The following is a 284,855-nucleotide window of genomic DNA, read 5'->3' on the forward strand; positions in this document are numbered from 1 at the left end:
GGATAATTCTTTGGGGATGGAAGTTAGAAAAACTTGTTTTAAGTTTGAATCATCCCCAATACCGTAGAATAGCTTAAGCATTTCCCGATAGTGTATTGAGATGTCTTTTTGGAGAGAGCAATATTTTCTTTTAAAAAACTCTCTTCTCTTGAGCTCCTAAAGGTCAAAAGGTTTACCAATGAAAAAAAAAGGTATAGGAGGGTAATGGCATGGCCAAAGTCAGGTGAAAGAAGAAATTGAAGTTGATCTTGTTCTGTCACCGAGTGCCACCAATGTTTAAGACAACTTGTAAACCTTGTGACGAAACCAAAAATGATATCATACTTGTCTTGATTGGTAAGAGTTTGGGTATTGAACTAAGTATGTAATTCTTCAAATCTTTCTAGCCATTTGGAATATGGAACTTCATCAATAGTAAAAAACTATTTAGAAGAGGGAGTTAGATTTTGAGATGGATTGTTTGGTTGAACAATCTCTAGTTCAGAAGGATTGGATTTCATTTCTTGGTTTAGGGGATTTTCTATGAATATCGATGAAGTTACTGGCACAATAGGAAAAGAGTCAATGGTGGGGATTGAGAAGGATGAAGAGGATGAGAGAGATACTAAATCTGATTCAGTATCAAAGTTAATTGGGAAAATCGATTTTGATGGGAATAGGATTTGGTCTTTTAAAGTAGCAGGATTAGGTTGTTTTTCTTGATTGCCTAGATCTCTCAAGAATGATTCTAACGGATTGAACATCATCATTTGATTTGATTTTTCCCTTATAAAAATCAAAGATTCTTCAGGCATATTCTCTTTTCCCTTCTCTTTTCCAATTAAATCTAGTTCTTTGAGATGACTTTGCATTTCTACCACATCAGTTTTGTCTCGCCTGATAGGAGCTTATGTGAGAGCGGCAAAGATAGACGTATTCTGAGGTGGTGGAGGGAGCAAATATTCAGTTTGTAACACAGTTGGAAATGGATCAACAGGTTGGAATTTTCCTTCTTCAAGGAGTTGGATTTGCCTCTTGAGCTTTTCTATTCTGCCTTTGGACTTTCAAGATAATGATATCCCAAATGTTGTCCAGATTTCAAGGTATGAGGCATTTTGTAGAAGTCCGAAAGTATTTTCTTTGTGGTTTCATCATATCTTTTGAGATCTTGTTGCACATCCACAAGTTTAGAATTAATTGATTTGAAGGCATTGTTGTGTGCTAAGAGAGTCTCTGTTTGCCAATTCAAGACAGATTCAACAAGAGTTCTTTTTTGTCTTCCACGTTCGTCCACATCAGTTGGGGAAGGTATTTTGGGAACATGTTAGTATCTCCCTTGCGGATCGATATATTCTTCTGGGGTAGGAAATGAAAGTTTTGAACTTTGTTGTGCAAGAAGAGGAAAATTTGCCTCCTAAAACATAGCGATGGAAGAATTGGTTGGTGCCTCTTCTAGAGCCTCAAATGGGTAGGAGTGCTTCTTAGCCCACTTTATGATTGGCTTATAAAACAGTGAAATAGCTGGTTTTTTGTAAGCAGCAGGTGATGTTGGTGGTGAGGCTAGTGAGATGGAAGGTGACGCAGTGAACTCTGATAGTGGAGTTGGAGTATAAGAAACCATAAATTGGAACTTATTATACTCACCAAGAGTATTAATGGAGAAGTCTTCATTTAAGTACCTTTGGTACATGATATCAAAGTCATGGTTTCATTTATAACATAATCAGTTTCATACGCTCAGTAGGTGAATTCAGTGCTGAGAAGATCTATTCACGCTATGATTGATCTCGAAATACTAGAAGCGCCAGTTACTTTAGCCTCATTTCCATCTTCCTCATCCCTTTCAGATTTTCATGTGTCAAATGCTTCTAAGATTGACTATCTTTATGAAGTCTCTCTTAGTGATGAAACTAAGATCTTTGAACTTAACTTCCTCTTATGAACCCTTATTTTGTTTTTGCTAAACTTGCCTCATCGTTCTCTCCCATCCATGCCATTAGACAACATATTCGCCAAATTCCTCAAGAAGTAAAGGAGTATGTTCAATCCTCCAAGTTCAATCAACATTCCATTCCAGTCACTGAAAAAGAGTATTTTGTTACTCTTCAAATTCCATCCGAATTTCCCAAACAGTGGACTCAACAGGGTTATTCGCATGTCCATCGTGGAGTCGTTTGTCTTGCTCTCACCTTTCATGGCCATAAAGGCTTGCCAATTGTGGCCAGAATAGCCTTATTTGATACTCAGTTTCTAGAATACTAGCATGCTTGTAATGGTACGGTCCAAATCACTTTGAATGCTAGAACAGTCTTTGTAATTGTATATCCAAACTTTAATATCGCTCTTTTAGACCCCTAGCTACTTTCCTTTCTAAAAGTTTAGATCTAGCTCACAGGAGCTCCCTAGACCGTTGACTCTGTTGCAACAACATTGCATTATCAAATGGTTTATCGAGTGCAGAACCATGCTCTTGATCTAAGATGCTGTATTCATTTCTATGCAGAATGACCAAGCATCATGTATTCATGTTCCTAGATAGATTCCAAAAGAGAAGTTGGCCAAGCTGGAGACCTAGATTACCAACTATGAAAAGTTACACCAGAACAACAAGCCTCTCCAATCCTTAGACTCCAAATTCATCAGGAAGAAATATGGCATTATTGCCATCAAATTTAGCAAAGAAAGGAAGAAAGTCCTTCTATCTTTCAAATCCTATTCATGATTGAACCATGAGTTCCTGAGTCAGTTTTTGAGCCAGATCCCAAAAGACTTGTCCAATACTTTCAGAGTAATGGAAATCATGTCTATTATTATAGGGACCGATATGGTCACTGTTTTTTGGGACCCTTTTTGCCAATGCTCTTATTGTACAAATTCTCCCAACGAAGTAGACCTAAATGCAAGGCCTTGACAAAAACCCAAAAAGCCATATCGATTTGTGAAATGTCTTATGACATGCATTTGGTTTGATTTGGTTTATAAAGTAGATTTATGAGAAGAATTTTGAAATTATTTAAGAATGTTTTATGAAAAGTATTTTTGGTGAATAAGTTGAGTTGCGAAATCTTTTGGTGATATATAAAATGATTTATGGATTTGGCGCATTGTTCTAGATTGGTATTAATGCTCAATATCATTGTGAGCCTAGTGAAAGGCTTGTGGGTATACGTATAACATTCTAGGATATTCTTGTAGGCCAAGCCACCGGCTAATAATAAGTGGAGACCCTGCCAAGGGGGGAATTTTGGTCGCATTGTCACTAGACGTTGTATCGTGACCATGGTTTGATATTGAGTAACGGATTGGTCAATGAAGTGGATCATTGACATGTGATTTGAGTTTGGTCAATGGAGTGAACCATTAACATGTTATTTGAGTTTAGCCGTTGGAATGGACCATTGATGTGTGATTTTATATGAAATAGATCAATGGAATAGACTATTGATGTATGGCATGAGATTAACTGTCACAACCCGAATCTCGAGCGCATGCACATCCCTCGGTGGTCGATAAAATTTGCGACGTCCTAGGAATTGTCGTCGACCCATTCAGTTTATGGCACACACGGAAACATAATAACAATCTCTAAACAACACATAAGTGGGATAGAAACGTAGGATGATATTTTCACAAAACACACTTATAATACAACAACTTATATATATATAGAGAAGTCTAACACTGCATGGATATATTTAAAAAAGAAGAGCTTCTAGATTATTTATGCTCCGAGCTCCTTGTCCATGGGACTAGAGTCCCTTGCGATCTCGTCAGACTTCTCGATAACAAAAGGGTGAACTGTCACCCACTATCCAAACTAGAGGGAAGACCTGTCGACATATGACATAGACTAAATAAAAACCTAGCTTCCACTTCTTGCGAACCCTTGCACCTCACTTGACAATTCTCCATCTAGAGACCTAAAAATGGTTATACAATAACCAGTGATACAATGTTTCAGCGAGTCCATCCCCTAAATCCCAATTAAGAGAAAAGTACACCCACATGTAGTCTAACTACATCTCCTCAAAACTCATGTAACACTAGTGTTGCGCTGCATGTCAGTACTATTCAATTTGCATATAATTATATTGATATCATGCATCATTGGAACATCTTGACATGTATACACATACAAATATATGTCATCACTAATTCACGGGCCCCGATTACCAAACCAAATCGTTATGGTACGTTCCATACCGCACCACACAATTCCGTCTCCTAATCAGGCCCCTCAATCTCAATCATTCATGCGTTCCAATTGATTCTGACCCATCGATCACGGCTAACTCAACAGTTAGCGGTCTTCCGGCTTAGCTGGGCTTCGTCTCACACCATCGAGCATAGCAACGTCTACATCTATACGACATTCCTTAAAAGAGCATTGGTCCAGCCTTCACTGCGAACCGACAGCCGTTGACTTGGGGCATTCCTAAAGGAGTATCGTTCAACCCCAAAGGCTCGTGACGGCATCTCATATCATTCATGCATTCATTCAATTTCAGCCCATGACGCCGTGCATTGCACTCAAATGCCTCCATTAAAATAGTGATTCCGGCCCATTTTCTTCATATTAGAAATGCATGGTAAAATAATCGTGTGTGGGAACACGGTCATATCGAACTAGAAAATTTGTGTTATCTCTTTTAAAATCCCACTATTTGATATAATACTTAAAAACATTTTCGGTGTCCAAAACCTGAGACCTGGTATTTTCTAATTAATACCAACATTCCACCATTTTGAATTAAATATTCACAAATAAAAACCCTCACTCAATTGCACAATTTAACAATCAATGGCATAAATGGAACATACTATTGCAATCAGCACGGAATTCCGGTCATCGGTTATCCCGGTATAATTTCTGGAAAATATTAAATAATTAACTAAATTATAATTAAATCATTTAATTAATTATTTAATTAATTATCGTTTATAATTTTTCACTATCAATTCAATCTGATCATAACTAGAACCAATTATCAAAATGCCTAACTAAACTAATGCTTTACATTAACCTTCTAATCTTACCATTAACTAAATATTTAAGTCTCTAACTAAATAGTCTAACCAACCTAACTAATTAATCTAACTATCTAGTTTCATCTCAACTAACTACCTAACTAATTAGTCTAACTATCTAGTTTCATCTCCACTAACTACCTAACTAGTCATCATCCTAACTAAACTAGTTTCTAATCCTATTTAACTTAATCATACTCTTAAGAAATGTAATCAACCCCTAATCAGAAATTAGGAAATTGACTCACCTAAGCTAAAGATTATAGGCTTCCAACGGCGGTGGAGCGACGACAATTAGGCTTCGGCCTCCGGGGATCGCTGGAATAACTCTAGGTGACCCTGCTCAAGCCAGCAAGGCCCTCGGCCTACTACTGAGAAGCAATCTTCTCGGCCGGACCAGGCTAAGTAGTGATGGCGAGAGCTCTTTGGAGGTGAGGCAGCGACACCGTGGAGTGGTTTGGTCGATCGGCAAGCTGCACCGGCACAACAGGAGTCCTAGCAACAAGGCAATAGCAACGGCGAAGGAATGGCTATTTCCAGTGAAGGCGGTGAGCTGAAATTGAAGAGGGATGGGCAGTGGAAATGCTGCAGCACCCGTATGCAGCGGCGCTGAGCTTCCGGCGAAAAGATGCAGAAATCTCGTCGGTTTTTATGGACTGTCAGGCCGCTAGTGAGGACGGTTGAGAGGTGATTAACAGCCACACAAATGAGAAATGGAACATGAGGAGAGCTTGGTTGGTGCTTCCGTTGATCCAGGAACCGGTAGCACCAAAATAGAGCTTCCTCTGTTTTTGGGTTGTTGGCATTGTCAGTTCAGTAGAAACAGAGGAAACCAAACAGGGGGGGCCGAAACTCTTAAAGAAGAAGAAGACAAGGGACTTCACGGCAGGGGGAAAAGGAAAGGAAAATGAAAGAAAGAGAAAGAGAGGGAGAGGGAGAGAGAGAGAGAGAGATGTGGTCGCACGGCACAAGGAGGGGGAAGGGATCGCACGGATGGGGAGAGGAGAAGGAGAAAAAGGACCATAGAGGGTCTCCCTCCCCAATTTCCACAAGCCTTGGGTCCTTATTCCATGGAACTTAAGCCATTTCACTTTCATATGGCCCACCATTCCAAAGCAAACTTATCCTCCTCAAACAAAATTCAAATGGTGGTGGAATTCCTTTTGATGTGCATACATCCGAATTTTGGCATCATTTCTATTAGCTTTTCCCTTTTTTTCATTTTACCAATTCTTAACCTTAGTTAACAAGGATAAAGCCTTATTTAAATCATTATAATTCCCATTTCCAAAGGTTCCACATTAACGACCAAAATCCCCTCACATTACGGCCTTTCCCAATTTCACTTTGCTTGCTATAATTTGAATTTCCCACCAAAATTTCACATTCGTCAAAAGGTTTTGAGGGGATGCATCGACGTTCCTCGAACTAATTGTGACACGGTAGAATTCTCAATTTTTGAAATCGGATTAAATTTCCTAGTTAATTTCAATTAGACGTGATTTTAGCGTGATCTAAACCACCGAGTAGTTTTTTTTGGAATTTTTGGTGCAATTGACCCATGGTCGATTATTTCCGAACCACAATGTACATCTTCGACTCATTGGTGACTCTTGGTTGTCGTGAAAATCTTAAGATTTCATTTATGGACATAAGGTACTAAAACAACAGAAAAATCGGTCTAGTGTCGATCAACGGGAATTTTGCAATTAGATGGAATCACCCTTGCCTAATTACATATTTCAGTCGAGTCGACCTATTTCTGGTCTCTGATAGATTTTCGACCATGTCGCAATAACCCTTGCAGACTAACACAGTTGATCAATCGATTCCCGATCGAATTTTCAAGCCTGTTGCATTAAAATTCCTTAATAACTTCCCTAACTAGTCTAGTTATCTCCTGAATGATCGGCTCAGAGAATAGCATTATAGGTACGTCGATGAAAAGCCCGATTTATTCAATTGAAAACAGAAGTAGAAAATCAGATTGTCATATTAACCAATTGATTAGACCATTGGCGTGTGATTTAATGAGATTGACGCTTAATGATATTGATTAATGGATTTGACCCTTGACATTTGTTTTGATATTATTGTGAAATGAATGTTTTTACTATTTTTAAGTATATGTAACTTATTCTCTTATTATTTGTTTGTTATATTCTGGATTTGGGTTAAAAGAGTTATGGTTTGATTTTGTAAATATGCATAGTAGGTACTCGATTTGCTTAGAAGAGATGTATTACTCACTGAGCTTGGTTGCTCACCCCTCTATTTGCCAATCTTTTTCAGGTTCCTAAGCTAATGATAAGTAGCACGAGAGCGATATCGACGATGAGAATTTAAGGAGTTGGATTTGGAGCTTTAAGGCTGCGTCCTTCGGGTGGAAGGACAGCCATGTCATACTCCATTTATGATGGTTTCGAGGTGTGACAATTACAACTTCTAAAAACTTAGGACTAAATTCGACAATGACCTCTTGTTCGAATTTACTGCATGAGTCCATAAACTTATAGGTAGAAAACTGTTTATGGCATAGAATTCGTTATTTATGAAGGCATTAACATCACAGAAAAGCATAAGTAAATATCCTGCTCTTGCTTTGCAAACATGACCTCTTTTTTCTTTGTCATTTGCTCCACTTTTTCAAATCCTTCTACAAAAATTCAAATCATGACAAATTATCAGTTCCTGGAAGAAAATGGCACGGGCAACTCCTCATGGAGGGAAATATGCGCAAATGTACTGGTACATTTGTAACCAAGTGACATGCCATCATCTGGTATATGAACTCCTAAAAGAAACAGATAGAATGATGGTTGAAAATTAACACTTCTCACCTAATTCTGCAGAAAAACTTTCGTGGCTTGGTTAACTGTTATGTTATTGGCTAGCATCGTAATGGAAAGCAGAACATGCATATATCTGCCACTTATATGGCTTCAAGAACATGAACTCAAGAACACCGCTGATTATGTATGTTATGAGTTCACCCTATTTGATAATTCATTCAAAAGGAAGTTAGCAAGAAAAGGAAGATAGTTAATAAAATTCACCGGTTCAAAGGATGGCAATGCCTCTCAAGATTAATCAAAACAAGAACATGGGGTAAATGATGTGCAAGTGTGTAAAACCTAGATAAAGGAGTTTCTAAGTGGTGATTTCAGGGTCCATGTTGCATTGCTTGAGCATTTCGTAGGCCTCTTCGTCAGTGAATATGGTCTTCATCTCCTTCAGATTCTCCTGAGTATGCTTGACTAGCTCCATGTGCTCTGCCGGTATAAGACTTGAACTTGATAATTTCATCAGAATGGAAAGTTCAAGGTAATAAAGAAAAATGAGAATCTAAATCAACTTCACTAATTCAAAGGGTTCACGCCATACCGAATCAAAAGAAAACAAAACGATGGGTGCTTCTTGCTTGGTTGCCATGACTCTGATCAAGAGTAAAACAGCAACTAAAAACAGAGGATGTCAGAAGCACGTAAAAACCTTGAGAGTTGTGGATGACCCTTTTGCATTCGCTGTTCTCCTCCTCCTCCTCCTCCTCCTCCATTGGTACCTCTATTTTTCTGGGCAGCGAGAGGCATTTGCCTAATTTAGAAGGATCTGTCTTTTTGGACCTTATTGTACAATTCAAAATAACCAACTCCTGAAGTTTAATACTTTTCCAGGATAGCATTTCTTTTTTCTCATTTAACGGAGGCCCTAATAAATTACTCGAGATGTTTTGTTAAGCAAGTTCCGCTAATTCTTAATTTTAGTTGCCATGGAAAATTCATCATCGTCATCATAATCCTCATCCAGTGGTAGGCAATCGAATGTCAAGTTAATGAACAATACTGCCACGATCAGGACAGTGCTGAAGCGATCAGCGCCTAAACACACCTCCAATCACCTGCACTCAGGAGACCCCAGCAAGGTAGACGTAATTTGGATTCTGAATTTCAAAAGGTATATGCTTATATCATTTCGATTCCCAATTGAATTTAACTTCACGTCAACTGCGAGTGACAAGCACATTCTAGGAAGCTACAAAATAAGGTCTCAGAAACTTACCGAAACATTTTGAAGTTCATCCAATGCAGAATAGGGCAGCGGAACTGTGGTGATTATTTGTCGAAGCATTGGAAAAGGTCTAGAGCCTAGGAAGATATATACAGTCGAACTAACATCCCCCAATGAGAATTATCTATGTGATGTCGAAACCCCCTACTTGCAGAAGAAAATCTTTGTGCGAAAAATCTGTCCAAACACCAATTACGAAACAAAAGGCAGTGCAACTGTGGCGATTATTTGTCGAAGCATTGGAAAGATCTAGAGCCTAGGAAGATATATGCAGTCGAACTAACATCCTACAACTGTAATTATCTACGTGATGTCAAAACCCCCTACTTGCAGAAGAAAATCTTTGCGTGAAAAATCTGTCCAAACACCAATTAAGAAACGAAAGGCAATATTGAGCCAGTGAAGCATATGGCACAGTTGGATTCTAACTCCAAAAACAGAAAAATTTGTTAAAACGGACAGGCAAAAACCTATACTTTCTTTCCAATCAAATGAACCGAAGTGTGTAATAATGGGTAAGCAATGACCTAACATGTCTTCCTGATGAAACTGCCACGCCCTACTGCTCCTACATCAAATTTAGACAAAAGGACCTTCCGGTAAATGCAGAATAACCAGCCGTGATCAACATTAGCGTCCTGGATCTTGAGTTGGTCGAATGCTTGATGGGTCCAGCAAATTTCCCGTGGTCCTATTATACGGGCTTTGCAGCCAATGGCTTGGCCTGACCCTGGTTCCAGGATGCTGCCACCTCAGGCCACCTTGATTGTCATATTGCGGAGATGACCCTCCGCCACCGCACCAATTATTAGCATTATCAGGCAGTAGTGCCCATAGAGGGAAGCTACCATGTGCAGTCACAACCGGTCCAGGAATTGGTAAGGGGCAATAATCATTTCTATACTGATAGTGATCATGCAATGTGGAGCCACTGCTGATCTGAGGATTATGAAAGGCGCTATACTGGTACTGAGGATGCAATTCGGAGCCACTGCTGGTCCAAGGAATATCATAGGGGCTATACTGGTCCCCAGCATGCAATGTGGAGCCACTGCTGGTCTGAGGACTATCAAAGGGGGCAGGTGAATAAGGTGGACTTGGCGGAGATTGATAAAATGTCTTTCCAGCTCCTTGAAAGCTTCCCCAACCAGAAGCATTGCCATTGGCCCACGACAAACTGCCACCTTGATGCAGGTGTTGTTGAGCCGATGGCATATCACGGTGCTGGTTATTATCATCAGAAGGCACAATCATTAGGTATCAGAATTTTCCATTTCCTTTATGGAGAAATCAGCTGAGAGTAAAAGGCCAGCATCATGCATCCCATAGAAGGGGAAAAAATAGAGCTATATACTACCATACCTCTGGCATTTTCCCTGGGCGCTGAATAGGGCCATATCTTGAGCATGCAAACGGGGCGTCAAGGACTGGATCTTGAGGATCCCTAAAAGGCAGATTGCAAGCCGTACTTGGGGTAGCTTCTGATGAACCACTCTGTGGAGATGAATCAGAAAAAATAAGAAAAAATAATAACCAAGTCATTCCAGGGTTTGACAGTAAGAAAAAGAACAAATAAATCTTTCAAAGGTTAAATAAATAACCACTCTGTGGTTAAATGGACTAAGCCATTCAAAGGTTTGACCATGAGAAGGTAGAATCGATAAATCATTCTCTCTGCATTTAGAAAGCTTCAATGCTCGATGTTATGGGTTTCGAGACAGAAGCGAATAACGAGACAAACGAAGGAGAGGAAGGAAGGATCGATACCGAATAGTCTACATGCAAAAAAGCATTGACACTCTCATAAAGGCACATGCGAAATTCATATGTCTACTCAGCATGATTTAAAGAGGACTACTTAGGATCGACATTTGAGGGGCCGAAATGAAAGAGTACAATCAAAAGAGAGGAAAAGCAAATACATGAAGAATTCGTACCGGTTCACTTGAAGTTGGCGAGAGCTTACGTTCCCAAGTCCCCGAACTTCCAGGATTAGGGTTGTTGAACGCGTCGTACACGGCTTGTGGGATCTCCAGTTTTTCCCTATCTGGCGTCAAAAACACTTTCCATTCTCCCCAGATCGATTTTTCTCCACTGAACTCATTTCCATTCCTTTCATTTGTAAAACCAACAGCAAATCAACAATGACATGGCATAAACCAACCATGCAGAAACAGACCATGCGAACAAAGGCATTAGCACGTACCAGTTGCTCGTGCTTGATGAACCGGCTGATGCTTGATGAGCAAAGACAGTAGCCGCATTGTTTCTAGATGCCCAGGGATCAGAACCAGCACTTGATGCACGGAGTCTCAGTGGATCCACGGCATGCAAGGGTGGGTCATGGTTTCTTGATATAACTGCATTGTTATCATCCACGCTTCGAACCACTTCCTTCCCTTTCCTGTTCCCTATATTAGGACCGTGCAATTGAGAAGCGACTGATGACACAGCAGCAGCCGGAGGGGATGAAACATCATCTAGCTGTGATATTTCCTTGCTATTCGCTTCTGAAATTGAAGTGTGTTATAATTTGAATTGGTGAAAAACCAGTTGTGAGGGTGACTTCTAACACTGACATAGATCATTGGTAAAAAGACATCAAGGAGACTAAGACTATCAAGCCTTGATCTTCCATATTTAGATTAAGAAGAAATGGACATCCATGCTTCCCAAGATGGTAACATCATTCAATTTGAAGTCACCACAAGTGCTTCACAAACGGACTGCAGATAGTTGAATGACAATGACAAACAGAATCTAGAAATCAAGATTACAACCCAGAGCCATAGAATCCAGATACATGGAATTTTTACTTCCATCTGTCCCAAATTCGTGCCAGTCTAGATAACAAGAACTCCTTAAAGGACTCTCCATCAACAAATAAAATTATCTGATATCAGCATGCCTCGATGGCAACCAACACCATTCCGAGCCATAGTCCCCAAAAAGCAATTCTACTCTATCAGCATTTCATTCAGATAGCAGACAAAGAGGATGAATGAAAGGAAAATCAGCCCCAAGCAGTTGATTTCTTATTAAAAGGCCAGAAACTTTGGCCTGAAGGATCCACTAGCATACTACAAGACAAGTGAGATTCAAAAAGTTTCGAATGACAGAAGGCTGTATGCTCACCCTGAAGACCCTGGACCGTATTGTCATTAGTTTTATCTGTTCTTCCAGCATCATCATCACAATTTCCTCCTTGTTTTACAATGCTGCCGCTGCCAACTTCGTGTTGAGTCTTAGACTCTTCTGTATGGACCTTCGAAGAATTCAATAATGCAGATAGTGAACAGAAGGCAATGTGACTTACTTAACAGCAACGCTGAGGAAAATACTCCACTAGACGGACTGAAGAGTGTTAGAGCTGTGAGCATAAATAAGCAAACTCAGTAGTGACATGCGATAAATGAAGAAATTGTACCTGTTGTTTTGGTGGTGGGAAGAGTTTATATTCCAGAAGATCAGAACTTCCAAGAGCCTCTTTAATTCCTGAATTATTTCTGGAGGAATTAGCCATATGATTTCCAAGAGCCATGGGATCGGAACCAATTTGTGCTGCATTGGAACTCCATGGACTGGCATGCAAGGCTTGGACATTACTTCTTGATGTAGTTGCAGTATGATCCTCCGTGTGCTGAACTGCTTCCTTCCCATTGTCTAAGCTTACCATGTGCAACTGAGAAGCGACTGATGATTTGGCACTGCTCGGAGGTGATGAAAAATTGTTCCACAGTGATCCTGAATTGCTAGGCATTTCTGAAATTGAAGAGCCCTCCAATTGGTAAAGGTGAGAAAAGGGGAGCTGTGTCTATAACTTAAACATTGCTACATGGATCATCTGGAAAAGTGATGAAGTCATCACGAGCGCTTCAATGTTAAAATGCTATGTGATATAATGCTAAATGTCATTAACGACATATCAATCCTAAACATTAGGACTAATGTTTGAAATGCACTTCTATCTGGCTCAAAATCCTAACAGTCCAGACAGCAAGAACTCCTTCAAGGACTCACTCTGGTGAGTTCCAGCAACTGCAGATACGTATGGAACAAAAAATATTATACAACCGACAGAGTACCAGAACAACGGACTAGTATTTCCATCTGACCTGTTGCATTAGAGAAGTTTTTGAATTACACAAATTTTGATTCAGCCTTCATAGCTCACCCTGAACACACTGCCACAATCATCAGAGAAAATTCACACCGCTCTTCTAATTCTGCAATTGGCTTGCATTGCCAAAAGCAGAAAATGCACATACGTCTGCCACTAATGTGGCTTCAACCGCATAACCTCACAAACCTAAGTTGTCAATTAAACAAGAACATCTATGCAAAGTTCAAAACGATGAATAGCACATGAAAAGATGATGTTCTCTTGTTTCGAATAAAAAGGAACTAGAGAGAACAAAATACGCTGAAGGCAAAAGAAAACATCGAGGGCCATGTGATTGTATGATCAAAAGTGGAAACAAAAGAGAATTAACATGTCTTGTTTCAAACAGGATGAGGCGTTTCTTTGCTCGATGGCAATTCCTCTAATGACTAACCGACCCCAAGAGCGACAAATGGACGGAGCACGCAAAACCTGGAGAAAGGAGTCGGGGCAGGGTGAGGTCTGAGTCAATGTAGCATTGCTCGAGCATTTTGCAAATCATCTCTTCAGTGAAACAGGGCATCATCTCCTTCATACGTTGGACTTTCTCCTTCCACTCCATCGCTCCCCCCTCTCGGTCTTCTTCGGTGGGACGGGACACCATCTCCTTTACAAGCTCGAATTGCTCCTTCAATTCCATCGGTGACCTCTCTTTGTTTTTCCCTGTATTGAGGAGTCAATCAAGAAGACCCAAATTTGACATTCTCATCAGAGTGAAAATAAAGAACAAAAGGAGAAACTAAATCAGCTGCACACACTCAAAAGAGTTCACGTTCCCTTTTTTTTTTGCCTGGATACGAAGAGTTCACGTTAAATCCATGAATGTCTCTTGGCTGATGGCATGCCTATGTCTCTCAATACTGAACCAAGAACAAGAACAGATCGAAGGAGGGCGTTAAAACCTTGAGAAAGGAGTCTTTGAATGGCGAGGTTGGAGTCCATGTTGCGCTGCTGGAGTATTTCGTAGACAAATTCTTCAGCAAAACCGGGCACTATCTTCTTTTCACGCTCCACTTTCTAAAGAACAAAGGTGTTGGATGATTCCATTATATAAATACATTACTAATGTTACCCTTTGTACAAAGGAAACAATACTGAAAAATAATATATGAAGATATCGTTATATTACAAGAGTTGCGATAATCACTAAACAATATAACAATGAAATAATATATGAATATACTATTGTATTATAAGAGTTGTTAATTTCTCAATTCGAGTATGTCCAAGAATTATCTTGTGATTTTGATTGATACTTTCATATTCTTCTTTCTTCATTGATAACAATCCTCAAATACGGAACAGGAAAGCACACAATTCCAAATTTACGACATAAGCTCATATTCTTCTTGATAGTTTCATCGAAAATAGAAAATCAAGAACTCAATGGGAAACTAAATCACCTGCTTCGTAAATCTCTCGTTTGGTGCAACTAGGCAATATCTGTTCTTTTCTTTTCTTTTTTTCTTTCCTCTTTTCCCTCTGTTCAAAAGAGTCGATCGAGAAGACCCGGAGGCTTCTATCTCTCTAGTTCTAGGAGTTCCAATAACGAGAGAAGTAAAAGGGGATGGTTCAGAGGCGAGTAATCTACACCCGTCGCCGACAGAGAGTGGACTCTTTCGAATGCTCGCTTCACCAACCGTCTTGTAACTTCCACAACGGTGACGGTCAGCGAATCCCGCAATTACTGCCTCGTCCTCGTTCTAAATCGTAAATGGGCCGGGCCTGATCTCACGCTAGATCGCAAAAGGGACGAGCAAACCATCTGCTTCTCTTGAAATATTTCCCTTTACTCTCTAGCTACTAATTGAGTATATATGTCGCATGGCTCGCATTGAATAGAAACATAGTCGAACTCGAATGCACAGACCATCCTAATTTTTTTAGATTTTGTTCCCCATATATGACCGAGTCATGCATAATTTAATTTCTATCCTATGTTTTGAGATTTTATTTCTTTTCCCATTGCACTGTTCATAGTTTAAATATAAAAATATCATGTCTAAAGTCACAATTCATGACATTTTATGTGATGTATTGATGTGCTTAGTGACCTGGCGCTGCTAAGTTAGCATTGGAGCAAACCCTAGGCCTGTGCCCCGTGACACAACGCGGGCCTGGAGTAATAAGCATCGGGCAAGGCCGGATGCTCGTCGCCCAATGGCTGCTATTTTGCCCTGTTCAGCAAGCTTCTTGCATCGCGCAAGTCGTCTCTTCGCCTTTTGCAAAATTCCGCTGATCTTGCGTTAGGTTCCATTATATTTTAAAGAAAATGACGCACTAGATTGCTTGTTCAGTAAATTTTTTAGAGCACCATTTGGGGTGAACCCTTTTTTGAGTAATATTAGTTCCGATTGTGAGAAAGGCAGACTGACATCTAGTTAGGATTAGTGGATTGCAAGATCAAAACAAGTTAACGGATGAGTACATCGGGGCATGAGGCAAAAGAGCAGAACCCTCGATTCGATCGTTCATTAGGTTCAAAACTGGAAATCATTACAATAGCATTCCTGAATATAGTGTCAACATTCTTTGGAGACCGGAGGTCACACCAAAACATGAGAAGTCTAAGCACCAAAGCCACCAATTGAAGGCGGAGCAGAAGTCGGACAGAAGCAGCATTGGAGAGACAAAGGAAAATGACAGTACCAAATGGAAGTACTTTAGAATATTAGGTGGCTAGGCCTTATAAGATAAGCTAGCCTAGCAGTTTGGAAGCAAAAGGACAGTGTGGTCTAAATTACATGGATGATAGTCTCCACGAAAGGGTGCCTTTCGTGATGCTCTATTTGAAGCTTATAATAACAACTCAGATTTAGAACGAGTTGGAGATTTGATATTGTTAGTCTTCCAATTACCATATAGTTCTAGAGAGGCGTTACCTTCACTTGCCAAAAGAGGAGATAAGGAAGAGGGCCGGGATTGGTCTCTCTCTCTCTCTCTCTCTCTCTCTGTTAGCAAGTCAAAAGAAGCGTCAACTCAAGGGCTAACCTAAACTCATGCGTAATGTCATCATGATACTCAGCAATCATTACTCTCAGGGAGTCCACAAGAAACCGAATAATTTTCCAATTTGTTTCGAGATCTGCAGTAAGCAAGTGCACCCCGGTAAGTTCCTTCTTGAGGATCTCGCTTGATCGTTAAAAGACTCGTTTCCAAGCTCGCAAGCCAAATTCTGGCACTCGCCAAGTTCATTAACGATTGAAATCACGCTGCCATCTATCGGTTTAAAATTCTACTTTGGTTCATCTTCGATTTTTTGTGGGCACTTGTCCTGCTAGGCCTCACATTCTGTAGCATCATATTTAAGAATTAAGTGCCCCGCGAATAGAGAGAACCTCGTAGTCCTGGCATCATGCCAATGCCACACTGAAGAATAAGTGCACCGCCCTCCGTAACTTTCGATTTGGAAGGCAGATTCTATCAAGACTAGAACCCGCGTGAAAGGATGTCCAAGAAGGTTTCAGGCCATGACTATTGTCAATTGCAAGGGACAAGGACATTCTAGGAAGCGAAAATATAAGCTCTCAGAAACTTACCGAAACATTTTGAAGTTCATCCAATGCAGAATAGGGCAGCGGAACTATGGTGATTATTTGTCGAAGCATTGGAAAAGGTCTTGAGCCTAGGAAGACATATACAGTCGAACTAACATCCCCAAACGAGAATTATCTATGCAATTTCTAAACCCCCTACTTGAAGAAGAAAATCTTTGCGTGAAAAATCTGTCCGGACACCAATTAAGAAACAAAAGGCAACGTTGAGCCAGTGAAGTATATGCACAGTCGGATTCTGGCTCCGAAAAACAGAGGAGTATGTACAAATGGACAAGCAAGAACCTTTACTTTCTTTCCAATCAAAGAAGGCAGTGAAGTGTGTAATAATGGGTAAGCAAGGACCTAACATGTCGTCCCGACGAAACTGCCTCGCCCTAATGCTCCTACATCAACTTCTGGGCAAAAGGCCCTCCCGGTAAATGCAGAGCAACCACCTGTGATCAGCGTTAGGGTCCCGAATCTCGAGGTGGTTGCATGCTTGATGGGTCCTGCAAATTGCCTGTAGTCCTATTATACGGGCTTTGCAGCCGATGGCTTGGCCTGACTCTGGTTCCAGGACGCTGCCACCTCAGGCCACCTTGATTGTCATATTGCGGAGATGACCCTCCGCCACCGCACCAATTATTAGCATTATCAGGCAGTAGTGCCCATAGAGGGAAGCTACCATGTGCAGTCACAACCGGTCCAGGAATTGGTAAGGGGCAATAATCATTTCTATACTGATACTGATCATGCAATGTGGAGCCACTGCTGGTCTGAGGATTTTTAAAGGGTCTATACTGGTACTGAGGATGCAATTCGGAGCCACTGCTGGTCCAAGGAATATCATAGGGGCTATACTGGTACCCAGCATGCAATGTGGAGACACTGCTGGTCTGAGGACTAGCAAAGGGGGCAGGTGAATAAGGTGGAATTTGCGGAGATTGATAAAATGTCTTTCCAGCTCCCTGAAAGCTTCCCCAACCAGAAGCATTGCCATTGGCCCACGACAAACCGCCACCTTGATGCAGGTGTTGTTGAGCCGATGGCATATCACGGTGCTGGTTATTATCATCAGAAGGCACAATCATTAGGTATCAGAATTTTCCATTTCCTTTATGGAGAAATCAGCTGAGAGTAAAAGGCCAGCATCATGCATCCCGTAGAAGGGGAAAAAATAGAGCTAAATACTACCATACCTCTGGCATTTTCCCTGGACGCTGAATAGGGCCATATCTTGAGCATGCAAACGGGGCATCAAGGACTGGATCTTGAGGATCCCTAAAAGGCAGATTGCAAGCCGTACTTGGGGTAGCTTCTGATGAACCACTCTGTGGAGATGAATCAGCAAAAATAAGAAAAAATAATAACCAAGTCATTCCAGGGTTTGACAATTACAAAAAGAAATAAATAAATCATTCAAAGGTTAAATAAATAACCACTCTGTGGTTAAATGGACTAAGCCATTCAAAGGTTTGACCATGAGAAGGTTGAATCGATAAATCATTCTCTCTGCATTTAGAAAGCTTCAATGCTCAATGTTACGGGTTTCAGGACAGAAGCGAATAATGAGACAAACGAAGGAGAGGAAGGAAGGATCGATACCGAATAGTCTACATGCAAAAAAGCATTGACACTCTCATAGAGGCACATGCGAAATTCATATGTCTACTCAGCATGATTTAAAGAGGACTACTTAGGATCGACATTTGAGGGGCCGAAATGAAAGAGTACAATCAAAAGAGAGGAAAAGCAAATACATGAAGAATTCGTACCGGTTCACTTGAAGTTGGCGAGAGCTTACGTTCCCAAGTCCCCGAACTTCCAGGATTAGGGTTGTTGAACGCGTCGTACACGGCTTGTGGGATCTCCAGTTTTTCCCTATCTGGCGTCGTAAACACTTTCCATTCTCCCCAGATCGATTTTTCTCCACTGAACTCATTTCCATTCCTTTCATTTGTAAAACCAACAGCAAATCAACAATGACATGGCATAAACCAACCATACAGAAACAGACCATGCGAACAAAGACATTAGCACGTACCAGTTATGCGTGCTTGATGAACCAGCCGATTCTTGATGAGCAAAGACAGTAGCCGCGTTGTTTCTAGATGCCCAGGGATCAGAACCAGCACTTGATGCACGGAGTCTCAGTGGATCCACGGCATGCAAGGGCGGGTCATGGCTTCTTGATATAACTGCATTGTTATCATCCACGCTTTGAACCACTTCCTTCCCTTTCCTGTTCCCCATATTAGGACGGTGCAATTGAGAAGCAACTGATGACACAGCAGCAGCCAGAGGGGATGAAACATCATCTAACTGTGATATTTCCTTGCTATCCGCTTCTGAAATTGAAGTGTGTTATAATTTGAATTGGTGAAAAACCAGTTGTGAGGGTGACTTCTAACCCCGATATAGATCATTGGTAAAAAGACATCAAGGAGACTAAGACTATCATGTCTTGATCTTCCATATTCAGATTAAGAAGAAATGTACATCCATGCTTCCAAAGATGGTAACATCATTCAATTTGAAGTCACCACAAGTGCTTCACGAACGGACTGCAGATAGTTGAATGACAATGACAAACAGAATCTAGAAATCAAGATTACAACCCAGAGCCATAGAATCCTAATATATGGAATTTTTATCTCCATCTGTCCCAGATTCGCGCCAGTCTAGATAACAAGAACTCCTTAAAGGACTCACCATCGACAAATAAAAGTATCTGATATCAGCATGCCTCGATGACAACCAACACCATTCCGAGCCATAGTCCCCAAAAAGCAATTCTACTCTATCAGCATTTCATTCAGATAGCAGACAAAGAGGATGAATGAAAGGAAAATCAGCCCCAAGCAGTTGATTTCTTATTAAAAGGCCAGAAACTTTGGCCTGAAGGATCCACTAGCATACTACAAGACAAGTGAGATTCAAAAAGTTTCGAACGACGGAGGGCTGTATGCTCACCCTGAAGACCCTGGACTGTATCGTCATGAGTTTTATCTGTTCTTCCAGCATCATCATCACAATTTCCTCCTTGTTTTACAATGCTGCCGCTGCCAACTTCGTGTTGAGTCTTAAACTCTTCTGTGTGGACCTTCCGAAGAATTCAATAATGCAGATAGTGAAGAGGTCGACTATGTAGAGGACTACTTGGCATCGACATTTTAGGGGCCAAATGAAGAGCAGAGTCAAAAGAGAGGAAAAGGGAAAATATGAAGAGGTTTTATACCGGTCCATTTGAAGTTGGCAAGAGTTTACATTCCAAGGTCCCAGAACTTCCAGAATGGGGGTTGGATGCGTCCGCCCGAGCTTCAGATGCATGCGTATGTGTTTCTTCCTGCTCTGAAGGCATAAGCACTGTTGCATGAGTCCGCGGGCCCTCGATCGATCTTTCTCCTCTGAGGTCACTTCAATTTTTTTTTTTCATTTGTAGAACCCGCAGCAAATCAATAACGATATGATAAACCGACCAGACAGAAAGAGACGGAGCGAACAAATACACTAGCACATACCCGTTGTGTCTGGTTGATGAACTGCCTAATGCTGTAGGAAACTTTCCCGAATCATTTCCAGAGGAGATAGCCACATTTTTTCCAGATGCCCTGGTATCAGAACCAGCTCTTGATGCATGGATTCTCAGCTGACGCACAGCACGCGAAGACAGGACGTGGCTTCCTGATGTGACTGCAGTTTTATCACCTGTGCTTCGAACAATTTCCTTCCCTTTCCCTTTCCCCTTCCCTATATTTGAACTGGGCGATTGAGAAGCAACTGATGACACAACAGCAGCCGGAGGTGATGAACCATTATTCAACTGTGATCTTGCGTTGCTATCCGCTTCTGAAATTGAAGAGTGTTATAACTTGCAAAGGTGAAAAACAAGCTAAGGCGGTGAACTAACATTATGACATAGATCATTTGGTAAATAGACAAAAGGAGACTAAGATCATCTGGTCATCATCTTCCACAGGCAGATAAAGAAATACGGACATCCATGCTTCTGCAGACGGTAACACAACATCATACAATTAAAGTCACCATAGGTGCTTCACTAACGGACTGTGGAAGGACGAATGACAATAATAAACAGAATCTAGAAATCAAGATTACAACCCTGAGCCTTAGAATGCTATTACATAAAATGTTACTTCCATCTGTCCCAAAACTCGAGCCTGTCTAGGCAGCAAGAACTCCTTAAGGACCCATTATGAACAAAAAAAGAAGTCTGATACCAGCAGGGCTGCTTGGCAATCGACACCACTCCAAACATAGTCCCCACGAAGCAATTTAACTCGACCGCTTTCATTCAGATAGCAGACATAGAATATGCATGAGAGAAAAATCAGCCACAAAAAGTTTGTTTTCCATTACGATGCCAGAAACTCTGGCCAGAAGGATTGGCTAATCTTCTATAAGACACGTCAGACTTGAAAAGTTTTGAATGACAGTAAACTGGTTTAGATTTCCATATAAAGTACATGCTGTCTGCCCCACCCTGAAGACCCTGGATTGTATTGTCATGAGTCGTTTCTGTTCTTCCAGCATCGCCATCATCAACACTTCCTCCTTGTTTTAGGCTGCTGCTGCTGCCAACCTCATATTGAGACTTAGACTCTTGCGCATCAGCCCTCTGGAGAATTCAATGATGCAGAGAGTAAAGGGAGGGCAAAGAGCAGAGAATGGAGTTTCATAGGACATCAAAATCGGTTTTGGGGAAGAACAGCTCTTTTTCCTAATTTGTGCCATGTCCAGGATGACATCGTTATGCAGTTTCAAGGCAAGCAATTTTGGACTACTTATCACAACTTTCTAAAAAATTACGATTAAATTGGACAATGACCTTTTCTTTGAATTTACTGCATGAGTCTATACTCTTGGATGGTAAAAACTCTTTTTTGGCACAGAACTCAGTAATTATGGAGGAACGAACATCACAGATAATCATAAGTAAATATGCTGCTCATGCTTAGCAAACATTACCTCTTTTTTCTTTGTCCGTTTGCTCTTCACTACTTCAAATCCTTCTACAAACATTCAAACCATAACAGACTATCAGTTCCCAGAAGAAAATGGCATGGACGACTCCTTATGTAGGGAAATATGCATGCACGAATGTACCGGTACATTTGTAACCAAGCGACATGCCATCATCCGGTATATTAACTCCTAAAACAAACAGATAAAATGATGGTCGAAAACTAACACTGCCCACCTAATTCCGCGGAAAAACTTTCTTGGCATGGCTAACTATTATTTTAATGGCTAGCATTGTAATCGAAAGCAGAACATGCATAGATACTTATACGGCTTCAAGCACATGTTCTCACATGCCAAAAGTTGTCGACCTTATTTATACTTCTGTTGCTAGGCACCTTGACAAGAACGTCGCTGATAATGTATGGTATGAGCTCACCCTATTTGCTAATTGGATTCAAAAGGAAGCTAGCAAGAAAAGGGAGACAGTTAATAAACTTCACCGGTTCAGAAGATGGCAATGCCTCTCAAGATTAATCAAAACAAGAGCATGGGGTAGATGATGCGCAAGTGTGTAAAACCTAGAGAAAGGAGTTCCTGAGTGGTGAGGTCAGGGTCCATGTTGCGTTGCTTGAGCATTTCGGAGACCTCTTCGTCGGTGAATTGTGTCTTCATCCCCTTCTCCTTCAGATTCTCCTGAATATGTTTGACTAGCTCCATGTGCTCTGCCGGTATAAGACCTAAAGTCGATAATTTCATCGGAATGGAAAGTTAAAGGTAATAAAGAAAAACGTGAAACTAAATCAACCTCACTGATTCAAAGGGTTCGCGTCACACCGAATCAAAAGAAAACAGCAATAAAAAACAGGAGGATGTCAGAAGCGATTAAAAACCTGGAGAGTTGTCGGCACCCCTCTGGCTGTTCTTCCTCCTGTTCTTGTTCTTGTTCTTCTTCTTCTTCTTATTCTCCTCCTTCTCCACCTCCTGCTCCGCCTCCTCCTTCTCCACCTCCTTCTCCACCTCGTGCTCCTCCTTCTCCACCTCCTTCTCCACCTCGTGCTCCTCCTCCTCCTTCTCCCCTGTTTCTTTTTGTCTCTCTGTTCCGGCAACAAAAAGAGAGAATGACGGAGGTGTGAAAAAACCTCGCGAAAAGGGTATCCGAGTGGCGTTTACGAAGCGCATTGCGAAGTCCATGAGCCCTTCATAAATCTCTCGCATGGATAAACGGCTGAGGATAATCATTCGCCGCCCAACTCTCTCCCCTGTCTCCATTGCTACCTCAGAATTCTCTCTTCTCTTTCTTCTTCTCCACTGTCTCTCTCTTTCTCTCTTCACAAGGGTTGATCAAGAACATCGAGACTTCTCTCTCTAGCTCTATGAATTCAAATTATGAGAGAGAAATGGGTTTTTTTTTAAAGGGTCGACTCTGTTTTCGCATGAAGACTGAAGCGCTTCAAAACCCACTCCACCTCCTGTTTTTAACTACCGGACGGTCGGGGAATTTTTTAATTACATTCGCAATACTTTACGCCTTAAAAAATGAGTTATTTCCACTAACTAAAAAAAGCACATTCCATACCCGGTCGAAGTAACATCCTGCGACTAGGATTGACGTTGGATAAAACATTGAAACCCCCACTACTTGCAGAACATAATCTTTGTGCGAAATCGGTTCTGATGCTAGAGCTACGAAACAAAAGGGCGATATTGACCCAATAATTATACGCTAAGAAGCATGTGCACATGGACAAGCAAGAAGCTCTATATTATCTCCGATTCAGAGGAGACGGTGAAGTGTGCCAAAGTGGATTAGCAACGACTTGAGCATCTTTACAGTGAAGCTGCCGCCCTGTAAAGCTTCTAAATCGAACTTGAGGAAGAAAGCCTTCCCTGTAAATGCAGATAACAAGCAGTAATCAGCGATAACAGCGGAGCTTGTGGTGGTTGCATTAGTGATGGGTCCTGCAAATCTCTCGCGGTCATACCGTATGGGCTTCAGCAGGCAGAGGCGACCATCCAGGAAAGCCACCGTCTTGGAGGTCGGGGGGCGCAGACATTGCTCCCGAATGAGGCTGATGGTTCCATGCAGCGTCGTCATAGTTCTGCAGAAAAGACAGATACGATGAGAGAATTGATTGGCAACATCACTGCATTCCAAGCCTGTCGGGGAGATTAGCACTGGTATATTGAAGAGCCATCCAAGTTGGATCCAAACTATCTTTACCATTCCTGCAGGGCGATAATCATTTCTCTGCTGATGCTCAGCCTGAATAGTGCAATACGGAGCCGTAGCCGGTCCTGGATATGTCAGAGGGTGCAGGTGAATGAGTCAGATATCCATGAGGCGTACTCCCTGCGCCCAGGAAGCTTCCCCAACCAGAAGCGTCAGCATTGGCCCGAGACAAGCTCCCACGGTGATGCGCCTCTTGTTGAGCAGACAGCTTATCGTATTTGAAGTTATGATGCATATCGTCACCCTTGCCCGTGGAACCATGTTGTTGCAGGGGCCACTGAGGCCCATAGGAGATGGGTACCCTCTCTCTGGGTCTTCTTCAGTGAAACGGGGCACCATCTCTTTTATGCACTCGAATTGGTCCTTTCCCTCTATCGGTGACCTCTCGCTTTTTTTCCCTGTCTCTATTGAGGAGTCAATCAAGAAGACCCGAATTTGATGATCACATCAGAATAAAAATGAAGAGCAAAATGAGAAACTAAATCAGCTGCACCCACTCAAAGGGTTTGCGCCTTTCTTTTTGGCTGGATACAAGGGGTTCACGTTATATCCAAACACAACAAAAATGGGAGTCCCTTGCTTGATGGCATGGTAATGTTTCTCAATACTAAACCAAGAACAAGAACAGGTCGAAGGAGAGGGTAAAAACCTTGAGAAAGGAGTCTCTGAATGGCGAGGTTGGAGTCCATGTTGCATTGCTTGGGCATTTACCAAATAAGTTCTTCGCCAAAATGGGGCACCATCTTCTCTTCACTCTCGACTTTCTCCTATGGGTACCGCCTCTCTGTTATTCTCTCTCTCCACCGAGGAGTCAATCAAGAAGACCCAAATTCGACAGTTTCATCAAGATGGGTAATCAAGAACTGAATGAGAAACCATATCAGCGGCACTGATTCAAAGGGTTTACGTTGAACCCAAAGAAATCAGGACAATGGGCATCTCTCGCTTGATGGCGTGGCAACAACTCTGAAGACTACAGCAAGAACAGGAAGAGATTGAAGGAGAGTGGAGAGGACCTTGAGAAAAGAGTCTGTGACGGCGTCGTTGGAATCTATCTTGTAGTCCTCGAAAGCTTCGTAAATTTCTCGTTCGGTGCAATTGTGTAGTATCTATCTCCTTCATATGCTCGACCTGCTCCTTTGACTCCACTGGCATCTCTCTGTTCTTTCCCTTCAATTTTTCTTCCTCCGCCGAAAAGAGTCCGATCATGAAGACACATAGGCTTCTCTCTCTCTCTCTGCAATTTCAAATTATGAGAAAGAGAAAAGGGATGGATCAGAGGCTGAGTGAATTTGTACCCCTCGCTGACAGAGGGTGGACTCTGTTTCTCACATGAAGAAGAAATGGGTCCTTCCAAACTCACTTCATCGACCGTCTTTTAACTTCCACAACGGTCACGGTCTGCGAATCCCGCGAGTTACCAAATGGGCTGGGCCGTAAGAGCCGTAATCCGAATCTGGTTCGCAAAACCCAACTTACTTGGTCCTTCCCTTCAAATTTAAAAATAAAAAATAAAAAATTATCTTGGTTGTCAAAAATAATTTCTAATTAAATCTCTAGCTACTAATTGAGTATATATGTCCAACAAATTCACATTGAATGGAAATCACCGTTGAACTTAAATGCACGGAAGATCCTTGGAGGATACTTTCGGACGGGTTTGGACAAGGCAAGGCAATCTAGTTTAAAATCACGGCCCAACCCCATTAGGCTCGTGTCGGCCCAACTTGGGCAGTAGATGTAAGGGCCCGACTAGGTTAGATCCCTCTCATTGCTCGCCTCTAAAGTCGACCGCAGCGTAACCCTAACTTTTGTACACATACGATGGGCAAACGATAAAGTCAAGCTTTTGGTAATGTTTGCTTGCGCCCGCGCAATACGAGGATTAAGCATATACTTTTTATTTAGTAGTAGTGTGTTAGGATGATCAGGGATTTATGCATGCTGCCAACTTGATTGGATCGGGTGTGAATGGCACTGGCAGGTATATGATGTGATGCTCCTTTAAAACACCATTAGCAGGAGGCCTGCGAATAAAGTATAGGACGACCCTCGTCGTATGGTTTGGTAATCTGGGTTTTGTGGATCTTGGACGAACTACCAGGTGTAGGATCGGATGGACTGTTTGCATGTACTCAAGAACGTGCCCATTTCTCTTCCAAAAGCTATTGTGCCATTCCTACCTCCTATCCTTGCGGTTTCGTCATGGAAAGTTAACCCTTTTCTTGATTCCCAGAGAAGCGCTGGAATCCGGCATTTTGACGGGTAATAATGCACGTGATGTCGCCGATGAAGCCGGTATCGCCGCTCTGAGGACGCCCCATTCTCCTGCTTCGTGTGCCGATTTCGTTGCCGACATGAATGATCCAAAGAAACTGCTCATTTGCCGTTCGCATTCTGCTCCTTCACCCTTCAGCAGCGACAAGGAATCGGTTCCCGACCTTTTAAATCCCGGACATTCCCCTGGGCTGACCTCTTCGATTGTCTGACGAGCATTGATTGCCGTCCTCGTGTATTTCTTGTTCAACGGATTGGTCACCTACGTCTGTGATCGGCAGGAAGCCATAACGTTGAGCACCCTGGATGAGAACAGCTTCAATGTGATGGTTCGGATGTATATGGTCGATAAGGAAAAGGGAAGGATGAGGATAAGGATCAAAGTTTGCTCGGCTTTGAGGTGTAGTCTTCATTTGCATTGCCGTGGGGACGGTGACAGTTCGTTCCCTGGGGGGTTTGAGTTGGGTCGATAGCTTTTATCTGTCTGTCATTACAGTGACCACCATTGGTTATGGAGATTGCGGGTTTTTGACCGCAAAAGGAAGGTATTTCGCAGTAGTGTGGCTGCGCTATTGAGTACATTGGCCGCTGCGGAGGCGTTTTTGGACATAACCAAACTTATCGTTGACGAGAGGAATCTCCTGATCGCAAACTGGGTTTTCCATCAGAAGATGACTCTGGGGGATTCAGTCGCTGCCAACTTGGACGATGACGGACATGTCTGGTACTATCTATGGATTCTCTTCTGCTATCTAGCGTACTTATACATTCTGGTGAAGTGGCAGTGCTCTTTGTTTTGATTCATCGTCTCTCCTTTTTGACATGCGTCAGTTTTATTTAGTTTCTGCGCCGGAAGTAAGCTATGAATTAGTGCCGTCAGGAAAATTTCAAGAATGATTGCACATGATTCTGTGTTCCCTCTTGGGAGTAGATGGTTGATAGTAAAAAATGGTCGTCATTTGAAGTGAAGAATTTTGTGTGAGGGGCACCCTGAAAATAGATGTGAAAAGAAAGACTGACGTACTCACAGCAAATCGGCAGGTAGTGATGAATGGACTAACAGGAAGAGGAATAAGGAAGACAGAACACATACCAAGAAATATCAACAGACGTGATGATAAAGATGCTCAGTCAGAAATGATCACCGCAGTTCAAGAAGCATAGTTAGTGAGGAATGTTAGTCGTAGCTAGCGATAGCAGAAACAGCCAAGGTATATCAACAGTAGAACTGCATTCAACAGTTAGATGAGAATTCAGGCAGATGCAGAACCAACAAGGCTAGACAAGGAAAAAAGTTGGATTGCAGAAGATTCCGTCAATCAGAGACAACTGCATCATCTCTTCTCTTATTCCTTCATGTATGTTAAATGGTTATATTCATAGTTGATGTCACTAGAATGTTAAACCATTTCGATAAGATTATATTGTTTCATGCAATCTAGTTGAATTGTTAATCGCTCGATTGTGAAAGAGAGTATGATGTGAGGCATGCAAACAAAGCTGATCCTTCAGTGGCCTTAACGACTAGTTTATGATAATTGAAAAGAAAATGATGCACCAGATTGCTTGTTCAGTAAATTTTTTAGAGCTCTTATTCTTTTGGAGTGAACCCCTTTTCTGAGAAAGATTGGATCCCATTGTGAGAAAGGCAGACTGACATCTAGTTAGGAATAGCAGCTTGCAAGATCGAAACAAGTTTAATGGATGAGTACGTCAGGACATGAGGCAAGAACAGACCCCTCAATCATTCATTAGGTTCAAAAGTGGAAATCATTACAATCGCATCCCCAAATACAGTGTCAGCATTCTTCATAGACTGTAGGTCACACCTTGACATGAAAAGTCTAAACACCAGAGCCTCCGATTGAAGGCGGAGCAGAAGTCAGAAAGAAGCAGCATTGGAGTGACTAAGGAAAACGACAGTAAAGAATGGAAGTACTTTAGAATATCAGGTGGCTATGCCTTATGACACAAGCTAGCATAGCAGTTCGGAAGGAAAAGGACAGTCTGGTCTAAATTACATGGATGATAGTCTCCACAAAAGGGTGCCTTTCAAGATGTGCCATTTGAAGCTTATTATAAGAACTCAGATTTAGAACGAGTTGGAGATTTGACATTGTTAGTCTTCCGATTACCATAGAGTTCTAGAGAGGCGTTACCTTCACTTGCCAGAGAAGGAGATAAGGAAGAGGGCCAGGATTGGTCTCTCTCTCTCTCTCTCTGTGTTAGCAAGTCAAAAGAAGCGTCAGCTCAAGGGCTAACCTAAACTCATGCGTACTGTCATCATGTGGAACCATTGCTCTCGGGTGGTCCGCAAGAAACAGAATAATTTTCCAGTCTCTTTCGAGATCTGCAGTAAGCAAGTGCACCCGACTAAGTTCCTTCATTCAGGATCTCGCTGGATTGGCTAAAAACTCGTTTCCAAGCTCGCAAGCTAAATTCTAGCACTCACCAAGTTCATTAACGATTGAAATCACACTGCCATCCATCGGTTTAAAATTCTTATTTGGTTGATCTTTGATTTTTTATGGGTACTTGTCCTGCTAGGCATCACATTCTGTAACAAATAAGTGCCCCACGTATAGAGAGAACCTCGTAGCCCTAGCAACATGCCAATGCCACATTGAAGAATAAGTGCACCACCCTCGGTAACTTTCGATTTGGCAGGCTGATGCTATCAAGAGTAGGACCCGCGTGAAAGAATGTCCACGAAGGTTTCGGGCCATGACTATTGTCAATTACAAGGGACAAGCACATTCTAGGAAGCTATAAAATAATCTCTCAGTAACTTACTGAAACATTTTGAAGTTCATCCAATGCAGAATAGGGCAGTGCAACTGTGGTGATTATTTCTCGAAGCATCGGAAAAGGTCTAGAACCTAGGAAGATATATACAGTCGAACTAACATCCCCGAACGAGAATTATCTATGCAATGTCCAAACCCCTACTTGCATAAGAAAATCTTTGCGTGAAAAATCTGTCCGGACACCAATTAAGAAACAGAAGGCAACGTTGAGCAAGTGAAGTGTATGCACAGTTGGATTCTGGCTCCGAAAAACAGAGTATGTACAAATGGACAAGTAAGAACCTATACTTTCTTTCCAATCAAAGAAGGCAGTGAAGTGTGTAATAATGGGTAAGCAAGGAACTAACATGTCCTCCCGATGAAACTGCCTCGCCCTAATGCTCCTACATCAAATTCGGGGCAAAAGGCCCTCCCGGTAAATGCAGAGCAACTGGCTGTGATCAGCGTTAGGGTCCCGACTCTCGAGGTGGTTGCATGCTTGATGGGTCCTGCAAATTGCTTGTGGTCCTATTATACGGGCTTTGCTGCTGATGGTTTGGCCTGGCCCTCGTTCCAGGACGCTGCCAACTCAGGCCGCCTTGATAGTCATATTGCGGAGATGACCCTTCTCCGCTGCGCCAATTATTAGCATTAGCAGGCAGAAGCGGCTGTCTGTACTGATACTGAGCATGCAATGCGGAGCCACTCCTGGTCTGAGGAATATTAAAGGGGGCTGGTGAATAAGGTTGAATTGGCGGAGATTGATAACATGTCCTTCCGGCGCCCTGAAAGCTTCCCCGACCTGAAGCATTGCCATTGGCCAGAGACGAGCTGCTACCTTGATACACGTCTTGTTGAGTCCATGGCACATGATCATGCTGGTTATTACCATCAGAAGGCGCAATCATTAGGTATCAGAATTTTCTGTTTCCTTCTGAAAGGAAAGGCCGGCACCATGCATCCCATAGAAGGGGAAAAAACAGAGCTAAAGACTACCATACCTCGACATTTTCCCTAGACGCTGAGTAGGACCATAGGTCTGAGCCAATTTTGCCCCACCAATACATGGTCCTATTCATTGAACTAATATTCTACAAGGTTGACATGATCATGCCGTGGACATCCTAAGTGGTTCCTACTAGCGAAAGAACCTCCGCAATGCGCGCTGTTTCAATCCTTTGAGCTCTAGACAGAACCTTACCTCATTTACTAGACGCTGTTTCAATGTTATGGGTTTCAAGACAGAAGCGAAGAACGAGACAGACGAAGGAGAGGAAGGAAGGATCGATACCGAATAGTCTACATGCAAAAAAGCATTAACACTCTCATAGAGGCACATGCAAAATGCATACGTCTACTCGGCATGATTTAAAGAAGAGTTCGTACCAGTTCACTTGAAGTTGGTGAGAGCTTACGTTCCCAAGTCCCCGAACTTCCAGGATTAGGGTTGTTGAACGCATCGTACACGGCTTGTGGGATCTCCAGTTTTTCCCTATCTGGCGTCAAAAACACTTTCCATTCTCCCCAGATCGATTTTTCTCCACTGAACTCATTTCCATTCCTTTCATTTGTAAAACCAACAGCAAATCAACAATGAAATGGCATAAACCAACCATACAGAAACAGACCATGTGAACAAAGACATTAGCACGTACCAGTTGGGCGTGCTTGATGAACCGGCTGATGCTTGATGAGCAAAGACAGTAGTCGCATTGTTTCTAGATGCCCAGGGATCAGAACCAGCACTTGATGCACGGAGTCTCAGTGGATCCACGGCATGCAAGGGTGGGTCATGGCTTCTTGATATAACTGCATTGTTATCATCCACACTTCGAACGACTTCCTTCCCTTTCCTGTTCCCCATATTAGGACCGTGCAATTGAGAAGCAACTGATGACACAGCAGCAGCCGGTGGGGATGAAACATCATCTAACTGTGATATTCCCTTGCTATCCGCTTCTGAAATTGAAGTTTTATAATTTGAATTGGTGAAAAACCAGTTGTGAGGGTGACTTCTAACACTGATATAGATCATTGGGAAAAAGAGATCAAGGAGACTAAGACTATCATGTCTTGATCTTCCATATTCAGATTAAGAAGAAATGGACATCCATGCTTCCCAAGATGGTAACATCATTCAATTTGAAGTCACCACAAGTGCTTCACGAACGGACTGCAGATAGTTGAATGACAATGACAAACAGAATCTAGAAATCAAGATTACAAACCAGAGCCATAGAAATACATGGAATTTTTACTTCCATCTGTCCCAAATTCGCGCCAGTCTAGATAACAAGAACTCCTTAAAGGACTCGCCATCAACAAATAAAGGTATCTGATATCAGCATGCCCCGATGGAAACCAACACCATTCTGAGCCATAGTCCCCAAAAAGCAATTCTACTCTATCAGCATTTCATTCAGATAGCAGACAAAGAGGATGAACGAAAGGAAAATCAGCCCCAAGCAGTTGATTTCTTATTAAAAGGCCAGAAACTTTGACCTGAAGGATCCACTAGCATACTACAAGACAAGTGGGATTAAAAAAGTTTCGAACGACTGAAGGCTGTATTGAGGAGTCAATCAAGAAGACCCAAATTTGACATTCTCATCAGAGTGAAAATAAAGAACAAAAGGAGAAACTAAATCAGCTGCACACACTCAAAGAGTTCACGTTCCTTTTTCTGTTTTTTTTTTTTTTCTTTTTTATCTGGATACGAAGAGTTCACGTTAAATCCATGAATGTCTCTTGGCTGATGGCATGGCAATGTCTCTCAATATACTGAATTAAGAACAAGAGCAGATCGAAGGAGGGCGTTAAAACCTTGAGAAAGGAGTCTCTGAATGGCGAGGTTGGAGTCCATGTTGCATTGCTTGTCTTGAAATACGCGAAAACAACAGGATCTTGCTATTTACGTCAACACCAAATCACTAGAAAAATAAACAAGAAATAATAAGGATATCAAAATTAATGCGCATAGCTTGAAACAAAAACTCCAGGTCAAAACAAAAACGCTCTATGTACCACGTTCGTCTTTGATCCACGTACGTACGCCGAAAATTAGTAACTCCGACGTTCGTCTTTGGTCTTGCGTATGTGAGTCTTCACGTTCCTTTGGAAGGCTTCGCGCGGCTTCAGATATCTCGCGGATCGTGAACAGAGGAGTTGGTCCACGTACACTTTTATATTGTGTGTGTGCAGGCTTCCGAAGATAACATCTTTCGGATTGAAGATAACATCTTCGGCTTCAGGCTTCCGAAGATAAAGAAGAAACTTTGCTCAATTTTTTTGCTTATTTTATTTTATTTCCTTCTTTGTACAGCTATAAGGAGTCCAAGAAAATAATGTTTCTTCGTCCAATTTGAAATCTACTTGGAAATCTTTATTGATAAATTCAATTTAACAAATCGTTATCCGAATTCAAATTTGAGATATTAATTTAACAGGTTAAGTATTTTGTAGACATTCGGCAAAACGTGGCACTATCTTCTTTTCATGCTCGACTTTCTAAAGAACAAAGGTGTTGGATGATTCCATTATATAAATATATTACTAATGTTACCATTTGTACAAAGGAAACAATACTGAAAAATAATATATGAATAGACCGTTATATTACAAGAGTTGTGATAATCACTAAAAAATATAATAATGAAATAATATGTGAATATATTATTGTATTATAAGAATTGGTAATTTCTCAATTCGAGTATGTTCAAGAATTATTTTGTGATTTTGATTTATACTTTCATATTCTACTTTCTTGATTGATAACAGTCCTCGAATAGGGAACAGGAGAGCTCACAATTCCAAATTTACGACATAAGCTCATAGTCTTCTTGATAGTTTCATCGAAAATAGAAAATCAAGAACTAAATGGGAAACTAAATGACCCGCTTCGTAAATCTCTTGTTCGGTGCAACTGGGCAATATATGTTCTTTTCTGTTGGAAGATATGCAGATCATGCGGAAGATCCTCGGATATTAATTGATCCGATCTTGATTTTATAGAATCAATCTAAAAGCTAGATTGATATGTATGATATTACTTTTCCTTTTCTAGTGTACACTTTGTATTATAATTATTCATCGATGTACATTGTTGAAACATAGAGAAATACACAGAAAAGAAATTCTCCCCAAATCTGTCGTCTTTCTCTTCCTCTTCAGAATCTTGCTTCAACCTTTTACTTCGACTTCTGACATGGTATCAGAGCCACGGCTCTAAGCTCCATCTTCCGCACCAAAATTACTTTCGTTTGAATCTGCAAGACAGACCTACGTCTTGTTAACGAGAGAAAAAAGAGAGGCGGAAGCCTCCATCTTCCCTACTCTGCAGCTTCTCGGGAATATCTCACTTTGCCTGATAAACTCAATTTCAAAAAGGGCATGGATAATAGACTCGGGAGCGAGTGATCATGCGGAAGATCCTCGGATATTAATTGATCCGATCTTGATTTTATAGAATCAATCTAAAAGCTAGATTGATATGTATGATATTGCATTTCCTTTTCTAGTGTATTCTTTGTATTATAATTATTCATCGATGTACATTGTTCGGACATAGAAAAATATACACAGAAAAGAAATTCTCCCTAAATCTATCGTCTTTCTCTTTCCTGCCGAACCTTGCTTCAACCCTTGCTTCTACTTCTGACATGGTATCAGAGCCACGGCTCTAAGCTCCATCTTCCGCACCAAAATTACTTTCGTTTGAATCTGCAAGACAGACCTACGTCTTGTTAACGAGAGAAAAACGAGACAGAAGCCTCCATCTTCCCTACTCTGCAGCTTCTCAGGAATATCTCACTGCCTGATAAACTCAATTTCAAAAAGGGCATGGATAATAGACTCGGGAGCGAGTGATCATATTATTTGTGATGTGAGTTTTTTCTCAAAAAGGAATAGGGAATTGGAGGAACCTATTTCTGTAGAACTTCCAAATGGAAATATTACTCATGTCACATTGACAGGGACCGTTCAATTGAGCCCCCAAATTATCTTGCACAATGTCCTTTATGTCCCACAATTCCGATTCAATCTCATTTCCGTGTCCAAAGTCTGTAAAGAAAACTCTTGTCGAATACTCTTTGATGCTGACAAATGTCTTTTTCAGGCCCTTTCGACTGGGAAATTGATGGGCTTGGGTAGTGTTTCTGAAGGTTTATATTTCTGGACCAGCATTTCAAGTCATCATGCTTCAATTCCTTTCAATAAAATGTCATTGTGTAACGTCATTGCCAATGATAAAAACTTTCTTTTGCATTCACGAGTGGGACATAGTGCTTCTTTTCCATACCCTAACTGTCATATTTTCCCTTTAGCAAAACAATCTCGTGCATCATTCCCTCCCAGTACAAAACGTTCCAACAATGTTCTTTCCTTAATTCATGTGGATGTCTGGGGGCCATACCACACAACACATCGTGACGGTTCACGTTATTTTCTCACTATTGTTGATGATCACTCTCGAGCTACATGGGTATTCTTGATGCAGTCAAAGGCACAGGTTCCATCTAATTTGAAGAAGTTTATTATTCTGACCAAAAATCAGTTTGGGAGGTCAATCCAGAAAATAAGGACTGACAATGGAAAAGAGTTTCTTAGCCATGAATGCAAATCACTCTTTCTGGCTCATGGCATTCTACATGAAAGCTCATGTGTTTATACTCCACAACAGAATGGAGTAGTGGAACGTAAGCATCGTCACTTGCTGGAAGTTGCGCGTGCTTTAAAATTTCAGGGATCCATACCAGCAACATATTGGGGAGATTGTGTCCTTACTGCAGCCTACCTCATCAACCGTATGCCTACTCGGATACTAGCTGGTAAGTCACCTTTTGAGTTACTTTATAAAAGGAAACCAACAGTAGATCATCTACGAGTCTTCGGTTGTTTATGTTATGCTACAACGGTGGGACCCCGAGATAAAATGGGTCCACGAGCAAGGAAGGGCATTTTTATGGGTTACCCTAACCTACAGAAAGGGTATTACATTCTGGATCCATTGACAAGGGAATTCTTCGTGAGTAGGGACGTCATATTTCACGAAACTGTCTTTCCATTCCAGGAGACTACAGGGAATTTGAATATCTCAAATAGCTCACATCAATCTCCAATTGAAGATAATCTATCTTATGAATACTTTCTTGCTGCATCACCGGGGCAAGTCATCCCACTATCTTTTGATCTTTCACCACAGACAAAGACATTGGACAACATACCCAGTACTTCATCCAACGTTGAGAATGAATCTGCAAATCATGCAGAGAACAACGCTGCAGAAATATCTTCTCCTTCACTGCCAACGGATCATCCACGACGATCGAAGAGAGCCACGAAACCACCGACATGGACTAAAGATTATGTCTGTGCCTCACTGAATGGACCAGGTATTAACTATCCAACATCTTCTTATGTTTCCTTTGAAAGACTTTCGTCGGAACATAAATGTTGCATTAGTCGAATATCCGATGAAAAAGAACCATCTAGTTATGATGTGGCATCCAAAGACACACGGTGGCAAAAGGCGATGGCAGCAGAACTACAGGCGTTGGCCGACAATCAAACATGGGAGATAGTTAATCTTCCTCGGGATAGGAAGTCCATAGGTTGCAGGTGGGTCTACAAAATAAAATATAGAGCTGATGGATCCATTGAGCGATACAAAGCTCGATTGGTGGCGAAAGGATATACACAACGCGAAGGTTTCGACTATAACGAAACTTTTTCTCCAGTAGCCAAGGATGTCACTGTTCGATCATTCTTATCTGTTGCAGCAATCCATGATTGGTCGTTATACCAAATGGATGTCAACAATGCCTTTCTTCATGGTGATCTGGATGAAGAAATTTACATGGACATTCCTCAGGGCTTACGGAGACAGGGGGAGGATAAAGTATGTCGTCTCCGGAAATCCCTCTATGGACTGAAACAGGCTTCCAGACAATGGTATGCTAAATTTGCCAATGCTCTCACCAATGCCAACTTCAAGCAATCAAAGTATGATTATGCCTTGTTTACATGGACTAAAGGTACGTCATCTATTTACTTGATGATTTATGTAGATGACATCCTTATCATGGGAAACGATGAAGCTGCAGTAGAGAGTCTTAAAAAATACTTGCATACCACCTTTCATATAAAGGATCTAGGAGCACCAAAATATTTTCTTGGGATTGAGATCGCACGATCTCCCCAAGGGATTTCTCTCAGTCAGAGAAAGTTTGTATTGGAGATTGTCTCAGAGGCTGGATTATCAGGATGTAGGCCTGCTGTCATTCCAATCGAACAGAATGTCAGGCTGACTACAACAGATCATGCTGGGGGAACGTTTCAGGATGATCCTGTACTACAGGATCCGACGAGTTATCAGAAGCTCGTTGGAAAACTTATATACCTGACTATGACCAGGCCTAATATATCATATGCGGTGCAGAATCTGAGTCAATTCATGCACAAACCGAAAGAATCTCACGTGAATGCCGCTCTAAAAGTGGTCAAATATTTGAAGGGATGTCCAGGACTCGGAATACTTCTATCCAGAAAATGCAGTATGGAAATGTCAGCATATTGTGATGCGGATTATGCGACATGTCCCATGAGTCGAAGATCCATAACTGGTTTCTGTATCAAGCTTGGAGATTCCCTCCTCTCATGGAAAACCAAGAAGCAAGCAACAGTTTCTCTATCATCAGCAGAGGCAGAGTATCGGGCCATGGCAAAGACCACATGTGAAGTTATATGGATACGAGGATTGCTCAGTGACCTTGGAGTACGACTGAAAGGTCCGACGAGGTTGTACTGTGACAACGAATCGGCCCTGAAGCTTGCAGCGAATCCTGTGATGCACGAGAGAACTAAGCACATAGAAGTGGATTGTCATTTCACTCGAGAGAAGATTCAAGAAGGAATAATTGAGACAAGAGGGATTGGAACTGTAGAACAGCCTGCGGATGTATTTACCAAGGCATTGTGTCAAAGACAGCATGCATATCTATTGAGCAAGCTAGGCGTCTTGGACATTTACAAGCCACCAGCTTGAGGGGGAGTGTTGGAAGATATGCAGATCATGTGGAAGATCCTCGGATATTAATTGATCCGATCTTGATTTTATAGAATCAATCTAAAAGCTAGATTGATATGTATGATATTACTTTTCCTTTTCTAGTGTACACTTTGTATTATAATTATTCATCGATGTACATTGTTGAAACATAGAGAAATACACAGAAAAGAAATTCTCCCCAAATCTGTCGTCTTTCTCTTCCTCTTCAGAATCTTGCTTCAACCTTTTACTTCGACTTCTGACATTTTCTTTTCTTTTCTTTTCTTTTCTTTCCTCTTTTCCCTCTGGTCAAAAGAGTCGATCGAGAAGACCTGGAGGCTTCTATCTCTCTAGTTCTAGGAGTTCCAATAATGAGAGAAGGAAAAGGGGGATGGTTCAGAGGCGAGTAATCTATACCCGTCGCCGACAGAGAGTGGACTCTGTTTCTCGCATGAAGAAGAGATGGGTGCTTTCGAATGCTTGCCTCACCAACCGTCTTTTAACTTCCACAACGGTTACGGTCGGCGAATCCCGCAATTACTGCCTTGTCCTCGTTCTAAATCGTAAATGGGCCGGGCCTGATCTCACGCTAGATCGCAAAAGGGACGAGCAAACCATCTGCTTCTTTTGAAATACTTCCTATTTACTCTCTAGCTACTAATTGAGTGTATATGTCGCATGGCTCACACTGAATAGAAACAAACATAGTCGAACTCGAATGCACAGACCATCCTAATTTTTTTAGATTTTGTTCCCCATATATGACCAAGTCATGCATAATTTAATTTCTATCCTATGTTTTGAGATTTTATTTCTTTTCTCAATGCATTGTTCATAGTTTAAATATAAAAATATCATGGTCTAAAGTCACAATTCATGATATGTTATGTGATGTATTGATGTGCTTAGTGACTTGGCGCTCCTAAGCTAGCGTTGGAGCCAGCCCTAGGCCTGTGCCCCCATGACGCAACCCGGGCCTGGAGTAATAAGCATCGGGCAAGGCCCAATGCTCATCGCCCAACGGCTACTATTTGGCCTTGTTCAGCGAGCTTCTTACATCACGCAAGTCGTCTCTTGACCTTTTGCAAAATTCCGCTGATCTTGTGTAAGGTTCCATTATATGTTAAAGAAAATGACGCACTAGATTGCATGTTAAGTGAATTTTTTAGAGCACTATTTGGAGTGAACACCTTTTTGAGAAAGATTAGTTCCCATTGTGAGAAAGGCAGATTGACATCTAGTTAGGATTAGCGGATTGCAAGATCGAAACAAGTTAACGGATGAAGACATCAAGGCATGAGGCATAAGTGCAGAACCCTTGATTCAATCGTTCATTAGGTTCAAAACTGGAAATCATTACAATAGCACTCCTGAATATAGTGTCAGCATTCTCTGGAGACTGTAGATCACACCATAACATGAGAAGTCTAAGCACCAAAGCCACCAATTGAAGGCGGAGCAGAAGTCGGACAGAAGCAGCATTGGAGAGACAGAGGAAAATGACGATGCGAATGGAAGTACTTTAGAATATTAGGTGGCTAGGCCTTATAAGATAAGCTAGCATAGCAGTTTGGAAGCAAAAGGACAGTGTGGTCTAAATTACATGGATGATAGTCTCCACGAAAGGGTGCCTCTCGTGACGCTCCATTTGAAGCTTATTGTTGGGAATGACTGATCCCCGAAAAACCCGGATTCAACACTAAATTGAACCCCTAAATCGATGCGGAAGCGAAGCCCAAGAAAACGACACATATCACCGATCGTAAAGCACACCACGGATTCGAGCGTACCTTGATTGCCACAGATTAGACACCGTCGTCAATGGAGGAAGAGAATCCGGTCGATGAAGTCTTGAAGGGAAGAAATTGGAAGCCGTATGCCTACTGTTCTTCGGGAGAGAAAACGCGCGGGAGAGAAAACGTAATTCTGATTCAACGTACGTTCCTTTCTCTCTCTCTCTCCCTTTATACCCCCTTCTTTCCACGGGCCTTATTCCCGTGGGCCGGGCTTCTGGGCCCAACTTAGCCAGACGGGCTTTAAGCCCAATTACTAATTAAATAAATCCTTCATCTCCCACTCGCACATGGTGGTCCAAAACCAACATGGGCGGACAGAACCTACTCAGCCCCATCGAGAGAATAATCCATCATAGACTCTCTCTTAACATGATGGGCCGAACAGAATTCTCTTTACCTCTCTTCAACATTCATACCGGTGAATAATCCGTGCGACCAGCATACTTTGAGAGCTCGTTGCTATACATCTGTTAGGAATATATAGCAGCTCAATAATGGGCGTCACACTCCGAGTAGATTTAGTATGCGTACCCTAGATCGATCGATCACATTTATATCTCCCTTGATCTCTTTTAAACAATGATATATATATTGTATTCACAATTATAATTATCACAAAGACAGTCATAATTGGTCGACCAGTGAATACAAAACCACAATGTGATTCTCCAAAATCGATCTTCCTCTTTCCTTCAAACTCTCAATTTCAGTCCAGCTTGCTTTTCTAGGAATGCCCCATTAGATCGAATCAAACTCATGACCATTGGCAACATCCTAAGATAGCAAACACTAAATAGAAACCTTGAGAATAAGTAAGAGTCCCGGGGACCTAGAATTGAGGAACTCATTTCCTCAAGAGTCTCACACGTCATAAAAGTTGAGATCAAACTTTTTGCCACTCTTATTGGTCGTCTTATGCATACGTAGTATGAAATACGTATTACGGTATTAACTCCTTTCCCATGGAGCGTATGTCTATATTTTCAATACCGTACAGATGATAGTTCGAGACATACCCAATGTCTAACTCGAGTTCACGTATCTACTCATTCACAAAATTCATCGAACTCACATCGGCATCTTAGACGGATAAAGTAAAATATGTGGGGTATTTTACTTTTGGACATCACAAGTATTATGTCCTCATCTTAACACTTAGTTAAGGCGACATACGTATCTTAAGCTTGAGCTCTCGATTATCACCTAGATAATAAGCTTAAAATCAGTCTCATCTCTATTTTCACATAGTAAACGGGCGATTACCCGTGTGAGTGGGCTAATTTTCTATCTGTCCGACATACTTCTCAACTTAAAATAATGCACTGAGCATCAAGATGCATAAAGATCATACTAAGATTCATAGGCATTAAACAATGAAAAACAAAATTTCATAAATGTGAACAACTCGGGAAATTACAATTCGGTACATCGGACTCTACGCAATCCTAGAGATTTTACATGACCACAAAATACATCTCTAGGTATTGGCTTTGTCATAGGATCTGCTACCATTCTATGCGTAGATATGTACTGTAAGTTCACATCCTTTCGTGCAACCATATCTTTTACAAAGTTATACTTGGTATCTATATGTTTGGTCTTGCCATGATACTTTGGATCTTTGGTGTACGCTATAGCTGCTTGGCTATCACAGTTAACCAACAATTGATTTGCAGCTTTATCAATAACACCTAAATGATCCAAGAATCTCTTAAGCCAAACTCCTTCTTGTCTCTTGCTGCTGATAATGCCACGAACTCAGCTTCCATCGTGGATAAGGCTATGCACGTTTGCTTCTTACTACTCCATGATATGGCGCCATTGCTCAGTAAGAAAGCAAATCCTGAGGTAGATTTTCTTTCATCTAAATCTCCTCCCCAATCAGCATCTGAGTAGCCTTCAAGTCGCAGATCCTTTCCTTGGTAATTCAACTTGTAATCAGCAGTTCCCTTCGAGATACCTCGGTATTCTCTTAACGGCCTTCCAATGTCTTTGGACTGGATTGGATTGGTATCTACTCACCATTCCAACTGCAAAACATATGTCGGGTCTTGTACACATCATAGCGTACATCAAGCTCCCAACAGCACTTGCATAAGGAACATGCTTCATTTGTTCCTTCTCTTGTGGAGTCCACGGACACGGTCACGTGGCTCAACCCTTCACCTTTTGCAATAGGAGTGTCTATGGGTTTACAATCTTGCATACGAAATCGTTCAAGAACTTTGTTTATATAAGTTTCTTGCGAAAGAGACAACGATCTCTTCGAACGATCTCTTGAAATCTTAACTCCAAGAATGTATGCAGCCTCACCCATATCCTTCATCTCAAAGTTGGAAGACAACCAACTCTTGACAGTCTTAACAAACTCCATACTGCTTCCAGCAATTAGTATATCATCAACATATAGTGATATGATCACAAATTGATCCTTGGATCTTTTGATATATACACAATGATCCTCATCTATCATTGTAAAATCATATGCCATTATGGCATTATGAAAACGTATATACCATTGTCTTGATGACTGCTTGAGGCCATATATCGATCTCAAAAGTCGACATACTTTTTCTTCTTGGCCTTTCACTATGAAACCAGCAGGTTGTTCCATATATATTTCTTCCTCTAATTCTCCATTGAGGAAAGCAATCTTTACATCCATTTGATGTAATTCAAGATCCAGACTAGTCGCTATTGCCAGAATAATGCGAATTGAGGTAAATCTCGACTACGGAGAAAAACGTATCTTCATAATCAATTCCTTCCTGTTGATTATACCCCTTCGCCACAAGGCGAGCCTTATGCCTTTCTATTGAACCATCAGCCTTTCGCTTTATTTTGAGAACCCACTTGTTCCCAATAGCTTTGCGTCCTTTTGGCAGATCAACCAGTTCCCAGACTTGGTTTGATTTCATTGACTCCATTTCCTCTTCCATTGCATTAATCCATTTTTCTTTGCTAGGGCATTTCAGAGCCTCATTGATATTTCTTGGCTCATCCTCATCTTGTGGAGCAACCATAAAAGTTTCCCCTTCAATGTCAAAACGTCGACGGGGAATACTTTGGCGACTTGTTCGCCATATGGGAGATTGCACATTTTGCACATCATTTCCCATCAAGCTCCCACTTGGATTAGGTAATGATGATATCGTCACTTCGGATGGTTGCAATTGAAAATGAGTTGAATTCAATTCATCACTTCTCACATTACTCCCACTTGGACGAACTCCACTAACATCATTATCCTGATCCAAAGTCTCAAATAGGGAACAATCTTCCCCTATTTCGCCCTTCTTAGGAAACTCATCCTCTAAGAATGTGACATCTCGTGATTCAAACTCAGTTATACTCCCACTTTCCTGCTCACCTATGAACACATACCCTTTTGAGTGTTCTGAGTATCTTATGAAAATACTCTTCTTTCCTCTGGGACCCAATTTCCCAAATTTGTGAGAGGACTCATGTGTAAAGGCAGCACAACCCCATGGCTTAAGAAAACTTAAGTCCGGTTTTCTACCTGTCCATAACTCATATGGAGTGGAAGTAACTGATTTGGAAGGCACTCGGTTAAGTATATAGGCGCGATTAACAACGCATCACTCCAAAAAGTGATAGGTAAGTTAGCATGCGCCATCATAGACCTAACCATTTCCGGTAGGGTTCTGTTTCTTCTCTACGCAACACCATTTTGTTGAGGAGTGTATGGAATAGATAATTGTCTTTCTATTCCTTTTTCATCACATAATTTTCTGAACTCATCGGATAAATATTCTCGACCTCGATCGGATCTCAATGCTTTTATTTTCCTGTCTAATTGATTTTCCACCAGGTTCATGAACCTTTTGAAACAACTTATCGCTTGATTTATGAGAAATCAAATAGACATATCCAAATCGAGTATAATCATCAATAAAGGTGATGAAATAAACAGCCCCGTGCCTTCCTCTCACATTCATTGGACCACAGATATCAGTATGGATTAAATGCAGAGGAAATTCAGCTCTTTTTCCCTTTCCAAATGGTTTCCTTGTCGTTTTCCCTTCTAGGCAATGCTTACATATGGGCAAATCGACTTTTTCAATGTTGCCCAACAAGCCCTCTTTGGCTAGTCTATTCATACGTTGTTGGCCAATGTGACCAAGTCTAGCATGCCACACATTCACATCATTATCATATTTATTAGGAGACGTGAGAAGGGAATAACAAACATTAGTATTAACATAATCAATATCTAATACAATAAAACCATCCAGAAAATAACCACAACCATAGTAATTTGTATCTAAAAACAAATTCACACCTCTACTAAAGAAGTTCAAATTGAAACCTAATTTAACCAACACTAATACAGACACTAAGTTCCGACGAATCTCCGGAGCATAAAGCACACCACGGATTCGAGCGTACCTTGATTGCCACAGATTAGACACCGTCGTCAATGGAGGAAGAGAATCTGGTCGATGAAGTCTTGAAGGGAAGAAATTGGAAGCCGTATGCCTACTGTTCTTCGGGAGAGAAAACGCGCGGGAGAGAAAACGTGCCTCCACCACGCATATTCAGTTGGCATGTGCCAATTCCTTTCACTTCAGCTCTGGAGTTATTTCCCACATAGATCCACTTAGTTCCGGTTGGTACTCGTCGGAATTCCACGAAGGATCCTCTATCCTTCGCTACATGGTCCGTCGCTCCACGAATCCACAGTCCACAAAGGATTAGACTCGATTAAGAACACAGAACTCGACACAAAAGTAAAGTTCTGAAGAGTACAAGGGGTGCTTACCTTCTTTGGCTCACGACAGTCGCGAGCATAGTGACCCTTCTTGTCACAGTTGTAGCATTTCACCCTTGCAAGCTTTTTCATGTGAGGACGTTTCCCTCTTCCATGTTGGTTAAACTTGGGTTTCTTCCCTGAAGGACCTGCTTCTTCCTTGCCTTTTCCCTTATCAAACCAGTTAGGGCGCTTGCGCTTGGAGCTCGAAGCTCCATTTGAGCTAGAACTAGCATGATAGAGTTCAGCATCCGGCTTAGCCGCCAACAGGCGGTCCTCTTCCAGCTCAAGATGACGCATTGCATCCTCAAAGGTTTTGATGTTTTCATTATGAGTCAGGTGCACCTTCATATGCTCCCAACTCGAGGCAAGAACGAATCACCGCTTGCACTTGCTGCTCATCGTGAGGACATGGCCAGCGTCTCTCGGCTCGGTTATCATGTTTGACATCTTTCTAAGATGTTGCTTCATGGTCTGACCATGAGGCTTCTTATAGGAGTCAAACCTGATAGTGAGCTGCCTCAGTCTAGTCACCGAAGTGTGACCAAATCTAGCTTCCAATGCCTCCCACATTTCCTTGGCATTGTCAAAACGCCGAAACTCTCGCATGACATCATTTTCCATGCTGCTCAACAACGTGATGCGAGCTAGAGAGTTCATTCTTTTCCACACAGAAAAAGCTTCTTTGTCCTTTTTGTCTGCTCAGTGGTTCCATCTTCAGGTTCAACCATGGTCATGACAAGAGCCTCAAGTGCTTCTTGCTCTTCCAGGCACATCTTTTGGATTTTCATTTGCCAAATTTCATAGTTGTCACCATTGAGCTTTTCACCTTTGTTCAGCTCGGCAACTATGCTCTTTGTGGTTTGAAGCCATTGATCGAACAAATCGAGACAAATATGCACGAATTATTAATGCCTATCATTTATGCATCCCTATTTGCATAGACCCATCATATTAATAAATAATTTTAAGTAAGGTTTTAGAATCAAAAGGTCACTATGTTTCCAATCATCCTCCAAAATCCTAACTTAAAACTATCATCAATATAATTGTCTTATGCAAAATCAATTCTATGAAGCTACATAAACTTCTAAAACTACCCATAGCTAATTACCCACAGCAACCAGCAATTACAGAAAGCAATAGATAATAGATATCAAATAACACAACAATGCTTTCATCTTATAATACAATCAATACATTGGTTGCTACATCAACAACTATCAGGTAGTCAAACAGTACATAATATGTCCACAAAAACACACTTAACATACATCGTAAATACAACTAACACATAGTCAGCACACGAACGGGAAAGATCCTCTTTTGTTCAATTTCTTGATCTTTTCCCTTGAAACAATACAGTAATATTCATTTACAAAATCCATCACAATTTTCTTATAGGAAGCAGCTCCGTTGACATCCCATATGCGATTCAACACATCTTGCCATTCAGGTGGAAGAGTGGTTATGAAAAATCGCACCATCTCTGGCTGTGACATAGGACGACCATTCCATATGACCTGTTGAATTTTCCAATTGACTTCAAGGACATGATCAATTAAGTCACCCCTCTCCCATCGATGATCAGTCAGCTCAGCTATCAACTTAGACAGCCTTTCCTTTTGTTCATCGGTCCTTTGCGCGAATAGGTGTGCGCAACCTCAAGGGAGGCATTGTTCCTGCAACAAATGCAGAACAAATAAGGGATTACATATAATCCACATAGACTTAATTGAAAAAGAAACACATTCTTTTCCCCTCCTTTTTTTTTTTTTTTTTTTTTTTTTTGGGGGTCAACGGTCAAAGTCAACGGTCAACGGTCAAGTCAACGGTCAGTCAACGGTCAACGGTCGTCGCCGGTCAACGCTCGTCGGTCGTCGGACCGGTCGGACCGGACGGACCGGACGGACCGGTCGGACCGGACGGACCGGTCGGACCGCACGGGCGGACCGCTCGCACGTGCCACGCGCGTGCGCGGGATGACGTCACGCAGACGTCAGCGGCACGTGCCACGCGCGTGCCATCGCCCGGCGGGTCGGGTCGGGTCGGTTCGCGGGTCGGGTCGCCGCCCGGCCAACCGACGTCATCGGCGCGTCATCGATGGCGTCACCCCGGCGGTTCGGCCGTTGGGTGACGTCATGATGGCGTCGGCCTGCAGCTCGATCCGCGGACCGCGCGTGCCCGGTTCGCCGGCCGGCGGCGAGCACGCGCCGATTCGCCGACCGGCGCGTGTGCCGCACGCGCTGGCGATCGCGCTTCCGGGCGCGTCGCGCCCACGCGCGCGCCTTCCGGCCGCGCGTGTAGGCGCGTGCGGCGGCTCCGGCGGCGGTCGACACATCGCCGGACTCGTCTCGACGTCGCGCTTCTTCCTATGCAATCGAAAAACAGTTTCGACATACGAAAACTCAGTAAAAAGGCCGAAGAACGCTCGGGTGTCGGGATTTTGTCCCAATCCGTACGGCTGAGAGTTTCTTCGCTAAATTTCAAACAAAAAACATCAAATTGATCGGGAAAAACGTGAACTAGGGCTCTGATACCAATGTTGGGAATGACTGATCCCCAGAAAACCCGGATTCAACACTAAATTGAACCCCTAAATCGATGCGGAAGCGAAGCCCAAGAAAACGACACATATCACCGATCGTAAAGCACACCACGGATTCGAGCGTACCTTGATTGCCACGGATTAGACACCGTCGTCAATGGAGGAAGAGAATCCGGTCGATGAAGTCTTGAAGGGAAGAAATTGGAAGCCGTATGCCTCTTTTGTTCTTCGGGAGAGAAAACGCGGGGAGAGAAAACGTAATTCGATTCAACGTACGTTCCTTTCTCTCTCTCTTCCATTTTATACCCCCTTCTTTCCACGGGCCTTATTCCCGTGGGCCGGGCTTCCTGGGCCCAACTTAGCCAGACGGGCTTTAAGCCCAATTACTAATTAAATAAATCCTTCACTTATAATAAGAACTCAGATTTAGAACGAGTTGGAGATTTGATATTGTTAGTCTTCCGATTACCATATGGTTCTATAGAGGCGTTACCTTCACTTGCCAAAAGAGGTGATAAGGAAGAGGGCCAGGATTGGTCTCTCTCTCTCTCTCTCTCTCTGTTAGCGAGTCAAAGGAAGCGTCAACTCAAGGGCTAACCTAAACTCATGCGTACTGTCATCATGATACTCAGCAATGATTACTCTCAGGTAGTCCACAAGAAGCAGAATAATTTTCTAGTTTGTTTCGAGATCTGCAGTAAGCAAGTGCACCTGAGTAAGTTCCTTCGGTGAGGATCCCACTAGATCGTTAAAAGACTCGTTTCCAAGCTCGCAAGCCAAATTCTGGCACTCGCCAAGTTCATTAACGATTGAAATCACGCTGCCATCTATCGGTTTAAAATTCTACTTTGGTTCATCTTCGATTTTTTGTGGGTACTTACCCTGGTGGGCATCACATTCTGTAGCATCACATTTAAGAATTAAGTGCCCCGCGAATAGAGAGAACCTCGTAGCCCTAGCATCATGCCAATGCCACATTGAAGAATAAGTGCACCGCCCTCCGTAACTTTCGATTTGGCAGGCTGATTCTATCAAGAGTAGGACCCGCGTGAAAGGATGTCCACGAAGGTTTCGGGCCTTGACTATTGTCAATTGCAAGGGACAAGCACATTCTAGGAAGCTAAAAAATAAGCTCTCAGAAACTTACCGAAACATTTTGAAGTTCATCCAATGCAGAATAGGGCAGCGGAACTGTGGTGATTATTTGTCGAAGCATTGGAAAAGGTCTAGAGCCTAGGAAGATATATACAGTCGAACTAACATCCCCCAATGAAAATTATCTATGCGATGTCGAAACCCCCTATTTGCAGAAGAAAATCTTTGTGCGAAAAATCTGTCCAAACACCAATTAAGAAACAGAAGGCAGTGCAACTGTGTCGATTATTTGTCGAAGCATCGGAAAGATCTAGAGCCTAGGAAGATATATGCAGTCGAACTAACATCCTTCAACTGTAATTATCTACGTGATGTCAAAACCCCCTACTTGCAGAAGAAAATCTTTGCGTGAAAAATCTGTCCAAACACCAATTAATATTGAGCCAGTGAAGCATATGGCACAGTTGGATTCTAACTCCAAAAACAGAAAATTTTGTTAAAACGGACAGGCAAAAACCTATACTTTCTTTCCAATCAAAGGAACCAAAGTGTGTAAATTTGGGTAAGCAAATGACCTAACATGTCTTCCTGATGAAACTGCCACGCCCTACTGCTCCTACATCAAATTTAGGCAAAAGGACCTTCCGGTAAATGCAGAATAACCAGCCGTGATCAACATTATCGTCCTGGATCTTGAGCTGGTTGAATGCTTCATGGGTCCTGCAAATTGCCTGTGATCCTATTATACGGGCTTTGCAGCCGATGGCTTGGCCTGACCCTGGTTCCAGGACACTGCCACCTCAGGCCACCTTGATTGTCATATTGCGGAGATGACCCTTCGCCACCGCACCAATTATTAGCATTAGCAGGCGGTAGTGCCCGTAGAGGGAAGCTACTGTGTGCAGTCACAACCGGTCCAGGAATTGTTAAGGGGCAATAATCATTTCTATACTGATACTGATCATGCAATGTGGAGCCACTGCTGATCTGAGGATTATTAAAGGAGCTATACTGGTACTGAGGATGCAATTCGGAGCCACTGCTGGTCCAAGGAATATTATAGGGGCTATACTGGTACCTAGCGTGCAATGTGGAGCCACTGCTGGTCTGAGGACTATCAAAGGGGGCAGGTGAATAAGGAGGAATTGGCAGAGACTGATAAAATGTCTTTCCAGCTCCCTGAAAGCTTCCCCAACCAGAAGCACGACAAACTGCCACCTTGATGCAGGTGTTGTTGAGACGATGGCATATCACCGTGCTGGTTATTATCATCAGAAGGCACAATCATTAGGTATCAGAATTTTCCATTTCCTTTATGGAGAAATCAGCTGAGAGTAAAAGGCCAGCATCATGCATCCCATAGAAGGGGAAAAAATAGAGCTAAATACTACCATACCTCTGGCATTTTCCCTGGACGCTGAATAGGGCCATATCTTGAGCATGCAAACGGGGGGTCAAGGACTGGATCTTGAGGATCCCTAAAAGGCAGATTGCAAGCCGTACTTGGGGTAGCTTCTGATGAACCACTCTGTGGAGATGAATCGGCAAAAATAAGAAAAAATAATAACCAAGTCATTCCAGGGTTTGACAGTAAGAAAAAGAATAAATAAATCATTCAAAGGTTTGACCATGAGAAGGTAGAATCGATAAATCATTCTCTCTGCATTTAGAAAGCTCCAGTGCTCGATGTTATGGGTTTCAAGACAGAAGCGAATAACGAGACAAACGAAGGAGAGGAAGGAAGGATCGATACCGAATAGTCTACATGCAAAAAAGCATTAACACTCTCATAGAGGCACATGCGAAATGCATACGTCTACTCGGCATGATTTAAAGAGGACTACTTAGGATCGACATTTGAGGGGCCGAAAGGAAAGAGTACAATCAAAAGAGAGGAAAAGCAAATACATGAAGAATGTTAAGCATACAGGAACAAAGTCTCACTCAGCCACTATAAATTCAGCAGATAACACTGATGCTGGAAGAGAAAGAACTATGAAGAGAAAGAGTTATACAGAGCAGCAAAGCAAAGCAAAGAACACGTGGGAAAAACAAAAACGGGAAAGTAACAATGAGCTGATGATCAACGGTGAAGAGCTCGTGATGAAGGCAGACATGGATTGTTATCAATGATTAAGAAAGCCTGAAATAAAGAAGATGTAGATCGCCAAGTCGTGTAGATCTCAACTGACACATGCTGTTATTCGGTTTAGAGTGGTGAAACAAATTAAGACAGTTAGTTGTATTCAGTTGGTTGTTCTATTCTGATATAAGTAGTCTTCTTCTTCTTCGATGAAGAAGGAAGCGAAGATAGAAGCAAAATAGAGAGAGAGAGCTTAGAGAGCAATCATCAATGGATGCTCTGCATTGTATAGCTGATACGTGCTGTGATAGAGAGACAGAAAACAGGGGATGTAAAACAGAGGATTTGTATTCATAAGCTGTCATTGATATACAGAAGCTTTGTACTACAATCATATTAAAATAGAGTGATTCAAAGTATTTCCTTTGCTGATTCCTCTGTATCTTGATTCATTTCTTCATCTTCATCTTCATCTTCACAAAGAATTCGTACCGGTTCACTTGAAGTTGGCGAGAGCTTACGTTCCCAAGTCCCTGAACTTCCAGGATTAGGGTTGTTGAACGCGTCGTACACGGCTTATGGGATCTCCAGTTTTTCCCTATCTGGCGTCAAAAACACTTTCCATTCTCCCCAGATCGATTTTCTCCCTGAACTCATTTCCATTCCTTTCATTTGTAAAACCAACAGCAAATCAACAATGACATGGCATAAACCAACCCTACAGAAACAGACCATGCGAACAAAGACATTAGCGCGTACCAGTTGGGCGTGCTTGATGAACCGGCTGATGCTTGATGAGCAAAGACAGTAGCCGAATTGTTTCTAGGTGCCCAGGGATCAGAACCAGCACTTGATGCACGGAGTCTCAGTGGATCCACGGCATGCGAGGGTGGGTCATGGCTTCTTGATATAACTGCATTGTCATCATCCACGCTTCGAACGACTTCCTTCCCTTTCCTGTTCCCCTAATTAGGACCGTGCAATTGAGAAGCAACTGACGACACAGCAGCAGCCGGAGGGGATGAAACATCATCCAACTGTGATATTTCCTTGCTATCCGCTTCTGAAATTGAAGAGTGTTATAATTTGAACTGGTGAAAAACCAGTTGTGAGGGTGACTTCTAACACTGATATAGATCGTTGGTAAAAAGACATCAAGGAGACTAAGACCATCATTCAATTTGAAGTCACCACAAGTGCTTCACGAACGGACTGCAGATAGTTGAATGACAATGACAAACAGAATCTAGAAATCAAGATTACAACCCAGAGCCATAGAATCCTAATATATGGAATTTTTATCTCCATCTGTCTCAGATTCTCGCCAGTCAATCGAGCAGACCCAAATTTGACATTCTCATCAGAGTGAAAATAAAGAACAAAAGGAGAAACTAAATCAGCTGCACACACTCAAAGAGTTCACGTTCCTTTTTCTGTTTTTTTTTTTTCTTTTATATCTGGATACGAAGAGTTCACGTTAAATCCATGAATGTCTCTTGGCTGATGGCATGGCAATGTCTCTCAATACTTAACCAAGAACAAGAACAGATCGAAGGAGGGCGTTAAAACCTTGAGAAAGGAGTCTCTGAATGGCGAGGTTGGAGTCCATGTTGCGCTGCTTGTGTTGGAATACTATACGCGAACAACAAGATCTTGCAAATTAAAAGTGTTTATAAATAAACAATTCACATAAACATAAATTCACTGCATAAATTACCGCGCATTCAAGCTTGAAACAAAAGCATTCGTCTTTGGTCTGCGTACGTGAATCCCTTTGGAAGGCTTCGCAAGGCTTCAGATATCTCGCGGATCGTAAACATACAGAGGAGTTGGGTCTACGTACGCTTTTATATTGTGTGCCCAAAAGTCAAAGTTTGGGCCCCACGAAGATGACATCTTAGGCTTCCTTTCAAAGCTGTCATCTTTCGAGTTCTGTTAGTTCGGCTTCCTTCCAAAGATGTTATCTTTCGGGTTCTGTTAGTTCGGCTTCTGCAGGCTTCCGAAGGTAAAGAAGAAACTTCGCTCAATTTTTTTTTTTTTAATATTCTATTTTATTTCCTCTCTTGTGCAGCTATAAAGAGTCCAAGGAAAGAATGATTTCTTCGTCCAATTTGAAATCTACTTGAGATATCTTTATTGACAAATTCAATTTAATAAATCATTATTCGAATTCAAACTCACGACATTAAGTCAACAGTTTGAGTATTTTGTAGACAAATTTTTCGGCAAAAGAGGGCACTATTTTCTTTTCACGCTTAGTGTTGGATGATTCCATTAGATAAATATATTAATAATGCAACTGGGCAATATCTGTTCTTTTTTTTCTTTCTTTTTTCTTTCCTCTTTTCCCTCTATTCAAAAGAGTCAGATCGAGAAGACCCGGAGGCTTCTATCTCTCTAATTCTAGGAGTTCCAATGAGAGAAGGAAAAGGGGATGATTCAGAGGCGAGTAATCTATACCCGTCGCCGACAGAGAGTGGACTCTGTTTCTCGCATGAAGAAGAGATGGGTGCTTTCGAATGCTTGCCTCACCAACCGTCTTTTAACTTCCACAACGGTTACGGTCGGCGAATCCCGCAATTACTGCCTTGTCCTCGTTCTAAATCGTAAATGGGCCGGGCCTGATCTCACGCTAGATCGCAAAAGGGACGAGCAAACCATCTGCTTCTTTTGAAATACTTCCCATTTACTCTCTAGCTACTAATTGAGTATATATGTCACATGGCTCACATTGAATAGAAACAAACATAGTCGAACTCGAATGCACAAACCATCCTAATTTTTTTAGATTTTGTTCCCCATATATGACCAAGTCATGCATAATTTAATTTCTATCCTATGTTTTGAGATTTTATTTCTTTTCTCAATGCACTGTTTATAGTTTAAATATAAAAATATCAAGGTCTAAAGTCACAATTCATGACATTTTATGTGATGTATTGATGTGCTTAGTGACCTGGCGCTGCTAAGCTAGCATCGGAGCAAGCCCTAGGCCTGTGCCCCATGACGCAACGTGGGCCTAGAGTAATAAGCATCGGGCCTTGCCAGATGCTTGTCGCCCAATGGCTATTATTTTGCCCTATTCAGCAAGCTTCTTGCATCGCACAAGTTGTCTCTTGACCTTTTGCAAAATTCCTCCGATCTTTTGTAAGGTTTCATTGTACTTTAAAGAAAATGACGCACTGGATTGCCCGTTCAGTTAGAGCATTATTTGGAGTGAACCCCTTTTTGAGAAAGATTAGTTCCCATTGTGAGAAAGGCAAACTGACATCTAGTTAGGATTAGCAGATTGCAAGATCGAAACAAGTTAATGGATGAGCACATCAGGGCATGAGGCAAAAGAGCAGAACCCTTGATTCGATCATTCATTAGGTTCAAAACTGGAAATCATTACAATAGCATTCCTGAATATAGTGTCAGCATTCTTTGGAGACTATAGGTCACACCATAACATCATAAGTCTAAGCACCAGAGCCACCAATTGAAGGCGGAGCAAAAGTCGGAGAAGTTGGATAGAAGCAACATTGGAGAGACAAAGGAAAATGACAGTACCAAATGGAAGTACTTTAGAATATTAGGTGGCTAGGCCTTATAAGATAAGCTAGCATAGCAATTTGGAAGCAAAAGGATAGTGTGGTCTTAATTACATGGATGATAGTCTCCACGAAAGGGTGCCTTAAGCTCCATTTGAAGCTTATAATAAGAACTCAAATTTATAACGAGTTGAGATTTGATATTGTTAGTCTTTCGATTACCATATAGTACTAGAGAGGCGTTACCTTCACTTGCCAAAGGAGGAGATAAGTAAGAGGACTAGGATTGGTCTCTCTCTCTCTCTCTCTCTCTCTCTCTCTCTCTCTCTCTCTCTCTCTCTCTCTCTCTCTCTCTCTCTCTAGCTTATAAACCTATTAACTATGCACAAGTCATACCAAAAAGTTTCCACCACAAAAGTCCTCCCCGAATGAACGCTCACGCCTACTTGCAACTCACTGAAGAACCTAAAAAACAAGTGTGAGAGAGGAGTAAGCTACCATGGCTCAGTGAGTAACATATTTCTTCTAAACGGATCGAGAAATCACTATGCACATTTAAAACATAACTCAAATAAATAATCATAACTCAAATACCGAAGATACCAATGGTCTAGTCCATTAGTCAATCTCATAAAACATGACATCGATGGTTCATTCCATCGACCAAACTCAAATCACACGTCAATAGTCCACTCCATTGATCAATTCATGCTCAAATGTCTAACTCTCCACCTATGATTAGCTGGTGACTCGGCCCACAAGGATATCCTAGACTAATATGCACATACCCACACATCCCTCAGGCTCCACAGAGACATTGAGCACCAACCACCAATCACAATATTCATTAATCCAACATTAGAAAGAAAGTCATATCATAACTCAAAATTTGATATATACATATCAAAGCATTCTCCAAAACATTTCAAGATTCTTTCATAAAAGATTTCACATATCATTTTTCAAACAACCATTCAAATCAAATTCTAAATATAACTCGGTCTTTTAAATAATTAAATGGTAGTAATAACTCGATCGTGTTTTATGCAACAAAATATGTTTTTTTATCAACTCATAGAATATATAATCCACCATGTTTCTCAAAACATGAGTTTAAAATACAAAGAAGAAATAGTGTCACTCACTTGGGAAAAGCCAAAAATCTACTACGACGCTCACTCGAACCAACACATTCGGGTTCCTAACAATTAACGGAAAAACAATATCAAAGGGCCGAGTAAAAAGGATATTCGCATAACGATTCGTCTATACTAGGCTCATTTGTCAATAAAACGACACCTATGCGCCATAAAAGCGAAAACCCATCATTTCCCGCTAGGTGCAGCCCATGCGCCAACTTTGTCACGCCATAACTTCCTCCACAAAAATCCGTTTCAAGCCGTCTTATAGTCTTTAAAAAGCTCTCTTAACATACAACAACAACCCCAACTCAGCCGCCCCAAAACAGTACTGGAAAAAACAAAAAAAGAAAGGCTCGAAGCTATCATTCGCTACAGTACCAGAATGCACCCCCAACGTCAAAATTTTGTTCCGGACAAACTACAAGTTCAAATCATGAATGCTATAGCTTCACAACATCACAAAGTACCATTTCTACTAAAATATACACCTCAACGACTAAAAAATCGGGCTTCACCACACAAATATCCAAGAAATCCGAATTTTGAGCCCTAATTGTGGCAATTGCTTCAAGTAAGTGATTAAAGGCTTCGATTATCGGCGTTGCAAAACACACTTGAGTTGGCTTGATAAGGCATCCGGATCACGAGCACGCCAATTTTTTTTTTCTTTTTCCTTTCTCTTCTTTCTCTCTTTTCCCCTGTTTCTTTCATTTCCTTGCTTCTGCCCGCTCTTCTCTTTCTTTCCCTCTCCCTCTCTCTCTCTCTCTCTCTCTCTCTCTCTCTCTCTCTCTTAAAACACAGCTGAAGGTTCTACAGTCCTCCTTCAGCTTCCCTTTTTTACTTTTTAAACTCTTTCTTTTCCTTTTTTTTAAAGCCCATATATTACAGTTAGTGAGTCAAAAGAAGCGTCAACTCAAGGGCTAACCTAAACTCATGCGTACTATCATCATGATACTTAGCAATCATTACTCTTAGATACTCCACAAGAAACAAAATAATTTGGGATAAGTGTTCCAGAAGTCCTAAAACTTGTCACGAAAATGCATTTCAGTCCTAAAACTTGCAAAAAGTGCATTTCAGTCCTACAACTTGTCAAAATGTTTCAAACGAGTCTTAAAATCAACGCTGTCTAATTTCTTAACGGAAAAAGCTGATGTGGCCCTCTCGTGGCTTTTTTTAATCGTTTCTCTCTCATCCGTTACGAATAGTTAAAAAAAAAAGCCACGCATGCAGAACGACGCCGTCTCCTCCTTTCTTCTTCACCACGACGTCGTCTCCTCCTTTCTCCTTCCCCACGACGTCGTCTCCTCCTTTCTCCTTCGCCACGACGTCGTCTCCTCCTTTCTCCTTCGCCACGACGCCGTCTCCTCCTTTCTCCTTCACCACGACGTCGTCTCCTCCTTTCTCCTTCACCACGACATCGTCTCCCCCTCCGTCTGTACGTCTTCTTCACCGTCGTGTTCTCCCTCCCCTCTCCATCTCTACGTATTCTTTCGCTTTCCGAGTATCCCTTAAGCCCCAAATTGAACTCGTTCGAACCCTAAGCCCCAAATCGAATTCATCCGTACCCTAAGTCCTAAATTGAATTCGTCCGAACCCTAAGCCCCAAATTTGATGATTTGCGGTTCTCTTGCGATTTGGGTCCTCATCGACCTCGAGTTCAACGCTCGTCATGAGTTCGTGTTATTTCTTTCCTTTGACGATTGCGAGTTCATGTGAAGACCTCTTTGCGGGAGTCTGGAAATCTCAGCGGTGAAGCAATTGGCGTCGGGGACGACGACAGGGTCGGCAAAGACAATGGCGACTCCTCCTCACGTAGGTATCGCTCTATGCATTATAACATTTGGGTATCTCATGGTAATGCTACGATTTTTGTTTTGTTTTGCAAAGGTGCTTTAATCTCTGCATTATGGAAAACGATGTCAGTTAGCGTCCTCATTTCTTCATTATTTGGAGTTCAGAGAGCTCGAGTTTGACACACATCAACTTTATGTTCTCTTCTTTGATGATTGATTGCAAGTTCGTGCAAAGATATGTCTTGTGGGCATCTTGGCGTCTCAACGGTGGAGCGAGCGGCATCAGGGACAGCGATGGTGACTCCTCATGCAGGTATCACTCTCTACATTACATCAAATGTATGTCATAGTAATATTACCATTTTTTTTGTTTTTGTTTTGCAAAGGTGTTTTACTCTCTACATTATAGCGGCATTTTACTCTATGCGTTATGGTTGTTTTGCATTTTCCAATTATTGCGGTAAATTATAACATTGCTCTCACAATTGATTATGTAGTTGCATTGTGGTTGTAAAACGGATTATGCTAATTTGCTGTTTCTGTATTGATTGTTAGTCTTTTATAAAAATATCTTCAATTTAGAACTTGAACATTGCTTCAATAATTTGATGATTGAAAGTGCTCTGCTTTTTGTTTCTGTTCCCTTGTAGGTCCAATGGCTGAGAACAAAGTTTATGTCACTGTTTGCTATGGAGGTAAATTTAAAGTTAGCCCACCATTGGAATACATAGGTGGAAGAGCTGATGTTGCTGAAATAAGTTTAAGTAAGCCTTCACTGTCTAGTATAATTGAAGCTATTGAGACTTTGGGTGTGTGTAGAGTAGAGAAACTCTTTTACAGAGTTCCTGGAAGTAAGACTCTTGTAGACGGAGTAACTCTTAGGTATTTATGGGATAACGCTGATGTGATGAATCTATTTTATCATCATCTGTGCTCTGAAAATATTACGTTATATGTTGAGCATGTTGATAATGAAAAGGCAGGAGCTGAGATGGGGGTGTTGAGATGGAAACTAGAGGTATGTCTAATGTAATTAGGAATACTGATGATGACGGGAATCGGGCTGAAGTTGCCTATAGGGATCTAGATGAGGAAGAGGATGATGATGCACATAATTTGGTGGATATGGAACAGTCGAGTGATGATGATGACTTTGAACTGGTTGAAGCAAGGAAAAAATTAATTGAATTTTCAGCAAGACATAGGCTCCAAGTTTTAAATTATAGTGAGGCAACTAGTACTTCCCAACCACCGATTGTGGATGAGGCTCAATCATTAGATGATTCTGGGTACGAAATAGAGTATGCTGATTCATATGAGGAAGACAGTCTTCAATCAATTTTAAATGATGAGGGTGATGAAGAGGTTGATGTTATTTCAAGGAGAAAAAGTAGGTTCCCATCATATGATCAAAGTGGTACAAATCCAGAATTTATTGTCGGCATGACATTTGAGGATGCAACTGAGTTCAAGAATGCAATTTTGAAGTATTCTATGGCTAAGCAAAGAGCAATCAAATACACTAAGAACACAAAAAGTGTTTTAAGAGCCAGGTGTGGCCAGAAAAATTGTAACTGGATGATCTATGGTGCTCTTGATAGCAAAATTGGGTCATTTCATTTGAGAAGGTATGTAAATCAGCATATATGCAGTATCACTTTCGAGAATAAGAGAGTGTCTAGCACTTATTTAGCTAAGCACTTCATGATTCTCATTTCAGCAATGCCTAAAATCAAAGCACCTAAGTTAAAGAAATTAGTTAGAGAACAGCTTGGAGTAAATGTCACTTTCAGTCAGTGTAGGAGAACAAAGCTGAAAGTATTGAAGGAACTGCAAGGCAATTACAAAAAGGAATATGCACAAATGCACGACTACTTGGGAGAGCTTTACACTGCAAGCCATTCAAGCAATTTTAAATTGAAAGTTGAGAGGCCATTGCCAAATTCTCTACCAGTATTTGATAGGGTTTACATTTGCTTTGATACTTGCAAGAAAGGTTTTTGGCTGGATGTAGGAAGATCATTAGATTAGATGGATGTTTTTGAGGGTTTGATCAAGGGTGAGTTGTTATGTGCCGTCGGAAGGGATGGCAACAATCAAATGTATCCAGTGGCATGGACAGTGGTAAGAATCGAGAATAAGGACATATGGACTTGGTTTATCGAATTGTTGAAGTCAGACCTCGATATGTGTAATGGTGACGGATGGGCGTTGATAAGTGATCAACAAAAGGTATGCTTTCTTTTCTTTTCTTTTTTCTTTTTTCATTTGTAGATTGATTGTGACATTAAAATGTTTTTCTTTCTGTTTTCATACATATTTTATTTTTTTTCGGTAATTGTCAGGGTCTCGTCCAATCTGTAGCTGTTGCTTTGTCAATGAATTGTGTTCAACAAGTTATGTGGGATGCTTGGTTTTGGTTTGGATAATGCACGAAAGTGATTACTCTTCGGGATTGTTAATAGGTAATTACTGAAACTGGCCATGCAGAATTTTCATTCTTCCAATACTTTTGTCATCTTCTTTCTCATACATTTTTCTCGAGTTCCTCGGGGGCATTAATGGTAACCGGTACCACCACCTCTTATTGCTAATTTTTCATTTTATATGATGGGGTTTTGCTCTACGTGGTCTCTGTGGCCCGCATTAGATGATTCATGGAAGATTTGATTAGGTAACTTAGGTATTGTAGCCGATTGCTTTGATTTCACTTGATTTTTTACACATTCCATTTGAGGCAATAGCTCATGTAGTGCTATTGACAAGCACACAAATCAAGCAACATTTTGCAATGCGATAATAATTTCTCGCATGGCAAGTAACCAGTCTTGCAAACTACAAACTCACATCAGATTTTATTCTCATCTCAATTATCCATAACTAATATTCAAATTCACAAACTTAGAAAGAAGGTACTATGGAAGACTTAGAAATTTCCCACCAACTTTCACATTATATATAACCAATACAGCAATATAACACATGCATATAATGAATGCTGATTGATATAGCATCTTTCCTTTCTTTACTTGTGCAAGCTCCTCCTTTAAACATCTGTTTTTCGTCTTTTGAGTCTTCATTTCAGCTAGCAATGAGCTCACCTCGACTCCGTCACCCCTCGATTGCCTTGATTCAAACAATGTTTGATTTCTTTCAAGGTCAACTATCATGTCCCTCACATGATTTGGTATCTTTGGATCCACCCACATGAAGAAATTGCAGCAACTTGGACTATCAAACTTAGCACATCCATGGAACCTTCTTCCTGCGTTTTTCTTTGTCTTCGCCATAAGAATTGGCGATTGAAGGCCACAATGACATTTTAGCTCCAAGTTGACCTCATTAGGAGTTACGCTACTTGATGCAGATGTTGCCGCCCTCATTCTTCTAGGCTTCGTATTATAGGAACCTAATAGAAGTATATTAGCTATATTATGATTCCTTCATAACGTCTTCATATTAATAACTTCTGCATAATGCAATGTGTTTACTTGAGAGATTTAGGAGATGTTTTCAATCTCCAAAAAACATCTCTTTTTTCATATGCACTGGATGAATAGACAACCTTAACTTACTTCTGCATCAATGTTCTAATTTCTCGCTAGTATTGGAGAATGGAAAACAAAAAAATGCTATAATGCAGAGAGCAATACCTGCGTGAGGAGGAGTCGCCATCGCTGTCGTTGACCCTGTTGTCGTCCCCGACGCCAATCACTTCGCCGCTGAGATGTCAAGACTCCCGCAAGCGAGATCTTCGCACCAACGCACAATCGTCAAAGGAAGGGAAGAACAAGAACTCACGACGAGCGTCGAACTCGAGGTCGATGAGGACCCAAATCGCAAGATAACTGCAGATTTTCAAATTTGATTTGGGGCTTAGGGTTCGGACGAAATCGATTTGGGGTTTAGGGTTCGGATGACATCGATTTGGGGCTTAAGGTTCGAACGAATTCGATTTGGGGTTTAGGGTTCGGACGAGATCGATTTGGGGCTTAGGGTTCGGACGAATTCGATTTGGGGTTTAGGGTTCGAACGAGATCGATTTGGGGCTTAAGGTTCGGACGAATTCGATTTGGGATTTAGGGTTTGGACGAGATCGATTTGGGGCTTAGGGTTTGGACGAATTCGATTTTGGGCTTAGGGGACACTCGGAATAGAGAAAGAAGAAGTAGAGATAGAGTGGGGAGGAGGAGACGACGTCGTGGTGAAGGAGAAAGGAGGAGACGGCGTCGTGAGGAAGGAGAAAGGAGGAGACGACGTCGTTTTGCATGCGTGGCTTCTTCTTTTTTCAACTATTCGCAACGGAGGAGAGAGAAATGATTAAAAAAAGCCACACGAGGACCACGTCAGCTTTTTCCGTTAAGAAATTAGACGGTGTCGATTTTAGGACTTGTTTGAAACATTTTGACAAGTTGTAGGACTAAAATGCACTTTTTGTAAGTTTTAGGACTGAAATGCACTTTCGTGACAAGTTTTAGGATTTCTGAAACACTTATCCCAAATAATTTTCCAGTCTGTTTCGAGATCTACAGTAAGCAGGTGCACCTGGGTAAGTTCCTTCGTTGAGGATCTCGCTGGATTGTTAAAAGACTCGTTTCCAAGCTCGCAAGCCAAATTCCAGCACTCGCCAAGTTCATTAACGATTGAAATCACGCTGCCATCTATTAGTTTAAAATTCTACTTCGGTTCATCTTCGATTGTTTTATGGGTACTTGTCCTGCTAGGCATCACATTCTATAGCATCACATTAAGAATTAAGTGCCCCGCGAATAGAGAGAACCTCGTTGCCCTAGCATCATGCCAATGCCACATTGAAGAATAAGTGCACCGCCCTCGGTAACTTTCGATTTGGCAGGCTGATTCTATCAAGGGTAGGACCCGCGTGAAAGGATGTCAACGAAGGTTTCGGGCGAGGACAATTGTCAATTGCAAGGGACAAGCACATTCTAGGAAGCTAAAAAATAAGCTCTCAGAAACTTACCGAAACATTTTGAAGTTCATCCAATGCAGAATACGGCAGCGGAACTGTGGTGATTATTTGTCGAAGCATTGGAAAAGGTCTAGAGCCTAGGAAGATATATACAGTCGAACTAACATCCCCCAATGAGAATTATCTATGCGATGTCGAAACCCCCTACTTGCAGAAGAAAATCTTTGTGCGAAAAATCTGTCCAAACACCAATTAAGAAACAGAAGGCAGTGCAACTGTGGCGATTATTTGTCGAAGCATCCGAAAGACCTAGAGCCTAGGAAGATATATGCAGTCGAACTAACATCCTACAACTGTAATTATCTACGTGATGTCAAAACCCCCTGCTTGCAGAAGAAAATCTCTGCGTGAAAAATCTGTCCAAACACCAATTAGGAAACGAAAGTCAATATTGAGCCAGTGAAGCATATGGCACAGTTGGATTCTAACTCCAAAAACAGAAAATTTTGTTAAAACGGACAGGCAAAAACCTATACTTTCTTTCCAATCAAAGGAACCCAAGTGTGCAAAATTGGGTAAGCAATGACCTAACATGTCTTCCTGATGAAACTGCCACGCCCTACTGCTCCTACATCAAATTTAGGCAAAAGGACCTTCTGGTAAATGCAGAATAACCAGCCGTGATCAACGTTAGCGTCCTGGATCTTGAGTTGGTTGAATGCTTGATGGGTCCTGCAAATTGCCTGTCGTCCAATTATACGGGCTTTGCAGCCGATGGCTTGGCCTGACCCTGGTTCCAGGACACTGCCACCTCAGGCCACCTTGATTGTCATATTGCGGAGATGACCCTTCGCCACCGCACCAGTTATTAGCATTAGCAGGCGGTAGTGCCCGTAGAGGGAAGCTACCATGTGCAGTCACAACCGGTCCAGGAATTGTTAAGGGGCAATAATCACTTCTATACTGATACTGATCATGCAATGTGGAGCCACTGCTGGTCTGAGGATTATTAAAGGAGCTATACTGGTACTGAGGATGCAATTCGGAGCCACTGCTGGTCGAAGGAATATTATAGGGGCTATACTGGTACCTAGCGTGCAATGTGGAGCCACTGCTGGTCTGAGGACTATCGAAGGGGGCAGGTGAATAAGGTGGAATTGGCAGAGATTGATAAAATGTCTTTCCATCTCCCTGAAAGCTTCCCCAACCAGAAGCAGTGCCATTGGCCCACGACAAACTGCCACCTTGATGCAGGTGTTGTTGAGCCGATGGCATATCACCGTGCTGGTTATTATCATCACAAGGCACAATCATTAGGTATCAGAATTTTCCATTTCCTTTATGGGGAAATCAGCTGAGAGTAAAAGGCCAGCATCATGCATCCCATAGAAGGGGAAAAAATAGAGCTAAATACTACCATACCTCTGGCATTTTCCCTGGACGCTGAATAGGGCCATATCTTGAGCATGCAAACGGGGCGTCAAGGACTGGATCTTGAGGATCCCTAAAAGGCAGATTGCAATCCATACTTGGGGTAGCTTCTGATGAACCACTCTGTGGAGATGAATCAGCAAAAATAAGAAAAAATAATAAAGTCATTGACACAGAAAAAGAAATAAATAAATCATTCAAAGGTTAAATAAATAACCACTCTGTGGTTAAATGGACTAAGCCATTCAAAGGTTTCACCATGAGAAGGTAGAATCGATAAATCATTCTCTCTGCATTTAGAAAGCTTCAATGCTCGATGTTATGGGTTTCAAGACAGAAGCGAATAACGAGACAAACGAAGGAGAGGAAGGAAGGATCGATACTGAATAGTCTACATGCAAAAAGCATTAACACTCTCATAGAGGCACATGCGAAATGCATACGTCTACTCGGCATGATTTAAAGAAGAATTCGTACCGATTCACTTGAAGTTGGCGAGAGCTCACGTTCCCAAGTCCCCGAACTTCCAGGATAAGGGTTGTTCAATGCATAGTACACGGCTTGTAGGAGCTCCAGTTTTTCCCTATCTGGCGTCAAAAACACTTCCGATTCTCCCCAGATCGATTTTTCTCCACCGAACTCATTTCCATTCCTTTCATTTGTAAAACCAACAGCAAATCAACAATGACATAGCATAAACCAACCGTACAGAAACAGACCATGCGAACAAAGACATTAGCACGTACCAGTTGTGCGTGCTTGATGAACCGGCTGATGCTTGATGAGCAAAGACAGTAGCCGCATTGTTTCTAGATGCCCAGGGATCAGAACCAGCACTTGATGCACGGAGTCTCAGTGGATCCACGGCATGCAAGGGTGGGTCATGGCTTCTTGATATAACTGCATTGTTATCATCCACGCTTTGAACAACTTCCTTCCCTTTCCTGTTCCCCACATTAGGACCGTGCAATTGAGAAGCGACTGATGACACAGCAGCAGCCGGAGGGGATGAAACATCATCTAACTGTGATATTTCCTTGCTATCCGCTTCTGAAATTGAAGAGTGTTATAATTTGAATTGGTGAAAAACCAGTTGTGAGGATGACTTCTAACACTGATATAGATCATTGGTAAAAAGACATCAAGGAGACTAAGACTATCATGTCTTGATCTTCCATATTCAGATTAAGAAGAAATGGAGATCCATGCTTCCCAAGATGGTAACGTCATTCAATTTGAAGTCACCACAAGTGCTTCACGAACGGACTGCAGATAGTTGAATGACAATGACAAACAGATTCTAGAAATCCAGATTACAACCCAGAGCAGTGCATCACGAGCGCTTCAATGTTAAAATGCTATGTGATATAATGCTAAATGTCATTAACGACATATCAATCCTAAACATTAGGACTAATGTTTGAAATGCACCTCTATCTGGCTCAAAATCCTAACAGTACAGACAGCAAGAACTCCTTCAAGGACTCACTCTTGTGAGTTCCAGCAACTGCAGATACGTATGGAACAAAAAATATTATACAACCGACAGATTGCCAGAACAATGGACTAGTATTTCCATCTGATCCTGTTGCATTAGAGAAGTTTTTGAATTACACAAATTTTGATTCAGCCTTCATAGCTCACGCTGAACACTGCCAGAATTATCAGAGAAAATTTACACCGCTCTTCTAATTCTGCAATCGGCTTGCATTGCCAAAAGCAGAAAATGCACATACGTCTGCCACTAATATGGCTTCAACCGCATAACCTAACAAGCCTAAGTTGTCAATTAAACAAGAACATCTATGCAAAGTTCAAAACGATGAATAGCACATGAAAAGATGATGTTCTCTTGTTTCGAATAAAAAGGAACTAGAGAGAACAAAATAATACGCTGAAGGCCAAAGAAAACATCGAGGGCCATGTGATTGTATGATCAAAAGTGGAAACAAAAGAGAATTAACATGTCTTGTTTCAAACAGGATGAGGCGTTTCTTTGCTTGACGGCAATTCCTCTAATGACTAACCGACCCCGAAAGCGACAAATGGACGGAGCGCGCCAAACCTGGAGAAAGATGTCGGGGCAGGGTGAGGTCTGAGTCAATGTAGCATTGCTCGAGCATTTGGCAAATCATCTCTTCGGTGAAACAGGGCATCATCTCCTTCATACGTTGGACTTGCTCCTTCCACTCCATCGTTCCCCCCTCTCGGTCTTCTTCGGTGAGACGGGACGCCATCTCCTTTACAAGCTCGAATTGCTCCTTCAATTCCATCGGTGACCTCTCTTTGTTTTTCCCTGTATTGAGGAGTCAATCAAGAAGACCCAAATTTGACGTTCTCATCAGAGTGAAAATAAAGAACAAAAGGAGAAACTAAATCAGCTGCACACACTCAGAGTTTCTTTTATATCTGGATACGAAGAGTTCACGTTAAATCCATGAATGTCTCTTGGCTGATGGCATGGCAATGTCTCTCAATACTGAATTAAGAACAAGAACAGATCGAAGGAGGGCGTTAAAACCTTCAGAAAGGAGTCTCTGAATGGCGAGGTTGGAGTCCATGCTGCACAGCTTGTCTTGAAACACTATACGCGGAAACAACGAGATTTTGCTGTTTACGTCAACGCGAAATCACTAGAAAAATAAACGATAAATAATAAGGACATAAAAAACGCATAGCTTGAAACAAAAACACTCTATGTACCACGTTCGTCTTTGATCCACGTACATATGCCGAAAATTAGTAACTCCGACGTTCGTCTTTGGTCTTGTGTACGTGAGTCTTCACGTTCCTTTGGAAGGCTTCGCGCGGCTTCAGATATCTCGCGGATCGTGAACGTACGGAGGAGTTGGTCCACGTACGCTTTTATACCGTGTGTGCCTAAAAGTCAAAACTTTGACTTTTGGGCCCCACGAAGATAACATCTTCGGCTTCTGCAGTCTTCCGAAGATAACATCTTTCGGATTCTGTTGACTTTTAATATCTTCGGCTTCTCTGGCTTCCGAAGATAAAGAAGAAACTTTGTTCAAATTTTTTTTTTTATTCTATTTTATTTCCTCTTTTGTGTAGCTATAAGGAGTCCAAGAAAAGAAAGGCTCCTTCCTGAGAAATCTTTATCGATAAATTCAATTTAACAAATCGTTATCCGAATTCAAACTCGAGATACTAATTTAATAGTTTGAGTATTTCGTAGACAAATTCTTCAGCAAAACGGGGCACTATCTTCTTTTCACGCTCGACTTTCCAAAGAAGGATGATTCCATTATATAAATATATTACTAATGCAAGTGGGCAATATATGTTCTTTTCTTTTCTTTTCTTTTCTTTCCTCTTTTCCCTCTGGTCAAAAGAGTCGATCGAGAAGACCCGGCGGCTTCTATCTCTCTAGTTGTAGGAGTTCCAATAATGAGAGAAGGAAAAAGGGGATGGTTCAGAGGCGAGTAATCCATACCCGTCGCCGACAGAGAGTGGACTCTGTTTCTCGCATGAAGAAGAGATGGGTGCTTTCGAATGCTCGCTTCACCAACCGACTTTTAACTTCCACAACGGTAACGGTCGGCGAATCCCGCAATTACTGCCTTGTCCTCGTTCTAAATCGTAAATGGGCCGGGCCTGATCTCACGCTAGATCGCAAAAGGGACGAGCAAACCATCCGCTTCTTTTGAAATGTTTCCCATTTACTCACTAGCTACTAATCGAGTACGGATGTCGCATGGCTCACATTGAATACAAACATAGTCGAACTCGAATGCACAGACCATCCTAATTTTTTTAGATTTTGTTCCCATATATGACCAAGTCAAGCATAATTTAATTTCTATCCTATGTTTTGAGATTTTATTTCTTTTCTCAATGCACTGTTCATAGTTTAAATATAAAAATATCATGGTCTAAAGTCACAATTCATGACATTTTATGTGATGTATTGATGTGCTTAGTGACCTGGCGTTGCTAAGCTAGCATTGGAGCAAGCCCTAGGCATGTGCCCCGTGACGCAACGCGGACCTGGAGTAATAAGCATTGGCCAAGGCCCGATGCCGTCGCCCAATGGCTACTATTTTGCCTTGTTCAGCAAGCTTCTTGCATCGCGCAAGTCGTCTCTTGACCTTTAGCAAAATTCCGCTGATCTTGGGTAAGGTTCCATTGTACTTTAAAGAAAATGATGCACTAGATTGCTTGTTCAGTAAATTTTTTAGAGCATTATTTGGAGTGAACCCCTTTTTGAGAAAGATTAGTTCCCATTGTGAGAAAGGCAAACCGACATCTAGTTAGGATTAGCGGATTGCAAGATCGAAACAAGTTAACAGATGAGTACATCAGGGCATGAGGCAAAAGAGCAGAACCCTCGATTCAATCGTTCATTAGGTTCAAAACTGGAAATCATTACAATAGCATTCCTGAATATAGTGTCAGCATTCTCTGGAGACTGTAGGTACACCATAACATGAGAAGTCTAAGCACCAAAGCCACCAATTGAAGGCGGAGCAAAAGTCGGACAGAAGCAGCATTGGAGAGACAGAGGAAAATGACAGTACCGAATGGAAGTACTTTAGAATATTAGGTGGCTAGGCCTTATAAGATAAGCTAGCATAGCAGTTTGGAAGCAAAAGGACAGTGTGGTCGAAATTACATGGATGATAGTCTCCACAAAAGGGTGCCTTTCGTGACGCTCCATTTGAAGCTTATAATAAGAACTCAGATTTAGAACGAGTTAGAGATTTGATATTGTTAGTCTTTCGATTACCATATAGTTCTAGAGAGGCGTTACCTTCACTTGCCAAAAGAGGTGATAAGGAAGAGGGCCAGGATTGGTCTCTCTCTCTCTCTCTCTCTCTCTGTTAGCGAGTCAAAAGAAGCGTCAACTCAAGGGCTAACCTAAACTCGTGCGTACTGTCATCATGATACTCGGCAATCATTACTCTCAGGGAGTCCACAAGAAACAAAATAATTTTCCAGTCTGTTTCGAGATCAGCATTGGAAAAGGTCTAGAGCCTAGGAAGATATATACAGTCGAACTAACATCCCCTGAACTAACATCCCCCAATGAGAATTATCTATGCGATGTCGAAACCCCCTACTTGCAGAAGAAAATCTTTGCGCGAAAAATCTGTCCAAACACCAATTAAGAAACAAAAGGCAGTGCAACTGTGGCGATTATTTGTCGAAGCATCGGAAAGATCTAGAGCCTAGGAAGATAAATGCAGTCGCACTAACATCCTACAACTGTAATTATCTACGTGCTGTCAAAACCCCCTACTTGCAGAAGAAAATCTTTGCGTGAAAAATCTGTCCAAACACCAATTAGGAAACGAAAGGCAATATTGAGCCAGTGACGCATATGGCACAGTTGGATTCTAACTCCAAAAACAGAAAAATTTGCTAAAACGGACAGGCAAAAACCTATACTTTCTTTCCAATCAAAGGAACCAAAGTGTGTAAAATTGGGTAAGCAAGGACCTAACATGTCGTCCCGATGAAACTGCCTCGCCCTAATGCTCCTACATCAACTTCTGGGCAAAAGGCCCTCCCGGTAAATGCAGAGCAATCAGCTGTGATCAGCGTTAGGGTCCCAAATCTCGAGGTGGTTGCATGCTTGATGGGTCCTGCAAATTGCCTGTGGTCCTATTATACGGGCTTTGCAGCCGATGGCTTGGCCTGACCCTGGTTCCAGGACACTGCCACCTCAGGCCACCTTGATTGTCATATTGCGGAGATGACCCTTCACCACCGCACCAATTATTAGCATTAGCAGTCAGAAGCGGCCGTAGAGGGAAGCTACCATGTGCAGTCACAACCGGTCCAGGAATTGTTAAGTGGCAATAATCATTTCTATACTGATACTGATCATGCAATGTGGAGCCACTGCTGGTCCGAGGATTATTAAAGGAGCCATACTGGTTTGGCCTGACCCCCGTTCTAGGATGCTGCTGGCTCTGGGCGCCTCGATTGTCATATTGTGGAAATGACCCTCTGCCATTGCACCGATTATTAGCATTAGCAGGCCAAAGCGCCTGTGTAGGGAAGATACCATCTGGAGTCGCGGTCAGTCCAGGAATTGTCAAGGGGTGATTATCGTTTCCGTACTGATGCTGAGCATGCAATGCGGGGCCACTCCTGGTCTGAGGAATATTAAAGGGGGCAGGTGAATAAGGTGGAATTGGCGGAGATTGATAACATGTCCTTCCGGCGCCCTGAAAGCTTCCCTGACCAGAAGCAGTGCCATTGGCCCACGACAAACTGCCACCTTGATGCAGGTGTTGTTGAGCCGATGGCATATCACCGTGCTGGTTATTATCATCACAAGGCACAATCATTAGGTATCAGAATTTTCCATTTCCTTTATGGGGAAATCAGCTGAGAGTAAAGGCCAGCATCATGCATCCCATAGAAGGGGAAAAAATAGAGCTAAATACTACCATACCTCTGGCATTTTCCCTGGACGCTGAATAGGGCCATATCTTGAGCATGCAAACGGGGCGTCAAGGACTGGATCTTGAGGATCCCTAAAAGGCAGATTGCAATCCATACTTGGGGTAGCTTCTGATGAACCACTCTGTGGAGATGAATCAGCAAAAATAAGAAAAAATAATAAAGTCATTGACACAGAAAAAGAAATAAATAAATCATTCAAAGGTTAAATAAATAACCACTCTGTGGTTAAATGGACTAAGCCATTCAAAGGTTTCACCATGAGAAGGTAGAATCGATAAATCATTCTCTCTGCATTTAGAAAGCTTCAATGCTCGATGTTATGGGTTTCAAGACAGAAGCGAATAACGAGACAAACGAAGGAGAGGAAGGAAGGATCGATACTGAATAGTCTACATGCAAAAAAGCATTAACACTCTCATAGAGGCACATGCGAAATGCATACGTCTACTCGGCATGATTTAAAGAAGAATTCGTACCGATTCACTTGAAGTTGGCGAGAGCTCACGTTCCCAAGTCCCCGAACTTCCAGGATAAGGGTTGTTCAATGCATAGTACACGGCTTGTAGGAGCTCCAGTTTTTCCCTATCTGGCGTCAAAAACACTTCCGATTCTCCCCAGATCGATTTTCTCCACCGAACTCATTTCCATTCCTTTCATTTGTAAAACCAACAGCAAATCAACAATGACATAGCATAAACCAACCGTACAGAAACAGACCATGCGAACAAAGACATTAGCACGTACCAGTTGTGCGTGCTTGATGAACCGGCTGATGCTTGATGAGCAAAGACAGTAGCCGCATTGTTTCTAGATGCCCAGGGATCAGAACCAGCACTTGATGCACGGAGTCTCAGTGGATCCACGGCATGCAAGGGTGGGTCATGGCTTCTTGATATAACTGCATTGTTATCATCCACGCTTCGAACGACTTCCTTCCCTTTCCTGTTCCCTATATTAGGACCGTGCAATTGAAAAGCGACTGATGACACAGCAGCAGCCGGTGGGGATGAAACATCATCTAACTGTGATATTCCCTTGCTATCCGCTTCTGAAATTGAAGTTTTATAATTTGAATTGGTGAAAAACCAGTTGTGAGGGTGACTTCTAACACTGATATAGATCATTGGGAAAAAGAGATCAAGGAGACTGAGACTATCATGTCTTGATCTTCCATATTCAGATTAAGAAGAAAAGGACATCCATGCTTCCTGAGATGGTAACATCATTCAATTTGAAGTCACCACAAGTGCTTCACGAACGGACTGCAGATAGTTGAATGACATTGACAAACAGAATCTAGAAATCAAGATTACAACCCAGAGCCATAGAATCCAGACACATGGAATTTTTACTTCCATCTGTCCCAAATTCGCGCCAGTCTAGATAACAAGAACTCCTTAAAGGACTCGCCATCAACGAATAAAGGTATCTGATATCAGCATGCCCCGATGGAAACCAACACCATTCTGAGCCATAGTCCCCAAAAAGCAATTCTACTCTATCAGCATTTCATTCAGATAGCAGACAAAGAGGATGAACGAAAGGAAAATCAGCCCCAAGCAGTTGATTTCTTATTAAAAGGCCAGAAACTTTGGCCTGAAGGATCCACTAGTATACTACAAGACAAGTGAGATTCAAAAAGTTTCGAACGACAGAAGGCTGTATGCTCACCCTGAAGACCCTGGACTGTATCGTCATGTGTTTTATCTGTTCTTCCAGCATCATCATCATCACAATTTCCTCCTTGCTTTACATTGCTGCCGCTGCTGACTTCGTGTTGAGTCTTAGACTCTTCCGCATGGATTGTCTGAAGAATTCAATAATGCAGATAGCAAAGAGAAGGCAAAGAGTAGAGTTGGGGTTAAAGTCGACTATGTGGAGAACTACATGGCATCGACATCTTAGGGGCCAAAATGAAGAGTAGAATCAAAAGAGAGGAAAAGGGAATATATAAATAAATCATACCGGTTCACTTGAAGTTGGCAAGAGTTCAGATTCCGAAGTCCCAGAACTTCCAGAATTGGGGTTGGATCCGTCCGCCCCGGCCTCAGATGCATGCGTCCGTGGGATCAACAGTTCTTTCGACTCTGAAGGCATAACCTCTGTTCCATCAGTCTGCAGGCCCCCGATTGATCTTTCCCCACTGAACTCACTTCAATTTTTTTCATTTGTATAACCCACAGTAGATCAATAATGATACGATAAACCAACCAAACAGAAACAGACGAAGGGAACAAAGACACTAGCACCTACCCGTTACGCATGGTCGACAAACTTTCCGACGCTGTAGGCAACTTTCCCAAATCATTTCTAGATGGGCTAGCCACATTGTTTTTAGATACCCTGGGATCAGAACCAGCACCTGGTGCATGGAGTTTCGGTGGATCCACGGCATGCAAGGGTGGATCATGGCTTCTTGATATAACTGCAGTGTTATCATCCATGCTTCGAACAACTTCCTTCCCTTTCCTGTTCCCTATATTAGGACCGGGCAATTGAGAAGCAATTGATGACACAGGAGCAGCCGGAGGTGATGAAACATTGTCTAACTGTGATCTTGCGCTGCTATCTGCTTCTGAAATTGAAGAGTGTTATGACTTGCAAAGGTGAAAAACAAGCTAAGGCGGTGAACTAACATTATGACATAGATCATTTGGTAAATAGACACAGAGGAGACTAAGATCATCTGGTCGTGATCTTCCACATGCAGATTAAGACATACAGACATCCATGCTTCCACAGATGGTAACACAACATCATATAATTTGAAGTCGCCATAAGTGCTTCACTAACAGACTGCGGAAAGATGAATGACAATAATAAACAGAATCTAAAAATCAAGATTACAACCCTGAGCTTTAGCATGCTATTATATAAAATGTTACTTCCATCTGTCCCAAATTCGAGCCTGTCGAAGCAACAAGAACTCCTTAAGGACTCATTATGAACATAAAAAGAAGTCTGATATCAGCATGGCTCGTTGGCAATTGACACCAATCCAAACACAGTCCCCAAAAAGCAATTTAACTCTACCATCAAATCATTCAGAATTTCAGATAGCAGACACAGAACATGCACGAGAGAAAAATTAGCCACAAGAAGTTTGTTTTTCATTATGATGCCAGAAACTCTGGCCAGAAGGATCAGCTAACATACTATAAGACACGTCAGACTCGAAAAGTTTTGAACGACAGAAAAATGGTTTAGCCTTCCATATAAACTACACGCTGTATGCCCCACCCTGAAGACCCTGGACTGTACTGTCAGAAGTCGTATCTGTTCTTCCAGCATCATTGTCATCAACACTTTCTCCTTGTTTTTGGACGCTGCTGCTGCCAACTTCGTGTTGAGACTTAGACCATTGCGCATTGATCCTCTGTAGAATTCAATGATGCAGATAGTGAAGAAAGGGTAAAGAGCAGAGAATGGAATTTCATAGGACGTCAAAATCGGTGTTGGGGAAGAACAGCCCCTAATTTGTGCCATGTCCAGTATGACATCATTATGAAGTTTTGACGCAAGCAATTTCAGACTACTTATCACAACTTCTAAAAACATCACAGATAAGCATAAGTAAATGTCCTGCTCATGCTTTGCAAACATTACCTCTTTTTTCTTTGTCCATTTGCTCTTCACTTCTTCAAATCCTTCTACAAAGATTCAAATCACAACAAATTATCAGTTCTCAGCAGAAAATGGCATGGGCGATTCCTCATGAAGGGAAATATGTATGCGCAAATGTACTGGTACATTTGTAACCAAGTGACGTGCCATCATCCATTATAAAAACTCCTAAAAGAAACAGATAGAATGATAGTCGAACACAAACAGTGCCCACCTAATTCTGCGAAAAAACGTTCTTGGCATGGTTAACTGTAATTTTATTGACTAGCATCGTAATCAAAAGCAGAACATGCATACATCTGCCACTTATACTGCCTCAAGAACATATCTCACACGCCAAAAGTTGTCGACCTTATTTATACTTCTGTTGCAAGGCACCTTGACAAGAACATCCCTAATAATGTATGGTATGAGTTCACCCTACTTGATAATTTCATTCGAAAGGAAGCTAGCGAAAAAAGGGAGATAGTTAATAAATTTCACCGGTTCAGAGGATGGCAATGCCTCTCGAGATATATCAAAACAAGAACATGGGGTCGATGATGTGCGAGTGTGTAAAACCTAGAGAATAAAGTCTCTGAATGGCAAGCTCGGGGTCCATGTTGCAAAGCTTGAGCATTTCGTAGACCTCTTCGTCAGTGAACTTGGTCTTCATCTCCTTCAGATTCTCCTGAACATACTTGACTAGCTCCCTGTGCTCTGCCGATATAGGACCTAAAGTTGATAATTTCATCAGAATGGAAAGTAAAAGTTAATTAAAGAAAGAAAAAAAAAAACAAGAAACTAAACCAACTTCACTGATTCAAAGGGTTCACGTCACACGGAATCAAAAGAAAACAAAACGATGGGTGTTTCTTGCTTGATTGCAATGTGACTAATCAAGAGTAAACCAGTAACTAAAAACAGAGGATGTCAAAAGCATGTAAAAACCTTGAGAGTTGTGGGCGTCCGTTTCGCATTCCTCCTCCATTGATACCTCTACCTTACCGCTCCTCCTCCTCTTCTTCTTCTTCTTTTTCTTCTTCTCCTGGTTCTCCTCCTCCTCCTTCCCCATTTCTTTTTCTCTCTCTGTTCACAAGAGTCGATCAAGAAGACGCAGAGACTACTCTCCATCAACAAAAACAGAGAATCATGGAAGTGCGCAGAAACCTTGAGAAAAGGGCCAGTGAAGGACGGCGTTTAAGAAGGCTATTATGCCATCCTTGAATACTTTATAAATATCCTGCAAGCTGACACCGGATAGTAACCGTAGTATCCCCATTCGACGATTAACTTTCTCCGTCGTCTCAACGGTGCCTCCTTCTTCTCTGTGTTCTTTTTCTTCTTCCCCAACGATAATTTTTTCCTCTCTCTGTTCACAAGAGTGGATCAAGAAGCCCCGGAGACTATTCTCTCTCCAGCTCTAGCTCTGAGAATTCAAATAATGATAGAGAAATGGGATGTTTCAGAGGGGGAGTAATTTATACCCTTCGCTGAAAGGGGTTGACTCTGCTGTCGCATGAAGAAAACCAGGTGCTTCAAACTCACTTCACCAACCGCCTTTAACTTCCACAACGGTCAGCGAATTTTTTGTAATTACGGTCATACCCTCGTTCGCAACTCCACATCGTATAGTTTGAGATAAAATAGGATTCCCACATCAATTTGCCAAAAAAAAATTCCATTGCTATATAATATATATGTGAGTGTGTGTATAATTTTTCGCCAATATTTGATGACTTCCATATCAAGAAAATATATTGATATGGTGGGTAAGATAATTCCGGACTATGGGATTAAAAAAAGATATGACATTCGAATTACTCATTTCTAACGTGTTTAATACTATATTTATTTGTACTTGTTTCATAGCAACACTCGAATTATAAGACTCTTAATGTTAATCCAGATCTCACTATAGTAATTTCTGAATGTCATCATACTCACGATATGGGGTATGCATTGGTGGTCATTGCTTATCGCTTTCTCTCAACTTTTGATTAAAGGACTTAGCTCTTCAATGCCCACATTTATTTATAACCCCAAAGTTCAATCTATGATGACCTTTCTTTGGAGTGAATGTCCATACCTTCTCAAATGGGCAACTCCTTAGTGTGTATCAAGTCAAAAACTCCTTCCGTTGAAATGAACAGCCCGCCGAGAACATGGCTTGTTTAGGCACGCCGGATTGCGCTTCAGGTCTGACGGGCATCTTTTTTTTTCTTTTTTGGTGAACGGTAATAGTATTAAGCTAAGCCAATATGTACAAGCAACGGCACCAGCTTACACTCATTGACGAGCATCTTTTATTCAATTTGATTTTGAAAAACCAAATCTTGAAACTTTGAGGATAATTTGCCAAATCAAAAGTTCTCTTGTATGCTAAACATTATTGGGCCAAAGTTCCGGGCAGCGAGAGGCATTTGCCTAATTTAGAGGGGCCTGTCTTTTTGGACCTTATCGTACAATCCAAGACAACCAACTCCTGAATTTTAGTACTTTTTCCAGGATGGCGTTTCCTGTTTCACGTTTACCAGAGGGCGTAATAAATTCCTCAACATGTTTTGTTAAGCGATTTTCAGTAATGCTGACTTTGAGTTGCCACAGAAACTTCGTCGTCGTCGTCATCCTCATCCAATGGTATGCGATCAAATGTTGGGTTGATGAACGATAACACCGTGATCAGGTCAGTCCTGAGGCGTCCAGCGCCTAACCACGCCACCAATCACCCGCCCCCTTGCAGACCCTGGCAAGGTATACAGTCTGGACCAAACTCTCTAGTTAGGTGAATTCTGAATTTCGAAAGGTACACGCTCGTCTCACTTCGACACCCAATTCACTTCAACTTCACGTTAATTGCCTTTTTCCCTAGAGTCACAAGCACATTACAGGAAGCTGTAAATTAAGCTCTCGGGAACTTATGGAAACATTTTGAAGTTCATCCAATGCAGATAGGGCGGTGCAACTGAGGCGATTATTAGTCACAGCATTGGAAAAAGGTCTAGAGCCTAGGAAGATATATACAGTCGAACTAACATCCAGCAACAAGAATTATCTCCCACACGATATCAAAACCCCCTACTTGCAGTAGAAAATCTTTGCGTGAAAAATCTGTCCTAACGCCAATAAAGAAACAAGAGGCAATATTGAGCCAGTGAAGCATCTGCACAGTTGGATTCTGGCACCGACAAAAAGAAGAGTATGTACAAATGGACGAGCAAGAATCTATACTTTCTTTCCAATCAAAGGAGGTAGTGAAGTCTGTAAAGATGGGTAAGCAGGCACCTAACATGTCTTCCTGATGAAACTGCTAATGCTCCTATTTCAGATTCTATGCAAAAGGCCCTCCCAGTAAATGCAGAATAACCAGCTGTGATCAGTGTTAAAGTCCTCGATTTCGAGGTGGTTGCATGCTTGATGGATCCTGCAAATTGCCTGTGGTCTTATTACGCATGCTTTGCTGCTGATGGTTTGGCCTGACCCTCGTTCCTGGACGCTGCAAGCTCAGGCAGCCTCAATTATCATATTTTGGAAATGATCCTTCACCAATGCACCGATAATTAGCATTAGCAGGCTGAACTGCCCATCTGGGGAAGCTACCATGTGGAGTCGCGGCAGATCGAGTAATTAGTAAAGGGCAATAATCATTTCTATACTGGTCCTAGGCCTGCAATATGGTGTGACTACTGGTCCAGGAAATACTAAGGATGGCAGGCGAATGAGTTGGAATTGGTGGAGATTGATTAGATGGACTTCCTGTGCCCTAAAAGCTTCTCCAGCCAGAAGCATTGCCATTGGCCAGAGACGAGCTACCACCTTGATACCCTTCTTGTTGAGCCGATGGCAAATCACCACGCTGGTTATTACCATCAGGAGGCAGAGGCACCCATCTGGGCAAGCCATTGGGGAGTGTAGACGTTACTCCTGAATCAGGCTGAATGTTCCTCCCAGCAAACTTATAGTTCTGGAAAAAGGCGATACAATTGAGAGATGATTAGCTACCATCCATCGTTACAAGACTGTCAGTGAGATTGGAACTAGAGGTTAGAAAAGCTACTAATATGTATATAAGTCAAAGTTCACGTCGAACTGAAGTCATAGTTGAACTTGAATGCACAAACGATCATTAATTTTGAGATTTTGTTCACTATATAGAATCAAGTTACCATTTAACTTCTATCCTATACTTTGTGATTTTGTTTCCTTCCTCGATGCATGATAATGATGAGCATCAGGCCATATTTCACCCATCTAAAAAAATCATGGTCTAAAATTGTCGCTAAAATGAGTTTATAGATTTGTCTTTTAAAGCGACAATCACACAATTATATGTTTTATGTGTGGTTACAGCCATATTTGAAGATAAACATTTTAATCCCATGAAAATAATTTGCAACTTCAGACAAAACACATTCCACATTCTTAGAAAATATTTTTACCATTTTGATATATTTTCACCATCTAGGAACCTTTTTTCTTTTCTTTTTTTTGATTTAGTGGTTAGGTGATGCCTGGACCTATTTTTGATTTAGCAATTGCGCACGCAAGCAGCTCCTGCCATTCACTCGCTGAACCTGCTATTTTGCTCTGGGAATAATGGTTATTAAGTTTTGTTCAATTCACTGTCTGCAGGAAGGAAGTATATGCAGGCCAACTGTGGGGGACAACTGAACGCCAACAACAGGAAAATAATGTGTTAATTATTAGGACAAGATTTTATGAATGCACTTGGTACACTTCCTTGACTATGTGTGACTTCATGTCAATTGCTTCCTAGAGGGACAAGCACACTCTGGGAAGCTCTTACTTGAGCTGTCAGTATCTGCACAGTTCGTCCGTATGCAGAATAGGGTGTGAAAAAGGGCTAGAGCTTGTGAAGATATACCCGGTTGAACTAACATCCTGCGACTAGGATTATCATTGGACGCAACATCAAACCCCCCCCCCCCCTCCCACCCCCCACTTGCAGAACAAAATCTTTGCGAAATCTGCTCCGACGTGAGAGTTACAAAACAAAAGGGTGATATTGAGACAATGTATTATATGCTGAAAAGTATGTACACATGGACAAGCAAGAACCTCTATATTATCTCCTATTCAAAGGAGACAGTGAAGTGTGTGAAAGTGGATTAGCAACAACCTGAGTATCGTTACAAATGAAGCTGCCACCTGGTAAGTTCTATGTCAAAATCAGGGAAGAAAGCCATCCCCATAAATGCAGATGTAATACCAAGCAGTAATCAGTGATTACAGTGGAGCTCAAGGTGATTGCATTATTGATTGGTCCTGCAAATCCTTCATGGTTATATTGTATGGCTTTGCTGCTGATGATTTGGCATGATGCTCATTTCAGGAAGGTGTCAGCTTGGGTAGGCTCAATAAGCATAATTCTGTGAAGATCCTCCACCATGCTGATTATTTGCTTTAGCAGGCAAAGGCGCCCATCCAGGGAAGCCACCGTGTAGGTGCTCGGGGAGTGCAGAAATTGCTCCTGAATCAGGCTGATGATTCCTTGCAGAATTGTTATAGGTCTGCAGAAAAGACAGATACAATGAGAGAATTGATTAGCTACATCACTGCATTACAAGTCTGTCGGGGAGATTAGCACTAGCAGATAGAAAAGCCATCCAAGTGGGATCCAAACTTTCTTTACCATTCCAGCATGGCGATAAGCATTACTCTGCTGGTGCTGAGCCTGATAGTGCAATGCGGAGTCATAGCCGGTCCTGGATATATCAGACGGTGCAGGTGAATTTGGCGGATATTGATGAGGTGTCCTTCCTGCGCCCGGGAAGCTTACCCAACCAGAAGCATCAGCATTGCCCTGAGATGAGCTACCACCTTGATGCACCTCTTGTTGAGCAGATGGCATATCATTTCCGAAGTTCTGATGCATATTGTCACCCCCGTCCATGTAACCATGTTGTTGCAGGGGGCGATGAGGCTCATAGGAGCTCAGTTTTGTGTATGGACATGTAAATCCACGGCCAGCAGACATATTGTTGCCTAGCATCAGGGTCTCTGGTGATTGATGGATGGAAGCACTTGATGTGAATGGATGTGCATTCTGAGAAATCAATTGAAAGACCTGATTCAAATTTCTACAGTACATAGTCAAGAATGTGGTACTCAATCTGAAGGCCAAGTATCAACATTTCCAAATTCCTCATAAATGCAAAGTACTGTATCTCACAGATACAGAGTGGGCATCGACATGATGGAATCACAAGAAGGGATGAAGATCAGGGAAATTTCTCAGGGTAGATCGAATGGAACATCTCAGCCTATTATCTGATAGTCCTCTGTGTGAAGAATTACCAGCAATGATTGCAAATGGTTAAAATGCAATAATTCAATCAAGAGTCTGAGACAAGGAAGGACAAATAGGTTACAAATAATCTGCATTTAGGAAACTGCAAAGACTGCCCAAAACACGAGTTATAGTGGTAACTGGCAACCAAACAACAAAACCCACAAGCACGGTCTATCTTTACTCGTTGATCTACAATTAGTATTGCCCTTTCAAACATTTGTAAAATCATGAATACACTTGGCAGTCAGTTTTGCTTGTGTATTGTCTGTCTGTTGCGATCCTTTAGCATATATGCTCAGAAATTTTATATGGAGCTCCAAGGATTGCAACTAGATGCATTCTCTGAGGTTATTTTGCTAATAGAAGCTAACATTAAGGATGCCTTATGTCACCTTGTCATATCATTTCAATGTATAAGTCAAACATCCTATTTTTTCGATTGAAACAGTCACATGGCACCATCTTATCACTTACTAAATCACATTAAAAAAAAGAAGAAAAATTCCATGCCTCTGAAGGTACAATCACTATGGTATCAGAATTTTCCGTTTCCTTTATGATGAAATCAGCTGAGAGAAAAGGCCAGCATCAAGCATCCCATAGAAGGGGAAAAATAGAACTCAACACTACCATACCTCTGACATTTTCCCTGGACGCTGAATTGGGCCATATCTTGAGCACTCGAACAGGGCATCAAGGACTGGATCTTGAGGATCCCTAAAAGGCGTACTTGGGGTAGCTTCTGATGAACAACTCTGTGGAGAAGAATCAGCCAATAAAGAACAAATAATGACCAAGTCATTCAAGGGTTTGACAATGAGAAGGAAAATAATTAATGATGTCTGCTTTTAGACAGCTGCAATGCTCGATCAATATGGATTTTGAAACAGAATAGGATAATGCAGAAGTACCCTTACCACATATATGAAACTGACAAAGGTTCGACAGTTTCAATGAATACAGTATTATATTGCCTTCTTATTACTTACCAAAGCACATCAGAATAGCATAGAAGATCTTTTCAAATAACAATCTATTCAATCCCCTTAAAACTATGGCACTCCATAATTCAAAGATTTGCCCATTTTCTTTTAGGGAAATGAATTGACGAAAACGCACTTGATTGTGTTATCCATTGAAGGAAAATTACACAAGCTAAAAGCCCAAAATTTTCATACCTCTGACGTAGATGTTTTTGGGTGCTGAGACCCTGCAGCACTGGATCTTGTGGGTATAGATGGGGTGTCTAGGAAGGGGCATCTAAGAAGACGACGAAGTTCTGATGGTTGATCAACGTTTGCCACCAAATCATTCAGCATCAATGATATTCCATACTGTGGAAATGAATAAGCAACCTAATGAAAAAGAAGTGGACATATCAAACAAAAACTTGGACAGTTGACGATTTTTTGAATAACTTGGAGAGACAGAAAAGATCATGCAAACACAAGGAAAAGATGATCAAGACCAAACAACAGTAAACTAATATAGCCAAGCCAAATATGTTTACTGTAGATCCTGTAGTTTCCAATCGATCATGGTCAAATACATAACTGAGAAGTCATCTGGTTAGGCATTGGATGTTGCCATTAACTAGTTTGACTTACTTAATAGCAAGGCCAAGGACAATAGTCAACTAGGTGCACTGAAGAGTGTTAGAATCATAAGCATAAATGAGCAAACTCAGTAGTCAAATGCGATAAATAAAGAAATTGTACCTGTTGTGTTGGTGGTGGAAAGAGTTTATATTCATGAAACTCAGAACTTCCAAGAGCCTCATTATTTCCCAAATCATTTCTAGAGGAACTAGCCACATTATTTCCAAGAGCCATGGGATCAGAACCAGCTTGTACTGCACAGGAACTCCATGGACCATTGGCACGCAAGGCTCGGACATTACTTCTTGATGCAGTTCCAGTGTCATCCTCCGTGTTCTGAACAACTTCTGTCCCTTTGTCTAAACTTACACCATGCGACTGAGAAGCGACTGATGACTTGGCACTGCTTGAAGGTGATGAAAAATTGTTCAACAGTGATCCTGAGTTGATAGGCATTTCTGAAATTGAAGAGCACTTTAATCAGTAAAGGTGAAAAAAGGGGAGCTTTGTCTATGAACTTAAAATTGGTACATAGATCAACCAGCAAAGAGATGAAGTCATCATGAGTGCTTCAATGTTAAAACGCTATGTGATATATTGCGAAATGTCATCAACAACATATCAATCCTAAACCTTAGGCCTTATGTATGAAATGCACCTCAATGTGGCCCCAAATCCTACCAGTCCAGACAACAAGAACTCCTTAAAGGACTCACTATTATGAGTTGCAGCAACTGCAGATACGCATGGCACAAAAGAGATTATACAACTGACAAAACCTCACCCACTACCGACCCCATTGTAAGCCAAAAACTATATTAATATGTCAGTACGCAATTCAAACAACTAAAGCACTGGAGAAAAATTATCTGCAAGCAGTTAAATTCCCATTCGAATCCTAGAAATATGGCTAGAACAACAGACAAGTATATCGGTCTGACCTGTTGCATTAGAAAAGTTTTTGAATAACAAAATTTTGATTTGGCCTTCATAACTCACCTTGAACACTGCTGGAATCATCATCAGAGCTTTAATTTGATTGAATCATCAGAGAAAACTTACACTGCTCTTCTAATTCTGCAAAGACATTTTTTATTGGCTTGCATTGCAAAAAGCAGAAAATGCACATGTCTGCTTCTAATATGGCTGCAAGCGCATAACCTAACAAGACTAAGTTGTCGACTTTATTACGCTTCTCTCGTGTGACACCTAAGCAAGAACATCTATGGAAAGTTCAAAACAATGAAAAGCATATCAGAAAATGATGTTCTCTTGTATTGAATAAGAAGGAACTAAAGAGAACGGTCTGGAGGCAAAAGAAAACATCAAAAGGCCATCCGGTTGTATAATCAAAAGTGGAAACAAAGAAACAAAAGAGCACTAACGTTTCTTGTTTCAAATAACATGAGGTGTTTCTTTGCTTAATTGCACTTCCTCTAAAGACTAACCAACCACAAGAACGAAGAATGGATGGAGTGCACAAAACCTGGAGAAAGGAGCCTTGGCAGGGTGAGGTCAAAGTGATTGTAGCATTGCTTGAGCATTTTGTAAATCATTTCTTCGGCGAAACAGGGCATCATCTCCTTTATACGCTCAACTTGCTCCTTCCACTCCATCGGTAACTCCTTTTGGTCCCCTTCAGTGAAATGGGGCACCCTCTCCTTTATACACTCGAATCGGCCCTTCCACTCTATCGCTGACCTCTCGCTGTTTTTCCCTGTCTCTGTTGAGGAGTCAATCAAGAAGACCCGAATTTGATAAGCTCATCAGAATGAAAATAAAAGAACAAAATGAGAAACTAAATCAGCTGCACCCACTCGAAGGGTTCGCGTTTTTCTTTTTGGCTGGAGACAGAGGGTTCACGTTAAATCCGAACACAATAAAAATGGGTGTCTCTTGCTTGATGGCATGGCAATGTCTCTCACTACTAAACCAAGAACAAGAACAGATTGAAGGGGCTCACAAAAACCTTGAGAAAGGAGTCTCCGAATGGCGAGGCTGGAGTCCATGTTGCATTGCTTGAGCATTTCGCAAATCAATTCTTTGCCAAAACGGGGCACCTTCTTCTTTATACGCTCGACTTTCTCCATCACCTCCATCGGTATCGACTCTCTCCTTTTCTCTCTCTCCACTGAAGAGTCAATCAAGAAGACCCAAATTCGACAGTTTCACCAAAAATGGAAAATCAAGAACCAAAAGAGAAACTCTATCAGCTGCCACTGATTCAAAGGGTTCACGCTCAACGCAAAGAAATCAAATGATGGCGAGGCAACGGCTCTCACGACTAAACCAAGAACAGGAAGAGATTGAAGGAGAGTAGAAAGAACCTTGAGAAAGGAGTCTCTGAGCGGCGGCGTCGGAATCCATCTTGCAGTCCTCGAGCGCTTCGTAAATCTCTTCTTCGGTGCAATTGGGTAGCACCTCCTTTATGCGCTGGACCTGCTCCTTCCACTCCACTGGTACCTCTCTGCTCTTCTTTCCCATCATCCTTTCTTTCTCCATCGAAAAGGGTCGATCGAGAAGATCGGAGGCTGCTCTCTCGTTCTATAAATTCAAATTATGAGAAAGAGAAAAGGGATGGTTCAGAGGCCGAGTGATTTTGCACCGTTCGCTGACAGAGGAAGGACTCTGTTTCTCGCATAAAATAGAGATGGGTGCTTCGAAGGCTCACTTCACCAACCGACCTTTTTAACTTCCACAACGGTCAAGGTCAGCGAATCCCGTACTTACCGTCATGTCCTCGTTCTCCTCTATTGTCCCAAACGGGCCGGGCCGAGAAAGTGGGCCGTAATCTCATTCTCGATCTCAAACAGGTCGACCAAACTAACTTGGTTCTTCACACCAAAAAAAAAAAAAAAAGGGTTACCCGTTTAATCTCTAGCTACAAATTAAGTACATACGTCAAAAAAAAAAATCACATTAAGATCCTAATTTTTTTAGATTTTGTTCATCATATAGAATCGAGTTATGCATAATTTAGTTTCCAGCCATTATTTTGAGATTTTGTCCCATTCCTTAATACAAGGTAATGAGAGTCACACTCACGTGACACTTATGTGACTTATGGATATGATCAGCCCCCGGCGCTCTAGTGCTAACACCGAGTAGGGGTGAGCATGGTTTGGGTTGGACCGCTTCACCTTCTAACCTTAACACTAACCCACACAATGTTGGTCAAATTTTGAGACCAATGATAGATCCTATTGAGTATGAGACCAAAGACTGGACTGACCTAATGGATTTGATCTTGTTTTAGTGTCAATACATGACCAACTGATAATTTTTTTGTTTCATTTTTTGTTCTTTTTGAAGAGGCAAACCTACAATTTTAAATTACATATCTATCGACAATGCGGCGTTGTGCAACCAAATTATAAATATCAGTACATATTTAACAAATTTGAAATAAGACAACAATAACAATTTCACATTTGTTAAATGCAACAAACCATAAAAACAATTAAGACCAGTCATAGAGATATGAGACAAGATGGGAAGTTGAGCAGGGCAAGTGGAAAAGTTATTTTCTTCAATTTTGTCAAATTCAAGACTAAAAGGACAAAGAGGACAGAAAAAAAAAAAAAAAAAAAAAATGAGTACTAGAAGAGGATTCGTGAGAAGCCATTTAATGCTGTTTATGTCATTTTGGATGCCGTGAGGAATTGTTTTATGATATTGGCACCGTTTGACTTAGGGTTTTCTCTTTAGAATATATATAAAAAAAAATTATAAATAATATATAATATATATAGTCAGGGTTGGTCCGAGTTGGATCAACTCTAAACTCCCAAGACTGACGATCAACCAACACAATACTAGTCTAGGGATCCCAGCACCAAGGACCAACCCAATTCCTTTAGGACCTAGACTAGGACCAGCGAATGGGCGGTCCAAAGTCGGTCTAGGGTTAACCCTGGACCAATGCTCACCCCTAGCACCGGGCTAGTGCTGGCACGGCCTAGGGCCGGTGCCATGTGATGCAGGCCTGGCATAATAAGCACCCAGCAAGGCCCGGTGCGCATAGCCCGAGGGCTTTTTAGCCCTCGTTCAGCAAGCTTTTTCTTGCATCGTGCGAGGCCCCTCTGACTTTTGTGCAAAGTTCCGCCGAACTTGTGTAAGGTTCCGCTGCATTTTCAAGACCTTCCTATAAATAGAGCTTCAAGTTTGGTAGTTGGACGATGACAGTTGGGTCTACTAACAAGTCGCGCAGGAGAAAGTGCGAGAAGAGGAAAGTCGAGTTGAAGAAAGAAACGCAGAAGGGGGGAAATTGTAGATAAACTGTGTTGAAGGAATGATTTGGAGGTGGCTTGAAGGCATGATGCACGTGTGCCAATTCACCGAGGTGTAATATTAAGGTACGCAATCTAAATAGACATAATCATGAACTTGACTGCCGATGAGCCCACCCAAACTATATGGGCTCGAAGGATACTTTTGGGCAAGTTTGGACAAAGGCAATCTAGTTATGAAGTCTAGCCGACCATGTCGGGCTCATGCCAGGCCAACTCGACCCAAGAATTTTATACTTAAAATTGTTCTTATAGGCGAGCTTGGGCAACAACAAAGTCTAGCTTAGGGTAATATTTGTGCTGGCGATACAAGCATTAAGCATTTATCTTTTATTTAGTAGTTTGTACGATGAGTAACACTTTTCGTCCTATACCTAATGTTATCACGCACGTCACTCAATGTCATAAAAAGCTATGTTCTAGATTCAATCTCTAGCCCCATTTGGTTGGACTTTCCCAAGGGGCTTCCGGGCCAAAGCCCCTTGGGAAAACATTTTGTGTTTGGCAATCATTTTCAAATGCTACTTGGCCAAATATCAGCATTTGGGATGCTGAAAGCCCAATGCTGGGGAGGACCAGCTTTGGGCATTGGGCATTTCAGAAATGCCGGTTCACTGTTCATAATCCACCGTTCATCTTCTTCCCCCTTTCTTCTTCGTTCGTCTTCGTCTTCCTCGCCGGCTGAGAGTGCGGCTTCTCCGGCAGCCGCCACCGCCGCGTGGGAGTCCCGCGTCCTCGGTGACCACCGCCCGAGGTGGCGAGACCGCGACCCGGGCGGCGTCGCGGCTCGAGCCCGCCGGCGACGCCGCTGAGGCCGCGCGGACTTCAAGCCGCTAGATCGCCGTCCGGCGGCCAAATTTAGCGGTCTTGAGGCCGGATCGGCCCGCCGGACGGCGGATCGGCCTCCGCGATCTCGAGCCGCCGAATCACGGTGGTCGGCGGCGAATCTGGTTGGCCGGCGGTTGGCCGGCCGCCGGAATTTGATTTTCTGATTTAAATAAAAAATAAAAAATACCAAAAGTCAATTACAAAGCTGAATTTTACCAAACGGTGTTTATACTAAGTTGCCTTTCAATGCTACAATTTACCAAACGGTATAACATTCCCACAAACCCCTTTTCTCGAAGGTATTTGCGTTCTCCAAATGGCGTTTCAAAGTTGAACCAAACGCCCATCCCTAAGATGATTACTACTTCGTACGTGCTGCCACCTTGACTGGACCGGGTTTGAATGGCAGGTATTCGATGTGATGCTTCAATAAAAACACTACTAACACGAGGTTTGCATTAAGTATAGGACGAACCTCGTCGTATGGTTTCGTAAATATTTTGAGTTTGTGCTTCCCGATCACTAACAGTAACTGCCAAAACTTCCCTTTTGCTTTATATAACTCGAAGCAGTAACATCACGTCCATGGAGATTTCCCAATTGGGTTGGTTGAACAGATTTCATCACCTGCTAATCGCCTCCCCCTCCCAATGAGAGTTGAAAATTGGATCTGGGTTTTGCGAATCTTGGTCAAACTACCTGTCAAGAACCTTCGCTTCTTCAACCACGGCATTGACTTGCAGGTGGACTGTTTGATTGGTATTCAAGAACGTGCCCATTTCTCTTCCAGAAGCTACCGGGCTGTTCCTGCCTACCTCCTATCGTTGTGGTGTCGTCATGGAAAACAAACCCTTTCTCTTGAATCCTAGGGAAGCAGAGGAATCCGGCATTTCGGTGGGTGATAATGTTCCCTCCGGCACACGTGATGTTGCGGATGATGCCAGTATCGCTGTTCCGAGGACGCCCTGTTCTTCTTCTTCGTTTGCCGATTTCGTTGCCAACTTGAACAATCCGAAGAAACTGCTGATTTGCCGTTCACATTCTGCTCCTTCCTTGTTCAGCAGCATCAAGGAGTCGGTTCCCGACCTTCTAAATCCTGGACGTGCCCCTGAGTTGACCTCTTCGATTGTCCGCCACGCGTTGATTGCCGTCCTGGTGTATTTCTTGTTCGGAGTTGCCGTCTACATAACTACTGGAAATTTCGAGGGCCAGGAGACGGTGAGAGTCATCGATGCTGCGTACTTCACTGTGGTCACGCTCTGCACGATCGGTTACGGCGATATCGTCCCAAGCACCACATTTACCAAGCTATTCACTTGCGCGTTCATCCTGGCAGGGTTCGGGTTACTAGGGATTCTGCTCAATGGATTGGTCACGTACATCTGCGATCGGCAGGAAGCCATAATGTTGAGCACCGTGGATGAGAACAGCTTCAATGCGATGGTTCGGACATATATGGTCGACAAGGAAAAGGGCAGGATGAGGACAAGGATCAAAGTTTGCTTGGCTTTGGGTGTAGTCTTCATTAGCATTGCCTTGGGGACGGTGACGGTTCGTTTCTTGGAGGAATTGAGTTGGGTCGATAGCTTTTATCTGTCTGTCATTTCAGTGACCACCGTTGGTTATGGAGATTGCGGGTTTACGACTGTGGCAGGAAGGTGTTTCGCTATAGTGTGGCTGCTATTGAGTACGTTGGCCGTTGCTAAGGCGTTTTTGTACCTAACCGAACTGAGAGTCGACAAGAGGAATCGCCTGATTGCAAACTGGGTTCTCCAGCAGAAGATGACTTTGGGGGATTTAGCCGCTGCTGATTTGGACAATGACGGATATGTCAGGTACCTATGACCCTTCACTCTATGCATTCCATTCTGCGATTTAGCGTACTTATACATTCTGGTGAAGTGGTAGTGCTCTTTGTTTTGATTCATCATCTCCCCTTTTCGACATGCATCAATTCTATTTAGTTTCTGCGCTGGAAGTAAGCTATGAATTAGCACCTTTGGGAAAATTTCAATAATGACTGTACGTGATTCTGTGTTCTTGAAGAAATAGTTGATAGTCCAAGGGCAAAAGAAATAGTTGATAGTCCAAGTGGTAGTTTTCTTTGTTTTGATTCATCATCTCCCCTTTTCGACATGCATCAATTCTATTTAGTTTCTGCGCTGGAAGTAAGCTATGAATTAGCACCTTTGGGAAAATTTCAATAATGACTGTACGTGATTCTGTGTTCTTGAAGAAATAGTTGATAGTCCAAGGGCAAAAGAAATAGTTGATAGTCCAAGGGCAAAAGAAATAGTTGGTAGTCAATGATTATGCACGGGATAGGCATCACATAATTATCATTTGAAGTGAAGAATTTTGGGTGAGGGGCGTCCTGAAAGTAGATGTGCAAAAGACTGACGTACTCACGGCAAATCGGCAGGTAGAAGAGCACGTGATAAATGGACTAACAGGAAGATGAATGAGGAAGATAGAACATACTAAGAAATATCAACAGACATGATGGTAAAGATGCTCAGTCAGACATGATCACCACAGTTTAACAAGTATAGTTAGTGAGGAATGTTAGTTGTAGCTAGCAATAGCAGAAACAGCCAAGATATCAACAGTAGAACTGCATTCATCAATTAGATGAGAATTCAGGCAGATGCAGAACCAATAAAGCATGACAAGGACAAAAGTTAGATTGCAGAAGATTAAGTCCATCGGAGACCATTGTATCATCTCTTTTCATTCCTTCATGTATGTTAACTAGTTATATTTGTAGTGATGTCAGTAGGATGTTAAACCATTTCGATAAGATATATGTTGTCAGGTTGCAGCACTGGAAGTGATTCTTGCAATCTAATTGAACTTTTAACCGCTAGATTGTGAAAGAGAGTATGATGCGAGGCCTGCAAACAAAGCTGATCTTTCATGTGGCCTTAACAACTAGTCTTTTATGTTAATTGAAAAGAAAAAGACGCACCAGATTGCCTGTTCAGTAAATTTTTGAGAGCACTCAACCCTCTTTTGAGAAAGATTGGATCCCATTGTGAGAAAGGCGGACTGATATCTACTTAGAATTAGTGGCTTGCAAGATCGAAACAAGTTATCAGATGAGTACATCAGGGCATGAGGCAAAAGAACAGAAGACTTGATCTTTCATTAGGTTCAAAACCGGAAATCATTATGGTAGCATTCTCGAATACAGTACCGGCATTCTTCAGAGATTGTAAGTCACCATGACATGATAAATCTAAGCACCAGAGCCTCCAATTGAAGGCGAAGCAGAAGTCAGACAGAAGCGATGCTGGAAAGACAAAGGAAAACGACAGTAACAAATGGAAGTACTCTAGAATATTAGGTGGCTAGGCCTTATAACATAGCTAGCATAGCAGTTTGGAAGCGAAAAGACAGTTTGGTCTAAATCACATGGACGATAGTCTACACCAGAAGGATGCCTTTTTATAGATGCTCCATTTGAAATTTATAATGAGAACCGAGATTTAAAACGAGCTGGAAATTTGATATCATTGGTCATCCTATTACCATGTAGTTCTAGAGAGGCTTTACCTTCCTTGTCTAGTGAGTGGTAGATAATATGTTCTTTTACTGAAGAACACATGCGAGGATGTGCCAATGATCTTCATTAGAGCGTCGACCAAACACAAGAAGTGGTACCCTCCTGAAAGGACTGTTATCTAGAGGAGTAGTTCTTGATTTCTCTCCTTTCATGATGTGCTTGAAAAGGAAACTATTCGAGAAAACTTTTATAAGTATTTCCTAGCGTATGGTGTCCAAAGTCATGTGTCCTCTAACAGCAACAAAATATGATCTGAATATGGCTTCTTCGTGTCTTTTATAGTTCTTATTCTGGGAAATGATTGTTTCTTGTTTGATGTCTGTTTGTTCTATATATGAACTGAGCACCTCTTTTTAGATAGATCAATCCTTATGTAGAATTCTAACTTCGTGTTGCTGGCAGCAAATCGGAGTTCATTGTCTACAAGCTAAGACAGATGGGAAAGATAGTAGAGAGAGATATCGCACTGATAGGCAACCAATTCAATGTTTTGGACACTAGGAAATGTGGCAAGATTACCCTTTCTGATCTCATGGAAAGTGAATGATTGGAGGAGTGAAGTGTGGCATGCACTTGGGAAGCCCAATCCTGGTGCTTGTCTGCTGTCCTTTCAAGCAAAAAGAAAAGCAAAGAGAAGGCAATCAAATCTTTTGGGGCATTTTACTACCAGGGGTACTCGATTGTCTAAGTGGTGCATCACGCGTGCTTGGAAAGATCAATGCGAGCCGGACGGTATGAAGCAGAAAATCAGGTAATAAGAGGAATCGCCACTAGGAAATGTCTTTGGTCATAAAATTCTTGAGAAACGAAACTTCCTTAGACACCTCCTGATGCTGATTAACATGCTTTTCCTGTTTATTCAGTGTATCAGCTTACCAAATTTCCAAGAATACTGCATAGAGAGACTGCCTCAACATACTCGCCCTTCATTGTTCTTGTTCAAGCAATATCGACTCCCACCAACATGCGAAGTATAGATAAAATTCTTGAGTTTTCTTTTCTTGAAATTCCTTCAATGTCCAGAAATTTCTGCAAAATTTGCGGTTTTAAAGATTTCTTTATGTGTTTCTGTCAAGAGAGGAAAGCAGACTCAGTTCCTGATTGGTGAGCCAAAATTTGAGAGATTAAACCCGTTATTGCATGGTGTTTTCACCACAGTAGATACAGAAACTAGGTAAAAATTTGTTTCTTCATTTGCGAAAACTGGTCTAGTCGGGAAAGAGAAGACAGTAAGTCTCCACTGGGCCTTTGGCTTATCCGACATGAGCATCTAGCAGAAAGCTACCTGGGCGAAAATCAGACATTGATCGTCCCAAATATTTGCAATAAGCATAACCTGGGAAGCCTTTTCAATCACGTCTACAAAATTCTCAACTAGTACATAATCAAGTTGAACAACGCATCCTAGGGAATCTCCTTTCACAACTCCAAAATCCTAGCTGCAGTTACAATGAAAACAAAAGTAAACAACGACGAGAGATTAAGTCACACTAGAGTCCTGCCGGTTCAATCACTTGGCATTCCCTCAAAGAGCAAGAGCAACACACCAGCCCTGGCTTGAATCTAGGAACAAAGAGACCCGTCCATCGCAAGTTGCGGGAAACAAAAATTATACCATATAGCTTTGCATCAAAATCAGGCGCTTCAGCTACACCGTCCTGTTCAAGATTCAGCCGACAAATCTCAAGGCAAAACATAGCAGTTCTAAAGAATGTGTAGATGCAAGATTTTTCAAATGGTGCACTTCAACTCCATGGAAGGAATTCCATTGTCTGTTCCAATATACAGAGTAAAAGGCCGTGGAGTGTCACGTCGTCACATTGAAAGATGACAGGATCATACTCATATCAGAAGTGACAAGCATATATATGCCCGTGAAAGAGAAAAGATACCCAAAAACAGAGACGAACAATCATCATCTTCACTTGCCAAAGGAGGAGATAAGGAAGAAGGGCTAGGATTGCTCTCTCTCTCTCTCTCTCTCTCTCTCTCTCTCTCTCTCCCTCCCTCCCTTAGCAAGTCAAAAGAGGCGTCAACTCATGTGCTAACCTAAATTCATGCATACTGTCATCATGATATTTAGCAGCAATCATTGCTCTGCGGGAGTCCACAAGGAAGAGAATAATTTTCCATTCTCTTTTTGAAGATCTGTAGCAAGCGGGCACAGTCCGAGAAGTCCATTTTCTTAGGATCTTGCGGGATCGTTAAAGGACTTAGTTTTCAAGTTCAAAAGCTCGATCCTAGTACTCACGAAATTCATAAGCGGTTAAAATCACGCCATCATCTATCAATTTAAATTTATACTTCAATTCATGTTGGAAATGTTGTGGGAACTTGTCCTGCTAGGCATCAGCATCAGAAATTGGTTGCTCTAGCAACGTGCCGATGCCACATTGAAAGAGGTGCATGTCACCTTTTCTCTGCCACCCCACATGACTTTCGATTTGGTAGGCTGATGCTATCAAGAGTAGGACCCACGTGAAAGGATGTCCAAGACGGTTTCGGCCCATGACTATTCCTTCCTAATCACAAATTTCATTTTCACGGGTCATTATCCCTCCCTCCCTCCGTCGAGCAGCCCATGATTGATTAGTCCATAAAAAATAAATCACCCAAAAAGGAAAATAATAATAATAATAATAATGATAACGTCATATCATCTACCTCCACTCCACACCAACCATCTTGACATTATGGCGTCGTCCCACAGTCCCCATCAATTGTCTATGCCGCCCATAAAGCTCAACCATAGTGCCTATGGCATATATATATTGTCATTTAATTTCTTCTCTCTAGTAAAAATCTGTGAATTTCTTTTCTCAACGTGTCCATGATTTCATTGACATTTACAATATTTTCAATATTGAATTCGGAACCTAGCATCAGAATGCGTGAGCACTAATCGTTTAGAGTTCATGTGATTTGTGATTCATCCGGTTCATATGGACTTGATTTGAGACAAAAATTTATCTCTCAAAGAAAAATGAGCCATCACGATGTGTGCACTAAGTAACATCGCTCATTTCGGTCATTGCACGTTTGTTGACTTGCAAAACATTAGGAAAAGCTCCTTATCAAACCTTTTCTTTGTAACAGCTGCTAAACCCTCATGTTAGTTACCGCCATCTTGTCGAGAAATAGAATCCCTCTCTATCAGGACTACCTGTGACTCAAATCTTACTGTGCTTGCTACCAAGACTTACATTAAAGCATTCTTGCCGTTTTCTCTGCGAGATTAATAATGATAATTTTCTCCATTTTGTCAGAAATTGCACCGGTCCCAACGTTCTGACCCCTCTCTATCAATCTACATATGCCTATTCAGTATTCCCTAGACTCATATTATACTCGACGATAGACCCCCATAAAATATGTTGAATATATTCGGTGCCAAATGATATCGCTGATACATTAATGGTACGTACACCTACCCTTTATAGTATGTCATACGCCAAAAGAATTTATTGCCATGCAATCTCTCTCTCTCTCTCTCGCTCGCTCGCAAGATATTAGAATGTTTCTAGGAGAAATCTAATCGTGACCCAGCTCATCAATCTTTTCTTTTTCATTGCTCAATATTTATTTATCGATTTGTCATTTTTCTTGCCGGAAATCTGTCAACTGTTTGACCTCCTCGTTCCATTCGAGGATAGTTTTATAATCGTGCGAGTATCGTGTGAATTCCGAATTTTGACTTTTGCTGTCCCGTTATGCATTTTCGGCACATAAGAAACATATGAGGGAGTCAACTTTTGAAATAAATGGAGCATCTTGGTGCACTGCACATGACTCACGTCAAAATAATAAATATCGATCTGTCGAAATTGTCTTTTTATCGACCTCGGTTTATGAATTAGAGAAAAGCATCATTATCAGTGGAGCGGACAATAGAAAACCAAGTATACGAACGATTAAATATACGATACATATAGGAATAAAGCTTCAACGCTGAATAGATTCTCTCAAGGGTCAAAGCTCTTGGGTAGTGGTTGAAAGGAGTCATAAATGTTTCCAATCTCAGAGCGAACCTAACCCTAACATTTTTCTTGCTTTCACACGGAGAAAGAAATAAGATAGATGCTACTGTTGAAAACAACGTCAGCGGATTTAGTTATGGAGAGATTAATGTAAGAAAAGAACCTAAGTATAGAAAATTCAGAACATCATTGACGGTTGGACGTTTCGCGGAATAATGCAAGCGACACCTTCTGCAGTGCCTTATCGCCGACGGATTCTGTCCAGATTTGCTCGTTGATCTCGAACCCAACTAAATGGCCTATTAAAAAACATGTCAAGCTCGATATTGCGTGTTTATATGTGGGCTAATAATGTGGAGTAGAAATTGAAAAAAGAGAGATTAAGTACAGAATATGGTAGAAAAAACCACTGAAAACCGTGGGATGAACAAGTTATGCTAGATCACGTCCATTTCCATGAGGAACCCTAGCCAGATTATAAAACATGGAAGCACTTCAGAAAATTGCACCGGAGGTCTAAATTTAATTTATATCTCCAATTTAAATTTGGTTTAGGTGTCTATTAATTCGTATCTCCGTTGGCATGTGGTGAAAGACTGAGCAACAGAACCAATTAGGTTTAGGTCAAGTTGTGTGTTCTTGATGTTAAACTTACAAGTGGGTTTCATATAAACACGCAACCCCACTACATATCAAGGAGTGATTGGAGGGACTGATTGATTACATGGTATTCGCATGCTAATGTGGCTCTGGATGGTCAATGAGGTTCAATCACCATTTAGGATAAAACAAGAGAATGCGGGATCAAAGAGAGCAAAGAGGAGTCAAATGAAGGATCTACCTAATTGTAACGGCATGACAACGTGTGAAAAGGATGTGACCAGTTATTCCTAGGACAGGGAAATCGATGAAGAGACCGGAAAAGTCGATGATAAAATAGCAGATTAGCTCCGGCAAAAGTTTTAAGGTCTCCTGTGTCCATATCTAACCGGATAGTGAAAAAAGAGAGGTGATGAGAGGGATATGTTTTCTAGGTAGTGTCAATATAACCTTAGAGAAGCCGCGTTGGCTCTCTCTCTCTCTCCCTCCCTCCCTCTCTACTTCTTGTTTTGCTTGAAGGAACATGGAGGCTATTGGCGGAATCATGGGCAAGTGGTGTTTGAGTACTGTCTGGCCTCTCTCTATAATATGACCAGCTCTCTACTAATCAACAATCTTAATGCTAATTAATGAAGACTTTTAGGTATAATTTGGCGCGTGGCTGTTGGTCATAGATTTCACTATTCTAGAAAGTGAGAAACCTAGCTATATGGCCGCAAGCGATGGCTCAGCATCCTGGTGTGGGTTCACAGATTTATGGACCGGCAGTTGTAACAAAGTCGCCATGATGAGGAAGGTTGCGTGCACCAGAGCCTGTATAGTGATTATGCGCGTGGCTGTAAATACTGTTGCGAGATGTATGGTAGATACGCATCGTGTTATCCATTTCTTGACCGCTTTAGTTTTTAAGAAAACCGCCGTCTACCATATGACGTCAGAGCACACGTATATGATGAGTTCAAACCCTAATGCTCTGTTTTCCTGTGTTGCGCCTTCTGATCTTAGTTGACTTAGCTATATATTGTCGATATGAATGATCATGTCTTCATCTTGTGCGTACCCTTGTGAAAGAGTGTCCAAATTCTGACGGTTCAGACTTAAAACATCGAGTAAAGCAATTAGGATATTTAAACAAAGCCTGTATTAACAAAGTTGACAAGTAATAGCTTAGTAAATTGCATGGCGACGAAGGTCAACATATGTGTACAGTATAGATGTGGAATATTTTGTGTGGCATCTGTACTGTTTTTATTCTCAGCCATAAATATGACCAAGGTCCGATGCGATGATTTTTCCGTTCTCACTAAAACCCGATTGAAGATGGATACGTCGGTATCTGGAAGATTGATTCGTGTACCGTCATACCTAACAAGTAACCTGCCCTCCGTTGACCAGGAACTCTTAAGAGAAGAATACAATCGATGCTTTACATAGCTAGTCGTGACAGGCCGAAAGAAAAAGGCGTAGGGGTCAACAATCTCAAGCTCTACCAAGAGGGGTACGACTCAATGAGGTTCATATTTTTCATTCCATTGTGCGGACATGATGTGATTTTCTCAGCTTCTTGCATAAGACTCGTTGAGGTTGTCATTCTTCCACGCAGTATCACGCAAAGCTCGAGTCATCCGTGACACCAGCTGTGAGCCCTTAGTAAGATACACGGCCTGCGACAAGGGACCATGGTGGGTGCGACAGACTTACAGTCTAAAGCTGTTGTTTAAGTCGTGTTGGAGTTCTGATCCGAAAGTTTAAGATTTTAGGTCTCGTGATGTGCTGCAGTTAGGCCATTTTCATTGTACGTTTGAGTAGTGTGTGGAGCTCTAACAAAAGGTGTGCACCTTAAAGTCAACTTCATCAAAAAAAAAAAAAAAAAAAGGTTGAGTGCGAGAAGAGGTTTGCTAGATTTCCATGGGCATGGGCAGCAGATTGTACACATACTGTAGGCTCCCACCCACTGCCCTAAAACAGAGAGCATGGAAAGTTCAAGTGAGATGATTAAGCTTTACCGATGTTAAAGGAGCACTGATTGTGCCTCCACTTTTAGAAGGCACTAGGAAATAGATATTTCCTTAATCGCATATCTAGTATCCAAGTGAAAATAGTCTCACCTTTACTGGAAAACCAAGTAAAAATGTCGTGATTATACTGAATGGAGCGATTTAGTGGTTAAAAGACAAACTCTTGTGCATGGATTCAAGACCCAACATGGATGCACCGGGCACAAATGATGGCATTCACTTATTTGAAAGATTCACTTATCTAAGGTGATTTTGTCATCACGAAAAAACAATTATCAAATCAAAAAATTAATCATATGGTGTGCTATGAATGATATTAATAAGTGCTGATGTCATTTCCTAACATAGCTCGATAAATGGAGCTAACATCTCTTCCACAATTATATCACAATAGAAATGTTTAAATATCGAATTCATATCATTTAAAATTTCTCACATATGAGCCAGCTTTACACATCAAACTTCATAGCATGGGTAATCAAAAAACTGATGAAGATGGCATCTTAGTGTGATTTGTGTTATAACTTATGCCTCATTTTTCTTTTTGACTTGGTCATAATTTTCACTTTGGGGATAAAACGAGGTTGAATGAACCGTTCTAAATCTCTCCCTTTTTCTAGACACATGCATAAGATAGTGAAAACAAAAAAAGAACCATTCTTTTTAGGGGGGTGTTTGGATAGTGAAATATGTTTACACGACTCATGGGAGATTCATACGGTCTAATGGTGCGTGAGGAGCCTAGAACAATAGCGACAGACTCTTGGAAAGAATCAAACGTTTGACGAGAAGACTGCCAAGAAATTCCGGGGCATGACCAAAGAGATGACGCATTTCACAAGTAAATTAGGCGGGTAAATAAAAATAAAAATAAAAACTAGGCGAGTAAATGAATGGGGGGACCCACATAAAGGAAAAAATAAAAGTGAATAAATTCCCACGTGCCAGCTATAGTCAAACGATGGTTTTGGGAGCCTGGTCCTTCACACGTGTGATCTTCCCTTCTCATTTCTTCTCATTTCCCACAAGAAGAGACTATGAAATGGATCATCTAAGCGTAATGAATGACCGCACAAACAAAACTTCGATCATTCAAGCATGATGAATTTAGAATTCTTGGCAACTTCAATGCACTTTAACAATTTTCACCCTGCATTCCGGACACATAGAATTTGGGCTGATGTGCCTATTCATCCGCGGCCAAGGGCACGTAGCCCTTGCCTCACATAATGGCGAGTAAATTATTATCATGACTAGGGATGAGGATCGACTATGCTTGACAGTAGGCAAGATGTGTTGAGAGTCAATTCAGGTGTGATCAACGTCTCGATGAACCTTGATTCTCTCTCTCTCTCTCCTGGAATGTCTCGGTCGAGCTAATGTGACACCCACACGATACCACATGAGTACCATGTGTCGGCAGACTAGCTGAAATTGCCACATGAATGGCCACTTTTAGCCCCTTTTTTGCTGGACTTTTGATTGTAAGATAGTCAAAGTGCATAGTTGAGAAGAAATGATATTTACCCTAGAAAGTAATTGAAAGTCTAGCAATCCAAGTACATAATGCAACCAAAGTTTTGTGAGCAGCCATAACATATACTTTTTTTTGTTCGTGTTGCAGGTTGCTTATCTTGTGTCAAACCCATAATTTGCACAGCGTCATCGATGCTCCTAAACGAATTTTAGGTCTCCATCGCTGTGCCCACAATCAAGAAAGCGCGTCATATGACTTATCTTATACCCTACAATTTTATAAGACTGCATAGCATTATATATATACACTTTCAGTCCCGTTGGCAACTACTAGAAAGGGAGGGAATAAGCAAAGAAAGTCCAAGTCATCATGCATCGGCAAATAATTGAGGTACCAAGTCAAAAGCTATCACTTTTTAATTTATTTTCGGTGTAAGAAACACGAACATTGTCCAAAATAAAATAGAGTCTCTCTCTCTCTCTCTCTCTCTCTTTCTCATAGGCCTTCTTTGACACAGACACAAAGCTTTAAGGAGCTATCAAAAAGCGCTCTCACGCATCTGGTTTCTCTCCAGAACACTTGCTCTCCCTGTGCTCCAACTTTTTAGTTTCTTCTTGTTCTTTTCGTTTCGGTCAAATTCTTGTTCTTGATCTTCTTCCTCCTCGGCATGTCCGACGACAAGAACAATGACCCTTTTAACTACAATCCCTTCTACACCCCCGACAACATCGGAGTCGTCAGCCCCCCGGAGTTTCGATTCTTTGACGACGATAGCACTAATCTCTCCATGTTCACTCATCATCAACAAGCTCCGCACAACCCCCAAGCGCTCAACCCCAGTCCGTTCATGAGCTTCACCGGCTGCTTACGCAGTTCGGTTGATTACAACACCTTGTCGAGAGCCTTCGACCTGTCTTGCTCATCGTCCGAGGTTATCACGCCAAACCTAGACGAGGGAGGTTCCTCGAAAAAGTGTTCGATCACTGAGCCGGCAGCCACGGCGAGCGAAAACGGCCCACTATCTCCAAATTCTTCGGTGTCTTCGTCTTCTAAAGAAGCGGCGGTCGAGGAAGATGGAGATAACAGCAAGAAAGATGAGGATGATCCAAAGACCACGTGTAATGATGATGATGACAAATCCAAAAAAGGGTAGGGTTTTGTGTCTTCTTTCCTTTTTCCTTTTTCCTATGTTTTGATGTGAAAATGGAAAAATATGCTTTTCCTTTTAACTTTGGTCAACGGGATCACTCTCTCGTTGGGCTTTCAACTTCTTTTTGTCTAAATCTTCGCCTAACTTTCGAAGAATTTGTGTATACTTTTGGAGCTTGAGTTTATCCGGGTCAAGAGATTGAAAAGTGGGGGATTAGAGAGTGAAAGAACTCCTGCCCGCATAGCTCAGACACGAAATGTGTCTTTTTTGGTAGCACATGAACCAATTTATATGAGGTTTTTTGCATCTTCAAATATTATTCTGTCACTCATATTATGCATCGCTGTGAATTATAACAGGAATAAGCCGAAAAAGAAAGAGAAGCGGCCAAGGGAACCACGTTTTGCCTTTTTAACAAAGAGCGAGATCGATCATCTCGAAGATGGATACAGATGGAGAAAGTATGGACAAAAGGCGGTCAAGAATAGCCCTTATCCGAGGTTTTTGTCGCTAAGATTTGTTTCAGTTTATTTGGCAAAAAAAGAAGTAGATATAGACAATATGGGAAAATTTTCTATAAAAATTGATTATCTGAGAAGATGCTCCTTCTAACTGATCTTTAGAAAAACAAAAGAGAGACTTGTATTCGTCCAATGTCAAAAGTTCAATAATCGACGACGCCTCTTGCAATTCTAGTATTATTAGTGATGAAGCTGAGATTTCATTTTGATTGCTCATTTCCAGGAGTTACTATAGGTGCACCACTCAGAAATGCACCGTGAAGAAGCGAGTGGAGAGATCGTTCCAGGACCCATCGATCGTGATCACAACATATGAAGGCCAGCACAACCACGAGTGCCCGGCGAACCTCCGTGGCAATGCGGCCGCTGCCGCTGCTATTTTGTCACCTTCATTTTTTGCATCGCCATCAGCAATTGGAACAACCTTTCCTCACAATTTGTTGCTGCCTCAGTTTCTTCAGATGAGGAATCCGAGTCGAGCCAACTCCAGCAATTCCATGATGTTCTATCCCCAAACCCTAGCTCCACAGCAGCAACAATTCCAGCCTCCTGACCATGGTTTGCTTCATGACATGCTCAATTCGGTCGTCCAGAAAAAGGAGCCGTGACTGGTTAATCCATTTTTATTGCTGTAAGTCGTTATGGTATCCGAACCGTAGATAGGTCATGGCGTATTATATTTGTGAAACTCTTGTCAAGACCTGATATACATAAACACAAAGCATGATTCAGTTATCGTTTGTGGAAGATCCCGAGTGCCTCTTGGCATGCTTTAGCGGTTGATGTGGCTGTGTCCATCAATTCTGAGATTACTGGAATTGCTATGAGGAACAGTATTTTCGGTTTTTTTCAAGTGAAGTGCGGGAACAACCCGTGCTGTACAATTGAGATGACAGTAGGAACTTGGACACAAAATGAGAAGGCTAGAGTTACAGTTGCCCAACTGAAATTTAACCCTTTGATTGTTTTATACACAGCTTCCTCTTCACAACTCTTTTTTCCCCAGGTAAATAAAAGTATGTTGCTGCAAAGATCATCAGATATATACACAAGATTATTCTTTTCTGATACAATGAATCTTCTGTTTATCTATAACCCCTGTTGTCAAGCCACTCCGGAGCTGCCGGAGCTTGCTTAGTAGATTACTCAAATTCGGTTCACTTCTTCTCGAGCTGAAGCTACTATAGTGCTTGATGAAGCCGACCTTCACTCCAGAAGTTAGCGAGTCTAATAGAGTAGTAGAACTTCTACGTTTTTTATTCATCACTTTAATGGACATGTAAGTATCATGAACAGCTGAGCTATGGCGTCTTTAATTTATATCATATCACATTATATTGTTTGATTTTGGGCTCGAGCTCCAACTGGAGTTTTAGCTCCAGTATAAACTGAAATTTACCCGTTAATTGAGTGAAGTTTAGTCAAGCTCAAATATTAATGAAAATTCAATTAAGCTGAGCTTGATCTTGAGAAAACAACTATGTATCTTGCAGAGGGATCTAAAAAACTTATACATCTATTTTCTTATATCTTACCTAATGTTCTTTGTGATTATTAGGTAAAAAACTTGTTTTAATGTATACTACCAAGATGCATGTGCTTTGTAAAAGTTTTAAACTAAATCTGTTGTACTATTCTAAATGGTGTCAATGTGAATTTCGGTAAGAGAAATGTAATAATGTGCAAAAATTGATAACAAAATAAGTATACACATCAATCAAATTTCCTGCTAGATTTTACATGGCTTTTATTTAAAACGTATCTAAAACCCCACAATATAGGTCTATCTCTAATTGATAGAAAACATAAATAAATAAAAAATGTAGTTTTTTTAAATAATGACATAATTACATGCAAAATTTTGAACAAGTAAAATAAAATTAATTAGTAAAATGAATTATTAAAACACATGAAAGAGTAAAGTAAAAATGTAAATCCCCTTTATGGATAGTTATCCTTCATTTTGTCAAAACCTTCACCTTTGTGCCATTGATTTGGTGTAAAAAGCCTAGCATGCTATTTGTGTAGAATTTTCTTGAGTGTAGAATGGTTTCTTTTCTCTCCTTCATTTGCTCCTCTCTATTTATAGAGATTAGAGGTGATTTTTTTTTTTTAGATCATCTTCCCATTCCATAAATTTCCCTATTCTCACTGATAACCATTTAACATCTAGTATTTGTTTTGGGTAAAAGTTGATGGGCATCTCATCCATGACAACATAAAGAATTGTTGGGTAAAAATATGCAACATTCAATCTGTAATTTCAAAGAAATTTGTAATATTTCTTTCCCTGACAAGACATATCTAAAATTCCCTCGATTTGTACTCAGAATAAGAATATTCACATTCTTTCATTTTCTTGTGAAAATCCCATTATCAACAGGTGGTCATTAATATAATTTGCATTTTTGATGTTTCAAGTTAACTATGTATTTTCAGATAAGTATGATCAAAATATTCGTTCTGAAATATAGTGCGATGATGAAGGTTATACATCCACGTGATATTCACGCACGTAGTGAGATGCTTTCTTTAAAGGCTTAGTGCTTAAAACATGTAATCTGCCAATTCATAAAAATAGTACATATTTTTGTCCCAATGCAATAAGTCTTTGAAGTGCCATAATTAGGACATGTGGAATAGCTGTCGGAAGCGACATGCAGCGAGACATCGGTGGCTTAGTTAATTCCTAAATGCGTGAAGTGCGGGTTTGACTAGTACGTTGACCATGTGATCAAGGTCTTACAAATGCAATTAGCATATTCAATGAATGGCTCATGAAATTTCTCCCCTATTTGTGCGTTAGTTTTAGATTTGACGTTTCATGGATTGAACGCGATCGAATGTGGATACAATTGGGAAAATTGAAGGCGACATTCATACTACTTGTCGGAGAAGCAAGTTAATAACTTTTTGATAGAATGATCGCACATAATCTTTTCCATTAAATGGTCTGAAGAATATGCAACTATTCTAATCGTATGCTCGGCTTTGGATTTAGGTAAAGCTGGCCCAATGTGGAAGGTCTACTAATGAAATAGAGCGTTTGTTAATTGGGTCTTGTACATAAGGTGCAAATATAAAAAAAAAAATCTTATGTTGGAAAATTAGGGTTAAATGGAGTCAATCGATAATAGAGCTAATATGCTAATGGCCTCATAATTCATTGTCATGCAAAATCGAATGTGTCGACAAGATCAGGCTTAGTGATTGGCTCGAATGGACGACATGCAACCTAGGCAGAAGATCATGTCAAAGTGTTTGTGATTCGCATCGGATCATGCACCCTTAGTTCTATTCTAACAAGGCCTAATATTATTCATATGTTGCCTATGGCCTCTTGTCCATCAGAACAGAAATGGAGACTTCCAATCTCGGAGACTACAGGTCGACTTTGCGTGATGCTACGGCGACGAACTCAATGCGCAGAATTCCCTAGAGGTCCCAAACTGCTGCGGAGCGAAAACCCATTTTTAACGAGTGAAGATCGAACGGAGAAATTGGATTCCGACAGAAAGCCATGAAGACATCCCAGGTAAACTTGCGGCGTGCCGGGCGAGTGTCATGCTCAGAGCGCGAGGCTGCGAACAGAACATGTGCGGAAGTATGATTACATTCGTCGCTTTTGCATCATCTTGACCGGCCTTGTCCAGCCACCATATGGCAATGAGCGGTTGGCAAGAAAGGCTTTCCTTTTTGACGATGTCGATAAACCCTGAATCCACGAAATACCCTCCTAGAAATTGGCCGCGATGTTAACTCAACTTGGGGAAATGTGCAATTTACCATTTTACGCGCAAATACTGCGTTAAGGCATACACAGAGAGAGAGAGAGAGAGAGAGAGAGTCAATGGATGCATTGATGAGCTGTGGACCAGCTGCACAAGATTGGTCGGCACGGTGTCGACTAGCTGAAGAGCGACATGAAACTACTAACGAGATAAAAGCGAAAGATTCAAGAGACGATCCCTTGAAAGCAAAGACCAAGAAGGGGGCAACAACAGAAACTCAAGCAACATGATCTTGCATATTAAAAGAAAAGTTTGAACTCTATATAAGATAACTACAGACGATGAGTAATACATCATTCGTAGAGATAGTTCGGCACCAAAGCATACCTATACATCAAGTCCTCTCTCTCTCTCTCTCTCTCTCTCTCTCTCTCTCTTGTGGGGTCGCAGGTGGTTCTATTTAAATATTGCCTGCCGACACTTGTGAAACAAGGAAAAATGATCACTGCATTCAACATCCTCAGATCCATTTAATACTTCCTATCTGAAACGGAAACTGCTCCGCAATATGGAAAACAGAAAATGCGTGCTCGAAAGTTTGAAGGAATGTCAGGTCAAGGAAATCTTTAACCGGGATCATCTTGTCAGTCCTATGCACCACTTGTCTCAGTGGAGGCTCTCCAGATCGTCCACCTTGTTTCTCATGTCACCAGAACCAGAGGCTTCCTTGGCAGGTTCAATTTCCTTGCTGGTGGTATGGCTTCTCTGGTTTCTCCGACCCTGGAAAAAGATTAATAAAGCTACATAATTAAATCCCGGAATGCATTTTCAGTATATTCTCAAAATGATGAATCATCAGCAGTACTCAGTTCCTCAGTTCCTCACCAGGTTTTGATTCCTAAGAGTATATGGCATTAAGTATACTAGTAACTTGATGCCAACAGAATAGAGTGGCAACAAAATGTGCCTAAATAACACTACAGTAACTTCATCCAATGGCACTAAATTGCACCCAGAACCGGCAACCAACTCACATCTTCATTAAAGTTTCGAAAATTAGGAAAAATATCCCCTGTTATGTACACCAGCCATTGAGCCGGAATATGTAAAACTAGAGTGAAGGTGAAATAAGAACGTATACAACAAATGCTCCATGGCCCAAAGGAGGGATGAAAGAAAAAAAAGAGTTATGTGCCTACTATATAAATAGCTTCAAAAATTAAAGATAGAAACCGCCACCATGAAGAAATTACATCAATTTGGTACACAGCAGAGACATGTCTCCATAGTCATGTAAGTCCAACATTCCAAAAACCAGCAATGCGTACCTCTCTTGAAGAGTACTCATCGGCTTCAAGCATGCGTACAACCTGGGTCATTTTAGGTCTCTTGTTCGATTCAGGATCGACACATCTAAGAGCAACCAGAAGGGCACGTTTTAAAGCACGTGTTGTTGGTTTTATATTGAGATTTGGGTCCACAACTTCCTCAGCTCTTCTCGTCCCTACCATTAACTTTAGCCACTCAACAAGATTTACCTGCATTTGATGGAATGTAAAATATGAAATTGCAAGTCCTCAGAAAACCATAATCGAATCCCTGTAGTAACCACATAAAACACCATAAACTGGCAAACTTGCTGAAGTCAGTGTAGGTGCACATGCATACTCAGTGTCTCTCCTTGTACCGCTGGTGCTTTTATGTGTATGAATGTCCATGCACTAAAAGAGAGATAGAGACAGAAAGAGACATAATTTCTGGAGGCCTTTGATGTACCTCATTAGTAGGACGACCATAGTCCACAGGATCTCTCCCAGTAACAGCTTCAAGCAGGAGGACCCCGAAGCTGTAGACATCACTCTTCTCATTCAACAAGCCAGTGTTAGCATACTCTGGTGCCACATAACTGTTCATATAATACAAACCTAGTTGTGAGATAGACATCAAATTTTTTCTCTGTGAACCGATTTTTCTCAAGGGAAAGCAATTCAGGACATACACATACCCAAACGTTCCCATTACTCGAGTTGCAATGTGACTTTCATTTGAACCCAGAAGCTTGGCTAATCCGAAGTCGGACACCTTTGCATTAAATTCATCATCAATCAAAATGTTACTTGACTTTATGTCTCGGTGAACAACTTTGGGTTCTATTGCCTCATGTAAATATGCAAGCCTGCAAAATATAATGCATTATGAAACCAGTATGCTCCATTCACCAAATATAGTATATCAATGTAGATGTTTCTCTAACCTAAGGGACAAAGAAATTACACTAGTTCATCCTAATATCTAAGATGAGTTAATCGAAACACCTTTGTCATTTCGAGGCTCAATTTTGAGCCGCTCCATAATCGATATTGAACTTCACGTATCTGTTCATGCAATACAGGTCATGATAAATGCCCAGTTGAAACTTACGCCTTTGCAGTTCCAAGAATGACCTTCATGCGAGCTTCCCAAGTTAGGCCACCATTTTGCCCCAAAGATCCGTGTAGCCACTGCTCTAAGTTACCATTGTTCACATACTCATACACCAGCATCCTGTAGTTTGAGCAGTGAAAATAGTGATCTCACTTGATTATTGCTCTAAAAAGGAGAACTTGAAATCAAAGAAATAAAAATATACAAGAGCCATCATCAATGGATGCCATTACTCTTTTCATATTATCATTTATTATATTTGACATGAAATAAGGTATTTAGCCACCAAATTATGGATAGATATAATCAAATGTGAAAGTAAAACTGTATCACCCTATAGATCAGCAAAACTTGCCTGTTAACTCCTTCTATGCAATATCCCAGAAGCCGTACGAGATTCTTATGTCGGACATGACCAATGGCGTCAACCTCAGCCCTAAATTCTTTTTCTGCTTGTCCCCTATAAACCAATTCAAGAGTATAATGAAAACTATGCTTTACAATGGCATCAAGAATATAACATGCAGTCTTGCAAAAATATCCTTACAGATTATTAAGAATTTTCTTGACCGCTACCTCCGTGCCATTAACCAATCTGCCCCTGTAAACAACTCCATATCCACCCTCCCCAAGCACATTCTCTGCAGCAAACCAACCAGTTGCAGTCTCAAGATCCCTAAGAGTAAACCAGTGGCCCCACCCAAGATGCGAAATTTCCGGCAAACCAATTAAAGGAGAAGCTGTCACAAGTCCACCATATGACAGTGATGAGTGATTCTTTTGGATTGCTCCTGGGCTTCCTACTTCTCCTGAGTGTGAACTGAATCCTCTCTCATGATGATAAACTGAGCTACACTGACTGAGATTATCTGGATCACTCTTGCTTGTAGCCAGATGAACTAGTTGTGTGTTTGGATTCTTATTGGCTGGTTTCTCATTAATTGTAAGAAAGACACCTTCCGGGTAATCTTGGAAACTCTGAGGTCCAACCCTGTCGATCTTGATGTCCTTTGACACATTGGGTATTTGGGAAAGAGGATACTTGTCTGTTGTTCTTTTTGATCTTCTTCTGAATGTAATCCATACCGATAATATACAAAGAATTAAGACTATGAATAGAGCAACGCATAGGCCAATCAATACCCATAACTTCAAACCCAAAAATGATGTCTTCGCTGACAAATGTGCATCTAGAGAACCATTCGACGACATTTCTTCTGGCCCAGACACAGAAATTCAAGAAAATTCTGGGCCCTGTCACTTCAGTTCAGCAGATATACAATGTTCCTGCCAATATGGCAAAATTGTGTCATGCAACTTCCTCAACAACACAAATGCCAACATAAATACTAAATTGCTGCACCTTCAGAAGCATGATTCGATAGATGCTGTCAAATCATTAGACCAGCAAATTTTCAAGATTTCAAGGCAGCACCAATATCTTGATTTAAAGCCCAATTTCATGGACTAAGCAAAAGAAACCCCACACTATTCATTGTAAAACTGAGATATCTTGCTCGACTGACACAGAGAATGAAGAAAATGCCTTGTACATCATCGCTCTAGCATTCTAGTCTGACATTTAATCTCTCAAAACCCTATTCAAGCATATATCAAACACCCACCCCGCAAAAGAGAAAAGAAGAAAATACTTGAGACTACCAAAAACTTAAGACTCATCTCAATGAGAAAAGCAAAAAAATAAAATAAAATAAAATAAATATATGCAAGTTCACATCTACAGCACAACAGTCATATATGGGAATAAAATTAAGAAGCATCACTTATGGTCCAAGTAAGAGGAAAAAAAACAACAATGTGAATCCTGGAAATCGAAAGAATAAAAATTGGCGTCTGGCAAAAGGAAAGCGAGTACCTTTATGGCCGATCTGAGTTAACCCCCTCGATCTTCTTCCTTAAGCACCCAGGGAAGCAAAGAAAGGGCTTCTTTTTTATGAGCAAACAAGGATTCAATGAGCATAGATAGCCCACTGTAGACCTGCAACACCAAACAACATAGCAACAAGCCACAAACCAGAAACCCCAAGAAAGACTAGATTTCCAGTACAAGAGCCGCTCACCAGCTGAACGAATGCCTCGATATAACTGAGAATAACAATGGAAGGAAATGGCAAAAAGAGGATCGCCCAAAAATCCAATCTTTAAAGTCCAACGAGCGAGAGAGAGAGATGGGAGTTTTTAGAGCGAAAGAAAAGCCAAGGTGGCGAAATGGGTTGGTGGCGAAATGCAGAGCAATGTGCAAGTATGTGCGTCTGTCTTGATTTCTTGAGGGACCTAGCAAGAGCTGGAAAGGGAAGCTTGGTTTGCAATGGAGGAAATCTTGCACAGAGAGAGAGAGAGAGAGAGAGAGAGAGGAACAGTAAAGGCAAAGCAAAATGAGATGAACGGGGACTGCATTTATAGCTGGTGGGAAAAGAAAATAATATCAAAATAGCCTCCAAGGTGAAATGGTGGAGACAGAGATGGGACGGAGTCAAGTCAACCCAAAAGCAGAGGGAAGAGGGAAATTCCAAATCTAGATTTTCGCCATTTAGCTCAAGCTCAACCTACACCAGTTCTTGTTCTAACCAAATGCAATGTCCCCTCCGAAACAACTCATGGTCCTGGGTCTGCGCCTAGGATCAGTTCATCTCTTTGTCTGCATTAGATTTCATGTCCAGTATAAAAGAAAGCATACAAAAGCCTTCTTTCTTGATCTAAACGAAAAATATAAATAATAATAAATTTACTATTAAAATGAATCGTTTTACGAATATGACGTGGCACTACAAAGTATCACGTCTCTTTAGTATTAATTTATTATTGATCACCCAATGGTTAATAATAGATGAGTCATCTCTAGGGGTAAATATGATTACAAGGTAGAACTTAACTTCAACAGGTTCTAAAATATTTAGAATAAGTTTCAAATTCTAAAAGTTGGGAATCTTTTGTCTAAGTAGCTTGTAATTTAGAATTTGGAATAAGTTTTTTGTATTTTTTTTTATCTAGGTATTCATGTGATCCAATGATATTTAATGATGAATGTATAATTTGAAACTCTTACTCTGAATCTCCATTTTATGATTGAAACTTTTATTTTATTAATTTTTCATTTTTTCATATATCTAAATATAAGTCACGATTATTAAATTGTAACAGCAAATTGTAGTAATTAAAAGTGTTAATTCACTACAATCTTTCAATTAATAGTACTAGTGGAACTTCTATACACTTTGGAACCAATATTAGAAGTTGCAATAAGGTAAATTCCAAGTACCAATATCTGCAAGTTAGGTTTTAGATTCCCAAAAATGATGAACATATTATAATGAGTAGATTCCAACTTCCGAATGAAACCTATATTGAATTCAGAACCACTCACTCCTAATCATCACCAAACGTGTAGAAATTGAAAAGGACGATGTTCCTAGATAATTTTTCAATAGAGCAGAGATCTTACATGCACTAAATAAACAATCAAATCAAGAAAATGTAAGTTATAATTGAGCTTCACTTCCTCGTGATTATAATACAATATAACTACAATGTCACGCCACCATAATCCATGATAACAAGCTTGAGGGAATTGGAAAATCGGTGTGGATGACATGAAAGGACGTAGTAATGGCATACTCCTTCAAGTCGCTAGTCTGTCTCTACCTTTTTCTGTCTGTCTTTGCTAATCAACCTTCTCTTCTTCTCATTCAAGCGCTAAAAGCAAGCTCTTTGCCATTCTTTTATCCTCTTCTTCGTGGTGGTCGCTTTCCGTTTTCCATTTTCAGTGTGTTGTTATTGAAGCTGGGTGATATGAGATGTCAATTCTCCCCCCATATATGCAAAGCTCGTGGATTCTCCCTGTTGTAGTAGTTTCTTGACTCTCCTATCTTTGCAGCCATTGTTCAATGATCATTGGTGGGTGAGCTTGAGCGAATTTAATGCCTTTCCCAACTGGGTTATGGCGATGGGTTGGTTCTGGTTCGTGGTCACTGGATTGGTGGTTGTTATGATGTTATACAAATGTGTTTGTTGATAAGCATGACATGTGAAAGAGTGTGCACACCAAGTGTTTGGTTAATGTCTGTTAGAAGCATGGTTTCATAGAACAGCATTGCGCACTCCGTTTTAGATTGTGTGGGAAGCTGAATAACATAAATGATACTGAGGGGGTCCCAGGCGAGGCGCATCTGCATGTGTGATTATGTCTTATTCCACTCGAGGTTATTTTTAAGGTTGCTAACGAATCAATAATGGCGAAGGTGGTGGCTCAACGTTGTTGGCAATGGGCAGGGTACAGTAGATTGACAAAGCTGGTGGACAATTGTCAAAATTTAAGTCAATCAAATCCATTTGGAGTGGCTTGGGGTTTGGTTTGGTTGGGCATGGATCGTGCTTGTTGTGTATGTATAAAAACAGGTAAATGTAGTCAAATGGATCATACTGATCTAAATTCATGTAAGATCCACCCATTCGACACCTCTAGCAGAGCTTAGTTGAGCACTGACGTGTTTAAAGTCCACCTCAGAGAAGATCGCCGATGGATAAAGGCTTTGCCTAAGTCCATCCAAATGATGTGTGACCTGTTGAGGCCAATCAGCAACCCGCCTTTAATATGGTATATTTTCAATCTGTCTTTGCAGTGTGAAAATTAACTCTCATACAATATCCTCACTTGGAAGAAGTGGTGAACAAAGTTTAATGTCAGAAATATGCTAAAACATGTGTTTTGCAGGATGTCGCACTATTTGTTTGAGTGTGATTGATTTGGTTTAGTAAAATAAGCCTAACAACAATAATTCTGCCTTTCCTTTTCTTTTTTGGCTAACTTGTAGGAAACTGATGCCTGCACAGGTCCACGCATGAAGAAAAACTTTTGGGGGTGATCAAGTTATCTTGTCTCTACATATCAGGTGACGTCAAATGTCAGTTAGGTGAGAGGAGCAGACCCTGCTTCTCTTCATTGTCCCCTCGAGCTCACTTGTTTTAGCTATTTCACTAGGATGGACTTAATCAGACTCATCCCCACCCCCATGGAGAGTTTGTGAAAGCAGCAGTGAAAGAAATGAACAATCCATGGAACTAGGAGAGGTCTCTCTTTGAAGCCAAAGGTTTGTTGGCCTTTACCCTTAATCAGTTCACTCATCTTCTTCTCCTACTCTCTATACATAAATTACATAATATTCTGTTTAGTATCGATGAATGCCATGCTTCATCATATGTTCTTTTGTATTCCCTTAAGGTGGAGATGAGAATGAGATGAGGTGAACAGATTTTAGGTACATACATTTTTTTAGCATAAGATTGAGGGCTCATTTTGTTGTAGGTGCTTAATTTGAGGAATGTAATTTAGCACAGTTACCCTCTTTCTGTGGCTGGTTATAGTTATTTCATTGGCCAGCACTTTGTTATCCCACTTTAGCTCACAGAGGTCCATCTCAGTATTAAGATGTTGTCTCCCTGGGCTGAACATGTTGTCTCCTGATTTTAATTCACATTCATGTTTTTAAAGCTTTTGCCGTGAGGGATCATTACTTTGACAATATGAGTAGAGGCAGGGTAGGCACTTTGGTTTTGGAGGTATTTTAGTGTCTTCAGTAGCTAAATTTTCTTCTCTTTCATATATTGGGGGAAACATATTCTCTTTCCCAAGCTGCATTGTTAAACTTCAGTTTTTTTTACTCTGTTTTATTTTGATTAAAGGAATCTTAGAAGGAGATGTTACTTCTAGTGGTATATATAACGATAAGTCTGCTAGAGGTCCTAAAGAAATCACAGCTCAATTATAAAGCTTTTGGAATTAATTAATTATCACATTTAGCTTTTAAAAAGTGCAATCGGGGGACTCTAGTAGCTCTGTTTAATTTTTCTGATACCCAAATTCCATGTGACAATGATTTAAGTAAAAAGTTGTCTTATGTGGCCATTGGGAAATTTCAAAGTGTTACTGGCGTGCAATAGTATACCCCCCCGGGCGGCCCCGTATTTTCATGATGGATTTGCCAATTTCGCACCAAAAGTTAAACCATGTTCTTAATGTTATGCCTTTGTCTATAAAATAACATTTTCAATGTACTCAACGGTTATGTAGGACAGTTTTTGTATAAAAATTACTATATAGAATTTTGTGGTGGCAAATTAGTCAACCAGAGCCATTTGAGTCCCTTGATTGCACATTTTCAATAAGGTAAGGGGCATTTTCAAAAAGTCGATCACAAAATTGTTCAATTGGAAAGTTTTTTTGGTTAAATTGCGTTTAGTTAGCTAGTTTCATGATTTCTAGTGTTCTCATCCCATTTAACATCTGTCAATATCTATATGCATCTCTGTGTGGATGTTAACATGTAATTGCCACCCTTTGGGGTTTGGGAAACAGAGAATTGATTCCATATATGCAGGTTTTCTTGTGTCTTCAATGCTGGACTGGTATATACAACCTGTTGAAGTTTGGAAGAATGGCCCTATTCCATGTTAGCCTCCTCTCTGAATACATAGAAAGGAGGATAACGTCTTTCAGGCTGCAGCTGGAGAATCACCTCCAACAGGTTTTTTGCCTCGTTTTATTCATCATCCAGAGCAATTGTTCTGAGTCTTTTAATGCATTTCTATGACATCCATTTATTTGTTTTGTGCACGGGAAAGGGGGAGAAGAGTGGGGGAGGAAGTCTGGACAGACTGAGTGGTGCCGTAATCCACATTACCAAAACTGGTTGATTGATGAGTCATCTTGACAGAGACCTATGTTAGAATGAAAATAATGGTGCATTAAACTCACTTTAACCAATTATCTGATCATGAGATCCCAAGGCTAGATTTGATTCTCATTCTATTAATCGATTGTACTACGAGGATAGATTTGTTACCAGTTCTCGCTACTTGAGTTGTCCACATATAATGGACCAAGTGAATGTCTGTAGGCATACCATAAGCAGACTCAATTCACAGCATTATAAAGCTAGAAGTTAGAGAGTTTCCATAGCCTTTCCTGTGCCATCATCCTTAACCTTCCAAAATTTCAGGAAAGAATTATCCGTCTTGCTAATTTAGGTACATGTGAGTGTCCTCGTGACAAGGAACACTATTTTACTTTGACTGAGTTGATCATTTTCTAGTTTACTTTCACAAGTTACATTAGGACTGCTTTACACTTCTCCACATCTAAAGAATTCTATAAGGCTCCTGAAATTCTTGCACTAACGCATCAACTTGTCACAAGAATAGTTCTATTTTCGTTTGATTTTCTCCTCTGCAGGCTCAAGAAAGGAAAGCTTCTTTAAGAGAGGTTCCTGAGCAGGTTATCTCGACTGAGGTCGGGCGTATGGTTGAAGAGATGCAAGCTTTAAATGAAAAGCTGGAAGATACAGTGAGTCTGTCTCCTTTTTGCTGAAAGAATGACCTTTAGTCTGTATACTATGTCAATTCTCGTTCATATGTACCACACTGAAGCTCTCTAACGTGGTAACAGCTAAGTTGGTTATTTAAAACCAATTGTGTTTTTTTATTAGTCTGTATAGTTGTGGGTGGTGAGAAAAAGGGTTCTTGCTGCCGGTGATGTGAGAAAGAACATATTTCACGTTCAGAGTCGCCTGTATGCTTTGGCTTCTGCCATGACAATTGACATGGCGGTGAATTTTGCTTCTGCGGCTAATGTCCATGCTCTCTCTTTATATTATATTAGATCAGTTCTCAGTGGTTGTTTTCTTACATGATTAAAACTTTAGATCTGTTTGCATTGTCTATCAAATGAAGGGAGGACAACTACCAATTTAAGATAATCTTAATTTCATGGACAAATGTCTGGATATCCGGTCATGTCATACTGTATCTCAAGGGGATATAACGTCCTATGCAGGAGGCTGCCACTGAAGATTATTTCAAGCCTATTGACAAGCAGGCTGAGACCATCATGATAATGCAGCTCGAGGGCGAGGAGAAGACAATGTAGGAGGTGATGAAAAACCACACAGAGACAAGCCTTGCTCAAGAAAGACGAGAAGGACAGATTGGCAAATGCGAAGAATGTCGCCAATTCCAACCTGCACAAGCAGATTCCAACTAGAAAGGAGGAAATGAAGGCATAATAAGCAGGTAAGGTCGTGCACTTGTAGCAATCATCGGCAAAGTAATCTTTATTATGACATGATTTCGGCAAACCCAAGCAATAGCTTTTTCAGCTAGTCATTATGGAAACACACTCACTTATTGCTTTTGTGTGATCATCATGTTCCCCTTCAGGAGAGTTAAAACGTGCCTTTGTTCTGTCGCTGCGACCTTAAGTGTGATGTACCATGATAATCCTACGTAAATGATCTGAGTCACTGTAAGTCATCAGACTCATGATCGAGTCATGATCGAGTCAAATGCACAAATTCTCGTTTGAACTATTGATCCTTGTATGAAAATACAAGAGACATCTTCATTATTTGATTCTCCTGTAGATTGTTTTTTATTTATTTATTAGGATGTGTATAGAAATCCTAGTCATTAGGAACCTCTATTTCGGTCAGTCCCTGTCAAAATGACGTCCCCAGTCTGAATGGTTTAGCGTTCGAGCCTTCGCTAGGCGTTGACTGTTGACCAAACTACAGATGATGTGCACCAGTGGAAGGTCAATCTGTATCTGGAGAATGTTCCCTTTACTGACTTGTACTAGGTCAAGAGGATCCAATGGGACATTTACACAAATTCAGCTTTAAAATGGTAAAATTGGCTACTCAAATTATATTGATTATGGTCCATAGTTACTAGCTCGGTGAAAAAATTACGACTTGCATAAAAATTGTTAACCATGGTTGAGATTTATCTATATTTACTTTTCATTGTGGAAAGGTTATAGGTCACATATACAGGTTACAACTTTGAGGACACACCTGGATGTATATAAAGAACCTAACCCAAATTTCATGGTAAAATCACTGATGTGGAACATAATTTTCTGAAAATGATTATTTTTATCACTCAAGAACTTAATTAAAAGAAAATCTTTCACTATTAACGGTGATATATGTCAAAGCGAATAATGATAATATGTTACTTAAAAGCTCAATTTAAAAATATATATGTTGTGTGTGTATATATTTATAATAATGATAATATATTACGTTAATCCATTAGCGATCAATTTTAAAATATATATGTATGTGTGTATATATATTTTTCAAGTTGGTAATAATTCGCAAAACAAATTTACCCTTTTACGTCCTTTTGTTGTTGGGATTTACTGTATCTCGCGTTAATAGTCAAACCAATTCAGATTGATATCGATGATTGGAAGTGAATTGAGAGAACAGATTCTTCCCCTAGAATCAAACCAGTTATTCCCTTTTCTGGCACAGATAAAAGCAAGATCTGGAGTCCAATTTCAGCGTAGCCCACGTTTGAACTTGCGGCGCATAAAATACTACATGCAGAATTTCACACTATCGAATGTCTTTTTCTCAATCATTCCACCTCCATTCCAAAGACAATTAATTACAAGAGACCCTCCTTTTCAAAGCACAAGAAGACAGCTTCATGAATAGTGAAGCCGCAGGTGCATTATTATTATTATTATATGTTTGTCTCATCACGATCATGTGTGTATTTAGATCTTTTTTTAAGATCTGTCCTAATCGCAAAAATGATTATAAATATTTTTTAATGCATTGACCCAACTTCCTGGATAGACAGACCAGTCTACGTGCCCAAGCACTCATCGTTTGCCTTCATCTGCTTGCAAGTAAATACAAATCTTCGCACATTCTCGTGTGGCTCGGGCTTGGATGTCATTGACTCGACGCAGACGCGCACGCGAAAAAGGAAATATTCTAAGTTTGGTGATCAGGCATGGAGTCCTCCTCCTCCTCCTGTAATTCAGATCAGACCAACCCTCGGAGGTGGCCACAAGCAGCATCACTTTCAGCATCTCTCTGTCTTATATCCTTTCGCTTGTTCTTTTCCTGAACCCTTCTCAAAGCTTATCAAGCTCTGAATCATATATATGTTCCGTTGATAGGCAAAGAAGCTGCAAGTGTTTCTCATCCAATCCACAGATACGTATCGCGGAGAAGTTTAGATGGGGAAGAAAGTAATGGTGAGTGAAGCATCGTCCCGGAAGGTGTCCAAGAATCATGAGAAGAAGACACAGCCCCACCACCACCACCACCACCACCACCATCAGCTCCATAGCCTGATCAAAGTCTTGAAGCCCAAGGTGTACATCACGGACGCCTCCAGCTTCAAGAGGCTCGTCCAGGAGCTGACCGGCAATGCTGCTTCAAACCCATCGGTCCCCTCATCGCCTAATTTGATCCTAAACAGCTGCCCGGAAACAGCCAGCGAAGGATCAGTACAAATCCTGGCACCGATGGCACTTCCTGTTGAGTGTCAAGATCATAATCATGGAGGCTCTCGGAGCACAAGGGTGGAGGTTCAAGTGCCCGTTATCGAATCATCTCAAATTGCGGGCAACGTCGATCATCCGGTGGGTATGGTAGGTCTCGAGGACTTGGATTCTCAAATTACAGGCAACGTTGATCATCCGGCGAGCATGGTAGGTCTTGAGGAGTTGGAGGCTTGGCTCTTGGAGGATGTGAATCATCTGGCAGTTCCCTTCTGTGAGAGTAGCTATTTCTACCATCACCCCCAGGAGGTCAGCATCTACGACTATGGGTTCTCAGGGATGTGGTGAAAATAGGGTTCTTCATATTCTCATCAACATGGTTCATATGCATATGAAAGACATAGCCATTCTGATCACATTCATCAACTGTAGAGAGATTCACGTTCTGTAAACCGAATTCTTTTGCTTCCACTAGTGTTCGTATAATTCATTTGTTGTAAAACGCCAAGACGTATTTCTGGGATGCCGGTAAGAGAACAGGATGTTTCTTTGTGTCATCGAAGAAATGCGATGCGCACACATGGGATCGCGCATGTTCGACATGCAAACAGGCGGTGTGGAGTTTACTGAGAGATCAAATCATCAATAGTAAAAGGGACAAACTTGCGAAAGCGCCGTAGCTTTGATGTCCATGGCTTTTCATTTGGACGAAATTACTCCAAAGGACCACCTAAATAATCTACAAATGTAACCTCCGGATTTCGATCTTAGATTGCTGCCCGTAAGAATCACGTTATTCCAAGGCTCCAGTACGACGTGAGACTTTGTGCTGTTGACCGTCCAAAAATCTTAAACTGTCAAAATATCCTATCGGAAATTACATTGTATTTTGCATATCTTCATACACTCGTTGCAACTTTCGAGCACTTTTCGGTGGCATACGGCATGTTTCTTCTTAAATTAATGTCACGGAAAATTCCAAATTGATATACTTAGACAAATTTATCTAAATTAATTTTTTGATCACAAAAACCTTAACTTGCTAATATTTAACAAATTTAACCTAAATTAATTTTTTAACCACCAAAAAATCAAATTGATATATTTGTTACAAATCTACCATCCGTTAGTTTTTGTTAAATTGGATTAATCAAAAAACAGTATAAGTGTAACAAATGAAGTGTAACTTCCAAATTGGTATATCATCAATGATAACGTGTCATCTAATTTAGCAATTTGATTATAGAATTCAATGAAAATAATATAAGATAAATTTATTATAAGTATACTAATTTGAGATTATTTTAAGTAAACATATCACAAATCTATTGGTTTGGATTTTTCGTGATATTAAAACCCTTCCTCCCTCAACTAAATTTTGTCGAATGGCTTTTCTATTGAGTTTTACATGATAGCGGGAAACCTGGTTCAACAAGGCGATGCCCGGTTTTGTCGAGAACGAGGACCATCGTTCACACCCTGCAAAAAGATTTTTTCTCTCTCTCTCTCTCATTGAATATTCTTTTAATTTAATTGTAACTCTTATACAATATATTAAATAAGTCAATACCAGGATCACCAAAGCGACTCCGTGGCCCAATGGATAAGGCGCTGGTCTACGGAACCAGAGATTCTGGGTTCGATCCCCAGCGGAGTCGTCTTAGCCATTAATTTTCTTTTTCATGTCTTTGGTTTCTCTTTTTCATTTTATTACTTTCTCTTCTCAATTGAATTTATAAAACTTTGCTCTTGCCTCATTTCACTTCTCAGCCTGGAAAGATCTCTCTCCATTCCTTCAACGAAACCAGGTGTGCTCAGGTCTAAAAGGCTTCAAATGTGATGAAATCAAAGTTCTGATAAAACAGAGTTCAGTATACACATGGTACTCTTTCAGTTCAAGATTGAAGAAGCTTTCACTCATTAACGCCACAATCTTTACAATTTGCTTGAATTCAAATGTGATGAAATCACGCGTCGAAAAATGAGTTATTTTAACAAACAGATCGAGCAAGATGCCCGCAAAACATTCATAATGGCTAGGGCTTTTTCGGCGTTTGGTTCGGAGGCGGGATGCTGTACAGGGACTTGAGCTGCCTGTTGATGAGCTTGCTGTTGTTAAGGGCCAGCTGAAGCTCCAGCCCCTCCGACCACCACTGCTCCAGGCCGTGCGCCTCGAGGAACTTCTGCTTCTGCTTCCCCTTGGACATCACAAACAGCTTCGCTGCCGCCTGTTGCACGTTCATCAGGCCCGGGCTGACATTCTCCTTGTCGCCGCCACTCTCTTCCGTGCCCGGCGGATCGGTGTAATAGCAGCAAATGTAGTCGCTGTTGTTGACATACAGATGAGGCACCCATTTCTTCATTCCCAAATTCAGAGTCTTGCTCCTATTCAGTTGCGCCATCCAGCCCCTCAAACCGGACTCTGAAATCGTCCGCGACTCGTCGGTGCTCGCCTGGTTTTCTTGTTCGCTGCTCGAAGGGAACATCGACCTGAGTCTCGTCCAAGCGACCCCGGCTTTCTCTCCGATGTTTCTCAGGCTCATAGCCAGCGAAACCGAGGGCGGATTGAACAGATGGGCATCCACGTAGATGCCTTCTTTGGCTAAAGCTTTCCCCACCTGCAATGCAAACCCGGCCCCCAACGAATGCCCCACGATGCACACATTATTGCTCCCGTAGCTTTGCGCCGCCGATCTCAATGCCTCTAGAGCCACGTTGAACCGGACCGAGCCTTTCAGGCTTTCCCATGTGAGGAACCGGAGGTCATCCTGGATGTCCCTGCGGATCGTGGGGCCTTTGAGCAATGTCCCTCTTAGGGCCAACACGGCTTTCGGCGCGCCGCTGGGTCTGATCAGTATGAATTCAGCTAGTGCCGCGGCCCTGTCCCATTCCAGGACAGCGCCGAATATCGATCCGTCCCTCTCGTCGATTAGCGTTTGGGACAGCTTGTACTTGAAGGGCAGCCACCATTTTGGGGCGAGTGCGCTTTCCTCAGGCCGGTTCTCTTGTCTGTCCAATTCGAGCAAGTAGACGGCTTGGATGAAGCAGGCGAGCACCGTTCTCTTGTAATTCTCATCCTTCCTGCATACATGAAAACATCTGTTGCCTTAAGCAATCGAATGAGCCCCAAGAAGACAATCTATCACAAGTTCACAAGTGAATGAACAGAAGTAAAACAAAAAAAATCCAAGAACCCATCGTTCATATTTCACATATATAGTCAACTACTCTCCAGTTGATACAGAAAAAATTCACAAAGTTACTAATTCTGGTCCCTTGCGGGTCAAAAGACATAGCCAAGACCACCCACAAATCGAAATTGGTCAATTCAACATCCAGAGCGGCGGACTAACTTAACACCCAAGATGAGACTTGCTAAATTCGGGCCCAAGGAGTAGAAAAGAAGAGAATAGAGGAGGAGAACAGACCAACTGGAATTGAGGAGCTCTCTCCAGTTGGGGGAGGAGACATTGCGAGGTCCAGACACATGAAACGCGTAGGGATGAGCTTCTTCTCCTTCCGCAGGCGTCTCCTCTTTCGGCGTCTCCTCCTTCATCATCTCCTCGGAACTTCTCTTCGCCATTCTCACTCTGCAACACCCAACACGCCACACAACTCGTCTCTCTCTCTCTCTCTTGCTTCCTCCTCTGTTCTTCAATATTCAGCTGCGGAAGCCGTTTGCAGAAGGTGGGTGCGAGCGTGATCGTGGTTATCGGCTGAAAGAAATTTATTAGTGCAGTCAAAATCTCATCTTTCGTTGCATTTCATGTGGGTTCGGATCTGGGTCAGCGACGATGATGAGATTTGAAAACGCCTGGGCCTCGTTGCATCGCATCTCCGCAACGGTCATATTTCTCCCCCGTTGTCGGCACGAAACCGAAGTTACCAAAATGACCCCCCGACCTGCTCCGTGTAGGAAAGGGAAAAGAGGTTGTTGACCTGTTTTAAGAACCCCACCACATCAAGAAAGTATTCCAGAAATTACCAAATTCAATCTACAAAACCAAAATTGGTGGGACCCGTCATCTTAAATGATCCAGATATTACTCGTTCCGGTAACAATTTCTCGAGATAAAATATAGTGGCAGCTTCAATTGAGGAAGGATTTGATTACGTAATAAATTTGAAGATTTAATTATATTTTTTGAAAATTTTAGAACTCATTTAAACAAATTGAAAACAGAGTTTATTGCAATTCAATGTAACATTTTTCTCATGAACCATTATAGATTAAATGATAAATACTACTACATCGAGAATTTTGAAACAAAAAAAGTAAAACACATATTTTCCTAACTAGAAATGGGAATGGTCATCACCATCACCATCACTACTGATGAAAAAGTCGTGAAAACAGAGTTGATTGCAATCCAATGTGACATTTTTCTCATAAACTATTACAAATTAAATTATAAATACTACTAAATCAAGAATTTTGAACCTAAAAGAGCAAAACGCATATTTTCCTAATTAAAAATGGGAATTGATGACCTTCACCGGTCATCACCACCATCACTAATGATAGAGAAGCCGTGACTCTGCCAGCAATAGCATCGACAGTCCCTACCCTCGGTTAGGTAGCAGCTAAATCGAGAACACTAAGATAGCTGGAAAGTTGGTAATGTGTTAGCTCACTCATCAGTCATTTTCCATGCCAATTATCTCTCATTTAGCTCCTAAGATTAGGTGAACAAAGAAGTCATTGTTGAGTAGATATCAGACACTGACATTGTTCTAGGAACACGTTACTCATAGTAGAATACTTATACGGACAAGCCAATGGGCAGTATTTCTCTTTGGCCTCTTTGAGAGCTGCCATGCCAGATTGCGCAATATTGAGATAACCTGTGGGCGATTATTAGAATTTTCTGAGTTTGGATTCTGTCACAACTCATATTCTTGAAATGCAACTTAAACAGTAACGGAAGTTCTGAAGTTCTGAGTACACCGATCCTATCAGATAGTAAGGCTCGCCATAGCGCATTCAGACTAGGCACTTTTCATTTGCTTTCTCCAACGACCACTTCACTACATCACGGTTCACTCCATCATCTTGAGGGAAACATGTCGTGAGAGATCAGAAGCCATAAATCTTGAGAAATTTCAACTCGTCACATTCGTTGCTTGCATGGCTGGATACGGCGTGCTCTCGTATTTCCCAGACCACCTGCGTAGTTGACACACGAGGACAGGAAATGAGGGAACGAAACATGGCTCAGTGCGCGAAACTCGGAAGTTTCGGAATATGAGACGATTCTGTGGAGAAGTAAGAGATAGTTCCGACCTGCATTCTTCCTGTTCTGGGATCTGGAGCTCAAGATCCTCTTGGAATGGCTGGAACACGCGATCGATTTTGTCGTCTTCCACTTTATCAAGAGTCGGCGGATCCCACTGTGTATCAATTGCAACAAGTTAATGAGCACAGAAAATTTGGCACAGGCCAACAAATGTCTGGTTTCATCACAGAGAGAGAGAGAGAGAGAGAGAGAGAGAGCACCTTGGGAGAATTGTCCTTGTCTATAGTAAGAGCTCTGATTCCCTTTTCAACGTAATGGAGGACAAAAAAATAGCACATCAGCATCTGTAAATCTAAAGCTGACTTAAGTGCTATATGTAGAAACTGATTTTACCTCATATACATCTTCAGATATCACCATTCGTAGAGTGTTAATTGTTAATCTAAATTCCTTTCTCAAACATTCAGAAAGCTTCTGGTTGCGGCCTTCGCGGATCTGGACATTTCAAAAGGGCATTAAACAGTAGACAACTAGTGCTAGGACAAGCACCGGGAGTGGTTTTGCATTTACATATTCAGGCTTGGTGAAAAGATAAGGATTTGTCTTGTTTTCTACATCTGTAGATTAACAAACCCTTTGGTTTTCTGTTTGTTTAGTGGAAATGACAAAAGTCGGTGAAAAAAGTAGTTGTTTACATTGTAGGTAAAGTCAATTTCTTGGTTAGTACGAAATAATCTGTCATAAAAAATCCTGTCAAAAGTTATACCGATCTTAGGGTCATTCTCAGTCCTGTAGGGGATGATCTCTTTAGCCCCTTGAGCACCGGTCCTATCCACCCATTTCCTTCTTTGCTTGCCTCAGATTCCTGAAATATAAACCACAAACAGCTCTGGTCATTGAGTAAGCACATAAGAGGGGAAATATAAATGTTTTCACTTTCAGGAGCAGCTCAACCTTGGGAATTCTGGAAGACCATAAAACTTACCAATGATTTTATGATATCCGCAACAGTATCCTTTGAAAAGCACTCGTCAATTAATGCCTTCCTGGATTCATTAAAGTTAATGTCGATCAATCTTAAAGGTATTTGTTTAGCAGAATATCATGTATGAGGCTTCGCTGTATAAACACATTACTTGTTCAGGATGCTCTCTTCATCAAGCTGAACTTCTACTGCAAATTCGTCAATTGCAGACCTGACAGCATCCTCTTCCCCAGATTTCAAACTCATCAGACGCTTCTCCACCTCAGGAAGTTTCTAAAATAAGTGAAGAATGTGTTACTACCTCCATAGTATGCAAACGGTAATAATTAATGAACTCACACCAGCTATCATCAAATCATCAAGAACCAAGACAAAGGTCTCCTATGATTCATGATGCATGTGGCATCAGTTCAATGGCTAACTTACGAGCAAGTACTGATATAAAGTAAACCAAGTCTAGAAAGTTGGTTATAAGCTGCAGAACTGTGGAATCACTGAACAGATTGATGATTTTAACTGGCAGTTTGACCAAAAGAATGAAATCCTAAAAATTGGCATCACACATGTAATGTCCTTATAGCTAATTTATCAAACATGATTGTATGATTGGAATCAGGTAGATGAAATCATATAGGCGGGATTCATGAAAAAACATAAAAATACTATGCATTTGGATATATCTATTCATGAATATCTGAAATTTTCATACCCTACATGGCTGCATTTATCCCCATCTAGCTTGACAGAAATGATTGCCTAAATTAGACAGTTTATTAAATTCTTCTGTTTAAAGCGGGTAAGTGTTTGAGTTTGAATATCAGAAGGCTTGACTTACAAAAGCAAATGAGGATTCACTGAAGTTGTAAAGATGAGGATTCAGAATAATAATTGTGAATTGCGATGCAAAAGTAAGGTCATCATATAGTATTTCATTAACGATTGCTTGCTTGCATCATCCTTTTTGAATTTCGTCCTCTACAAACTTTTGAATACTTCATCTGACTTCAAGCAGAAAAACAATACTTCAGCTGACTAGCTGACTCAGAGAGGGAGAAGCATGAGGAACGGGGAAGAGGTCAAGACTGACTGTAACCTTACATGCATGTCAATACAACAGCAAGTCTACTCAGTCTATAGGAGGAAGTGTTGCTTTAAATAGCATCTTCTATATATAGACTGGATATAAGCAGGAGAATTCAGCATCAGGAATTAGTATATGTTTCATGAAGTGGATAATTCAAAACAAAGCTGATGGACTAATGCATAGTCAACATTCCACAGAGACCATCCTCAGTATTTTTCCATGTTTAGGATACTGCAAAAGCTTGTCCAAATTCACACACTTCTATATAGATTGCCACATCCATGTATACCGCCTGATTAAATTTCCACATATAAAAAGAAAGTGGCTCCGCATGACGTATTCAGAAGTTTAGAGACTATGCTTTTCATTTCTTTTTTCTTTTTCTCAAATGGCATTGCAAAAAGTGATTTACAAGTCAACACTACACGCTATGCAAGTTTTTTAAGGTCGTAAGACAGTAGCAGCAATAAAAGAAAAGGCCCTTTAGCTTCCCAGGACAATATGGAGCAGCATAAAAGAAAGGACATGATATGCATCAAGAGAACAATGCAATTTGGTGCAAAAAGAGAGGGAAGAGATCTATTATTAGAAGTTACAGCTGACCTCAGAAGGGACAAAATGAGTTGCTAGTCCAGCTGTAACCAATTCTTTGCCATTCAGCCTTGCACCAGTTAAAGCCAAGTATTCACCTACATATTCACACAGTCACGCAAATGAAAAAACCACAAAAAGAAAGTCAAATCAATTTGAACTTTTCTTGTTGTAAATGCATTTACCCAGCCGTCCAGGGAGATGGGAAAGCACATATGAGAAACTGCAATCAGTGTGAAACCCAATGCTCGCTTCTGGAGTAGCAAAAACCTATATCCCAAATATCCAACTATAACTGGACTTGCCCAAAGACAAGACACTAAAAGATATAAATCTAAATAGACTTCTTTCAACAGCTACAAAATAATGATTTAATGCATCAGCCACCCACCGTCTTTTCTGTGACAACTGAAAACTTCATTGGAACCATTAAAGATGCCCCTCCACCCATTGAGATTCCATGGACAAGAGCAACCTTTCAAATGACACCAATAAGCTTTTTGCCTTTCCCAAATACAATATGCAACAATGATCAATGCCGAAGACATACCTGGACTTTCTTGTAGGTATGGATGTGATAGCAAAGCCAGTACATTCTATAGACAACTTCCAGGCAGGAATCCTCTGGTAAAGGGCAAAAAGAGGCAAATTATACTATGTACCACAGGAACTAAAAACACTGAGAACTGAGACACTAATAGATGTAGCACTGAAATTATTGCTTTTGTTGAAGTTCCTTACTTGATTTTTTGCCATCATAGAACATCTTCAAATCTCCACCAGCAGAGAAAGCTCGACCAGTTCCCTATTGCAAGTATTAATCAGCATAAGAACTTTAACAAGCAAAATATATGATGGATAGCAGGATGCTGTAAATTATCCATTCTACTCTTTTCTAGTCTGGACTTGTCCAGTCAACTAGTGCAATGACTCTCCTCGTAAGATCAGCATGAGAAATAATGCTCCTGATTAGTCAGTTGTACTATTCCCAAAGCGAGACAAATACTCAGAACTAACCTTGATGATCACAAGTTGTGCATTTTCATCTTTCTCCCATCTCTCTAAGTATTCAGCCAGCAGATAAACCTGATTCCAGTAAAAGTGTAAAGACTAGCTCTCTCTGAAAATGTCCCAATGGAGAGCTACAACGCAGAGAAATCCAGCATACCACTCTAGACGAAATAACATTCAATTTGCGAGGCTGGTTTAAGGTGATCACCCTGACATGATCAATTTCTTCCCCGAGAACAACCTATAGAAGACCAAATGAAGACCTCAGCATCACAAACTATCCAGCTGCACTCGTTACCAGAGCACACGCAATGCGTTGGCCGGTCTGTCCAAAAGAAGCACTCCTCGCTTACCTCCTCGTCCTGGGTCGCCCCTTCTTTCGCCATTTGCTGGTGATCAAAGTGAAACAAGAAAAGGGAAATCTGCCAAAAAGGAAGCAACCCCCCGTGTCATGAGAGTGGGAACGCAAAACTTCAAGAACCAAGAAACCAAGAAAGCCCACAAATACCCAGAACACCCGTTGAGGACATCAGATCAAACACAGCACAACGGAAGTAAAAGGGCAGGACAAGGCAGAGTACGAGCTTACAAATTTCACGGAACCTGCGATGGCCTGAATGAAGAAGAGAGAGAGTGAGAGAGTGGCGGGCGAGCCTGGCTGCTGTGGACAAATCAAGAAATGGAAGTGCTAATGGTAGGAAGGTATGTGGTGGCTGTGACTGACGAGTTAGTTGGTAGGTCAATGCATCCACCCCTTACCTACAACTACCACCATCACACCCTTCCGCAAGAATCAATCTTTTCGCTGATCGCAATGATTGAAAGAGCGTTAATCAAATAGGAAATTCGGGTTAGCTTTGGGCGCGACTCTCACCAACTCCCCCATCCATCTTGCTTCTCCATAGTCAATCAGTCGTGCATTTTCTTTCAACGTGATTCGTGCTCGTGATGACATTAAAGAAACCGGTTAAGGCCCCCTTGTTTCTACTTATTTGAGAGTTATCTTTTTAAAAATAATTATTTATATCATTTGAAATAATTAATTAATAAAAATATTAACATTATTCATGACAATTTATGTTTATATATCTCTATTGTTAACCAGATGATCCTCCTATTTTGGTAGGAGAAGATTATGTGATATTGTCCTGATTTGGTGTTCGTTTCTTGTTAGGAGAAGATTATGTGATATTCTTTTGGTTTGGTGATATGTTCTTGTTCAATTTGTTATCTTGTATATTCCATGTAATTCAGCAAATAATTATGAACCTCTATCACTAAAAAGGCAATCCATCTCTCAAAGAATTCATAACAAAAAAAAAAAAAAAAAAAACTTTGAGAGAGGATTTCCAGGACATAGGCTTACTTAAGCTGAACATCGTTAAATTGTGTTTGAGTTATTTGTCTCTAAATTTATCATGGTATTAGAGCAGGTTCAAGCCTAACCTATTATTGCTTGTTTCGGTTAATTTTCCATTACCTTGTTGCCGTGTTGTCACCATGCAAAAACATGATGCCGGCAAGAAATTGCCAACGGCAACTCCTTCAACCAAAGGCCTTCTACAAGAATCTCACAGCCAATGCCTCACCAACATGCTCTTGGACGAAAGGAATTTCCTTCCTTGGTCACGAGCTGTAACCGTAGCTCTTGGTGGCTGCTCGAAACTCGGCCACATCAATGGTAAAATCGAAGCTCATCCAGAAGATGATCTCGGATATGAAGAGTGGCTTGCCAGTGACAACTCTGTTATGTCCTGGATCTTCAACTCCGTGGAGCCCTATATCTACGAGATTTTTGCATACTCCAATTCAGCTCAAGCACTATGGGATGCGTTGGTTGGAATGTATGGGCAATTCAGAAATGCCTCTCGGATTTTTGAAATCCATCAGAGAATTGGCAAATTCAAGGCAAGGAGAGAACCAATCATTCACCTTGCATCTCGGAAATTTCAAGAGGAGGTGGGACAAGCTCCAATAATACCTTGCTGATTATGTTCGCAGAGAGGAGACAGATCGAATCTTTCCACTTCTGACTAGCCTTCGGCCTGAATATGATGATCTCAAACGACAGATCCCCATGAGTCCAGTCTTGCCGTCCCTCACTGAAGTCTGTGCCGTGATCCAAGGAGAGGAAACCAAGCGTCAGGTCATGAATCCAACACCGGCGACCTAGAAAAGAACTGTTGAGATTTCGGCCCACAATGTCATGACCAATAGATCGGCGGAGGCTGTCGCCAGATTTGCCAAAGGAAAGACGAAGAAAACCGATCGCTTCCACTGTGAACACTTGTGATTGTGACGGTCACACCAAGGACCGGTGCTAGGTCTTTGACCCTCACTTGCGAGCTGGCAAAGAGAAAGGGCCAGAAGCAAAATTGACTGCCCACAATGACCCAATTAACCCGGCTGAATTCAAGGCCAAACTTGAGAGTCTTGCAAATCAATTTCAACAACTTCTGCAGGACCAAGGGTCTAACATTAAGGCAACTAAATCAACCGGGCCAAGCCACATGATTCAAACTTCTGGTAAGGTGTCCTTGACTCAGTTCAAAAATTAGTATGTTGTAGACTCAAGTGCCACTAACCATATGTGTAATTCAGGTCAAATGATGGTCAAAATTGTCTCCAATGATTACCTTCTATCACTGTTGCTAATGGAGCGCAAGTCCCAACACAAGGAGCAGGAAAATTTAAGACATTGTCTAAAAGTTCTCATGCTTTGATTGTACCTAATTTATCTTCAAATCTGTTGTCTGTTAGTAAGTGTACGAAAGAATGGAATTGCAATGTTATTTTTTCTGCTTCTAAGGTGTTATTTCAAGATTGCATCACCAAGAGGACGATCGGTGAAGGGAGGCTATAGAATGGACTCTATGTCATAGATCAATACCCTGAAGCGTTGAGTGCAATTCAAATTGCTAAGAAGACATTGGAACTATGACATAGACGCGTGGGTCACCCATCCGATTAGATTTTGCATACTCTTGATAGATCTTTACCTCATGATTCTAGTTCATGTGATTGTTGTCGTTTCGCTAAACAACATAGACTTCCCTCTCTAAAGAGTACGCATTTTTCCTCAGAATTATTTGATTTAATTCACTCTGATGTGTGGAGTGCTCCCATTGAGTCCTGGGATCATCTATTTTATTGATGATAAGTCTCACTCTACATGGCTATATCTACTGAAAACCAAAAGTGACATTATTGATGTTTTTTAGGAATTTTGTGCTATGATACAAAATCAATTTAAGACTAACATGAAAGTGTTGCGCATGGATAATAGGATGGAATACACCAATCAAGCATTTCAAGCTTATTTCCGCAACTTGGGTATTATTCATCAAACTTCTTATGTTGGGACGCCCCAACCGAATGGCATAATAGAAAGGTAAAATTGTCATTTTCTTTGGAAGTTACATGGGCCTTTTTTTTTTTGGGGAATATGCCAAAAACATATTGGAGTGACGTTGTTCTCACCAGTTGTTATATTATCAATCGTCTCCTTGCTGAGTGCTTGAATACAAGATTCCAGTAGAAATTTTATAAATCTTATATGGAAGAAGTTCAATATCTCACATTTTAAGGGTTTTTGGCAGTACATGCTACATTCACTCGAACGATGGTCAACTTGATCAACGTGCTCGGAAGTGTGTGTTCATTGGCTATTCTTCAGCTAAAAAAGGATACAAGTGTTATGAGCCCACCACAAACCGAACTCTCAACAGATTTATGGAGAAGTTGCCCCTGTTCCTATCACTGCTTCACCTGTGGTACCCACGAATGTACCCACTTCAGAAACAAAGGTTGGAGGACAATTAGAACATGACACCAAGCTTCAACATAATCTAGAACCAATGGCTGAAACTCGCTCTGGGGAAGAAACCATGACAAAAGAATTTCCTGGAGCATCTTCACCACCAGTTTGCCGATCTATGAGGATTTCTAGGCCCTTTGTTAGACTCCAGGATTTTACTACATATATAGTATCCCATCCAAGACCATCTCAATTATGATAAAATTCCTCATCAAATTTGGAGTTTCTTGTCTGCTCTTGAAAGTTCAAAAGAACCCAGCAATTATGAAGAAACCAAACATCAATTAGTGTGGATTACAGCTATGAAGGAGGAACTCCAGACGCTTGATAAAAATCACACTTAGGATGTGGTGCGATTACCCAATGGAAAGCGTCTCGTTGGTTGTCGTTGGATTTACAAGATAAAATACTATAGTGATGGCTCAATTGAAAGGTATGAAGCTTGCCTTGTGGCTACGGCATTGATTACAAGGAGACATTTGGTCCAATTGTAAAGATAAATACAGTTCGTGTTCTTATGTCTGTAACAGTCAATCATGGGTGGTCTCTTTGTCAAATGGACATGAAAAATGATTTTCTTCATGGAGACCTTGAAGAATAAGTGTATATGGATCTTCCCCTGGGTCATGCCTTGCAAAATGAAGAAAGGATGGTTTGCAAATTAAGGAAGCCCATCTACGGACTCAAGCAGTCTCCTCGAGCTTGCGCTCAGTGGTACACTTACAGAGTTTGGGTTTGTATGAAGTATGGCCGACTCATCATTTTTTACCAAGTCTAATGAGAGTGGTATTGTAATACTACTCATCTACGTTGATGATATTGTTATTACCGGAAGCAACAAATCTAGAATTAAGGCTCTAAAGCAATATCTTCGCCAAGAATTTGATATCAAAGATCTCTAAAAATTGAGATATTTCTTAGGGATTGAAGTGGCTAGCTCTCACAAGGGGTTGTTTCTATCACAGAGAAAGTACATTTTGGACTTATTAAAAGAAACAGGGAAAATGAGGGCTAAACCAGCAAATGTTCCGATGGATTACAATAGTAAGTTTGTCGCTAATAATACTCCCTTATAATACATTGGAGCATTTCAACGTCTTGTAGGCAAGTTGATTTACTTGACTATTACTCGACCAGATATTACTTACGCAGTCAGCTATGTAAGTTAGTTCATGCAAAATCTGACTCAAGGGCACATGGATTTGGTTGATCGACTACTGAGGTACTTGAAAGCTACACTAGGAAAGGGTATTTTAATGAAGAACAATGGGCATATAGATATTGTCGAGTATGCAGACGCAAATTGGGCAGGAAGCCCCAATGATAGGAAGTCTACTTTGGGTTTATGCACCTTCATAGGAGGTAATATTGTTAGAAAAGTAATAAGCAAAATGCTGTTGCCGATTCAAGTGCTAAAGTATAATATCGAGCAATGGCTATTGCCACTAGTGAAATAGTTTGGCTACAACTTCTTCTCCAGGAATTAGGGTGCAAACCAAGAACGTTACCTACAAAGTTGTTTTGTGATAATCAAGTTGTTGCTTATATCGTCTCAAATCCTATGTTCCATGATAGAACAAAACACATTTAGGTGAACTATCATTTTGTACAGAAAAAGGTTCAGACAACATCATTGAAACTCCCTATGTTCGAAGTGAAGATCAGTTGGCAGGTATTTTCACCAAAACCCTTGCTAAAGGACCATTTTAAGACACGATGAACAAGTTGACCTCTATCTTTGGTCCAACTTGAGGGGGAGTGTTAACCAAATCGACAGGATCCTCCTATCTTGGTAGGAGAAAATTATGTGATATTCTCTTGATTTGGTGTTCTTTTCTTGTTAGGAGAAAATTATGTGATATTCTCCTGATTTGGTGATATTTTCTTATTCAATTTGTTATCTTGTATATTCCCTATAATTCAACAAATAATTATAAACCTTTGTCAATAAAAAAGCCGTCTCTCTCTCAAAGAATTCATAACCAAAAAAAAAAAAAAAAACTTTGAGAGGGGATTCCTAAGGACGTAGGCTTACTTAAGCCGAACCTCATTAAATTGTGTTTGCATTCTTTGTCTCTAAATTTATCATCTATAACATTCATTTTGGTAAATGATACAAGTGATTGTTTTAGAAAAATGTTTTCCAAATCATAATGCATTCATTTCGCAAAAAATGAGTGATTTGGAAAATATTTTTTGAAAAATGATTGCTTATATTGTTAAAAATATTAGTTAACAGAAAATATTTTTATCATCGATAACAATCTATACCTAATTATTTCTGTGGGCAATGAAAATTTTTTCATTCATTTATTTATTTAAACGAGATAAGTGATTATTCTCCAAATCACTCATTTTCCACGAAACAAACACACTCATTTTTTTGCAAACCAAACGGAGCCTGAATATAACATATAAACTACCCAAGAGATTAATGGGTCATCTTATCTGTCAACTTGTAATTATATAAAGTGGATATTATCATTATATAGAATAAAAAATAAGATAAAAGTTCACCCCGTTTTAAGCACGAGGAATTTATATGATTTTTCAGTAAATTCCTCTTTGGAAAATAAGAAAATTGTGGATTAGAAGAGAAAACCATTAATTATGAAAGTCTAATTAGCTTTCCCTTTGCGACTTGATATGGACCATCCAACATCTCCTTTCGATCGATGTATTCGACCCAGTTAAGGGGAGCATGTCCACTGTCCAGCCCAGCGTCGTTCTAGTTTTGGATCAAAAAGCCCTTTCTAATTTCAAGTCAAAATATGATAATAATTTTTTTTTTTTTTAAAGTCCCAAAAATTCCTCCAAAGAATAACGAAAAATCATAACGTGGGTCTCAGTCAAAATAATAATAATAAAAATAATTCCAAAAACAAATTTCAGTTTTTTTTCAGGTGACTTGGTCTAAAATTGGGATGGTGGAGTCAACTGGCTAATGTGCGAGGATTCAAGAGCTTCAAATCAAGGAGAAGTGTAGACCAGGCAAGCGCTAATGACAGCTAAAACGATGGCATTTGACGCAATCCAAGATGTTTATAGCCGCCAATATGGAGCTATACACGACCGTCATTGAATGCACGCCAATGAATCTCGCCACGACAGTGATGCGCGTGTCCCGAAAACGTGATGATTTTATCCCACTTCAAATTGGTATACGAGGTAATGAGCTGGCAATTGTGATGTTGGCAGATTTTTGCCCGAGGTTGTAATGTGACCTCTAAATATTTGATTCATTCATAATTCTTGAATTTTATGTGCAATGTCATCCTTGAATTTTTAATTTGTTTAATATAATCTCTGAATTTTTTGTATATGTTTAATTTAATTCACGTGCGAGATGAAAATATTCAATGTTGTCCCTGAACTTGAATTAATAAAATAATATTATTGAATATTTCCTTATAGTTAAAGGACTCCATTGAACATGTACCAAAGTCTAAGAACCGTATTAAATAAATTAAAAGATCAATGATCATATTACATTTTTTTTTTTGTATCCTTTTTTTGTATTCAACAACCGGCAAAGAAACCCCTGAGCGACTACAGACCCACCACCACAAGATACTCCAGGTAAGACTTTCTAACGACGTCTTTGGGATTCGAATTTCTCCCCTTCGTGAGGGGGAGAAAGCTCGAGCCAGCTGCACCGCTGACGGCGGTAGTATGATCACATTATATATTGGCATTGAACAAATTAAAAAACTAGAGACCATATTGTATATTGAGCTAATATTCAATGATGACATTATACATTAAGTCGAAGTTTAAAAATTATGTGTCATTATACTTTTTTTTTGAGTGACTTGGTCTAAAATTGGGATGGTGGAGTCAACTGGCCTGTGTGCAAGGATTCAAGAGCTTCAGATCAAGGAGGTGTGTAGACCAGGCAAGCTCTAATGACATCGATGGCTTTTGACACAATCCAAGCTCGACCCTCGTTGAATGCATGTCAATGTATCCTGCCTCAACGGCAATAGGCCCTTCCGATAAACATGACGACTTCATCCCAAAGATATATGGGGTAACAAGCCGGCAATCGTGATGCTTGAAGTACATCTAATCACTCAGTGGAGGAACTCTTATCAATTCGATCTGATATACTCATTTGACGGGTCTAGTTATGGTCCCACAATAATTTTACGGACACGTTCAGATTTCATGGTCCTGAGAACTTCCCCAGTTTTTAGGATAGGATCAAGCTAGATGTTTTAATTTTATTAAAAGAAATAAATAAATCTTATGTAGTATAATGGAGAAGGTGGGAGACTTACATGCGCTAATAAAAAAAGGGGGAGAGGTTTGTGGGTAGATCGTGGTCCATCCCTTTCATTAGAAGCTGCCCCTCGGGCCATTGTCATGGGCCAAGAAAATTGATGGTACGAGGAACTTTGCCCTCTCATTGATCAAAGTTGCCAATCGGTTACTTCAATTTTAAATTGTGAATCTTTTATATCATACAACAATCTTATGAAAAAAGTTCAAATCTCAAAACAATTTCATCTTTTCCACATGTGTGTACAATTTTCTTCAAAATACGTATTTGTTGTCGCATGTTCCTATTGATTTCTTGATGGGAGCGAGCGTCTCAGATATGTTTGGTTTTTCTTCCATCGGTCATCGGGATCTTCTAGCTCCTTCTCTTGACCTCTCAAATTATTCGAATAAGTTTTTAATAGGGTCATATTTCTCACTTTTTTATGTCTCTTTTAATAGAGGGTAGCTTTGTTTAGCATAAATAGACAATGATGATGGAATGAAATGTGTCATCGAGACAAAGACTAATCATCGTTTCAATCATTAATTTTGCACGGCTAATCTGAAATAGGGAGTTTGAACTCCCCTCTTAACGGCTTCAGCTATTTGTCTAAAAGATACCCCATCTTCCCCCATCTAATCACAAATGTGTGGTCGAGACAAAGACTAATCATCATTTTTAATGTGCATAATATAAGCTTTCTAAGCTATCGATCTAGAAGGAATCCCTATCTCCCTCCCTCTAATCCCATCGACTGTATATGTGAAGTGATGTAGCTACACCTTTAGGTGATTTTTGGCTAGCCGGGGAGCATTAAAGCAAATTCAATGGTTCTAGGGACTAAATCGACACGAATTTCGATGCGAGGGGCAAATTGGCAATTTTTCATCTGTTTCGGGGGACACAAAGCAGTCCCAAAAATTCCATCAAAGAATTACGAAAAATTATGACGAGGCTCTCAGTCAAAATATAGAAAAAAAAACACAAATAATTTTAATAATACCGAAAATACATTTCAAAATATGTAGGTGACTTATTCTAAAATTGGGTTGGTGGAGTCAGCTGGGGAGGGAGGTGTGTAGACCAGGCAAGCTCTAATGACCACTAAAATTAATGACCACTAAAATGGCGGCTTTTGACGCAATCCGGGCTGGAAACTCAATAGCAGCCAATATGGATCTATACACCATGAGGCTCGACCATGCACATCAATGAATCCCGCCTCAAAGGCAATAGGCCCGTCCCAAATACGTGACGATTTCTTCCCGAGATATATAGAGTAACAAATTGACAATCATAATATTCGAGATGCATTTAATCACCCCATGGAGAAATTTTCATTGATTTGACCCGACACACGCGTTCAGGTTTCATGGTCCTGAAAACTTCCCCGGTTTATTTGAATCGGATCAAGCAAGATGTTCTGATTTTATTAAAAGAAATAAATGAATCTGATGTAGTGTAATAGAGAAGGTGGGAGACTCATGTGCGTTATTCAAAAGAAGGGAGGGATGGTCCAGTCCACTTATTAGAAACTTCCCGTCGGGCCGTTTTCATGGGCCAAGAAAATTGATGGTACGTGGAACATGTCACTCTCTGCCATATTGTAAAAGTTGTATGGAACTTTGCCCTCTCATTGATCAAAGTTTCTAATCAGTCACTTCAATTTTAGATCATGAATCCTTTATATCATACAATAATCTCCTAAGAAAAGTTTGAATCTCGAACAATTTCATCTTTTTTTGCGCATGTGTACAGTTTTCTTCAAGGTGCATAATTTTTATCAAGTATATCTATCAATTTTGGTAGGAGCGAGAGTTTGGAATATGTTTGGTCTTTCTTCCATCAGTCATATGGGTTTTCTAACTCTTCTCCTCTCAACCTCCCAAATTATTTGAATATTTCTTAATCGGATCATTTTTCTCACTTTTTCAAGTGTCTCTTTTAATAGAGGATAGCTTTGCCTGGCATAAATGGACGAAGATAATGGAATGAGAAGCGTCATCGAGACAAAGACTAATCATCATTTTAATCATGAATTTGCATGGCTAATTAGGAATAGGGAGTTTGAAAAATAGAAAGCAAGCGACTTACTCTCCTCATATTAGCTTCAGCTATTTGTCTACAAATTACCCCATCTTTCCCCATCTAATCACATTGATTCGTCATCATAAAATGTGTGATTGGGACAAAGGGTAATCATCATTTTTATTGTGCTTAACATATTTGGAACAAGAATTTCGAGAACTAAAAAGCAAGCAATTCACGCCCCCCTTATAAGCTTCATAAGCTATCGGTCTAGAAAGCATCCTATATCCCTCCATCTAATCACACTGATTGTCTATATGAAGCGATGGAGCTAAACCTTAAAATAATATTTAGCTAACGGGTGAGTATTGAAGCAATTTTGGAGGATTTTAGGGACTAAGAGCACATAAGATAATCATTTTATTTATATCCAGATTTATTTTTCTATTCTTGGGAATATATTTGGAATTGAAATATGTTCGGTAACAAAATTTCACTTTTCCATTTATGAAACTAATTAGTTTAGAAATAGATTTTCAATGGAAATAAGAAGTAAAATTTTATAATTTTAGAACATAAATGAAAAATAAAAACTCTTATAATCGCCCGCTCTCGCTACTAGTTAGCCACTCATCCCCGCTACCTACTGTCTACTTGAGAGAAAAAAAATTGTGTTTTCATTAAACAAAATTTTGTTTTGGAAATCAAACTTTTGTGTATATATATATATGTATATATTCAGAGAATTGATAGAAAAATCTATCTCTAATCAAAAACTGTGTCCAGAAATAGTAGCTATCATTTGGACCCTAAATTGACAAAATTTAGGTGTAAGAGGAAAAATTGGCAATTTTCATCTATTTTGGGTGACAATTTGGCTTTTTCACTAAGATGAAACTGAAAATGAGGAACAAACCTTTTGAACTTAGCATGAAGAAGGCAACAAATCAATGCAAAGAGCATAATATTAAAATTACTATAATAATTACATATTAGCCATCATCTACCAAACTTAAATTTTTAACGATTAGTAACAATCCCATTAAATTTTACCACATGCCGCTTAACAAGGGCTCTTAAAATATTAACCTTATATGATAATGCATAAATAAGTGCCGCGTCACATCATCTACGTAATGATTGAATCCGTACACTGTGTATTAGCATAAAATGAAAATATGATAATACTTTTTAGTAACATAATGTTTCAGGAAAAATTAATTGATATATTGGTCCGGTCGTGTAGGCTAAAATAGATAGGCTTAGCTAGCAAAATCAAATAACTTGGGATCCTTGGATGACCGATCGATGAGGGAACCTTGATGTCCAAGTGAGGTGGAACTAAAAGCGACAGCGACAATAGTAGGACCCGGAAATACGAATGGTTAATAAATAATCATAGTCTAATTACAATTCGTTAAGGGAAAAATAAAAATCCGAAAGAAAAATCGTAATAAAAATCTCGATCGAAAGTGAAGTGGCAACCTAACCGTTGACCCGTTTTCACTTGTTTAAAGGAGAGGTGTGCAAGGACGACACGACACGCCTGTCCCGCTGACTATTCTTTATTGGTATGCGCTGCTGCTTCGTGAGAACAACCGAAATCCGAAACGAAGGACGGGGCGGACACCAATTTGGAAAAAAAAATCATGCATCTGTGTACAGAAAAAGAAAGCAATGAACAGCTACTGGAGAATGATTTGTGTATATATCATAAACAGCAACTTGCAGTGGATAAAAATAAAATAAAATAAAAAGAGAAAAGGACAGATTAAGCGGGGGGGAAAACGCCGACGATTTTACTCTGGCGGGTGGCTCGGGATCTGAATTGCTCTTTTACTGGTGCGGCTTTATGTGGTTAGGATGATGCTAAATCCGGAGGAGCTCCGGAGAAGGGATGGAATGGAATAGAATGAAACTAATCCCGAAGTATTTTTACACTTTGCTGTGACAATAAGAATGAAAAATTTTTGGTTCCCATACCACCCATGTTTACAGCATCTTTCCCCCTTCCCTCTTCCTAAGTAACCTAGGATTTTTTCGGGGGTGTTCAGACCTCGGCGCATCGCATGGGTGCATACCCGAGCCGCGACTTCTTGGTGTCGTACAGGATGTGGAAATTCTGCTGCTGGTAGTTCCCGATGATGGATAGCGCGGACTGGGGTGTCCCTAGGATCGCCAGGCACACAAGCTCACCCGGCACCAGCGGGATGAAGTAGTTCTCGACGGGGAAGTTCCACACGGCCCCGTCGGCGAACACGATCCCGAACTCGGGGAATTCGGCCTTCTCGACCCCTGAGATATTGTAGCAAGGGTGTAGAATCTCAATGTCCTGGACCAGATGGTAACCCTTGACCTTGTCCAGGAACGCCTGTTTGATCACATCATAGGCGGGATCGGCAAAGTAGCTGAGCGTTGTGCCGGAGTCGATGATCGTGCCACCCGAGCTGTCTGATCCTAAAACCCACGTCTCTTCAGGGATCTTCAGGATTTCGCCTCCGACGACGATGGATTTGATCTGGACATAGTAAAATGTATCGGCCGGGTTGTCTCGGCCGCCCACAAAGGAAGTGTAGTTCAGATTGGGGTGGTTCAGGAGGCTCCTGTCCTCGCCGAAGATAAGCTTGCTGCTCACGCTCGTGTCGCTGTTCCGGTCCACAAGGCAGTAGGAAAAGGAGTGGCCATAGAGGGACTGGAGCTGCGTGGAGAAGGACAGCGGCCCCCGCCCGAGCCCGAGGAGCCCTGCCGCCCCGTGGAAGAGTCCCCGGTTCCAGTGGCCGCACCCGAACATCACGTCCTCCACCTTGCGGTACTCTGACTTCCCGGCGGCCGAAGTGAGATTGACCGTGAAGGTCTCGAGCGCGAAGTCGCCGGTCGTGTTCGAACTGTCGCCGTACCAATAGAAGTAGGGGCAGGTCTGGGAATCGGAGCTGCACGGCTGCGGGGGGTCCGGCGAGGAGACCAGATGGCACCGGGGGTCGCGGCAACTTATGTTGCGGAAGGAAGAGGAGTCGCTGGGATCGTAGTGCGGTCCGTTCTGCTCGAAGCAGGCGTGGCAAGGCACGCATTGGATCCAATTGAGGTCGCTGCCGGTATCCAGAATCAACGAGAAGTGTTTCGGAGGACTGCCGATGAACACGTCCATGAAGTACTCACCGGAGCCCTGGCTCACGCCGGAAGCCAGAGTCGCCATTAGCCGGCCCGAAAGCCCGCCGGCGTAGGCCTCCAGCGACGGCGCGGGCGCGGGCGATGGGCCGGCCACATCGACGACGACCTTCCTCGGCCGCCCCTGGGTCGTCCTCGTCGTCGCCGCCGCCGCCTTCTGGTCCTTCTTCAGCCTCGTGATGGTGTTCTGGTTCTTCTTCTCAGTCACCCTCTGGTGCAGCGTTTGAATCCGGCCCAAGTCCCACATCCTGAACTCCTCCGCCGACTCTCGCGGCTCCGTCCCGGGGCCGCCCCCCCTCGGCCGGTGCTTCAGATGGAGCTTGACCGTGTCTCGGCGCTGCGGCGGTTCCGACTCGGCCCGCGAGGAAGAAGCCCGATCGCCGCCGATTTCTCCACCCTCCTCACAATCATCACCACCATCGTCGTCCCCTTCATCTTCTTCGGCGGTCAAAGCCTGAATAAAGGACAAGGACGCCTCCGCGTCCTTGGGCTTCTCCGAGGAAGAGAGGCTGCAGCCGGAGCTCGAAGAAGCGGACACGGCATTGAAGCTCATGTGATCGGGCAGTTCGATCCCGGCGAGCGTGGAGACGTTGGAATTGAGGCTCTCGTGGCCATGTCCCGCAGAGACGGATCGAGAGAAGCAAGCAATCGCGACCAGAGAGAAGAACAGCAACAACGAGAAGGACCAAGCTTTAGACGCCATAGCGTTGACCCCTCCCCCCACAACCACCATAGAATCAAGAAAACAGAGCCACAGAACAGCGGAAGAAAAAGCTCGAAACTTTCAGCCCAATACGGCTCGAAAATTCGAACCCACCAGAGATTTTCCAAGAAATCGGGCGAAAACCGAGCCGATTCAGCGATGGGTTGGAGAAAGAATGAAGGGGGGAGAAAGGAAATGCCTGAGATCAAAGCCAAAACCTGACGGTGGAGAGGGAGAAGAGAGAAATGGGGAAAGTATATAAAGGGGCGGAGGATCGAAGGAAAACGAAAGGTCGGGAGGGGTGGGGGTTGAATCGACGCTGAAGACTTTGAATTCCGGGCCCTGCTATCAGGACTCCCGCACCACCACCACCACCACCACCTCCCCCTCTCCCCCTCCCCGTCTCCCTTTTCCTCCTCTTCACACGCGGTTTCACGGTCTTGTGTTGTGTGTGCGATGCGAATATTCAATGCGGAGGCCGTAGAACAGAAAACGAATAAATTACTCCTCTAGAGATAGACAGAGAGACTCTGGCCGCGGGTTTGAAGTCCAAAGCAAGAACCTTTATCTCTCTCTCTCTCTAGCTTCTTCCACTCTCTTTCCGTCATTCGCATTTCCACATTCACACGCCCATCTCTCTCTCTCTCTCTCTTTTTTTTACAGTTACAGTAGTAGTAGAAGCAGGGCAGCCAGCCTGCAAAGTGCGAACTTTCTCTCTCTCGAGAAAGAGAGAGGGGGTGGTGGGGGGGCTTTTTTTTTTAACTGGGTAAAGAAGAAAAGCCAGGGCGCTTTGGTCCAAGCGTTGAGATTTGACCTCGTTTTCGATCTCCACTCCCCTCTTTTTTTAAAGCACCCGGACGGGAATGCGGACCTTTCCAAGCTCGCGACGCGCTTCTCGAGAAGTAAAACATCAACAACCTCCCCCGCCCCCACCGATTTTCTCGTTTAGTACCCATTAATTAAATATCTTCCCCCCCCTTTTTTCTCCTAATTCTAATTTCACGTCTACCCTTTTAGGGTAGAGGGAAAAAAGCCATTTTTTTTTTTTTTTGTTGTTGGTAAAAACCTCCGGATATTTGCAATAAGCCTCGGATTTTCGCCTTCGATTGATCGGTGTTCTTGAAATCGCGACAGCCGGGGAAGAGAGAACGGGCCGAAAGGATTGTAATGAAAGTCAGGCGAGCACTCGATCGGAGCTGGTTTAATTGGCCTGAACGGTACGGATGTCGAAATGGTCAAGTAGCACACTATGGTTTGGGAAGTGCGGATATTGAGTGCTCCGGTTATTTAGCACATCTTATCACGATAGTCGCGTCAAGTGATGTAAATGATCTCCTATTGATTTGATTAAATTAGATGCGAGGAAGCTATCTTAGAACATTACTTGACTTGCGACGCTAAATTGACTAATAAACGAAAGTAGCTACAACTAGGGCAATTGATTATGATGATGAATTTACGCAAGAGAAATTTGATTTATCTGACGATATTTTGGTATGAAAAAAGAGAGATTGTGCAAATTTGTATCGGACTAGACAGTAGACATGACTATCGAATATCCCTAATATTGATACAAATCATGTGTGCCCGTGTCAAGAGAAGCCTAGCTTTCCTCAAGACCATGTACAATGCATCAAGTTCTCGACAAGATGGACTAAAAGATGAGTGGAACGGGTCAATTGTGTGCCATTTCAATAAATTCATATTCGGGACATAACTATAAACCGATTTGAGGAACAATCAATCGCGATAAAGATAATCATGGTAGATTAATCCGGATTTGACCTGGCCATAACTGGAAAAATCCAAAGATGTTTGCCGCGAAATCGTCTCGAAGGAGCAAACATAGGGGACAAGGTTTGAGAATATAGCTAGGCCGCACTGCCTCCTTTAGCGGGGGTGCTCTAGCTACCTACAAAGAAAGGTGCTAGGTATCAAATTGCACAGAAGCAGCCAAAAGTTTTCTTAATTATCCTAATTAATTTAATTTCTAGGTATGTGTTCCTTTTTTAATTAATTAATTAAAATTAATTTAATATTTTGGTGGCATTTGGGTTCATCGATGACGCGAGGTAGAATCTTCGGTTTTTGACCGGAGCTAAGGTCAATCACAAAGGTTGAACGCAACATGAGGTGGTGCGGTCCAATTCGATTCTATGAAATTCTCCGGGTGAATTGGGGACGCGGACAGAAATTACGGGAGGAAATCGAGCAGGTCGAATTGGGAAAATTCACCCGCTTGGTGACCGGAAAAAAGGGTAACCAAACGACAATGAAAATATTGAGTACCGAGAGATGCTGGGTAGCCTTAGGTTGTCGCGCCATGACCATACTAAGTTGATACTTATCGAGCATCACGAGGGCACTTGGGGTCGTCGCGATTCAAGACTTAAACCGGCGATCCACCGAAAATTTCTATGCCCGATGTGTCCCAATCGAGGATTGAGTGCGGGACAAGAAAAGGGACGAGGCCCGTCGTCCTAATCCAAAAGAGGGTCAGTCAGTCGTTCGCCTTTCGTCCGGAACGAGTCGGGTTGCATCGGTGCTTTTCGTCAATCCTACGATGCGTTTGAATGGACCATTTCCAAGGGAGAGAAGCCACGGGGACGCGCCGTCCTTTTCGAGCATTCACGACATGAACAGCAGGTGAAGGGAAACGAGCGTGTAAGATATGCGGAAGTACACATGTGTTGTACGTGTTACGTACAGTCATCTCAAAATGACAAAATTAGCTTCACGCTTGATGAAAATTTCACCAATTGACATGGAATCCCCGGCGATCTCTGTCTCTCTTCACGATTGCGGCTTGATTCGTGACCTGAGTGGAGTCCTGCGACCGCAGGAGGTCTTGGATTCATGATCCTAAGGTCCACAATCTCTAATATCTGTGCAATCTCAAGTTGCGCGCGCGCTTGTGTGCGGTTGAGAGAGGCCTCAATAGTTACGGGAACTAGAGAAGGAGAGAAACATAGGCCTTTGTGAGGGGCAGCATGGATGTCGGCGGTGATGATTGGGTCAGGTCACGATGACTTCGGGAGGGGGTGGTGACGGCGGCGGCCACCGTGGATAGGGGTGGAAGAGCCACTAGGGGGAACGAAGGAAGAAAAATAAAGGATGAATCGTGTTGAAATCCAGTGAGCTTATGTATCTCACTTTTTCAAGAGGATAAATTTAATTTACCTCTATATTAAGAGGATCTTAATCTCGATTGAAGTTATGTACCAAGCATAGATTCATCGAGTGAAATTGACTAGTGATCGAATTTTTGAGGTTCTCAATCTTGGCAATTTAAATAATGAAATTACCCAAGAGATTCCACCGATGTTGTAATGGCACACATGTAAGGCTTGAATCTCGTGTTGAGCAGCCTCTTTAAGGCCTAAATAAATTAATGTGTACTTTTTGAATGAGTAAATCAAGAAGAGATTTCGGATTAAACTGACAGCAATATACTAATGCGACCCCAAGCTAGTGGAATTGCAACATACTTTCCTCTGATAACAAAGTCGGCGGGTCGATGACCGAGCAAAGTCGGTGCACCAAAGTCGAACCGGTCTTAAAGGCTCAAGCCCCATTTGATTCCTAAGCAGCACGATTAGGGTTGGGTGGAAACTTCCACGAATCTTCTTATTGGTCAGGTGGTCTATTCTTATTATTATTTCAGGGGACATCTCAATTTGGTCATTTATGATAACCATGCCAATCAGATATATGGTCCCAACCTGCAATCGATCTTCTTTCTTTTTCCGGTCAAAGTATACCCAGGATCAGTTGCATATCCGTGAGTTGCGCGGACGTGGATTTTTCTTCATTTGGCATTTTACTATGCATTGCTCGTAATTTGTACGTGAATCTTCCTCTTTTGAACGGAACGGGGAAGGAAGTCTTAATTCGTATTTACAATTAGTTTAATGTAGAGACTCGACAACACGGTTGGAGAATTTCTAATTCTGTTGTGATATTATGATATAGGGAAATTTTCGTATGTAATCAACGACACTACGACAAAAATGAGAGAAAATAATAAAAGTCTTTGCAGGGAATTATTTAATAGGGAGAGTTACAAAATAAAATGTTAGGATACTTAATAATTGCTAATGTGCAACACGATAATTCATAAAGATAGTGCTTTGACTAAGTCACGCAACATTCATTCTAATTGGAAGTAAAATAAGTGGAAGGTCCAAAAAAAGCACTCCTCAAAAGGAGAATGATGTATTTTTTACAATATAAAATTTAATGTGCCATTCTCAAAGACAATTATATAATTAAAAAAAGATTTTTTTATTATATATTTACACAGGGAAGAGTGACATATTATATAATTACCTAGAAAGAAGGTCAGCATGTCTTTATTCAGAATGATAGCAGAGAAACATTTTTCTAAAAATCCGTTCGATATGCTTCCAAAGCGTTGCAAAATATGTGAGAAAGCCGCCACTGCATTAGATCTTATTTTCTCGTATCTCAATTCTTATAAATTTGACTAGGGGTGTGCAAAACGAACCATTCAAATCAGGAATCACAGACCAAATCAACTAGTTTTCGAAAGTGTCGGTCTAAACTAACTATATATATATATATATATATTAAATAAGTAAGTTTAGTTTATTATTTCAAAGGAAACAATATATTATAATTTGACAATAAGATATCTTAATGGAAGTATATTATTTGTCTTGAGTCTAAATTTTGACCCTGGTCATGCTTTGGATGATAAGATATTCGGATGAAGACATGAAAACAAAGACTGATTCTACTGGACTGGACCGGAAATTAATTATCCTTAAATTTGTCCGCTTATATATTTATGTGTACTTTGTGATGAATTATTGATCAATCAAGTTTTCCATCTTTTGCCTTTTCTTTTTCCTTCTTTCAAGCAAGTCCTTTTATTTGATGAATCGAAAATCTACATAACATTGGTCATAATGATCAAGGGACTCGTAGGCTAAGCTCGTGACTTCTCGGACATTACCTGAAATGAAGGGTGCTCCAACACCAAAATCGGAGGTCAACGCTCCCAAAGTTCTCTCTTCCATGGCCGGACGGATGAAACCTTTCAGTAATTGATTAATAAGGGCGCACATGATAAAATTTATATTTCTCTATTTCTCTGTTTCTCTATTCCTCGGAATAGGTTCGGAACAGAAATCCGTTTGGTAATGCAATTTAATTTTTTAATTTTCAAAATAGATTTTTATTCCATAAATAGATTTAAAGAAGAAATCATAAGCTAAAATTTTTAATTTCTCAATTTCTGAAACAAAAATTGAGAAATTGATTTCTGGTTAGAAATCAATTTCTGTTTTAGAAATTTTGTTATGTGCACCCTAACAATCCCTTGACATGTCACGCATCACGGACATAACCTTCTTGAGATTAGCCATGAAAAGAGAAAAAAAAGAGCTGTTCTTATGGATCTGTTTATCACTGATCGTTTTTACCGAATATTTTCCGGAGACATGGCCGCAAACCCTAGTTGTATAAAATAGAAATGTGTCTATATGTATGTATGTATGCGTACATGTATATAGACATGTGTAACGTTAGGGAGGGAGAGACGTAGAAGTTTGTAGCAGACAAACATGCCGTTGCCGCCATATTAGCTTATATTTTATTTTGTTGTCCATTATTGTTGGTGGATTTCGACAAGATTGATGAATAATTTAATCTGGTTCTTTTTGGACCACAAGGCTTCCTAGGGTTTTGTTGACTCCAGCGCGTACTTACGAAGAAATGTCGCCCCTTGCCTTCCGTGTGTGCCTTACATTAATGAAACCCCAAATCACATGCCAAAGAGACCCTTGCTTGCTCGAGCTTTCCCACTTTCTAAACTCAATTTCGCTCTACGGCTTTACTTCCGTCTTGGGTAACTAATGTCACATTCATATCTAGCAGCTTGAGAAATTAGAGTTTCACGTTCCCATCAAGTGAAAATTACCGTGCAAGAGCTGTAACGTTCGTGAAAGAAAAGTGAACAGAGTCATTGGCGACGGTCGCTATAGACAGATCTGCTTCATACGTGATTTTTACGAATCTTATCTTTCTTTCCCACGTTCTAAGTTGAATTTCGCTCGACAGCTTTGCTTGTCTTAACGTGACTATCGTCGCATCCATATCTAGCAACTCAGAGAAGTTGGGATCTCACGTTCCCGTCAAGTGGAAATTGCCGTGTCATCGCTGTAGTAGATCTACTAAATTAGATACGGTTTTAACGTTGGAACTTAGATGTAGACGGCTTTCTTAATACGTGGCTCGTATGAATCTCTCGTCTTTTGGTTGCCGTGACACGTAAGTTGCGCGAGTCTTTGTCTTTTGCTTGTTGTCTCATGTGTTTAGCAGTTGAGCGACAAGACACGAACGAGATTAGGTGGGGGTGGCGTTGGGGGTGAGGCGTTTACCGACACGCAATCCATGGAGAAACCTAGGAATTGGCATTGCTGAGTAAGTCCTCTTGGCTTGGAGAAAGGTAAAAAAAAAGGGTTTTTGAAGGACGAGATCCGTGAGGGACGGGGATTTCCATTTGGCATCTCCGTCTTCTAGCCGCTGGAATGCATCTAACCCAATATTTATGATCATCTTGATTAGTATTTTTTCAATCTATGGTCAAATATATCATAAAATCAGCTAAACAATTGAAAATGAAAGAAGATTCATGCTCCATTTATTTCATGAGAAATGAATAATTTGAAAGATATTTTCATCGTCACTGATAATATTTATCCATAAATTGTGACTAATTAGTTCGAGAATACAAGCCATCATTTTTCGAATAACATTTTTCAAGTCATTTTTTTTCAAAATAAATGGAGCTTTATTCATTTTATTAAGGACATTCTTTAGCAAAATCTCTTTTCTTGGTTTGGCAACAATAGATTGCATCAATCTTCTCGGGTGTCCATCCATATTAAATGTCAAAGCACGTTGTCATGCGTATTTGCTTAGATAGACCGACCTCTTTTCGTTCTTCGACCAAGCGAGTTCTCCTTTGGACCTGGCCGATTGACCATGGAATTTGGGATGACGGTCATTTCGATTTTTACGTGCTTCGCCATCTGTCTATTGCTACGACGAGATCGCACGGAATATGACTAACGATGCTCTAATCTTCAATTCTAAGCAAGAGAATTGACTGCTTCTGTTGACATCAAAAAAGCGCGAGGGTCGTAGTCGTGGTGTGCTCGACAAGAACTTGCTGGATTGGCGATAGAAGCGGAAAATGGCTAAGTATTGAGGAAAAAAATTGGTCCACATAGCCGAGCCGGTCGATAAGAAAGCCTATTCCTTGTCGACAAAGATGTCAACAAAAGAAGCGGTCACGTGTTGGTGCGAAGAGCTGACCAGTGAAGTCGACCAGCTCACTTGATGAAGAGGATGTTAGGGATTTACAGATCTTGTGTTTAAGAAATCCCACGTTGAAAAATTGGTATCGTGTAGAGCATATATTTCATTTATCTCATAAGTAATTGATTTAAGTTTTAAAATGAAAGTGGATCTAACTAAGTTAATGACTCAAACTTTCTTAGCAATCTCACTAAGTCTTCTTCATTGATGTTAGGAAAATTGGTGTTTTGTTTGCATGCGTGACAATTGTATTAGAGAAATCTCACATCAAAGAGTTCTAGATTCCTCATAAATAATTATTTTAAGTTTTTAAGTGAAAATGGGTACAATTATAGAGGTTAATGGCTTGAACTTGGACTTTCTCTTGACAATCTCCAATTTTTAGTGAATGTTGGTTCAATTATAGAGGTTAATGGCTTGAACTTGGACTTTCTCTTGACAATCTCCCTTGGTGAAATGTATCAAACTTCTCTTTAACTCAAGGCCCGATGTGTGGGGCAAATGAGAAAAATCAAAGACAACCTAACAACAAAACATTTGTAGACAAGTGGAGTGGACAATCTTACATGCAGCAACCATCCGTGGACAAGTGTTGCTAAATAATAGGAACCATATAAAGCATGTTTATTTCAGCATTTGTTATATTTAATTTTCTTACCAGATATATTTCCTTACCTAAGAATCAAGGAAGGACTCTTTACAGCTTTTGTTGATCCAAATCTGATTCGATTCATATTTGGAAATGTGTTTCACCATTTTCGGTAGAGTTGGACTCTTCACAACTTTTATTGATCAAAATCCATTTAATTCATATTTGGAAATGTATTTCACCATTTCCGATAGAACATTTCTAAACACTTTAATATTTTATCCAAGGGACAACTTGAGCCCTTCACTTAATTAAGCGCAAAATCAGCGACCCAATCCCATTTCAATTTTTCTAAATGAGCCCTCCAAATTTTAATCTTCACGGAGATTGCCATCCTATAAACCATCCACATTGAGCATGAACAAGTTGGATTGTGGCTCCTTCCAAACCACCGTTGCTCTAGTTACTTCCTTGTATCCTTTGCCATCCTGATAGCACCTGCACATAGCCGATTTGTGTGGTTTGCCAGTTTCGCTACTCCATAGGAAAAGATCGACGAGACAGTTTCATTATAATCACCAAATATGAGATGACGTTCGCTCGATTACATCTTTACTCAGAGTATTTCTTGATTCAAAATTAAACCCGACCTCATAAGAATCATCACTAGTAAATATATGTAGAGCTACATATTTTCCACGCCGTTTAGTCGGCACATTTGTAGAATTTTCCTCGAGAGGGGTTAGAAAAAAAGACACAAGTTACGTGCGGGTCTTGCGGGGGGGCGCGCACATCTCCAGTGGCTCAAATCCCTTAATCCGCGATCTATAACATGACAGGTCCATGCAAGAATTTAAGTGCCGTGGTATCAACGATCACCTAACATCAATTCAAAAGAAAATAAAGGAAAAAAATCAAAGGGAATCTTGTACGTTGATTTTTCGATTTTTTCTTGAAGAGCTCATACATTTCAATATGCTTGCTCCAAAGGAGATCAAATCGAGTTATAAATTATAATCCACTCCACCATCTCTCGTTGAGGCTCGGTTTGTTCTTTAGAAAATAAGTGCTTTGAAAAATATTTTCTTTAAAATTATGATTTATATTGCTTGAAATAATTATTCAATGAAAAATTATTTATATTATCAACAATAATTTATGTTTAAATGTTTTCATGAATGATAAAAATATTCTTCATTTGTTCATTTTTAAGTGACACAAATAATTTTTTTTTAAATCATTGATTTTGCGCCAAAAAAAATGACCCTAAAGCTTGTATTCTCTTTGTAAATACGTAGTCATAGAAAGAGAAAATCGCCGATGAATGGGCCCGACTCATCAAGAGCCCGTCAATTCTATTTCCCGTCGGCCGTCGAGCCCAAGCTTCGTGGTCGCGGGCTTCCCTTTCCGACATTCCGTCGAACATCTCGCGGGCGCGCTCGTGAAATCGCAAATTCCCCGCAGCCGCCGCCGCCGTCGATCCCCGGCCGTCCAGCTCGCGCGTCCTCTTCTCTACGCGCCCGAAATTCCCTCTGTGAATGCCCGGCGAAGCGAGGCGCTTGCTGCAGAACCTTCGCCGGCGCCGCCCCTCCGTCCGCCTCCGGGAACCCTGCTCCTCCGGTCTGTAGCTTCCGTTCCCGATACGAATGCCATTTTTTTTTTTTTTTTTATCTTCTCGTGTTTTCGTGCTCGTGTTGACCTGAAGTTGCCGCGAACGCGTCCCTTCGTGCGTGCGTGTGTAGATGGATGGGTCGGAGCGGTACTGCTTCAACCCCGTGCTGAAATGGAACCCTCGAGTGGAGGAGTACTTCGCCGAGGCCTATGGAGCCGAGCACTTCGCCCGCATTTCCAGAGCTCTAACGTAAGCTTTTGAGCTCCGGCTTCTGTCGCTCCCTTTCGTTTCCCTTTTTCTCTTAGCAAGATCGTGACTTCGGTATGACCCTGTTCCAATTTCGACGTGATGGAAAATGGGTTGTTGATGCTTGAGAAGATGAGTTTGCTTTGACTGCGTTTACATACATTTAGCACAATGTGCGGCATTCGCGGGAGTGGCATTCGTTACTGCCGATACTATCCGATACTGGTTTTTTCCGATTTTGTGGAGCTTGCTTTTGACATTTTCATTCCCTTAATCAGGCGCCCGTCCTGCTATTCGTGCGTCCGTGTGAATACACTTAAGTCGACAAGCGATGCTGTCATTGAGAAGTTGCATGCCATTGCTGAGGAAGCAGGTCTTGGAGGCTCCACCAACGACGTGAATTCACAAGGAACTCATACTGTCGTTGATTCTGATGAGCTTCCTCAGCAGGATGGTGCATTGATTAATGCCGAAGGAGATGAATGTCCAGAAGAACAGAGTAAGAAAGTCTTGGGGTGGTCCTTAGGAGATACGCTTGATCCACGGAAAGAAGGTTTGCCCAGTAGATTGATTTCTAAATGTAACATACCCGGCTTAGATTATGTGGTCTTCATCAGAGGGTCGGGACCACATGATATTGACTATGGTTATGCTTTGGACAAACCTCCAAAGGAAGTCATGGTCAGTAGGAAATGTGCAGAGGCTGTGCTCCGGGGTGCTCAGGTACTCCTTTCTGAAGTGATTAAGTATTCTTAAGGAAGCATGCATGCTTCTTGATTCTTAATTAGTTTTCTCATGGTAGTGAATGTTTAGGTGTATGTTCCGGGTGCATTGGCTTGCAGTGCTCATGTCGAGAAAGGTGATGTGGTGGCAGTTTCTGTGGGAGTTGAGCAGCCAGGTCCTGATGGTCGATGGGGTGTTAATATGACCCGTGGGACTGTTCTACAGGGATTTCAGACAGGCAAGTAGGACTATGTCAATATTCAATCAACATTTTGAAAGAGCTATTTTTTCATCAACTGATTTTGTCAACTGGCGATTATTGTGAGAACCTATTGGATTGTCCATTGGCTGTCACATAGACTTAAACTCATGTTTCTAAGACATGTTTTACATCCCGATAGTGAGTGGATTACACAGAAGAGTTGCACTCTGTGAGTGCAAGACAATGTTGCGCTTTGTGAGGGCAAGAGAATGAGTCTCATCTACTTTTGTCTCTATAGACAATCAATTGTTACCCTGAAAACATCTCATGTGTTGTCTGCATATACAAACTAGAAGTTGAAGAATATAAGTTGCCATTGTTTCTTACAGGAATAAATCTTTCTGAAATAGAATAGATAATCAAGGTCTAGACTTATTAAGAATATAGTTAAATATAGTCCAATACTTCTATGTTATATCTTGTTTATTGACTACTTGCAGGCTGCTTGAATTGATATTAGCTTATTCTCTAGTAGTATCTGTTCATTCTAGAGTTTGTGGGTCTCAAAATAGGACAGATTTACTAAAATCTCACGTTTCAAATTAGGTAATATGGTGAGCTAACAGCTTTTGGTACTTTACATAGATTACCCTACTGCTCATAAAGGCAAACGGCGAGAAATAGATTAGGGAGAGGCCTGTTGGGATCTGAAGTTTTTTCTCTTCAATCTAGTCTGATCATTAATTAATTATTAAATTATGATCAATTAAGTACTTTAAATGTGTCCCTACTTTAGTTTGGGTAAATATCCTTGCTAAGCATGGAGAACTAAAAGAATCAGAATTTAGGGAAAGGTGTGTGGGCAGTGCATCTATTGTCATCCACATCGTACGTTTTCTGTTGCAGTGTTCTCTTTCAAGTGGGCCCCTACTTAGAAAGAAAACTGCTCTATATTACATGTGTTGTCAAGGGGGTCAAGTGTTCTTCTCTGTGGTCTTTTACCCAGAGAAGACATACTGTTTTGATGAAGATGTGGTTTATGCTCAAGTATCCTGTTGTTTATATAAATAGATCTTTCTCACCTGACACGGAGCAGTGTGTATTCTGCCTTTCTCTTTGCATGGATTAAATATCCTTATTGAAATTCGATTATCTGATTTTGCTTTGTCTGGAATTGTTAGTCATACACTCATCTATGATTGCAGATCCTCTCTATAATGAAAGAAATGGCATGTATATTGGCCAAGGAATAGCGATGATGTCAAGGGCAGGCATCTTCCGTTCCTCTGAAGGAGTAGCTGTTGATATGAAAAATCAAGTCTACAGACTGCCTTCTTTTAATGGTATTCTTAAATTCTCCTCCTTGGGGAAATGACACTAATGTGTATATTCCATCTACATTCCTTCAGAAGGATGATATTTTGTATCTTCCTTTTCCATAAGTTACTCATCACAAAATTGTTTTGACACTTGCATCCTTTTTTAGTTATTTTCAGTCAGCAAAGTCCAGTCATCTGCTAAAAATTCTTGTGACCCCCTTTCAACTGAAACCTATGATCCAACTGTTGTTTGCCTCTATTATTGTTATTGGCACTGGGATTGAAGATGTTAAAAGTCCCTTTTCTTGAGACATCAATTTGTCAAATATATTGCTTTGGTCGGACAAGTCTTCAAGAAGAAAGCTTCTTGGCTGTTTCTGCATCAAGTGCTTAGTTATCCATTTCCTGAATAAAATAGCTGTAATAATTGATAATGGTGAGCTGATAGATCAAGATACAGCAAATTGATAAACTGTGGAGCCCTGGAGGACTTGCAATGAATGGCTGTTTTTTGAAGTATTCTTCTTGGCATATTTCAAATATGTGATTTCTGTGTTCTTTTAGAATTCTTTGGGTTTACTGTGCAAAACATATTTCATGTGGTGGCATGGTTTTTCTTATGTACAATATTTCATTCTTGTCATCAAAACCTGTATTAGCGCTCAATGTAATAATCTACCTGATGAGGAAGGATTCACTTCTGAACTTTCAGCGACCAATCAACTATTATCTTGGACACATTTGATCTTGCTTGATGGACATAAATTCTTCATATAGCTCATGGTTCTGGACATTGAGTTCATAAAGCTCGAAAGCTCCTATAACTTCTTTGTATTTGATCTCCAGATGTGCTCCAGGGGGAGATATTTCTTCAAAACCTGCCGAGTATAATCACTGCCCATGCCCTAGGTAACTTTATTTTCCACAAGCTACTTTGCATATAAAAACCGGACCACTTAAAGACTAGTAGATAGTGCCACTTGATTGGCATGATTTTGTTTCAAGGATATTTGTTTTACCATGTACATGCATCTGAAATATTGTGGCTTGTACCTTACCAAAAAAAAAAAAAATAACCTTACCAAAAAAAATATTGTGGCTTGTAGATCCTCAGAAGGGTGAAAGGATTCTAGATATGTGTGCAGCACCGGGAGGAAAAACCACTGCAATTGCAATTATTATGAAAGATGAAGGAGAGATTATTGCAGCTGATAGGTCTCATAATAAGGTATGAATTCTTGCTGCTAATCTGCCTTTATGATTCCTCTAAAAGTGTATTAGAATATTTCTCTCCACATCAAGTTTTAGTAAGAAAGAAAGACAGCTAGAGAAGACAAAAGGCTTTATTTTGGAACATTTGCTCTCATAAGATTGTATGTAGCATCCTTGAATTCGACTCAATTGTTAATCAACTTAATAATTGTGAAGTGTTCTTGCACTGAAGGAAGTATGTGGCTTTGTAGATTGGAGATCATGTGAGACCACCGTGAATTCAATTAAAAGCTTATAGTGGTAGGCCATAGCATGTTCTAAACTGTACTACTTAATGTTATCTGCACAGTTAGGATAAGAAATCTAAGACTAGAAAAAGCATGGACAATAGCTATGTATAGAGAGGCAAATGAGGGGCATAAAGATTTGAATAATTGAAAATAAAACCAGAATTCTTGCAGTTGCAGTCAATTGGAACATGTGGATTATGTTGCATGACTAGAAAAAAAACAATCAAATTGCAAAGTGCAAGAGATTCTGTTCAACAACTTCAATTTTCACGAATCATTATTCATGTTTAGAGCAGTAGCTGTTCCTTGATTGACCGTGCTAAGCATTTGACTGTTTTGGTTCACGTTGTTGTAATTGCTGAGAGTTCTTTGCAATTGATTCTAGGTGCTGGATATTCAGAAATTGGCTGCTGAATTGGGCTTGAGTTGTATAACCACATATAAGTTGGATGCTCTTAAATCTGTTTGCAAAAGTCATGACCTCAATGCTGCCATCACATCCATTTCTGGTGATAGTTTTAAAAGTGATGCTACAAACCAGAACTCCAGCACTGCTGAATCTCAGGTAGAAAAGGTGCAAGCCGATGATATTGCTGGAATTAGTATGATCGATGTTAACAATGTCAATGGTAGGTAGATCCTTCTTCCAACTTCAGTCCACATTCTATTGTCTGAGTTCTCTTATGCCACAATCAGATAACACTTAATATGATCATTAGATTGAGTCTGAATTTCGGGGTTTGATGCTTGAGTTTGGATGTACTTTATGATGTACTCCTAAATTTTCAGTGATTTGTGTTGGATAGAAATGAACTAAGGTTCTTTGGGTGCATTTGCTGGAACAACATATATTTTCTGAGGATTTCAAGTGTCTTAGAAGTTGTTGGAGTTGAACCTTAGGCAAAGGAGCCATGCTGAATGCTTATTTTCTCTATACTTAGTCTGGATATTTCCGGCTGAGATTCTGCCGTTTAATCATGGCAGAATTGCTATTTCATGCGGAGATTCTGTCCTTCAATCGTGGCAGAATTGCCTACTTCCTCATGTCACATAAAAAGTTCATGCTCTGCGATTTAGCAGACTTTGGAGTAGTGTGGTTTACTTTATCTGAGATGTCTAGGTTGGAGGGATTTTCATTGTCTTGTTTGAGAGGTCTAGGTTGGAGGGATTTTCATTGTCTTGTTTGAGAGGTCTAGACAGGATTAGGCAGGGATTTCTTTTGAGATTGCTAGATATCGTATAAAAAATTGCCTTCTAAGACATACTTCCTATTTGATTCTTGATGCAGAGTTTTTATTTTGGTCGAAAAGAAAGGGTCCAGTTCTTTGTTTCTGGGATCCTATTGAACCCAGCTTTGACTTGTTTTTTTTTTGGGGGTCTAAAGCTTAGCTTTGACTTGACTCTTCAAATTTTTCCCGCCTTTGTCTTTGTCTCTTTGAGCCATGTAAGATCCTAGGACTTGTTTTATTGACAACATTCTCCCTGGAAATGAGCGAATATCCATCTCTTTCTTATAATCATGGGATGTCAAATCTGTATATTCCTTCCGTAGCTTGTAGTTCTTAACTTCCCTCCGGTGCATGTGATATGCATTCGCTTGTCTTCTTTTAATTATATTCCAAGTTGTGCAAGTGACAAAGCACTGATCTCTGATATTGTGAATGTGATAGTTAAAAATGAGAAAAGCAGTGAGAAAATTTATGCAAGCCAAGCTGACGTGAGGAAGAGTATGAGAAGAATGAGGAATGGACCAGGAAGGAACCAGTCTAAGGGCGATAGGGTGGAGAATTCCAAAGGTTTTCTACCTCACAGCTTCGATCGAGTTCTTCTTGATGCTCCATGTTCTGCTCTTGGCCTGAGACCCAGATTATTTTCTGGAGAGGTTAGACATTTGATGGATCAAATAACTTGATTTTAATTTATTGATTTCATTCCCTAAGTTTAATTGCTATTTTGCTAAAGAAATTCTTAGGATTGAGGACAACCAAGTAGTCAGTGTGGCCCATGTACAGATTCGCCATTTTGCACATCACTAGGCTCAGGACCAAGAATAAGATCAGCTCTACCTATAACATAAGAAAGATTTCCTTCTTCTTGCATATCTTGTCCATGAACCCTTATCCTCTTTGAGATTGCTTTTAGTTGATCTTGTTTTCTGAAAGGGTATTTCTTCCACCATGGAAGATGTGATAACATTTTGTTTCAATAGGAATCTCAATGATGAATGAAATCCAGTTTGTTCCGGTTGCATTCTTTGCTTATAATGTTGCTTTGTTCTTTTTTCCAGGAGACAATAGAATCTTTAAGAAACCATGCAAAGTATCAAAGACGAATGTTTGATCAGGCTGTTCAGTTAGTACGTCCTGGTGGAGTTATTGTATACTCAACGTTAGTATGCACAATCTACTCTCTGCAAGTTCTGTAGTTATCATTTTTGAGACAATATATGAATGCCGTCAATGCAATGTGCAATCTTATGTACAGTAAATGCATTCTAAGCAGATATGTGACTGATCTTTACTTTCTAATGTGCACTGAGCATTTCGTTGCCCATCCATACAAAAATCTGCAATTGCACTTGATCTCACATTAGAAAGGTGTGGTACTGTGTAGTGGCATGTCACACAAGCTGGCTTTAAAAAGCATTTGTCTGGATAATAGCGTCTATAACTCTTAAAACAGCAGCCAAGTTTGACTGCTTAGCATTTGTTTTTCTCCTGTTATCCTGGGGCAAAATTCATACCTCAAGAATTACATAACCATGTCAGGTTGCATGTTTTACATGCATGCTCAGTCGTCGCTATTGGTCATCAAGTGTCATCTGCTCAACACGGTCCTTTACCAATTCTAGGTCCTGAAAACTTTTGCATCTAAGCGTTTGCGTGATCCTTGTCTTATAATGAGCTTGCATATCTGCTGCCTCTATCATTAATTCAATGCCACCAAGTCAAGTCATTGCTGTGTGAAATTCCTATTGCTCTTACTTTTGCCTCAAACATCTGTGAAATTTACCATGGTGTATATTTCTGGTTTGCTAGATGTACAATTAATCCCGGTGAAAATGAAGCACTGGTCCGATATGCTTTGGACACTTACAAGTTCCTCTCTCTAGCCCCTCAGGTTGAATTGTGCTGTTAAAGTTTTGACACACTTAATTATTTGGCCAGTATTTCATCGTATTTGTAGTAAGAGAAAAAAGAACAAAAGATCTTATGGATACCTTTATTCGTGTTCTTTTCAGCATCCAAGAGTTGGAGGTCCAGGCCTTGTTGGTTCTTTTGAATATTCCGATGGATATATCGAGTATGTACTTTTGTCCAACCTTATCTTTTTATAAAATACTTCCAGATCCTATTTCTGAGATGGTTGATATATCATGTTCTGTTAAAGAATGAGACCGTAAGGTACACTTAATGCTCTGGGGCAAGACTATAGATCTTGTAGCTGATCTTAGGATGGTCTGTTGACTTAACAGAGCATTGATAGTCTTTGTGCTTCTAATCTCTCATGCCTTTTTCATTTCTACCTTTTCATAAATGTCACTTGCTGAAGTTTTACTTTTGGCAATGCAAACAGTAAGCTGGTTAATTATCACACATGACCCTTTATGTATGTCCTACTATCCTTTTTTAGCAACACTTACGGTGCTTGTCTGCAGGGAGTGGCTAAAACCAGGGGAAGAAGAACTTGTCCAGAGATTCGACCCATCGGCTCCTCTTGATACAATTGGTTTTTTCATAGCAAAGTTTATTGTCAACGAAGAAACCTAAAGCTGCAGACGTCTGCAACTCGTGAACTTTGATTATTGCAGACTAAATGAGGAATTGCTCGTGTCTTGCATCGTCTCTCCACGGCTTGTGCAACATCCATTCTGGACGGATGAAAATTCGATGCGAAGGAAGAGTCAAAGGAACGAGGCTATTATTTTTGCCCCTAACCTGATGTCCACCCTACACCCTAAGCCGAGAAGGAACAACTTTAATTGATTATACCGAACCATTAGACCAAGGTATATCGTGAGGAAAGGGTACTGGTGTTTCCAAAGGAACCAAAAAGAACTATAGAGAAAAATCTTGCTCGCTTGAGTTAAATCAAATGATTTTAGATGCTTTGGCTAAATGGGGTGGATTGTTTGGTTCTTATTGATTCTTGTTGATTTGATTGAATGGATGAAATCCGTTCTGTGCCACCATCTGATAGTTAAACCGCTAGTTCGCACTCTGGATTTGCTCTGTTGAAAGCTCGAAGAGGCTCGGTGAAATTTAGTACTGAGACTGCCCGTCCCCACCATTTTTTGGATACATAAATGGTTGATTGTCCGAACATATGCGCAGCTTCGTGCACGCACAAGATAACAAAGAAATGGATCGAAAGAAAATTGAAGTAGAATAACTGGAATTGCAACACTCAGGCTGAGCCAGGTATTTTCGCTAGAACTAATTGAGTTGATGACGACGAGTTAGGCAGCATCATGGAAAAATAAGAAAGAAGATAGAACTTTTTTGGCATGAGTTTTTAAGTCTCATGGCATCAATCCTAGAATCCTATTACCTGTTCTGTTCCACCAAGGACCCAGTTGGTGATGTTTCTCAACTGTTTTCCCACAAGCAACCGTAGCCCACGTCCTCAGAGGCAATCCTATCGTAGAACTCCCAGTTACCATCTTCGACAACGTAGTTAAACTCCATGGTCCCCGCCATCTCCTCCCCATACCAACCCATCTTCACTTCCTCACTCGGCAGCATCACGTCCTCGAGCCAATCCAGGTCCTGGACCAGGACCCGGCCCTGCTCGGTGTTGGGGGCTTCTGAAATGGGGCTAGGATGGTGAACCTCGGGTGGCTGCACGGCATACTCCATGCCGCCAAAGCTGCTGCCTATGACTACGTCGTCCTTGTCGAGCTCCTCTAGTATTTCCCGGAGGAGCGTCCCGTCGACTTCCGGTATCTCGAGCTCGGCGGCTCCCTCGCGAGGTCCGCTCCCGTGGGCAAAGCTCTCGGCGGAATCCATCGGTGTGGAGCGGAAAGGAGGGAGCTGAAAGGAGTAAAGGAAGAGGGAGGGAGGAAGAAGGCGTTGGGCGTGGCAGCTAAGGCATATGCTCGATACTTAAGATGGAATGGATAGGGGCATGGGACTTTCTTATATAGTTTCAAGGGTGGTAGGTCTCCTTCGCCAACCATTAGCCCCCCATGTCTCGAATTACATCGTCTTAAATTGTAGATGAATTGCTAGGGATGGCATAGAAATGACACTATATTACTAAGTAACAACATAATCCTATGAAAATCTTTGAAATCTCTGGCAATATTCGAATTAATAATGCTTGCAGAAGGTCCTGTTGTTATCACTCGTCCCGAGGTCACGTTGTAAACGCTCTATATTCCCAAGATACCAAACACGAGCAAAGGTGCACCAATTTCACACGGCATCAAATTTTGAGACTTGCAAAACTCGCCTTTCGAACGTATGGAACATATCAACTCAAGGGACACTTGCACCAAAATTTTGAACGACTTGCCTGGATGGAAATCGGGTCTTAAACGGCTCGAAAGGCACAATCAATAGTTAACATCATCGCCGTGACGTCCAGCCACTGGAAAATTGGATCTTTCATCACATAAAATTAAGAGAAATTGTCCAATTAATCATAAATCTATTATATGAATGCATAAACTTTTGTGTGAATTTTGATTACCAATTCAGTCCGGAACTTAAATAATAAGAGTATGACTTCATCATCAAATGCAAGGAAAACTCAATTATTATTCTTTTTGTAAAATCGATTGAAATCATCATCATCTAAGTAATTTAGAAGGGAAAATTGGCCGAAAAGCTATAAACCGATTGCACTTTAGCCATTTAGTTTTAAATCTTTCAATTGTGCAAGTGAATCCTAAATATTTTCATATTTTGTCAATTGAGTTCATTCAATCAATTTTGATCGGAAAACGCTAACGTGGTGGTCCGATCAACATCGATTGTCCTACGTGGTGTACCAATACAGTCGTAGACAACTTTTGCCGGTGGTTGGTCTCAAGCGAGGGTCGGCCTCACTTATGGTTAGCAAGGGTCAATGGGTAATCCTCACTAGTACTTGGTTGAAAAAAAAAAAGAAAATAAAATAAAACAATTCAACAAATCATTAAAATATCGGTTAAAATGTCCATGTTGGCACTGACAATATTACATAAGATGGCTGGCATTTACTTCAGTAATTCTTGGCAAAATATGACATGAATGGACTCAATTGATTAAACTTAAAAATGATTAGAATTTAATTAGCACAATCGAAAGATTTAGAACCAAATTGACCGAACATCAATGGATTTAGAACTTTTTGGTCAATTTTACCCAATTTAGCACGTTCAAGTTTCACTTTCCGATGAATTGTCATAAGTCCTAACAGGACGGTAATTTGACATTACCAATTCGGTTCATAAGTGCAACTTTAGGCTAGGACATCTTTTTCAAGTTATCTTAACCGAATAATAACCCCGGATGTATCTCATGTCGAGTCGAAGTTGAGTCTGAGTCATGCCAAGGTCGAGTTCAGCTTGACTTGTATATTCTGTGCTCAAAACTCAACTTGAATTTGATCGAGTTTTAATTTTTCTGCTCGAGCTTGACTCAACTAGAAAATTGAAATATTCAACAAGACTGACTCAACTTGATTACGATCAAATTAATAAACTCTTGCCAAAATTTTTAAAAAAATTACTTAAATTTCAGAAAATTATGAAAAAAATTTCTTTTTTTTTCATATGAATCAACGTGCCAATATTTGAGTTTCATGAAAGTTTCATGAGTTTCGAATTTTAAAAACGTCAAAGTGCATATTTATATTAAGCAAAAAGCAAAAAGAAAGAGTCCCATAGACATACCCCTTATCAATAAGGTTGGAGCTTGAGTTTAATAGTCTCCAGTGTTAAGTAAATTCAACTATTTGTGTCTAACTTTACTCCTTTTCAACATATTTTTGAAGATAAAAACGAAAACTCGATTAGGCTCGCCAGCCATCGAGCCGGACTAAGCTTAAGTTTCGCTTGACAAGATATTTGGGTAGCTGGAGCTCGAGCCCGACTTCAAAGTAGGCGAGTCAATCTGCAGAGTTCGTAGAGCCAAGACCGAGCTATTCGTGCGTAGCTACGTTTAGGTCGGCTCGTTTTCGCTCCTAAATCAGTCAGCCTAATGTACAAAGCAAAAAACAAAATAACATAGAGTTAAAAAAGAGATGAAACATAAAGAAGAAGAGAACTCCTGATACACATGGGTATCACAACCCCACTTGGACAATGACAAGTACCTAAAATTGCTGGAAATTGGTGGGGGGACCGCGAAGCGATAACACTAAGCCAAGCCCCATCATCCCATACGACAGTGGACCAGCCAAAAGCCCCGCATCTCGCCATCACCCTTCGGGACTCGCACTCTGTGTTTGAGGAGAGCTTTCATGGAATTTGGACTCCATAAAGGGAAAGGGAAAAGGGAAAAGTTCTCTAGACCTTTCGGGCTCTTTTAGGTGGGAACATCGTGCGTGACTCGTCATCTGCCGTTCTTTTTATCGGGTTTCGACTCTTGCTGAGACGAAGATCGGGCCTCACGAGAACGCGGAGGAGGACGTAGGCTTGCTCCATCTGCAAAGGGAAACGATGCCATGTGACCTGAGGGACTTTACGTGCGTCCATACACGTGAATCGATCGGACCCGATTCGAGGGGCTGGTGTTCCTCCTTGTTATCCGTAAAGGAAAAGGAGGGTTTCGAAACGGAACGGTGCTCCTTCACGGATTGGTCATCATCTGAAGGGTCGAGAACATGCGGTGTTTGAGCACGTGTTTCTCGCTATTTATGTGTATTTAGCTCCAGAGTTTGCAATCTGAAAACATCAATCGCTATATGTTAGTCCTATACATGATTGAGTCAAGTCGATCGATAGATGGATGCCAGTTACTATGTTAGGTCACATCATCTCATTGGTGCGAATGCTAGTGGACTGATTTTGGATGGCTGATCTTATCCCGAACCCATCCTAATAACTTTTGATAATTTTCAAGCCCGTCTAAAGCCCCAGAGGAGTTCCTAGATGGTGTCTTAAAATTGTCCAACCTAACATTTTGGATACCCGCCGGATCACAATGGGTTATTGTTATCCCTAATGCTAATAATCTTTTCATATATTCAATAACTTTTGTACGGAGTTTTCTGAAAACATGTAATAATATGTTGTCTTGATTAGACATCCACAATCAAGAAAAACGAGATTATACAAGCGCATCAAGTTCAAGTTGTTGTATAAACCTAAACAGGCAAGAAAAGTGACCAAACAGCACAGGAAGGAAGGAAATTTGGATGTTGTATAAGAATATACATCAGTACAAGTAATTTCTATATTCTGAGTATATGAAAGTAGGTAAGTGATCTCATGTTTTTCGATATAGTGAAGATATTTTTATGTAATTGGCAGTTATGGGTTCTGCAAATGGTATTCCAACCCTATAAACGCCAACCCACATGAGTCCCATTAGGCTTCATAACGGGTTGATCATCCTATCAGACCTAACTCACTGCCATCCCTGCATATTGGCATTGTAAATTCTGTGTTATTTCATGTTTAGTCAAACATAAAAAAAACTCCCTTTTGATATAAGCTTATTTGTTTAAGATTAAACATAACAAAAAAGTACATTTTTTTTTTGGGCTTTTCCGTTAAAGTTTAAAATATTATCTGAATTTTTAAAAAATAAGATACCATGAAAAAACATATGCGTTTTACGCGTCGACGATATTAATACCATAAATTTTTTAGGTGTTCTGAAATTAAAAACAAGTTCCAGTGGGATTAAAGCCACATGATTTCAATTTAATCATGCTTATGTTGTGTCCGGTTCGTGTTTCTTTTGATGATTATGTTTCCATGTTTTTCGAAGTGATAGAGCTTGCACCACGTGCAAGATTATTGATTGTTAGGTTCGCGCTCCTGGTAATTAACGACACGTCCTAATTTAATTTCGAACTAATCAGACCTATGTGGTTTTGAGCTGTGCTTCTCATATGATCAAACTATCTGGTCCGGTTGTGTAAAACTAGCGTCAGTCACCATGAGAAGTTTCTCTCTGAATCTTTCCGTAGCTTTAAGTGTTTCTAGAGTGTTTTGAAAACACATTAATCCCGGTCATCCTAATCTCTTACTTTTTAAGCACTTTTAAGGCATTTTTAAGTCACGTGTTCCAATCTATTCATGTAAATCGTCATATGGCAAGAATATAAATGAATTTCTTATGCTTCGTTCCAATAGTCAATTAATGATTGATTTGAGTGAGGATTATGTTATATTTCGAGAAGTGAGTAGTTGGCTATGTCCTTGATCATATACTATTTATGTTTGGACTATTAGGTTGGTAGATAAGTCTTGCAGGACTTAAACTAGCCGAAGCATTCTAAAACCATGCGGATACGGGTGAGTTGTGATCGACGCGGACAACATAATACTGACTGCCAACCTAGGTGGGACTTCCTAGGGTGGCACTAGAGCCAGTGTGGGGGCAGTGAACTGTCAAATATGTCCCTAATCTTTGATATATGGGCCATTGTACCGATAGATAAGTTTTGTGTGATCTCAAATTGTACGACATATCTAGAGGCGTCCTAGAGTAAACATTATCATGTCGGCAACAACTCAAGTAGCAGGGAACCTCAAGTGCGTGCAAACTAGGGCCATGTTATTCGATAGTGCGCATGAGTTGGGCTCATATCGATGAAAATCCAGAATCTCATCAAGATTACGCTTTCAATTAGATTTTCTTCATCTTTAGACTCATCATTACCTCATTAAGATTTTAGTTGATAGTGTTTCTCCTTTAATAGTTATCCGATTAGGAAACTAGGCCTTACCCTACCCATTTCGCTGGTAATACAGTTCTTTAGTTAGCTTTTGATTATTGCCAAGTCCTGGTGTGTCTTTCCTTTTCCTCGGTCTTTCATCTGATTTTCTTCCCTTTCTTACTATCCTATTTTGCTCCCCTTTTCTACTATTCTCAATCGGTCTTTTGTTAGGCGCTTCCCTTCCAAATCACACATGCTAGGCAATACCAGCTTCAAAGTTTGGGGGCCATCGAGAACACTTAGAAAGTTTCGCAACAGGGACAATTTTCAAAATAATTGGCATCTAATGCTAGTTTGGTCTCCATAATACCTGCAAAATCAAAGGGTTTGGCAAATTTGGCATCAAATGATTGGGTCCAACCCGAATAATCTCCTTCCCTTTTTGGCCTAACTTCATTGAAGAACGATAACGTTCGTGGGGTGACTTTATCCATCCGACTAAAACGTAGAGCCCAAGGACCTTCTCCACAATGGTTTTTCAATGGATAAGAAAAACCCGTGCGGCTTTGGTTCTCTAGAATGGTTTTCAACTCTGGTTGTCTTCTCTACAATCTTACCCATGTCAAGCGGGTTGAACCGATAAGTGTCGAGATTTTTGGTCTTCTAGACGGATAAAACTCGTGTGGACCGGATTGGACGTGGGGTCTGCAGTTATCCACCTCTCTTTATCCATTAGGAACCCTAAAAGAAACTGTCGATTCAAGATCCTATTCCGTGTAATTCTCAACAGTTAAAAACTGCTTCGTCGAGCCTTCGCGCACTCAACTTCAACTATTTTAGATGTTAGGAATAGATCTCTTTTGCCAGGCCCAACCATGCACGATGTATTAAGTGTTTGTCTGAATCGCACTTAGCTTGTAGCCTTGTGGTGATGACGATATAAAGTGTCATTCAATGTTTCTTAACAGTAAGTTTCTTATATCTTTAGTAAGATTGTCTTGGGCTGGCAAGCCCCAATTCTTGAACAGGCCACTCCAAGCTGGTCAACGATCAAGCCACACGTGAATGATGCAGAACAGCACGTTGGATAGGTAATGTTCTGAAGTAGCTAACCTCTTCCTTTCCTGATTGAATTGCCATATCCAAGACGCTTCTCTAAAAAGCACTGTAATTTGTTTCTCCACAACGAGCCACCGCTTTGGACTAAGGAAAATATCATTTGATTCGTAGGAATTTGGCAGTAATCCTCTCACCTGGGTTATCTTTAAGTTGAAGACATATTTAGGCCAATGTTCTTGAAACTTATAGCCGCCATGAGGCCCATCACGGCATCGCCCAATGCCATTTGTTATGTTTTCTTTTCACGCATGTAACCAATCCGTAAAATGAACCGCGAAATCTTTGGGTTTTATTTCTCACATCATCCATGATTACAAAAGTAAAGATTTCTTTTTTCTTTCTCATTCTGAAAGAAAACACCGGTCATCACCTTCGTCCACATTTTAGATGTGTCTCACTAGTTGCTAAGGGAGCTGAGGTCAAGGCTGCCAGTCGTCGAGGCTGAGATCGCCCAGGTTGAGGTTGAGAGCAGTTGAGGTCTTGGCTCGCTTTGGACAGGCTCGCCTAGGGTTGCCGACGTTGGTGGCCCTCACCTGGGGTCGTGCCAACCGTTGAAGGGGCATATTTGGGAGGCCTAAGGTCGTACGACCTTGGTGTTGTCTTGGTGGCCCTCGCTTGAGTCGTGCAACCTTGGCAACAAGCCATTGCTTGGCCAGATCTATGCTTCCACGTTTTTTATAATAGTGTAAATAGTGTTTATGCAAATAGTATTTGCCTTTTATAATACCCTTTTGGTCTAAGTCCTTTGCATACTTTTCCCATATGCTCTCTTACTTTAACTGAAAATTTCATGATAAAGAAAAATATTTTTTTTGGAAATCATTTTCTAGGAAGATAGATTTCATTTGTTTGGGATTTAGAAAAAAAATGATTTTTTTCTCATCAGAATGGGAAGCTGTTTTCCCCTAATCAAAACTTAATATTTTCAATTCATGGAAAATGTTTTTTTTTCTATAGATCGATTAATTTTTTGTTATCCAAATACCGAAAAGTTGGTTTTTTTTGCCAAAAATAGTTTTCCTTCGTGGAAAATGTATGATTTGAAAAATACTTTCTTGAAAATGGCTGTTTTTATAAGTTGAAAATTTAGTCAATGAAAAGTGCTTTTATTGTTCGCGATAATTTATATCTAAACATCTTCGTGAATGATGAAAATATTTTTTCATCCATTTATTTTTGGTAACACTACAAGCAATTGTTTTCAAATAATTCATTTTCTGCAAAACTAACTTAGCTTATTTCGACAAAAAATAGAACATTTCTAGAAAATGTTTTCTAAGAAGTTGCAATAATTTCCTGTATTTTGTTGAAACTTGAAAATGAATTTGAAAATATTTTCTATTGTTTAGTATGAAAAATCTAATTTGATTTTCCTAAATAGATATATACTATTAGGGCACTAGTAACTTGGGCATAGACAACTAAGGAACCGGGAACAAGCACTAGAGTCATGGGTTTAGCCTTGATAGACCTTAACTCGAGTGCTGGGGATAGGGGCAAGGATAGGAGCACGGGCACGAGCACGGGCATGGGCACCTGTTTCTTGGGCTTAGCCTCAATGGATACGGGCATAGCCATTAAGGTGCTAAGCCTGGACCTAGATGGACCCTAGCTCAAGCATTAGGACCTTGAGCTTTGGCCTTGATAGACCCTCACTCAAGCACTAGGGACTAAGTCCGAGCATTGAGGACTCGGGATTGAGTATCGTGCATTAGAGATGGAGCATTAGGTACTTAGGTATGGCCTTTTGGATCAAGGCTTGGGTGTTGGGGATCCGAGCTTGGTAGGCTTGGGTGTTAGGCCATTGGACATAGGTACTGAGTGTCACGCTCCAAACCCCGAGCGTGTGAACATCCCACGATGGTCGATTAAATTGTGACATCCTAGGATGCATTGTCAGCCCATTCTTTTTATAAATGTATGCGAAAGTAATTTATATAACAACCCAATCAACCAGAAAAGAATATGGATAATAAGAACATCTTGACAAACTTTTTCAAAAGCATTTCTTTTATTTAAAAACTTGCTAACCTTAGGAAATTTATTAATTACAAACCCTTATAATGGCAACTTCCAACCAACCAACAAAACCAATGGGAGTCAGGGTGAATCTAAACATTTCTACCCCGAGGCCAACCAAAAGGTGATGCCAGACGTGCCCATGGCGACTCTCCATTCTACGGGCCTGAAATCAATAAACAATGATGGGGTGAGATAAAATTTCAGCGAGTTAACATTCTAAGTCTCGAGTGGGAGGCTAGTTCGTCTTGGAGGCAGCCTAAACATACAACGACATGCAATCTTACCTCGCATTGGCATGCCTTTACATACTAGTATATTCCGTATGCTAATATCAATGCAACCGCTATAAATAATAATCATAACACATACTATAAATTTCATGCGCATTGCCATCACATGTGTTCCAATTATTAAAATATCCCGGGCTATGGCCATCACAAAAGTCGGCAGTTTTCTGGTATAAACCAAGCATCCCCCCCCATCAGGCACAATATCGTTTAGAATCTTCACCTAGACGGCATTTCATAAAAGGAGTATTGGTTCGGTCTCAACTGCAACTCAGCATCTGGACCCTCGCCAAGCATCCGATAAATATCAGGCATCGCCCCTAAACTCTCATTAGGTGACAGATTCAATTTAATGACCACACAAGCACGTTAACAACCAAGCCAATTTTATTTGCCAACAATTAGCCCAGCAAAAAAGAGTGCGTGCTCAAATAATAAGTTTCAACAATTTTTACTCTGAAAGTTGTGGTAAAATATTTACACGTGGTCACATATTTAAAATTAATCCATCAAAATTTGCACTTTTTCACTTTAAAACCCCATTACCTCATTTAACACGTAAAATTCGGTGTCCAAATCTAACACCTCACAAGTCACTATGGACAACCTTCTTTGGAAATATATTAAATAAGGCCTATAATTGCATAACCAATAATATAGCATAGCAAGTTCGAACAATCGAAATTAAGTATAAACTCATCCAGAAAAAGCGAGCATAAATTCTACTTAACAACAAATCCGTCACTAATTACATTAATCCTGATTAATTAGACTAATCATGATTAATTAAATTAAACTCGATTATTTAATCTAACTATAATTAATTAAAAATAATCTCTATTAATTAAAATAATTACGATTAATTTAAAATAAATTCAATTAATTAATCTACCCACGGCATTAATTTTAACCTTAATTACCTAAACAAATCGCACTTAATCTTAATCTAAACCGTACTTAAACATGATTAGGGCTAAAACATACTTATTTAGTACTAATCATTATTAATCTAAACTAAACCTACCCCTAAATGCAGTTAACTATCTAATCATGGATTATGAGTTAATTCATGGGTTTTCTGACGGCGACAAGTCCGCAGCGATGGCCGCGGCAGCGTCAAGAACATGATGCTTGCGGCTCAAACAGCAGCGGCTCGGCTCTTGAAGCCCACAGTCGCCTAGGGGTTCTGGTTGGCGGACGGCTTGAGGAACGGTGGGGGCTCACAAAGGTGGCGGTGGCGGTGGCTTGAGGTGGTGGCTAAGGGGCAGCTTGGCAACGCTTGGCAAGGCTTGGCTTGCGGCGGCTTGCAGCAGTGAGGGGTGGTGTGGGCCGAGGTGAGTGATGGTGGAGGCGGCGGCGAAAATGGTGGGTGAGGGGGCGGCAAATGGAAGTCAAGAAAAGGAGGAGAAAAGATGTGAAGAAGAAGAAGAAGAAGGAACGAAGAAAAGATGGAGGGAAGGGGAAATGGGCTGTGTTCGACAGAAGAGAGGGCGTGAGGGAGAGGGGGGGAGAGAGAGATAGAATTTTCTTTAGATTTTTCCATAAAATTCATCATTTCTCACACCAACTCTTCCCCAAAATCCTCCTAGCTAGGCGTAACGTCCCTCCTTTTCTTTTACTTTTTATTTTTCTTAAAAGCCAAGCTTTTTGGCCCAAAAATCACAGCTTTGCCACTAGGCCTCCGATTCCCTTTCCGGCTTTCAATTTTCGTTCAATAATTCATTTTTCCGAAAATTCCGAACTTGCGGATAATTCAATGGATAATGAGGCAACGTTCAATTAGTTAGTCTCGAAATCCTCGAAAGTTCAATATCCAAAATTGAATAAGATTTTGTGGTTGAAATTAATCAAATGCAACTTTGGTATAACCTAAACCACCGGGTGGCTTTTAGAGGGTTCTCGCGTGATTGACCTGTAATCGACAATTTTCAATTCACGTTTGTGCCTCTTTGAATTGTGGATGACTTTCAGTTGTCATGTAATCGCGAAAGTTCAATTATATATTCTAAATGATCAATAGAAAATCGGTTTATCGTCGTCTGATGCGAGTATCGTAATTGTGCGAAATTACCTGCAAATCAATTACGTACTTTTGTAGAATCAATTTATATCCTTTCGCTAATTGACTTATAATAGTGCAGTATTGACACTTGTCAATCCTTATGATCGAGCGGTCGATCTTTGATCAAATTCTTTAGTTTATCACGTTTTAACCCTTTGTGATCTCACCTAATAGATTAATTAACTCTTGCATGATTAGTTCAGAGTAAAATAATTATAAGTGCACCGATGAAATAATCATTTAATATATTTCCAAATAAGGACCAAATTTTAGTATATCACATTGAGGCTTCAAGCTCAGCCTTGATAGACCTTGGCTCGAGCACTGAAGGCTAGGTCCTAGCATTAGGGTCAGGAGCTTGACCTCAATGGACCTAGGCATGGGCACCAAGGTCTTGAGCACAAGCACTAAGGTCATGGGCTTGGCCTTGATGAACCTGGGGCTTGGGCGCTGGAGACCTAGTCCTAAACTATGAGGACCTAGGAATTAGTGTTAGTTTTTGTGCCCAAATATAGAGTTTTGAGTCCAAACACCGATACTTAGTCATATTTTAGTAATTTTTTTTTTCCGATTTTTTAAAGTGAAAATCATTTTCTTAAATTTAAGCATAGATTTTGTTGATTAGGAAAAGATTTTATATTGACTCATTTTCTTAAGTAAATCAAACGTCGGAAAATGATGGAAAATATTTTCTCATGAAGTGAACATAAACTTAATCTAAATTGCTTGGGAGATAAGTTCAACTATACAGGTAGAATTTTAAGGGTCACCTTCTTCTGCATTTTGATGAGGATTTCAAGCTCCAATCTGGTCTCCCTTTATAAGGTTGGGGTCTCTATCTATCTAGTTGCTAATGCATCCAGTTTCATGCTATTTAGAATTTTTTTTTGGAGTAAGTTATGCTCAATTTATTCGAGAACGAGGCTTTGAGTCTTTCTATGAGTTTGTTGGTGCTATGCATAGTATTTTGTTCGAAGAGTCATATTGAGTCAAGAGTTTTATTTTAATTTATGTTTTGTCGAGGGATTGTCGGTCTCTTCTTGAAAAACAAAAGTTAAGGTGCATTTAAGTATGTTCTTACTTAGAAGGTTATTCTAATTTTCTATTTAAACTCCTTTAAAGTTTCCTTGAGGGTTACAGTTTGATTAATGAATTTCATGATTAAATTCTAGGATTAGAGTTTTGTATTAATTCTGAGGTGGATTACTTAGCTGGTGAGCAATAATTTTGTACCGCATGTGCTACCTTCTATATTTTCAACCTCTGATATGGCCAAGTTAAATGACGAAAGCCATAGCAAACAATATTAGTATGGCGGATGATATAAGTGAATGCGTGGGAGCTGAGATAACGAAATACCTTAAACTAAGAATAAAATAAATCAAGTTAGTGAAGGGGGAGAAGTTCACTAGGAGCTTATGCACTGGAAACGACACTCTGATATGTAAATTTTTTCATTCAACACTAATCATTTCCCGGGTAAATAGGAAACTCGCTATGGTAATCTCCAGGTCAAAAGATCTCAGCAACTCATTAACTCTTAAAGCTTTTCTAAAAGTGAAACGCCATGGCGAGAGTGTAATCCATTTTGATCAGGATTTATGAAAAACTAGCTTCTCTTTATTGCTAGGGTTTTGCTTCCCTCAGTAGGACGCTAACTAAATCGGAAATATGTCTTTGTTAAGTACATAATGAGATGACCTGGGCTCTCACTTGTTCTTCGATATCCTCTTCATCATCTGCTTGAAACTGTCGGGGTCGTAAGGGATTCTCAGCAAACCTTGTTGCTCGTACCCGAACTCATTTGCCGAGAGCTCAAGCAGAGCCGCTACGGAAGGATGACCCATCAGCTTGGTCGGTATGTGCAATCTCTCCGTCGTCGCTGCTTCCTTCCCGACCAACACTGGAACATAACCTTTCCGAACACGATTCTCCGAAGACTCTCTGCTTAACTTCACGTATGGTGCCGGAGATGACGAACCGTGTCTTTCCTTTTCCATGAGCGCATGCGGGGAATTTTCAGCGGCTTGTTTCACAATAGCGTGATAACGTCCCGCATTGCCTCAGTTTATAATCAACCATCTGACGCTTTTATTCTTAAATGGGGTTTGAATATAAGCAATTGGACTTTGCATGAAACACAGCATTTTCAAAGGGCCGTTTTCAAAGACAAAGACAAAGGCTGGTCCCCTTGTCTGTAATAAATTAGGTCACCTGTCGGGGGATGACATGAATTACTTATACTTTGTTGTTTAATTAACAGTTAGAGGATTGACTGACTTCATGTTCAAAAATAATACGTCTGCGCATCCTTCATTGATTCATCGCGGCAAGCAACATGGTGTTTCTCACGTATTAAAAGCTTAAAAATAGCATCGCTTCGTCTAGTTTCAGCCCTTTCGTTTTCAAATCAGGATTTCTTGCGTGCTTTTAACTTCCTCTCCAAGGTCTACAGAATGCATGATTTTGTCGATGATTAAGAATCTGACTTTTCGTTGACTAAAGGGAAGTGAAGATGAAGATGGATACGTTAACCTGAGCGGGTCCGACAAGGAGATGGAGCAAGAACTGAATGCTTTAGCTGAAACAGAACCCATGCAAATTGAGATGTTCATATTAGTGCGTCTAATGTAAACAAATTTTGATGCTCCAAGTTTATCTCTACGATCAAGTATCTTATACATCGTGTCATTGATATGTGACGAAAGAAGACGATAAAAAAAAAAGAAAAAGATTTTTATGCAAGTTTAGATATGAAAGAATTTCCGCCGTATTAATTACTCGGTGGAAACATGATTGGTAAGCTTTTTTAGATTGATTTTGTAGTCTTAGTATGTACATAATGGACATATAAAATTTATATATTTTTAAATTTAAGCAGAACTAATAAATAAATGGTAGTAGGTACCGGAGAAAATATTGAGTAGTCCTATCTCTCTTAATTCCCTCTTATGATTAATCGCCACGTGTTCAGTGAACGAATGTGTTAAGACTTTTCAGAACTCGCTTTCTCACTCACCTGCTCCCTTTTTTTCTCCCCCATGAATGCCCCTCAGCTTCATCTTCATCTTTGAAGTGAGGGGTGTTCGTGGAGCTTTGAGGCTTGGTTGTTGGAGCTTTGAAGCAATGGCGGAAAAGAGCAGGTGACTGAGGAAGGGAATTCTGAAAAGTCTGAGATGTGGGCCTATCGGTCAAGTGGCGATCACCTATTAGAGGGAACGTGGCTGACGTGGAGAGCCGGGAGTATTCAATATTTTTCTATTGTATTGGTCCTAGGTATAAGCAGTGACCTCTGTACATTATCACTTCATTATATGTCGGAAAGGGCACCAAAGAAACACGGAAAGGCATGTTCAATGACGTTGTGTTCCAAATGATGCTTCTCTTATTTCCCTTTGTAGGATCCACAACGATGTGAGTTACTTAGATAGGGCATCATCATACTGCATGTTTCATGCTGTAACGACAGTAAGCTGCATGACTAGTGACATCGAAGACAAGCAATGAGATGTATTTTGTTTTTGATTTGGGAAAGTCGTTCAGATTGGTTTGCCACTTTGAAAGGATCTCTAGATAGGATCTTCTTAACCTGAACTAATCAAATGCAACATCAATAGGTGAATTGCACCATACCCTTTCGGGATCATAAACATATTTTTCTTTGTTCGTGTCAAGATCTAAGTTCGAGCCATCATATCTGTGCTTACATAATCTCTTGGTGCCATCCAAGAGCAAGCACAAACCGTGCTCGGACAAGCTGGATTGAAAGACGTTGAAAAAAAAGTGAATGAATATGAATGATGATATACACAAGGGTTGAATATACCTAAGTCCTGTGAAATTCTTTCCTATAGTTAATTTGTTTTTTCGGCCTGAGAAATTTTTCTTTTACATTGATAGTTAGTTGTCCCGAACTGTGCATAACGAGACAATTGGAAGATATCTGGATAATCACAAGAGATTTTCGATTTCCGATTCTCTGGTCAAGCACGAAATTTCTTAATTCTCCAAATGCTCGACCGATCTTTGAGAAGTTTGTGTTTGGTGAAATTGAAAAAACCAATTTCTGGAATTTCATTGTTGCTTGGTTGTGAAACTACTCACGATCAATAAACTAAAGAGGCTCCTTTGACCAAAATTTCAGTTGAATTTATTATGCCTCTTGAGTCTCTTGACTTAGGTCATAATAAAGATATTAGCGCAATACTCAAGGTTGAGAAATTTATGCCTAGAGGAAACAATTTCGGAGGATTTTGTATTTAATGATTTCTTTTCGGGAGATCCCAACCCTTTATTGCTATCCTGATTTTCTCCCATTTCTCTAATATTCTGAATCGTCTTTTGTCATGCGATTCCGTTGTACATAGCACATGCTAAGCAATACCAGCTCCAAGTGGGGACTAAATCCACTCGAGAACACTTAAAAGGTTTCTTGACGGTGACAATATTCGAAAGGGTCCTAATTGGGTGTCATATAATTGGATCCTAACTTTCGTTAGAAAAACAATAATGTTCATAGTGCAACCTAATCCATCGTGACTAGATGTACTACAATAGTTTTTCAATAGATATAGAAATGCAACATCGCTTTTCTTTTCCCTTCCAAAAAGTAGCACGTCCATGTCAAATTGGATGAAGCAATAAGCGTCGATGTTTTGATCTTCTTGAGATCTAACATTTGTGTGTGATCCGGATTGGACGATGGCCCAAGAGCAGTTTTTCCTCACCCGTGGGGTTTCCACTCATCCAATTCTTCATCCAATTTGGAACCGTGAGGGCATCAACCTCATTATCTCGCCATTGCTCTTCGACCCCATCTGGCTCGGACGGGTTCAAGAGCCGCCAAGCCCGTGATCATCTTTAGTTCGAAGTGATCTTGATCGCATGATACTCCCGCTTGTTTCATGAGAATCATGCCCTAGTTGAGATCTATTCTAACTTAAGGAATCCTTGTATTCTAATCGATGTTGTTTTGATACTCTGTTTTTTACCTTTCCACGGGCTTCCTTTGCGCACGCACACACACATTTGTAGTAAGAGTCTCTAAGTCCATGCCATCATAGATCTTGTTATGCCATCCACCTTCGCACGCAAAAAAAGACCGTCACGATTCAAATTATACTCCATCTAATCCTTTTAACGGTTTTAAACTTCAATGTGATATCACTGCGCGCTCAACTTCCGAATATTTTAGATGTTAGACATTGGATTTTAGCCACTAGGGCCGTGCAGGTATCAAGTTTTTGCTCGGAATCGCGCTTAGCTACTATGAAAAAGACAGAAAGTTTCGATCTTTATATGTACACAATAGTGAGAATCAATATTAGAATGACTCAAAGATGAGTTCATGCTTCAAGTTCGTTTAATGGATTTCTCTATCTTGCTCGATCTTCAGCATGCGAGCCCCGATTCTTGAACAGGCCACTTCAAGCTGGTCGACAGTCCACCTGGGCACTCACTTCTTCTTCGATATCCTCCTTATCATCTGCTTGAAGCACTCGGGGTCGTAAGGGATTCTCAGCAGACCTCGCTGCCCGTACCCGAACTGGTTCGCCGAGAGCTCGAGCAGAGCCACAACGAAAGGATGACCCACCAGCTTGGTCGGCACGTGCACTCTCTCCATCGTCGCCGCGTCCTTCCCGACCATCACTGGGACGTAACCTTTCCGAACAAGGTTCTCTGAAGTATCCCGGCTTAACTTCCTGTACGGCACCGGAGACGACCAGCAGTGTCTTTCCTTTACCATGGGCGCGCGCAGGATGCTCCTGCTGTTCGTTTCGTGATGGCGTGATCGTGCGACTTCTGAGAACCTCGCAAGATCATACGCGTCCCTTATCGCCTCAGCTCATAATCAACCATCTGGCGAATTTTATTTTTCTATATTGGGTTTGAACATAAGCGATTGGACATTGCATTAAGCAAAAGATTTTCAAAGATAAAGGGTTCGTCCTTTTTTCAGTATTATAATTAGGTTAGGTCATGATTCGACAGAAAACGGGTATTATTTCTACATCGGTATCTAATAAACAACTATAGGATTGACCGCGCGTTCTAAAACAATAATGTATCTGAGGATTCTCCATCAATTCGTCGCGCAGAATGACGTGCGTTTCCTGCTTGATAAAAGCCATAAGCAGCGTCACTTCGTCTACGGCCCAATTTTCCGTTTTCGAAGTTGGAATTCTTGCGCCCTTTTACTTCCTCCGCAAGGTTTATGTTCTGCATTACATATTAGAAATGACAGGTTGAACAGGCGGGTCAGATTGAGTTTAGGTCAAGTCGAAAATAATTCGACCCAAATTGACCAAAAAACCTATTTTGACCATTTTCATACAATGTAAATTTAGTAATCACCTGATGTATATTGTTAAAACATTTCCTACTTAAATTGAGGTGAGAGTACGAAATGAGCAAGCACAAGATCAAGTAAGGACAAAAGGAAGTGAAAAAAGATTTATAGAGGTGAACTGGGTCTAAATAAGTTGTAAACCTATTTAAATCCATATAATTTTGGGTTTTATCATTTTGAATTCATTTACGACTCATTCATTAAATATAACTAATCTATATAACAACTCATATCATCCAATATGGGTTAAGAACTGGGTCTATAATCCATTTTGACTAATCTATTAAAAAATAGCGATCCGACCTTTTTTGTTGATAACAAGGGAAGTGAAGATGGGCATTATTGAAATATTGTCCCACATTACTTAATTCTCTTTATATATATATATATATATATATCCTTCCACTTAATAATTTAAGTTTTTAGCTTAGATTTTTTAACATGTATCAAAGTCGATGATCTCCCATTTGTGTATGTGCATTTATTCCCTTCAGTCAAATTCACATGTCCCTTCTAATGCAATTATATATATGAGATCTCCATCCACCTAATAACTTAAATTTTTAAGTTGGACTTTCTAACAAAGATGAATACGTTAACCCTTTTGGCTCCAGGGAGGAGATGACAAAGAAACGAATGAACATGGCTTTATTAGTTACTCTAATGTAAACAAATGTAGATACTAGATGTTAGTTACTCTAATGTAAACAAATGTAGATACTAGATGCTCACCAAGTTTCTCTCTGCATTTAGAGTATTTTGTGTATCGCTTCATTGATGTGTCATTAATATGTGAAAAAGAAAATCAATTTGCAATTGCTTCATTGAGGATCCTTCGTCGATTCTTCCCGTAGAGTGACATAAGCCATAAGCAGCATCACTTCGTCTACTCCCCAATCTTCCGTTTACGAAGTTGGAATTCTTGCGCGCTTCTTACTTCCTCCGCAAGGTCTACGTAATGCATTATATATTAGAAATGACCCATCAAATGGGTGGATTGGATTGAAAATGATGTACTCCAAATTGACCAAATTAATCTGTTTTGATCAATTTTCATACAACAAAAATCTAATGATATATATTCAACCCGACCTTTATTACTATAATACTTATGTATTTAAACCAATTTAGGAAAATTCCTATCCAAACTAAGGTGAGAGTGCGGAGTGAATGGGTGTGAAATCGAATGAGGGCAAGAGAAAGTAAAGAGAGAGTCACAAAGGTGGATTGGGTCTAAGTAAGTTGTGAACCTATTTAATACCAATATTATTTTGGGTTTTATTATTCTAAATCCATTTATAACCCATTTACTGAATATAACTAACTAATATAATAATTCATGCCATCGAATATGTGGAAAGTAATGGGTCTATAATCCATTTTGACTGGTCTATTAGAAAATCAATGATCTGATTTTATTTATTTTTGTTGATAACAAGGGAAGTGAAGATGGATTATTAAAATATTGTTCCACAATACTTGATCTTCTTTATGTACATGTGATCTCCATTTACCTAATAATTTTAAACTTTTTAGGTTAGACTTTCTTAAATGATTTCGGAGCTAGTGATCTCTCTTTTGCATTTGTGTGCCCGTCCTCCTCGGTCAAATTTCACACGTCGCTCATAATCCAACTTACATATGAGAGGGGGGTTTGACGATTTATACACATGCAGTTTCTATCAAACCCCGACCCGCTCTGGGCTTGCAACAATTCACGCTATCGCTTTCACTTAGGTCATTTGCTTGCGACGTCTTGGGAGGCATCACCGATCCATTCGTATTATCGATTATATATACACGCAAGCGAAAGTAAAAACAATTCACCCAACCAACAAATAGAGATAGCTAGGAACACTTCGATAAAGTCTTTCATAAATACATCAATTAGCTAACACAAAGTAACTTTAATTACACCCCCGAAGTTACACGCTTCCAAAAAAGATTTGGGGATTGGTCTAGCACCTCTATACTACGAGGTGACATCAAAAGAGTGGTATTCTTTATGCATCTAGGTTATAAAGCCTCGGCTTGGGCCTTGGTGTCCAACTCCATATCTAGATCCACTCAAGGCTAATGACATCGTCGTCGAGGGTATCCCTATCCATGGGGCCCTGACTAGCACCTTGGATCCCTCACCTAATGGTCTATCAAACCCCGAAGAGGGCCTCAACGCTCCCCTCTAAACCAAACGTACTAGGGGTGATTGGGCCAGGGTGGGTAGGGTCTAGACTTGGACCTTGTACCCGACCCTGTTATAACCGGTTCTCTTTTTTTGGACCCTATTCCCGACCCTGTTTGTATTGGACCCTGTTCCCAACTCACCCTGTTTTTCCGGTCCGGGAACAGGGTTAACCCTGTTTATATTGGAACCTGATTTGCAAGGCTAGCGAGCAGCCAGGAACCGAGTTGACAGAGGCGGCATCGCAATTTTGAGGGGTGCGAAGCAAGGAGAAGCGGAGTGGCGACGTTGGGATCTCACGGGTTGTGGGTGTCGCGAGAGGAAGGCGACGATGGGCGAGCGGAAGTAGCGTTAGTGCTTGGATGGAACAAATTAGGGTTTGCTGGCGTCAGTCATTGGCAAAAACGAACAGGGCTGAGGGCAACGCCGGGTTGTCAGATCGTTGGATCTGTGGCATCGGTCACTAATCGAAGGTCGTGGTGGTCGAATCTAGCTACATGAGCGGAGCAAGGTGAGCATGGTGGTGCGACGCGGTGCAGGGATGCGGGCTCGCAGGCGAGAGTTCTAGCGAGATGGGACAGCGACGGCTTCGTGGGTCCGGGGCAGATCTGATGGGCGTCGAAGCAGGAGCGTTGCGGGTGGAGGCTCGAGTAGAGGCAGTGGGCTCGCGGGTGAGGCAGAGCACGACGGTGTTGGGTTGAGCTGCTGTGGGGATCGGCTCAAATCTGTTGGCATTAGGCTCTTCTGTGGTGCAGCGACAACAGATGCAAGGATGAGCGAGCGTCGCGCGAGCTCGCCGGTGAGGCGGTAGCGCAAGTGGTGCGGTGTTGCTGCTCGGGGGTTGGTGTTGCAGGGGATCGGCGGTGCAAGGAATCGGCGGAGATCACGAGCTCAAGGAAGTTTGCAGGTGTGAGTTTGAGAGGTAAAGATAGAAACAAATTAGGGTTTTGGTCTTTTTGGGTTGATTCTCAAACCAGTTCCCAAAGTGGTTCCCAAACCAATCCAGTCAATTCGGTTCCCGGACCGGTTCAAACCGGTTCTGCATTTTGGGAACCGGTTCCCGGACCAATTTCAACTAGAACTGGTTCTCGATCCTGTTTTCCCGGTGGGCTGATCCGGGAACCGAGTTGACCCGGTCCAGTTGCACACCCCTAAAACATACCAGGCCTCGAACTTATGGGGCATCAGGTTAAACAACCCCTCATCCACCCAAATGGTGGTCATATGCTTCTTCTATATAGTGTCCGTGCGCTCGACCAGATATGGGGTCACCTTGATGTCTAGATCCATAGGCATCCCAAAACGAACGTAGTAGTACGGCTCAGACATGCTTAGGGCCTATAAAACATTTAAACTATCACAATGAGATAAAACTCAATGAGTGAACTTCCTAGACCTCACGCAAGGAGGTAATTCACCTTGGAGTCGGCCTAAATGTACGAGTTATCTATTGATAGCAGATCAATAATAATGCATTTACTTTGCATTATCTATTAATAGGAATTAAGTCACTCAGCATGCGACACTCTACCATGTATTCAATTATTGTATAAACAATCACTATGTGAGTGCACCATTTCATTAAGTATACGGAGATCACAATTTAATAATCTAGGCATGAATAACAACACTTCCACGCACATTGCCTCAATTTAAATCCCTGGAGTCCTAATTAAAAACATACAAATTCACAACCTTATTCGTGCCTTTCTGACTCAACATCAACCTGTAGGACATCCTCATGCCTCTCAATTTATAAACATGGTCGATCAAAGCATGCATGTGCCACATAAGTGGCCAAAATAACATTTAATTCATGCACTTTTCTCATGTATCTCATATATATATATATATGCCACACGTGTGCAAATTATAACATCATTCTCATCATATGCATTTGACATTCATGCACTTTATACATGTTTATGCCTCAAGAATATCACGGCATCCCATACTACCTTGCCATCCTCGAGACCATGTTTTCATATTATTATGACCGCTTGGGCCCACGGCCAACCTAAAGGTCAACGGTTATTTGACGTAACTGGGTATCGTCTCGCCCTATCGAGCACGGTATCGTTCCCCGTAAATGCATCAAGATGGCACTCCTGTAAGGAGCTTCATTCCAAAATCCATCCGCGAACGGCATCCCGTTGACTTGGGGGTATCCAAACTTAATTGGGTATCGTCACGCGTAAATGCATCAAGATGGAACCATTACCCCACAAAAATGCATCATGGTCATTATGTGATCATTTGAGCACATCACTACTCAAGTCCATCGTTATCTTTCTCATTAGTCCAGTATGAATGTCTCAATGGCGTGCAAAGCGGAGTATGTCTTATGACCTATTGAAATACATCAATAAAATTAGGGATAAGTGTTTCAGAGTCCTAAAACTTGTCACGAAAATGCATTTCAGTCCTAAAACTTGCAAAAAATGCATTTAAGTCCTAAAACTTGTCAAATTGTTTCAAACGAATCCTAAAATCGACGATGTTAGCATTTTCCGTTAAAAATGCTTATGTGGCATTATAAATACTTTTTTTATTTTCCAGGTGTATTTTTAATTATTTTTATTCATTTAAAAAATATTTAAAAATAAAAATTAAATTTATTCTTATCTTATTTTCAACAAAAACTAAAAAGAAAAGTTAAAAAAATTATTTTTCAAAATTGTTATAAAAAAAAAAATCAGCGCGGCTCCTCTCCCCGCCGTTGCCGCCCATCGCCGGAGGAGCCGGCACGGTCACCAGCCCTAGGCGGGGTGGCTGGGCCTTGCCACCCTAGCGAGGGCCCACGAGGCCTCGCCCAAGGCGGGCGATGATCGCTGGCCCCCCGTGAGGGTCGGCACGACTCGCCTAGGGGGGGTGACGGTTGCTAGCCCCCCGTGAGGGTCGGCGAGCCCGGATCGGGGCACCCTTAGCTCGAGCTAGCGAGTGTGCCCGATCTAGGACTGCCGACCCTCTGGTGCGGGTGCCCAGATCTAGGCCCGTCGGCCCTTGCGGGGGGCTGGCGACCGTCGCCCCCCCTGGGTGAGTCGTCGCCAGCCTTCACGAGGGGCCATCGATTGTCACCCGCCCTGGGCGAGGCCTCGTGGGCCCCCGTTTGGGGCTAGGGAGCCTCGTCGCCCCGAGTGAGGGCGACGAGGCCTCGCCCGAGGGCGGGCGACGGTCGTCGGCCCTTGCTTGGGGCTGGCGAGGCTCGACCACCCCGCCCGGGGCCGGCGACCGTCGCCCGACCCTTCCAAATGTATGGGCGGCAATGGCGGTGGCGACAGGGGAGGGGAGGCGCTATTTTTTTAAAAAAATAAATATTTTAACTTTTTTTTAAAATTTTTTAGTGAAAATAAGATAAAATGAATAAATTTAATTTTTTTTAGTTTTTAAATCTAATTTTTTAAAAATGTATAAAAAAATAATTTAAAAAATCCATGTGGAAAATAAAAAAATTATTTAAATGCCACGTCAACATTTTTAACGAAAATGTTAACGGCGTCGATTTTAGGACTAATTTGAAATAATTTGACAAGTTTTAGGATTTAAATGCACTTTTTGTAAGTTTTAGGATTAAAATGCATTTTCGTGACAAGTTATAAGACTTATGGAATACTTATCCCATAAAATATGCCGAGTATGAAAGAGAGTTTATGGTTTGATCCATTAAAATGAGCATCAGCCTAACTCTAATTTGATAAGAAATGATAGCCTCAATATCGCACCGAGACTAAAAAAGGACCAATCCTTCGTGACATGATTACCAGCCTAGTACCGACTTAACTCGAGAACAATACATCTCAAGGTCGCATCGAGACCAAGAAAGGACCGACTCATAGTGACATGATCACTCATTTAGTACTGAACTTGGTTTGGGAACGATACGTCTCAAAATTGGTGATCCCAAGAGAGAGACTTGACCTGACATGCTTTCTTGTACATCCAAGAACCATTGTATATCTCATCTCGTAGGCTTGGGGTGTTCTCACACATTGATCATGAATAAGGAACATAACACATGTATAGCAACTACTTCCAATGAACGTGTATAATATGGGTGCACATGGTAATGCTTCTACTCAGGAGAACACTTTCTTTTTAAAAATAGTTTTTTTTTCTATTTCTACTCCGATGAACAATTTCTGAATAAAATAATGTGTTTAGTAACTATACAAAATTTATATTATTGAAATATATAAAGAATAAAAATGTGTTTGGTACGATTGATAAATTTTTGTATTTATTTCTTTTTTTCTTCTTGCTCACGAACCGCCACTTGTCGCCGCACGACCACCGCCTACTGCCGCACAATTGCCGATTGCTGACTGCCGACCGTCGCCATCGACCTCTGTCACACGATTGCCGCCTACAGCCCACCAACCGCCGTCCCCTCTTGTGGCTACCCATTCGCTTGCTGACGGTCGGTGGCGGTTGTTGGCCAGCAAGGGTGGCCGACGGGTTATAAGCGGCGGCGGGGAGTAACGGGTGGCAACGATGATGGTTACTTGCAGTAAGGGGTTGCAGCGGCAAAGGTCGGGCAACGAAGGCAATGACGGTTGTCGATGGTTGGCTGATGGTCAATTGACGGTGGCTAACGACGGTCGGGGTGGCAACAGCGAACGGTCGACTGACGGTGGCCAACGATTGGCAGGCGACCTGTGGTGGCCTTAGCAAGGAAGAAGAACAAAAGCAAAATAGAAAAAGAAAAAATTGACTTATTTCTAGAAATTGCTCCCGAGAACAAAAAGTTACTTTTTTTTTCTTATTTTTGTTCTAAATCTATTCCCCGGCTACTTTTTTATTTTGAGGAATAGAAAAATAAGTTGGCGCTACCAAACAGATTTTTGTGTTTTGTTTTTTTTTTTTTGTTTCGGGGAACAAAAAACAGAAGTTGGAAAAAACATAAATGTTACCATGCATGCCCTATATTGCCATTGATATTAAACAACATTATATAGGACAATCACATCCAATAAAACCACAAGATTTCCATTTTCTTTCTTTCTCATTAATCAAATGTGATGCTCATGCAATACGCAACAACCTTTGCCACATGCCATCATGCCATCATGCCATACTCGTATCTCATATCATGTCACTCAAACGCACCAACTAATTTACAAACCCATGGCATATAGATCATTCATCAAAGTAAGATAAGTCGTGGCAACTGAGCATAAGCCATTAAAATCACCTATCAAATGCCATCATAATCTATCCAATAACTCATCTCTCATTAATATAACATATAATTATAACCATCAATAATTTCATTAACATACCAAATCACAACATCATATCATATAACACATATTAACACATATAGTTTATCACTCTAATATAGCACATCATATTAACATACACCACACTTCACTTATCATATCTTAACAACTTATCTTATAACTATTTATCACATATTGACAACTTATCGGCAAAACTTGATAACCTATCGATAAAACATGATAACTTATCGGCAAGACCCAATAACCTATCACAATAACCTATCGATAAAACATGATAACTTATCATCCAAACTTGATAACCTATTGCGATAACCTATCGATAAAACACAATAATCTATCGATAAATGCGATAATCCAACTCAATAACCATCGATATGCGCTACGATAACTTATCATTTAAAACCCACTTATCACACAACCTCCTTGCCTCCAAAACTCGGACACGGCAACCGGAATGATGGTGTGAAGGGTGGTTTAAGGGTGGCACTTGAGGCAGTCGGTTACTAGTGAGTCTAGAGAGGGAGATGAGAGGAAAAAGCTTGAGATGAAAATGAAAATGGAGGTAGGGGTTTTGGTGGTGGCAAGAGAAGAGAGAGAATGAGCTTGAAAGCAATCAAGTGTGAAAAAGAGAGTGAGAGTGAGAGGGGAGAGACCGATGGTGAGGGGAGGGAAATGAGAGAGAGGATGAGAGAAATCTTTGCCCATTAATGTTTATCACATCCAATCTCTTAGAACCCTTCTCAACTAATCAAAGGAAAACTTCTCAAAGAATAAATCCAAGCCATTAATAAAGAGATTTTGCACGTGATTGAATAAGTTTAGAGTAGGCTTAGATTAGGTTAGGGGATGACATCATTTTGTCTTTCCTCATCCATGTGACCACACCGTCTCTTGCCTCTTTTCTATTTTATCCTTTGTCTTTAGTTGAATGAGAGGACAATTTGGTCATTTCACCGAGATTGCGCACTATTCACATACTATTCATGTACCTAAGTGCAATTAATGCTGAGATCTTATAATGATGGTTTAATAGACTTAGAGGATCCATAACCCTCCCTTGGGCTAAACACTCCTTGGGCGTGTGGCTCTTGGGCCGCCCAATGTGACCAGGGGCCCACTTAGGCCTTCCTCCGTGGGCTTGGGCTCATTGGGCCACCCAACATGGGCTTAGGCCTACCAGAGTCCTCATTTGTGGCCCACTCCTAACTTTTCGAATTTTCACATTCTATCGATGAGAATTTGAGTTTTTAACCTAGAATGGCCTCTTAACATTTTCGTGGTCTGATGATCCTCATTGAAATTCTGTTCGAAGATTGGCCGTTGATGTAATTCCATTCTGAAAATCGGGGTCGGATTGAGGATGTCACAGTTTTCTTCCATGTAATAATTTAAGTTTTTAAGTTGGACTTTCTAGAATGCATTAATCCTAGTGGCTCCAAGGAGTAGATGACAAGGAGCAAATGAGTTTGCTGAAATGTAGCACATGTAGACTAAGTGGGTGAATGAGGGCTTCATTAGTTAGTCTAATGTAAACAAATGTGATGCTCACCAAGTTTCTTTCATATATCATGTCATTGATGTGTCATTAATATGTGAAGAAGAAAATAATTCGTGTTAGTTTCACAAAACATGAATAATTTTTTAAAAAATAATTGCTTATAAAAATAAATGAATGAAAAATATGTTTTTTTGTTGAAGAAAATATTTAGGTATAAATTGTTATTGATAATAAAAATAATTTTCAGTGATTAAACATTTCAAGCTTCATATAAGTAATTCTTTTTCGAAATTATTTTTTCAAATTATTTATTTTTCGCAAAATAAACGGAGCCTAGGAGATAGAATTTTTTTTTTGAAAATTTAAATTCAAAATAGCTTCCTCCATTATAAAATCATATAGTGGAAAAGTAATAGGCAAGCTTTTTCATGTTAATTGTGTAGCATATGTAAACGACATATGTATCATTGAATTGATTGAAAGGACATCACACAAACACAGAGAAAGGCATGGTCGATAATGTCGTGTTCTCAATGATGTTGTATTTTATTTTTCCTCTTATTGGACTCAAAAATGATGCGAGTTACTTAGATTGGATACCCTTTTAACTTGCCAAAACTAAGCAAATGCGGTATCGACAAACAAAGTACGTCATACCCATTCAAGTCATAAACACGGTTGTCTTTTTTACCGACCATGGGATCTAAATTTGAACTGTCATATCTATACTCACGTGCTATGTTAGTGCAATTTAGGAAAGAGTGGGGCGTGGTTTTGGATCTTAGAGCCAAGATGCAAACCGAAAATTCATCTTATAAGCAACTCATTATTCATGTCTCACCGCCGATCAAACGCTTCAGATCATGCTTGTTTAAATAAATATCAGCCATAATCCATTAACACGACCCTTGAGTCTAAAGCACCAAAAGAAGGCAAGATCAAGGCATGCCCATCGAGATTCACGTGATGTGGGCAATCACACATTGATTTCCCATTTAACAAATCTAAATAAACAAATATATATATATATATATATATATATATATATATATATGTGTGTATATAATTAATGAAGATCCCGCGTGTAAAGACGGGAAAATTACATGAAAATTGACGCGGCATTTTGTACTTAGGTCTCGATTAATCTAAGTCATTAACGATTTGACTTGGAAAATGTCAAATTGGAAAGCGAAGCGTGAATGAAACACCGCCACCTACTCTGTAACTACTAACTACAAGTCCCCGCCTCGCCTGCGGACCTAACAGTAACTAACCGACGACCAGAAGACGACGATCCCCGATCCTCCAAATCGCTCCGATTTTTCCTCCTTCGCTCGATCTCGCCCGCCCGCTCGCTCCCGCCATGGCGTCCAACGGTGCTTCGACGGTGAGTTTCTCTCTCTCTCTCTCTCTCTCACTCACTCTGCTCCTGCTCGTGTTCTGTTCTGTTTCGCGTCGCCGGCGATGGCCGGAAATGGCCGCCGGGGGGGGGCGGGGCTCGTTCTGACGGATTCTTGTGATTTTGAACCGGCAGGGAGCCGGCGGTGCCCAGAGCAGCCTGGAGAAGATCAAGCGTCAATTGGCCTCCGGTTCCGGGAAGGCCTTGCTGCAAGGGCCTCTCCTCAAGCGATCCGAGACCGTAACCCTCTCTTTCTCGCTCTCTCGCGGTCGATTGGTTTTGGCATTGCAGTCCTATTTCAGTTTCTTTGGATTAGCTTGAGCTCGGTAGATGCTGCGTCGAATCGTACTGTTCGCGTCGTGTTGCTGTTTCGAGTAGTGCTGGAGTTGGCGGATTGCGGCGTTGATGGTTGGGTTCCTGTGTGGATGAATCGAGGTTGTTGGATAGGCTGGGGACGTGTGAGTTTTAATTGATGAAGCTGTGTTCCTTTGTGTTAGCAACTTCAAAACCAATGGATTAATTTTGTCTGAGAGTTCGAGGCTATCTTTTCAGTTCGGTTTGTGGTTGGTAGATTCGTGTGGTTCTCAGTCTAAGCAAGACTTGGTTGATTTTTCGTGCTCTCTGCAATCTTCGACAATAGGCTATATGTCTGGATTTTGCTTACTATTGATTACAAACGTGATTAACTAAGAATGCCAATTTGGCGAAGATTAGATTCTTTTGTCATGCGTTCAGCCTCAGGAAAGTGAGGTTAGTACTTTCTAGTTGATGTGTGCTATCTTATTTATTGATGGGTTCAGGAAAATTGTCTTATCCCACATAAGGTAGTGGCGACAGTAAGGATTTGTTCAAATCTATATGACATAAATGACGAGACACAGTGACCTGTAGCCTGGGGATTGATTTGACTAAGCTTTTCTTTGATGGCACATTCGCTTGCTTAGAAAATAATGGACTGATCTCTCTTGTATTGGAAATTTTTTCTTACAGTATAGTTGGTGATTGTAAAAAGATTATTTCCCGCCATTCACTGGAAGCTCTTTCCCTCTTGTCATTCATTGCTCTCACAGATATGTTCATGTTTTCTTATAGCTAAGGAAGTGGAATGAGCGATGGGTGATCTTAGATCCAACCACAGGGAGGATGGAGTACAAGTCGGTAATTTTTTTAATAGTTACGTAAAGCCAAATACTTGGGAAAAGAAATATCTTATTTCTTAATTACTTTTTTCCAGGGTCAGGAGAAATGAGCCAGCTGTCAAGGGAACCATAGTGTTCGATGCTAATACCACTATAACTTTATCTCCAGTGAACTTCCAGTAAGAATGATGTTCCGGAAGTGTGCTCCCTCAGTGCTTCTGCAGTTATTATTATCTGCTTCAGTTCAACAGATAGTTTCTTATCACCTTCTAATTGTGTTTCAGTGGATTGCCGAGGTACGATGGCTGCTGTTTCTGTATCCTCATTCATCTACATCACTATTGAGCGATCTTAGGCTTTCTTTCCCTTGACTTTTGCGTGTAAAAATCTGGATATGGAGTTAATTTGCTGCAGCATCAAGATTCTTAACTTTCCTCTCTAGATATTGGGACCCCATCGAGGAGGGATTACTTTTTCTGTGCTGAAACTCCTGGTGCTGCTAGAGCTTGGGTATCAACACTACAGTAAGTTTTTGGCAGGTTTCCTATTGAAATCATCATGAGTATGATATGTTTATTTGAGTGACTGGCACATGCTATGGTTTATTGACTTTTCTCTGGTATGTTGAATGAAAATGGAATGTGAAAGGTCACTCTTAAAAATATGGCATGGGATGGCTAGGCTTCTTTTGGTCATGTAAATTAAATCAGAATGATTGTTAAGATATATTGAAGTTAACATTCATAGTACTAATAGCATATTCTTAAACAGAGTTACAAGATATTAGCATGGAAAATACATCATGAGAAAATTACACGTGTTGGCCAAGAAAAACATAGAATTTCTTGTGTTGGAATGATGGGCAATGCTGATTTTAGTGTTCCAAACTGTTAGTGTACCATGAAATGGGATGTGTTCCAAATTGCGGACCACTAGGGAAATTCTTTATTTTGGTATGCCTGGCTTGGCATAATTATGCTTCAAGGATCATACTAGTCACTATTGAAATTTGTTTTTCTGTTTAACTGTCCATGGTATTCACCTTTTCCATCGTTCTCTCTTCCAAATCAGAGCTACACAAATGGTCTTAAAGGCTCATAAAGAGGCTGTAAATTCTCTGAGTGGAAATGGTTCTGCGAAATTGGGGACAGTGGCTGCTGCAGTGGCAGCAGCTAACTCAACAGCTCTGGAATCCTCTAAGGAAATTGAAGCAGCAATGCAGATTTCAATGAGAAATGCCCTTGGAATGATCACAAATAGAATTATGGATGGACCAATGGATGATTTCACGATAATGAAGGTACTGTTTGTGGCCAAAGTCTTACTGAATGTTGGTATCATATGTAAAGTTTGTGAAACCTTCACAGTGCCATGCTGTGAAATTACTTGTGGTTTGGAGGTATGTAAAGCAATCAAATATGTTACTTGGTCACCAAATTAGCTTGTAGTTTGCGGTGGATGTAGGAGGGTCAGCAAGAAACTTGTAGGATATGGAGAATGGAGAGTGATAAAGATATGTTAATAGGAAATGATAGGAAATGGGAAATTAGAGAAGATATTACATATAGAACTTGTTACTGTGGGCATCCCAGCACTCTATTAAGTTGAACTCTCAATATCTCAATATCTAAATACTTTGTTACTTAGATTAAAGGTTGTAACTGCTGGCTGTTTATGCATCTTTTTTAATGGTCTTAGGACATATGTCCAAATAACTTGAGGTTAGCCTTCAGGGATGGGGAAAGAGGGAATGATTTCCCTCTAAAGTACATCGATGCTTGGATGTAACAGATGAAGATTGTTATTTGTCCAGCAAATACACCCATAAAATGGAAAAATGCGACAAACAGGGATTATTTTACATTGGCAATAGATTTGATAAGGTAAATAAGGGGGCCTAGTACAAGAATAAGATACATCTCTGGCCCATATCATGTTTCTTTTTTTTTTTTGGATGACAAAATGTTTGAATTAAGAATACTGCTCCTAGTAGTAAAAGACATTGATAAATCAGGATAAGACGAGAATGCATGGGAAAATGGAAGTAGCTCTCACAGAGAATAAGATGACAAATATGGTCAGCTAATTTAATATGTGCACTTGACGCACCAATGAGAATGACGAATAAATGTTAGAAGGGCAATTCTGGACTTAGACTAATGGAGGACTGGTCCCTCTTTTATATGCTGATCTCTATCATGTCTAATGCTGACCATTACATAGCATGGTCGGGTAAACATTATTTGAGGCTACACTGAAATGGATGTAGAAGAACCATGTGTTTTGAGGTGCATGATGCCACACAGAGGTTGGAGGGATAAAAATATCAACAAGGGAAGTAATGACTGGCCAAGAAACATGATGGGAGACTGCACAGCTGAGCAGAATGTGTTAGCTAACTTAGCTAGTTGCGGATTATGGGATGAAAGGTTTAGCTGCTAAAAAGAGCAATAATTACGGATGATGACTGATGAGGGGCATTTGAATAATCTTCTGCAAATTATATAAATCTCTTTACAGAGAGAGAAAGCGGTTGAGGAAGGCATGGGGAATAAGTGGTGGGAAAATTTGTACGGTCAGTGACTATTTAATATATGGTCTTTTCTTCTCCATATTTTCACTAATTAATTATTGTTTCTGAAATTTGTGTCTTTGCTTTTGGTTGGAAGTGGCGCTGTTTGTTCTTTGTAGATTTTCTTTTCTACAGGTTATATGTCAACTCCTAAGAGTAATCTATTGTACCCATCTTTGATCTGTTAAAACTAAAAGTAAATTTGCAGGAGACACTACGAGTTAAGGATGAGGAATTGCAAAATTTAGCAAGGGACATTCGTGCACGAGATTCAACTATAAAAGAATTAGCAGAGAAGCTATCAGAGACTGCTGACGCTGCTGATGCCGCAGCTTCTGCAGCCCATATGATGGATGAACAAAGGAGGATAGCTTCTGCTGAAATTGAGCGCTTGACCAAAGATTGTGAGAAGAAGTTGGAGTCATTAAAAATGAAGGTTGTTACTGATTTTCTTGACAGAGTTAGTCTTTGTTCAACATATACTTCGATATAGTCCTCCAGATATTATCAGCTTTTTGGTATTTTGGTTTATATGCTGTTGTCAGGTCATTGTACAAAGACTAGACAACTAAAAGCACAAGGAAAATTTGTGGTCAACATTATTCCTATTCTCTCTGCATTAGATGATCTGAAGGAAGAACCGAAAAAAATTGTCAAATTGTTCAAATGTAGAAAAACTCAGGGAATGCTTAAGACTTATTCTGCTTATCTCTTCTACAGCTTTCAGTTAACTCTTTTTCCTGTATATGTAGCTGAAAGAGTCTGAAGATAAAGTTGCTGCTCTAAGTGGAGAAAGAGACGAAATAATGAAACAGCGAGACTCTGCTCTTCAGGAGGCACAGTTATTGCGTTCTGAGCTTGGCAAAGCTCGAGAGCGTTCTGTTATATTGGAAGCAGCTGTTGTCAGGGCAGAAGAGAAGGCCAGAGTTGCTGAGGCTGATGCTAATTCTAGAAAAAGGGAGGTTCAAGAAAAAGAGTCAGCTGCTGCAAAGGAGAAGCAAGAGCTTCTGGCATATGTGAATATGTTGCAAGCTCAACTCCAAAGGTTTACTGTCTGACAACTTTCAATATCTGTGCAAGCCATTTTCTTTTTTAATTTGTTCAAACTGTGCAAGCCATTTTTATGAAGCTGTTGTTGCTGTGATTCTTGGCTTTCATAGTTATATTGCACTAGGAAACACTGTCACATTGTGCTCTAAAAGTTTTAGCAAGTTTCAAGTTTAGTTATTGGTCAATCAAACATAATTATGCTAAGCACAACATATGAAGACATGGGAGAGAGATAAGCCAAAGGATCTAACAAAGTTACTAATGCAAATGAGACTTTGCTCCACAAGAATTGTGAGATCTTGAGTTCAAAATCTACTCAGCATGACCTCTTAGCAGTAAATCCGAGTGGTAGCATGGATGACTTTCCTGTGATTGGATGAGGAAAGTGGTCGCATGGATGACTTTCCTTTGTTTGACCGGGAAAGTGGACGAAGTTGCTGCATCTATGGTGATATTAGAGGCCACTTAAGTGATGTCTGGAAAAGAACAACAGAAGTTTTTTCTTTTTCTGGAGGAAAGAGAAGGAAGGGGGGGGGAGGTGTTGAGGAAGCAGATAGATTTGATTTGAAAGTGCTGAATGCCTCGAGTTGCAAAGGACATCGTTTCAATTAGAAGTTGTCTTTGATGAAGTAAGTCATTCAGTTAGCAAAAGTGAATAGGTTATTTCCTTGTTGCCAACCATAGTTGCAAAGACAATGTTGCTATGAATTAGACAATGATTACTCTCGACAAAATAAATTTGGTCTACCTTGGTCATTTTATTGTATTATGCCCTACAAATTTATCATTACAGCCTATGGGTCTTAAAGTTCCATAAATCCTGGACCATTTCTATTATTGAGAATGTTTAATCTTCTTGTTGAAATTATGTCGGAAATAAATGTTTTTCCGTATGTTCTATATCATGATTTACAGACAGCACAGTGATTCAAGGAAAGTCTTTGAGGAGAAGGCAGAGTCTGAGGAGAATGTGGATAAAGCATGTCTCAGTGTCTCTAAAGCAGTACCAGTTTCCGAAGAGAGTGTGCCTGTTGATGAAGTCAGCCTTCGGTCAAGTAGAGATGGGGAATGGAGTGACATTCAGGCAACAGAAGCAAGAATAGCTGATGTTAGAGAAATTGCTCCCGAGACTCCGGAGACGGGAGGCAGCTTTGACATTCCTGTGGTTAGTCAGCCAGTCGACAACAGTCGTTAGGAAGTGGTGAATCCATTTCACTGGGAGATGCACAAGAGCGTCCCCCTTCAAAGCGTTTCATGAGCACTTGGCAGCTACAAGCACAAAAATTTGACTGTGTGCACTCTGGTTAGAAGATCGGGTATAAACTTCATGATTCAATGCCTCTTTCTTTGCAAAGTTGACTGAGCTGGACTTACACCCCAGACTTCCACGATGCAGTTAGGATTCTTTAGCATAAGCAGGTTCGTGCATTCGATTGCACATTCAGTCAGCTTGATTTCTGGTTATATCGATGTATATTGCAGCCTTTGGCAAATTGTACGATAGTATTACTGTATAGTAACTGATTCTTCTCGAAACGAATTTTGCATCTTTGATCGGTAGTCCTGATCCTTCTTCTTCTTCTTTTTGTTCTTCGGGTCACTTTTATCGCGTCCTGTACATTGAACAGTAAGATTTCTGTTGCCATGAGGGTGGTTCAAAAACTGAAAGGTAACTGCTTGTTTAGAGAGGGAAGAAAAACCCTTGATGCTGAAATGTACATATTAGTTCTGTCAGCAGTCCCGCGCGTGGGCATGGGTGTTAGATAATCTCGAGGTGGGGGCCCTTCCTTGGTTTCGATTGAACGAGGTTTCGATGTCTCTCGTACTCGATTTGGATCTAGTAGTGATTATTAAGGAGCGGAAAGGACAATGGAAAATGACCTTAGAGAAACAAAAAAGGAAATATAAAGATGTAATTCTTATTATTGTTTTGGATGCTTGTGAAGAAAAATAATGGAAGGTAGAAGAAGAGAAAACGATGGCGAATAATATTATTGTAGTTTGACGACTATTTTGTTTTTGTTCTCGTCAAAGTTTCAGTATCATTAACAAATTGATTCATGCTATAGAATCCTCATTAGAAAAGATAAAAATAGCATTAAAGGTTCATTTTATTGGACGGAAAAAGAGAACATCTTTTATCAGGGCAAGAATAGAAAAGTTGTTTACGATGTGCGCTATTCATGACAAGTACCCCGAGATTACAGCAGGACAAGTTAAATAAAGAAAACACAAGAACAGAAAATTGAAAAAATCGCCAAGAAAAAGTAGGGGCGTGTAGAACGGACCACCCGAATCAGGAACCGTGGGGATCGGATTGGACGGGCCAGTTGGTCTAGTTCCAGGAGTGTTGGTCTAGTTCTCGGTTTTTAAAAGTGGAACTGATGATCTGGTTCTCGATTTCAAGGAGGAATTGAATTAGATCACATCGGACTAGCTAGATATTCTCTTTATTTTATTATTTCTTCAAAAAAAATTGATGAAAATGTGGACTAAATAATTTCTCGGTCCAATTTCAAGTAGTGGAAAAAAAAGGTAATGATAAAAAAATAATGGGAAAAAATAAATGATCAATTCCATTGGACCGAACTGAAACCGGATTGGAACTGGATTGGATTGATGGTATGATCCAATTCCCAATCCTAGGACCAATAGGTTTGTTTCTCGATTCTGAATTTTGGGAACCGGCTCTCTGGTCTGATAATCGCACTAGATTGGGAGCCGATTATGACTTTTACTTGTTCAAAACAAATGTTCCTATGTCAAGTTGTCAGGGATGAGCTTCCAAATCCCTTTGGGAGTGATTTTAGGAGACCTAGAGAAAGGTAAGGAAAAATTTGGCATCGGTAGTCAAAGTCAACACGTCGATCCAAAGAACGTGCGCATCCGCGAAACCACATGAAGTCAGGTGACAAGGCAAAAAAAAAAAAATCTACTATTGTCAAACTGGTCAGTTCAAGTTTACATCCATGCCAAACTAAGATTGGAGGTCCATATCTGTCCTAATTTCCTAGTAATAAATCCAAGGAAGAAGAAAACTTCAGTTGCATCATGTTCATCCCTTGATTCGAATCCTTCTCATTTGCGCTCGGATCCTCCAATTCCAGTTCCCACCAGTCTCACAAATTTTCACGAAGAATCACTCTTCGTGAACTATCGATCTCAGTTCATCCCAGTTTATTCCGTTCGCGAAAATATCGTCTCCATTTAGATTCCAAAGGCTCAAGCATGGCGTCGCCACAGGGGCCTGAGGGATGGAATGGCAATGGTTGACCCATGAGAGCTGTGCTTGCTCAACATGGCGGGTCGCTGGCTTTTGGTCGCTTGGTTGGACGGCCGAATGGTCCGATCCAAAACTCAGGCATTGGTCTCCGTACTCAGATTCGAAGCTGCTCGATTTAGAACACGAATTGATTGAGCTCTGCTTGAAGGTGGTCTCTTTGCATTCTGTTGTTGCAATGTATTTTCTGCTAGAGGATATGCGTTTGAAAATTCTGCAAAGCGTCCATACTTCCTGCCAAAACCAAGAAGAGGAAACAGAAAACCCTTCAGTTTCAGGGCCAAATTTTGAGCATGTATTTAAATGCCGAATCCTCTCCTAGACAAAAATGATTGGTCCTCTTTTAACATTGATTATTTCAGGTCGGCTGCTCATTTGCTGATTTAAGGGTAAAAAAGGACATAAATAAACTGCTAGTAAGATAATAACTAATGTTGAACATAGCAGAAACTCAAGCTAGAACCGGCGACTGCTCGTTTTCTAATAGAAAGTTTGAAAGCAATTGGAAAGTAAATTAAAGCGAGCTGATGCAATCACATAACAAGTATTTAGCATCTTACTGCTTCTTCAGTGACTGTGTCATTTGCATCTGATAGATCACCGCCTTTCTCCACAGGCGGCAGCCGGAACTCGTGCATCATCCAGTCAGTTTTGGTACCTCTGCCAGCCGAGCCGCGGTAGTAAACAAGAGTCTTCTTGAGGCCGACGCAATTGTGGGGATATTTACCGGAATATATGGGCTTGTCGATGCCCGTGGCCTTCCAAAATCCGGATCCAGTCACTCTATTTGGCCTTATGCTGTTTTTGTACTTCCTCCCTCTGATGCAGAAGAAGTAGCCTTCTTTCTCTCCCATTTTGCTAACATCTGTTTAGTCACCGATGATGATTATGAACATGATGACTGAGAAGCAAGATTATGCTGATCACATTCGTCCATCAGAAAAGTAATTATTTAAAAAAAAAAAAAAAAAAATCGGTGCAATACTACACAAGCATATGTTGATTCACCATAGAATCTCAGTTTTAGACTATGAAAGACTAATTCAGCTGATAATTAATTAGAGTTGCGGTGAAGCTATCGGAATCCTTGGTGAGTAAATTGACTCAGCTCCACCTTTGAACGGATCTCACCAACCTCTCGTCTGTTTCTTGAGGCGACGTGCCATCGTCTAGGGAAAGCGAGGGACACGCGAAGAAAGAAACCAAACAACCCGCGACTCGTATGCCTGCTTACCATGGAGATCCCAGGGATCGTACTTGTAGATATCGACCTGCTTGATGAACTCGATCTTGAGAGGCTTCTTCTCCACCTTCCGGCGAAGATAGAACCCGACAAGCTCTTCGTCGGTCGGGTAAAACCGGAACCCGGGAAGCACCACTTCTTCCTCATCATCCTTGTTCTTCTTCTTGTCATGTAACCTTGTATCACTACTATCTCGTTGTTCCATCTCTCTCTCTCTCTCTCTCTCTCTCTCTCTCTGCGCCCTATCTTCTTGATTCTCTCGAGTTTGTCCTGTGTCTCTGTCATATTCTGGAAGCGGAAGCTTCTTATATGGGCAGTAGTGCAAGAGGGTCGTCCATTTGCTGCTCAGTCCGCATGACCAAGTAAACTTATGACATTATTATTACGTTGATGGAGACGTCCATCTTCTTTTTTTCCCGGGTCGCAAGAGGTTTTTTTTTTTTTTCTTTTTTTTGGAGGTTCAATTTTGTCAGGCAAAGAAAAGTAGCTCAAAAGCGACAAAGGTTGGAAGTCCACCTTAGCGGCCACAACGACGTTTGACTTGTTAACAACAAATTGCAAATTCAAATCCAACGGATGACATCAATCCCGAATCACGTGTCATGCTGGTACACGACGCTTCGTTCATGATGCCTTCAAAAATTGAAAAAGCCAAAGAAAGATGAGAACTGTAGGAAAGAAAATGTAACCCTAAACGACGAGAGTGATGCTGTGTTAGCATAACGTACGAATAGTATAAGCTTTGGAAAATGTCTCGACGCACTACAACGACAAACTATCGCAACAAGTCCTCCCAGGTAATACATTTCTTAGCCATCCCCCACTATGAACTTGGAAATTCTGCATTATGACTTTGAAGTCATTGCTACGTTTCCATCAACTTATATTCCACGTAATCAATATCTGGTCGAGAAGACGAGAATCGCGGGAAGAGCGTGTGAAATTAAAAAGTAATTTCAACAGGTTTTGCTTAAGCATGTGTTACTTACATTTTACCAACGTTGTAATTCTCCACCAGTGGACGTAGAAAACTAACTTATTAGGGGATGAATTTTCAATACCTAATTCAAGGAAAAGGGGGGCGAGATATCGACATTTCATGTGAAATTCAATAGGTCATGAATGAAATACATTGTATAAAAGGATCACCAAATGATCAAGAGGCTGCTACTTGTTTATAGAATTTCAATACGCCATATATACATGTACACTTTCTGTATCTATTGGTTAAGTTTTTGGATTCGACATTTGAGCAAAGGCGACAACCTAGCTTTCTTCATCCGGTTCGACAGATATTGATATATTATGTTTCGTGTTTCTGCGCCGTATCATGTTTGCGTCCCAGCTTCACCAGCCCCCACACAATTGTAGGCCTTAAGATCAACAAAAATCGATCATTAGAACTCGAACATCCGGCGGCAGACTTGTATGAAAGGAATGAAAAATCTACTTCGATGGTGCGAGATTTTCCTCAAGCAGCCCCCTCCACAAATTTCACGGTCTAGGTCGCGACTTCGATGGTACCAGACTTCCCTCGAGCAGCCCCTCCACAATTTACATGGTCAAGGAGAACGAGAGATCTCATAATTTTCCATTATGACGTATGAAAGGAATATATCGACGTGGTCCTGGCCTTGTAGAAAAAGGGAACAGGGTCTAACACAATTTTAGAATTGCACATCTTCTTAATCAAAGTCAAATTATTTCACCAACTAACAAAATTTCCAACTGGGATATTAAATGAATCATTCGGCATGATCTTGTTGACAATCATAATTTTTTAGGTAAATAGGGAATGCATTTAATTGATTTATCATGTCACGTGTTACCATTGCATGATGTAATCATGGTATAAAATACAATGCCGATTTTAAGTTCTACAAATATCGAGACAATTCACCTGCATAGTGAATAATCTTGTTAGATGTGCTTGAGATGGCTTCTTTGCCTGAATACCCAATTGCAATCATTGCATAATCTAGTATTACTTTAGCCGGATCATATCCAAACTGCTATGAATCCAAAAAATTTCTAACATGCACCGCTTTCAAATGAGCCCGATGACACATATTGCGACCGTTGATCATAGTTCATGCGAGACTCATGTGATTTCATGATTTTGGTGGATTGAGCTCACATGAATCCGGTGCCTCTGGTAGAGAGAGAGAGAGAGTGGTCAAATATGTGGGTAGGTTCCAAGTCAAGCAAATTGGGAAGAGAATATTCAGAAGTACCATATTAGAACGCGAGAGAGTGGAGAGTCTAAGGTCAGTGGTTTGACTCAAGACGGGCCAATTGGATCCAGTCAAGTCATTGGAATTTGTTTGACCCTAATAAAGAAGTCATCATAATTTTTAGAACCTTCTCAACTGAATACCAAAATCAACAACCTCCGTTTAATTAGGTGTCCGAGAGAAGGGTTTTTTTTTTTTTTCCTTCCCGGGGGAAGAACCGACGGGGTCGTGTCGTAAGTAGCTGTAAATTTTTTAGATATTAAATTCACACGTGAACTATTTCAAATGTCAATGAATAAGTATATTCCATGACAAATTAACTAAGGATAGAAAGAAAGGATAATTGTGCTAAAAATTCTAAAATTTATTTAAAAAGTGCGATTGAGTATTAAAATTAAAAAAAAAAATGTTCGATTTGATGATGATGATAATAATGAGACTAAAAGTTTTAGAGAGAACAAAAAAACAAAGAAAAGAAAAGGGAAAAAAGAAAAAAAAGGTAAAGTCCCCTCATCTGTGGGGGCGGCGTGTGGCTGCCTTACCATCTAGAGGAAGGGCCGGCGGTGCCTCGGAGATGGCCGATGGTGTCACTGGCCATGACCTCGGCCAATGGCCGGCCATCCTCACTGACCCTAATTGGTGGGTCGCCATGGCCTGGGCAAAGGTAGCTATTATGTTCATAATTGTGTGTTTAAGACATCTTTTTTTGTGGCTCTCTGTCATTATTGTCGGATGCTGTTTCAACGCCTTCTGGTTCCGAGGTACCATTTGAAGATGTCTAAGTGACGTTTTGTAATTTTCGGTGGTGTCCAACTGTGGCCGGCCATCGCCAAGGCGCCACCGGCCTATCTTGATGGTAGGACAGGTGAGTTTTTTTTTTTTTCTTCTTTGTTTTTTAATAAATAAAAACCGTGAGCCTTTTTTTTTTATTGTTTATTCTAATTTAACTAAGATTTGGTTTTAAAAAAAATAAGGATGTGGACCAAATGGATCTCGTTTTAATTTTTTTGTTTAATGTTGTTAACCCCACGTACAAGAGGGGGAAAAGAAGACCACTTGCGCATGTTTCATTAGTCAAGTTCGATGGAATTAAGGAAAAAACTTAATTGCATCAATTTAATCAGTTTTAGAACTTGATTATAGTGCTTGTTTTAGAATTCAATCGCATCCTCGTAATAAGTTTAACAAGTTTTAAGATGTTTAGTTGATCAAGTTGGTAGAATCAATGAAAAAACTTAATTGCACCGATTTATTAAGTTTTAAGACTTGATTATAATGTTTGTTTTAAAATTCAATCGCATTCTCGTGATAAGTTTTAAAATGTTTAGTGAATATTTTTCGAAAAAAAAAAGTTTCTGAAGTTAATATAGCCACAAAGCGTCTAGTCTGGTCACATGGGAATAATTTATTCGATCTCTCCCCCGAGCTAATGTATCATCTCATCCCACGAAAGCAAAAAGAGAAATGATTGGTTTTGATATGATCTTTTCTCGATTTAAGCTCGAATTTAGTGCCACGCGACAGGCAGCTCGCTTCAAAGTTTAAGAAGAATGTTTCAAGTGAGGAACTCGTTGGGTGATGCTGATTTGGTTTCTGCAGCAGTTCTGCTTTGTACTAATCAACCTTAAACGCGACCCGACACAACACGACACGCACGACACTATCAGAAGAAGAAAACTTGTTACTGTGAAGGCAAAGGGACAGGTCCAGAGTGTTTTAGTTCTAGAACCAGCAAGGATAATAACCATAAGGGTCCCCAACAGGATGATTCACCGCAGTGACCCGCCTTGACATTGATCTTCACAAACCAGACTCGACAAAGCTTATAAGATCGTCTGAATCTGCCGATTCAGATCGAGTAGAAACGTAGTGATTGGGCACCGAGAGACTCGCTAGTCCGTTGAAATCGACTACTCCTTCACATAGACCAAGGACTCGGTGCACCGGGCACGCCTAATGAAATGATGTCCTAATACAGACCGGGCCAGAGCTCGACGACCTTCTTCCAAGAAGGCCTACTCGAGATATCATCCCACCATGCGCTCACGCTCTTCCGGTCCCTTATCAGGTACTCCTTCCCCATTTTTCCCATCAAGTACTGCGTGAACGGGAGGTGGCTCAGGTCGGCAAGGCTGAAAAAATCCCCCGCCAGGTACTTACTCTTGGACAGCCTCTCCTCATAGATGTCCAGTACCTTACAGAGCTTGTCCTCACTCTCTTTGATCAGCTTCGGATCCGACGTAAGTCCCCTAATTGGGGCCAAAACAATTTTGTGGACAAGGTCGCGCAACGGCGGTTGGTAGCTATGAGCCTCCGCTTCGAGCCACTGCTCGACGAGCCCCCTCTCCTCTATTGTCTTCCCCAGAAGGTCGGTCCCTTGATGCTTGTATTTCTCAGCATAATACCTTATGATGGCCCGCGATTCTGTATGAAATTAAGATATAGTACAGATAGAAGAAGGCAAATCTTTATCCCCACAGATGAAATGCACCATAAATCTAGAATGCAAACTAAAAGAGACCTGCACTGTGCTTGTAAATTTACCAGCGTAGTCTTACTCTCGTGACACTAGACCCACGGGCCACAGTAACAGTGCAGACGTGGCAGGACGTTTCAACATCTATGTACTGATCATTCTGCTCGAACATTGATCAGGAAAATAATCCAATGAAAATGCAGGTCCAAACAGTTAATCTACAGCATTTGGCCGACGTATAAAAAGAAACAGATTATCAACAACTCATCCTGTGATACTTCCTAAATAGCTAGCTGATGAGTCCGGCCTTCATTTTTTTCTTAAATGCCACCTAAGTAACTGTGACAGCTGAGGGAAACACTCGGAAGACTTGCTCTCCTCGCTGAGATGCACAGCTGCCCGATACTTCATATTCAGACTATTTCGCCCCAGGTCGTTGATTTGAATCATCTGCTCCTTACGCAAAGGATTCGACTTGAGATTCAGAGTGAACGAGCATCTACAGTAGCATGCTGAAAAACAATCTGTATATGGACATCTTTTGATCTCAAGACCTCTCCGAACTACAAGGTGAAAATCCAAGAGTAGAGAGCCTTACCGAATAGAGTGTAGTCCCCATCTTGAATTACAGGAACTGATCCAAATGGCTACACATACACACCCGGTCCGACTCAGAATTAATCAGATGAAGTAGTACTTCATAGTACCCACAAAAAAAAGAACAGAAAGAAAGACGATGAAAAACTCGAGTTTGGGGAGAGTTTGATCAAAAGAGAAGTGAGCTTCAAGAAGAGGGACGGACCTGGAGCTTGAGGAATTCAGGGGCTTTCTGCTCGCCCTTGAAGAGATCCACAGGGACGGTCTCGAACTCGACCCCCTTCTCGATCAGGCACACCAGCACTCGCTTCGGCGCTGCAGCATCAGTCCCGTACACCTTCACCACCATTTTCACTCTCTCTCTCTCTCTCTCTCTCTCTCTCACCTTTTCTCTTCCTGATGGACTAGTCAATACCAAAAATCGTTGTCTGGGTTCATAAACAAAGCTCTTATCAAATCATTAAACCAAATTGGACTCGTTCCCGTTATGCGGCAACTTACCCATCACGATCGGGACCCAGGTTAGACAGTCAGTCAACGTTGGTATGCTGCAACTATCAGCTTTGTAGAATCTGGTGCAGCTTATCCCTTGACTCACTTTGCAGCATTTTCTCTGGCCCATCTTTGATGTATTATACTCTTGCAGCGTGCATAACGTCAATTATGGTTGGACAGTAGAATCATTTAAGTTCATTATGCTCGCATGAATTACATTTTCTAAATATAATTCTTTCGAGGGCCATTTGAAAACTAAAAGATCTATCTTTCATCGATTTTTTCTTCATGAGATGAATGCCGAACCTATGCTTCAGAGTCAATTTACGTTACTTGCTTTGGCCAAAAATTTCCAACAATCCTTAGTAGAAGTGGCAAAAGCATCTTGCTTATCCATGTTCACATTGTCCGATTGCCTGCCTGTTTCTAGAAAAGCAATTGCAAATTTGCTCGGATTGGGTATTACGGAGACCAATCAGTCTATTTCCACAATTTCTTTAAAAGTTTAGGAAGAATGTTCAAGTGTTGATATTCATGAAAACACATGAACTTTTCTTATACACTTCAGCTGATCTTTTTGCTGATGAACTCATCTGCGATGCTACTTTGGTTTCTGCAGCAGTTTTTTGCTCTTCTTCTGATGCAAAAGAGTCGGCAAACCTTGGTCTTCTTCATGCCAACAAGACGCACCAACATCGAATATATAAAACTTGATGTGGTCGGTATCCATGTTTAAGAAGAGTTTATTATCTCCTAGAATGAGTCTTAACAGCTCATCTAACACCAGTTCAGTGAGTGCTGGACATGTGAACAAACATGAAGTTGCTCTTTCCAAGTTGTAAAAGATCCACAAAAGTTAGGTTATTAGGTGGTTAATTTTTAATCTCACCAAAGTCACTGGCATGGTACTAATTAGCCGCGTACATAGCCTGACAAAACACGACACCGCCATGAATAATACAACACCAAAGAGGTCCACAGCAGGATCATTTACTGGAGAAATCCCACTTTTACACGTGACCTTCACAAACCAGACTCAACAAAAGCTTATTTGATAGTCCAAATCTGCCGATTCAGATCGAGTAGAAACATACTAAGTAGGCACAGATGGACTTGCTATCCTTCACATAGACCAAGGACTTGGGTGCACCTGGCACACCATAAAACGGCCCTAATACTGACCAGGCCAGAGCTCGAGGACCTTCTTCCAAGAAGGCCTGCTCGAGATATCATCCCACCACGCACTCACATGCTTCCGGTCCCTTATCAGGTACTCCTTCCCCATCTTGCCCACCAAGTACTGGGTGAATGGAAGGTGGCTCAAGTCGGCAAGGCTGACGAAATCCCCTGCCAGGTACTTGCTCTTCGACAGCATCTCCTCGTAGATATCCAGCACCTTACAAAGCTTGTCTCGCTCTCTTTGAGCTGCGGGTGGAAGTTCTGGGCCGAAAACAATTTTGAGGACAAGGTCGAAGATTGGCGGGTGGAAGTTCTGGGCCTCAACTTCGAGCCACTGCTCAACGAGCCCCCTCTCCTCTATAGTCTTCCCCAGTAGGTCAGTCCCTTGGCGCTTGTATTTCTCAGCATAATAACTTATGATGGCCCGAGATTCTGTATGAATTAAACAGGATATATTACCGAGAGTAGACAGAATCTTTATCCCCACATGTGAAAAGCACCATAAAACTGGAATGAAACCTGAAAGAGACATGCACTGTGCTTTTGAGTTCACCAGCATAGTTCTACTCTCATGACCCTAGATCCCCGGCATAAGTGTAGATGCAGCAGGAATTTTCAATGTCTATACACTAATCATTCTGCTTAAACACCGGTCAAGAACATAGTCGAATGAAAATGTGGGTCCAAACGGAAAATCAGCAGCCTTTGGCCGACATACAAAAAGCAGATCATGAACAACTCCACAGCAGAAATCGAAGCTATGAGTCTGGCCTGAGAGCTTTGATTCAAATCATCTGTTCCTCAGGCAAAAGATTTGACTTGAGATTGAGAGTGGATGTTGGTAAACTAAAACAAGTGGCTGATAACAAATGAACATGCCACTGAGACTCAAACTTTCCAACTTCCTCTGGTATCTCCTCATTGCGGAACTTTTCTTAACTTTTGCGACGCTTTGCTGGCCAATTACAAAACAAACAGCGCCTAGCGAACTACGAGCATCCGAATGCTGAACAACCATCCGTATTTGCACGTGTTTTGATCTCAGGAGCGTCTCCTCATTGCGGAACTTTTCTTAGACTTTCGCGATGCTTTGCTGGCCAATTACAAAACAAACAGCGCTAGCGAACTACGAGCATCTGCTTGCTGAAGAACCATCCGTATTTGCACGTGTTTTGATCTCAGGAGCAAGAAAAAGCCTGAGCGCCGGACCATGACGTGAAAATCCGAAGGCTCAAAACAACGACAAAAAAAGAAAAGATGCAACAAGCCAAGAGTTGAGAGCATTACCGAACAGAGTGTAGTCACCATCTTGAACCGCAGGAACTGATCCGAAGGGCTAATCATACACCCATATACACAACATCCGTATCAAAATCAATCAGACAAAACACGCTTTAAATGCCTAGTACCCACAAAAGAAGACACGATCAAAAGTCAAGCTGTCGAGAGTTTGAACGAGAGTGAAGTGAGAGTCTCGATAACGGGGGAGAGACCTGGAGCTTGAGGTACTCAGGGGCTTTGTGCTCTCCCTTGAAGTGATCGATGGTGACGGTCCGGAACTCGACGCCCTTCTCGATCAGGCACTCCAACACTCGCTTCGGCGCTGCAGCATCAGGCCCGTACACCTTCACCACCATTCTCTCTCTCTCTCTCTCTCTCTCTTCTTGGTGGACCAGTCAATTCCAAGAATCTCTCGCTACTCTGTCTGGGTTTATAAACAGAACTCTTGTCAGAGCATTGAACCAAGTTGCACCCGTTACCGTCATGCGACAACTTACCCATCACGATTGGCATCCCAGGTTAGACACTTGAAAGAAGATGCAGAAGTCGAGATGAAGGAAAGCGAGATGGGGAAGTTTTCTTGTATTTCAGTATATCCTTGTAATGTATAGAGCATGTCTATTATAATACATGTTGTATGTAAATAAAAGGAAACAATATTATATACAAAATCAGATTCGATATTAATTGATCTTGACTTGTGCAATGATATCTGAAAGATTCGGTTGAATATCCTTGCGTATCTTTAACACTCCCCCTCAAGCTGGTGGCTTGTAAATGTCCAAGACGCCTAGCTTGCTCAAGAGATACGCATGCTGTCTCTGACATAAAGGTTTGGTGAAGACATCTGCTGGTTGTTCTTCTGTCCCAATCCCTTGTGTCTCGATCATCCCTTGTTGAATCTTTTCTCGTGTGAAGTGACAGTCCACTTCTATGTGCTTGGTTCTCTCATGCACAATAGGATTCGATGCAAGTTTGATGGCTGCATCATTGTCACAAAATAGTATGGTCGGTCCTCTAACTTGTACTCCAAGATCTCGAAGCAATCCCCTTAACCATACTATTTCACAAGTTGTTTTGGCCATAGCACGATATTCTGCCTCTGCCGAAGATAGTGAAACTGTCGGTTCCTTTTTTGTCTTCCATGAGAGTAAAGAGTCTCCCAATTTGATGCAGAAACCAGTAATGGATCTTCTGCTCATCGGACGGGTCGCATAATCCGCATCATAGTAAGTAGTCATCCTCATGTCGCATTTCCTGGAAAGAAGAATCCCGAGTCCTGGACAACTCTTCAAGTACTTCACCACTTTAAGTGCTGCATTCATATGAGATTCCTTCGGTTGATGCATAAATTGACTGAGTGTCTGGACTGCATAACTTATATCTGGTCTGGTCATGGTCAAATATATGAGCTTCCCAACGAGCTTCTGATAACTCAATTGATCCTTGAGTATAGGATCAGTCTGTTGAGATAAACCAACATCATAATCTGCTGTAGTCAGTTTAATGTTCTGCTCAATTGGAATTACAGCTGGCTTACATCCTGATAGACCTGCTTCCGATATAATCTCCAGTGCAAATTTCCTCTGACTGAGGGAAATCCCTTGGTCTGAGCGTGCGATTTCGATTCCAAGGAAGTACTTTGGTGATCCTAAATCCTTAATATGGAATGTTGAATGCAAATAGCTTTTGAATTCTTTGATAGCTACCTCATCATTGCCCATAATAAGTATATCATCTACATATATCATTAAGTAAATAGCATAATCAAACTTGGACTGTTGAAAACCGGCGGCTATCAATGACTCAGCAAACTTTGCATACCACTGTCTTGAGGCTTGTTTGAGTCCATACAAGGATTTGCGGAGACGACAGACTTTATCCTCCCCCTGTCTCCGTAAACCTGGTGGCACTTCCATATAAATCTCCTCATCTAAATCCCCATGCAGAAATGCGTTGTGCACATCCATCTGATGCAATGACCAGTCCCGAAAAGCCGCTACGGAAAGGAATGATCGAACAGTCACATCTTTGGCCACGGGGGAAAAGGTTTCGTGGTAGTCAAAACATTCCCGTTGTGTGAAACCTTTCGCCACTAATCGAGCTTTGTATCTCTCAACAGATCCATCTGCACGATACTTGATCTTGTAAACCCATTTGCATCCAATCGCCTTGCGGTGTGCAGGTAGGGTAACAAGATCCCACGTCTGATTATCCATCAAGGCCATTAACTCTGCTTCCATGGCCTTCTGCCAGTGTGGATCAGTGCGTGCCTCCTCAAAGCTCGATGGTTCTCGCCCATCAGAAATGCGAGTAATACAACATCTATGTTCTGGGAAAAGTCTATCGAAAGAAACAAATGAGGCAACCGGAAACGGAATACCTGGTGATTTCTGGACTCCGCATATGTAGTCTTTGGTCCATGTCGGTGGACGTGTGCTACGTCCGGATCGCCTTGGTACATGGTGCCTTGATGGTGAATGATTATCATTTGAATCCCCAACATTACTTGAAACTGGAGAAGCGACTTCCTCCTGGTGTGATGCTGTCACTTCAGCTGAGGACATCATGTCCATAGGGGTCATAGTAGATGGCCTGATATTTGCTGATGGAGGAAGGAGAACATAGTTTGGATCTTCCATAGTCTCCTCCGTCTGAATAATACGAAAAAGATAATCCTATTATGTATCTGATGCAGAGGTGGCAAAAGGAAAAGAATTCTCTTGAAACGAAACATCTCGACTAACTATGAATTCTCCCGTGGAAGGATAAAAACCCCAGTATCCCTTTCAGAGTAGGTGGGATATCCCATAAAGATGCATCAACGAGCACGAGGTCCCATTTTATCCTAGGACCTACTATGGTGGCGTAGCAAAGACATCCAAAAATCTTCAAATGTCCCAGATCTAGTTTCTTTCCATAAAGCAGCTCAAAAGGTGTTCGCCCGCTAAGAAGTTTACTTGGCATACGGTTGATTAAATAAGTTGCAGTTAAAACACAATCGCCCCAAAAAGTGTCTGGAACATAAGCTTGGAATTTCAAAGCCCGTGCCATTTCTAAAAGATGACGATGTTTCCGTTTTACCACCCCATTTTGTTGTGGTGTATAAACACATGTGCTCTCATGTAGTATTCCATGGGACAAAAAAAGAGCAGTACATTCATGATTGAAAAACTCACTACCATTGTCTGTCCGGATTTTTTGAACATCTTTCCCAAATTGAGTTTTTGACAAGGAAAGAAAGCTCTTAAGGTGAGATAGAACTTGACCCTTACTTTGCATGAGAAAAAGCCACGTAGCCCTGGAGTGATCATCTACGATGGTGAGAAAGAACCAAGACCCATCATGATTTAATATATGGTATGGCCCTCAGACATCAACATGTAATAAAGAAAGAATGTCACTTGAGCGATGTTGACTTAGTGGAAAGGGTGTTCGCGACTGTTTCGCAAGTGGGCAAATAGGGCATTGAGGGTAAGGAAAAGAAGGGCTGTGACCCAATCTAGAATGTAAAAGGAAATTCTTATCATTGGTAGTCAGATTACACAATGATTTATTACAAGAGAGTAAATCAAGATTTTTGGGTGAATTTCTCCAATAAAACAATCCTTCAGAGAGGTTACCCCAGCCCATTAGTTTCCCAGTCGAAAGGGCCTGAAATAGACAGACATCAGCATTGAAAAAAACTTGGCATGAATTTTCTTGACAGGCTTTGGACACTGAGATAAGATTGAATTGGAAATTCGGGACGTAAAGAACATTTTTTAGAGTAATTTGTGGGCTAAGAATGACAGTCCCGGTTAGGGTGACACAAGTGATATTGCCATTTGGCAATTGCACAGTAATAGGATTAGTTGAATCTTCATGAATATTATAAAATAACCCCTTATTGCATGTAATATGATCGCTCGCTCCAGAGTCAATAATCCAGGCATTTCTTGATATATTACTTGTCAGGCAATAAGAAATACCTGTAAAATTGCTCCCCCTTTTTGGTGCCTCCAATTTTTGCAAAGCCTGCAATAATTGTTGATATTCTCCATGTGTGATTGGTTGATTGACATCTGTGGATGGAGTGGGCTAATAAGCTGCTGCTGAAATTTCCTTCCCTTTCCTGTTAGGCCTCCCATGTAATTTCCAGCAATTGTCAATTGTGTGGTGGGGCCTTTTACAATAATCACAAAATAACTTCCATCTATTTTTAAAATTCGGCCCAAAATTTCTCAAATAATTCGGACCGTTGGATCCCTTTAAGCCGAGCGCATCTCCACCGTCGAGATCACCCGAGTGCCGCGCCCCTTTCTGACCGTCGGATCGCTGCAGTCGATCTCGACCGTCCACGGAGCCTTTAAAAGGGCCCTTTTGCTCCGCAAACCCTAGTGCCCCCTTTGGCTCTCCGAACCCTAATGATATCGCGTCTCTTCCTTTGGCTAGGGTTTTCTGCCCCTTTTCGATTTTCGCCGCCAAGGCTAGGGTTTCGATGGTTTTGGCCTCGGATGTAGTGAGTCTCTGGTTCTCCTCCTGCACCGCGAGCTGAAATATCCGGCCAAGGGGAGGAGCTGGTTCCATTGCCAAGATCTGCGATTTGAAATGGAGGTAAGAATCGTTGAGAATCAATAGAAAACGAGTTGCCTTTTCTCGGTCCCCTATCGCTTTGTATTGCTGGAGTGTTGCCTTCGGTCCTTCGAGTCTCTCTTCTGCCGTTTCTAGCTCGTTCCCGGAGGGTGGATAGCTTGTTGAAGCATGTCGTCAATGACATGTTTCCTCGCTGAGCTCGCTGAGAGCTTGATGCAGCGAGAAAATTTTTACCCTATCGAGTTTTCCGTACATTTCTTGAATATTTTGCCAAATTGTTTTTGAATCCTCTGTGGGAGGTAAACCTGCAGCGATTTCGGGGCTGATGCAGTTACCTATCCACGTTCTTACCAATTGGTTGCATTTTTTTTCCATTGTCGCCCCATCTTCTCATCGGTCGGAATCGGAATAGTTCCGTCAATGAAACCTTCTTTATCTTTGGTGACGAGCTCTTGAAGCTCTCGTGCCCAGCTCGAGTAGTTTTCAGGTCCCGTGAGAGGGTGACTAATAAGTCGCAACTCCGACCCGTCGGAATTGAAACATACGAGGGCATCGCCGAGGTTCTGGGCGACCCATGGCGGCCGCCAAGGAAATCGGTAGGAGACCGGTTGGAAACCCCGAATAAGGGTTTGCTTGCTGACCCTGATTGAAACCGCCTTGAGTCCCCGCATGCGAATCGCCTGGGTTTTCGCCCGCATGTAATCGACCCGATTGTTTCGATTGGTCCGGCCCGCTCGCGGCGGTGGACTATTCGAGTCTAACTTCACGGGAATGATACATTCGGATTTCCTCCATAGTATCCTGGCATTGGCACCCACTGGTATGGAGTCCCTGAATGAGGATACCCCTAGACTGGGTTGCCAAGGAAAAAATTGCCCCATCGCGGGCTGATCAGATCGACCTATGATGTTATGCACTTGATCTTGTGCTTCTGAGGTCGCTGCATCCACAGGTAATTGCCCCGATTGAGGTTGATTGTCAGCCATGACGGTATGAAGAACTCCCTCTCTTCCTTTTCCTTCGTCTGTTTCAATGTGATTTCCTAAGGGTGATGATTCTTGCGCCGAAGAGCTAATGCGTTTTGCAGGTTAGCTAGATTTTTCCGGTGGAAGATCGAAGACCAAAGAGGACGAATTGAAGAAGCGAATTAAAGGTGCGTAACCCACTCTGATACCATGAAAGAAGATGAAGAAGACGAGATGAAGGAAAGCGAGATGGGGAAGTTTTCTTGTATTTCAAGTATATCCTTGTAATGTACAGAGCATGTCTATTATAATACATGTTGTATGTAAATAAAAGGAAACAATATTGGCGGAAGTACGGCGCAAGTGCCAAGCTAACTTTAGGCACCGAGGACACTTAAGTGCCATAACTTTAAAATGGTACACTTGAGTGCCAGTTTTGAAATTAAATGGGACACTTAAGTGCCACTCCGCGAAGATCCGGCCAAATGGCTTACGTGGCGACTTTCCGGTGAGTTTGGTCCAAAACGGCGTCATTTTGCCGACGTGGCGGAGAAATGCAAAAACGACGTCATTTCGTGTCTACATGTAAATAATAATATAAAAATTAATTAAATTAAATTTTAAATACTCAAAAAATTTTAAAAAAAATAAGAAAATTTAAAAATTTAAAAAATTAAGAAAAATTTAAAAATTAAGAAAAATTTAAAATTTAAAAAAAATTAAAAAGGGAGGGGGAGGTCGAACGGGTGGCTCCTCGCTGCCACCGCCTCCTGCCGTCGCCCGGAAGGGCCGGCAACGAGGGGGAGGGTCGGCTGGGGTCGCCGCCCCCGACCGATCGACGGCGGGGCTTGCGCCCTCACCCCGGATCTAGGCGAGGCTCGTGGGCCCTCGCCGCCGGCCCGGCCGGCCCGGCAACCCCGGCCAACCCTCTCCACTCTGTCGCCGACCCTTCTCGGCGGGGGAGGCGGCGAGGGCCCGTGACCCCTCGCCGGATCTGGGCGAGGGTCGCACCCGCACCTAGATCTAGGGTGAGGGTCACGGCCCTCACCCAAATCTGGCGAGGGCTTGCGGGCCCTCGTCGCCTCCCGCCGCCGCCGGGAAGGGTCGGCGACGGAGTGGGGAAGGTCGGCCGGGGTCGCGGGCCCTAGCCGGGGGCCGGCAAGGCCGGCCCGGCGACCCCGGCCGACCCTCCCCTCCGTCGCCGGCCCTTCTCGGCGACGACAGGAGGCGGCGGCGGCGAGGGAGCCGCCCCGTTCGACCTCCCCCTTTTTTAAAAAATTTTAAAAATTTTAAATTTTCTTAATTTTAAATTTTTCTTATTTTTTTTTAAAAATTTTGAATATTTTAAATCTAATTTAATTCATTTATATATTATTATTTACACGTAGACACGAAACGGCGTTGTTTTTGCGTTTTCTCCGCCACGTCAACGTGCAAAACGACGCCGTTTGGACCAAACTTCGCCGGAAAATTGCCACGTCAGCCCATTTGGCCGGATTTTCACGGAGTGGCACTTAAGTGTCTATTTTACTCTGATATTGGCACTTAAGTGTACCATTTTAAAGTTATGGCACTTAAATGTCCTCCGTGCTTAAAGTTATGGCACTCCAGGTGTCCCAACCTCCAATATTATATACAAAATCAGATTCGATATTAATTGATCTTGACTTGTGCAATGATATCTGAAAGATTCGGTTGAATATCCTTGTGTATCTTTAACAACACTTAGTTGGCATCCCAGGTTAGACACTCAGTCAAGGTTGGTATGCTGTATGCTGCTTCTATCAGTTTTGTGAAGTCTGATTTTGCATATGCCTTGAATCGCTTTGTAGTATTTTCTCCGGCCGATCTTTGACATATTATACTCTTGCAACGTGCATAATATAGTTGGACAATAGAATCGTTGAATTTCATTATGCTCGCATAATTTACATATTTCTAAGTACAATTCTTTTGTGGGCCACTGAAATTTAAAAGATCCATCCATGTTGAGATTGCCCGATTGCCTGCCTGCTTCTAGAAAAGCAATTAAAAATTTGCTCGAATTGGGTATTATAGGTACTAATCAGTCTTTTTCCACAGTTTCTTTAAAGTTCAGGAAGAACATTCAAGTGTTGATATTCATGAGACAATATGAACGTTTCTCGTATGCTTCAGCTAACCCTTTTGCGGATGAATTCATCACGTGATACTACATTGGTTTCTGCAGCAGTTTTCACTTCCCTTCTGATGCAAAAGAGTTGGCAAACCTCCGACTTCTTCATGCCAACAAGACGCGCCCACGTCTGATAAATAAAACTTGATGTGGTTGGTATCCATGGTTATGAAGACTTCATTATCTCCTAGAATGAGTCTTAACAGCTCATCTAACACCAATTCAGTGAGTACTGGACATATAAATGAAAGTTTATGAAGTTGCTCTTTTTAAGTTGTAAAAGATCCTCAAAAGTTGATAAGTAGGTGATTAATTTTTAATTTCACCAAAGTCGCTCGCATAGTACTAATCAGCTGCGAACACAGCCCAACAACACACAACACCGCCATGAATAATACAACAAGAAGGAGGTCCACGACAGGATCGGTCAAACCAGACTCAACAAAGCTTATTTGATCACCCAGATCAGTAGAAACATACTTAGTAGACACAGAAAGACTCGCTATCCTTCGCATAGACCAAGGACTCGGGTGCACTCGGCATAACTGATAAAACAGTCCTAATACAGACCGGGCCAGAGCTCAAGGACCTTCTTCCAAGAAGGCCTGCTCGAGATATCATCCCACCAACCGCTCACATGCTTTCGGTCCCTTATCAGATACTCCTTCCCTATCTTTCCCACCAAGTACTGGGTGAACGGAAGGTGGCTCAGGTCGGCAAGGCTAAAGAAATTCCCTGCCAGGTACTTGCTCTTTGACAGCCTCTCCTCGTAGATATCCAGAACCTGACAGAGCTTGTCCTCGCTCTCTTTGAGCTGCTTCGGATCCGGGGTAAGCCCTCTAAGCGGGCCGATAACAACTTTGAGGACGAGGTCGAAGATTGGCGGGTGGAAGTTCTGGGCCTCAACTTCGAGCCACTGCTCAACGAGCCCCCTCTCCTCGACTGTCTTCCCCAGCAGTTCAGTCCCTTGGTCCTTGTATTTCTCGGCATAATACCTTATGATGGCCCGCGATTCTGTATGAATTAGACTGGATATATCACGGAGAGTAGACAGACAAATCTTTATCCCCACATATGAAAAGCAACAAATAACCAGAATGAAACCTACAAGAGACATGCACTGTGCTTTTGAATTTACCAGCAGAGTCTTACTCTCATGACACTAGACCCACGGTATAAGTGTAGATGCAGCAGGACATTTCAATGTCTATGCACTGATCATTCTGCTTAAACTCCATCAAGAATATAACCGGATGAAAATGCAGGTCCAAACGGAAAATCAGCGGCCTTTGGTCGACATATGAAAAGAGACAGATCATGAACAACTCCAGAACAGATATGGAGACTAAGAGCCTGGCCTTAAGAGCTTTGGATTCAAATCATCTGTTCCTCAGGCAAATGATTAGACTTGAGATTGAGAGTGGATGTATGTAACCTAAAAAGAGTGGCTGTTATCGAGTGAACATGCCAGTGGACTCAATCTTTTCAACTTCCTCTGATATCCACTCATTGCGGAACTCTTTAGACTATTGCGACGCTTCACTGGCCGATTACAACACAAAAAGCCTCTGTAAGTTAGGAACATCGCATGCTAAAGAACCATCCGTATGTCCCCGTGCTCTGATCTCAAGACCGCAAGAAAACAGCAATAGAAAGAAAAGAACGATGCAAGAAGCCAAGAGTCGAGAGCATTACCGAACAGAGTGTAGTCGCCATCTTGAACCACAGGAAGCGATCCGAAGGGCTACACAGGCGGGCGCGCGCGCACGAGATCCGAATCAGCGTCAATCAGACAAGACACACTTTAAATGCCAAGTACCCACGAAAGGAGACACGATGAAAAGTCAAGCTGTCGAGAGTTTGACCGAAAGTGAAGTTGGACTTTCAGAACGAACAGGACAGACCTGGAGCTCGAGGTACTCGGGGGCTTTGTGCTCGCCTTTGAAGAGGTCGACGCCGACGGTCTCGAACTCGACGCCCTTCTCGATCAGGCACACAAGCACCCGCTTCGGCGACGCGTAGTCAGGGCCGTACACCTTCACCACCATCTTCACTCCCGCTCCCTCACTCTCTCTCTCTCTCTGCTTCTTTCTTCCTTCTGGACGGACCTAGCCAGCGACTCTCTCCGCTGTGTCTCCCGGCTTTTATAAAGAAGTCTCTTTGTTAGAGCAGCAGACAGAAGCTGCACACGTCAATGATGCTGCACACGTCAATGATGCACCAACCCACCACCAATCCAAGCTTAGTTAATTGGTCCCCATCACTAAAGAGTTTCGCATTTTGCATTTGCTTCCATGAGTTTGAATCCCTCTGCAAGTTAAGACTTATCTGGAAATACTGCGACTCTTTGGCTGTGCATGCTATCCGGGTAAAGTTGGGATGGCAAGTAGGGCCTCCTTTGGTTATAGATAGAACTTTTTATATTTATGATATAAAAATCATTTTTGTCTAATAATAAATTTCTTCGAATTTAAATAATTAAATATAAACAATATATGAGTTCTAATATTAAAAGGGAAATTCAAAATAACAACGACTTTCATTTTATTTTTATTTTTATATTTGAATTTATTTCTATATATACATACTTAGCATTTATATCTATAGCATATTTTAGGTATTTTGGTATAGTTAATTTATTAAGAAATGATGGAAAGGGAATAAAAAAAAAAAAAAAAAAAAAGTGAAAATAATATAAAAATAAGTAAATAAAATTGAAGTAGGCGAGAGAGTCTAAACACTAATTCAGATTCGCAAAGCTAAATGATAATGTTTTCTTTCTCTTAACAGATTTGACATGCATCCACTAATTTGCCTATTGATGTTGTCGTAGCTCATTTACATTTGTCTTCATAGTCGAACCCATGACTCTAAAATGCTGCAATGACCTCATTTGCTGTTTAAGATTTGGATTGTCCAATAATTATGGATTTATTTATGGATGTTATCTCCATTTTGTCCTTTAATGGTTTCTTTAGCAATTAACTGTAAGTTATTCTTAACATCTCCCTTTGTACATTTTCATGTACATTTACATTGATATACTATTCATACCAAACATTAGACATGATAGGATATGAAAATATTCGATTTTATTACTATAATTTACCACATAATAGACAAGATTTTGGTAATTTCATATCCTACCATATCATATTATATTCAGTCATATTTTAACTAGAAATCCAAATGAACAAAGGTAGCCTAAAATTGTTAAAATCCGTCATGCTCCATGGGACATTTGTAATCTTGAAAGATCTGTCTTTTGTTGATTTCTTTTGCACTAAATTGGTGTCGCACCTATGCTCTATACCTTTGATTAGTTTCGGCCGAAAGTTTTCAATAATCGTCACTAGAAATAGTAAAAAGCACTATGCTCATTTTTTCACATGGCCCACGTGCTTCTAGAAAGGCAATTACCAATTTGCTCGAATTGGGTAGTAGGTGACGGTTCAAATTGGCCTATGTCCGCAAGCCATAGATTCTAATAATCGGTCTTATTTTTAATCTAAATTATTCGAGGGAGTAGGAAGATTTGGCCAATCGAAAATGCACACTTGAGCTGTCCTTGCGTCATTTACAAAATGGTTTTCTTTGTCGACTTCCTTTGCACCTGCAATTGAGTAAACTATTGATCACCTAACCTCCACAAGGAAGAAAGGGGTAGTCAACTATTATATATTCAACGCCATTACTCACCCAAATCAATCATCATGCGTGGGAATATAAGAAACCTCATAACATTTTTCATGCGACAACAGAATTAGAAGAGCAAAAAGCATCATTGCTCAAACGAAATACTGCTATGGGAAAGACTATCGGTTCGAGTGTTAGAAGGGAGGTGTTTTTAGGAAGGATCATTTATGTGAGGAAACTTATATTGGTGACAAGGGAGATATAAAGAGGTGGAAGGATGCACTAAGTAAAGTAGCTGGTCTCGCCGGAAGAGAATTGAAAGATGGGTAGGCCACTCTTCCACTAACTTGGAATTATTTGTTTTCTTTAAGTTTAGTGTGCCATGAATGTCATGACTATCATACTCTGTATTATGTTAGTTCATCTGAACCAGAATATATGATTAACTCCTCCAAAACTACACTGCCTCAATGCTACCTAGGGAACCAATCATCTGGATTTCTTCATTGTAGATATGAGACACAGTTCATTCAGCAAATCATTGGAGAAATCAAAGATAAACTTGGTCCCCAGTTGTCCTATGTTGTAGGTGTTAGGGAAATCCCTTATGATGTTTTAAAGATGACAAAATAAATCAACAGCTACTAACATGTTTAATGGTTAAGTAACAGATTATGTAGATGATAGAACATATAAAAGATATTGTCAAAGTCTATACATGAAAGAACTAGAAGACAGACTTTATGTTGAAACTGAACTTATTCAGATTGTATCCAGATCTTAAGTCTAAATCTGTTCAGAAGTAGAATATGTTCAGACTTACGTCCTGATTGTAAAGTCTATCTCAGACAGAATATTCTCAGACTTTACATCCAAAACGAGAAACAAGTTCAGAACATAGCAGATTCAGAACGAAGCATGTTCAGAATGAGACAACTTGACAGAACGTAACACAAGCCCCAAACATATAATGACTAGTGTTCTGGTTTGGATTTTACATCAAGATAGATTTGATTAACTTAATCTAATTGATTGACAATTGAATATTGAAGACAAGAACTTTATATACGAAGAAGCTCTACTTATGAAAACCAAGATTCTGCTGGTATGGGCAATCAGAATTAATTTAGGATTATACTTCTATCATTCAACGGCTATTAAATCTTTTAGATACAGATTTGTCCAATGGGTAGATTAGAAGACGATCCTCTAGATATTGTCCAATGGCTAGTTTGGAAGTGGATGAGTATTTAAAGAGATCAAGAACCGATGAGCAAGTAAGAAATGGAGTGTAGAATTTATAATTCCAAAGTCTGAACGACCTTCAATCATACACTTGTCTTTAGTGAGCTTAAACGTTTGTGATTGTGAAAGAAATACCAAAACAATGACTTTGTGAGATAGTGTGATTTACCACCGAATGTTTACACTTAAAGTTATAATCTCTTGTTGATCACATAGTGGAATCCAGCCAGAAGGCTGTCAGCGTGGGAGAGTGGACATAGCCTTGATTTAAGCCGAACCACTATAAATTTTGTGTTTTTATTATCTTCCCTGAACTCCTTTATTTTGTTCGTAGTTCTATTTAACTACTAAAGTTTGAACTCGCTCAAAATCTGTTGTTCTTCAAACTCAGTTTCAAAAGCAAAATATTTTTATTACTTTTTGCGAAAAAATTTCTTCACACCTATTCACTCCCCTCTAGATGTTCATACCAGTACTTTCAGTAGGCAATCTTGTGAGAATGCATTCCTGAGTTGCAAATGTAGTTGAATATATATGCTTGGACGAGAGTGATGTACACAATATTGGCATATGGAGAATGGGTGGCATAGGCAAAACAACTGTTGCACGAACAATTTTTGACAAAATCTGTGGCTGATTTGATGATGGATGTTGCTTTCTTGCCAATGTCAAAGAAATTTCAAAAAAGAATGGTCTGGTATATCGTAAAACCAGTTCCTCGTGATATTCTCCAAGAGGACAATTTGACAATCAAGGATGATCACAGAGGAGCGAACATAATAAGAGAACAACTGCGACATAAAAAAGTTCTTGTTATGCTTGATGACGTGGACAAAAATGAGCAGCTAGAAAAACTAGCAAGAGGTCTTGAATGGTTTGGACATGGGAGTATGATCATTATAACAACCAAAGATGAACATTTGCTTCTCCAATATGATGTAAATTCCATATATAGGGTGGAGGGACTATCATTTTATGAGGCTCACCAACTATTTTGTTCAAAAGCTTTTAGAAGTGACCATCCTCCAGTAGAGTTCGAGGAGCTCACAAACCAAGTTATTGAATATGCTGGTGGTCTTCCTCTAGTCCTTGATGTCGTAGGTTCCTTTTTGGCTTATAGGAGCTTGAAGCAATGGAAGAGTGCACTAGCCAAACTCAAGGAATGTCCAAAAGGGAAATTTTTTTATCGGCTTAAGTTAAGTTATGATGGACTATAGCAGAAAGAGAAGGAGAATTTCCTAGATATTGCATGTTTTTTCAAGGGAAAGGAGAAACCTTACGTTACAGAAGCTCTGGACAATTGCGGTTTGTATATAGATATTGGAATCGAAGCCCTTGTCAATAAAGCTCTTATCCAAATTGTGGGCAACAAACTGTGGATGCATGATTTACTATAAGAGATGGCTTGGGAAATTGTTCGTTGAGTCTCTTGAAGAGCTAGGAGAACGAAGTCGAGTTTGGCTTTTTGAGGATGTATGCCATATTCTGTCAAAAAACTCGGTGAGTATCTATAAAATTAATTTGCAAGCATGCCAATTTGATAGAGTTTAAAAAGAACTTGCTAGTCATGTATTGACACTATATGAGTTGTTTATCAGTAAACTAGAAAAGTCAAAGCCATAGTCTTGCAATTTGAGGACCATAGAACAATGCGCTTGAGTGGAGGGTCCTTCATTAACATGACTAAATTAAGATTGCTTGATATTCGGGCCATCCACCTCTCTTCTGGGTTCAAGCACCTTTCAAATGAACTATGCCTGCTAAGATGGGACAATTGCAGTCTTAAATCATTTCCACCAAGTTTTCTTCCAAAGAATCTTGTCGAACTCCATGTGCAGGATAGCCTCCTTTGCAGCATTTGGAGAGGGAAAAGGTTGGAATTAGTACTAATGCATGTTAACCTCAATGGTTCCAAATTATTCGTGGAGACTCCAAACTTCATACATGTCCCAAATCTAGAGAGGCTAATTCTCAAAGGTTGCAAAGTATTATCTAAAGTTCATCCTTCAATTGGAAATCTAGAAAGACTCAGTCTACTTGACTTAGGTGATTGTGAAAACCTCATGGGACTTCCAAATAGTCTAGGTAATCTAAAATCTCTCAGAGTTCTTAATCTATGTGGATGTTCAAATCTTGAAGAATTGCTTGATAGCATCGGGGGCTAAGAGTGCTTAGAGGAGCTTGATATTAGTGAAGTGCCATGACACGCCTCCCATCCAGCTTGGTGTTCTTACAAAATCTGAAAAAAAAAAAAATTACGCTTTCATGTTAGTAAAAGGAGGCCACAAAATTGTTAGAGGACACTGACCAAACGCTGAGAAGAGCTCTGAACTCTTGAAGTCTGAGGTTGCCTTCATTTTCAGGGCTATCCTCTTTGATAGAGTTGGATCTAAGTGGCTGTAGAGTTTTGGAAGGAGAAACTCCCAGTGATATTAACTGCTTACCCTCCTTGAGGTCTTTAGACCTAACCGAAAACAGTTTTATCACCATACCTGCAAGCATCGGACATGTCTTTGGCCTGGAATCGCTTTGCAGCATTTTCTTCGACCCATGTTTGACATATTAAATACTCTTGCAGCGTGCATAATGTTGGATATAGTTGGATAGTAGAATCGTTGAATTTCATTATGCTCGCATAATTTACATATTTTTAATTATAATTCTTTTGTGGGCCATTTGAAATTTAAAAGGTCTATCTTTCGTCAATTTTTCTTCACTGGATGAATGTCGAACCTATGCTCAACAGTCAATTTACGTTACTTGTTTTGGTCGAAAAATTTCCAACAATCTTGGTAGAAACGGCAAAAGCATTTTGCTTGTCCATGTTGATATTGCCCGATTGCCTGTCTGCTTCTAGAAAAGCAATTACAAATTTGCTCGAATTGGGTATTGGGGATACTAATCGGTCTTTTTCTGCAATTTCTTTAAATTTAGGAAGAATGTTCAAGTGTTGATATTCATGAGACAATATGAACTTTTCTCGTATGCTTCAGCTAATCTTTTTGGGGATGAACTCATTGTGTTATGCTACTTTGTTTTCGGGAAAAGTACCAAAAAAGTCCTAAGCCTTTTGCATTGGTACCAATTTAATCATAAACTTTTCAATTGGACCAATTTAGTCATAAACATTTGCGTTTGGTACTGATTTAGTTCATCCGGCCATTCTCTACCGGAAAAGGCTTATGTGGACTCCAAGTCAGTGCTGGCCGGCATTGCTGGCGCTGACATCCAGCACTGACATGGATGCCGAAGTGCAAAACTACGTCATTTCGCTTAAAAAAATTATTTAAAAAAAATTAAAAAGGGACTTTTTTACACCCAAAACACAGCATATCGTTTACCCTAAAATTGAAGACGCTCTGCCCACGATCTTCACCCAACGTACGCCCAAACCCTATTATGATCTCCCCCCAAAATTCTCAGCAACTTGCTCTAGATTCAATCTCATCTTTCCAATTTCTTGAAGCCAAGTTGTTCTTCCACCAATCGCTTTCATTAATCAAGCCCCTTTCAGTTGAGGGCTTCATCCATCACAATCCCAGACTCGCCCATCTTTATGGGCAAAGACTCAATTCGCCCACAACCCCGTTGAGACTCGACTCATTGTCACGACCCGACTCATCCGTCACAATCTGAAGCGAACATGAGTAGGCGTTGTGGTCCCGGTTTGATTGTTTTGTCGGCAGCGTTGAGCGACAACTTGACGTGGCATCCTGAAGTTAGCAGAGAATGTGAAAAGTATGTTGCCGTGGTCCCCAATTGAGTGTGTTGTCCTCTTTTTTATTTTATATAATCAATTTGCCTTGATTTCTCCACGTATGTCGTTGTTGGTTGGAAGAGAGAAATCCATCACATTTACTGTCAAGTACCTGTGTGTAGTAGGGAATATAACACTTAAGTCTAGCCAAATCAATTTCTAATAAAGCATGATATGAAGAGAAAGCTTATGTATGCTCGCGTCTGGCCAAATTCTTCATGTGTATAATCATATGGTTGCTGGATTCCTGTGTTTTTATGCACAATATGAAGAGAAAGCCTTTGTTTCCGTGCACTTTTTCCTATTCTTGTACAAGCTTTTTATTACTTGAGGCATGCACAATCACAATTAAATAATTGACATGAGCATACATGTATTCGGTTTCTCAATTCATTGAGGATCTCTTTTGTGGAGTAGCCATAGATTTATTAGCTGGGGCACTTGCAAACCTCACTGTCAATTGTGTCCAAATGATGATTATTTTACGAAACGAGTAAAGGTTCATGGTGGTTTTGTCAACAAAAGAAAAATACAGAAAGAGGGGTTCATAGTTTGGCTTTGAGTACTAACGTTTGATAACAAAGAGAGAGACTGCAATTCCATATATTGTAAAAGTTAGTTTTATTGATCAAGTCCACACTATTGACTGTACTCTAATTTTTTTGAATCCATTAACACTTTTGCTTTGGAAGTTTTGGTTTTGAATCTTTGGATGTTTTTGATTTTGAATTTTTAGATGTTGATCACCTCTGAATCCGAGTAGATGATCACTACTTTTTCTTCTAGAAACATGATGTATAGAGTGCTACATAGTATGGGACTTACAAGTTCTATGTATTGCCTTGCTTATAACATACGTTACTTTTTTTCTTTTCTTTTTTCATGTAGGGTCAAGATGAGCGAAAAATCAGCATGGATCTGCCTTTTCCATGGTGGAACTTTATCTCGTCGCCCAATGCTTGAATATGTTGGAGGCAAGTTTGACTTGGTAAAAGTTGATATTAGTTCAACAAGCTACGAAAGCTTCATTAGAGACATCGAGAATGGGGTAAATAGTACATTTGAAAAGCTTTATTTTAAGATTCCTGGAAAGTCACTAGAAGAGGTGTTGACATACATATGGAATGAGAATAGAGTAGTCGATTTAGTTTTTAGTTATTTGCATCATGGGTTAATTGAGTTATATGGAGAAAATTTTACGACCAATGAGGCAGCTGAGGGTGATGGTCAAGGTGCCAATGTGGGTGTGGATAAGGGTATTGGTCAGAGGGTCGGTGAGGATGCTGGTCAAGGGGTTGGTGAGGGCGCTGGCACTAGTGTTAGTTTAAGTAATGAGACCATGATTGAGTACAAGAGTGATTTAGATCCTGATGATTTAGTTAATGAAGATGATTATATCGTGGATGATGACGATGACGATGAGGCAGACTTCCTTGTCGATGTAAAATTCTTGACTGATAATGATGATTATGATAATGAGAAGCTTCTAGAAGCAAGGAAGAACATGACAAAGTTCCATGGGAATGCCATAAATGATTTCATTACAAGGGAATCATCCACGGGGTTGGTGCCATCACAAAGATTAGATGTGAATAATGTTACTAATATTGGAGCTAATTATGAAACAGAGTACTATGAAACAGATGGAAATGAGAGTTTGGAGTCTAATGAAGGAGAAGAAGATGATGATTTTACTAGGAGGAGAAGTAGGTTTCCAAAGCATGATTCTAATTGTGTTGTGCCTATGTTTATTGTGTCTATGGCATTTGAAAGTAGTAGGCAATTCAAAGATGCTCTAATAAAGTATTCAGTGGCTAAGCATAAAGAGATAAAATTTGTAAAGAATGACTAGAAATTTGTCAGAGCAAAATGTGCACATGAAAATTATCCTTTGAAGATTTCTAGATCTGTCGATACTCATACCGGATCATTTCATGTAAAGGCTTATCATTCAGAACATACCTGTAGCATAAGTTTCAAGAATCGGAGGTTGACGAGTTCTTGGTTGGCCAAACACTATCTTCCTACAATAAGAGCAATGCCAACTATCAAGACTATTGCTTTCAAGGAGCTTATCAATGAGCAACTGGGCATAGATGTGAGTATCATACAATGCAAGAAGGCTAAATTGTTGGCTTATCAAGTATTGATGGGAAACTATAAGGAGGAATATGCAAAGTTGTGGGATTATGCAGAGGAGCTTAGGGAGAGAAATGCTAGGAGTACTATTATATTGAAGGTTGAAAAGTCTGATATGCAATCTAAGGTATTATTTGAGAGAATGTACATATGTTTTGCTATTTGTAAGAAATGATTCATTGATGGATGTAGGAAAGTTATGGGATTAGATGGTTGCTTCTTAAAAGGAATTTGTCAAGACCAAATCTTATGTGCTGTTCGAAGAGATGCAAACGATCAGATGTTCCCAATTGCTTAGGCGGTTGTCCGAGTCGAGAGTAGCGACAGCTGGCGTGGTTCTTTACAAATTTGATATATGACCTCAACATTTCATCCTCATATTTACAAGGTTGGGTCATAATCAATGATAAACAAAAAGTAAGTTCATTATTATTATTATTATTATTATTATTATTATTATTATTATTATTATTATTATTATTATTATTATTTTGTTATGCCACTATAGTGACGCTTGTAATATATGTTTCATATTATGATCATCTTTTGCAGGGCCTTGTACAAGCTGTGGCTCATTTGTTGCCTGCAGCTGAGCATAGAATGTGTGTGAGACACATCTATGCCAATTGGAGCAAAAAGTATAAAGGGATACAAATGCAAAGATTGTTTTAGAAGTGTGCTAAAAGTAGTTCGATGATAGAGTTTGATGAACACTCTCAAGCATTGAAGAAAATTAATGATACCGCATATCATGACTTAGTTCAAACAGAGCCAAAGCACTAGTCTAGAGCCTTTTTTACAACTGATGTAAAATGTGACATCGTTGACAACAATTTATGCGAGGCATTCAATGGAAGAATTATACATTCTAGGTGTAAGTCCATTTACAGTATGTTGGAGGAAATTCAAATAATAATAATGACAAGGATGCATACACAGAGGAATGCATATGCTAAATGGAGAAAGGACTGTGGTCCAAGAATTGTAAGAAAGTTAGAAAAAGATAGAGCCGGTGCGACATATTGCCAAGTGATCTGGAATGGTGAGACTGGATATGAGGTAATGGATAAGGGTGAGAAATATGAGGTGGATGTGTTTAAGAGAGATTGTTCTTGTCGAAGATGGCAGCTTACTGGCATCCCTTGTCCCCATGCCATTTCTGCTTTAAATCATAGGCAAGATGATACATATGATTATCTTGATGAATGTTACAAGAAGGCTAAGTTTTTAGATGCATATAAAAATATGATGATGCCAATTCGAGGGCAGAAATTTTGGAAACAGACTCATAGAGAGCCACCTGAACCACTTCCAGCCAAGGTCAAACCTGGTAGACGTAAACTGAAAAGATTGAGGGAGGAAGGTGCGGTGGCACTTGGAACTAAGATATCGAGGATCGGAATGAAAATGACATGTCAAGCTTGCTTGAAGACAGGACACAACAGTTTAACATGTCCAGCTAAGAAGATTGGGTCTACATCATCACAAACACGATTTTCAAGGCAAAACATTTTGGTTAGTATCTCCATTTTCATTGTGTTATGCTTGTTTTGTTAATAAAACTATAAGCAAATATACTTTTTGTAGGTACAGAGACGTACAGGTAAAGTGACAAGTGGTAGTGGTGGCGGCCCTACCGGTGTGAATCCTACGGTCAACGCAAAAGCCAAAAGTTGCTCAAAGAGGTAGAAGTGGCGAGATGTGGGGGTAGATTTAGTAGTGATATGTTTTAGTTGTAACTTTTTGTGAAGATAGGTCAAGTGAAGATTTTCTTTTAATGTAAATTTTTTATCGGCACACTCTGGGTTCTTGCCTTTTGAAGAAAAAAAACACCCATGTTGCACTATCTTCTAGACTTGATTGAGTTCAACTAAGACAGTACTACTTCAAAGCAGCAACAAATATTCGCATTTTGATGCCATGAACTGTTAATGAATATCATCTCTTGTTTCAATATACTTGTTGTAAGTTCTAGGCATGAGTTTTGCATTGGTGTTTTTTTTTCCTCTGTACTTCCTTAATAACCATACAGCAACTTGGATAATGATGTCCCACATATGACAGGTTGTTTGAACCTTTAATAAGAAATTGTCTTTTTTTACTTTTTGGTAGCCATTTGGACGTAAGATTGTGTGTACGTTGTTTGCTTGTTTGGTAGCCATTTGGACATAAGATTGTGTGTATGTTGTTTGCTTGTTTAATATTTTGTGGTTATTTGTTCTCGAAGTAGTGAGATTGTATTGCTTTTTTTTTTCCTCATATTGTACTCCATTAATCATAATAGCAGGTCGTGACATCAAGAACGATATGTCTTTGGTGTTGAGATTGAGAAACAAATTGCATATGACACAAGATAGTGCAAACAACTTTCACTTTGTTCATGTTCATGTTCCAACATGTGGACAAATACAAAATATATTGCAAAAATGTACAAAAATATATTATATAACAAGATCAACATTAACACCAAGCTCAGTACATCATTCATCTTCGAATTTCCAAATACCATGTTTCCTAGAATTACTGTAAAGACCCACGACACAATCAACATGGTCTTCAATGTCGACATTTGTTTTTTTTCAACATTGCTCCGGTGAAATTGTGTTGACACACTTCTTGTTGATGGACACATTTTTGCATCAACCCAAATAAATAAATAAATAAATAAAACCGCAACTTTCTCTGATTTTATATTTCGGATAGCCGTGATATCTTCTTCCTCGATTCTCCTTCATCTTTACTGTTTTATCCTGTAAAAAAGTTAAACAACAGCACCTTAGCATATGTTACATGGCTTAACCTCAATAGCAACAATATAACTCATTCCATCTTGAAATTAGTCTCAACAACAAGAAATTAGGTCCTAAATGCACCTCATAATGCTGACCTAAAATTCCTGTCCCTATTAGGATACAACAAGCTTACCAAAAGAAAATACAAATAAGAACTTCAAAAATTTGTTTCATGCTTCTAAGACAAATGCTTAACAGACTACATCAGAGCATATATATTCATGCTTAGCCAACGCCAACATCAGAGTAATTTTCCTCCCAAATTGTATGCATGATATGGATCTCGATTTCCCAAAAACTAAGCAAATGTCAACGTCGACTACAAAGTTTAGGCAAATGTGATTTCGACTCCAATTAAGCCAATAGTTCTTGGAGGGAGATCAGAATCCGCAAACACAGCGTGCAAGCAACGTCGCCATTTGAGCCATCCGCAAACTATGGTACCATATTTGGAAGATGAAGACCCCCCTCTAAAATTAGGATTTTTCTTTGGAGTATATGTCAAAATGCTCTTCCCACAACAGAAAATCTTACCTCGGCCAGCATGCCTAATCTATGATCAAGAAGCAGAATCAGTGGAACATATATCCTTCCTTTGTCTATGGACGAACTCAATTTGGTCGGATCCTCGAAGTAAAAATCCAAATTTCACGTCAAAACCTTTTGCGAATTGAGGTTTGGCTCCAACACATAATTGAACAGCCGGGAAATTCACTGACTTTCGAAGAAATTACAACCCTTTTGTGATTCATTTCAAAAGCAATGAATGACTTTGTATTTCAAAGGTTAAACCCCAAATTCGAGAAACCCTAATTGACTCAGCACAAGCATTACTCAGCAATTTCAGCAAGTGGAACAAGCAAAGTTCGAAACTTTACATGGGAATGACTCAATTGACTCAAAGATTGGATCCCATTGAAGCCTCTTACCTTTAAAAATCAACATCGACAGAGCATTTATGGAAGGAGCAACGGTAGTGGCCATCTTGGGAGTTCTTCGAGACGCGTTGGGAACCCTTCTCGACGGTTTCGCAAAGACGATTCCAGCTTCAATGGCGATCCAGATGGAGTACTTGGCCTTGATTGAAGCTCTGAATTTTTTTCGGTCAAAGAGAGAGATGGAGGCGATTGGTGGAAGAACAACTTGGCTTCAAGAAATTGGAAAGTCGAGATTGAATCTAGAGCAAGTTGCTGAGAATTTTTGGGGTAGATCAGAATAGGGTTTGGGCGTACTTTGGGCGAAGTTCGTGGGCGGAGCGTCGGTAGAGCATGGGCAGAGCATCTTCAATTTTAGGGTAAACGAAATGCTGCGTTTTGGGTGTAAAAAAGTCCCTTTTGAAAAAAATTAATAATTTTTTTAAGCGAAACGACGTAGTTTCGCACTCCGGCGTCCATGTCAACGCCGGCAACGCCAGCCGGCGTTGACTTGGAGTCCACATAAGCCTTTTCTAGTAGAGAATGGCCGGATGAACTAAATCAATACCAAACGCAAAGGTTTAGGACTAAATTGGTCCAATTGAAAAGTTTAAAACTGAATTAGTATCAATGCAAAAGGTTTACGATTTTTTTGGTACTTTTCCCTTTTGTTTTCTGCAACAGTTTTGGCTTTTCTTTCGATGCAAAGGAGTCGGCAAACCTCCGTCTTCTTCATGCCAACAAGACGCGCCCACATCTGATATATAAAACTTGATGCGGTCGGTATCCATGTTTATAAAGAGTTCATTATCTCTTAGAATGAGTCTTAACAGCTCATCTAACACCAATTCAGTGAGTACTGGACATATAAATGAAAGTCTATGAAGTTGCTCCTTTCAAGTTGTAAAAGATCCTCAAAAGTTGATAAGTAGGTGATTAATTTTTAATTTCACCAAAGTCGCTCGCATAGTACTAATCAGCTGCGAACACAGCCCAACAACACACAACACCGCCATGAATAATACAACAAGAAGGAGGTCCACGACAGGATCGGTCAAACCAGACTCAACAAAGCTTATTTGATCACCCAGATCGAGTAGAAACATACTTAGTAGACACAGAAAGACTCGCTATCCTTCGCATAGACCAAGGACTCGGGTGCACTCGGCATAACTGATAAAACAGTCCTAATACAGACCGGGCCAGAGCTCAAGGACCTTCTTCCAAGAAGGCCTGCTCGAGATATCATCCCACCAACCGCTCACATGCTTTCGGTCCCTTATCAGATACTCCTTCCCTATCTTTCCCACCAAGTACTGGGTGAACGGAAGGTGGCTCAGGTCGGCAAGGCTGAAGAAATCCCCTGCCAGGTACTTGCTCTTTGACAGCCTCTCCTCGTAGATATCCAGAACCTGACAGAGCTTGTCCTCGCTCTCTTTGAGCTGCTTCGGATCCGGGGTAAGCCCAATAAAAGGGCCAAAAACAATTTTGAGGACAAGGTCGTAGATTGGCGGATGGAAGTTGTGGGCCTCGACTTCGAGCCACTGCTCAACGAGCCCCCTCTCCTCGATTGTCTTCCCCAGCAGTTCAGTCCCTTGGTCCTTGTATTTCTCGGCATAATACCTTATGATGGCCCGCGATTCTGTATGAATTAGACAGGATATATCACAGAGAATAGACAGACAAATCTTTATCCCCACATATGAAAAGCAACAAATAACCAGAATGAAACCTAAAAGAGGCATGCACTGTGCTTTCGAATCTTCCAGCAGTCTTACTCTCATGACACTAGACCCACGGTATAAGTGTAGATGCAGCAGGACACTTCAATGTCTATGCACTGATCATTCTGCTTAAAGTCCAATCAAGAACATGACCGGATGAAAATGCAGGTCCAAACTGAAAATCGCCTTTGGTCGACATACGAAAAGAGGCAGATCATGAACAACTCCAGAACAGATATGGAGACTAAGAGCCTGGCCTTAAGAGCTTTGGATTCAAATCATCTGTTCCCGAGGCAAATGATTAGACTTGAGATTGAGAGTGGATGTATGTAACCTAAAACGAGTGGCTGATATCAGGTGAACATGCCGGTGGACTCAATCTTTTCAACTTCCTCTGATATCCACTCATTGCAGAACTCTTTAGACTATTGCGACGCTTCACCGGCCGATTACAACGCAAACAGCCCTAGTAAATTAGGAACATCTGCACGCTAAAGAACCATCCGTATGTCCCCGTACTCTGATCTCAAGACCGCAAGAAAACAGCAATAGAAAGAAAATAACGATGCAAGAAGCCAAGAGTCGAGAGCATTACCGAACAGAGTGTAGTCGCCATCTTGAACCACAGGAAGCGATCCGAAGGGCTACACAGACGCGCGCACACACGAGATCCGAATCAGCGTCAATCAGACAAGACTACCCACGAAAGGAGACACAATGAAAATTCAAGCGATCAAGAGTTTGACCGAAAGCGAAGTTGGAGTTTCAAGAACGACCGGGACAGACCTGGAGCTTGAGGTACTCGGGGGCTTTGTGCTCGCCTTTGAGGAGGTCGACGCCGACGGTCTCGAACTCGACGCCCTTCTCGAGCAGGCACACCAGTGCCCGCTTCGGCGACGCGTAGTCAGGTCCGTACACCTTCACCACCATCGTCACTCTCGCTCTCTCTCTGTGCTTCTCTCTTCCTTCTTGACGGACCTAGTCAGCGACTCTCTCCGCTGTGTCTCCGTGGCGCTATAAAGAGGTCTCTTTGTTAGAGCAGCAGAAGAAGGTGCACAAGTCAATGATGCACCAACCCACAATTAATCCAAGGTTAGGTAATTGGTCCCCATCATTATGAAGTTTCGCATTTCGCATTTGCTTCCATGAGTTTGAATCCCTCTGTAAGTTCAACTTATGTGGAAATACCGCGACTCTTTTGGCTGTGTATGCTATCTGGGTAAAGTTGGGATGGCAAGTAGGGCCTCCTTTGGCTGTCAAGGGATTTATTGCCCTAGATTAAAAATATCCCATAAAAGAGATGAAATAAATATAGATAGAATTTTTTATATTTATGATATAAAAATCATTTTTGTCTAATAACAAATTTCTTCGAATTTAAATAATTAAATATAAACAATATATGAGTTCTAATATTAAAAGGGAAATTCAAAATAACAACGATTTTCATTTTATTTTATTTTTATTTATCCGAATTTATTTTCTATATATACATACTTAGCATTTATATCTATCACATATTTTAGGTATATTGGTATGGTTAATTTATTAAGAAATGATGGAAAGGAATAAAAAAAAAAGAAACAAAATAAGAGAGTGAAAATAATATAAAAATAAATAAATAAAATTGAAGTAGGCGAGAGAGTTGAAACACTAATTAAGATTCGCGAAGGTAAATGATCATGTTTTCTTTCTCTTAGTAGATTTGACAAGTGTTGACTAATCCACCTATCAATGTTGTCATAGCTCATTTAGGTTTGTCGTCAAAATCGAATTCATGACTTTGAAATGTTGCAATGAGCTCATTTGTTATTTAAGATTTGGATTATCCAACAATTATGCATTTATTTATGGATGTTATCTCTATCTACTTATGGTTTCTTTAGCAATTAATGTAAGATATTCTTAACATCTCCATTTGTACATTTTCATGTTCATTTATATTGATATACTATTCCTAGCAAATATTTGACATGATAGGATATGAAAATATTCAGTTTTATTACAACAATTCACCACATAATAGATAAGATTTTGTTAATTCCATATCTTACCATATCACATTCTATTCAATCATATCGTAATTAGAAATCCAAATGAACAAATACACCTAAAATTGTTAAAATTTGTCATGCTCCATGGGACATTTGTAATCTTGAAAGATCTGTCTTTTGTCGATTTCTTTTGCACTAAATTGGTGTCGCACCTATGCTCTACACCTTTGATTAGTTTCGGCCGAAAGTTTTCAATAATTGTCACAAGATGAAAAGCACCGTGCTCATTTTTTTCACATGGCCCACCTGCTTTGGAAAGGCAATTACCAATTTGCTCGAATAGGGTAGTAGGTGAGAGGTCAAATTGGCCTATGTCCGCAAGCCATAGATTCTAATAATCGGTCTTCTTTTCAATCTAAAATGCACACTTGAGCTGTCCTTGCATCATTAACAAAATGGTTTTCTTTCTCAACTTCCTTTGCACCTGCAATTGAGTAAACTATTGATCACCTAACCTCCACAGGAGAACAAGCAAGAAAGGGGTAATCGATTATTATATGTTCGACGCCATTATTCACCCAAATCAATCATCGCGAGTGAGAATTTAAGAAACCTCATAACATTTTTCATGTGACAACGGAATTAGAAGAGCAAAAAGCATCATTGTTCGGACGAAATACTGCTATGAGAAAGACTATCGGTTCGAGTGTTAGAAGAGAGGTGTTTTTGGAAGGATCATTTATGTGACTCTCTCTCCTCTGAAACTTTTTCGTATTTGATTCGTCAAACCTAATTGCAAAAGTAAACCGTGATAATTTCACCCTGCAATGCTGGTCAAGTACGCTGCTTTGGTTGGCTTCCTGGCTGCCCACTGATTAGGGCGAGTCCTGAAAATTACTGTCTTGGATTGAATCAAGCCGAGGAATGCGGAGAAACCTTATAACGAATATTGATCTCCTGCTGATGCTCAGAGGCACACCATCGTAAAAGACAAATCGTAATATTTGGTCTTTCTTTGTTTTATTTGGTCAAAAGTGGGCTTTTTCATATTTAAAGAAAGGAGAAAAGAAGAGTAATAATGGGACAGCCCGCACCGAGAGAGAAAGGAAAAGGAAACGCGATAGAAAAGGAAGACGAGAGGGAAAAGGTAAAGAGGAAGAACTAGCGCACACACCTTGGAATTATCGTCAGGTTGGATTGACTTCATTTTTATGATCAGAATTTACGGCATTTGTTTGTTTATTCGGAGTAGTTTTCAAAATCAAGATACAAATTCGAAATCATGTGAAATTTAAACTACGAATTCAGTTTTTGAGTTGTTAGATGTGGAATTGCATGGAAATCATGATTAGGGCGTTATGGAGTCATGAAATATGATGGGAATTCCTTACCAAAATTATTTGAAGTAACTTTTAAATCATATTTGATGGGATTTATTTGAAGTAACTTTTTAGTCGAAGTGAACTTTAGAAATTTCTACAGAGCTCTACATTGTGATTAGCTTTGATTCATCGCAATGGGCGAGCGATTTGTTGTGCATGGGTGTAATTTTGTTAGGGATTAAACTTAGTTCAGCCAATTCGTGGTTGAGATAGTGTTTTACTTGATTTTGATGTAAATTCTAATTTAATTTATAAAATTACAAGATCGTCAGCTCTTTTGATTTTGGGTATTTTCAAGTGAATGATACTATCCCTTTTTTGAATTTCTAAACTCATATGTTGAAAATGAAAGGGATTAGACATATTATGTGTAAAGTATGATTTAATTAAATGGCAGAAATGATGTTCATTGCATATTTGATACATAAAATTTGAATCGGGTATTTATTGCCCTTTTGATTATTTGAAATAGCGTGGAAAGCATTTTTGGAAACAATTTACGAGTTGATTATTATGAAATAATTTGGGAAGTGCTTTATTGCATAAAAGTTATATGTATTGATTTGTGAAATTGATTTATAAAGGTATTATATTGCAAAAGGATATATGTTTGATATTATGAAAACCATTTATGATATCGATTCTGGATTAGTTTTGAGGAAGAAATTGATTTTTGAAAGGATATATGTTTTGGTTTGTGTCAAAGTATTTTGATTATGGGATGGATCTGGGTTTGGTATTGTGGATTATTAGAATATGATGGTTTGATTCTTATTATTGTTGCAAACTTAGGAGTTTTTAAGGCTTAAGGATATTATTGTGGGTCAAACCACTAGCTGCTAATAGGCGGAGACATTGCCTTGGTCCTCTTTCACCAATCGTGATTATGGTTGAATATTAAGCATAAAATGAATCAGTGAAATAGCTTATTGATGTGTGGAGCGAGTTTCAAGAACAGAGACAGGCCTGAACTTGAGGAATTCAGGGGCTCTGTTCTCGTCCTTGAAGATATTGATGGGAACGGTCTCGAACTCGACGCCTTCTCGACCAGGCACACCAGCACTCGCTTCGGATTTGCATAATCAGGCCCGTACACCTTCACCACCATTTTTTCTCTCTTCTTCTCTCTTGTCGACGGACCAGTTGATTTCCAAATATCTTTCAGGATCGACTCTCTCCTTCTGCATCTGGGTTTTAAAGGAAGCCCTTTTCAGAGGATTAAACCATGTTGCACACGACACCGTCATGCACCAACATACTGCTCGCGACCCGATTCCTTTGGGGATCCAAGGTTAGATAATCGGTCAACGTTGGTATGCTACTAATTACCTTTGTCGAATTTTACTTCGCATATGCCTTGGAAGGCTTTGCAACATTTCCTCTGACTTATCTTTCATAGATTCTTCTCTGGCAATGCGCATGCTATGACATATTTGGACGGTAGACTTGAAATTCATTATGCTCGCACAAATTTCCGCAGAGAAAACGACAGTCTTTAAAACTTTAGCCTAAGTACAACGTCATCTTTGACTTTTATTAATTTAGTGAATTCCTTGAATTTCTAATGTCCAATCTAATCCTTAAACCCTTTCGCATTTTCCCAATTAAGTCCATCTAGCCAATTTTAGCTAAAAATCACTAAACTAGACATTAACTATATTAGGTAGTACATGTGACATTGACGTAAATAATTTTTTAATTTTTTTAACATTTTTAATGAACTTTTTATTTTTATTTTTTCTTTTCTTTTTCTAATCCTAGGCCGGCAACCCTCGCCTTGTCTAGGCTAGGGGCCCTCGAGCTGCGGTGGTTGTTTTTGTAGCAATGGTCTCCCTCCTCCTTTGAGGAGTTTGTGTTCTGATCTTCATGCCGTGCTTGTCTCTTGTTAGCTTGGCTTCCTTTTTCTGGTTGCCTTGTGTTGTTGATTTTACATCTCGGCATCCGTCCACTCATTATGTCCTCTCATCTTGAGTGTATGTTTTCGATGCCGTAACCTTTTGTACATTTGGCATTTCCCTATATATTTATTACCTCTTACCAAAAAAAAAAAAAAACAGGTGAAGGATGCCCTCGCCTTACCCAAGCCAAGCAAGGTTGTCACAGCCCTAGCCTAAATCTAGGCAAAGGCCAACCCTCTCACTTGTGGCCTGCAACTTAAGTAACATCGATCAGTATGTGACATGCAACACAACATAAGACAACGTGCGATATGGCACAACACGATACGTTGACACATTAATTCTCGAAAAATAGAAATTCCAACACGTTAGGATGCATTGTATATTAAATATATATATTTTATATATACATGATAAATTATCATTTTTATGATTATTTTAATAAATTTAATTTGATTTAGATTCAGAATAAATAAATAATAAAAAGAGCCTAGAATGAATTTACACTAAAAACATTAATTTACCGTTTGTTGATATGATTCATTGTTTCAATTTAACAAATCTAACTATATTCCGTTCAAATAATCTGTAAAACTTGAAGGAAAAAAAAATTCACATTCCATTATTAAATTTAACATTTAACAAGAAATCGAAAAAAAAAAAAATTCACATTTCACCATCAAATATAACAAGAAGTCTTTATTTCCCCCTTTATTTATTTTTATTTTTATTTTATTTTTTACATATTTATATTTTGACTCTCGTTTAGTGAAACTTTTTAAAATTAACCTAATGTGTATCAAAATCACTTGTCGGAATTATAGACTCACATGTCGGATCATGTCGGGCCGTATGTCGGATTTTCCGACACCTGTTGACTACATATCAGAATGTGTGGGAGCGTGTCGAAGTGTTTGACACAACACGAAAGATCTTGGAAAATGAACTAGGGTTAGGAAAAAAAATAAAGAAAAGGAAAAACAAACAAATAAATAAAATTAAAATATTCAAATATTATTAAAAATTGTGTATGTTAGCGCTAGTCGTTGCCAGCCATATCACATACAATGTCTGATCCACATTAGTAATTTTATGTCAACATTGGTTGAAGGAACTCAATTGGCAAAAGTCGAAGATGTTTAGACTCAATTAACAAAATTGAAAAGTTTATGACTAAATTGGCAAAATTACTATAGATTTATGACTTTTTGGATAATTTTTCCTCTTTCCTTGCATGCAATGCGGACTGAACTTATCTCCTAGAGTGAGTCTTAACAGCTCATCTAACACCAGTTCAGTGAGCGCTGGACATGTGAACGAACATTTATGAAGTTGCTCTTTCCAAGTTGTAAAATATCCACGAAAGTTGGTTAGTAGGTGGTTAATTTTTAATTTCACCAAAGTCACTGGCATTGTACTAATTAGCCGCGTACATAGCCCGACAAAACACGACACCGCCATGAATAATACAACACCAAAGAGGTCCACAGCAGGATCATTTACTGGAGAAATCCCACTTTTACACATGACCTTCACAAACCAGACTCAACAAAAGCTTATTTGATAGTCCAAATCTGCCGATTCAGATCGAGTAGAAACATACTAAGTAGGCACAAAGAGACTCGCTATCCTTCACATAGACCAAGGACTCGGGTGCACCCGGCATACCTGATAAAACAGTCCTAATACTGACCGGGCCAGAGCTCAAGGACCTTCTTCCAAGAAGGCCTGCTCGAGATATCATCCCACCAACCGCTCACATGCTTCCGGTCCCTTATCAGGTACTCCTTCCGCATCTTGCCCATCAAGTACTGGGTGAACGGAAGGTGGCTCAGGTCCGCAAGGCTGAAGAAATCCCCTGCTAGGTACTTGCTCTTTGACAGCCTCTCCTCGTAGATATCCAGAACCCGACAGAGCTTGTCCTCGCTCTCTTTGAGCTGCTTCGGATCCGGGGTAAGCCCAATAAGCGGGCCGTAAACAAGATTGTGGACAAGGTCGTAGATTGGCGGATGGAAGTTGTGGGCCTCGACTTCGAGCCACTGCTCAACGAGCCCCCTCTCCTCGATTGTCTTCCCCAGCAGTTCAGTCCCTTGGTGCTTGTATTTCTCGGCATAATACCTTATGATGGCCCGCGAATCTGTATGAATTAGACAGGATATATCACAGAGAGTAGACAGACAAATCTTTATCCCCACATATGAAAAGCAACAAAAAACCAGAATGAAACCTAAAAGAGGCATGCACTCTGCTTTTGAATTTACCAGCAGTCTTACTCTCATGACATTAGACCCACGGTATAAGTGTAGATGCAGCAGGACATTTCAATGTCTATGCACTGATCATTCTGCTTAAACTCCAATCAAGAACATAACCGGATGAAAATGCAGGTCCAAACGGAAAATCAGCGGCCTTTGGTCGACATATGAAAAGAGACAGATCATGAACAACTCCAGAACGGATATGGACACTACGAGCCTGGCCTTAAGAGCTTCGGATTCAAATCATCTGTTCCTCAGGCAAATGATTTGACTTGAGATTGAGAGTGGATGTATGTAACCTAAAATGAGTGGCTGATATCAAGTGAACATGCCGGAGGACTCAAATCTTTTCAACTTCCTCTGATATCCACTCGTTGTAGAACTCTTTAGACTATTGCGACGCTTCACTGGCCGATTACAACGCAAACAGCCCTAGTAAATTAGGAACATCTGCATGCTAAAGAACCATCCGTATGTCCCCGTGCTCTGATCTCAAGACCGCAAGAAAACAGCAATAGAAAGAAAAGAACGATGCAAGAAGCCAAGAGTCGAGAGCATTACCGAACAGAGCGTAGTCGCCATCTTGAACCACAGGAACCGATCCGAAGGGCTACACAGGCGCGCACACACGAGATCCGAATCAGCGTCAATCAGACAAGACACACTTTGAATGCCAAGTACCCACGAAAGGAGACATAATGAAAAGTCAAGCTGTCAAGAGTTTGACCGAAAGAGAAGTTGGAGTTTCAAGAACGACCGGGACAGACCTGGAGCTTGAGGTACTCCGGGGCTTTGTGCTCGCCTTTGAAGAGGTCAACGATGACGGTCTCGAACTCGACATCCTTCTCGATCAGGCACACGAGCACCCGCTTCGGCGACGCGTAGTCAGGGCCGTACACCTTCACCACCATCCTCACTCTCGCTCCCTCACTCTCTCTCTCTCTGCTTCTTTCTTCCTTCTTGACGGACCTGGTCAGCGACTCTTTCCGCTGTGTCTCCCGGGTTTTATAAAGAAGTCTCTTTGTTAGAGCAGCAGACAGAAGCTGCACACGTCAATGATGTACCAACCCACCACCAATCCAAGGTTAGTTAATTGGTTCCCATCACTAAAGAGTTTTGCATTTTGCATTTACTTCCATGAGTTTGAATCCCTCTGCAAGTTAAGACTTATGTGGAAATACTGCGACTCTTTGGCCGTGTATGCTCTCTGAGTAAAGTTGGGATGGCAAGTAGGGCCTCCTTTGCCTGTCCAGGGATGTATTGCCCTAGATTAAAAATATCCCATTAAAGAGATTAGATAAATATAGATAGAATTTATTAAATTTATGATACAAAAACTATTTTTATCGAATAACAAATTTCTTCGAATTTAAATAATTAAATATAAACAATATATGAGTGCTAATATTAAAAGGGAAATTCAAAATAACAATGATTTTGGTTTCACTTTTATTTATTTATCTATCACATATTTTAGGTATATTGGTATGGTTAATTTATTAAGAAATGATGGAAAGGAATGAAAAAAGAAACAAAAAAGAGAGTGAAAATAATATAAAAATAAGTAAATAAAATTGAAGTAGGCGAGGGAGTCAAAACACTAATTAAGATTCGCAAAGGTAAATGATCATATTTTCTTTCTCTTAGTAGATTTGACGAGCGTTGACTAATCTACCTATCAATGTTGTCATAGCTCATTCACATTTGTCGTCAAAGTCAAACTCATGACTCTGAAATGTTGCAATGAGCTCATTTATTGTTTAAGATTTGGATCGTCCAATAATTATGGATTTATTTATGGATGTTATCTCTGTCTACTTAAGGTTTCTTCAGCAATTAACTATAAGATGTTCTTAACATCTCCCTTTGTACATTTTCATATTCATTTATATTGATATACTATTCATACCAAATATTAGACATGATAGAATATGAAAATATTTGGTTCTATTACTGTAATTTACCACGTAATAGACAAGATTTTGTTAATTTCATATCCTACTATATCATATTATATTCAGTCTTATCTTAACTAGAAATCCAAATGAACAAAGATAGCCTAAAATTGTTAAAATCCATCATGCTCCATGGGACATTTGTAATCCTGAAGATCTATCTTTTGTCGATTTCTTTCGAACTAAATTGGCGTCACACCTATACTCTACACCTTTGATTAGTTTCGGCCGAAAGTTTTCAATAATCGTCACCAGACATGGCGAAAAGCACTGTGCTTATTTTTTCACATGGCCCGCCTGCTTGTAGATAGGCAATTACCAATTTGCTCGAATTGGGTAGTAGGTGACGGGTCAAATTGGCCTATGTCCGCAAGCCATAGATTCTAATAATCGGTCTTCTTTTTAATCTAAATTATTCAGGGGAGTAGGAAGATTTGGCCAATCAAAAATGCACACTTGACCTGTCCTTGCACCATATACAAAATGGTTTTCTTTGTCGACTTCCTTTGCACTTGCAATTGAGTAAACTATTGATCACCTAACCTCCACAAGGAAGAAAGGGGTAATAGACTATTATATGTCCGATGCCATTATTCACCCAAATCAATCTTTGCGCGTGGGAATATAAGAAACCTCATAACATTTTCCATGCAACAACGGAATTAGAAGAGCAAAAAGCACCATCGCTCAAACAAAATACTGCGATGGGAAATACTATCGGTTCGAGTGGTAGAAGGAGGTGTTTTTGGGAAGGATCATTTATGTGACTCTCTCTCCTCCGAAACTTTTTCATATTTGATTAGTCAAACCTAATTGCGAAAGTAAACCGTGATGATCTCACCCTGCAATGCTGGTCAAGTACGCTGCTTTGGTTGACTTCCTGGCTGCCCACTGATGAGGGCGGGTCCTGAAAATTGCTGTCTCGGATTGAATCGAGCTGAGGAATGTGGAGAAACCTTATAACGAATATTGATCCAGCTGATGCTCGGAGGCACACCATCGTAAAAGACAAAATGTAATATTTGGTCTTTCTTTGTTATATTTGGTCAAAAGTGGGCTTTTCATATTTAAAGAAAGGAAAAAATAAGAGTAATGATGGGACAGCCCGCACCGAGAGTGAAAGGAAACGGGAAAGAAAAGGAAGACGAAAGAGAAAAAGTAGAGAGGAAGAACTAGCGCACACACCTTGGAATTCTCGTCGAGTTGGATCAACTTCATTTTTATGATAAAAATTTACGGCATTTGTTTGTTTATTTGGAGTAGTTTTCAACATCAGGATACAAATTCGAAATTATGTGAAATTTAAACTACAAATTCAATTTTAAGATGTGATATTACATGGAAATCATAATTAGGGCATTATGGAGTTATGGAAAAAGATTTGAAGTAACTTTTTGGTCAATGTGAAATTTTAGAGATTTCTGCATGAGCTCTACATTATGATTTAATTAAATGGCAGAAATAATGTTCATTGCTTATTTGATACATAAAATTTGAATCGGGTATTTATTGCCCTTTTGTTTATTTGAAATAGCGTGGAAAGCATTTTTGGAAACAATTTATAATTTGGGAACTGCTTTATTGCATAAAAGCTATATGTATTGATTTGTGAATTTGATTTATAAAGATATTATATTGCGAAAGGATATATGTTTGATATTATGAAAACTTTATGATATCGATTCTGAATTGGTTTTGAGGAAGAAATTGATTTTTGAAAGAATATATGTTTTTTGTTTGGTCGGTCAAAGGATATATGTTTTGGTTTGTGTCAAAGTATTTTGATTATGAGATGGATTTGGGTTTGGTATTGTGGATTATTAGAATATGACGATTTGATAATTAATATTGTTGCGAACTTAGTTAGGAGTTTTTAAAGCTTAAGGATATTGTTATAGGCCAAACCACTAGCTGCTAACAAGCAGAGACATTGCCTTGGTCATGTTTCACTAGACATTGTGTCATGATTATGGTTGAATATTAAGCATAAAATGAATCAATGAAATAAATCATTGATGTATGGTGTGAAATTAATCATTGGTCAATGAAATAGACCATCGATATGTGAATTGATGAGATTGATCAATATATTGGACCATTGATATCTACTTTAATATTATCGATGAAAAGAGTATTTCTTATATGTATAAAGTTTTGTTCAAAAGATAAAACTTGTTTTTGATTTCATACATATGCAATACTGTGGATTTGAATTAGATGAGTTTTGATTTTGTACTGTAAACATGCACAGTATATGCTCAATCTGCTTAGAAGAGATATGCACTTCTTATCGAGCTATAGTTGCTTATTTTCAACTTCTTTAGTTATTGACAAGCAAGAACAGAGCGCTAATGGCAAGGAGCTTTCGCTAGTTGTGTTTTGGATATGAGTTGAGATAGTACGATATACTTATATTTTAATATCAAGTTTGGGATTGAGAATGCGTTCTCCAAGTAGAAGGGCAGCAGTATCGTTTCCCCATTTCCATAGAATTCAGGATGTGGCACGCGCCTCGTATGGATCAAACTTTTCGAGTCATGTCCGTGTGGACTTGTTGTAGGGGTCAAGGTCACCGCTACACTAACCGACCAGACTATGAAGGGGTGCAATTTTGGCCAGTTGCGATCGACTTGCACGATACCAATTTTTTTTCCTTTGACAACGAAACGTCATTCTAGTCACTTTCCGAGGGAGTCAGGTGGTGAAAGCCCAATTCGGAAACTCAATAGCGGAGTCATGCGACGTGTTCGACAAGAGGAGGGATCTTGATGCTGCGTAATGGCTTGCTGTACAACTTCAATTGCTTTGTGATGTTTTTCAACTCTAAATCACCACAAAACACTGTAACTTTTAAAAGGAATTCGGTTCCTGTTACGACCTGTGAGTCTGTGACCTGTCATCATAATGGCATAAGATATTTATAACTTAAATCGAAATTCGGGTGAAATTGCACTCGATGACTCCAGAAAATCATAGTTGAAGATTGCTATCCATGACGGCAGGAGTGCAACCCGATGACTTGAGAGCTAGCAAGCAGAAAGCCAGAGCAGCAACCAAAGCAGTAGGAAAAAAAAAAAAAAACAATGTCGGTACAAGATTTTCTTCTAGCAGCCCCTACACCATTTACATGGTCATGGAGTAAAATATATTTTAAGGATGCATTTGTTTCGCGAAAAATAAATTAAAATAAATCACTAAAAATTATTTTTCTATTGTTTACAAAAATATATAATAAAAATATTTTCATCATACACGAAAAAATGTTTAGACATTATGGGTCCGTTCGTTTCGCGAAAAACAACTTCTGGGAAAACATTTTCCGGAATTTCTGGTGTTCGGATGATGGAAAATAGATGGTCAAAGAAAATATTTTCCGGCCAATGGAAAATCTTCTTGTAAGATTGTGGAAAATGATTTCCTTTTTTGAGAAGAGAAAAAAAATTTCCATAACTTCTTCCACCTTCTTTCTTTTCACCAACACATTTATGCTTTCTTTTTCTTTTTGTTTTTTTTTAAATCGAGTTTTTAATTTTTCCTTTTCTTTTTTTCCATTTCATCTTCTTCCTTGGTGGCCGGCGACTAGCCACAAGCCAGCTCGAGCCTCGCCCTAGGCTAGCGAGGCTCCGCCTAGTGATCTCGGCGACCCGAGCCGCCCGAACCCGGTGAGCTCGAGCCTCACCCGATCGAGCGAGGCAAAGCACCGCCGGCCTGGGGCAGAGCTCGGGCCTAGCTAGATCCGGCAAGCTGGGTGGGGCTTGGGCCTCGCCCGAGCTTGACGAGGTTCGCTAGGCTGCGCGAGCCACGAGCTCGCCGGCGGAGAGATCAAGCTCCCGATCCAGGCGAGCCCGAGCTCTGCCGCCAATTCGGGTGAGCTCGCGGCTCACCAGAGCCTGACAAAACTCTGGCGAGATCGGCCGAGCCTTGAGCTCGCCGAATCTGGCGACTGGGTCTTGGTCAGTCGCTAGACAGCCGACCATCGTCAGGCATGCGGCGATGGAGGAAGGAGGCGGTGGCGGAGGAAGGAGAAGTCGGGAGGAAGAAGGAGGAAGGAAAAGAAAAGGAAAGAAATAATAAAAAAAATAATTTTTAAGAATACAAATAATTAAAAACTCATTTTTTAAAAATATAAAAAAATAAAACTAATTTTTTGGTCAATTAGAAATATTAAAATTCAATTTTTGATAATTCTTCCCAAACAATTAAATTAACTAATAACCGGTAGAAAATATTTTCCACTCGAAATTTAGATTAAGGCCAAACACTGGAAAATAGAGTCATTTTCCTGAAAATGACTTCTAGGAAAATGTTTTCCAGAAATATAATATTTTTTGCGAAATGAACGGACCTATAATGAAAACATTTTGTATTGAATAATTATTTCAAGCAATACAAACGATTTTTTTAGAAAAATATTTTCTAAATTATTCATTTTATATTAAACAAATGGAGCCTAAGTTTCTACTTTATGAATGAAAGGAATATATTGACATATGGGCTTTCAAGAAAAGAAATGTCTGGCATTAGAATCATTTAAAAATGGATACTTTTTTTTTTAGAAGAGAAGTCCAATTAACTCAACGAATTAACAATTTTTCTAACAAGGATATTAAATGAGTCGCCCAACATTGACAATCATAATTCTTCAGGTAAATATGTGCCTAATGTAATATACTTTTTATTAACTTGTCACATTTTATATCATTGTCACGTCATGTAACAACCACTATATGATGTTTCAGATCTAGCAGAGAGCACATTATTCTAGACCAGAGAAGGATACAACATCAAAAAAGGCCTTATAGAGGATAATTTCACTGGAGTGATCCCACTTGACACAATATCTTTCACAAACTAGACTCGACAAAGCTTATTAGATCCCCTGAATCCGTCGATTGAGATCGAGTAACGTACTAATTAGGCACGGGGAGACTCGATGGTTCACGGAAAGCGACTACTCCTTCTCACAGACCAAGGACTCGGGTGCATCCGACGGACCTAATAAAGACGGTCCTAATACAGACCGGGCCAGAGCTCGACGACCTTCTTCCAAGAAGGCCTGCTCGAGATGTCATCCCACCACGCACTCACATGCTTCCGGTCCCTTATCAGGTACTCCTTCCCCATTTTTCCCATCAGGTACTGCGTTAACGAGAGGTGGCTCAGGTCGGCGAGGCTGAACAAATCCCCCGCCAGGTACTTGCTCTTCGACAGCCTCTCCTCGTAGATGTCTAGCACCTTACAGAGCTTGTCCTCGCTCTCTTTGATCAGCTTCGGATCCGGGGTAAGTCCCCTAATCGGGTCAAAAACAATTTTGTAGATGAGGTCAGTGATGGGCGGGCTGTAGCACTGGGCCTCGACTTCGAGCCACTGCTCGACGAGCCCCGTCTCCTCTATCGTCTTTCCCAGCAGGTCGGTCCCTTGGTGCTTGTATTTCTGGGCATAATACCTTGCGATGGCCCGCGATTCTGCATGAACAAAATAGGATCCATTACAGAGAGACAAATCTTTACCCCCCCGCATGAAATTGACCATAATCTAGAACGCAACCTAAAAGAGACCAGCGCTAAGATTTTGAATTTACAAGCAGTCAGTCTCACAACGCTAGACCAACAGTAACAGTGCAGAATCAGTGGGATGTTTTTATGACTATGAATTGATCATTCTGCCTCGACATCGATCAGGAAAGTAATTGGACAAAAATGCAGGTTCAAACAGATAATCGACGGCCTTCGGCCAACATAGGAAACGGTAGTTTTCGAAGCTACTCTTTACTCTTCCTTGGATACTCCCCAGATAGCCAGCTGACGAGTCTGGCCTCTTTTCCTTAAACCTGAGCAATCCTGACTGATGGGGAAAATACTCGAAAGACTCGCATCTCACCGCTGAAACGCACGCCCAATCCTTCCCAATTCAGACTATTTCGCCATGGAGCTTTGATTTAAATCATCCATTGCCTAGGCAAATGTTTCGACTTGAGATTGATCAGACTCTTAAAAAGTTCAAATTATAAAGACGACAACCTTAACTTTAACCTAACAAATGCCGGAAGGTGCTGAGTTCCGAGCACAAATCCTCCGCCCCTAATGCATTTTGATTACACCAGCATTTTTTTTCTTTTTTTTTTAGAGAGGATAAAAGAACACTCGAAAGTTATTGTCAAAGCACGCAAGTGATTAAAGGAGTCGCAAAGCTAAATCACCGGACGTCCATGAGCTAAAACGAGCTGCTAATATCAACTGAATATTATGTCGACAGAACTTGGGCTTCTCAACTTCCTGTGGTATCTATTCATTGCAGAGCTTCTTAGACTTTAAACACCAAACCTTAACCCGACAAATTACACAAGCGACAGCATGCTGAAGAACCATCCGTGCTTCCACATGTTTCGGTCCAAGCGTCGGAGTGCGATGTGAAAATCCAAAAGTCGAGAGCATTACCAAACAAAGTATAGTCTCCATCTTGAATCACAGGAACCGATCCGAAGGGCTGCAGGCACGCACACACATGATCCGAATCAGAAACATTCAGATAAAGTACCTCAATGCTAAGTACCCACAAAGAAAATGTAAACTCCAGTTGGATCCAAAGAGACGCGAGTTTCAAGAACAGAGACAGGCCTGGAGCTTGAGGAATTCAGGGGATCTGTTCTCGTCCTTGAAGATATCGATGGGAACGGTCTCGAACTCGACGCCCTTCTCGATCAGGCACACCAGCACTCGCTTCGGATTTGCATAATCAGGCCCGTACACCTTCACCACCATTTTTTCTCTCTTCTTCTCTCTTGTCGACGGACCAGTTGATTTCCAAATATCTTTCAGGATCGACTCTCCTTCTGCGTCTGGGTTTATAAAGGAAGCTCTTATCAGACGATTAAACCAAGTCGCACACGATACCGTCATGCACCAACTTACTGTTCGCGACCAGATTCCTTTGGAGATCCAAGGTTAGATAATCGGTCAATGTTGGTATGCTACTAATTACCTTCGTCGAATTTGACTTCGCATATGCCTCGGAAGGGTTTGCAACATTTCCTCTGACTTATCTTTGATAGATTGTTCTCTGGCAATGCGCACGCTATCTGACATATTTGGACGGTAGACTTGAAATTCATTATGCTCGCATAAATTTCCTCGGAGAAAATGACAGTCTTTAAAACTTTAGCCTAAGTGCAACGTTGTCTTTGACTTTTATTAATTTAATGAATTCCTTGAATTTTCTAATGTTCAATCTAATCCTTAAATCCTTCTGCATTTTGCCAATTAAATTCATCTAGCTGATTTTAGCTAAAGATCATTGAACTAGACATTAACTTTATTTGGTAGTATAAGTGACATTGATGTAAACAATTTTTTAATAATTTTAAATTTTTAATAATTTTTTTCTTTTTTCTTTTTTTTTTCTAATCCTAGGTCGACAACCCTCACTTCATCTAGGCTAGGGGCCCTCACCCAAAACCAGGTGAGGGATGCCCTCGCCTTACCCAAGCCAAGCAAGGGTGTCACAGCCCTCGCCTAAATCTAGGCAAAGGCCAACCCTCTCACTTGTGGTCTGCAACTCAAGTAACACTGATACCAGTATATGACATGCAACACGACATAAGATGACATAAGATAACATGCGATATGACACAATATAACACGTCAACATGTTTTTTCTAAAACAATAGAGAATTCCGATACGTTAGGACGCATTATATATTAAATATATATTTTTATATATACATGATAAATTATCATTTTTATGATTATTTTAATAAAATTAATTTGATTTAGATTCACAAATAAATAAATAATAAAAAGAGCATAGAATGAATTTACACTAAAAACATTAATTTATCATTTGTTGATATGATTCATTGTTTCAATTTAACAAATCCAGCTATATTCCGTTCAAATAATCTTTAAAACTTGAAGGAAAAAAATCAATTCACATTCCACTATTAAATTAACATTTAACAAGAAGTCAAAAAAAAAAAAAAAAAAAAACAATCCACATTTCACCATCAAATATAACAATAAGTCTTTATTTCTCCCTTTTATTTTTTTTATTTTTTATTTTTTTTTACATATTTATATTTTGACTCCTCTTTTAGTGAAACTTTTCAAAATTAACCTAATGTGTGTCGAAATCACGTGTTGAAATTATAAACTCACATGTTGGATCCTGTTGGGCCGGATGTCGGATTTTCTAACACCTGTTGACTACGTGTGGAAATGTGTCGGAGCGTGTCAAAGTGTTTGACACAACACGAAAGATCTTGGAAAATGTCAATGCTTCCTAGCCTGCAACTAGGGTTAGGAAAAAAATAAAGGAAAGGAAAAACAAACAAACAAATAAATAAATAATATTTAAATATTATTAAAAATTGTGTATGTTAGCGTTAGTCGTCGCCGGCCGTATCACATACAACATCTAACATCCACATTAGTAATTTCATGTCAAAATTGGTCGAAGGAACTCAATTGGAAAAAGTCAAAGATATTTAAACTCAATTAACAAAATTAAAAAGTTTATGACTAAATTGGCAAAATTACAATAGATTTAGAAATTTTTGGATAATTTTTCCTCTTCCCTCGCATGCAATGCAGACTTATCTCCTAGAATGAGTGTTAACAGCTCATCAAACACCAGTTCAGTGAGTGCTGGACATGTGAACGAACATTTATGAAGTTGCTCTTTCCAAGTTGTAAAAGATCCATAAAAGTTGGTTAGTAGGTGGTTAAATTTTAATTTCACCAAAGTCACTGGCATAGTACTAATTAGCCGCGTACATAGCCCGACAAAACACGACACCGCCAGGAATAATACAACACCAAAGAGGTCCACGACGCAAACAGCCCTAGTAAATTAGGAACATCTGCATGCTAAAGAACCATCCGTCTGTCCCCGTGCTCTGATCTCAAGACCGCAAGAAAACAGCAATAGAAAGAAAAGAACGATGCAAGAAGCCAAGAGTCGAGAGAATTACCGAACAGAGTGTAGTCGCCATCTTGAACCACAGGAAGCGATCCGAAGGGCTAGACAGGCGCGCCCGCACGAGATCCGAATCAGCGTCAATAAGACAAGACACACTTCAAATGCCAAGTACCCACGAAAGGAGACACGATGAAAAGTCAAGCTGTCGAGAGTTTGACCGAAAGTGAAGTCGGACTTTCAAGAACGAACGGGACAGACCTGGAGCTTGAGGTACTCGGGGGCTTTGTGCTCGCCTTTGAAGAGGTCGACGCCGACGGTCTCGAACTCGACGCCCTTCTCGATCAGGCACACCAGCGCCCGCTTCGGCGACGCATAGTCAGGCCCGTACACCTTCACCACCATCTTCACTCTCGCTCCCTCACACTCTCTTTCACTCTCTCTCTCTCTCTCTCTCTCTCTCTGCTTCTTTCTTCCTTCTTGACGGACCTAGTCAGCGACTCTCTCCGCTCTGTCTCCCGCGTTTTATAAAGAAGTCTCTTTGTTAGAGCAGCAGACAGAAGCTGCACACGTCAATGATGCACCAACCCACCACCAATCCAAGGTTAGTTAATTGGTCCCCATCACTAAAGAGTTTCGCATTTTGCATTTGCTTCCATGAGTTTGAATCCCTCTGCAAGTTAAGACTTATCTGGAAATATTGCGACTCTTTGGCTGTGCATGCTATCTGGGTAAAGTTGGGATGGCAAGTAGGGCCTCCTTTGGTTATTGATAGATTTTTTTTTATATTTATGATATAAAAATCATTTTTGTCTAATAATAAATTTCTTCGAATTTAAATAATTAAATATAAACAATATATGAGTTCTAATATTAAAAGGGAAATTCAAAATAACAATGATTTTCATTTTATTTTTATTTATATATTTGAATTTATTTTCTATATATACATACTTAAAATTTATATCTATAGCATATTTTAGGTATTTTGGTATAGTTAATTTATTAAGAAATGATGGAAAGGAATAAAAAAAGAAACAAAAAAGAGAGTGAAAATAATATAAAAATAAGTAAATAAAATTGAAGTAGGCGAGAGAGTCTAAACACTAATTCAGATTCGCAAAGCTAAATGATAATGTTTTCTTTCTCTTAACAGATTTGATACGCATTGACTAATTTTCCTATTGATATTGTTGTAGCTCATTTACATTTGTCTTCATAGTCGAACCCATGACTCTAAAATGCTACAATGAGCTCATTTGCTGTTTAAGATTTGGATTGTAAAATAATTATGGATTTATTTATGGATGTTATCTCCATTTTGTCCTTTTATGGTTTCTTTAGCAATTAAACTGTAAGTTATTCTTAACATCTCCCTTTGTACATTTTCATGTACATTTACATTGATATACTATTTATATCAAACAATAGATGTGAAAATATTCGATTTTATTACTATAATTTACCACATAATAGACAAGATTTTGGTAATTTCATATCCTACCATATCATATTATATTAAGTCATATTTTAACTAGAAATCCAAATGAACAAAGGCAGCCTAAAATTGTTAAAATCCGTCATGCTCCATGGGACATTTGTAATCTTGAAAGGATATGTCTTTTGTCGATTTCTTTTGTACTAAATTGATGTCGCACCTATGCTCTACACCTTTGATTAGTTTTGGCCGAAAGTTTTCAATAATCGTCACTAGAAATGGCAAAAAGCACTGTGCTCATTTTTTCACATGGCCTGCCTGCTTCTAGAAAGGCAATTACCAATTTGCTCAAATTAGGTAGTAGGTGACGGTTCAAATTGGCCTATGTCCACAAGCCATAGATTCTAATAATTGGTCTTCTTTTTAATCTAAATTATTCGAGGGAGTAGGAAGATTTGGCCAATCAAAAATGCACACTTGAGCTGTCCTTGCATCATTTACAAAATGGTTTTCTTTGTCGACTTCCTTTGTACCTGCAATTGAGTAAACTATTGATCACCTAACCTCCACAAGAGAACGAGGAAGAAAGGGGTAATCGACTATTATATGTACAACGCCATTATTCACCCAAATCAATCATTGCATGTGGGAATATAAGACACCTCATAACATTTTCCATGTGACAACGGAATTAGAAGAGCAAAAAGCATCATTGCTCGGACGAAATACTGCTATGGGAAAGACTATCAGTTCGAGTGTTAGATGGGAGGCGTTTTTAGGAAGGATCATTTATGTGAGGAAACTTATACTGGCAACAAGGGAGATATAAAGAGGTGGAAGGATGCACTAAGTAAAGTAGCTAGTCTTGCTAGAAGAGAATTGAAAGATGGGTAGGCCTCTCTTCCACTAACTTGGAATTATTTGTTTTCTTTAAGTTTAGTGTGCCATGAATGTCATGACTATCATACTATGTATTATGTTAGTTCATCTAAACCAGAATATATGATTAACTCCTCCAAAACTACACTGCCTCAATGCTACCTAGGGAACTAATCATCTGGATTTCTTCATTGTAGATATGAGACACAGTTCATTTGGCAAATCATTGGAGAAATCAAAGATAAATTGGGTCCCCGACTATCCTATGTTGTAGGTGTTAGGAAAATTCCTTATGATATTTTGAAAATAACAAAATAAATCAAAGGCTACTAACGTGTTTAATGGTTAAGTAACAGACTATGCAGATGATAGAATGTATAAAGAATATTATCAAAGTCTATACTTGGAAGAACTAGAAGATAGACTTTATGCTGAAACTGAATTTATTCAAACTGTGTCTAGACCTTAAGTCTAAATCTGTTCAAAAGCAGATTATGTTCAGACTTACGTCCAGATTATAAAGTCTATCTCAGACTTTACTTCAAACTAAAGACACTCAGACTCTACTTCAAATAGAATATTCCTGAACTTTACATCCAGAACGAGACACAAGTTTAGAACGTAGCAGATTCATAATGAAGCATGTTCAGAATGAGACAACTTGATAGAACGTAACACGAGCCCCAAACATATAACGGCTAGTAATCTGGTTTGGATTCTACATCAAGATAGATTTGATTGACAAATTGGATATTAAAAACAAGAACTTTCTATACGAAGAAGCTATACTTATGAAAACCAAGATTCTGCTTGTATGGGCGATCGGAATCAATTTGGGATTCTACTTCTATCACTCAACGGCTATTAAATCTTCTAAATATAGATATGTCCAATGGGTAGATCGGAAGACGATCCTCTAAATACTGTCCAATTACTAGTTTGAAAGTGGAGGAGTATTTAAGGAGATCAATGACCGATAAACAAATAAGAGACGAAGCGTAGAAATTTATAATTTCAAAGTATGAGCAATCTTCAATCATACGCTTGTCTTTGGTAAGCTTAAACATTTGTGATCGTGAGAGAAATATCAAAAGAGTGACTTAGTGAGATAGTGTGCTCTACCACTAAATGTTTGCACTCAAAGTTGTAATCTCTTGTTGATCATATAGTGGAATCCAGCCAGAAGGCTGTCAGCGTGGAAGAGTGGATGTAAGCTTGATCTAAGCCGAATCACTATAAATTCTATGTTTTTATTCTCTTTCCTGAACTCCTTTATTTTGTTCGTAGTTCTATTTAACTATTAAAGTTTGAACTCGCTCAAAGTCTGTTGTTCTTCAGACTCAGTTTCAAAAGCAAAATATTTGTATTACTTTTTGCAAAAAATTTTCTTCACACCTATTCAACCCCCCTCTAGGTGTTCATACTAGCACTTTCAGTAGGCAATCTTGTGGGAATGCATTCCCGGGTTGCAAATGTAGTTGAATATTTATCCTTGGACGAGAGTGATGTACACAGTATTGGCATATGGGGAATGGGTGGCATAAGCATAACAACTGTTGCACAAGCAATTTTTGACAAAATCCGTGGCCGATTTGATGATGGAAGTTTCTTGCCAATGTCAAAGAAATTTCAAAAAAGAATGGTTTGGTATATTTGCAAAACCAGTTTCTCAGTGATATTCTCCAAGAGGACAATTTGACAATCATGGATGATCACAGAGGAACAAACATGATAAGAGAACAACTGTGACATAAAAAAGTTCTTGTTATACTTGATGATGTGGACGAAAAGGAGCAGCTGGAAAAACTAGCAAGAGGTCTTGAATGGTTTGGACATGGGAGTAGGATCATTAAAACAACTAGAGATGAACATTTGCTTCTCCAATATGATGTAAATTCCATATATAGGGTGGAGGGACTATCCTTTTATCAGGCTCGCCAACTATTTTGTTCAAAAGCTTTTAGAAGTGACCATCCTCCAATAGAGTTCGAGGAGCTCACAAAGCAGGTTATTGAATATGCTAGTGGTCTTCCTATAGTCCTTGATGTCTTAGGTTCCTTTTTGGCTTATAGGAGCTTGAAGCAATGGAAGAGTGCACTAGCCAAACTCAAGAAATGTCTAGAAGGGAAAATCTTTTACCAGCTTAAGTTAAGTTATGATGGACTACAGCAGAAAGAGAAGGAGATTTTCCTAGATATTGCATGTTTTTTCAAGGGAAAGGAGAAACCTTATGTTACAAAAGTTTTGGACAATTGCGGTTTGTACGTAGATATTGGAATCAAAGTCCTTGTCAATAGAGCTCTCATCCAAATCGTGGGCAACAAACTGTGGATGCATGATTTGCTACAAAATATGGCTTGGGAAATTGTTCGTCGAGAGTCTCCTAAAGAGCTAGGAGAACAAAGTCGAGTCTGGCTTTTTGAGGATGTATGCCATATTTTGTCAAAAAACTCGGTGAGTATCTGCAAAATTAATTTGCAAGCATGCCTATTTGATAGAGTTTAAAAAGAACTTGCTAGTCATATATTGACACTATATGAGTTGTTTATCAAGGAACTGGAAAAGTCAAAGCCATAGTCTTGCAATATGGGGACCATAGAACAATGCGCTTGAGTGGAGAGTCCTTCACCAACATGACTAAATTAAGATTGCTTGATATTCGGGCCATCCACCTCTCTTATGGGTTCAAGCACCTTTCAAATGAACTATGCCTACTAAGATGGGACAACTGCAGTCTTAAATCATTTCCACCAAGTTTTCTTCCAAAGAATCTTGTCGAACTCCATATGCAGGATAGCCTCCTTTGCAACAACTGGAGAGGGGAAAATGTTGGAATTAGTACTAATGCATGTTAACCTCAATGGTTCCAAATTATTTGTGGAGACTCCAAACTTCATATATGTCCCAAATCTAGAGAGGCTAATTCTCAAAGGTTGCAAAGCATTATCTAAAGTTCATCCTTCAATTAGAAATCTAGAAAGACTCAGTCTACTTGAGGTGATTGTGAAAATATCATGGGACTTCCAAATAGTCTAGGTAATCTAAAATCTCTCAGAGTTCTTAATCTATGTAGATGTTCAAATCTTGAAGAACTGCCTGATAGCATTGGGGGCTTAGAGTGCTTAGAGGAGCTTGATATTAGTGAAAGTGCCATGACACGCCTCCCATCCAGCTTGGTGTTCTTACAAAATCTGAAAAAATTATGCTTTCATGTTAATAAAAGGAGGCCACAAAATTGTTGGAGGACACTGACCAAACGCTGAGAAGAGCTCTGAACTCTAGAAGTCCGAGGTTGCCTTCATTTTCAAGGCTATCCTCTTTAATAGAGTTGGATTCGAGTGGTTGTAGACTTCTGGAAGGAGAAATTCCCAGTGATATTGACTGCTTACCCTCCTTGATGTCTTTAGATCTAACCGAAAACAGTTTTACCACCATACCTGCAAGCATCAAACATATCTTTGGCTTGAAATAGCTTTGTAGCATTTTCTCCAGCCCATCTTTGACATATTATATACTCTTGCAGCGTGCATAATGTTGGATATAGTTGGACAGTAGAATCATAAAAATTTCATTATGCTCGCATAATTTACATATTTCTAATTATCATTTTTTTGTGGGCCATTTGAAATTTAAAAGGCCTATCTTTCGTCAATTTTTTCTTCACTGGATGATGTCGAACCTATGCTCAATAGTCAATTTACATTGACTTCACTAGATGAATGTCAAACCTATGCTCAATAGTCAATTTACGTTACTTGTTTTGGCCGAAAAGTTTCCAACAATCCTCAGTAGAAACGGCAAAAGCATTTTGCTCGTCCATGTTGATATTGCCCGATTGCCTGCCTGCTTCTAGAAAAGCAATTACAAATTTGCTCAAATTGGGAATTGGGGATACTAATCGGTCTTTTTCCACAATTTCTTTAAAGTTTAGGAAGAATGTTCAAGTGTCGATATTCATGAGACAATATGAACTTTTCTCGTATGCTTCAGCTAATCTTTTTGGGGATGATCTCATCGTGTGATGCTACTCTGTTTTCTGCAGCAGTTTTGGCTTTTCTTCTGGTGCAAAAGAGTCGGCAAACCTCCGTCTTCTTCATGCCAACAAGACGCGCCCACATCTAATATATAAAACTTGATGCGGTCGGTATCCATGTTTATAAAGAGTTCATTTATCTCTTAGAATGAGTCTTAACAGCTGATCTAACACCAATTCAGTGAGTACTGGACATATAAATGAAAGTCTATGAAGTTGCTCCTTTCAAGTTGTAAAAGATCCTCAAAAGTTGATAAGTAGGTGATTAATTTTTAATTTCACCAAAGTCGCTCGCATAGTACTAATCAGCTGCGTACATAGCCCTTTCATTTATCTCTTAGAATGAGTCTTAACAGCTGATCTAACACCAATTCAGTGAGTACTGGACATATAAATGAAAGTCTATGAAGTTGCTCCTTTCAAGTTGTAAAAGATCCTCAAAAGTTGATAAGTAGGTGATTAATTTTTAATTTCACCAAAGTCGCTCGCATAGTACTAATCAGCTGCGTACATAGCCCGACAACACACAACACTGTCATGAATAAAACAACAAGAAGGAGGTCCACGACACGATCGGTCAAACCAGATTCAACAAAGCTTATTTGATCACCCAGATCGAGTAGAAACATACTTAGTAGTCACAGAAAGACTCGCTATCCTTCGCATAGAACAAGGACTCGGGTGCACTCGGCATAACTGATAAAACAGTCCTAATACAGACCGGGCCAGAGCTCAAGGACCTTCTTCCAAGAAGGCCTGCTCGAGATATCATCCCACCAACCGCTCACATGCTTTCGGTCCCTTATCAGGTACTCCTTCCCCATCTTGCCCACCAAGTACTGGGTGAATGGAAGGTGGCTCAGGTCGGCAAGGCTGAAGAAATCCCCTGCCAGGTACTTGCTCTTTGACAGCCTCTCCTCGTAGATATCCAGAACCTGACAGAGCTTGTCCTCGCTCTCTTTGAGCTGCTTCGGATCCGGGGTAAGCCCAATGAACGGGCCGTAAACAATTTTGAGGACAAGGTCGTAGATTGGCGGATGGAAGTTGTGGGCCTCGACTTCGAGCCACTGCTCAACGAGCCCCCTCTCCTCGATTGTCTTCCCCAGCAGTTCAGTCCGTTGGTCCTTGTATTTCTCGGCATAATACCTTATGATGGCCCGCGATTCTGTATGAATTAGACAGGATATATCACAGAGAGTAGACAGACAAATCTTTATCCCCACATATGAAAAGCAACAAATAACCAGAATGAAACCTAAAAGAGGCATGCACTGTGCTTTCGAATTTTCCAGCAGTCCTACTCTCATGACACTAGACCCACGGTATAAGTGTAGATGCAGCAGGATATTTCACTGTCTATGCACTGATCATTCTGCTTAAACTCCATCAAGAACATGACCGGATGAAAATGCAGGTCCAAACAAAAAATCAGCGGCCTTTGGTCGACATATGAAAAGAGACAGATCATGAACAACTCCAGAACAGATATGGAGACTACGAGCCTGGCCTTAAGAGCTTCGGATTCAAATCATCTGTTCCTAAGGCAAACGATTAGACTTGAGATTGACAGTGGATGTTTGTGACCTAAAACGAGTGGCTGATATCAAGTCAACATGCCAGTAGACTCAATCTTTTCAACTGCCTCTGATATCCACTCATCGCAGAACTCTTTAGACTATTGCGACGCTTCACTGGCCGATTACAACGCAAACAGCCCTAGTAAATTAGGAACATATGCACGCTAAAGAACCATCCGTATGTCCCCGTGCTCTGATCTCAAGACCGCAAGAAAACAGCAATAGAAAGAAAAGAACAATGCAAGAAGCCAAGAGTCGAGAGCATTACCGAACAGAGTGTAGTCGCCATCTTGAACCACAGGAAGCGATCGGAAGGGCTACACAGACGCGCGCGCACACGAGATCCGAATCAGCGTCAATCAGACAAGACACACTTCAAATGCCAAGTACCCACGAAAGGAGACACGATGAAAAGTCAAGCAGTCGAGAGTTTGACCGAAAGCGAAGTTGGAGTTTCAAGAACGACCGGGACAGACCTGGAGCTTGAGGTACTCCGGGGCTTTGTGCTCGCCTTTGAAGAGGTCGACGCCGACGGTCTCGAACTCGACGCCCTTCTCGATCAGGCACACCAGCGCCCGCTTCGGCGACGGGTAGTCAGGTCCGTACACCTTCACCACCATCGTCACTTTCTCTCTCTCTCTCTGCTTCTTTCTTCCTTCTTGACGGACCTAGTCAGCAACTCTCTCCGTTGTCTCCCGCGTTTTATAAAGAAGTCTCTGTCAGAGCAGCAGAAGAAGGTGCACACGTTAATGATGCACCAACCCACAATTAATCAAGGTTAGGTAATTGGTCCCCATCACTATGAAGTTTCGCATTTTGCATTTTGCATTTGCTTCCATGAGTTTGAATCCCTCTGTAAGTTCAACTTATGTGGAAATACTGCGACTCTTTTGGCTGTGTATGCTATCTGGGTAAAGTTGGGATGGCAAGTAGGGACTCCTTTGGCTGTCAAGGGATTTTTTGCCCTAGATTAAAAATATCCCATAAAAGAGATGAAATAAATATAGATAGAATTTATTATATTTATGATATAAAAACTATTTTTGTCTAATAACAAATTTCTTCGAATTTAAATAATTAAATATAAACAAATATATGAGTTCTAATATTAAAAGGGAAATTCAAAATAACAATGATTTTCATTTTATTTTTATTTATATATCTGAATTTATTTTCTATATATACATACTTAGCATTTATATCTATTACATATTTTAGGTATATTGGTATGGTTAATTTATTAAGAAATGATGGAAATGAATAAAAAAAAAAAACAAAAAAAAAAATTGAATGAAAATAATATAAAAATAAGTAAATAAAATTGAAGTAGGCGAGAAAGTTGAAACACTAATTAAGATTCGCAAAGGTAAATGATCATGTTTTCTTTCTCTTAGTAGATTTGACATGCGTTGACTAATCCGCATATCAACGTTGCCATAGCTCATTTACATTTGTTGTCAAAGTCGAACTCATGACTCTAAAATATTGCAATGAGCTCATTTATTGTTTAAGATTTGGATCATCCAATAATTATAGATTTATTTATGGACGTTATCTCTGTCTACTTATGATTGTTAGGGAAATCCCTTATGATATTTTGAAGATGACAAAATAAATCAAATGCTACTAACGTGTTTAATGGTTAAGTAATAGACTATGCAGATGATAGAACATGTAAAGGATATTATCAAAGTCTGAAGACTACCAGAAGACTAAACGTAACACATGTTCAAAGTATATTATGAAGATTTCCAAACTTTTATGTCAAAGTCTGAAAACTGCTAGACTTTAGTGTCAAAGTTTGTTCTACATAAGAAGTCTGCCAACTCTGACAAATTCCAGACTGAACGTGAATGAAGAACCAAAAGACAGATTTTATGTTAAAGCTAAACTTATTTAGACTGTGTTCAGACCTTAAAGCTAAATCTATTCAGAAGCAGAATATATTCAAACCCAGATTGTAAAGTCTATTGCACCCAGACTTTACATCCAGATTCAACATAACGTAACACAAGCCTCAAACATATAACGGCTAGTGATCTGGTTTGGATTATACATCAAGATTGATTTGATTGACTCAATCTAATTTATTGACAATTGGATCTTGAAGATAAAAAATTTCTATACGAAGAAGCTCTACTTATGGAAACCAAGATTCTTTGTATGGGTGATTAGAATCAATTTGAGATTCTACTTTTGTCACTCAATGGCTAATAAATCTTCTAGATACATATATGTCCAATGGGTAGATTGGAAGACGATCCTCAAGATACTGTCCAACGGCTAGTTTGGAAGTGAAAAAGTATTTAAGAAGATCAACGACCGATGAGCAAGTAAGAGACAGAGTGTAGAATTTATAATTCCAAAGCTCGAGTGGTCTTTGTTTATACACTTGTCTCTTGTGAGCTTAAACGTTTGTGATCGTGAGAGAAATACCAAACGAGTGACTTAGTGAGATAGTGTGATCTACTAAGTGTTTGCAGTCAAAATTGTAATCTCTTATTGATTGCATAGTGGAATCCAGCTAGAAGGCTGTTAACGTGGGAGAGTGGACGTAGGCTTGATCTAAGCCGAACCACTATAAATTTCGTGTGCAGCATTCTCTTTCCTTAACTCATTTACTTTATTTGCCGCGATATACTTATGTGTTTTGAAATAGCTGTTAAAGTCCGATTCCTTCTGCAAAGTCTGTAGTCAACCAAACTCAGATTAAAAGTAAAGTTTTTCACTGTATTTTGCAAAATCTGTTTTCACACCTATTCACCCCCCCATCTAGGTGCTCCTTACTAACCCTATCAATTGGTATCAGAGCCAAATGTTTGGTTTATAAAAGTGTTTTTACTTTTGAGCTAAAGATCTTCTATGGCTAGTATCTTGGCACCATGATTTATGTAGGGACAAAGTAACACCAGGCCACCATATTTTAATGGAAATGAATACAACGTGTGGAAAAACAAAATGAAGGCATTCCTGAGATCTAGAGATCATTTGCAATGGGATGTTGTGGAAAAAAGGAATCAATCCCACTATTGTGTCTACATCAAATAAGAATGGCAAAGACAAAGAAACCAAACCCCCTACTCCTATGTCTCGGACGGAGATGTCCAAAAGAGAAACGCTTGATGCAAAAACTATTTATTCTTTATATTATGCATTGTCTCTGGCTGAATATAACAGAATATCTTCATGTGAAACAGTAAAAGAAATTTGGGATAGACTTCATGTTACATATGAAGAGACCGATCGTGTAAAAGAGACAAAAGTAAACTTCCTGCTTGGCATATATGAATCCTTCAAGATGAAGCAAGGAGAGTCGATTGGAGATATGTTCAGCCGCTTTACAGAAATTTTAAATGGTTTAGCATATCAAGGTCATCCAATTTCTTCCCAAATGAAGGTCAACAAACTCTTGCAAGGTCTCTCAAAAGATTAGAACCATGTCAAGACCTCAATCCAAGATATTCAGAGGATTATGCCACTCTTCGTTGATGAATTGATTAGCACTCTTCAATCCTACGAAGTGGAACAAATCGTTGATGAAGATCCCGAAGGTAAGAAGTCCATCGCTTTAATATCTAATGCTGATTTTGATGATACAGGCTCAGAAAATGACAAGGACGACGAATAACTTGCTTTTATGATCAACAAATTCAAAAAGCTGAGTAGAAAAGGAAGGAAATTCAGTGAAAGAAGACAGTACAAGCAAAATGGCCAGAAAAGAACAAAAGAAAATGATGAGCAAGGAAATATATGCTTGATAGCACATTCAGAATCTGAGTCTGAGTCAAACACAGACTCAGAATCAAAGTCTGACTCAAACACAAACTTAGAATCTGATGAGGAAATCGAGGTAAGTAACTCAAAAATTCCTATCAAAGTTTCAAAGTATATAAATGAGCTCCGCTTAAATATCAAATCTTCTCTTAAAAGAATCTCTGAACTTAAAAATGAGAATTCTCGGCTTAAGCAACAGGGATCTTTCTCAAAAGAAAAGTTTGAAATTTTGCAAAAAGATTTTCTACAAATAAAAGAAAGTCGAGATTTACTTGTTAAAAAAAATGATTCTTTAAAAAATGAATTTTCAAATATTTCGACAAAATTTTCAAATGATTCAAAAACATTAGAACATATCATTTCCATACAAGTACCTTACTATAATAAGTCAAAACTTGGTTTCAAAAAGGAAAGTGATTCTCTAATAGATTTTCTTAAAGTCAATGAGAGACTTAGACAAAGACCTCCTAGACTTGCATATAAGAAGCATTTTGAAAGGATTTTTACAAAACCTATTGATTGAAATGCCCTCAAGTGCTCAAATTGTGGAGACTTGAAACACTTTGAGAAAGAATGTCTTAAAGTCTGAAGACCTATTAAGATAGATTGGGTAAAAATAACATACTCTACTAACTCTCATGGACCCAAGAAAAAATTGGTACCAAAGAAAAGATGAGTTATTTTTTGCAGGAAATAAAGGAAGAGAAGAAAGAGAATTTGGTAAGGAATATATATATTTTTTTCTCAATTTGGTTTGAGTACACAATTTAAAATTTCTCATTATACTTGATATATTCTTGGTTGATTGAGATTTTATAATGATCATATTTTGAAGAAAGAATCGTATGATTTGTTTTTGTGATTCATGAGTTGAGATTTGATTTAATACGTGTGATTATTTGAGATAATTTAGATTATTTGTCTAATTCTATACTCTCAGATTTAGTCATATTTTGCAAGGTGAAAATCTGTTTTACGTGATGATGCAAGATATTCTTAGATATTCAAGAATTTTATTCTCTCTGTTTTTATCATACTATGACTAGGTGAGATTTTACTTTTCAAAATATCATTGTGCATAATATTCTTTCTTTGAATACTTTTTATAATGAATTAAAAAACAATATTTGATTATGGAGATTTCATATTTTACTCTAACGTCATGAAATGATCCAAATTGATGGATACCAAAAATGAAATGAGTGCATTGCAGGAAATTCAATAAGGCAAGAATGATTGCGAATCTACACAAATTTTGGTGCAATCAGAAAAATATATCCTACGAAAATAGGTAATGTATTTTTTTTATTAATGGTATATTTCAAACATATACCATGGGTAAGAGAATATTTTTTATCATCTCGCCTTACAAATCTCTACGTGCATTTATCATAATTTTGGATGATTGTTTATTATGTTGCAAATATCTTTTGTCATAAATATAAGGCATTGCAAGTTTTTACTTGATTTGGTACGTGATAGAAATATCATCTTTCTTTTTACGAAATGCATCAATAATATATATCTGAGATTTATACTCAAGGAAATCTCTTTGATCTCGAAAGATATTATTGTATATTCTTGCTATATTCATAAAAGATATCTTATATCTAGCAAGTTTGATAAGCAAATCAAAGGAAGTAAAGCATTCTCTAGTGGCACAAGTTTTTGTGACACCTAAGATAAGAGAATGGTGACTGACAAATGGGATCTCTCTATGAGAGATGTAATCAATTTGACACACTACCATATTGAATCCATGTCAATAAAGTTAAGAGCATCCGTGACCATGGAAGGCTCTGTGTATATACATGCAGTTACCGTCATAATTTGGTGTGACTTTATGGGATAGGATTGACTATTAAGGTAGCGCATGCAAACGTTTCTGTTACGGGGAAGAGTTTTTTTCGAAATGGTTCTTTTCTATTTCGCTCCGGGAACAATTTCGAGTAAAAGAACCCGTTTGATAATGACACAAAATTTCTACTCTGGGAATAGAAAAGAATAGAAATGCGTTTGATAACGCAACAATTTCTTTTTTATATTTATTCATTTTTAATCTTGCCGACGGAATGCCGCCGCCTCCGCCGCCGGTCGCCGTCGCCGGCCCGCCAGCCACCGCTGCCCCCGCCGCCGCCGCGGCCGCCGACCGCCGACCGTCACCGCCGGCGGTCGTCGGCGGCCGATGGGCTTCGGCGGCGCCAGGCGGTGACGGCGACGGCGGCAGCGGTCGTGCGCGGCAGGGTAGCGCGGGCCGGCGAACGGAGGCGGCAGCGACGGCGGGCGGCAGCTGCGGCCGGAGGCGAAGACGGCTACCCGGCCGGCAGGCGGCGACCGGGCGGCGCGGCGGGGCGGCGGCGGCGGCGCGTCAGGGCGGCGGCGGCGGCGTCCGGCGACCGGGCGGCGGCGGCGGCATCCGGCGACCGCGGCGGAGGCGTCCGCGTCAGGCGGCGGAGGCGTCCGCGTCAGCGGCGGAGGCGTCCGGCGACCGGCGGCGGAGGCGACCGGCGACGGCGGCAGAGGGCGTTCGACGTCCGGCGGCGGAGGCGTCCGGCGACCGGCGGCGGCGGCGGCGGCGACAGGGCGGCGGCGGCGACCGGCGGGGCGGCGGCGACCGGCGGTGGCGGCGGCGGCGGGCGGTGGCTCCGTGCGGTTCATGGTGGTCGCGGCAAGAAAAGAAAAAAAAGAAAATTAAAAAGAAAATTAGCTTGTTTCTAGCAATTGTTCTGGAACAAGAAGCAACTTTTTTTTGCTTCTTGTTTCTGTTCCCAAACCATTCCGGGCTAAGTTTTTATTCCCTGAACAAAAAAACAATGTGGCGTTAGCAAACAGGGTTTACTGTTTTTTTTGTTCCGGGAACAAAAGAACAAACCAAGAGAAACAGAAACGTTTGCATGCACACCCTAAGAATTATCTCTGGACCAAATGTACGCACATGCGAGACGATTTCAATTAATATAGTCCAAGTGGGAGAATGTAAGAGTTTTTCTAATTGTGGACTACATTAATTGATATTGTAATTTACCGTTTAACATTTATCGTTTTACGGGGTTTTGTCTAAGATGAGATAGAAAATTTCTTAATTAGTCTAATATGGGCTTGCTAGTATGGGCCGAGTTGAGCCTACCCCGTAATGAGGGGGACTGGTTGGAAACTCTATAAATAGTGCTCAAGTCTCTCCTCTAATCATAATTCTCACATGTATCCTCACCTAAGGAGCGTTTACCTAACGTTACACGTGAAGGGGCCACCTCATTAAGCCAGTGATACGGAGGGGAATAGAGGAGAATGACTTGATGCGTGAATCCCTTTGATATGTGGGTAAACCTTTTTTAGCTTCCACTTTATGTTCGATGGGTCCCAAAACAAGTGTGTTAATATTTCTACTTAATTATGCATATTCTTGTTCTAGTTATGGAGATCTTGGGGTTGCGCAATTTGCGTCCAACATCGGAAACTCAATAGTGGAGTCATGCGCCGAAGAGGAGGGATCTTGATGTTGCATAACGGCTTGCCGGACAACTTCAATTGCTTTGTGATGTTCTTCAACTCTAAGTCACCACAAAACACCGTAACTTTTATAAGGAATTCGGTTCCTATTACAACCCGTGGCCTGTTATCATAATGGCGTAAGATATTTATGACTCAAATCGAACATCCGAGTGAAATTGCGCTCGCGAACTCCAGAAAATCACAGTTGAAGATTGCTATCCATGAGGGCAGGAACGCAACTCGATGTCTTGAGTGCTAGAAAGCAGAAAGCCAGAGCAACGACCAAAGAAGTAGGAGAAAAAAAAACAATGTTGGTACAAGAATTTCTTCTAGCAGCCCCTACGCCTTTTACATGGTCATGGAGTAAAATATATTTTAAGGATGTATTTATTTCACGAAAAATAAATCATTTGAAAATTATTTTTAAAATAATTATTTATATTGTTTACAAAAATATATGAATGAAAATATTTTCATCATACACGAAAAATGTTTAGACATTATAATGAAAAAAATTTATATTGACTAATTATTTAAGGTAATACAAATGATCTTTTTATAAAAATATTTTGCAAATGACTCATTTTATATGAAACAAATGGAGCCTAAGTTTCTATTTGACAAATGAAAGGAATATATCGATATATGGGCTTTCATGAAAAGAAATGTTCATGACCATCCATTAGAATCATTTAAAAATGGCATACTTTTTTTTAGAATAGAATTCCAATTAACTCAATAAATTAACAATTTTTCTAACAAGGATATTAAGGGCTTGTTTGTTAAAAAAAATTATGTTCCCGAACAAAAATTTCTATTCTTTTGTTCCTTTTGTTCCAAGGAACGAAAAAGAATTAGAAACGTGTTTGATAAAACTTTTGTTCCCGATAATAAATTTGGAATAAAAATAAAAAATAGAAAAAAGAAACTTCTTATTCCCAAGAATAATTTTTGGACAGTGGCTCAAGAAGGCCAAGCCTCGCCGGTGGCTAGGCGAGCTCAACCTTGCCGGCCAGTGCGAGGCTTAGCCTCACTAGGCTAGGGCGAGATCGACCTCACGCCGCCTAGGCGAGGTCGAGCTTTGCCGGTGGCCTGGCAAGGCAAGCTCGACCCTCGCCTTGGCTTGGTGAAGCTCCGACGAGCTCACTGGACCTCGCCCAGCCAGCCACAAATGAGGAAAAATGAAAAATATAATAAAATTATTAAAAAATTAAAAGAAACAATAAAATTATATAATTTACTAAACGTATTTTTATTTCGGGAATAGAAGTTTTTGCGCTTATCAAGTGCATTTTTATACTAAAAAATTATTACCGAAACAGAAAACAAAAAAAAATCATTTATTATAAAAAAATTGTTCCCAAGAACAAAATCGTTACCAAAACACCCTAAATGAGTCGCCCAACATTAACAATCATAATTCTTCAAGTAAATATGTTCCTAACGTAATATACTTTTTATTAACTTGTCACATTTCATATGGTTGTGATGTCATGTAACACCCACTACATGATGTCTCACATCTAGGAGAGTGCATTATTCTAGACTAGAGAAGTATACAACACTAGAAAAGGTCTTATACAGGATAATTTCACTGGAGTGATCCTACTTGACACATGATCTTTCACATACCAGACTCGACAAAGCTTATAAGATTCCCTGAATCCGTCGATTGGGATCGAGTGGTAACGTACTAATTAGGCACAGGGAGACTCGATGGTCCACGGAAAGCGACTACTCCTTCTCACGGACCAGGGACTCGGGTGCATCCGGCGGACCTAATAAAGACAGTCCTAATACAGACCGGGCCAGAGCTCGACGACCTTCTTCCAAGAAGGCCTGCTCGAGATGTCATCCCACCACGCACTCACATGCTTCCGGTCCCTTATCAGGTACTCCTTCCCCATTTTTCCCATCAGGTACTGCGTTAACGAGAGGTGGCTCAGGTCGGCGAGGCTGAACAAATCCCCGCCAGGTACTTGCTCTTCGACAGCCTCTCCTCGTAGATGTCTAGCACCTTACAGAGCTTGTCCTCGCTCTCTTTGATCAGCTTCGGATCCGGGGTAAGTCCCCTAATCGGGTCAAAAACAATTTTGTAGATGAGGTCAGTGATGGGCGGGCTGTAGCACTGGGCCTCGACTTCGAGCCACTGCTCGACGAGCCCCGTCTCCTCTATCGTCTTTCCCAGCAGGTCGGTCCCTTGGTGCTTGTATTTCTGGGCATAATATCTTGCGATGGCCCGCGATTCTGCATGAACAAAATAGGATCCATTACAGAGAGACAAATCTTTACCCCCCCGCATGAAATTGACCATAATCTAGAACGCAACCTAAAAGAGACCAGCGCTGAGATTTTGAATTTACAAGCAGTCTTACTCTCACAACGTTAGACCAACAGTAACAGTGCAGAATCAGTGGGATGTTTTTATGACTATGAATTGATCATTCCGCCTCGACATCGGTCAGGAAAGTAATTGGACAAAAATGCAGGTTCAAACAGATAATCGACGGCCTTTGGCCAACATAGGAAACGGTAGTTTTCGAAGCTACTCTTTACTCTTCCTTGGATACTCCCCAGATAGCCAGCTGACGAGCCTGGCCTCTTTTCCTTAAACCTGAGCAATCCTGACTAATGGGGAAAATCCTCGAAAGACTCGCATCTCATCGCTGAAACACACGCCCAATCCTTCCCAATTCAGACTATTTCGCCATGGAGCTTTGATTTAAATCATCCATTGCTTAGGCAAATGTTTCGACTCGAGATTCAGAGTGATCAGGCTCCTAGAAAGTTCAAATTATAAAGACGACAACCTAAACTTTAACCTAACAAATGCTGGAAGGTGCTGAGTTCCGAGCACAAATCCTCCGCCCCTAATGCATATTGATTACACCAGCATTTTTTTGTTTTGTTTTAGAGGATAAAAGAACACTCGAAAGTTATTGTCAAAGCACGCAAGTGATTAAGGAGTCGCAAAGCTAAATCACCGGACGTCCATGAGCTAAAACGAGCAGCTAATATCAACTGAATATGTCGACAGAACTCGGGCTTTTCAACTTCCTGTGGTATCTATTCATTGCAGAGCTTCTTAGACTTTAAAAACCAAACCTTAACCCGACAAATTACACTAGCGACAGCATGCTGAAGAACCATCCGTGCTTCCACATGTTTCGGTCCAAGCATCGGAGTGCGATGTGAAAATCCAAAAGTCGAGAGCATTACCAAACAAAGTATAGTCTCCATCTTGAATCACAGGAACCGATCCGAAGGGCTGCAGGCACGCACACATGATCCGAATCAGAAACAATCAGATAAAGTACCTCAAATGCTAAGTACCCACAAAGAAAATGTAAACTCCAGTTGGATCCAAAGAGACGCGAGTTTCAAGAACAGAGACAGGCCTGGAGCTTGAGGAATTCAGGGGCTTTGTTCTCGTCCTTGAAGATATCGATGGGAACGGTCTCGAACTCGACGCCCTTCTCGATCAGGCACACCAGCACTCGCTTCGGATTTGCATAATCAGGCCCGTACACCTTCACCACCATTTTTTCCTCTTCTTCTCTCTCGTCGATGGACCAGTTGATTTCCAAATATCTTTCAGGATCGACTCTCTCCTTGTAATATATGGGCATAAAAAAAAAGGGGAAAAGAAAGAGTTTGAAAAGTCAACAATAGAATAATGCTACTTTGAAAAGTCACTTGACGCACGGGGGAGAAGAGGCTTTACGTTGCTCTCCAGGAAAGAGAACTACCATTTCCCATTTCCCATTTCTTTCACCTGAGGGAGGTTTCAAAATTTTGAATCCCAAAATCGCTCTACGCTCGTCGCTGCTTCGCCTTGCGTCAAGTGATCGTTCTCTACCGTTGCCGACAAACCACATTACGAGTGCCCTTGCTCTGGCGCTGCTCGCTTCTCTCTCCACTCTCATTGCTACTCCGGCGTTTGTCCCGGCGTTCGCCAAGTGGCCGTTCCCTCACCACCGTCAACAAAGCACATTACGGCTGCCCCTTCCGTAAATTCAAAATTTCAGGTTCCCTCGTCTTCACTCTCTCCGACACTCGTGCTCATGCTATATTTGAGCCGACGTCGCTAGCCAGGCTCCTGCTCCCGTCGACGTCCGCCGCAAGCTCGCTCGACCTCACCTCCATCTTCACCGTCACTCTCGGCCTCTCCCTTGCTCCCGCTCTCCCTCCTTCGATCTTCCCCCGCCCAGCGCTGCCCCCCGTGGATCACCCTCACAGCTGTTCCGTTCGAGAACTCGAACCCCTCAAAGTTGGTGTTCCGGAGGACGGCCTCCCCAACCGGCGACGCGGTCGAGGGAGCTGAGAAGGAGGTCGCGGTGGAGTAGTCGAGGGACTTTGACGTCGACGCGGCGAAGCCTGAGCTCGGGGCTCTTGACGCGGACGGTGAGGGCAAACCCAAGAAAGGCGGCGCGGAGGATGGTGATCGGGGCGAGGGCGTAGACGAAGCACTTGCTGCTGCTGCGCCTCTGGTTGCGGCGAGGCGGCGGGTTGGCGAAGTGGGCGAGCTCCACGTCGTTGCTCCGGAGGCGGGGTCCGGAGGGCGCGATTGGGCTAGTCGGATCTTCTTTAGGCATCACGAAAGTCGGAGTTTGCTCCACGTCCTTTTCTCCTCTATTGTCTTCCCCAGCAGTTTGGTCCCTTGGTGCTTGTACTTCTCGGCATAATACCTTGCGATGGCCCGCGATTCTGTATGAATCAAACAGGATGTATTACAGTGAGTGGACAGACATCTTTTCCTCGCAGATGAAACGCCCCATAAATCTACGATGCAACCTAAAGCAGACCTGCACCGTGCTCTTGAATTTACCAGCAGTCTTACTCTCACGACACTAGACCCACAGTAACAGTGTAGATGCACTGTGACATTTCGATGTCTATGCACTGATGGTTCTGCTTAAACATCGGTCAGGCAAATGATCGGACAAAAATGCAGGTCGAAATGATAATCGACGGCCAACATATGAATATAAAAACAACTCCACAATAGTCATCGAAGGTACTCTTTATCCTTCATAAGTCAGACTACTTCGCCATAGCACTGTTATTTAAATCATATGTTCCTTAGGCAAATGATTTGAGTTCAGATTAAGACTGAACGACTCCTAGAAAGTCTGAATAATTATAAGGATAACCTCACTTTAACCTAACAAATGCCGGATGGTGCAGATTGCCGAGCTCAGACCCTCTTGTCACTAATGCAGTTTGATTATGCTTGCATTCTCCTGATGAGAGGATAAACAAAGCCTCGGAATTGTTGTTAAAGTGCTCGAGTGAGTAATGAGCTGCATAGATGGTAGCGCGCTGAAGAACCACTAGAAAAAGTCCGAGCGAGCGATGGACCATGATGTTGAAATCCAAGGGCACAAAACAAAAAAGATATATGATGCAAGCCAGAGTTGAGAGCATTACCGAAGAGAGTATAGTCCCCATCTTGAACCCCACGAACTGATCCGAAGGGCTACACATACACACATATACACACGATCCGAATCAGGATCGACCAGATAAAATACTCTAAAAGCCAAGTATCCACAAATAAATAAATAAAAAACAGCTCGAGTTTGAGAGTTTGACTCAAAGAGAAGTGAGTTTCCGGAAGAGGGACACACCTGGAACTCGAGGAATTCAGGGGTTTGTGCTCGCCCTTGAAGATATCATTAGGGACGGTCTCGAGCTCGAGGCCCTTCTCGATCGGGCACGCCAGCACTCGCTTGGGCGCTGTGTATTCAGGCCCGTACACCTTCACCACCATTTTCTTCCTCTCCTTCCCCCTCCTTGATGCACCAGTCAATGACTCTTTAACTCTGTGTCTGGTTTTAAAAAGAGGTCTCTTCTCAGAGCATTAACGAAGTTGCAGCAAGTTGTTAACACCATCATGCACCGACTTCACCCATCACTGCCGGAATACTTTGGGGATCCAACGTGCACAGTCCTAAGTCGGTATGCGACTAGGATTGGCTCAAAAAATCTGACTTCGCTTTCATTTCCTTGCCTTGAATTTCTTTGCAAGATTTTCTGTCACTTATCTGGATACTACAATACTCATGCAATGTGTATACTACCTGATATATCTGGACGGTAGACTTCATCATGATTCCATAAATTCCCCTTTTCCAATTATAATCCTTTCGTTGCCATTGCTCTCTTTGGCATATTTGCATCTCGAATAAATCAACGTTTTAAGTGATGTCCCTGTGAATTTTCGTAGGGGGTACCAACACCTTCACGGTCGCTACTCAACGTGAGAGCAACATATCACATTAGAGACCATTTGATGTTTGTGTAAACAAAGGGAGATTTCGGCCACAACATGATCCAATGGGTCCAATGATACAAAAAATCCATAATGGTGTTTCTAGAAACTGAAGAATAAACTGAATCAAAGGCTAGAGGGGTTTTATTTTTCCCTAATTTTAGTTGGTTTCCTATTTGATGTTTCCTAAGTTAAAAGTTTCCTAGTTTAATATGTCATAGTTTAAAGTTTCCCGTTTTCACGTTTCCTAGTATGATATTCCTTAGCTTAGTTTCTATTTGCTTTAAGCAAGAGGTGCATTCTCAATTGTAAGTATGCAAAGTTTTAAGTTGATATTATATAAGAATTTCTTTCGAGTGATTAATTATTGTGCGTTCTTATTTAGTCCTTTGATAGTGAATCTATTCCATCCCAATCTTATTCCGTCAAAACTCGATCAGCAATCTCACCTAAGCTCACCACGCATCACTATTAAATAATCTAGACTATTGAGGGGTTGTAACTTTGCCACGTTGCGAGCATTCTTCCTTTGCCAAACCCTTTTTTTTTTCGACAATGATTGTCGTTCAAGTCAACTAGTGCAAGGGAGTCAAGTATGGAAGCTTAATTCGAGAATTCGATTCATTGTACTTGACAAGATCGGGGATTTTTATGGTGCAGTGGCTTATCATTCGATTTGTTGTGTTTCGTGACAGTTTTTCAACACTTGATCATGACAAAATATCACGTGAGCAAATCACAACTGATAATTCAACCCGATCCATCCATTGCAGGCCTGTCCTTCCATTGTAGGTTATGTCAGGCGAAAAAGCCAGAGCTCGGCCATGCTACTAAGGAAACAATTTTTTTAGGGTAGAGCACTGAACTAGGACTAGATCAAACCTGGGCAGGAGCCAATCTGATTCTTGGTTCCAGTTCAACAATCTAGTTCCCAATCTAGATGTGCACCGAACTACCCAAACGTGACTAATAGTTTTTAATTTATTTATGAGTTTGATTATTACAAAACATTTCTTAGCAAATGATTGGGTCTGGTATGCATAACTTCACATTCACCTTGAGTCAAAACCCTCCCACCCTTGATCAATTTAGGTGTGTGCCAAAGAGCCCAAAACCGCTTGGAACCAGATCAGCCCAAAACCAACGATTTCCATGGGATCAATCGAATTCCTGATTCCATCCAATTTATTGGCATTGGTGAGTACCAATCCGATTTCCAGTTATAGGTGTGAAGAGTTCACCCATTCACCTAGACTAGTAATTTTTAAATTTTAACTTTTCATACCAAGTTTTCTCTTCATCTCTCTCCATCTTTTGCCTCTCACTATCTCACTCTATCACTTCCGCTCTTGGTTACCTCCAGCCTCCACTCTTAGTGGGAAGATTTCAATCAATTCCATGGACTCACCCGAAAGCCAGACCAAAGTTCCAGTGCAGGAACCAATAACCGCCAGCTCAATCCTTCTCGACTCTCTCTCGGGCTCACCAGTCACCCCTGCCACTTCTCAGTTTATCACCTAACGCCTCCCTCTCGCTCAATGTCATCCCGACTCACATCCCTGGACTAGTTTCCTCCTCAACGGCAACGATGAGTCTGCAATCTTTTTTTTCATTGGCTCTAATGACCTCAACAGAGCTCCGTCTGCGTGTGTCTGTGCGGTGCTGAGAGAATCGGTGGGATGAATTCAAAATATGCATAATGGATGCTTGTGCAGATTGAGCTATGAGAGAGGATATGAGAATACAACCCCAGCAAAGGGCACACATGACAAATGAATTTGGGATATTTTTTTTCTGGAAAACATGGATTTAGATGTGAATGTGAATGTAGGTTAAAGGGCCATGCGGTCTGACATCTGAAGTTGTGAATATCATCTCGAATGCGAATATTTGAACCGATTAGAATAGAACGAGTCTATAGGATTTAAACTTTGGTCATTGCTCACATGGGTTTGCTTGGGCTAAAGAAATTTGCAGGCTTTTCTTTTGCTTGAAGAGATTGATGAATCTGAATACGGTTTGGAAGCAATCCAGACCAGTTTGAATTTACCTGGGTTTGTTTGGGTTAAAAAATTTGCAGGATTTCCAGGCAGTCATGCAAGAAATAGAAATCAAAAAAAAAAAAATCACCGCTTGAAAACTGTCCGATTCAGGATGGCAACTGATCCACCCTAAAACTGATCACCCGAGCATTAGAAAAACAAGAACGAGACCAAACAACAATTTCCCCAACCATAACACTTTCTACATCCACCACGATTTCACTGCAGCTTCAAGGCACAATTATCATTTCTCAAAGAAGAAAATCACCACCAACCATAAAAGATCAAACAGGGCTAGAGAGAAATCAACCCAGTCAAGAGGGTGGAAAAGAGTCTGAGCCTTCAGAGACGTTATCAGTACCATCATAAGGCCAGCAGGAGGTCACCCCGTATCCATCTATGCATCTAAACAGACAGACAGACAGACAGAACAGGGGAGGCAGAGAGAGAGAGAGAGAGAGACGGGGGTTGGAGAAAGGAGCTGAGAAGGAGGAGCAGCGAGAAGCCAAGGATTCAGATTGAAAACTATGCGAATGAGATATGAGGAGCATCACGATCCCCACGATCAGAGTGCTTTTGGGTCGAATCCACACGTTCCTCGCTTCTCGCCGCTTCTACCCCTTTCTCACTTCCCACCTTCCTCCTTCCTTCCTTCCTTCCTCCTCCGCTCTCCCCAAGCGTCGTTAGGGCTCGCTTCCTTATATATGCGGGAAACAAGAAAGCTTACAGGTCCAACGGCGCCGTTTTTGCCAAATGAAATGACATGCCTGAGCTTATCAAATATTCTTCGATGCTTATTAACAAAGCATTTTTAGGTATATCTGGTGCAAGTTTAAAATGCGGAATGCTCGTTTCGAATGGAATGGGTATTCCCCTTCCAACCGCACCCCGGTCCATAGAGGCGGGCTCAACACCCCATTGCTCATGCCTAGATCTCTAGCGATCAGGACTAGGCTCAATTTCATTAAGATTGGTCCTTTGAGACCTCAATGCATTTGCCTGAATCCACAACACTTGGGACTTGACTCGACAGATCAAAGACCTAGGATCTAAAGACCCAGCTCGGCCTCAATGGACCTAGGCTTGAGTCCATAGAGATTAAAGCCGAGATCCCAGCATTTATACTCATATTTAAATCCCCAACTGTTCTTGTGCAAGTCGTTAGTACTCGAGTAATGCATATCTATTTAGAAGAATAAAATCAAGTTTTCCTCCATAAACAATTGAAAATAACTTTCAAATATAAGCCAAATGACAAAAATATTATTTTTTGCCAATAAATTATTATTAGAAAACAATCTCCAATAATATAAATTCTACATGAAATAAATGGAGCCTAAATAATATTTTTCTTACTCTAGTTAGCTAGCTTATATTCTATAATTTAGCTTCATCATCAAAGTTTGCAATCATTCTTGCCATGCTAACAATAATAATAATAATAATAATAATAATAATAATAATACTCTTCATGCAACTCACACGTCTTTCTAAGTAAAATTTATTTTCATTCCTGTCAAGATCAAATCGTACTTCAATGTTATGGGAAAAAAATGCATTTACATCATTCAAAATATGTCTCGACTCGAAAATACACATAACATTCCCCATTTCGAAACTCATTCAAATCAAATTAAATTTCCGGAAGCCGAATACATTTCTTTCCCTTTCCTTTTCTAAATAGAGGATCCGGGATGAAAGTAACGATGAAAGTAATATAAGGAAACACCTGATCCCGCAAATTAAATGGGATTAAATGAATCGATTGCAAAATAAATTCAAGAGGTGGCCAAAAAGAAAAAAGAAAAAAAAATCCCCAAAAAAAAACAAGGCATTAATCATTCCGGAGGAGCGCGACGCGTCAGCTTCGCAGAGCGAGTACCGCCAGATCCTCTACTGGGGCGCGCGTGACCGTCCGATCCGAGCATTCCAAATGGGGAGGCCCGTCTTTTCCCTCGTTTCAGTTGCGTTCAAAATTCTCAAAACGACTCAACAACTCTCTCTCTTCTCTCTCTCTCTCTTCTGCGTCGAGCTTCTCCCTCACCTCACCGATGAGATGACACCATAACGCAAAGAGGAGAGAGAGAGAGAGAGAGAGGGGTGGTGGGGCTCGGCTGATCCCAGATGATATGCGCACTGTTAAATCGTGAGCTCGGGCTTGCGCTCAGGAGGGTCCTCGGGCTTCTCGACCGGTCGCTGGGCATCGCCATGGGCTGCTTCCTCGCCTGCTTGCGCGCCAACGGCGGTGGCGGCGATCGGCGCCGCCATCCCGCTCAGCCGGCCCGACCCAAGAAAGCTGCGGTGAGTTGCGCAGATGGGTTTGTGGCACCGGGTGCGGAGTCGCGGGAAAGCGCTCTCCTTTTTTTTTTTTTTTGTCTCGTTCCCCGTCGCGAGCTTGCTTGCTTGCTGTTGTTTGAAGCTGTTCGCAGGGGCCTGAGTTTTCGACTTTCGTTGCGTTTTGCTTGTTTGCAGGAGGCGTTGGGGTCTCGGAATCGGCTGGCGTCGTTGTTTCTGGATGAAGGTGAGCGTTTTGTTTGTTAGGCCGCCTCAAAGATTGGGTTTGTTTCTTGGCTTTGTTCGGGATGGGTTTGATCTGTTATGCGAGAACAGAGTCGCGGGTTAGGTTCTATGCTTTGGCCGGTGTAGGGCTTTCGGTCTAGCATTTTGTTTTTTGCCCTCTGATGTGGTATCTCATTGTTTCTCTTAAGATAGAGAAGACATTCGAGGGGAGGATCTGGAAAATCGCGCTTTTGGAAGCCCGCACATCAGCAAGGATGTCAAAGATGAGGTACATCGATCTCCGAATTGATTTTCCTTTATCCCAGGTAAATGAAGTGCTCGGTGTGCATCTATAAACAATGTCAGACATATTTCGTATAGAGGTATGAGTATACTCTCCTGAATAAAGACACGGCCTCTTTGTAATTTGGCAAATATTTTGGGGATGCATTCTTATTTTCCCTGTATCTTAGTGAGAGATGAATGCGAGCCTAAGTCATTTGTTGCTGTCGGTGCAATTGAAATTTTGCCACCTATACACTCTAGAGGCATCATATGAGAAGAAGATAAATTTCTATTTTGTTTCTGAGTTACTAATTTCTGGTTGGGCTATATATTTCTCCATCCTCGGCAGGGGAGGTTTCCTCCAATCATGCCTCTGATTGGTTGGTTACAAGTGGGCTACGTCTATGATTTGTAACCCACCAATCAGAGTATGGTCGGAGAAAACTGGATGGAGGAAAATATGGCCCTAATATTAACATTATTATGAAGTGACTGTACGGTTTGACTGAATCGTGTGCTTTGAGGAATTTTCTGCTCGTACTCTTATAGTTAAGACTCAAAAGGAAACCAAGGATGAAGGCTCTCTGTTTTACATAAGTTAAAACTTATTTAATGATACTTTTATAGGCTTTAAAGCACTTCTGGTAATCCTGGAGAACCTCTCAGTCCCTTTCTTTTTCCTCCCAATTGTCAATTCCTGTTCTTGATATTGGCCAAAGCCTCAAGATGCCAATGTCTTCTATTCTAAATGATATAAACTGTCTGTCATATGTACATTCTATTAGTTTAGAGGATAGAAGGCTAAATTATCATGGCAAATTCTCTGCTTAGAGGTCACACTCAATGAGGAGTTTTGAGTAAGGTAGTTTATGCTTTTAGATTTCATTGTCACGAATGTAGATTTCTACTTTATTGTTGTTGGCTACTTCTGGTCCATCCATTTCATTGACTTCCTACTAACTCAGATTTATCTAACAGGCTAAGTTCCTTAAAGCTTGTGGAACCATACCTGAGACTCCTGCAGAAATTCGGAAAGCAACAGACAAGTTCATGTTTTCACCGCCGAATCATGGAGATTCAGAAAGTTCGGAGTTCCACTCATGGCTTCCTCATACATCTATCAGGAAACTTCAGCTGACTAAGCCTACTGAAGTTTCCCCAACACCTGTCAAACATTTCGTAGATTCTGGAAGCGATTCTGCTTCCCAAGAGCATGCACCTACAAGGTGAAGCTTTCTAGTAGTTCATAATCTGCAAAGATGAGTTTCTCAGATGAAATGTTTAGATTAGCAAGGGAATAGATCTTCAACAAAGAAGCTTTTGGACTAATTTCTGTTATCCAGTAAGGGACAAAGCAAAAGTTAACTTTTACACATTCCCATAGTTATAAGGAACCTGTTGCTAGTCTAAATTGACAATAAGAAGCTGAATATTATTTTAAACTGAGTATACTTTTTTTGTCTTTTCTTAATGAATCCATTGGTGTTTCCTTCAACTCTAGGATCAATGTCTTGCTAAACTTTTGGTAAAACTTCTGTCCTTCAGATGATTGATTATTTCGTTAACTTCCCTCCTTTGCAGCTGTAAATCAAACGTTGAGAGCACTTTTAGCATCCCTCTGAACTCTACTGAAGGCAGTAGCGAAGAGAATACAAATATGGCAACCGAGATTCTAGCTGTAGAGAACAGCAGTATTTCAACTCCAATCACACCTTGGCCTTCCACCTCACACACTCAGTATAGGAGCAAGTCGGTTCATTTTGATCCTGATGCGGATATTTGTTCACTTAGAAGTTCGTTTACCAAAGATGCAAGCCACAGTATCAAAGATTCTGAATTACTGGGTAATCAGAGTACAGTGAAGCCTTCACCTTATCCAACCCCTCTCAAGCTATCTGATGAGATGCAGACACCTGGAACTGTTTTCCCGGCAAACATGGAAAATTTACCATATGGAAAGCCAAGGATCAGGTCCGAATATATTTATTCAGTTCCAAATTCCTACCAGAACAACATGCAGTTGAAGGGTTTTAAGGAGGAAGATGCTGATAATCATCGACCTTTGGGCCAGCTAAATGAATCACTTGCACAGCCTGTAAATGAAACATTGAACAGGGGAACACGGCTGGACAAGACTCCTTTGGGACAGGGTTTTGAGGGTGAAACAACCTTGTCAGCTTGGCTGAAGCCGCCTCTTCAGATGGAAAATGACGGCAGCAAATTTGGCTCTGTATCTTACAGGAAAACTCGTCATAGTAGAAGTCCCACAGATAGACCAATCATTGGGCTTGTTGCTGCACATTGGAAGGAAGATGAACAGTCTCATGTCCCACAAAAGTGGTGGGATGGGAACGGAATTCCTAATTCGACTAACAAGTATAAGGAGGTGTGTCTTACTGCTTCCCATCTAATAGATACAAACTTGAATATATCGCCATAAGATGTGAGGAGATCTTGCTTTCTTTGCAGGATCAGAAAGTAAGTTGGCACGCAACACCATTTGAGGAGAGGTTGGAAAAGGCTTTATCTGAGGAAACTTTTGTCTCTGTGAGGTACACTTGTCTGTTGAATCTGCAACTCTGGTCCCTCTTCTTGTGTTTTTTTTTTTATGCCGTGCCTTTTGAGTTATCTTTATTTGAATAGGTGGCTAATTGAAGCTAGCTTAAGCTTTCATTTGAATCCCTTAGCAACCTTCTTAGTGAATTTACATTCAGCTTTGCAATGAACATCTTGATGAAATGTTAAAGCAAAGAAATGGTAAGAGTATGTGAAACTACCATCGTCTTTGCTAATTCATTCAGTTTGTACTTTTGTAAGTGTCCTTAGCTTTCGGTTCTTAATACTCGGTAATGATACTCGTTGTTTGAATGGTGCATATCTGATCTTACTCTGATGCTTCTGAATTGCTGTGCAGGAAGAATCTTAGTGGAGCATCAGTACCTGTTGAGGATGCAGATGGTGACACAGCCGTTTCTCAGTTGCGATCTCCTGCCTATATAAAGCCAGTTGCATCCTGCAAATGAGTGCAATACTGCATTTGCGCTCATTGTTTGCCCAATAAGCTTTCTTTTCTGGCTGAACTCCTTGAAGAGGCACATTGTCCACAGCCTCTCCTCTGTGAAGCAAGTGAAGGGTCAAGATCCCTGTTGGCAGCATGATATAGCTGCTTCCAGTACATAGAGACAGGAATTTTTGTATATTGCTGACTTCTCAGTCCTTTTGTCCGAATTTGCTCCGATTTATTTTTAGTTTGCTAGTCTCATGGAATGGAAGTACTGTCCCATGCAATTAGAAAGGTTTCTCTGGTGCATCTTGAAAGTTTTATCACGCATGGTGACTACTGTGTGAATTTGCAGACCAGCAGATGGTGTTGTTGTGCCTGAACCAGCTAAACTTACGGATTTTAGCCTCCTGAATATAATCTCAGAAACCTTCCCCATGGAATGAGAAAGGACTGAGCATCTTTGGCCGAAACTTTTGCAATGTGCTTTGCAAGCGGACATTAATTGTCACAACGGGTTAGCGTAATACAATCGTCATGCATTCGTACCTCTCTAATCCATATGAACAAGTTCCTTCGTCATTGATGCATACATATGGTCAGCAATTCATGTTCGTAATCAAGTGTTACATTTGAATTTGGTACTTGCATCAAATCGTGTCATTGAAGAAAAATCTATATTTTGTTGATCAAGCTGATAAACTATGTATATTGAGTTTGTGTCATTTTTGGATTTGTCAGATAACTATATATGCCTCTCAGGATATACCTATATACCAGAAGACTGATAGTTTCACATGTTACTCAGGAAAACTAAGGTGCTTTAGAATACAGAAATTCATTTTCTTCCCTGTTTTCGTCCATGGCTCTTTTTCCCCCATTAAAACACGTTACTCAAAAAAATAAAGCTTATGCACAATTCACAGGCAAAATCGTTAAATTGTCTTTGTTGAATTGGTGCATCAAACTATGAAGTAGTACATAATGTGGTCGTTCAAGCTAAAAAGCAGGGAAGAAGATGTGCGTTGTGAGTATCTACGTGGGACTATTTCTAACCACTACATGATTGCGTCTACTCTTTCTTTACTAAGTAGAGGAAAATGGCCTTAGTTGTTCCATATTTGCATAGCTATTAGTTTCCTTTGACCTTGCAGTATCTTATTCATCGTTACTCCATGATTTATCTATCCTTTGTACCCCTTATCTCAAAAGCTCAGTTTTCTGGGGAAACTTTTTATTTTTTAATTTCATCGGTATAAAGAAAACATCAAAATCTGTGTTTTTCCTTACTATTGGACACTTTTAGACCAAGCATGTAACATGTTATATGAGTATCTGAAAACACTAAAAACGCTGAGTATGAAAAATGTACGCTCTTTAATTTTCGTCAATCCAAAATAAATGAAATATCACCGGCATTCCTAAACATAATTCTTATTTTATGCAAATTTTTGATTTAATTAGATTTCATCGCTTAAAGTTTCAAGTTAATAACTAACTGTGATTTTGCTTTGAAAAATCAAGGGTTTTTCTTTTTTTCTTTTTTTCATGGTTCATTCCATCATATATGTATATAAAAGATAATTGATAAGAAAGAGTATGATGATGACATGCACGACAACATAAAAATTTATAAACATGTGAGTATGTGACTCTATTGACAAGCTGTATATTTTGAAAATTTTCCAGATTCCACTTGTAGTTAATCTATTAATTTGCACGCCACCATAAAAAAAAATTAGGTTTCTTGGAAATTCACTCTTCGACAAAACGAATTAATACAGAAATAAAATCTATAAAAAAAACATTGCCTTTAATATAATTGGCATACGCATAATAAATAAAAACAGAACACACGATAATTTATATATGGCAATTAGTTTCTAGAAATAGAAAAGTTCAAAAAAGAAAGACAGTAAATAAATTACGAGTTACTACTTTAAATTGCAATTAATATTAATAATAATTTTATCTGTTTAAAGAAAATGTGTGAATTTAATTGTATAAGTTATATTTGATGATTCGAAATTGAATACGAATAAGATACTAAATTCTCTCGTCCGTCCGATGTTTTGTGACATTCTTTGGACTAGTTAAACTTGGATATGTCCGGATAAAATGGCAAATAAAAAATTTAGTCTAGGAGGTGGAATAAAGGATATAAAAATTCAAAAATTAACTTACAATTTCAGGTGCTAAGAAAATCACGTCTGAGGCGAGACTGGCCGAGGCTCACTGTCCTTAGTTTTTCTAGGACACATGGATCGGAACGGACCGGTTCTTTTAACACTGTTGAACCCGGTCGGCGGGTGGCGGTTGGTTTGCTGGTCTGTTCCTTTCTTTCCCCACTCAAGATAAGATTTTTATTGAAGAAGCGAAACCAAACCATCACAAGTCCTCACAACGACAGGAGCTGCTTCACCTGAAAATCTTCTTGGAGCAAATTCGGGAAGAAGGCCTGTAAAAAAGCAGAGTCTCTCTCTCTCTGTTTCTCTCTCAAATGACCCAAACCCTGTTTCTGAAGCCGTTCCTTTCAGCTCCTTTGAATGACTGCAGGTTTGCATCGTGTGTCCTCCTCTTCCTTGAGTTTTTTCTCGTGCTCTCTTAAACCCATCAAAAACCCCGAATAGTATATGATGGTTTTCTTCAATATGGGCGTTGGTTCTCTTCGTTCTTGCGCATTGCGAGACAGGGAGGCAAATGGGGAAGTGGAATTTGGCTCCATTTCTTATGACCCACGTGCAAGATTGAATTTTTCTTTCAATCGATTACTAACGCTCTTATGTAATTTTGCTGTTCGTCATCTGTAACTGTCGTTGTTCTTTCTTTCTACTGCAGTCCTGTTCCTTGAGTTTTTCTTGCGCTCTCTTGAACCCATCAAAAACCCTGAATAATGTCTGATGGTTTTCTTCAATACGGGCGTTGGTTTTCTTCGTCCTTGCGCATTGCGAATTGGGGAGGCAAATGGGGAAGTGGAATTTGGCTCCATTTCTTACCACCCATGTGCAAGATTGAATTTTTCTTTCAATCGATTACCAACGCTCTTATCTAACTTCGCTGTTCTTTATCCGTAACTGTCGTTGTTCTTTCTTTCTGCTGCAGTTTTGGGTAGTTGCAATTTGTGACAATCTTGAATGACCTGTGATTTTTTTTTCCCCATCAGTAGACCAGAGATATGTGGTACGTGCATTAGCGATAAGGTCAGTGTACGTGGGAGAGTGGGGGTAATATGTATGCGGATGTTGGTGCCGAGGAAATTCATGCAGAAGAGGAGGAAGGTGGAGGTTTTCAAAGACGCGGCGGATGAAGCCGATCAAAAGAACTGGAGGAGGCTGATGAAGGAAATCGAGGAAGCGGGCTCGGCGGCGAATGTCCTCAGGACTGAGAGGGCTCGGACACAGGTGCTTCCACGAGACCTTGTGTTGGGAACCTTAAAAAGGTTCAAGCAGCTAAAGAAATGGAACCTTGTTAGCGAGGTAGGGGGACCAATTTTAAGTTAATTTTCCCATGTTCATGGCCCATACACCTCTAAATGCATGTTTCCAGAACTACTTCATCCTGCAAAAGCTTTAGTTTTAGTTTCCCACAAGATGATGGTGACAAGGGCCAATGCGTTGTGCAAGTATGTGACGTTGTTGCACATGAAGCTTCTTTTTTGTTCATCCTATGTAATGTTTAAACAAAAAGAAAACCCAAATCAGACATTCTCTACTATGAGGTTAGGTATCCTGCTATGCTAATTAAGAAGAGGAGATATCTGAATAGAATATACTATCGTGAAGACCTAGACTTTGGACACTGCAATATCTCCTAAGAAACTAATTTACAATACGATTACCTATAACTACAGCTATTTGTATGCTTCTGAAAAATATTTGGTGTGGGGAGTCTTTGAGATGTCTAGTGCCAACGTCTTCTTTGTCAATAAAGTGACAATTTGTTATGCTGATGCCTATGCATTGTTTTGTTTAACAGTAGAGCGTCAAGCATTGTTGCGATGATCTCATTATTGGATAGTTGATGCAGTTTTGCTAAATGATGAAGATGTTCTATAATCAGGATAATTGTTTTAATATTAGTCCCGTTAGAGGTTCTTTCAAATTTGCTCACATGGGAAACCATTGTCAATATATTGACACCTTGCAAATGATAGTTCTTTTCAGTTCTAAAAGAAATAGCGTGAGAGAATCTTATCTCCTTGACTCTTCCTTATGGAAATATGTGAGAAAATAGGACCTTTTGAAAGTTGAGAATGTCTTTTCTTTCTATATTGAAATTAGACAGTTTTGCTTAAATTTGTCTTTTTCATCTTACACCTCCTCGGTGTGCAATCTGTTAAAAGTTAGATTGTGTCTTTTCCTTGAAGTAATGAGAATAGAGTGAGAAATAATTTTCCTGAGTTAATTGAAGTGGTTCACTTTTTTTTATACTGGATAATTTGAATGTTTGGCTTTTGTCTACTGTATGATTGTATTTCCTTCTAGATTCTTGAGTGGCTAAGGATTCAGCAATGGTGGGATTTCAGCGAGATGGACCTACTGATGCTTATAACTGCTTATGGAAAGCAAGGGAACTTCAACAGGGCTGAAAGAGTCATGAGCTTTATAAAGAAGAAAAAATATGCCCCTAATGTGATTGCTTATACTGCCCTTATGGAAGCATATGGTAGAGGAAGACGATATAACAATGCAGAAGCTATATTTCGAAGGATGCAGTCTTCAGGCCCTGAGCCTTCTGCTTTCACATATCAAATCATTCTTAAAACTTTTGTTGAGGTACTTATTTAGAATGCTCAATTTTGCTTTGGTTCTGAACCTGCAACTTCATATCTGCTATTGGGGCTGCTGCAGGGTAACAAATTTATGGAGGCTGAAGAAGTCTTTGAGACCCTTTTAGATAAGGAGAGATCCCCTCTAACACCTGACCAGAAAATGTTCCACATGATGATTTATATGCATAAGAAAGCTGGAAATTATGAGAAAGCTCGTCAGATGTTCTCTTTGATGGCCGAAAGAGGAGTACAGCAATCTACCGTGACGTACAATAGCCTCATGTCATTTGAAAGTAATTACAAGGAGGTCTCAAAGATATATGATCAGGTACTTTACAGAGCTAGCTTGATGATGGGGTGGAGGCCAAAAAACGGAAACAGATAAAAGAGAAGGATTTTGGGCTTTTGGAGTGCAAAAACTGTTTTATTTGATAATGAAGTATTATGACTGGAGACTAGGGCCATAAATTTCTTGATTTTGTCATCAGGATTCTGGAAACAGATACGGCTTGATTGCTGTATCTAATACCTTGACTTTTAGTGGATTCTTTCTCTGTCATCTTACATGGTATCATCAACCTCAAGTACCTGCTGCCAATATTCTCTCATATTATTACATATATGTGATGTTTGCAGAGCATAATTCGAAACTTTCAATTTAACAACTTACATTAAACTTGTGGGGGTGCTTTTCAAATCCTTGCACATTTGGAATATCTGGAAAATGCAGTGTTCGAAATATTCACTATGCTATTTTACCTGTTTATTTGGCTAAATAATTTACATCCTTCTTTCTGTTTTTGTTGCTCATTGATTATGTGTCCATCAGCTTTCTGAAATACTGGTTACCTTTAGATGCAAAGAGCAGGTCTACGGCCAGATGTTGTGAGCTATGCCTTGCTTATAAATGCTTATGGGAAAGCCAGGAGAGAGGAAGAAGCACTAGCTGTATTTGAGGAGATGCTGAGTGCTGGTGTCAGGTAAATGTGGTGATTGTCTTAATACCTGAGATTAAAGCAGAAAATTGATAGCTTTTAAGTTCTTGAACCTTTCATAATTCTGTATACTTTCCAACTGAAGTGCAGTTAGTCTGAGACAAAAGGTTTTTTATGATGGGAAGCAGCTAAGAAAATCCCATTTGTATAATGGCTTCATTTTTGTGGACTAACTTCTAGATGCTGTGTCTGTTAAATCAACTTGGTGTCAGTTCGTTGAAACTCCTTTTCTATATGGTTTTGCACCCTCTCAGTGCCCTATAGTGAATGTTTGCTTTACCTATAAAAAAATCCATGACTCCATTTATCACTTAAAAGAAGTATGGCAATCCTTTTGCTAAAGTGGAAGCTGTCATTCAATCTAACATCTCACCACTACTTGCTGTTTTCTTCTTGTTGAACAGAGGAATAGTTGCGTGATTTGTTATGTTCATTGAGTGTTGAATGTTATCCCATGATTGTTTAGGACACGTGACTACTCTTTCTTCCTGTAGTATTAGTCCATGGGAGCACAGCATCCTGTTTCCAATAAGCAAGGGTCATACTTACTCTCTGTCTCTGTCTCTGTCTCTGTCTTTGGGTAAAGGAACAATAATGATGATGTGTTCATGATAATGCTGTCAAACACTTGAGGTGATGGTTATCTACTTTGTTAATTGTTGTCCAGGCCTACCCACAAAGCTTACAATATTTTACTTGATGCATTTGCAATATCTGGAATGGTGGAGCAAGCACGAATCGTATTCAAGAGCATGAGAAGGGACAGGTAGTTTGAAATCCTTTTCTGTTTCCTTTTTACTTTAATTGGAGTCAAGTCCTGCATAGGTTCTAGAAGGTATTAAAACATGATCAATGTTCTTATAATATCATCATCCACTTAACTCGGAGCATTCCCATTATAAAACTCTGACAAATGACATTAACATCCACTAACACAGCCCCACCATTAAGTGGTTTATGTTGAAAATAAATCTCTATTGCGAGATGTGGAAGAATTACTCAATTCTCATTGTGGATCTGGCATGTGCATTGCTGACCATGGCTTAGCATTGGTACCTGAAGGAACATCAGCATCAACATAGCCATGAGCACTAGCATATGTTTTCTCGTTTTTGTTTTTATCCCTTTGACCATCCATAGGCGGTCTATTTATTGATTTGTAACTATTCCCCTTAGCATGTCACTTCTCCTCACAGTTATTGCAAGGAAGATTATTATCACTGGACTTTGATGTGCATTTTTATATATGACGACTGGAATTCCTCCTTGACCTCTCTCCAGTAACCAAACTTCCACCTAACCAACAGTCAATTCTTTTTCAATCAATTCCTAGACTGCAGTGCCGCCTTAACATCATTGATAGAAATTGCGTCTTTGCTATATGTGATAGATTCTATAAAGAAATTGTGGGAGGAAGCAATGAACACACCAAGAATATATAATCCTCATGATTGATTTCAGCATCTGTATGCTCTACATCCATAACCATGGTTCTGAATTCATCAAGGTGAATACTGAGAACTGATGGCTGAATCCCCTGCAACATACGGGAAGTCATCTCAAAAGCAGTCAAGCTTTCATCTTCTCAAGAATCACTTAACGTTAAACTCGTTGGAGAGGCACAACTGAATCACAGAGAGCGCCTCATAAATTCATCATCCTGACCAGTAGTCAAACTACTTGCTAGGATCCCCAACAAAGCTTTCTGCAGTCCTATCTATGTAAACAGAGCATGCATCTGACCTTCCATAACTCAAACAGTACGATTGGACCTCTATAATGCCAAATTTTTTATTGCTACATAAGGCACACCTTTTAATTCTATACCTATTACTGGGAGATCACAAGATTGCGCACAAATTTGAGCCTATTAACATTCTTAGATCTCAATCTGCTCAAAAAGTTCATGTCAATGAGTTGGGGGCCAATTAGTATATCAATAATACATTGGACTCCAATTATCCATCATGAGACAACCATTGTAAATCACACCTCATATTTACTTTGCACTGGACATGTAAATGCTAACACTTGTGCAAAGACTTGTTGAACATCTCAGATTTTGACTCTAGAAAATGAAGTTGCTGGGATGAACATGTAGTGTTTACCGTTAGCATTGACTGTTGAGCTTTTTAGCAAGAGTCATCTATATAGTTGTGGCACAAGAGCACATTTCCTCACCCATTTCAATAAAATTGTTATGGTTAAAGATACTGGATTGGTTTGGCTTCACGGTTGTAGTCTTGTTTTTGACGGAGCTGACAATAACCTACGAACTTTGCTGAAAGAGGAGAAATGGTTTTACCTCTTCAGTGTTGTCCTATTTATATCTGTTATTCTTGTCAGTTAGTTCTCCCTTAAATCTCTGGCTAAGTAGAACTTCTCCTGAATTGCTGAATGTTCTTGCCTAGCATTGTGATACCACCATATCTGGTACTACATTCTTCCATCTTCTTTCAAAACAGCTTTGACCTTTTTGCTTTTTCACTGTAGGTACATGCCTGATCTTTGCTCCTATACAACCATGTTGTCAGCCTATGTGAATGCATCGGACATGGATGGTGCTGAGAAGTTCTTCAGAAGGCTGAAGCAGGACGGGTTTGATCCAAATGTTGTTACCTATGGGACGATGATCAAAGGTTATGCTAGGGTGAATAAATTGGAGAAGATGATGGAGGTGTATGAAGAAATGCGACTCCGCGGAATCAAAGCAAATCAAACTGTATTCACGACGATCATGGATGCATATGGTAAGAACAAAGATTTTGACAGCGCATTGGTGTGGTTTAAAGAAATGGAGTCTTCTGGGGTTCATCCTGACAAGAAAGCAAAGAACGTGCTTCTCTCCCTGGCAAAAACAACAGAGGAACTCACAGAGGCCAATTTGCTTGTTGGGAATGTAAGTCAGCAGCACCCTGAGCCAAAGGCGAATGGGGTTTTAAGATTTGTTGATAACGATGATCACGAAGAAGAGGAAGAGGAAGAGGAAGAGGATGATGACGATGTCATTGACACAGAAAATGCAATTTCTTTTGCGGATCAATATGAGGATCAGATGGTGTCCAACCAAGCAGTCAATGATACCATTACGTCCTGTGTACGGTAGATTGTGTTTCCCTAAATCTTGGAAACTTTCGAACATTTTATAGGAGTGTCACCATACACAACTTCAAAATTTTGTAAAGCAATGTCACGGAATCGTATATTTGCGGACCCGGATGCCTTACCAATTAGACCTCACTATTGCAGCAAGCTTGCCTGTTCTTTACTGTTGAACCATTTGAGCATCATTCTGTGACTTCCTTGCCTGCAACAACTTGTTGGCCTTCTCGTGTCTTTTATTTCTCTGTTTTGGTTGCGTGAGTTCGGACCTAATTTGACGGTGAATCAGTTACTTCGGACTCATGCACTGAGGTCTCTGTCAGTTTTGCCCAAATAATTCACCCAGAAAGCTAGGCACGCATGTACCAGTCAAACCCAATGGGGGGTTCGGGTTTAATGGGGTCGGAGCCCCGACAGGTCATCTCGAGCCTTGAATTTTGGATTACAAACTATGTTGCAGATTACGTGTTTCATCTAAAAAATACTTGTCGGGTTTTGATCATGTTCATGATTCGTTCGTCTAGTGGTGTCGGCAATCCCGAATTTAAATGTATATACTAGCAAAATGCTGTCTTTTCATTAGAAACAGCAAGTCTGATCAGGATAACATTATAATTGTGGTTGTGACATATGCTGAGACGATTTACAAATCATTTTGCACGCACAATAAACAAATTTAAACCGGGCTTTAGGACTTTTGAGCACTAAAACGAGTCGCCTTCCCCCGTTCTCTTCTCTTCGGCAAAATTCCTGGAACAGACCAACTACAGTTAACATGTCCCGTTCGTTAGGTGCAAGATCAGTTAACCACGGTTAACATGTCGAGTTAAGACACGCTGCCTTGCTTTCAGAATCAGAACTGTCGCACTCCCTCACGAGCCGACGACTCGTCCTTTTCCTCTCCCCTCCGTCTCGTTCTCGTTCTCCTCTCCTCTCCTCTCCCGAGTCTTTCAAAATACCGCGACGGAATCGGAGGGACACGCTCTTTGTCAGAGCCTAACAATTATTAAAATTTCACAGAAGTTGACAGGAAAAAAAAAAGAAAAAAAAGGCAGAGAACCGGTTTGATTATTCAGCAGGGGAATTAGCAAATGATTACTTTATTGACACCGGCCATTAAATATGGGAAAGAAAATGAGATTGCTGACGCAGGGGGGGGCGAAAGATAAAATTGGATAGGTTCCTTAAAGATCTTTGTTTTCTTGCTGGCTTCTGAAGATACAAAACAGGTTCTTCAGATCCGAAGAAAAAGGTCTGAAATCGAAAAACCCGAGATTAGAAACAGAAGACCCGCGAACCCAAAAGAAAAAAAGGGGAGGAGAGGAGGAAAAAGAAAAGGGAAAATTGGAAAAAACCCAGTGAAGCAAAAGTGAAGGAGCAGTCTTCACTGTGCTCAAAGTTCAACCTTTGTTAAAAAAGGGAGGGCCTTTTATGTGTTTTGTTTTTGCTCTCTCGCTCGCGCGTGTTGCTTTTGGACACTTTGTTATGTTCCAAGAGAGCATTGAATGAATCTTTGAATAACTCTCTTTTTCCCCTTCTTTTCTTCTTCTTTTTTTTTTCTCACTTTGTGTTGGTGGGTGTATGGTGTGTGCAATACGGCTTTTCCTTTTTTATCTGCTTTCTGTCGGTCATCGATCTCTCGATTGAATCTTTGAATTGGAAGAGAGAGAGAGGGGGGGAGAGGGAGAGAGATAGAGACAGAGAGAGGGGGGAGAAAGTGGCAGAAGCAGAGAGATTCTTTTGTGAGCACACAGAGAGATTCTTGGTGGGTGCTGATGATTTTGTTGGCGAATTTTGATGCTGGGAATTGAGATATTTTCAGAGGCTGAGGAGAGGGGGGAAGAAAGCTTACTGTTTTCTGATTCCGTTGGGTGTAGATCTTGAGTTCCCTGAATTCAACAGTTCATTCTTAAGCTTATTTTTAGAAAGAAAAATGAAAGTTGCGGGTCTTCTTGTAGCTGTGAACAAGTTAGCTTCCTGCTGCTAATGGTATGGCAGTGTAGATTCTGGGGAATTGGGAGAGTGAATTTTGTTCAAAGAAAGATGAATTGGTGGAGCTTTTGAGCTGAGAATAAAAATGGACTGGCTTCGTTTCAAGGGTCTCTCTCTCTCATCAGCAAATTTGATCTTTTGTGGACTTTTCGGGGTGTTACTGTGCGATTGTGATTGTGTGTTCTTCCAAGTAGAAGTTTGTTAATCCCCTTTCCTCCTGGCTCGAAACGTGGGGACGGGATTTTTCCGAATTCAAGCTTCGAACAAGATCGAAACGCCAGGTAATATTTCTTGCTTTTTCGGGAAGGCGAATTAGGTAGCTCCCTGATTTTGGTTAGTCCCGTTCCTAATCAGATTCATGTTCTTGCATGTTACTTTCAGCGTTTATTGTTAAAACAAGCACCACAAGCATCTAGTCTAGCTGCTGGGAGAAGATTCTTATGCTCTGAAAAAAAGAAAAAAGAAAATCTGTTTTCGGTTTGGAAAAACCGCCCTTTGGCCAAGATGATCACTTTTATTGATTCTAAGGAGAAGCTGAAAGAGGTGGAGAAAACATTAGATTCTCAGCTATGGCATGCCTGCGCCGGAGGAATGGTGCAAATGCCGCCAGTGAACTCCAAGGTCTTCTACTTCCCTCAAGGCCACGCCGAGCATTCATCCGGTCCCGTGGATTTCCGGAGCTGCCCCAGGATACCGGCATACATACCTTGCCGGGTTTCTGCAATTAGGTTCATGGCTGATCCAGAGACCGACGAGGTCTTCGCCAAGATGAGATTGGTTCCGTTGACAAGTAGTGAGCCTGATTTTGGGGATGATGGAATCGGAGGGCTTCAAGGATCAGATGGTCAAGATAAACCCGCGTCCTTCGCCAAAACTTTGACCCAGTCTGATGCCAATAACGGCGGTGGTTTCTCTGTCCCGAGGTACTGTGCAGAAACGATTTTCCCACGGCTGGATTATTCTGTAGACCCTCCTGTCCAGACCATCCTGGCCAAGGACGTTCATGGAGAGACGTGGAAGTTCAGGCATATCTACCGAGGGACGCCACGGCGCCATCTCTTGACCACTGGTTGGAGTACTTTTGTGAACCACAAGAAGCTTGTGGCTGGGGACTCGATAGTGTTCATGAGGGCAGAGAATGGGGATCTCTGCGTCGGGATTCGCCGGGCTAAAAGAGGGATTGGCAGCGGACCGGAGTCCTCATCTGGTTGGAACCCAGTCGGCGGGAACTGTGCGGTGCCTTATGGTGGGTTCTCTGCGTTCTTGACAGAGGACGAGAACAAATTGATCACCAACGGGCATGGGAACTGCATGAGCGGAAATGGAAGTTTGATGGGCAAGAAACGGGTCACGCCAGAGGCGGTTGTTGAAGCAGCCTCACTG

At 40.7% G+C, this 284,855-nt stretch overlaps 23 protein-coding genes, 2 long non-coding RNA genes and 1 other non-coding gene across 40 annotated transcripts in view; 11 read left to right on the top strand and 15 right to left on the bottom strand.

Annotated features, from left to right (window-relative positions):
- Positions 1-77,264: 77,264 nt before the first annotated feature.
- Positions 77,265-81,887, bottom strand: LOC104427316. The gene is made up of 6 exons (XM_039304191.1): positions 81,657-81,887; positions 80,291-80,628; positions 79,751-79,927; positions 79,208-79,327; positions 77,913-78,326; positions 77,265-77,790 (listed from the first exon to the last, which is right to left on the bottom strand). Exons 1-6 carry the CDS (start codon positions 81,784-81,786, stop codon positions 77,635-77,637), a joined length of 1,335 nt encoding a protein of 444 aa, XP_039160125.1. The 5' UTR covers positions 81,787-81,887; the 3' UTR covers positions 77,265-77,634.
- A 142-nt stretch (positions 81,888-82,029) lies between these two features.
- Positions 82,030-82,812, bottom strand: LOC120289781. The gene is made up of 2 exons (XM_039305132.1): positions 82,498-82,812; positions 82,030-82,301 (listed from the first exon to the last, which is right to left on the bottom strand). The coding sequence occupies exons 1-2, from the start codon at positions 82,670-82,672 to the stop codon at positions 82,030-82,032; spliced, it is 447 nt and encodes a 148-aa protein (XP_039161066.1). The 5' UTR covers positions 82,673-82,812.
- A 3,119-nt stretch (positions 82,813-85,931) lies between these two features.
- LOC104425045 (two pore potassium channel c) lies at positions 85,932-89,927 on the top strand. 2 transcript variants are annotated; one of them, XR_721581.3, is made up of 3 exons: positions 85,932-87,122; positions 89,255-89,603; positions 89,716-89,927. XR_721581.3 is itself a non-coding variant. In XM_010037619.3 (2 exons), the coding sequence occupies exons 1-2, from the start codon at positions 86,125-86,127 to the stop codon at positions 89,397-89,399; spliced, it is 1,143 nt and encodes a 380-aa protein (XP_010035921.2). In that variant the 5' UTR covers positions 85,932-86,124; the 3' UTR covers positions 89,400-89,927. The 2 variants fall into 2 exon arrangements, 1 of the variants encoding a protein (XP_010035921.2); XM_010037619.3 differs by having other exon boundaries at positions 89,255-89,927.
- Positions 89,928-97,414: 7,487 nt separating this feature from the next.
- LOC104425047 (WRKY transcription factor 71) lies at positions 97,415-99,510 on the top strand. The gene is made up of 3 exons (XM_010037620.3): positions 97,415-98,073; positions 98,434-98,574; positions 98,819-99,510. The coding sequence occupies exons 1-3, from the start codon at positions 97,592-97,594 to the stop codon at positions 99,201-99,203; spliced, it is 1,008 nt and encodes a 335-aa protein (XP_010035922.2). The 5' UTR covers positions 97,415-97,591; the 3' UTR covers positions 99,204-99,510.
- Positions 99,511-102,623: 3,113 nt separating this feature from the next.
- Positions 102,624-107,159, bottom strand: LOC104425048 (probable receptor-like protein kinase At2g42960). Of its 2 annotated transcripts, XM_010037622.3 has the most exons (9): positions 106,832-107,159; positions 106,627-106,749; positions 105,298-106,037; positions 105,106-105,210; positions 104,748-104,870; positions 104,332-104,502; positions 104,103-104,232; positions 103,655-103,864; positions 102,624-103,106 (listed from the first exon to the last, which is right to left on the bottom strand). In XM_010037622.3, exons 3-9 carry the CDS (start codon positions 105,960-105,962, stop codon positions 102,993-102,995), a joined length of 1,518 nt encoding a protein of 505 aa, XP_010035924.2. In that variant the 5' UTR covers positions 105,963-106,037; positions 106,627-106,749; positions 106,832-107,159; the 3' UTR covers positions 102,624-102,992. The 2 variants fall into 2 exon arrangements, with proteins under 2 accessions (XP_010035924.2, XP_010035923.2); XM_010037621.3 differs by having other exon boundaries at positions 106,627-107,159.
- Positions 107,160-108,253: 1,094 nt separating this feature from the next.
- On the top strand, positions 108,254-115,591 carry LOC104425049. 10 transcript variants are annotated; one of them, XR_005547393.1, is made up of 9 exons: positions 108,254-109,365; positions 109,583-109,660; positions 109,750-109,858; positions 111,146-111,292; positions 112,000-112,110; positions 112,600-112,835; positions 114,083-114,279; positions 114,417-114,622; positions 114,742-115,591. It is a non-coding gene; the product is annotated as an uncharacterized LOC104425049 (long non-coding RNA). The 10 variants fall into 10 exon arrangements; XR_005547392.1 differs by having other exon boundaries at positions 108,258-109,365; positions 114,417-115,591; XR_005547397.1 differs by lacking the exons at positions 114,083-114,279; positions 114,417-114,622; positions 114,742-115,591 and having other exon boundaries at positions 108,263-109,166; positions 109,276-109,365; positions 109,602-109,660; positions 112,600-113,169.
- A 1,062-nt stretch (positions 115,592-116,653) lies between these two features.
- TRNAR-ACG lies at positions 116,654-116,726 on the top strand. Its single transcript has one exon. It is a non-coding gene; the product is annotated as a tRNA-Arg (tRNA).
- A 230-nt stretch (positions 116,727-116,956) lies between these two features.
- LOC104425050 (GDSL esterase/lipase At4g10955) lies at positions 116,957-118,928 on the bottom strand. Its single transcript, XM_010037624.3, has 2 exons — positions 118,497-118,928; positions 116,957-118,149 (listed from the first exon to the last, which is right to left on the bottom strand). The coding sequence occupies exons 1-2, from the start codon at positions 118,649-118,651 to the stop codon at positions 117,105-117,107; spliced, it is 1,200 nt and encodes a 399-aa protein (XP_010035926.2). The 5' UTR covers positions 118,652-118,928; the 3' UTR covers positions 116,957-117,104.
- A 906-nt stretch (positions 118,929-119,834) lies between these two features.
- On the bottom strand, positions 119,835-124,768 carry LOC104425051 (3-hydroxyisobutyryl-CoA hydrolase-like protein 5). Of its 2 annotated transcripts, none has more exons than XM_010037626.3 (16): positions 124,485-124,768; positions 124,330-124,398; positions 124,134-124,217; positions 123,983-124,051; positions 123,707-123,770; positions 123,516-123,589; positions 123,357-123,440; positions 123,151-123,235; positions 122,978-123,063; positions 121,442-121,563; positions 121,291-121,351; positions 121,072-121,170; positions 120,699-120,800; positions 120,566-120,607; positions 120,353-120,459; positions 119,835-120,235 (listed from the first exon to the last, which is right to left on the bottom strand). In XM_010037626.3, exons 2-16 carry the CDS (start codon positions 124,360-124,362, stop codon positions 120,172-120,174), a joined length of 1,176 nt encoding a protein of 391 aa, XP_010035928.2. In that variant the 5' UTR covers positions 124,363-124,398; positions 124,485-124,768; the 3' UTR covers positions 119,835-120,171. The 2 variants fall into 2 exon arrangements, with proteins under 2 accessions (XP_010035928.2, XP_010035927.2); XM_010037625.3 differs by having other exon boundaries at positions 124,566-124,763.
- Positions 124,769-125,476: 708 nt separating this feature from the next.
- On the top strand, positions 125,477-126,149 carry LOC120289782. The gene is made up of 2 exons (XM_039305133.1): positions 125,477-125,820; positions 125,978-126,149. Exons 1-2 carry the CDS (start codon positions 125,477-125,479, stop codon positions 126,147-126,149), a joined length of 516 nt encoding a protein of 171 aa, XP_039161067.1.
- A 9,803-nt stretch (positions 126,150-135,952) lies between these two features.
- Positions 135,953-138,678, bottom strand: LOC104425052 (aspartyl protease family protein 2). The gene has a single exon (XM_010037627.3). It carries the CDS (start codon positions 137,981-137,983, stop codon positions 136,136-136,138), a length of 1,848 nt encoding a protein of 615 aa, XP_010035929.2. The 5' UTR covers positions 137,984-138,678; the 3' UTR covers positions 135,953-136,135.
- Positions 138,679-147,209: 8,531 nt separating this feature from the next.
- On the top strand, positions 147,210-155,682 carry LOC104425053. Its single transcript, XM_010037628.3, has 13 exons — positions 147,210-147,509; positions 147,632-147,750; positions 148,026-148,470; positions 148,561-148,708; positions 149,878-150,015; positions 150,838-150,900; positions 151,098-151,219; positions 151,879-152,122; positions 153,164-153,375; positions 153,781-153,881; positions 154,532-154,613; positions 154,735-154,796; positions 155,152-155,682. Exons 1-13 carry the CDS (start codon positions 147,210-147,212, stop codon positions 155,261-155,263), a joined length of 2,148 nt encoding a protein of 715 aa, XP_010035930.2. The 3' UTR covers positions 155,264-155,682.
- Positions 155,683-183,301: 27,619 nt separating this feature from the next.
- LOC104425054 (switch-associated protein 70) lies at positions 183,302-189,810 on the top strand. The gene is made up of 10 exons (XM_010037630.3): positions 183,302-183,458; positions 183,606-183,710; positions 184,563-184,624; positions 184,705-184,788; positions 184,894-184,925; positions 185,052-185,133; positions 185,681-185,909; positions 187,390-187,617; positions 187,934-188,226; positions 189,147-189,810. The coding sequence occupies exons 1-10, from the start codon at positions 183,435-183,437 to the stop codon at positions 189,424-189,426; spliced, it is 1,419 nt and encodes a 472-aa protein (XP_010035932.2). The 5' UTR covers positions 183,302-183,434; the 3' UTR covers positions 189,427-189,810.
- Positions 189,811-191,078: 1,268 nt separating this feature from the next.
- Positions 191,079-193,023, bottom strand: LOC104425055 (transcription factor JUNGBRUNNEN 1). Its single transcript, XM_010037632.3, has 3 exons — positions 192,746-193,023; positions 192,072-192,376; positions 191,079-191,745 (listed from the first exon to the last, which is right to left on the bottom strand). The coding sequence occupies exons 1-3, from the start codon at positions 192,957-192,959 to the stop codon at positions 191,371-191,373; spliced, it is 894 nt and encodes a 297-aa protein (XP_010035934.2). The 5' UTR covers positions 192,960-193,023; the 3' UTR covers positions 191,079-191,370.
- Positions 193,024-196,675: 3,652 nt separating this feature from the next.
- On the bottom strand, positions 196,676-198,478 carry LOC104425056 (glutathione S-transferase F9). Its single transcript, XM_010037633.3, has 3 exons — positions 198,267-198,478; positions 198,063-198,111; positions 196,676-197,412 (listed from the first exon to the last, which is right to left on the bottom strand). Exons 1-3 carry the CDS (start codon positions 198,408-198,410, stop codon positions 196,958-196,960), a joined length of 648 nt encoding a protein of 215 aa, XP_010035935.1. The 5' UTR covers positions 198,411-198,478; the 3' UTR covers positions 196,676-196,957.
- Positions 198,479-199,472: 994 nt separating this feature from the next.
- Positions 199,473-201,372, bottom strand: LOC104427318 (glutathione S-transferase F9). Its single transcript, XM_010040426.3, has 3 exons — positions 201,229-201,372; positions 201,023-201,071; positions 199,473-200,167 (listed from the first exon to the last, which is right to left on the bottom strand). Exons 1-3 carry the CDS (start codon positions 201,370-201,372, stop codon positions 199,728-199,730), a joined length of 633 nt encoding a protein of 210 aa, XP_010038728.1. The 3' UTR covers positions 199,473-199,727.
- A 4,972-nt stretch (positions 201,373-206,344) lies between these two features.
- Positions 206,345-206,904, top strand: LOC120289515. The gene is made up of 2 exons (XR_005547539.1): positions 206,345-206,581; positions 206,679-206,904. It is a non-coding gene; the product is annotated as an uncharacterized LOC120289515 (long non-coding RNA).
- Positions 206,905-208,985: 2,081 nt separating this feature from the next.
- Positions 208,986-210,790, bottom strand: LOC104425058 (glutathione S-transferase F9). Its single transcript, XM_010037635.3, has 3 exons — positions 210,616-210,790; positions 210,407-210,455; positions 208,986-209,725 (listed from the first exon to the last, which is right to left on the bottom strand). The coding sequence occupies exons 1-3, from the start codon at positions 210,757-210,759 to the stop codon at positions 209,271-209,273; spliced, it is 648 nt and encodes a 215-aa protein (XP_010035937.1). The 5' UTR covers positions 210,760-210,790; the 3' UTR covers positions 208,986-209,270.
- A 13,305-nt stretch (positions 210,791-224,095) lies between these two features.
- LOC104425057 (glutathione S-transferase F9) lies at positions 224,096-226,007 on the bottom strand. The gene is given in 5 exon segments (XM_010037634.3): positions 224,096-224,441; positions 224,443-224,507; positions 224,510-224,836; positions 225,514-225,562; positions 225,705-226,007. Coding segments are annotated over 5 exon segments (645 nt in total). The 5' UTR covers positions 225,849-226,007; the 3' UTR covers positions 224,096-224,381.
- Positions 226,008-231,626: 5,619 nt separating this feature from the next.
- LOC104425061 (glutathione S-transferase F9) lies at positions 231,627-233,447 on the bottom strand. Its single transcript, XM_039304290.1, has 3 exons — positions 233,218-233,447; positions 233,012-233,060; positions 231,627-232,329 (listed from the first exon to the last, which is right to left on the bottom strand). The coding sequence occupies exons 1-3, from the start codon at positions 233,359-233,361 to the stop codon at positions 231,875-231,877; spliced, it is 648 nt and encodes a 215-aa protein (XP_039160224.1). The 5' UTR covers positions 233,362-233,447; the 3' UTR covers positions 231,627-231,874.
- Positions 233,448-239,182: 5,735 nt separating this feature from the next.
- Positions 239,183-243,747, bottom strand: LOC104425060 (glutathione S-transferase F9). Its single transcript, XM_010037636.3, is given in 7 exon segments — positions 239,183-239,475; positions 239,477-239,538; positions 239,541-239,870; positions 240,843-240,891; positions 241,023-241,243; positions 243,374-243,422; positions 243,580-243,747. Coding segments are annotated over 7 exon segments (915 nt in total). The 5' UTR covers positions 243,724-243,747; the 3' UTR covers positions 239,183-239,415.
- A 6,345-nt stretch (positions 243,748-250,092) lies between these two features.
- On the bottom strand, positions 250,093-251,919 carry LOC104425062 (glutathione S-transferase F9). Its single transcript, XM_010037639.3, has 3 exons — positions 251,722-251,919; positions 251,514-251,562; positions 250,093-250,833 (listed from the first exon to the last, which is right to left on the bottom strand). The coding sequence occupies exons 1-3, from the start codon at positions 251,863-251,865 to the stop codon at positions 250,379-250,381; spliced, it is 648 nt and encodes a 215-aa protein (XP_010035941.1). The 5' UTR covers positions 251,866-251,919; the 3' UTR covers positions 250,093-250,378.
- Positions 251,920-259,934: 8,015 nt separating this feature from the next.
- LOC104425063 (glutathione S-transferase F9) lies at positions 259,935-262,119 on the bottom strand. Its single transcript, XM_010037640.3, is given in 6 exon segments — positions 259,935-260,364; positions 260,366-260,427; positions 260,430-260,477; positions 260,480-260,758; positions 261,731-261,779; positions 261,910-262,119. Coding segments are annotated over 6 exon segments (642 nt in total). The 5' UTR covers positions 262,054-262,119; the 3' UTR covers positions 259,935-260,304.
- Positions 262,120-268,828: 6,709 nt separating this feature from the next.
- LOC104425065 (protein JASON) lies at positions 268,829-273,085 on the top strand. 2 transcript variants are annotated; one of them, XM_010037642.3, is made up of 7 exons: positions 268,829-269,128; positions 269,300-269,348; positions 269,536-269,615; positions 270,590-270,837; positions 271,193-271,997; positions 272,081-272,163; positions 272,526-273,085. In XM_010037642.3, the coding sequence occupies exons 1-7, from the start codon at positions 268,952-268,954 to the stop codon at positions 272,632-272,634; spliced, it is 1,551 nt and encodes a 516-aa protein (XP_010035944.2). In that variant the 5' UTR covers positions 268,829-268,951; the 3' UTR covers positions 272,635-273,085. The 2 variants fall into 2 exon arrangements, with proteins under 2 accessions (XP_010035944.2, XP_010035945.2); XM_010037643.3 differs by having other exon boundaries at positions 269,545-269,615.
- A 1,906-nt stretch (positions 273,086-274,991) lies between these two features.
- On the top strand, positions 274,992-281,654 carry LOC104425066 (pentatricopeptide repeat-containing protein At3g59040). 2 transcript variants are annotated; one of them, XM_010037644.3, is made up of 7 exons: positions 274,992-275,168; positions 275,776-276,088; positions 277,097-277,387; positions 277,463-277,711; positions 278,239-278,363; positions 279,046-279,144; positions 280,872-281,654. In XM_010037644.3, exons 1-7 carry the CDS (start codon positions 275,113-275,115, stop codon positions 281,482-281,484), a joined length of 1,746 nt encoding a protein of 581 aa, XP_010035946.2. In that variant the 5' UTR covers positions 274,992-275,112; the 3' UTR covers positions 281,485-281,654. The 2 variants fall into 2 exon arrangements, with proteins under 2 accessions (XP_010035946.2, XP_010035947.2); XM_010037645.3 differs by having other exon boundaries at positions 275,779-276,088.
- Positions 281,655-282,701: 1,047 nt separating this feature from the next.
- Positions 282,702-284,855, top strand: part of LOC104425067 (auxin response factor 18) — a 4,356-nt gene continuing 2,202 nt past the window's right edge. The window contains exons 1-2 of the mRNA XM_010037646.3: positions 282,702-283,753; positions 283,854-284,855. The exon at positions 283,854-284,855 is cut by the window's right edge and continues 240 nt beyond it. Of these exons, the coding sequence (XP_010035948.1) occupies positions 283,977-284,855 (879 nt within the window). The 5' untranslated portion in view covers positions 282,702-283,753; positions 283,854-283,976. The remainder of the gene's footprint in view (positions 283,754-283,853) is intronic.

Source organism: Eucalyptus grandis, chromosome 11, assembly GCF_016545825.1.
Source record: "Eucalyptus grandis isolate ANBG69807.140 chromosome 11, ASM1654582v1, whole genome shotgun sequence".
NCBI classification, from domain to species: domain Eukaryota; kingdom Viridiplantae; phylum Streptophyta; class Magnoliopsida; order Myrtales; family Myrtaceae; genus Eucalyptus; species Eucalyptus grandis.

Excerpts from the sequence above, each read along its gene's own strand:
- LOC104427316 (XM_039304191.1), bottom strand. The coding sequence starts at position 81,786 with ATGGAGTGGAAGGAGCAAGTTGAGCGTATAAAGGAGATGATGCCCTGT. Across the intron at positions 78,327-79,207 it reads GTCCAGGGAAAATGTCAGAG|AATGCACATCCATTCACATC; the intron begins GTATGGTAGTGT and ends TTGATTTCTCAG. Across the intron at positions 77,791-77,912 it reads CTTATCGCCATGCTGGAATG|ACCTATAACAATTCTGCAAG; the intron begins GTAAAGAAAGTT and ends TCTTTTCTGCAG.
- LOC120289781 (XM_039305132.1), bottom strand. The coding sequence starts at position 82,672 with ATGGAGAAAGAAAGGATGATGGGAAAGAAGAGCAGAGAGGTACCAGTG. Across the intron at positions 82,302-82,497 it reads TCAGAGACTCCTTTCTCAAG|TGGAGAGAGAGAAAAGGAGA; the intron begins GTTCTTTCTACT and ends TTGACTCTTCAG.
- LOC104425045 (XM_010037619.3), top strand. The coding sequence starts at position 86,125 with ATGGAAAACAAACCCTTTCTCTTGAATCCTAGGGAAGCAGAGGAATCC. Across the intron at positions 87,123-89,254 it reads GACAATGACGGATATGTCAG|CAAATCGGAGTTCATTGTCT; the intron begins GTACCTATGACC and ends TGTTGCTGGCAG.
- LOC104425047 (XM_010037620.3), top strand. The coding sequence starts at position 97,592 with ATGTCCGACGACAAGAACAATGACCCTTTTAACTACAATCCCTTCTAC. Across the intron at positions 98,074-98,433 it reads GATGACAAATCCAAAAAAGG|GAATAAGCCGAAAAAGAAAG; the intron begins GTAGGGTTTTGT and ends GAATTATAACAG. Across the intron at positions 98,575-98,818 it reads AAGAATAGCCCTTATCCGAG|GAGTTACTATAGGTGCACCA; the intron begins GTTTTTGTCGCT and ends GCTCATTTCCAG.
- LOC104425048 (XM_010037622.3), bottom strand. The coding sequence starts at position 105,962 with ATGTCGTCGAATGGTTCTCTAGATGCACATTTGTCAGCGAAGACATCA. Across the intron at positions 105,211-105,297 it reads AAGAAAATTCTTAATAATCT|GGGACAAGCAGAAAAAGAAT; the intron begins GTAAGGATATTT and ends ATTGGTTTATAG. Across the intron at positions 104,871-105,105 it reads TGCATAGAAGGAGTTAACAG|GATGCTGGTGTATGAGTATG; the intron begins GCAAGTTTTGCT and ends CTCAAACTACAG.
- LOC104425050 (XM_010037624.3), bottom strand. The coding sequence starts at position 118,651 with ATGGCGAAGAGAAGTTCCGAGGAGATGATGAAGGAGGAGACGCCGAAA. Across the intron at positions 118,150-118,496 it reads GAGCTCCTCAATTCCAGTTG|GAAGGATGAGAATTACAAGA; the intron begins GTCTGTTCTCCT and ends TCATGTATGCAG.
- LOC104425051 (XM_010037626.3), bottom strand. The coding sequence starts at position 124,362 with ATGGCGAAAGAAGGGGCGACCCAGGACGAGGAG. Across the intron at positions 123,064-123,150 it reads CCATCTCCCTGGACGGCTGG|GTGAATACTTGGCTTTAACT; the intron begins GTAAATGCATTT and ends GTGAATATGTAG. Across the intron at positions 121,171-121,290 it reads CGGATATCATAAAATCATTG|GAATCTGAGGCAAGCAAAGA; the intron begins GTAAGTTTTATG and ends TTTATATTTCAG.
- LOC120289782 (XM_039305133.1), top strand. The coding sequence starts at position 125,477 with ATGCAAAAACATGATGCCGGCAAGAAATTGCCAACGGCAACTCCTTCA. Across the intron at positions 125,821-125,977 it reads TGGGATGCGTTGGTTGGAAT|AGAGGAGACAGATCGAATCT; the intron begins GTATGGGCAATT and ends TTATGTTCGCAG.
- LOC104425052 (XM_010037627.3), bottom strand. The coding sequence starts at position 137,983 with ATGGTGGTTGTGGGGGGAGGGGTCAACGCTATGGCGTCTAAAGCTTGG.
- LOC104425053 (XM_010037628.3), top strand. The coding sequence starts at position 147,210 with ATGAATGGGCCCGACTCATCAAGAGCCCGTCAATTCTATTTCCCGTCG. Across the intron at positions 147,751-148,025 it reads CGCATTTCCAGAGCTCTAAC|GCGCCCGTCCTGCTATTCGT; the intron begins GTAAGCTTTTGA and ends TCCCTTAATCAG. Across the intron at positions 152,123-153,163 it reads CGATGTTAACAATGTCAATG|TTAAAAATGAGAAAAGCAGT; the intron begins GTAGGTAGATCC and ends TGAATGTGATAG.
- LOC104425054 (XM_010037630.3), top strand. The coding sequence starts at position 183,435 with ATGGCGTCCAACGGTGCTTCGACG. Across the intron at positions 183,459-183,605 it reads CGTCCAACGGTGCTTCGACG|GGAGCCGGCGGTGCCCAGAG; the intron begins GTGAGTTTCTCT and ends TTGAACCGGCAG. Across the intron at positions 188,227-189,146 it reads TTGCAAGCTCAACTCCAAAG|ACAGCACAGTGATTCAAGGA; the intron begins GTTTACTGTCTG and ends CATGATTTACAG.
- LOC104425055 (XM_010037632.3), bottom strand. The coding sequence starts at position 192,959 with ATGGAACAACGAGATAGTAGTGATACAAGGTTACATGACAAGAAGAAG. Across the intron at positions 192,377-192,745 it reads CGATCCCTGGGATCTCCATG|ATGTTAGCAAAATGGGAGAG; the intron begins GTAAGCAGGCAT and ends GTGACTAAACAG. Across the intron at positions 191,746-192,071 it reads ACACAGTCACTGAAGAAGCA|GAAGTATGGACGCTTTGCAG; the intron begins GTAAGATGCTAA and ends TGGTTTTGGCAG.
- LOC104425056 (XM_010037633.3), bottom strand. The coding sequence starts at position 198,410 with ATGGTGGTGAAGGTGTACGGGACTGATGCTGCAGCGCCGAAGCGAGTG. Across the intron at positions 198,112-198,266 it reads CTGAATTCCTCAAGCTCCAG|CCATTTGGATCAGTTCCTGT; the intron begins GTCCGTCCCTCT and ends GTGTATGTGTAG. Across the intron at positions 197,413-198,062 it reads TGGGGACTACACTCTATTCG|AATCGCGGGCCATCATAAGG; the intron begins GTAAGGCTCTCT and ends AATTTCATACAG.
- LOC104427318 (XM_010040426.3), bottom strand. The coding sequence starts at position 201,372 with ATGGTGGTGAAGGTGTACGGGCCTGATGCTGCAGCGCCGAAGCGAGTG. Across the intron at positions 201,072-201,228 it reads CTGAGTACCTCAAGCTCCAG|CCCTTCGGATCAGTTCCTGC; the intron begins GTCTCTCCCCCG and ends GTGTATGATTAG. Across the intron at positions 200,168-201,022 it reads TGGTGACTACACTCTGTTCG|AATCTCGGGCCATCATAAGT; the intron begins GTAATGCTCTCA and ends TAATTCATACAG.
- LOC104425058 (XM_010037635.3), bottom strand. The coding sequence starts at position 210,759 with ATGGTGGTGAAGGTGTACGGCCCTGACTACGCGTCGCCGAAGCGGGTG. Across the intron at positions 210,456-210,615 it reads CCGAGTACCTCGAGCTCCAG|CCCTTCGGATCGCTTCCTGT; the intron begins GTCTGTCCTGTT and ends CCGCCTGTGTAG. Across the intron at positions 209,726-210,406 it reads TGGCGACTACACTCTGTTCG|AATCGCGGGCCATCATAAGG; the intron begins GTAATGCTCTCG and ends TAATTCATACAG.
- LOC104425061 (XM_039304290.1), bottom strand. The coding sequence starts at position 233,361 with ATGGTGGTGAAGGTGTACGGCCCTGACTACGCGTCGCCGAAGCGGGTG. Across the intron at positions 233,061-233,217 it reads CGGAGTACCTCAAGCTCCAG|CCCTTCGGATCGGTTCCTGT; the intron begins GTCTGTCCCGGT and ends GCGCCTGTGTAG. Across the intron at positions 232,330-233,011 it reads TGGCGACTACGCTCTGTTCG|ATTCGCGGGCCATCATAAGG; the intron begins GTAATGCTCTCG and ends TAATTCATACAG.
- LOC104425062 (XM_010037639.3), bottom strand. The coding sequence starts at position 251,865 with ATGGTGGTGAAGGTGTACGGACCTGACTACCCGTCGCCGAAGCGGGCG. Across the intron at positions 251,563-251,721 it reads CGGAGTACCTCAAGCTCCAG|CCCTTCCGATCGCTTCCTGT; the intron begins GTCTGTCCCGGT and ends GCGTCTGTGTAG. Across the intron at positions 250,834-251,513 it reads TGGCGACTACACTCTGTTCG|AATCGCGGGCCATCATAAGG; the intron begins GTAATGCTCTCG and ends TAATTCATACAG.
- LOC104425065 (XM_010037642.3), top strand. The coding sequence starts at position 268,952 with ATGATATGCGCACTGTTAAATCGTGAGCTCGGGCTTGCGCTCAGGAGG. Across the intron at positions 269,349-269,535 it reads GTCGTTGTTTCTGGATGAAG|ATAGAGAAGACATTCGAGGG; the intron begins GTGAGCGTTTTG and ends GTTTCTCTTAAG. Across the intron at positions 272,164-272,525 it reads GAAACTTTTGTCTCTGTGAG|GAAGAATCTTAGTGGAGCAT; the intron begins GTACACTTGTCT and ends ATTGCTGTGCAG.
- LOC104425066 (XM_010037644.3), top strand. The coding sequence starts at position 275,113 with ATGACCCAAACCCTGTTTCTGAAGCCGTTCCTTTCAGCTCCTTTGAAT. Across the intron at positions 277,712-278,238 it reads TCTCAAAGATATATGATCAG|ATGCAAAGAGCAGGTCTACG; the intron begins GTACTTTACAGA and ends GGTTACCTTTAG. Across the intron at positions 279,145-280,871 it reads AAGAGCATGAGAAGGGACAG|GTACATGCCTGATCTTTGCT; the intron begins GTAGTTTGAAAT and ends TTTTCACTGTAG.